Source organism: Pelecanus crispus, chromosome 8, assembly GCF_030463565.1.
Source record: "Pelecanus crispus isolate bPelCri1 chromosome 8, bPelCri1.pri, whole genome shotgun sequence".
Lineage (NCBI taxonomy): Eukaryota > Metazoa > Chordata > Aves > Pelecaniformes > Pelecanidae > Pelecanus > Pelecanus crispus.
The window spans coordinates 24916172-25167942 of record NC_134650.1 but is presented as its reverse complement, the minus strand read 5'-3'; the positions used below and the strand labels follow the sequence as shown (position 1 = coordinate 25167942).

The 251771-nt window shown below is 52.7% G+C and overlaps 17 protein-coding genes across 26 annotated transcripts; 9 read left to right on the top strand and 8 right to left on the bottom strand.

Moving 5' to 3' along the window:
• Positions 1-16893: 16893 nt before the first annotated feature.
• CIAPIN1 (cytokine induced apoptosis inhibitor 1) lies at positions 16894-24863 on the bottom strand. 6 transcript variants are annotated; one of them, XM_075714939.1, is made up of 10 exons: positions 24844-24863; positions 24500-24573; positions 22355-22530; positions 21904-22056; positions 20478-20554; positions 20035-20203; positions 19745-19818; positions 19298-19413; positions 18696-18762; positions 16894-18165 (listed from the first exon to the last, which is right to left on the bottom strand). In XM_075714939.1, the coding sequence occupies exons 3-10, from the start codon at positions 22509-22511 to the stop codon at positions 18055-18057; spliced, it is 924 nt and encodes a 307-aa protein (XP_075571054.1). In that variant the 5' UTR covers positions 22512-22530; positions 24500-24573; positions 24844-24863; the 3' UTR covers positions 16894-18054. The 6 variants fall into 6 exon arrangements, with proteins under 6 accessions (XP_075571054.1, XP_075571055.1, XP_075571052.1 ...); XM_075714940.1 differs by lacking the exon at positions 24844-24863 and adding an exon at positions 24770-24776; XM_075714937.1 differs by lacking the exon at positions 24844-24863 and adding an exon at positions 22835-22959 and having other exon boundaries at positions 24500-24562.
• An 80-nt stretch (positions 24864-24943) lies between these two features.
• COQ9 (coenzyme Q9) lies at positions 24944-33858 on the top strand. The gene is made up of 9 exons (XM_075715373.1): positions 24944-25007; positions 26045-26213; positions 26817-26952; positions 27311-27453; positions 27720-27804; positions 29572-29676; positions 31671-31826; positions 32240-32293; positions 33813-33858. The coding sequence occupies exons 1-9, from the start codon at positions 24944-24946 to the stop codon at positions 33846-33848; spliced, it is 948 nt and encodes a 315-aa protein (XP_075571488.1). The 3' UTR covers positions 33849-33858.
• Positions 33859-34071: 213 nt separating this feature from the next.
• On the top strand, positions 34072-46260 carry POLR2C (RNA polymerase II subunit C). Its single transcript, XM_075715294.1, has 10 exons — positions 34072-34160; positions 34501-34550; positions 34804-34872; positions 35056-35108; positions 35235-35363; positions 36414-36465; positions 37791-37959; positions 43699-43773; positions 44433-44578; positions 46116-46260. Exons 1-9 carry the CDS (start codon positions 34075-34077, stop codon positions 44575-44577), a joined length of 828 nt encoding a protein of 275 aa, XP_075571409.1. The 5' UTR covers positions 34072-34074; the 3' UTR covers position 44578; positions 46116-46260.
• A 1380-nt stretch (positions 46261-47640) lies between these two features.
• DOK4 (docking protein 4) lies at positions 47641-50572 on the bottom strand. The gene is made up of 8 exons (XM_075715428.1): positions 50507-50572; positions 49548-49655; positions 49014-49128; positions 48807-48926; positions 48525-48714; positions 48073-48211; positions 47865-47988; positions 47641-47765 (listed from the first exon to the last, which is right to left on the bottom strand). Exons 1-8 carry the CDS (start codon positions 50570-50572, stop codon positions 47641-47643), a joined length of 987 nt encoding a protein of 328 aa, XP_075571543.1.
• A 3014-nt stretch (positions 50573-53586) lies between these two features.
• CCDC102A (coiled-coil domain containing 102A) lies at positions 53587-58314 on the bottom strand. Its single transcript, XM_075715607.1, has 8 exons — positions 57781-58314; positions 56281-56483; positions 56072-56180; positions 55708-55824; positions 55412-55621; positions 54973-55143; positions 54776-54879; positions 53587-53713 (listed from the first exon to the last, which is right to left on the bottom strand). Exons 1-8 carry the CDS (start codon positions 58312-58314, stop codon positions 53587-53589), a joined length of 1575 nt encoding a protein of 524 aa, XP_075571722.1.
• A 4638-nt stretch (positions 58315-62952) lies between these two features.
• Positions 62953-68671, top strand: ADGRG5 (adhesion G protein-coupled receptor G5). The gene is made up of 13 exons (XM_075715705.1): positions 62953-63015; positions 64113-64227; positions 64340-64451; positions 64557-64683; positions 65649-65783; positions 65933-66049; positions 66225-66267; positions 66428-66534; positions 67041-67159; positions 67347-67612; positions 67707-67806; positions 68204-68466; positions 68595-68671. The coding sequence occupies exons 1-13, from the start codon at positions 62953-62955 to the stop codon at positions 68669-68671; spliced, it is 1644 nt and encodes a 547-aa protein (XP_075571820.1).
• Positions 68672-79947: 11276 nt separating this feature from the next.
• ADGRG1 (adhesion G protein-coupled receptor G1) lies at positions 79948-86679 on the top strand. The gene is made up of 13 exons (XM_009486922.1): positions 79948-79987; positions 80511-80936; positions 81760-81883; positions 81966-82113; positions 82198-82326; positions 82570-82686; positions 83216-83261; positions 83627-83727; positions 83811-83926; positions 84519-84793; positions 85445-85556; positions 85814-86082; positions 86558-86679. The coding sequence occupies exons 1-13, from the start codon at positions 79948-79950 to the stop codon at positions 86677-86679; spliced, it is 2025 nt and encodes a 674-aa protein (XP_009485197.1).
• A 1451-nt stretch (positions 86680-88130) lies between these two features.
• ADGRG3 (adhesion G protein-coupled receptor G3) lies at positions 88131-93464 on the top strand. The gene is made up of 13 exons (XM_075715704.1): positions 88131-88176; positions 88664-88693; positions 88779-88935; positions 89017-89134; positions 89697-89834; positions 89920-90042; positions 90120-90159; positions 90245-90345; positions 90855-90967; positions 91123-91406; positions 91963-92056; positions 92512-92798; positions 93238-93464. The coding sequence occupies exons 1-13, from the start codon at positions 88131-88133 to the stop codon at positions 93462-93464; spliced, it is 1758 nt and encodes a 585-aa protein (XP_075571819.1).
• Positions 93465-94842: 1378 nt separating this feature from the next.
• On the bottom strand, positions 94843-101389 carry LOC104034066 (pancreatic secretory granule membrane major glycoprotein GP2). Its single transcript, XM_009486924.2, has 8 exons — positions 101281-101389; positions 99588-99755; positions 98593-98798; positions 97837-97997; positions 97023-97268; positions 96200-96359; positions 95624-95768; positions 94843-94943 (listed from the first exon to the last, which is right to left on the bottom strand). The coding sequence occupies exons 1-8, from the start codon at positions 101387-101389 to the stop codon at positions 94843-94845; spliced, it is 1296 nt and encodes a 431-aa protein (XP_009485199.2).
• Positions 100078-119099, top strand: DRC7 (dynein regulatory complex subunit 7). The gene is made up of 19 exons (XM_075715608.1): positions 100078-100223; positions 102539-102541; positions 103753-103891; positions 104308-104482; positions 105342-105467; positions 106672-106863; positions 107191-107352; positions 107678-107896; positions 108671-108799; positions 109733-109808; positions 110351-110479; positions 111324-111452; positions 112109-112335; positions 113213-113428; positions 114541-114651; positions 116865-116975; positions 118020-118214; positions 118724-118863; positions 119009-119099. The coding sequence occupies exons 3-19, from the start codon at positions 103761-103763 to the stop codon at positions 119097-119099; spliced, it is 2559 nt and encodes an 852-aa protein (XP_075571723.1). The 5' UTR covers positions 100078-100223; positions 102539-102541; positions 103753-103760.
• Positions 119100-122314: 3215 nt separating this feature from the next.
• KATNB1 (katanin regulatory subunit B1) lies at positions 122315-140417 on the top strand. Of its 3 annotated transcripts, none has more exons than XM_009487089.2 (19): positions 122315-122394; positions 125064-125194; positions 127341-127458; positions 129238-129338; positions 129876-129917; positions 130602-130685; positions 131943-132058; positions 132590-132661; positions 132920-133070; positions 133503-133690; positions 133815-133945; positions 134714-134764; positions 134939-135015; positions 135676-135795; positions 136735-136884; positions 137450-137526; positions 137943-138017; positions 138710-138826; positions 139444-140417. In XM_009487089.2, the coding sequence occupies exons 1-19, from the start codon at positions 122355-122357 to the stop codon at positions 139574-139576; spliced, it is 1974 nt and encodes a 657-aa protein (XP_009485364.1). In that variant the 5' UTR covers positions 122315-122354; the 3' UTR covers positions 139577-140417. The 3 variants fall into 3 exon arrangements, with proteins under 3 accessions (XP_009485364.1, XP_075571043.1, XP_075571044.1); XM_075714928.1 differs by having other exon boundaries at positions 134939-135019; positions 135686-135795; XM_075714929.1 differs by lacking the exons at positions 137450-137526; positions 137943-138017; positions 138710-138826; positions 139444-140417 and having other exon boundaries at positions 133797-133945; positions 136735-136997.
• Positions 140418-142835: 2418 nt separating this feature from the next.
• On the bottom strand, positions 142836-167396 carry KIFC3 (kinesin family member C3). Of its 2 annotated transcripts, XM_075715233.1 has the most exons (21): positions 167160-167396; positions 157704-157818; positions 155907-156051; positions 154424-154578; positions 152067-152263; positions 149619-149684; positions 148862-149005; positions 148536-148775; positions 148150-148323; positions 147862-148009; positions 147643-147773; positions 147437-147548; positions 146995-147176; positions 146798-146902; positions 146426-146556; positions 145643-145766; positions 145062-145191; positions 144718-144947; positions 143924-144058; positions 143387-143495; positions 142836-142861 (listed from the first exon to the last, which is right to left on the bottom strand). In XM_075715233.1, exons 1-21 carry the CDS (start codon positions 167394-167396, stop codon positions 142836-142838), a joined length of 3036 nt encoding a protein of 1011 aa, XP_075571348.1. The 2 variants fall into 2 exon arrangements, with proteins under 2 accessions (XP_075571348.1, XP_075571349.1); XM_075715234.1 differs by lacking the exon at positions 167160-167396 and having other exon boundaries at positions 154424-154571; positions 155906-156051; positions 157704-157788.
• A 6299-nt stretch (positions 167397-173695) lies between these two features.
• CNGB1 (cyclic nucleotide gated channel subunit beta 1) lies at positions 173696-209979 on the bottom strand. Its single transcript, XM_075715238.1, has 34 exons — positions 209942-209979; positions 209875-209903; positions 202828-202934; positions 202505-202562; positions 202305-202362; positions 202059-202188; positions 201772-201814; positions 201503-201584; positions 201333-201414; positions 200891-200930; positions 200374-200524; positions 200193-200268; positions 199599-199635; positions 195918-196092; positions 194696-194806; positions 192734-192863; positions 192335-192377; positions 189849-189987; positions 184719-184817; positions 183553-183710; positions 183219-183395; positions 182262-182470; positions 181338-181388; positions 181136-181222; positions 180705-180769; positions 180116-180238; positions 178655-178796; positions 178254-178413; positions 177523-177620; positions 177353-177436; positions 176818-176936; positions 176040-176186; positions 175358-175553; positions 173696-174016 (listed from the first exon to the last, which is right to left on the bottom strand). The coding sequence occupies exons 1-34, from the start codon at positions 209977-209979 to the stop codon at positions 173804-173806; spliced, it is 3657 nt and encodes a 1218-aa protein (XP_075571353.1). The 3' UTR covers positions 173696-173803.
• A 4247-nt stretch (positions 209980-214226) lies between these two features.
• Positions 214227-217851, bottom strand: ZNF319 (zinc finger protein 319). Its single transcript, XM_009489552.2, has 2 exons — positions 217798-217851; positions 214227-216264 (listed from the first exon to the last, which is right to left on the bottom strand). Exon 2 carries the CDS (start codon positions 215886-215888, stop codon positions 214227-214229), a length of 1662 nt encoding a protein of 553 aa, XP_009487827.1. The 5' UTR covers positions 215889-216264; positions 217798-217851.
• Positions 217852-218670: 819 nt separating this feature from the next.
• USB1 (U6 snRNA biogenesis phosphodiesterase 1) lies at positions 218671-223363 on the top strand. Its single transcript, XM_075715366.1, has 7 exons — positions 218671-218762; positions 218873-219024; positions 219220-219403; positions 219899-219952; positions 221126-221231; positions 222670-222753; positions 223049-223363. Exons 1-7 carry the CDS (start codon positions 218671-218673, stop codon positions 223151-223153), a joined length of 777 nt encoding a protein of 258 aa, XP_075571481.1. The 3' UTR covers positions 223154-223363.
• A 2118-nt stretch (positions 223364-225481) lies between these two features.
• MMP15 (matrix metallopeptidase 15) lies at positions 225482-230121 on the top strand. The gene is made up of 10 exons (XM_075715080.1): positions 225482-225613; positions 226804-226952; positions 227206-227328; positions 227438-227745; positions 227975-228136; positions 228256-228479; positions 228622-228760; positions 229003-229153; positions 229273-229388; positions 229620-230121. The coding sequence occupies exons 1-10, from the start codon at positions 225482-225484 to the stop codon at positions 230069-230071; spliced, it is 1956 nt and encodes a 651-aa protein (XP_075571195.1). The 3' UTR covers positions 230072-230121.
• Positions 230122-235485: 5364 nt separating this feature from the next.
• CFAP20 (cilia and flagella associated protein 20) lies at positions 235486-248487 on the bottom strand. 2 transcript variants are annotated; one of them, XM_075715420.1, is made up of 6 exons: positions 248389-248487; positions 241777-241856; positions 240576-240687; positions 240028-240216; positions 238744-238854; positions 235486-235595 (listed from the first exon to the last, which is right to left on the bottom strand). In XM_075715420.1, the coding sequence occupies exons 1-6, from the start codon at positions 248470-248472 to the stop codon at positions 235494-235496; spliced, it is 678 nt and encodes a 225-aa protein (XP_075571535.1). In that variant the 5' UTR covers positions 248473-248487; the 3' UTR covers positions 235486-235493. The 2 variants fall into 2 exon arrangements, with proteins under 2 accessions (XP_075571535.1, XP_075571536.1); XM_075715421.1 differs by lacking the exon at positions 235486-235595 and adding an exon at positions 237412-237871.
• Between the last annotated feature and the right edge of the window lie 3284 nt (positions 248488-251771).

Genomic DNA, 251771 nt, shown 5'->3' with positions numbered 1-251771 from the left:
GCTCCTCTATGTCTGTTGTGGGTAGTGAAAAGTTTTACTTAACTCGTGACAGTTAAAAATATCTCTTTCTGCCCATGCCATTTAATCTCCAGGAATGCAGGGGTTTGCACACAATTATTATATTCCCTACACACAAACATTTGGTTAAGTCACACTTCTTCTGTTCTTTTAAATATTTCCTGGTAAATTAATCCTTTCAGATCCCAAACTTGCCAGTTTGTCTTAGAACTGCTTCTGGCCACAACTGGCTGAACTGCCTTTAGCATTCACTTGAGTGCTAACTTCAAGGAGAGGTGTCAGAAGTCTCCTCAATCTGTGACACCACAGCAACCTACGATCTGGCTTTTTTCTGTGCCTTTTTGAATTCTTATCTACTACACCCACTGTTGACCTTTTCTGAATGACTTTTTTTAGAAAGAAAAGGTTTTCTTAATTTTATAAACATGACAAATTCAGTTTTCTTTAGAAGCTTATGAAAAAGCAAAGACCATGTTGCAAAGAGAACTGGGACCAACACCAGACCAACACCTTTGGAAAAAGTCCCCACAAGCAACAGAATCACGATCTGTTTCTGAAAGAGTCACGCATCTCCCCATCCTAACATAACTCGTGCTAAGTTACAATGTGTGAAAGCAAATCCTAACATGGCACCGGGAAGTACCAGCATGCAAGTCAAACTACCCACACTGCAAGTGCTTTGTATGTTATCAGCATTTTGTTAGTCTGGGGGTGCCTACACTGACAAGCACAACAAAACTGCAACCCTGACTGAATTTCTAGGTATTTTTGTGGTACAGACACTAAACTAGGAAACAGGAACAGCAGCACTTGTGAATATTTATTTTGCAAAACACAAACAAATATTTACAGATGCAATAAAACACCTTATGAAATGTTTACTGAATTAATTCAGTATGTTTTTTGCTTGTTCTGTGCAATGTTAGGTTTGCAGTGAGATAGTCATGGTCTGTCCTTATAAACAAGAACAAAGTTCATTTGAATTTTAATTAACTCCTTTTTATCCAACATTTAGCAGAACACTCAAATAAGGATGGTATCAAAATTATCTTGAAATATTTACTATTCTATGTAAAAGGGTAATTTACTGGCAGGAAGGATGGCTTGTATTCAGGCTTGTTTTCTACAAATGACACAAACAAAAATAAAGTCTGCAGCTGGATGGACAGTAAGTAAAACTGCTGAAGTTCCCACACATATATATTTGACAATTTACAGGCTGGAAGAAGAAAAACTGCTTGCAGTAAAAAGAGCATCATCTTCTTTTGAACAGACACAAACTAAGCAAAGTGGAACAGAGACAAGGTGAGTGTGCGCCTGCTTGCATCAGATTGCACAGACATGCTCAACAGTGTCAAAATTACACATGACAAAAGTTTAGAAAAGGTTGAATTATTTGAAAATGCTATTAAGAACACACTGTTGCACTTAACATGCATAATAGGAGACTTCTGCTATTCAGATAAGCTGCTCATGTTAAGTTTTACTTTTTTCTGTTTCCCATCCAACCGCCTCTTAAAAATCTCAGTCAGGTGGAATTCATTTTAAACTCACTTATTCGCAAAATGTAACATGCTGCTGTGCTGGTGTCACTAGCAGCTATCAGCACAAACCCACAAAAGCTAGTGATTTACTACCATGGAGACCAGCTCCTGATGACACAAGAAGTTAAGGTCACCAGCTCACCACCAGTACCACAAAAACCAATCAATTGGCCAACCCAGCCTCAGCAATGACTTCTAGCAAGGCAGCCACACTCTCAGGGTATGAAGACATAGCTTGCACAGTTACAGGGCCCAGCAGGGCTTGAGACCCCCCACATACTGCAGCCAGTGGGCTCTGCAGAGAGAAGTGGCGCTGACCAGAGCGCATGATTCTCCTCCCCCACTTGAGAGCCACCTGAAGCTTCTTATTCGCTGTCCAGTCTTTTGCCAGCTGGGAAGTCCTGGTTTGTCAGGACAGTCACAGTGGGATGGATGGGGATGCTGAAGGGCAGTGAAAACACAGTACTTGCACAGGGCAAGTCACAGAGCATATGTGGTGCAGGCAGAACTAAAGCTGTACAACTGTTAACAGGAGGTTCAGCAGAAGCTTTTGAAAAGGGGTACATATTGGTACCCCACCCCTCCCCACATATACACCTTGCAGACATGCTCAAGCACTGGTAGATGAGACATTCCAGCCTAGGCCACCCTGGGGAAGCAATCTAAAAACCCACTCTATCAAAATGAGGCCACAGCTGAGGAGAGAGGCAGCTGTAATTAAGAGTCTACTAAGATTGAAGAGAGACCCCAAAAGAACAGCACTGTGCCACTGCAAAAGTCCCCAGAGCACCTCTCTCTGGAGCTCTATGTGCATTTCTAATGCTTCTCCTCTAAGGCAGGGGGAGGCGGGGGAGAAAGCAGAACTGGAAATGATGCAGGCAAAGGTAGTCAAAAGCATACAACATCTATGTAAGTATGACCTAAGCAAGCAAAGATTCCTCAAGTTTGGAAAAGACGTGACTGAGAAGGATGTCACAGAAGGTAAAGTCATGAGTGGCTCAGGGTGGAGAAAGACCAATTTTTCACTTTTTTTCCCAATGCAAGAACAAATCAAATGGAGCTCAGAGAAAGCAGGATCAAAACAATCTAAAGGATGTGGTTCCTCACACCAAACTTTGGTAAGCTGTGAAATGCCTTGCCACAGGATACTGTGGATGTTAGCCATTTACAAGGAGTCAAGGAAGACCAGAAAAGTTCAAGGAATCCACTGAGAGTCACTAAATAAACAAAAGTCACATCTAGCACAACAAGTAGCTGACTTGAAAACTAGTGAAAACTACATTCAGCAGAGCATGGAAACAGCTCTGAGAAAGAAACACCTGAAACTGTGACCAACACCAGCTTAGAATTAAGTACAATTTCTACACATTTACTCTAGGACCAAGCAAGCCTCAAACTTTCAAACAAGTCTCACCAAATTAGTTACATAAATTATGAAAAGCCTTTTATAAACCAGTCTCTCAGCAATTAAAATTCTCATGTGTTGATATCTCTGGTGACCAAAGACCGGAATGAACACTTCCCACAGAAACACCAAAAGGCAGGGCTTTTACCTGGAAGTGAAAACCGGAGTGAAACAGGTATCCTGCACGTCAGGAGATACAAATCAATCTCCTTTTTAGAGAGATGAAATAATCAATGCCTGCAACGTCACCCTGAACTTAAAATTTTCAAAGACAGGCACTTAAAGCATCTTAATCTTGTTGCTAGCTGCAATTCCTTCTTATGACCACAAAATGTTTCCATTCTTTGCTGAATTTCATGGTATGTTTGAAGCCCCATTCTACAGTCACAGAAAGGAGCTGTTTGACTCTTTTGGGACAAGAGCAACAAGCATTTATGTTACTCACTGCAGTGAAGAACCTGATGATTCCTACAGGATCCAATTCAATTCCATGTTGAAGCAGTCAGGGAGTTCAGAAGGCAGAAGTCTCAAAAACTAAATCTTACAGTCAAGGACTACAGTGCCCAGAAACCGTTGTGGACCATTACAGATGCCCAAAGGTAGTAAAAGAGTAACAGCCTGTGTACAAAAAGATGCTGGTTAGTGTAACACTGGCTCTGCAGAAGGAAAAAGCAATTCACATGTCTCCAACTCATCCTAAAAAGTTCCATTTTGGATCCAAGGAAGGTGAGGCACTTGGTAGAAGAGCACACCAGCAACAGTGGCACTGTTTTCATCCAGTTGGTTGTTGCTGTTGAGTTTGCAAACAAAGCAAAGACAAGTAACAAGGGCTGTACATGTAATAAAGTTGTTACTGGTTGTGACATCCTCATGGGTCTTAAGGTTGCATGAGAATCTTTGGCAAAATCTACACAGGAACTACTCAGATTTTCACTTTGCATTAGGGGTCTTGCACCAGTGATGTTAATGCACTGCAGAGGCCTCCTGTGAAAACAGATGCTACCCCAGAACTGTCAGTTCTGCGAGGATCCCAGCAGAGGTGACCAAAATGCTGGCAGAAACTGTGGGCATCACTATGGAAGCCAGCAAGGTCCCTGCAGGAATAGAGCCGGGTGAACTTCACTGGTCCACCCTGAGAAGCTGGAGGTCATCTCATACATGAAGTAACTTTTTCCTGTCAAACTGTTCATCCAGGCTTCTCAGACACATATACCTGAAGCTCTGTATGTAACAGTTGACATGTACATGGTTCATGGTTCATCAAAGAGATGGACATGCCTTCTTTACTAAATATGCTTTTAATTCAGTGCAAGTGGGATGTGCGATAACCCACGAGTCCAAAGCCTTGAGCAACTCCCACCACACCCCAAGACAAGGCCGGCACAGCACTCTGTCCTTCCTGCTCCAGATGTGCAACAGCAAAGGCCTGCTTCTAGCACACCGCTTCCTGCAGGTACCGGCCCAGGTCAAAGGCAGCTGTGAGGACTGTCCCAGAGACAGCAGCTGCTAGAAACCCATGGAAACCAAAACGGCTCTCACGCTGTCACTGTGCTGTAAAACTCGGGGCAGGGCCACGGCAGCCCCGGGGACGCCTCTGGCATCGCCTACGGTGCTCTCTGCTGACCGGGGGTGCAGGGCTTGGGCAGCTATTTGTGTGTGGGTCCCTCGCGGGACCAGACGGGACAGGCCTTCATCTCACCTCATCTCACGGGACAGGATCGGGCAGGGCCTCCTCCCTCACCTCACCCCACCCCACCCCACGCCACCCCAAGGGGCCTGACCGGGCAGGCCCCCACCACACCTCACGGGGGCCGGACCGGGCTGGACCAGGCAGGCCCTCCTCCCCGCCCTCACTCCAGGGCACCGGCGCACACGCAGAAACCCCCCATCGAGACCCCCCGAGGCCCTCCCCGGCCGCGCCCGACCCAGCGCCCTCGGACAGGGCCACGCCCCCTCACCGCCAAGCTGCCCCGGGCCGGGGGGTCCGAGGAGTGCCTCGAGCTGCCATTACCTGCGGCCGGCCGGCCGGCGGAGGGGGCGGCCGGCGCGGCCCGGTCCGGCACCGCCCCACCTCGCCTCGCCCCCCGCGCATCCTCCTGCCGGGCGCGCTCCCGCGGCGGCCGCTCGCTCCCGGCGCGACGCGCGGCGGAGCCCTGCCCGGCCCGCGCAGACGCAGGCGCGGCAGCCCCGCCCCTTCGCCGGGCAGCGGCTCTGAAAATGGCGGCGCCCGGGACGGCTTCCGCCGCTATGTGGAGGGCGGCCTATCCTCGGTCGGACAGGGGCGGGAGGGCGAGCCTTCGGCAGACGGAGAGCGCTGGTAGCCAGTAGGAGGTTGGTGTGGTGTGTCGTCATCTCATCGATGAGCTCCCCACTAGCCTCTCTTAGGAGGGATGCTGCGGGCCCTCCTGATCGCCCCGCGCTGGGCTCCTCAGTAAGTCCCCGTCTCCCTTGTACTGGGAAGCCCAGCACCGGACCCAGCGCTCCAGGGGCGGCCCCACCAGTGGCAGGGCTACCTACACACACTTCCTGGCAAGGCAGCCCAGGACACCATGAGTCTTCTTTGCAGCTCATGTTCAGCTTGGTGTCCACCAGCACCCCAGGGCCTCTTCCACTCGTGCTTCTGCTGATGGCTTCACTGAGATTTCTCGCAGGCTGATGCTTGCCCAGCTCAGCTCAGTGAGGGCTCTGGGTGGGAGGTCCTGGGACTGGGATTTCAGATCAATGTGCTTCTGAGCCCTGCCAGCTCCTCCATCTGCCCGGGGAACTTGTGCAGTCAGATTTCCTGGTTGTCTTCAGCTCAGGGGATCCATGTTTCATTGTGAGTCTCTGTTGCTCGAAGAAGTTCCTTGTCCAGGATTCTGCTCGGCAACTGAAGCCATACTTTCGGAGACCCTGGGGAGGGCAGAGCAGCATGACACCCAAAGAAGAGCCCCTGTACAGCTTCCATGCTCCGAGGACAGCCCTGCTCCTCATCCTCTCCCAGCATTGCACAGGAGGCTCCTTGCTTGCTCCCAACAGGCTACACAGTGCTGCAGAAGTCAGGAGAGGAAGACCTCGCAGCAGGACATCAGGCAGGTGCTCCTGAGCTCCTTTTGCATTCCCTGGTTCACTGCAAGGGAGCAGGGAGCTGCTGAGAAACTCTGCAGCCTCTATCTTGCTTTGTATATTGTGTAATGCATGGTGTAGCTGCCTGACAATATGGGTCACCCTGCGTTATTAACAGCATCATAATTTCCTGCTCTCCTTTCTCCTTTGCAGACAGTGTCATGAAATGTCCTGGAGCTGAATGGGGCTCTGGTAGGAGAGGAGCTCTGTGGAGTAGGCAGTAGGCAAGATGTTAACCTTCAGTTCCATTGGCACCGCAGTTGGGAAGACTGGGAAAGCACTGCCCACTGGAGGTCTTGCTGAGCCCCAGTCCCTGGGGAGATGCATGCAGGTCCATGAGGGAGGAGGAGGTTGTGCATGGAAAAGGAAGGGCTCACAGCTCTTGTTATCACTGACTTGTTCTTACTGAGCTCTTGCACCTTCTTGCTGCAGGTCTGTGACTGTTTGGGGTGCTGAGGTCTGCGTTGATCCAGCGAGGCTCTCGGTGAAGAGGGCAATGGATATACCTAGAAGACCAAGCTGAAACCTTTGGTCTGCCATCTACAGATAGCCCCCCACAGCTCAGGTTACAGTTAAAATTGACTCATTCTTGTGTCCCCAGGCCAGGAAACCCAACCTGGGCCCTGGGAGTTAGATGAGGCTTGTGTTAACAATCTTCCTGTTTCTCCCACTCTCCTAACTGGGATGTAGAAATTTATCCTAATTGAGTAGAGAATCCAACTTGCTAAGGGCAAGCTAGGTAAGACTTGTACTTAGGTGCAGTACTCGTGGAGCAGGATGGACTATCACGCTCAGTGCCTTGGTGTTTGCACTTGGGTTGCAGCATCTTGGGCAAAGTTTTTGTAGCAGGTCTTGGACAGGAGAATGTGGGCACCCACCTCTTCTACTGCTTTCTTGCCCTGGTTTCCGGCTGGTGTCCATGCCTGGAGATGGGGCAGGGCAAGGCTGGGGGCACATAACGTCCCTCCCTGCTCTGCTGATCATCCATGGCTCAGTGGTCCTGCCCGCCTCACCCGTGGTAAAGCTGCCAGCTTTGCCCACTCCAGGATCCTTGGTGCTGACATCTCTGAGATGGGGGGAGAGCATGAAGGAGTTCACCTTGTGTCCAATTGGCTTTGTCAGTGCTAGTGAACATGAGAACTAGAATAGAAATGAAAGGGAAGGAACCAACAAGTACATGTTGTCGCTGAGCCATGAGATGAGAGGAGAGGAAGACTTGAGTGCGGAGAGGAACTGAACATCAGAAAGAGCATGGGAAGAGATTAAGAAGTCCAGAGGGGAGAGCAAGAGAGAGACTGAGCCTCTCGCTTGTCATTCATGTGGATCTTGTACCACAAGAATTTCGTTTTATGACCCTCCTGTCAGCAAATATCCTGCTGATGTTGCTGTTTCTCTGTGTAGCTCTGCTCCCAGATGAGACCTCAGCTGTGCTTCCAGCCAGTAGGCTCCACTGGCTGGTGGAGAAAAGCTCCAGGAAAACCCCTTTCCTCCAGGAGACACGTGTGGCTGGGCTGTGTGTGCCTGGCACAGGGAGTCCAGGGGAGACCTGTGGTGCAGTGTGGAGAGGTGCAGCCAAAGCCAAGTGTCTAGGACTCTGCCCTCTCCCTGGCAGAGATGCCCACAGGGCTTTGGGACCACACCTGCCATGTGGAGAGGTGCAGGATCAGCCCGGGGGTACGCCAGCATTCCCAAATTGTCAGCATCACTTGCTTTCTGCAAACCTCCTTTGGTCTTCAACCTAGGAGCATCCCTGCGGGACAGGCTCTGCCATCCTCTTCTGCTCCCTGTGCTGTGGTGAAGGTGGTGTTGGGACCGTACTCACTGGTGATAGAAGATGGTCTCAGTAGGATACTGCTCCCCAGACGCTGTTTTGGGGAGGGCTGTGGTGGTGGGCTTCCATCCTGCATGCTCAATTTGGGCTCCATCATCTCAGAAAATGGGGTGAAGGCAGGGATGGGCGGAAGGGGGCAGAGAAAATGGGAGGAGGTGGGTGGTGGTGGGGGGTCGTGGAACTCAGGGATGTGGGGGTGCTGCCTTTGGAGAAGGGAAGATGGCATATCTGGCTTCAAAATGGGGCAGGGGCATGATTACTGGAAATACTGACAGGAAACTAAAAGGGAGAAAATGGGCAGGTGGGAGCAGGTTTTATTCTGAGCACAAAAGAGGAAGAGTGGTGGCGGGCAGCAGACAGCCTGTGGGGAGCAGCAGAGAATTGCACCCACCAAGGCTGGGGACACAAAGGGGCCTGTGCCTGCTGCTTGTGCTGCCCACGTCCCCTCAGTGTCTGGCCTGGTTGATGCAGCTCTGAGGAGGAAAGGACATCCCTCCAGCAGGAGGATGGGGTGGGGGGCCGCCTGGAGCACCCCATCCCTGCAGGGCAGGAGCCAGGACCTGGGTGCTCACAGCCAGAGCCGGGTCAGGGAGCCTGGTCCCCGCCTGGCTGGGGCTTGTACATCCCTGTCGTGGTTTAGCCCCAGCCAGCAACTAAGCACCACGCATCCACTCGCTCACTCCCCCTGCCCTGGTGGGATGGGGGAGAGAATCGGAGGAGTAAGAGTGAGAAACACTCCTGGGTTGAGATAAGAACAGTTTAATAATTGAAATAAAGTAAAATAGTAATGATAATAGTAGCAATATAATAATAATATACAAAGCAAGTGATGCACAATGCAATTGCTCACCACCCGCCGACCGATACCCAGACAGTTCCTGAGCAGCGATCGCTGCCCCCCAGCCAACCCCCCCCAGTTTCTATACTGAGCATGACATCATATGGTATGGAATAGCCCTTTGGTCAGTTTGGATCAACTCTTCTGGCTGTGCCCCCTCCCAGTTTCTTGTGCACCTGGCAGAGCATGGGAAGCTGCAAAGTCCTGGGCTAGCATAAGCAGTACTTAGCAACAACTAAAACATCAGTGTGTTATCAGCATTCTTCTCATCCTAAATCCAAAACACAGCACTATGCCTGCTACTAGGAAGAAAATTAACTCTATCCCAGCCGAAACCAGAACAATCCCACATGTGAGCAACCAGAAAGCTCTGACCAAGCCCATCCCCACATCAAACCGCAGCAGTCCTCGGTGTTTGGGGGCTGGCAGGCTGTGTAGATCCCAGCCCAGCCTCAGCTAGCATGCTGGATGGGGCAGATATCACCCCATCACCCCGCTGTGACAGCAGCATTGCTTTCTCCAGGGGGTCTGTTCCCTGGTGTAAAACAAAAAGGACTCGGGTGGCGTGGGGAGGTGGCGCTGTAGAAAACCGGGGCACAGCCCTTTCCCCTGTACCTGCCTGTGCTGGGGATGGGGAGCTACTGGGCTGCAACCTAAAATACTGGGAAATGTCCATCAGTGTTCCTCAGCTGCGTTATTTGGGTCCATCTCAGGGCCGAGAGCACATGGCCAGGATGAAGTTGCAGGAGTCAAACAGTGAAGAGAGGAGATAAAAATCAGGCTGAAGCAAGAGAAGAGGAAGAGAGAGGAAGCCTGCAAGTGCAGAGGGAACTGCCTGGCTGAGCAGAGAGGAGGCGAGCTCCTGGCAGGGCTGCAGCTTGCCCTGGCTGAGCAGTGACCCTCGTGCTGCTGTGAGAGATGGGAACCTCCCAGCTGATCCTGCTAGGTGCCTAGCATTATCACCACAAGGCTGTCAGGAAGATGGCATGGAGGTCTGTCTGGCTAGTGGCTTTCTGCCCCTGCTGCTCCTTGCCTGGCTGCCTGCCAGTGAGTCTCCCTGTGCCCTTGCATCTGCTCTGAACTCTTCTGTCTTTGCAGGAGGTTTGGGACATGGCTGCTGGTGCTTTTTCCTCTCTTCTTGCAGTATTTAACCCCACTTTCTGCACCAGCACCTCGCCATGGCCTTGCAGAGGGGTCCCCCCCTGGAATTGCCTGTGCCCAGGCTGCGGGCTCTGCCCACAGGGACCCAATTTCAGGCTCTGGGGCTTTGAACCAGCATTGCCTTCAGCAGCAGGGAGAGAAAACAGTCGGAGGGGGGGAAGGAAACAGAGATGGTTATAAGCGTGATGACTGAAGAGGGGGGCAGCTTCTCGAGGATGCAGGTATTCCTTAACACAAACCCAACCCTCCATGGTTGGAGGTTTTTTTGGCAGGACTTCCACGGGAGACATCCCTAAAGCAGTGGCAGTGGAGCTCCCAGTGTCCTGGGTCAGAGCTCAGGTCACACATGGCCAGGAAGACACAGGCAAGGGCTACAGAAAGGGAAAAACTGGGGGAAAAAAATCCCAGATATTTGGGGGGAGCAACGACCGGAAAAGGGGGTGGGATGTGAGGGTCAAACTGTTGAACCGGGGAGGCTCATAGAGGCATCAAGGTTGCTGGGGGTTGCTGTCCAGGGATGCAGAGCAGAACCAGACTCCCCCAAACTGCAGGACATCCTCTCCAGCCTCTTCCTGGGTACCTGCAACCACAGAGAAGGAGGAGAAACAAGTAGAGGAGGAGGAGGATCCCTAGGGGTGCCCCAGCTTGGAAAGGGAAGGCCTAAGTTAAACGGACAGGTATGAAATGCAGCCAAAACTGCAGCAGCAGCTCCTGAAGGAGCTGGAGGAGGAACTGTGGTTTGAAGTAGATGTGCCAGGTCTCCTCCTGACTGCAGAAAGGAAATAAGATGGAGGATCTCCAGAACATCTCACTGCCCATTGCTCCTTGGGGGCTGTTTCCAACCTACGTGCCCAGAGGTCCATGGGATTTGGCTTAGAGCAAACACTGCTCAGCCACTGCTCCCACCCTATCCTCATGCCAAGGAGACCACTTGCGCTTGGGTGGGACGAGAGGGCGGCCATCCCACACCCTCCTGACGTGCCGCTGGGGCAGCCAGGGAGGCTGGGGTGGAGCAGAAGGCCAACAAGGGATCAGCAGGGGGTCTGCCAGCCACCTTTTGGTCCACAGCCAGCTGAATACGAGCCAGCAGTGTGCCCAGGTGGCCAAGAAGGCCAATGGCATCCTGGCTTGAATCAGAAGTAGCGTGGCCAGCAGGACCAGGGAAGTGGTCATCCCCCTGTACTCAGCACTGGTGAGGCCGCACCTTGAATACTGTGTTCAGTTTTGGGCCTCTCACTAGAAGAAAGACATTGAGGTGCTGGAGTGTGTCCAAAGAAGGGCAACAAAGGTGGTGAAGGCTCTAGAGAACAAGTCCTGTGAGGAGCATCTGAGGGAACTGGGGTTGTTCAGTCTGGAGAAAAGGAGGGTCAGGGAGACTTTATCACTCTCTACAACTACCTGAAAGAGGGTTGTAGCAAGGTGGGTGTTGGTCTCTTTTTCCCAAGTAACAACTGATAGGACAAGAGGAAACAGCCTCAAGTTGCACCAGGGGAGGTTTAGATTGGGTATTAGGAAAGATTTCTTCACGGAAGTGGTTGTCAAGCACTGGAACAGGCTGCCCAGGGAAGTGGTTGAGTCACCATCCCATGGCACTTAGTGACGTGGTTTAGTGGTGGACTTGGTAGTGTTAGGTTAACGGTTGGACTCAGTGATCTTAAGGGTCTTTTCCAACCTAAATGGTTCTATGATTCTATATAGCCAGTCTGGGTGTCCCTTGAGCTGGCCCAGCACAACCCTTCTTATGTTTCTACAGCATGAAATGACCAATGGTGTTATTTTAAGGAGAAAAGGGTTTTAAAAAAGCCAACTTCAACTAAGAGGGACTGCTTGTGACTCTGAGAAGAGCTGAGCAGGACACCTGACACTGTATTAAAAGCCTTGGCAGCTGGTTATCCTTTGCAGATGCAAGAGGGAAAGCTTCAGAGGAGGCAGATACAGCTGCAGAGAAGTTCTTCAGCATCCCACTGGTCAAAAAAGGTGTCCATGAGGAAAGGAAAAACACAAAGGACATGAGCAGAATGACATTATCACTAAATTGCAGAGGCAAAATCGGAAAGCTAAGGTACAAAGATCAGTTAAGACTAACAAGGGCTGTGAAAGGCTCTGCATTTGCTTAACTGCCTTAAAAAGAAGAGGAAGGAAAAGTTTGGCCCATTGCTTCACCAAGAGTCATTAACCGATGAGGTGGAGAAAGCTGGGACGTTCACAGTGCTGCTTTTGCATCCTCCCTTGCGCCCAGGGTTAGTGGGGACCAGATCTGGGATAGCGTTTTTAACAAGGAACCAGGAAAGAACCTGTGAAATAGGTGTGGGGGCACTGTCTGTCCATTGGCTACTTTTAAAAAGGTGAAGCGGCTATGGCCAGAGCTGAGCCTCTGAATTTCAGTTCTCAGGAAGATGGTATCACAAGCAGTTAAGCAAGTATGTGAAGATAAAGCGATAATAAATGCAGTGCCCTCCTTCCCCAAAACACGTATGTGCCACCTCCGTACAGATGGAGGTCCCCGTTGTCCCTGTGTGTGCTCAAGGCAGGTGGGCGAGTTGTCTGTGATGGGTTTCTGTGCCAGGAACACAGAGGGTGACCTCACCACCTTGCAAGCTCTGCTCGCTGCACGGAGGAAGCCTGAGTCAGATGGAGAAACAGAAGTAAAAGTGCTGCTTCTTGTAGTTTGGGTTGTTTCTTTTTTTTTTTTTTCAGGGCAGAATCATAACAGCAGGCACCTGGGGAAAGTGTGGAGGAGCCACTCAACCTCTGGAGAAGAGGAGTACCAGGGGGTGCAGCTGGGGAGGTCTGCGCAGCTCTGCAGGAGCTGCTGTGTGATGGTGCTTTTGGGCGCTGGTGGACAAGTCCTCAGTGCCACAGTCACTACCAGCCCGGTTCCTAAGTGGTCCTCAGCCAAACCTCCCGCAGAAAGGGCTCAGCAGAACACAAGGTCTTGAGCAAAGCTGCAGCCATGCTGGAGCACACAGGAGAGGCTTGGCCTCCACCATGCTCCCTGCCCGGTGGAAGAGCAGCAGGAATCCACGTGGGGAAGAACAGGGATGTGACCTGGGTCACAGTGAGAAAACCCAGAAAGAGCAAAGGTAAAAAGAAAAAAAACATCCAAGGAGCAGAAGAGGAGGAATGGGAAAGGATGAGGATGGGTGATGATGGCAGTGGGGAGGACTGTAGTATACTTGGATGGCATGAAAGAGAGAAGGAGAGCGGCCAGCAAAGAGAGGAGAGGAAACAGAAGATAATTAGAGGAACAGAAAGAGAGAGGTGGAAGGAAGTAGAGTAGAGAAAGAGGAGAGGAGAGACCAGAATAGTCAGAAGAAGGGGAAGACACTGGGGGAGGAAAATGGCTCAGGCTGAGGAAAAACAGCAATTAATTGGTTGGGTGATTAATCATATTTCTGCTGGCAAGTTCATTGGACTTTAACACCTCTGAAGCTCTCAGAGATATGTGGGCCAGGCACAAGGAGAGGTTTATTCCCTGCTCTGCAAAGGGCACATGTCCCTCTCTGTCTCACAGAGCATCTCCTCAACCAGGAGACCCAATTTTCCAGCAAAGGTTACCAGCAGGCGTTGCATTTATTTAAAGGCAAAGTATTGCATGTAAAGCAAGTTGCGAAGATGCAGAGAAAAGCTTCCATATCTTTGCACCAAGGGAAGGCCACCAATGCAGCCATCCTTTTCCTTACAGGAGGAAAAGCAGCTGCTCTAATTCAAGGGGAGGAAAGCAGGTGTGCACATGGAGCCAGTGCTGAACTCCACAGTTCTTCATGCCTCCCTGTGTTGAAGCTGCGCAAGGGGACATCCCAGGGTGTGAGTACGGAGGCAGAGGTAGATGCACTGGGGTGTTTCTCCATGAATGGCTCCATAAAGCATCTCCTGAAACAGGCTCCAGGGTAAAAAGGGACGTTCAAAGGACGCTAAGAGAGGCAGGAAGAGAAGGGTGAAAAATGCTACTGATCTTATCTGTCAAGAGGAACAAGAGGAACAGATGCTCAGCTCTCTGACACAGTGCTTGGCCTGGCACTTGGCCTGCAGCACAAAGCCCCCTGGAATACTGGAGCAATTGACTCTGTTTCAGTTTTATTGCTGGGGAGGGTTGGAGGACCCTCCCTGATTATTTTAATCCCTCCTTTTTGTAAATTAGACTATTTCTATGTCCCCAAGACAGTGCTCATCAGGACCGGTTCCAGTGGTGCTGGGAGAAGCCAATGGCCCAGGACTTTGCTGCGTGCTGGGGTCCACCGAGCTGCCAGGACAAGGACCACGCAATCCTGAGCAGCCGCAGCCGCTAGAGGGAGGCAGTGGAGCAGAAAAGCTGGCCAAAAAAAACCCCAAAAACCCAAAAACTTGGACATGGCTGGAGATGGGAAACGGCCTGTTCAGAGCAAACCGGGTAGGAGAGGCACATCCATCCCCGCTGCTCCTGCTCCCCTGTAGCTCCTCCTGCTTACAACCCAGTTGCACTCAGGACCTGCATTCATCACATTGGATGGCTTTCTGTGCTTCTGCACCTGGTAAAAAAACCCTTTGTGCTGCACAAGTGGAAATAAAGAGGTGAGTTGAGGGAATTCCTGTGGCGACAGTCCCAGACTAACTCCCACACCCTTGGCCCCTCTTGTCTAGATGTGGAAGCCCCAAATCCTGTCCTGATGTGGGTGGGATCCCCAGGCTGCCCTGGCCCCTGGCTTGGAGGAAGAACAACAGGGAGGATGAGGCTGCCAATGAGCCAGGAAGGGAAGAGGGATGTGACTTACAGCCACCAAGAAGGGGATGAGCAGATGCTTATCTTTGCAGTGCCCAGCCCTTGCATGCCCTGTTTGCCTGCAGTGCTGTAAAATACTCCCCAAGGCAGTGGTGCAAAGGGGGACGCTTTCAGAGGGAGATGGATTAAGCAATCCCCCAAAAGAAAGAAACCCACCTGAACAATGCTTCAAAACCATCACACAAAGAGTAAACGAACTCATAAGAAAAAGTGTGTGGTAGGAGACATAGGAGCAAGTCCACAATTGGAACGATGGAAGACAGGCAATGGCTGTATCCAGTAAGGTCTCAGCAGTCTAGCCTAAGGCAGCAGGTGCTCAGAGGCCCCGTTCCAGCACGTGTGGCTGCACAGCTCGCTCTGTGCCACAGAGCAGTGTGATTTTTAGTCCTTTCTGTTCTCAGCAGCCTCGTTTGAGATGCAAACGTGCAGGTCAGTCCTGTACTCCCCATGGGTCGTACCTGGCACTGTGTGTCCAACCTGGGTCACTCGGATAGAGGGTGGCTTCAGCTGCCTGGAGCAGAGTTCAGAGGAACACGGGAACAGGTCAGCTACTGGGAGAAAAATCAGAGCAGCTTCACTGAAAATGGCTAAAAAGTTACAGTGACTTAACTCTGCTGCAGGGCATGTTTAAAGTGTCCGCTAGAGACCCCTGTAGAATCGCCCTGTTGCAGAGCTGGCTCAACAGCACATCAGGACCTGAACCACATCTGCTGAGTTCGGTTAATCCTCCTTCAGTTTGTCCTTTTAGCCCCCGTCCCACCATCCCAGCTGCAAGGAAGGGAAGTGCTGATCTCTTCTCCCTGGTATCCAGTGACAGAATGCCTAGGAATGGTTCAAAGCTGCGCCAGGGGACATTTAGACTGGACATCAGGAAGCATTTCTTTACCAAGAGGCTGGTCAAACCTGGCTTCCTGGAGAGGTGGTTGATGCCCCAAGCCTGTCAGTGTTTAAGAGGCATTTGGACAATGCCCTTAACAACATGCTTTAACTTTTGGTCAGCCCTGAATTGGTCAGGCAGTTGGACCAGATGATCATTGTAGGTCCCTTCCAACTGAAATACTCTATTCTATTCTAGGCACAGCCTCAGCTTGCTCACCCCCTAGGGACAAAGGCTGCCCTCTCAGGTGCAGGGTGGGCAGCCAGAAATAAGGACTAGGGGTGGGGACTAGAGAGGAGAGGAGGGCAGGCAGGGTGACTGGAGGCTGTAGCAGACAAGGGAAGGGGGCTAAAAGGATAAATCTCAAAACCAGCCCAATAGGAGTGTATTCCCACCCAGCTGATGCTCCACTGCCAAACTGTCACCCTTTGAGGGCCTCTCGGACAGCAAGAACAACGGACAGCAAGAACAAGTGACACTGTTTAAAGAGAACAAAATTATACAGTCTTAACTATCATTAACTGAACTCAGCAGTATCTGAAAATGCTTCTAGCTTGTTTAAATTCCAGTTCAGTGAACCACTGTAAAGCAAAAGCTTCTGCTGCTGCCTCCTCCTTCTCTTATTTACTCCTGAAAGGAAAGCAGAGTTCAGGTTAAGAGCTGCCTTTATCAGAAACCTTTCACATGGAGACATGCAGAGATCTGATCTTCTGCTACCAGTGAGGCTGAAAAAAGATAATAAAACTGAAAAGGTCACAGATATGCAGAAGCTTTTACCCATTTCTTTAGATCACAACATAAGAGTGCTAACACATTTGTTGGACAGGAGGTTTATCACAAGATTTGTGTCTCCTTGGAAGTTGTTCTTGCTGATGACAGAGGCAAGGACTCAGGAGGTGGGTAAGGAAGGAGTCTGGGAAAGCCATGCCCTTGCTGGAGGGCAGCCATCCCTCTACATACAAGCTCTCAGAGGCCTCTGTTGCCACCAGTCCCTCATCTTCCCCTCTGGCTCCCAGGCAAGTACCAAGTACTACACAGCTCACACCGCAGTGCCTACCCCTTGATCCACACAGGGTGCTTTGCACACCTCGAGGACTCCCTCCCTTCTCTCTCTGCAAGCCTTCTTCTCCTTACTCAACCAGATGAAAGCCTCTTTCTGAAATCTAGACCAAATAAGAAAGTTAGTCTAGGCAGTTTGATTCTGTTCTTTCCAGTGGGCATCATGTATTCGAGTCATGTTTTCAGTAGAACAATTTATGGAGAACTCCAAGATGCAACCCAAGGTTCCAGAAATCACTGAGAGGCTGAGTAAAAGGAGAGTTGCGCTTAGAATGCCACTAATAACCAGTCTTAAATGCTTTATTTCACTTTTATTTCAAGAACAGAACAGCCTTTCATCCCAGCTCCCTCCATAAGTTGAGTGTGTAACTCACATAGCACAAGAAGCAGTCACATCCTGTAGAGCAAGAGGTCCAAAGCAAGCCCCATTGAGACACTGGCTGTGGGTTTTCATCTTCTCCCTCCCTCAGTGAGAAGCAAGCCTGGCACAGAACATGAACAGCTCCCACATCTGCACAGATGCTTCTCTAGCAGTAATTACGCAATAAGAGTTGTCAGTATCTTGTGGAGCGGGAGCAGATGGTGACCACAGATCATCCAGAAATTAAGTTATTGCTACGTTCTTATTTATTGGACACTGCAGGTAACTTACTTGGTAACCACCAAGAGAGGCGACAGTCTCAGATTGCCCTTGTGTTATCAGTTCAAGTTGGACAGAAGAGTGTGGGATGACAAAGATCTTGTTTAATCTGCTCCCTGCCTTAAGGGCAGTTTTCTCAGTAGGACTGAATCTTTGTCATTTTGATGGAAACAGGTGGGGCCAGGGGATATCATTGGCAGGCTCCCAAAACACTTGGAAATTCATCATGCCTGCCAGATTTTACCAAGGAGTTCATGTATGCTGCTAAGAATACATACTGCTAAGTGTACTCACGGCTCCTGACTTGCAACAGGAGCTGCTGAGCCACCTTCATGTGGTAAGGAACTGCAGGCTGAAATTTCAAAGAGAACAGGAGCCCAGTGTCACCTTGACAGCCGAGCCAGAGCTGCTGATTCATCAGGGAAAATCAGGGCAAATTAGAGCTGTACAACATGGGCATGGGGAAGTACCAGTCCTGCCACAACTACATAATGTCAACCTGACACTTGATTATACTTCCCTCTGCTGGTGGGATATGCTGTGATGGCCAGCATCCCAGTATCAAGCCAAGCCAGCTAAAACAAGGCATAACATGAAGTCTAATACATGAGACCACTTGTCACCAAAGATTATCAGGTAGCCCAAGGTTGATTACAAGTGATGAGCTCACAGCAGTGTCAGTGCCCACAGTGTCCCTCCCCACAAGGACTATTGGCCAGAGAACATGAGTTTGAGAGGATGAGGACGACTGCAGGAAGAACCTCAGACTGATGGAAAAGCAGAGTAGGCCTTTGCAGAACGTCCACAGACATCTTTGTTAGGCATCATGCAGCTGGTTCTCTTTCAGGAGAATCTTCTCCCCAGGCTTGAAGGCAGGCATCCCCAGGTAAGGGCAGCTAGCACAGCGGAACGCATCCCCCAGGTAGCACTGGCAAAAGAAAGGCACGTTCTGTAATCAGGGGCTTAAGAGATGACATGCTCCTCAGCATGTATCAGCACAGAAACCGCTTCCCTTCTACTCCCCCTCGACACATCTGGTTAGCGCAGTTAGAGCTGTGCAGGGCACTGCGCTCACATGGAAGAGGTGAGTTTCCACCCCAGCCAGTGTGCTTGGGCATGGCTGCATGCTGGCCTTCGGCAGCCCACTAACCACAGCCAGGTCCCCCTGTGCTCCCATAAGGTGATCTTCCCTGAGCAGATCACTGGTTAGCACATGAGCAGGGAGGTAAAGGTTCACTGTTCACTCTGACTCCTACGGGGTGGCACTTGCGCTGGAACAGACAGCATGCACTGGTAGAGAGCATGTGGGCATAGAGCAACAGGCTGAAGCTCTGCAGAAGCTGCACAAGCAGTGTTTGGAAGCAGTAAGCCAGCTTAGAGTTCTCACTAGAGAACACAGTTCTTAGACACAAATCATGTACTGCAAACCAAAGTATAGAAACAAAAATGACTATTTACATTTCCACAGGCAGATTTGGGCTGTGAGCTCTTCTCCTGTTCCAGCTCTTCAGCCAGACCACATGTGCTGTAGAAAAATAAAGACGACACCTGCATCTTTCTGCTTAAAGGCTGTGAGTCACCGACACTTGTTACAGCCCTACTCACACGCAACAGCCCTCGCTCTGTCACACAACACAGCTAACTCTGGGACTCTCACACTCTTCATTTTGTTATACAAACCATGGTGTTGAACAAGTGTTGAAACATGCTCCTCAAGTCTAAACTGAGTGGGAAATGACTCTACAGCACTTGCTATGTGTGCTATTTCTCCTTGAAATCTGAGAAACCAGGGGTTTAGTCAAGGCTGGACAAACTGTGTAGCCACCTTCAAGACTGTTGATCATATCAGTGTGGTAATTTGTAGCAGTTTTGGTGTGGCTAGTCAATTCTCATTGTATTTGGATTTACATTCAAATAGTTAAGATAAGAAAGGACAGGAACCAAGAGAATTACGCTCTGAAGTATAGCAAAGTGTCTACAATCTTTTTAAAATCCATCCAACCCTAAGGGTTTAATGTTACAGTTAAAAGGTTCACCGATATGGTAATCGCAGCACTGACCAGTTCTTGCAGGCTTTCTTTTTGCCCATTTCTTTGCAGGATGGAGCTCTGAGGGATGATGGATCTGGCTTTTTCAAATCCTCTGAATCCAACAGCTCATCGGAGTCCAAAAGATCCTGAAAACATACCATGGAAGATAACATGCAGGAAAATGATCTGTCAGTAGGGAATGACATTGCTGTGTTATGTTCAGAGAAACGGTGCTATCTGTAGCACTAGCACTGAAGTGCTGCAGCTGTGCCCTCTTATCCGTGTCTCCTCTCTGCCCTCACCAAACCTCTGGGCTCTCAAGACCTCACATAGCAGATGAGCTATTTTGCCCTGGGGATGCTATTCTACCTCTTAAGTTGTAAAGCTTCCCAAGAGGCATGACTAAAACTATTTAGAGCAGGAAAGAAAAGGAGAGAGAAGGAACAACAGCAAAGCCTCGAAAACAAGACCAGATACCATCTCTTCATCATTCATATCATTGGCAGAGAGTGTCCACAGCTTGGCAGCGGCTGGGTCCACAGAGGGTTTTCCTGGAGCCAAAACAAAGGAAGAAATAGTAGTTACTCCAGCCTTTGCCCCATCTACTCCCAACAAATAAGAGTTCAAACAACTTTGGAAAGCCCCACTTCACAGGTTTTTACTGTATTACTCCCTGCCCTGGAGCTGTCTCCCTATTCCAAGGGATGCTTGGCACCTGAGAGGCAGGTGGCAGGGAATCCAGACATTTAGCACTCACCACTCCTTACCTGAAGGACCAGGTTTCTTGGCAAAGGAAAGTTTGAGCTGACTTGAGGACCCCACTTCAAAATTGGGCTTCCTGCCTTCTATCTGAACAATGAGAAGGTCATTGCCTTGGTAACCCAAATGCTCTCGGACCGACTGGGCCTCCTCCAGAGTCAATGCTTCCTTTTGCAGCTGCAATGTAAGATTTTAGGTTAACCTCATGCAGAACCCCTATTTCAGCACCCAGTCCAGCATTCCAGTGAACTCAGACAATTGGTATTTTCAATTCTAAAGAAAAATACTACTTTTGCAGTAACTAAAGTTTGTGGCAGGCAGTGTCCATGCACATTTACAGTAAACCAGGGTAGCTAAACACCTTGTCACCCAGCAAGTCCCCAGGAATTGCCATCTACATTTCAAGGTAACTGCATGAGGGAGTTTCTGGAAGCGGTTAGTACATACATACCTCCTTCACTTCCACCAACCCAGAAAGAGTCAGAGCTGTGGGGAGTTTGGCTGCCATCTTGATTGTGCTGTTGTTTCCTGGAAGATACAAAAGCAGGAAGTAGGAGGAGGGAAGAACAAGAATAGAGGTCACTCAGAAACCTGGAAAAGCAAGAGCTTTAGAAGATAGTACTCAAGCCAAACCTCTGCTTTAAAATTGGGCCCTTTCTACTTGACAGCAGGAACAAACCAGAAAGAGCGTAAGCAGCTTGTTCATTAAAATAACAGCCTGGGGTCACAAAGCCATTCTAGCTCCAAATCTTTTCTACATGATAGAACCTTCCTCAACCCAATTTACACCCACTGAAGAAAAGAAAAAAAAACCCACCCCAAAACCCAAACAACAAAATCTTCCAAAACATTTTCATATATTAAAGTGAATAACTCATGAAGTTTTCAAAACACAGACTCCTAAATTAACATTACATTCAGAAACATAACATTCAAGAGCCTTGTTCCTGTAGGCAATCACTGCTTAATCAAAAACTCATTACAGGCTTCTTCACTTGGGCACAGGATTGTGCTGAACAGAATCCATTCGCTCTCTCTCACTTGCACTTTATTCCAAGTCCACCAAATTCCAGCCTGTCAGATCTGACTTTGGAAAAAAAGAAACCTCATTTACTCCAGACTTTGCATGTTCTTTTTCTGTCCCAGAAATGTTCCCCCCTGCACCACAGAGCCACTGCCAGCTTCTTCAGGTTGGGAACATTTGCCAATGCTTTGAAGGCATTTCTGCTGCTGCTTACATCACCATTTTCAGCACTGTAGATTGTGCCAACAGAAACACTGTCAGCATACATGCTTCTGTTCTTATCAGGTGGCATATTATTTCCCACTTCCACCCTGAACCATCTCCCTGTGCCAGCAAAGTTTGAATGCAGTCAAGTATAAGACAGAGATATAATATTGTGTTCACTTCCTTGTGTGTCCCTCGAGCTGTCCCATGGCAGGTGCTCTGGCTTTACTCTTAAAACTTAGTCCAAACACTTCTACCTTTTCTGGATAACTATTTCTCAGCTGGCTTTTGGGACAGCTTCTCTTGGCATTTGCCACCTGTTTTTAAAATCGCTTCAGAAGCTCCTCGGAAACACAACATCTGCAACTATTTAACATTACGCACCCTAGGAGAAAACCACTGTCCACTGAGCTTTTCAACATAGTCTAGGAACAAGCCTATCCAGCACTTTTGATAGGTGAGTGACTGCAAACATCTCTGATGGCTACCAGCTGAAACACAGGATAAAAACCTTGCTATTCAGGTTACTGTGTCAGGAGAAGGAAAATCTCGGAATGTCAGTCGGGGCTCTTGTCCTTTCCATTTCAGCCTAATCCTCACAAGAATTGCTGTGTTGCTATGAAAGCAAGGCTGATGCGGATTCTCTCACCTGATTCTGTAACCACTGGTTCTTTCAGGAGGACACGCCCCCCCGGCTTAAGTATCCGAGCTATTTCTGCCAGCACCTCCGCACTGTGCTGCACTGTACTACCCGGTACCACACCAGAGAGAATTACATCGAAACTGGACTCCCTGTGAGCCGCTGAAAAGAAAGAAAGAGAAAGACAGTACAATTTTACATGTATACACACAGAGCTTTGCTTAATACCTCAGTTCCACCTCCCTCCTCATCTCTCATGCTAGCATATAACAACAATAACTGATTAGACACCAGTCATAGGAAGCACAACCAGGGTGTATCACTTTCTTTGCTCTATTGCCAGTGCAGTAGGTGCTATTGTTCTGAATGCTGACTTACAAACCAGGGAAGATGTCAGCTCACACAACAGAAGCACCCTCTCCCTTTAAATGAAACAGTGAAAAATTAAGCTTATTCTTACACTGAGACAGCTGGTTAATGTTTTCCACAGAGACACGATTATCAGCTCCCACCAGCACCTGAATTTTATCCACCAAATCCTTCAGGGCTTCAGTCGGCGAGGAGCTGTCCCAGATGATGGCCACACGCTGGCCTGGCGCAACTCCGTACTCGCCCATTTCTGCACCAGTGGCAAACCTGACACCAGCAGAGAGAAGAAGGGGGGAGACAGAGAGGAAGGGTAAGTGCCACGCACAGCATGAACCTCTGTGCTCTGTGACTTAATCACAGAGCACCGACTTGTTTTAATAAATGGGGATTATTTTCTAGAGACAGGCAGCACAAAGTTCCCACAAGATGAGCATTAATGTGACAGTAAGAAATAGCTACTATTAATGGCATAATTCAGTTTCTTTCCAGTTCAGAGACTAGTTTTGCAAGGAGACTGCAAGCCATACTTTTAAAAAAGAAAAAAAAAAAACCAACCCAAAACCAAACATACCTGCTTTCCTTAAAGATTTGAATAGAGACATACACAGGATTTCTGTTTTTCCAGACTAGTGACAACTTTTTGACATTAAACACTGCCTTGTCTCTCCTACTGAGGACATGACCTAGTGGAGTTTGCTTCCACAGTATATGAGAAGGAGGGAAAAAAAAAAAAAAAAAAAGTAGCTTTCAGCATTGCGAGCATTCCAGATTGAGGCTCTTTCAACTCTTGTTATTGGTGGTGCTGGGTGAGCAATTACATGGAGGGAGGAGGGGAACAGAACATGCAGTGAAGTGACAGTTTTGAGAAACCTGTCTGCACTAATATTTTATAAAAGATTGCATTCCTGACAGAGTCTGAAGAAAATCTGCACTACAGAAGCATCACAATAGTATCCTATCTTTTAGGAGCATACCTTATGGATATGCTGTACCAAATTTAACTCAGTGGCCTGCAGTCAGGTGTGAAGTGGATTTTGACCCACTGTTCCTCTGGCTCTATGTTCTGTGGAACCCTCTCTCCTGGAAACTGCAAACAAGTTCAGAATGGGACAACTCTGCGCCTTGTCTGAGCTACTCTGGTAGGAATTAGTGCTAACACAGCCCACGATGCCAAACAGGTAAGGAGTGAAAGATCTTGGATGCATACATCCAAGTTATAGTATATATATACATCCAAGAGATATATATATACATCCAAGAGGTATATATATACATATCTAAGAGGTTATAGCACCTCACAGTTGGCCTTGCATACCTATGCAATGCAAGCTAAGCAACTACAACAGATAGTAACACTAGTAAGCACATGTATTAATCGCATTAAAAAATCACCTTTCCCAGGCAGGAGGCTGAAAACCTCAAAAAATACATAAGCTGTTGGGCTAGTTTGGCCGGGGGGAAAAAAGAAAAAAGTTCCAAAGTCACAGCTTCCTCTCAGAACAGTAGGTTGTGACCTTTCCCAAAAGGCTCACAAATAAGATACCCCAGCAGATCCCAGACATGTCAGCACAGTGTAAGGGAAGAGGCTTCAGTCAGAGCCCAAACTACATCAACAGCAACACCAGCCTGCTTCAATCCCTTGAGATGCAATCTAAAGAAAGTAGGAAGCTACCATAGTCCTCAAAGACATGACATTACATCTGCCTTCAGTCAGCATAAAGGCTAGGAGTTACTGTCAAAGAATACACAGGCAAGCTCTTAGGAGGATGACAGGAGAGGATACTTTTTCCCTCTATTTTCCAGTAGCAGGTGGAATTTATTTAAAATGAAAGTTTTTGTGTACCAGCCATCTTCCTTTTAAGTATCTCTGGCTTTAGACCACAATGACTTAGGCTTGCTCAACCACCCAAGCACTTGGCTGGCCAGAGCTCGGTGAAAACAGCGAGCAGGCGCCCTCCTTTATCACACCGACAAAGATTCCCGCCGGCTGGGACCAGGCTGCTTTCTGCCGCGCCAGGGAGAGGCCCAAGGGCTGGATCCGGGGTGGACACCGGGCTGGGGGCGGGGGCCTTATCTTAATTTCACACACACATTTAACAGTCCTTGAGGAACAGGACTGCCCAGAACAGGGCAAAAAAGGCGCTTTAAGCAATCCTGGAGGTTTCCAGCTTCAACAGATTAAAAACCTATGGCATACAGCATGTCAAAACTTTAGAGCCTCCTGAGCGCTCCGTACCTTGTGATGCGCAGCAGGCAGCTTCCAGCGGCCCAGGACGCAACCCACGGCTGCAGGCAACGACTACGCTGGCCCTACAGAAGGCGACTGCTTTAAATACATCCGCTCATATAGAAAGGGCAGAATAAACCTCTAAATCACAGCTTACGGTTTACAGGGACGAGGAACAAGCTACGTGAAGAAATTTCACACAGGAATTCCCCACCCCCCGCGGTGGCCGCCTCAGATGAGGCCTCGGGAGAGCCTTTTTAAGGGAAAAAAGGAGCGTACCGGCCAACGCGAGAGACACCCCTCACCCTCCACCTCCCTCCGCCACTGAGGAGAAGCACCCTCTCCCTGCTCACCTCCAGCCTCGTCTCGCCTCGTCTCGCCTCGTCTCGGCCTGACAGCGTCACCGCCGCGCCCCGCCCCCCGTAGCGTCATCGCCCTCTGCCCGCTTCCAAGATGGCGGCGGCGGCAGCGGGCAGCCTGCGGCGGGCAGGCTGGCGGCTGTGGCGGGGCCGCGCGGGTGAGGGGGCGGGGGGCGCGGCGCGCGGCTGGGGCGGGGGGGCGTGCCTGTGCGCGTGCCCGTGCGCGCGCCCGTGCCCGTGCGCGCGGCGGGGGGCGGGGCGGGGGAAGGTGAGGTGAAGGGCAGAGACGGGCCGCCGCTAGGGGGCGGCATGGGGCTGCAGGGCCGCCGCAGGCCCAGGCCCGGGTCCGGGCCCTGAAGCCGGGCCGAGGCCTGCCTGACGGCGGGGGCTGCGGGCTGGGAGGCCGGAGGGGGCACAGCCTGGCCCGCGAGGGTCTCTGTGGGGAGCACAGTGTCTGGGTGAAGGAGTCTGTGCAGGGCCTGGTGTGAGGAGACCCCTTTAACGGGCCTGCCGCCCAGCCAGCCCCTCATACATCCCTGGCCCTGAAGCTGCGCCACACAGCGTGTGAGGGAACCAGAGGGTGGTTGGGTTGGGGGGCAGGGTGTTTGGTGTTTTTTTCTTTTTTTAAGGTGTGGGCCATGCAACCCCAGCTTATTTAAAAAACCCCAAACCTCACTGCAGTTAAATTAAAAATTCTCGCAGAGTAGCCATAATTGAAAGCTGCATTGGTCAGAGTCATCTGAGAAACACACATCATGATCAGCTGTTAAGACTGCTCGGTCTCCAGAATATTACTTGCTTCTTGCCCCAAGCTTGGGGGTCAGCGTGTCCCCCTAACACCTCTCCTTCATCAGGGAACAAAAAGGAGAGAGGGTGTGTGCTGCAGGGGACTGAGCACATATTTGTGTACCTGGTTTGCAGGGCAAGATTGATAAATTATATATTTTATTATATAAATATTTGCAATACATGCCATCTGTGTGGTTCTTTTCCTCACAAAACATTTTCACTTTAATTTCATCAAGTAAATGTGAGCTCAGCTGAGAGGGGGGCTTCTCAGAAGTGTAAAAAAAGACTGTCTCTACAACCTTCTGTTCTTTTCAGCTGTGTTTACCGCAACCCTGTTCTTCACCTTAATTTTCTGTGCTTCCTCTTGTTGGAAGGAGATATCTGACCTTCTTGGTTTCCCTTTTAGTGGTCAGGTGCCAGCTCTCCCCACCACAGCGTCCTCTCCAGGCCTCGGCTGTGCTGAGGGGAGTCTCCGATGAGCAGAAGGAGCCATTGGCATCTTCCTCTCAGCAGCAGTTCAGTTCACATCCAACCAATCACCAGCCTGAACAGGAACCTCAGGGCCCTCGCCCCAGGTAACTCACTAGGTATTTCTAGCGCTGTCCTGCTGACAGCGGGATCAGAAGGCTTTGCTTTCCTGAAACTGGCATCTGAAACTTGGGGACGAGATCCAGAGTTAATGGAGCCTCAGACTGCAGCAGATGGAGAGCTGGTTTGCTGTGACAGTGCAAATTCTACTGTCTGCCGTGGAGACAGGATGGGACTTGCTTTCAAGAGGAAACCTCTGGTCTGCAAAGTGCAAGCCTTTGCTTCTGGATTTTTTGTACATCTACACAAAATATGGGCAATAAGTTGTGCATATACCTATAACTATAAAGCTCCCATTGGAAAAGCTTACAGTTTAGCTTTTTTTTAAAGGAGGGGGAATCTGAGGCTGGTCTCCAGGTAGGCACCTAGATTGAGCCCTCTCATTTTTTTCTTCTCCTCTCATGGCAAAGGTTTATTAAGAATCCTTTTTCTGGAAAGGGAAGGATTTTACAGGAGGAGGTGAGATTTAAACTAGTAAGCAGATCTCAAAGCATGCCTGCATGCAGCAGTGGCAGCGAGTGAGTGGCAGAGTCCAGGTTGCTGATGTTTGATGGTGACATTCCCCTCACTGTAACGATACCTTCTCATAGTTACACTGGCCAGGGCGGCCAGGAGTCTGAGGACTATGAGAGCGAGGAGCAGCTGCAGCATCGAATCCTCACAGCAGCGTTGGAGTTTGTGCCTGAACATGGCTGGACTGCAGAAGCCATTGCAGAGGGAGCCAAGGTATGTGGGGAGAGAAGCAAAGAACCACTTGAAAACTGGATGGAGCTGAAGTCCAAAGACAGCCAGGCCTGCATGCTTCCCCCACATACTCTTGGGCGATGCATCCTAGTCAGCAAATGGTACTGGGCAGGAATGTGTCCCAGCTACTCCAGGATAACCCTGTCAGAGTTAAACTAAGGTGCAGTGTAAAGCAGTGATCCTAAAGAGAGGAAAAACGTACAGGAAGAGCTTTTTAATGCGTTGTTGCTTTGTTTAAATTCATATAACTTCATTCACAAAATAAATACAATGTATTTTCTAGCTGGATCCTACTTAGCAGTGTATGACCCAGTCTGTGCTTCTCCCTTCTTCCTTACAGACCCTGGGTCTCTCTGTTGCTGCCGCAGGGATGTTTCACAGTGATGGCAGTGAACTGATCCTGCACTTTGTGTCTCAGTGCAACACCAAGCTGTCTGAGCTGCTGGAGCAGGAACAAAAATTAGTGCAGCTGGGTGAAGCAGAGTGAGTATTGGGTATGAAAAGACATCTTCCTTGTCAGGCTTTGGGGACTGGATAGACAGAGAGGCCACCTGGAACACAGATACTTTTAAGTAAAAAATGTAATTTACCCAAATAAAACCACCTTCCCAGATACAGAGTTGGACCAGAGGCACGAAGGATACATAATACTTTGCATGTGTATTGCTGAGGTGGGCAAGAGATTGATCTTTCAAGTTCAGAAATTAATTTAACTTGGATGTTCTTCATATTTTGTTTTCCTCACCCAGGAAGAAGCCTACAGATCAATTCTTGAGAGATGCTGTGGAAGCCAGACTGAGGATGCTGATTCCATATATTGAGAAATGGCCCCAGGTATAAAATGAATGTCAAGATTATCTCTTTTTCTGTGTGTATTTTAAACATTCTGTGGCCTTCAATGTAGTCTCTCCACCAGAGTAGTTCAAGGTTGTAAATGAAACCCTTGTTGGTTTCAAATGATTCATACCCTTCAAGAGGAGAGCACCCTTGGAAGAAGGCAGTTAAAGGTATCCTTAGAACAACTATTTCTTGCAGTTCCGAAAAGGCAAACCTCTCCGTCCTTCACTTCACCCATGTCGTGGTTTAGCCCCAGCCAGCAACTAAGCACCACGCAGCCGCTCGCTCACTCCCCCTACCCCGATGGGATGGGGGAGAGAATCGGAGGAGTAAGAGTGAGAAACACTCCTGGGTTGAGATAAGAACAGTTTAATAATTGAAATAAAGTAAAATAGTAATGATAATAGTAACAGTATAATAATGATAATAATAATAATGATACACGAAGCAAGTGATGCACAATGCAATTGCTCACCACCCGCCGACCGATACCCAGACAGTTCCCGAGCAGCGATCGCTGCTCTCTGGCCACCCCCCCCAGTTTATATACTGAGCATGACGTCATATGGTATGGAATAGCCCTTTGGTCAGTTTGGATCAACTATTCTGGCTGTGCCCCCTCCCAGTTTCTTGTGCGCCTGGCAGAGCATGGGAAGCTGAAAAAGTCCTTGACTAGCATAAGCAGTACTCAGCAACAACTAAAAACATCAGCATGTTATCAACATTCTTCTCCTACTAAATCCAAAACACAGCACTATGCCTGCTGCTAGGAAGAAAATTAACTCTATCCCAGCCGAAACCAGGACAACCCGTCTGGGATCCCCAGGGGATAACCTGTGTCTCTGCTCAGTCCTGTTTGCAGTGTCACTGCAAGTCAGGCTCCTTGCAGCATTTTTCCAGTTGCACCAGCATCATCTGATGCCTAGAAATGCAGAACTACTGCTTTGATGCAAGACACTGCCTGCCTAGTGTGCGAATGACAAACCCTTGGCAACCTGAGGATAGATCTGTGAACTGAGAGGGCTGTGTGTTTCAAAATTCAGATTTAAGTCTCAAGTCTTTCTTCCCGGAGTGAGAAGGGAATTGAATTGTGGCTTCACTAACAACCAAAGAGATCCCAACCTTGGGCTGCAAAGATTGCTGCAAAGTCAGCCTCTGTTGTCCAGAATCACTGCTGGCCTCTGGGCAGCTGAATCCAGCGCTCCTTGCAGAGAGAGAAGGCAGGATTCATGTTTTTGTTCCAGATTAGCATAACTTGTCTTGTGAAGGATGTGGGTGGTTTGTGACACTTCTGGTATTGTGTTGTTATGTTCAAAGGGTGCAGGATCCCAGTAGGGTCATTATGGCTGGCTGTTCTGCCCTCAGTAGCTGCTTTGAGTTCAAAGTCAAATTCAGAGAAATGGGAGATTTGACTCCTTGCCCTTAGGGGCACAGCACAAATGTGAGTCAGTTCAGCCTGTGCTGTGTTTCCGTGCTTGGAGAGGCAGCTTGGGAGAGACAACACAGAGGTGTTTGAGCTGAATGGAGATCTTTGGGCTCCAGTAGAGGCCAAGGCCTGAGCTCGGCTGCCACTGTGTACCTTCCCTGCAAATCCTGCCACTTGGAAAGACTGATGCTAGCTGAAAAGATCTGGGAGGAGTTGTCACTGGGAGCTGGAGGCAAGTCAACAGCAACAGGGAAAGATAACAGAGCAGTGTTGGTCTGCTGTAATGCTATGTCCCTTTCTCTTCGACTCTCCCATTTATCTGTGCCTTTCCTTCGCAGGCTCTGAGCATCCTGTTGCTCCCACATAACATCCCTTCCAGCCTCAATCTCCTCACCAGCATGATCGATGATGTATGGCACTATGCTGGAGACCAGTCCACAGATGTAAGTCTTTGTGCTGCACAGACCGGCTGGTTCTACCCCTCAGCACTTCAGCAAAATGACGGGTTGAAGTAGGCATCAGACCATGTCTCTCTTGAAATGCTCTGTTTGTTGAATGAGGAAGACATTTTCAGAAGCACCCTTATAAGGTCCTTATAAGCTGTAGTCTAATTTCTAAAGAGACTTAGGAGCCAAGGGGACTAAATGCAAATTAGTGCCAATGGGATTAGTGCAAATTAAAAGGACCTACTTTCCTAGACTCTTTTAAGTGCTTTTTTTTGAAGACACAGACAAAATTGTTGAGATTTGAGACTAAGCAGTTGATCTAGTATTCAGTGAGCAAGCAGCATCTCTGCCGAAGCAGCTGTCTTTTCCACCAGCAGTAGCATGTACAGATTTGACTTGGAAACCTTTAAAGAGCCTTCTTAAAAATACCAGTAGCTTATTAAAGCTTTCTTCTTTCTGGCAGGAAATAAAAGAAAGTTATAACCTTAATTAAAGCAATTAATAAATTACTTTAATTCATATAGATGTAGGGAGAGATGGGAAAAGCTAAATGAACCATTTTAACAAACTACTTTAATAAGCTTCTTTCATCTGAGTATAAAAGAGAAGCTACTGCAGTGAAAAATAAATAAGATGACAGAAAAATTAAAGGAATAAACCAGAAGAGAACCGAAAGACTGTGATGGCATCAGGAACTGCAAGTCTCTTACAGGTTATGAAAGTCAAATCAATGCATCGGAGTCAGTGTCTGCACTGAGCTGTTCCTCAAGTCTCCTCACTGATGCAGAGAGTAGGAGAGGTTCTGAAGTTTGTCTTTTGTTTGCACCTTCTGACCGGTTACAAGAGTTTCCTTGGGAAGCTGTGATGCTGAGCCCCCTCCCTTTTTCCCAGTAATGGGGTTTAACGTCACTTGGAGTAGAGCCCTCTTCACAATGCCAAGGAGCTAGGTAGAGTATGACCATGCCTCAGAGACCCTTTCAGGTGTTTTTTTTTTTCAGAGCATGAGGAGTATCAACATAAACAGTTTGGTCTCAGGCACCTGAGACATCCAGCTGCAAGTAGCAACATCCTTCATGTTTCTCCCCTCATCAAAGTTTGCAGGTTGTGGTGCAGGCAGTAGAGCTTTTGAGCCAACTGTTTTCAAAATCAAGGCCAGTGTTTTCATTTCTCTGTTGCTTTGTAATTGTGAATGGAACAACCAGTACTTTTTCCAGGTACCCAAATAGTTCAATCACTGTAATAGCAGCAAATGAAGTTGAAGACTCATTTTTAAAAATGTTTATATATTTTGTCTGCCAGTGGTGCAAGTGCAACTGGAAAAACTGAAGAATTTGAGTTATTTGTGCATCTTTGCATTGTGTAACCTATTGTTGTAACACATCCTACAGCATTGCTGCCAGCAGCGTACTGAGGCATTTAGTGATTCAGCAGGCAGTACTGGTATTTCAATGATAGGATTTGGGAAAGGTGTATCTCTGTGTGCTGTCTTGCACAGCTCTGTCCTCTGTTCATTCCCTTTCTTTGTGCTTCTATCTGCTGCGAACTGCAGCTCAAGTTCAGTACTAAATACAGCCATTTCTCATCTAATCAGATCTAGAATTGGAGCTTTGCATTGCCTGCTAGCAGTCTCTAAAGCAAAGATGAACTGTTGCACCATGCATGCAGGCTAGCTGGGCAAGGGAGAATTCCTTGCTGTCTGCTGCAGGTGCCTGCTTGCAACCAGAAGCAGGTGGTGGGGATTTTGTTCAGTTTTAGACACCGTACTTGTACTTGTGACCTCTGTCTGGTGCCACGGGAGCAGCTGTGCTGTCAGATGTTGGTGTTGGCTGGTGGCCCACTGCATCACAGAGATGAGTTATACAGTTTAAGTGGGGAAGGAAGGTGCTGTCAGTATGCTATTTTCCTTTGCCATTCTTTGGTCTGCTTTTGTCAGCTTCATTCTTGATCTGCATTCTGGTCACACCTTTCTCTCTCATTTCATGCCTTTGCAGTTTAACTGGTACACTCGTCGGGCTGTGCTCACTGGCATCTACAACACCACTGAACTGGTGATGATGCAAGATTCATCCCCTGACTTTGAAGAGACTTGGCGCTTCCTGGAAAACAGAGTAGCTGATGCCATGAACATGGGCAATACAGCTAATCAGGTAACGTTACAGGCAAGGTATACAGGCAGCGTCTCCCTTCTCCCCAAATATATATGCAGACAGACCTGGCTTTTTGATCATGCAGACCACACATCTGCTGAGAGACCACCTTGTACTGGCAGGTGATTGCATAAATGCTGTCAGTTCAACATCAACAAATGCTTATGTATTTTCCAGTAAAATGACATGTAGTCAGCCTCTTTGTCAGACTGGCCCGATGGTTAAGAGACATATATTCCCCAGAAATCTCTTCCATGTTTCTTATCTCTGGCTATCATTTGCCTGCAGTGCTTGGCTTTTGTCAACACCTTTCTGTAGCAAATGTTTGTTGTGCATTATGTCTCCATGTTTGGGTGTCCGCAAGTGTAACTGCAGAAGAAAGCAAAAGGTCATGTTCTTCTTGTGTCTCCTAGGTACAGTCAACTGGAGAAGCACTTGTCCAGGGCCTGATGGGAGCTGCAGTTACTGTAAGTAATGCTGAAACCATCAGGGCTGTAAGGGCAGACTTGTTTCTGTTCCCTTCTGTACTGAACATCAGCATGTTTTTCCTCCCAAATCTAAAGGACAGCATGAAAAAGAATTGTCTTTCATAACTTAACTACATGTAAGGATGATTGTCTGGGTAGTTTGGGGTTAGTTCACTGTCTTGTGGTGAAAGAACTTGTAATAGAGCGTAAAAAATTAAGTCTGAAGGTGCAGGGTGAGCTTTAGGGATGAGAGACATGCAATCAGAATAAATACAACTGTTCTCTGTTGCTTGTCACAAGATCTCTTCCCCTGCCAGTCCCTGCGCGGGAGATCTTGACAGAAGGTCCGTGCCCCCGTGGACGCATGAGAGGTGGCATCTGTCCCTGAGCCACAGCATGGTGACTTCCTCAAGCTGTTTCAGTTGACTGCAGTGTCCTTCCAAGAATTCATTCACTTCTTGGTAGCATCCTGGACCCTGCTTTGTGTCCATGCAGGTGGAGCTGCACTTCCTCTGGGATAGGAAACAATCATTTGTCTACCCAGGAATGAGTTTTGAAGAGCTTCAGGACTTCCCTGTGATTCTATTTTTGGACAACTCTGATTGCACAAGTGATTTCCTTGTTATCAGAAATAAGTTTTCCTTGTGCTTACCAGTACAAGACAAACAGGCTGGAACATAAATTAGAAACAATTTTTACTGTATGAAGCAGTTCTCAAGAATTTCTCCCACCTCCTTTCCCCTGCAGTTACGGTGGAATTGTTTCATATCTTAGCATTTCTCAGCCTCTCTCTGCTTTCACACCTGTGTATGCCAAAAGGATCCTCCAATAGAGAAATCCCCATGCTCTGTTTGTGCTCTTGTATGTCAACATGATACTCTACTGCAGATTGTATCCCTGCAGTTTGGGTCCGAGATGTCTCCTATTACCAGATGTTTGCTCTGTCCATGCAGCAGATGCACTGCACAGATAAACAGGAGGAACTAGGAACTAGGGGGGTGGGTTGCAGCCAGCTGGTTTTAGGGCAAAATCATCCCAGTACATTAACTGTTAGGGGCAGCCAGTCCAAAACTCCCATGCCTGAGAGTGCTGTACAGGTGTGCTGAGCTCTCCAGGTCTCTGTGAAAGGGATGAGCAAGCTGAATGCCTCAAAGGCTTAAATTCACTGTTGGGGTTTGTGCAGCCACACAAATAAAACCAAGCTGAAACCTGCTGACCTAGAGAGCAGGTTCAGGTCAGAGGGGTGCCTGTGGCTGGATCTAGGGCAACCTTTCTTCAACCCCTTCGTGTTCACCCCCATCCTGTGACCACAAATGGTGCCTTTCACCCCCACCTCTCAGCTTCCAGGCACACAGGCCTCCCCACTTCACCCCTGCTCCCATGGCCTCTTGCGGAGCAAGACTTGCTGCCCAGCAGTGCTGAAACCTCCAGGGCTGGGCAAACGCCTTTGTGCCTTGGGGAGCGTGGCCTCTTCCCCCGGGGCACCGGTAGTTAACGCCCTTCTCCCTCTACCCCACAGATCAGGAACCTGGCGGGGCTGAACCAGCGCCGGTGAGGAGGGAACCGCGGGCGCCGCCGACGGCGCAGGAGCGAGAACGGGCCGCACCCGACCCTTCCCCGGCACCAATAAAACCGCACCCCAGGCTGGCACGGACTCTTTCTGCGGGCGTACTGGCGGGGGAGCGGGGCGGGGACGGACCGGGTGGGTCCTCCGGGAGGCGGCGGCCGCCAGGGGGCGGGCGCGGGCGGCGGCGGGCCGGGAACGAGGCGGCGGGGCGGCCATGCCGTACGCCAACCAGCCGACGGTGCGCATCACCGAGCTGACGGACGAGAACGTCAAGTTCATCATCGAGAACACGGATCTGGCGTGAGCACCGCCGCGGGGCGGGACGGCGGGCCCGGGGACGAACCAGGCCGCGGTCGGCCCCGGTGGCGCAGCTCGGGGACGGCCCCCGCAGGCCCTGCCTCCCTGCGGGTGCCGGGGGTACAGCCCGCCGGGGGAAGCGGGACGGGCCGCGGGATCGCCCCCCTCGGGTCGCGGCCTTCTGCCAGCGCACACCCCTGGTGCGGGCCTGGTCAGGGCCTCAGAGGCAAAGCCCGGGCCTCAGCCCTGGCCAGTGACCCCTCATGCATCTGTAGGGGAAGGTTGGTGCGTCACGAAGCTCCGTTATCCCTTATGCCTAAACATTGGTGTTTTTCTCCCTCAGGGTGGCAAATTCCATTCGAAGAGTGTTCATCGCAGAAGTCCCCATCATAGGTACCTCTTTCACTTACCTGTGGTCATGGTCCCTTGGGCTGCTTTCCCTGTTACTCTCATCACTTCCCCTCCATTTTCCCCTCCATCCCCAAGCTGCCTCAGCTCACCTTACCCGTGTTTAGCCAGTACTGTGTGTTACCAGATGCTGTCTCAGCTTCACTGTAGTCTCCGTAACATTTTCTGTGTCCTTGCAAACTGCTCAGCTTTTCCCCGCAGAAACATTTCTCAGCTTTTCACTTTTTCCTCTCTGCAGCCATCGACTGGGTCCAGATAGACGCCAACTCCTCTGTGCTCCATGATGAATTCATTGCACACAGGCTGGGTGAGTGCCGGCCGTAGGGAGGAAGACAAAGACATGCAGCAAGGCAGAGGTCGTGGGTGAAATCAGTCTGGAGATGCTGAAGCACCTTTGTCAGGAGGCTACTGTCCCTCTGCCTGTCTGGCAGGAGGGTCTGTGCTCCTGTGGTCTCACTCAGACATTCTCCCAATTTCCTTCTTCCCACAGGTCTCATCCCACTCACCAGTGACGACATTGTGGATAAGATGCAATATTCCAGAGTGAGTCAAGCAAAATATCGTGGGTGCTTATTTTGATGGTGGTGGGTGTCTGGTCTGATGGGAAGTGCTACTGATTTCTTGCTGGGAGAGGTTTGGCGTAAAGGTCCTGACCCGTGTCTGTCCCAGGACTGCACGTGTGATGAGTTCTGTCCAGAGTGTTCTGTGGAGTTCACCCTTGACGTCCGGTGCAATGAAGACCAGACTCGTCACGTCACATCCCGCGATCTCATCTCAAACAACCCCCGGGTCATACCGGTCAGTGCGATCCCTCTGCTTGTCAGCAAGTCCCCTCTCCATGTTACTGTTGAGGCGGGGGTGGTGAACGCACGGGACGTGGACAAAACGAGGCTGTTGAGCACATTTCACGTTGCCTAAAGCCCCACTTAAAATGTAGTGGGAGAGCAAAGCAGGCATATCTGCAGAAACAACAGTGAGTGCCAGTGCCTTCCTCTTCTTCGCCTTGTTGTCCTTCATTTGCTGTCTGACAGCGTGTCAAAGCAGTATGGCCTTGTTAAAGCCTCATCCAGCATCCCTCATCTCAAACCCTTGGGAGGCTTTAGTGTAGCCCCTCCATCTTGCCTCAAACACTTGGAGCATGTGTGCTTGTGTCCTGCTGCCGTGTCACTGCCTTCTCCTGCCCACTTGCTGCTGGGGCTCGGGCAAGGTCAGCCTCTTCAAATGCTTGGCAGCAACCCAGAGGCCTCTGGTTTTCTGATTCTTGGCTCTCAGCATGGCAAGGTGTGAGGAGCCCAGGCCAGGGCACTGCTGCCAAATGGTTCTTGCCCAGTCGCCTTGGGGAGGGTTGGCAGAGCCAGAGCAGAACAGGTGCAAAGGGACTTAATGGAGAATGTTTTAAAATGCTGTTGAGGCCGCATCCAGATGTCACCACAACCTGGGGGATGCTTCTGGTGACTGGTGACAGTATCTGCCTGGTTAAAGCCTAGCTGTAGTCCGCTGTTTTCTTGCTTGCTTCGGCTGAGGTGCTGCGAGTGCTGTGTGTCACCTGCCAGCAGTTGTGGGAGTGGCTTTGGACTGTGTCACAGAACCACACAGTGGTGCTGGGCTGGGCTGGAGCACTGTCCTGTGGGGGAGAGCAGCTTGGGAGGTGAGCAGGCTGGTGGAGTGATGTATCGCATACCTAGTTGCAGCTGCCTGATTTGTCCCGATTTCCATTAAATAGGGTGGGCTGGATTTGTTGCTGTAAGTCACTCTAGAGTGGCTGTCTGCAGTCTCTAATTTTTGTAGGCAACTGCTATTTGATGTGTTGATCTTGCCATTAGTTCGCTTGCTTTTGTTCTTTTGCAGGTAACATCTCGGAGCAGAGACAATGACCCCAATGACTATGTGGAGCAGGACGGTAAGCAGTGGTTCACTGGGAATAAGAACTGGAGGAGGAAGTGAATTTTTCTTTCAGGCTTTTTGAACTCATTTTTCCTTTACTAGCTGTGTAACTGTAAGGCAGCTGTAAATCTGACAGTTGAGAGACACCGGCATCACTGCATCAGTGGGGTTAGTATTTTGTCTTAATGCCCACTTAAAGGTTATCCCCAGAACTAAAGTCCTGTGTCAGAGGGTGCCTCTCTCTCCTTGTGAAAACTTAGAGACAGCAAAGATCCTCGACACTTGCAGCTGGCAATCCACAGCAATGAAGAGTTGGATTCCCTGATCAAAGTCACCATTGCCAGGGGAGGTTTCATCCCCTGCCCCCACAACTCTCTGATTGGAAAGAAGGGACAATAACAAATGGTGTAGAGGGGAAAAAAACAAAGCAGCCCCCTCCCTTCCATCGTTGTACTGTACCTGGGACAGAAGAAATCTTGGGGATATGTGGAATTTTTTTTTAAGGAATAGTTCAAAGGAAGAGCATAGAGAATTGACTGTAAAGAGGAGGAAACATTGGTATGGGCTTTAGATTGAAAGTTTGGCACAAAGTTGTACCTTGTCGGGTGGCAGCCCTTGGTATGGTGGTCGAGGGGCTCAGCTGCTCCCCTGGGGTTTATACAAAAATGGAATGGATAAACAATTTTTTTCTTTTAAAAACTTATTACTAGGGGAGGTTTAGATTGGATATTAGAAAAAATTTCTTCACGGAAAGAGTGGTCAAGCATTGGAACAGGTTGCCCAGAGAGGTGGTGGAGTCACCATCCCTGGAAGTGTTCAAAAAACGGGTAGATGTGGCACTCTGGGACATGGTTTAGTGGGCATGGTGGTGTTGGGTTGATGGTTGGACTGATGATCTTAGAGATCCTTTCCAACCTTAATGATTCCTAGTTTTTACTTTCATTAAAAAATAATCCAGCCACCAAGCCAGGAAACATGAAATTAATTATTACTCTACCCTTAACTGGTTTAGTGGTGGACTTGGTAATGTTAGGTTAATGGTTGGACTGGGTGATCTTAAAGGTCTTTTCCAACCTAAACGATTCTATGATTCTGTGATGCAAAGTGCTGTTGCCTGGGGTCTGAGCTGTGCCTCTGGGCATACGTGCAACTCCTTTTTACTTAGCAAGATGTTTTCCAGCTTCTCTGGGGACACAGATGAGCCCCTCTAAGAATCCAGGTGAGCCCTGGCTTCTGGTGACATCTTCCTGGGCACTAAAAATTCATGCCTTTGCCCTAGTGTGAACTGCACACTCATTTCTCCTCTGCAGCCTTCTCAAACAGGCATGTGCTTTTCCTCAGACATCCTCATTGTGAAGCTGCGGAAGGGCCAGGAGCTGAGACTGCGAGCCTATGCCAAGAAAGGCTTTGGCAAGGAGCACGCCAAGTGGAATCCCACGGCAGGCGTAGCCTTCGAGTACGACCCAGACAATGCGCTGAGGCACACTGTGTACCCCAAACCGGAGGAGTGGTATGTCCTAATGCCTGTCTGGAGGGACTGAAAAAGATTTTCCAGCAGGCACCTACATCAGCCTTGGGGATAATTTGGGTCAGTAAGTGATTGTGAGCCTGTTTGTTCCTTCCCCTTGCACAGACTCTGCTCCTGTGTTAGGGTACCAAAGCCAGTCACTTCGTTGCAGCTGCATGCAAGGTGGACTGGTTTATGGCCATCTCTTGTCCTCTCCTCACATACTGTCACTGCTGTTTTACCTCGCTTGCTTTCATGTTTTTTCCCACAACTCGTTCCTGTTCTTTTTTCCCTATATGAGTGGTGTGTAGATCAGGGTAAGGTCTGAGGAAGGAATAGATCCACGCGAGGTGGAAGAAGTTGATATGAGAGCAAAGAGTGGAAGGTTAGGTTGCAAGGGTGATTTTGCAGCCCTGTTTGTTTGAGGCAGCCCAGTGTGTGGTTCTGATTTCACCTATACATCTCCTCACTCCTGGAGCATGAGCTCTGGCAGCGGAGTTTTCCTTGCTGGCCCTTTCCTCTGCTCTGACATATCATACTGCTCTAGTAGCATGCTGTATCTCATCTAAAAGTGACATGATTTTGCTGTTGGAAAGCTGCTGCCCTGCTTGGTCAGGGTGAGGACTTTACCTAGCAGCACTTTTCCATGAGTTAGATACCTGAGCCGCTCCTGGCTCTGCATCCCAGTGACCATCTAGCAGACATCCTGTCATCAAGCATGCTAGAGCCAGTGGCAGAGCGAGGAACCAGGTGCTTTAGCCAATGCAGGCTGAGAACAGGGGCTAGAGAGAGTGGTGGATATGCTGCTGTAACAGCAGGGCAGCAGCCAGAGCTGTGCTCAAGTTTGGGAATACCTTGGTACAGGAGCAGGATTTGGTGCAGGGACCACAGAAGCCAGGGCTGAGCAAGTGGGAGCAAAAGCCTGAGCAGAGCTGCAGCTGGAGAGGAGGCTGAGTGGCAGAAGGGGCTCAGCGGGTTTTCCTCCTGTTGCCGCCAGGCCCTGTGCTGCCTAATTTGACTCTGCAAATGGCTGCAATCAGTAGCAGGCATGTAGTATGCTGTTGTACCTCCACACTGTCCGCTTTGAGCCTGGGTGCTCAGACCCATTTCAGAGTGTGGCGTTAACACTGTCCCTTGCAAAGTTAGCTATGAGTAAATGAGCTTCCTGGAGGTGCAGTTAGCCTAGATCTCACACCTCAGCTGGACTGCCAGGGGCTTTCTACTCAGGAGCTGTCACTGAGATCCTGTGCAGCTAGGTTTGCACTGAGGAGACTTGAGGAGCCTTTTGTCGCTGAGGGTGGAGTTGCAGGTGAATCTGTAACATGGATGAAATGGGTTGGGATCTGCCTGCAGCCATCCCAGCCCTGTTTTACGGATGGAAGGAGTGAACCCTGCTTGGCTTTGATGGGGTCTGTAGGGCACATTCGTGGGTCTGGTTCAGTCAGTCTTGGTGAGAATGAGACATGCCAAGTGTTCAGCTCTTTCAGCTCTTCATCAGGGTGGTGCTGTGGGATCTGCAGTAGGAACCAGGCTGGCTGGTAGCGCCCGAAATCTGGAAATGGGCATTTTCCTTAGCGTTGATGATCTGTACATGTGGACTGAAGCTGGTCTTTGGGAACTGCCAGCTACAGACCAGGCTGTCAGGGAGGGGAAAGTCCGTGAGAGGTCGGTTGTGGTGAAGTGGTGCAGAGCCGAGGAAGATGCTGCTTGGCAGTTTTGTGGTCAGCAGCATGTTACAAGAGTTGATGTGCCAGCCTGTCCTTTGTCATCAGCAGTTTTGGGGGTGGAACTGGATAGTTTTGAAGTGTCCAATTGATTTGTGGCAGGTAAATTGCCCCAAAGTTTAGTTCATTGTCTGAGTGAGAGCTTGGATGCTTGAGAAGCAAGAATGTTTCTGTGATGCTGCCTGACCAACCTAGTGGCTTTCTATGAAGGAGTAACTGCATCAGTGGACAAGGGAAAAGCAATGGATGTCATCTACTTGGATTTCTGTAAAGCGTTCGACACAGTCCCCCACAACAGCCTTCTCTCTCAGTTGGGAAGATATGGGTTTGATGGGTGGACTGTTCGGTGGATAAGGAATTGGCTGGATGGTCGCATCCAGAGGGTCGTGGTCAATGGCTCGATGTCCAGATGGAGACCAGTGACAAGTGGGGTCCCTCAGGGGTCCGTACTGGGACCGGTGCTATTTAACATCTTCATCAGTGACATAGACAGTGGGATCGAGTGCACCCTCAGCAAGTTTGCAGACGACACCAAGCTGAGTGGTGCCATTGACACGCCAGGAGGACGAGATGTCATCCAGAGGGACCTGGACGAGCTGGAGAGGTGGGCCTGTGTGAACCTCATGAGGTTCAACAAGGCCAAGTACAAGGTCCTGCACCTGGGACGGGGCAACCCCCAATATCAACACAGGTTGGGGGATGAAGAGATTGAGAGCAGCCCTGTGGAGAAGGACTTGGGGGTACTGGTGGATGAAAAGCTGGACGTGAGCCGGCAATGTGCGCTTGCAGCCCAGAAAGCCAACCGTATCCTGGGCTGCCTCAAAAGAAGCGTGGCCAGCAGGTTGAGGGAGGTGATTCTGCTGCTCTACTCTGCTCTGGTGAGACCTCCCCTGGAGTACTGCGTCAAGCTCTGGGGCCCTCAGCACAAGAAGGACATGGACCTGCTGCAGCAGGTCCAGAGGAGGGCCACCAAAATGATCCAAGGGCTGGAACACCTCTCCTATGAAGCCAGGCTGAAAGAGTTGGGATTGTTCAGCCTAGAGAAGAGAAGGCTGCGAGGAGACCTTATTGCGACCTTCCAATACTTAAAGGGGGCCTACAGGAAAGATGGGGAGAATCTTTTTAATAAGGCCTGTTGTGACAGGACAAGGAATAACGGATTTAAACTAAAGAAGAATAGATTTAGACTAGACATTAGAAAGAAGTTTTTTACAATGAGGGTGGTCAAGCACTGGAACAGGTTGCCCAGAGAGGTGGTAGAGGCCCCATCCCTGGCAACATTCAAGGTCAGGTTGGATGGGGCTCTGAGCAACCTGATCTAGTTAAAGCGGTCCCTGCTCACTGCAGGGGGGTTGGGCTAGATGACCTCTAAAGGTCCCTTCCAACCCAAAGCATTCTATGATTCTATGATTTAAGTCAGGATTTGAAATCGTTTTAGGCTTCATTTTGGTACTGTAAAAGTTCTCTGGTTTAATTTCTCTAACGCTAGATAGGAAGTCTTGGACACTGATGAAGTGACAGACTTGGAATACTGTTTTAAGTTGGACAGAGATATGCCAGGCAGGTTGACCTATCATTGGGTTTGCCTTCTTTTTGGACAGGGAATGTCACAGTGTGAATTTAGAGGAGTCTGGGCTTTTGGAGATGTTGGCGTTGGGGAGAACAGCCCCAGGTGTGTGGCTGAGCATGTGTACCTCAGCAATGAGGTGCTCCCCTGGCTGGGTGGCCCAAGGCACCTGCTAATGTGGATTCTTTTGTTTGGTGGCAGTCGGCTGCGTCTTCAGGAACCTGGTGTGTTATACAACAAGCTGGGTAACTGGAAACAGTTTTTGAGAAGTTCTTAACAAAGTATCTGTAAAAGTTGGAAGAATCCTAAAGAAAGATTGCCATTGGAGCTGCCTGTTCCCTGATGATACAGAGAACTTTCCAAGTTCATTTGATTCCCCGTGAAGACAATACAGAGACAAAGGCCTTTGCTATCCAAGGCTAGCTATTATTTTTGGCTTGGTTTTACATGCTAGTTGCTCTTTTGAGGCTGTTGGCAGGGCACTGGCATGCAGCTGGACTCAGACCAACTGTCATGGTGGTGGAAACCTCTGCCCTGTTTTTGGTCATGGGTGATTTTGCAAGTAACATGAAGACCCATGTAACATGAGGGGATTGAATGCACCCTCAGTAATTTTGCAGACGACACCAAACTGGGTGGGAGTGTCGATCTGCTGGAGGGTAGGATGGCCCTGCAGAGGGACCTGGACAGGCTGGACTGATGGGCCGAGGCCAACTGTATGAGGTTTAAGAAGGCCAAGTGCTGGGTCCTGCACTTGGGTCACAACAACCCCATGCAACATTACAGGCTTGGGGAAGAGTGGCTAGAAAGCTGCCTGGCGGAAAAGGACTTGGGGGTGTTGGTAGACAGCCGGCTGAACATGAGCCAGCAGTGTGCCCAGGCGGCCAAGGCGGCCAACAGCATCCTGGCTTGTATCAGGAATAGTGTGGCCAGCAGGAGCAGGGAGGTGATTGTTCCCCTGTACTCGACGCTGGTGAGGCCGCACCTGGAATACTGTGTCCAGTTTTGGGCCCCTCAATACAAGAAGGACATTGAGGTGCTGGAGCGTGTTCAGAAAAGGGCAACAAAGCTGGTGAAGGGTCTGGAGCACAGGCCTTATGAGGAGTGGCTGAGGGAACTGGGATTGTTTAGCCTAGAGAAGAGGAGGCTGAGGGGAGACCTTATCGCTCTCTACAACTACCTGAAAGGAGGTTGTAGTGAGCTGGGTGTTGGTCTCTTCTCCCATGTAGTTAGCGATAGGACGAGAGGAAATGGGCTTAAGCTGCGCCAGGGGAGGTTTAGGTTGGAAATTAGGAAAAATTTCTTTACGGAAAGGGTGGTCAAGAATTGGAACAGGCTGCCCAGAGAGGTGGTGGAGTCACCATCCCTGGAAGTGTTCAAAAAACGGGTAGATGTGGCACTTTGGGACATGGTTTAGTCTAGTCTACCCTTGATTGGTTTAGTGTGGACTTGGTAGTGTAGGTTAATGGTTGGACTGGGTGATCTTAAAGGTCTTTTCCAACCTAAACGATTCTATGATTCTATGACCCAGCTCCATTAATGCTTTATCTCTTTCAGTGGTTTGTCACAGACAGAGGATTTGTTTGGGAAATGCAGTTTTATTTAAGGCAGCTGACGAGAGTGTGCTAGGATCAGCCTTTCTTGACATTGCTGGGGCAGAGGAAGGCCAGCAGGAGACCTTGGTGGGCATGGGATTTTCTGTGCTGGCTTCTCAGACAGCTCAAAGCTTTGGGTTTTCTTATGTGGATTAAGTGCTTCCAAACAGTCTCTCTGGTATGATGCTCTATATGCCAAGGGTTGCAATGGGTAGAAAGATGTCTTGGCCTAGCTGATGCATGGGTATTGCAGTGATTTTGGTAGTGATGTGTGTAGAGGAGTCAAGGTGCAGGACATCAGGATGGGGCTCACTGATGCAGCTGGTGTCTGAAGTGCAGGAGATTGTTTCCTGCTGGGCACAATCCAACCAGGCCTTCCCATCTCAACTGTGCTGCACAGACTGAGTGCTGGAGTGCTCTGGTGTTTTCCTGGCCCAGTGAAAAGTAGAAAGAAAAGATAACACAAGGTCCATTGCTCCATAAACAGCATCCAGGCTCTATAAACACAGTCTCTTCAGGCATCAGCATCCCTTCACTGTAAGCACCTGCCAGATTGTGCCAGTGTAGGTGGATGGAGCCACAGTACCCCGCACAGTACCTTGCAGGGCAGAGCGGGGCTGATCCCCTTCCTCCAGCACTGCTGGGTGACTGTGTGGTATTGAGGATCCAGAAAGGCAATGTGGGACTAAGCTTTTTTTTTTTATGACTTGACGTTTGACGACTGCTCCGTTGCCTGCTGGACATGAGCCCCAGTGGTTGTTGTCTGGGGCCAAACAGTGCCTCAGAGTGCCTGGGCACCGTGGGGCCAGGCTAGAGCGTGGGCTCCATGCTAACCTTTCCTGCTCTTTGATTCCAGGCCCAAGAGTGAGTACTCGGAGATTGACGAGGAGGATGCTCAGGCTCCCTATGACCCCAACGGGAAGCCAGAGAGGTAGGAAGCTGAATGCACTGCCACAGCTGGAAAATGGGGGGACCAGCTGGGTGCATCTCATCGGCTTTCGTTAATACAAGAGTATCTACTTTGCACTGAAGTTTGCCAGCCCAGGAAGCTGGTGTTCCCTGAAGCGCAGGGCAGAAGTAGGAGTTAACTGGTGATATGCCCAGGCCTCGCAGGTTTTCCCCTCTGGGAGATACTCTCTCCTGAGTTCGTGTTATCAAGTAGGGCAGTGCAGCACTCAGTGAGGTGTGAGGCCTGCAGGGGAAAATGGCTTAGGATATTTATTCATATATGTGGGCCTCTCGTGGTCTGATTGCTGGTGGTACCCCCTTTTCTGGGTTATTTGCACTACAGAAGTGCCTGTAGCTAATCTAACTCCCTGGCACGGGGCTCTGTGCTGGCTCGCAGGTCACAGTGCTGAATGGAGAAAATCTCAGAAGTCCTCTTGCAGCCTGTGGAGTCATGAGTGTTGGTATGACGGTTGTAGAGGGGCTGTTGCCCAGCTGGGAGGTGAATGATGCTGATGGTTGGGATTCCCAGCAGATGTCCCTGCGGTGGGTCAGGATGGGCTGGAACTGCTCTGCAGGTGCTCTCTGGTTTTGTACCTCCTCGCAGAGCAGAGGGTGACTTATCCCCCTGACTTGTAACTTCAGGTTTTATTACAATGTGGAGTCCTGTGGTTCTCTGCGCCCAGAGACCATCGTTCTCTCCGCGCTGTCTGGCCTGAAGAAGAAACTGAGCGACCTCCAGACGCAGCTGAGCCACGAGATTCAGAGCGACGTCCTCACTATAAACTGAGGTAGCCCATTGCAAAAGAGTGCTCAGGTGTGAATGATCCAGAAGGTTCCAGATGGTTCCCCATCTCCCTCTGCCTTTCCTGGCCCAGCTCTGCTGGTCAGTGACACCCCTTCCTTGGCCCCCCTTCCGAGGGAAAGCCATCGTGATGTGTACAGTAAAGCAGGAAGGGGAATCAGTGAGCATCTTTGCTGGGACAGGCTTTGTCTCTAAGTGATCCCAGAGTTTTAGGCCACAGTTTTGGATTCTGGTCATGTGGTGTTTGGGATTGGGAAGCGTGTACCTCGGTTACACAACCCTACCTTATTTGCATATCTGTTCCTTACTTTGCTGAATAAAGCCTTACCCACCATGTTCTGTCATCCCTGAAAGCTCGTCTGGGGCTGCAGGAGGAGATGTCGTATCATTTACTTCTCTCCAATAGACGTTAACTTAATGAGATCTCCTTTGGAAGGAGCTCTCTACTGCTGATTGCTGCTCTTGACATTATCTCCTAAGGAGACCAGAACCCCCTCCAGCAGGTAGCCCATCATTTACTGATCCAGCACTACATGTAAAGCAGATGCTTGAAGCTGGGCTAGTAAGCGAGATGCTGCAGAATGCAGTGCTGCAAGGGAGCCCAGATGTGTCAGGCAGGCTTAGCTGTATCTAGAGTCCTATCTAGAGCAGGCTCTACCAATGTGCTATATAATCTTTATGTTAGGAGCTGGGATGGCAGGGAGTCTGTCATTAATAACCCCTGGCTGACAGCTTCCAAGGTGGATTGTGTGCTGGGCTGCAGCTTGGTGCAGGTCCCAAACTGTGGCCACCATGGCAGTGGCTGAAGGACTCCAGCAGTTGCCCGGGTCACTCTTTCTCCTGCCCTCTGTCAGTGCCCAGCAGGACTTGGGATGAGCTTCTCGGTGATGCTTTCCTGGAGAGATCTGCCTCTTCCTTATCGTGGTGGCTGGGAAGGAGGGGGAAGGCATGTGTGCCACTGCGCTTGTCCCAGTGTGGACATGGAGCTTGGGAACAGCTCGGGGGGCAGGGATGGGTGCTCACACTGAGCCAGAGAGAGCAGCCTGAGTCAGCACTGCCTTCCTCTCCAGGGAAGAGCTGCTGCAGCCAGGCTGCTGCTTTGGTGTCCTTGCTGTGGCACAGCCAGTCGTGTCCCCATCCCTGGAGGGACCACTGCCCTGGCTGGCTCTGCCAGGCAGTCATGGCATGGATAACTGAACGGGCACAATTCTGGAAGAGCTGGGAGATGGAGCAGCTTGAAACTCCTTCACCTGGGGATTTGGAGCCACCAGTGCCCTGGCACATCCCTGGAGCTGCAGGCAGCTGGAGGTGAGGGGTTACAGTGGGGTGCTGGTATCCTGTTTCACTCAGAGTTGTTTGATGGAGGGTGGCAACTCGCTCCACTGTTCTCCCCTCCCCAGTGGTTTTAGGGTTTCACTTGAAATGTCCTGGCCATGGCTGGAGGCAGAGCAAAGCTTTGAGCCAAGCACACTGCCAGGAACGTTAGGAAATCTCCCCCCATCAGCATTTTTTCTCTCTGGCAGGCACTGCTCCCACTTGCACTTCCTGAGCATGTTTGGATGGAACAGACAAACAGGAAGGGTGGGTAAGGGTTGTTTATTCATTGAGTAACTCCTTAAAAAAAAGAAAACCCAAACATTTTTGGTAATAAATGTTAAATCTTTTCCAGCTGAGGTGTGTAGCCAGAAAAAGAGAGCGGGTTACACCTCTCACCCAGGGAAGGACATGCTACCAGGTGGTGCTGGGGTGCCAATGAGCCCCTCTGCACCTGGCTGTGCTGTGGGGAGCAGGCAGCAGCCCTCCCCCATTCTGCTGTCCCCCCCCACAGTTCCCCAGCCTCAGCCACAAGCTACACAAACCCAAGACACAGTATTTACAGACCACAGGTTCCCACATCACGACACTCCCTGTCCCCAAAGCACGGACCTGGAGCTTTAAGGGCAGAAATAAAACCACCGACCACCCAACCCAGACTGAAAGAAGACTCCAGAGAAACACCGAAGTTTGTATGGCAATAAAAAGATAGCCCTTCTAAAGGAGGTCACTAAATAGGAGAACTAGAAAAAAATCAATTGCTTTCAAGTTCAGTACATGAAGCCCAGGTCCCCCTCCGGGCGAGGGCTTTCACCTGGCCACACCAGTGGGCGAGGAGGGAGTGAGGATAATGGGAATGGGGTGCATGGAGAAACACGGCTCTTCCCGCATGGGCATGGGCTCCTCTGCCCAGGGACTTGTTATATCCACAAAGCTGCCCCTCAAGGGACAGATGCTACTGGCCAAAACCAGTCCCTGGGTTGCCCACCAGCAGATAAACCAGGGGCACAGGTGGGGGGATCGGCTGTGGGTGGAGGAGCAATGGATGCTGGGGTGGGGGCAGCCCAGGAAAGCTGGGGGGGGCTCAGCTCTGCCTGGCCACTCACCCCAGCTGACCCCCCCCCCCCCTGCAGTTTCTCCTGAGATGTCGCAATTCTACAGCGAGTGTTTAAATAGCTTTGAGAAGTGCAAAAATCGGCTCGGGGTGGCAAGGTGTCCCCAGGAACACCCCCCTCTTCACGGGAGGGTGGGGGTGTGAGATGCTGGTACCCCATGCCTTCAGCCTGGAACAGCCGCATCCTCCAGCACTGCTCCATCCCTGCAGCAGTGTGACGTTCCAGACTTCCTCCCCTGCCCTCCCCGCCCCGAAAACACACTGAATTTCTTGACCCCACCCCTCTTCTCCACCTCCCAGCTGGATCCCCAAGAGTCAAAAACCTCTGAGCATCTCTGCTCGAGGGCTCTTCGGCAGCCACAAAGCTTGCATTCATGTGAAAAGGCAAAATCTCTTACAATATGGATATTCAATACATGTTTCAAGTCAGTTGAGCCTGAGCCAGCCATCACCTCCACTAATGCCAGGCCAGGGTGTGAGCCAGCACCTGCTCCCCAAGGTCTTGGTGTGGAGGATGTCACAGCTCAGTCTCCCTGCGGAGTCAGAGGGGCGGCTGCGCACGTGCATGCCACCCCTCAGGGAAGAAAACAGGGACTCCTGCCGTGGTCCCCCCTGCCAGCTCACGGGGATGATGTGGGCTCCCTGCTTTCAGGCTTGTCGCTTTTGGAGGACTTTGGCTTCAGCAAGATGAACCTGTTGAGGAGGTCAGTGTCCGAGCTGGCCTGGGCGCCCATGTACGCCTCCCCTGGGGATGAAGCAGAGGGTGGTATCATGCACAGAGGGGGACACATGCCCTGGGGGCCAGAGGAGTGGCGGTTCCTCAGTGGGGGACGGGGACACTCACCAGCATAGCTGGAGGACTCAGCCATGTTCTGGGAGCCAGTGATATGGTGCCAGTAGGCGCTGCGGGGCAGCATGGTGGTGGGGGTGCAAGGATAGGAGAAGTGCTCGGTGCCCTTGTTCAGCAGCTGCGGAGGACAAGAAGGGGGTGAGGGTGACACAGGGTGCCCTGAGCCACCCCAGCCGTGTCACCAGGGTGGGCCAGAGCTCACCCTGACGTTCTTCTCCATCTCTAGCAGGACTCTCTTGTGCTGCTCGGCAATGGCCAATGTGGCGCTGTGCACGCGCTGGTAGATCTGCTCGCCCTCCTGCGTCTGGAAGGTGTAGAGACCTTCCCCTGCATCGCACATCCTGCAGGGATGGGGCACGGGGTGTCACTGGGGTCCCCAAGCCGAGGGATGGTAAAAAATACCCCCCAGGTGGCAGCTGGCCCAGCTTCCCATGCTTTAAGTGCTGCCCCCATGTCTCCTCCCCTCCATGGTGTGAGCTGGGACCAGCTCCAGCACCAAACTTCCCCAGCTTTGGAGCACCCTAGGTGGGCCGTGGCCATCACCCCAGCGTCAGGCCTGCCCTGGGGTGATGGCAGCAGTGCCACCTCCTGGTGCACCCAGCAGGATGAAGGAACCCAGTGGCGGTCCCCATCCCAGCGAGGATGACATCTTACCGTCCAGCCTCAAAGGTGAAGCGGGTGGCATCGCGCCCATAGCGGCGCAGGGAGCAGAGGGGCCAGGAGACCAGCTTCACCCGGGGGTTGTGTGTGTCCCAGAGGTAGATGTTTTCATGGGTGATCTGCAGCTTGCACTCGCCGTAAACATCCAGGTTGGGGCAGGGAAGGAGGAACACGTTGAACCGGTCTGGAGAGGGGGTAAAAAAAAAAAAAAAAAGTAATTCAGGGGGGTGTAGCGAGGCCGAGCCCCAAGCAAGCACCCTGCCGTCGCGCGCTCACCTGTCTGCTCGCACTGCACGCCAGGCGCGAGTAGGTCAGGCTCCCCCAGGCTGATGTCATTCAGGCGGGCGCCCAGGCACTCCACTGACAGTGTCTTGTACCACTCCTCTGCCTCCAACTCTGCAAGTCATCACAGGTGACCCCGGCCAAACTGGGGTGGGCCCACCCAGCAGCCCCAACCCAGCTCTCCTGGGCACTGCCCCATACCTGAATCACAGGTGAAGGTCCGGGCAGAGTCATCGGTGAAAACAATGGCCACAGCCTGTCTCTTGGTCTCCTTGGGCAGCCGGGTGATGCACTTGACATTGCTGATCTCAGTGACCTGTGGAGGAGGTGGGGGCACTGAGGGCTGCACCCAAACCCAGCCCCACTGCACCCAGATCCCAACTGCTGCACCCAGACCTGGCTGCTGTGGCACCCAGAGCCTGGCTGCTGCACCCAGAGCCTGGCTGCCACTGCACCCAGAGCGCAGTGGCACCCAAACCCCAGCCACCACTGCACCCAGCCCCCAATCCCCTGCTGCACCCAGACCTGGCCACCACTGCACCCAAACCCTGGCCTCTGGGGCACCCAGACCCTGGCTGCCACTGCACCCAGACCCAGCCACATCCCCCACCAGAGTGCATGGGGCAACAGCCACCCAGCTCCAGCCCAGCAAGTTTAGGTGAGGAGGGACCAACTCTGGCAAGAGGCCCCAAGCAGCAGGCAGCACCCCAGCAGCTCTCCGCCACACCCCCTCACCTTGGGGCACCCGCGCAGGCATGCCGACTTCTCATCCGGGTACTTCTCCAGGCGCTGTGGCCCTTTGCTGGAGGATTTCCGGAAGACCAACCAGCACCGCCGGTAGATCTGCCGGACAGAGAGTGCCGGCAGCTGCCATGGTGCAGGTGGGGGTCCCCATCCCCACCCTGTCTCCATGTCCCCATCCCCTTCCCCAGGACCCCTGCCCAGTCCTGCTGACCCTACTAGCCTGGGGACAGGAGGGGATACTGGGGATGGGGATATCCCAGGACTGCCATCATCCCCCACCACCCCTGCCAATGCTAATTACAGAGCTTATTTAATGAACATGGGCAAGGCTCCCAAGAGGACACCCATCCCAGTATCTTCCCATTCCCTCTCCCGCAGCCCTGGCCTCTGTCCCCGAGCATGTCCCCCCACTTCAAACCTGCTCCCTCTTTGTTCTCCCTAATTAGCGTGAAATTACCCAGCATGCTTGTTGCTGCCAGCTCTGAGTGATGGAGGCAAGCAACCAATTCCCCTGACCCCCACCTATGGGTGCTGCACTCCAGCACCCCCCTAATTTGCACCCAGCAGCCCCCACACACGTGTGGGGCATCCCCGGAGCCAAAACTGGGTGTGGAGGGAAACTGAGGCATGGGGGGAAGGGCTCAGGGATGCAAATCCCCATGGTAACCCGTGTCTGGTGAGTGGGTGCCACCAGGTGCAGGATGCAGCTGATGCAGGATCTGGGCCCCTGCGGCTGCTGGATGATTTGGGTACCAACAAGTGGCCTGCCTGTGCCCCCATGGCCACCACAGCCCCCAAAATGCTGCTTATTCAACCCAAAACCAGGGGTGCCAGCTGCCACGAGAGACAGGAGCCAGGGGACCTGGCCATGTCACCTAGTGCAGCAACCAGCACCCCAAATCCATGGGTGCCCCCCCTGCCTTCCCCCATTCCCTGAGACCTCCACTCACCCCCAGCTTCTTACTCTTCATCCTCACATAGCCTTGCTTGATGATGTCGTTAAAATTCGTCGCCATGGTGATGGCCCAATGGGGTGGGGGATATTTGGGGAGGGGCTGCCTTCACCTTTGCCTCCCCGTCTCCATTCTCTTCCTCTGTACCCCCCCTGCCTCACTGCTGGCCCAACTTGGTGCTAGCGGCATCCCCCATTCTGGCTGGAAAAGAGAAATGCCAGATCTATGGGTGACATCTTCCTTCTCCTCTTCCTCCTCCTCCTCCTCTTCCTCCTCCCTTTGCTGCCTGAACCATCAAAGTGGAATAGTCCGGTGTTAACCCCTGCCAGCACAGTGATGATGCCAGGCTGGCACACATGACTGGTCCCCCCCCAGCAGCCTCAACATGTGTCCTGGGGGACACCTGCACTGGACCTCGCCCATGGGTCTCCATCACTCCTTGTTCCTCCCAGGCTGCTTGCTTGGGCAGCAACATGGCCCCAGTTGCAGGATATCAGTAGGGTTCAGTGTTAACGACCTCCTGCCTGTCCAGGCCAAGCTCTGCCACAGGTTGTTTTGGCTGTGGCACTGGCTGCCAAAGGGACCTCAGCTCCCAACCTCACATGCCCTGGCACAACCCAGCCTCCCTTCAGCCCCACTGCAAGTTCGGCCTCGCTCAGCCTGGTCCTTGCCTGGTCCTGCCAGCAGTGGGACCAAGTGGGGACCAGGTTCCTTTCCCAGCTGGAAAAATCCCCTATACAAGGCAGTAACCTAGGAAACAGATTGGGGCCATCCCCAGGGATGCTCAGGAGCCAGACTGCTCTGTGCCGGTGACACTGTGGTCCCCAAAGCCCCAGTATCCAGGGGGATCCAGACCCATCCATCCCATCAGAGGGACAGCCCAGAGGGGCCATCCCGCAGCAACTATGCCCCGGCATCCCCCTCCAGCCACCACAACCACTGCCACGGTTTGTCCGGGTGCCACCGGGATGACTTGTTTCCCCCCAAGAGCCAGGCTGGCTCCGCTGCCTGGGACCCTGCACCCAGACCTGCGGCACTGGGGTCTGCTCTGGCATGGCCCGTGGCCCATAGGGATGGGGGAGTAGGGGTGATGGGACCTGGAACAGCACCCTAGGGACCCTCCGCTGTCCTGAGGGGGGTCAGCTGGGGCCCCCGCTGACTGGGGCCAGCACTTGCCTCTGAGGGGAACATCCCCCCCATCCCACCCCATCACCCCCATCCCATCACCCCCACCCCACCCCATACACATGAGCACCCCAAGGGAATTCAGAGATGCTGGAGGGGCACCGCCTGCCCCCCCGACCCAGCCCACCCCCGATCTGTCACCTCGGACACCCCCAAGCCCGGGCACCCCATCACCCCCAGGTCTCTGCCACTCCCACCGGCATCATCGCGCTGTCACCCTCCTCCGCCCGGGCCCCCCGACATTTGTCACCCCGGACCTCGGCCAAGCCCCGTCCTGTGTCACACTCCGCCCCCCCCCCCCGCAGCCTGTCCCCCGCCGTGTCCTCCCCGGCCTTACCCGCCCCCTCGCTGCAGACAGCGACTCGGGCGGCTCCGGCATCCGGCTTCGCGTCGCTGCGAGCCCTGGAGCCGCACGGCCCCGCCCGCCCCGGCCCCGCCCACGCCCTCTAGGCCCCGGTCCCGCCCCCCCCACCCGGGACTGGCTTCTCCGTCTCTCGGGGTCCGGCCTCGCCCGGCTCAGCCCATCCCGAGCCACAAACGGCCGTCCTGGAAGAGGCTTCCTGCCTGCACATCTTTACGCTTCAGAGTGAACGCCCCGCAGCGACTGACGGGCGGCGGTAGCCTCTTGCCGAGCTGCTGTCCCGGGCTGCCCCTAGGCTCAGACAGATATCTCTTTGTCCCTGTCCCCCCTTCTGTGCCCCCGAAAACTCTGCTTTTCTGGGCCCCCACCGAAACCACCTGCACGCACCTCCACACCCCCATAGCCTCACTTGTTGGGCCATAAAAAAATGAATAATAAATAAAAGGGCATTAAAAAAAATGCAAGCAGCAAAAACCCGTGCTTTTAGCCAATCAATTAAAAGGCAGAGTGAGGGGATTAGCTCACTGAAATATTAATTTTTAATAAGGTTGTGTCTGAGCTCCTCCAAAGCCCTGCAAGGCCTCACTCTGTGGGCCTGCCATGGGGGCTGGGCTGCAGGGGCCTGGGCTGGGGGCTCAGCGCCCATGGGTGAGCACCCCTGCACCTCCCCAGGGTGAGCATCCTTCACTCACAGGTGAACACCTCTGCAGGGTAAGCACCCTGCACCCATGGGTGAGTGCCCCTGCATCTCACCAGGGCGAGCACCCTGCACCCACAGGTGAGCACCCACAGGTGTGCACTTCTGCCTGCCCAATGACAGCCCTGCAGGTGCAGGCACCTCTATGGCCATGAGGTTCTCCGCAGCCCCCAATTCTCACTTCATGGGCACAGGGATGGGCTTTACCCATGAGCTAGGCTTGTCCCCAGGCATGGGGACAGTGATGGCAGCAGGGTGACACCAGAAGCCACACATCCAGCCCCGCGTGTGGCTTGCAAAGAAACGTCATGTCTCCCCGCGTCTGGCTGTGGGCCTCATCCGGCTGCAGAATCCCCGATGCTTGTCCCCCCTGTCCCCTCCATCCTCGCTCCTGCATGGGGACAGAGCAGCAGCCCAAGCCACCACCAGAGCCTGGGCCCCTCTGGGCTCTGTATTTATAATAAAAAAATCATATACAAATACATACATATATATAATATATATATAAAAAAATGTGGGCATGAGAGTGTGGCTGGATGCAGGGCTCGGTGCCCCTCTCTGCCCTGTGATTCCTGCTCCTGGGCTGCTCAGTGATGCTGGCTTTGGTGGCCACATCTGTGTCCCAGGAAATGCTGGTGGCCAAGGGGCATTGGACACTGGCTGAGAGGCAGCAGGCTTGGAGCATCCCCAGGCAAATTCCTCCCCACTGCTCCATGCCTCAGTTTTCCCATCTATACAAGGGTCACCGCATGGTTGGGCGCCACGGCAACAAGCACTTGTGGGCAGAGGACTGCCACTGGATGTCCCCACAGCGGTGGCACCTGGCCCTGGGCTCTAGGGCACCTGGATCTGCAGGTCCTCATCCTCATCGGGGTCGCTGGTGCCATCCCCGGTGTCATCGGGGCCAAAGCGGGTGCTGCGCATCTTGCCGAAAAGCGGGGTGCTCTGCTGCCGCCGCAGCCTGCCAAGGGAGAGCTGCCAGGGTGGGGGGCAGTGGGGCACAGCCCTGGGGGGATGCCAAAGCCAAGCCTGTCCCCCCAGACCCCTACAGCATGGCTGCACTGTGATGGGACCCCGTTTCTGCAGCTCCCACCAAGCTCTGGGTGCAGGATCAGTCCCCCCATCCCAGGGCCAACCCTCTGAAGCACGGCTGGGGAGCCCCGGATGATGCTCAGCACAAGCAGGGCACCAGCTAAAACCCTTTGGGGCTGGACACTGCCATGCTGGGCATCTTGGACCCAGCTGAGAGTGCAGAGCAGGGAGTTGCTCTTCTAAAACAGGGATCCCCCCCAAAAACCCCAGGAGTCCCCATTCCTGGGAGCCTGTGGTGGTTTTAGCTCCTCACTCACCCTTGCCTGAAAATTCATCAATGAAAATTTATGAAGCAAATTTGAAATCAAAAGGCCCAGGACCTGGTCAGATCCAACCAGTGTGCTGCATTTTACTGGAAAGCATGAATTATTTAAGGGCAAGCATGCAGGGAGGCTGGAGCGGGGGAAGACGAAGCCTCCATTATTCCTCTATGATTTAATGAAGATGTCCCAATAAAATAAAGGAAGATTATAAACACAACCCCCCCAGTGCCTCCCAGAGATGCAGCATCAATCTCTCATGGCCATTTCAGCTATTCACTGCTGGAGAGGCGAAGCGAGGCCAGGGAAATTTTTTAAGGGCAATAAAACCCACCTCCCACCTCCCCAAACTGGCATGGGATGCTTGGAGGCTGCCCTGGCCCTGGATACCAGTGGCTGAAAGCCCAAGCGGCATGAAACTGGGCTGTACTGGTCTGTGGGCAGCCTTGTGCTGGTTTAACTGGGGGGTGAATGCCATCCAGCTTGCAGCAGGGTGAAGGCTGCTCCAAGGATGGCTGCACACCCTCCAAGGATGTTGGAGGCACTCTGGCCACTCTTAGCCCAGGGCTCAACCAGGGAGATACCGGTTGAGGGATGGTGGCAAGAAGAATGTCATCCCACCCTTGGGTCCTTGCTGGTCCCCACCATGGCCCCCCTCGTCCCCTGCTCACCGGGACTGCAGATGCTCTATCTGCACCTGGAAGCTCTCACTCTGCTCTGTCTGCTCGTCCAGCGACCGCTGCAGCTTCCGTGTCTGGTTGTGGGCCTCATCCAGCTGCAGAATAGGATGGGATGGGGCTGCCAGCAGCTGCAGAGGGGGAGTGGAGCTGCCCACCCTGACCCCCTCCACCAGCACAAGCTTCCCCACCTCGTCCTCAGCTTGGGCCAGCTCCTTCTTCAGCTCCTCCACCCTCAGACGCAGCTTCTTCACCTCGCCCTCATGCTGCTCCACGCGGCGGTTGGCATGAGCCAGCTCAGCCATCTTCTCCTGGTACTGCTTCTTCAGCTTGGTGTGGATGTGCTTCAGGTCAGCCAGCTCCTGCGGTGGGCACAGGGTGTGGAGCTGAGCAGGTGAGAGCCACCCCCACTGCCAGGTTTCCCCTTCTCCCTCCCCAGGGACCTCTCCCACCACCCCACCCCATGATGGAGGAGCTGATGGAGCAAGAACAGGGTCACCACCATACCCTAGATGAAGGGTGGTGGCAGAGTTTGGGCTTGAGGACGTCCTGGGGGACACTGAGTCACCATTGAAGAGACAGGGTCACCCAGGGAGGGGGTGGCGGGGCATGGGACCATCCCCATGACACCTTGTTCTTCTCAAAGAGCTCGGCCTGGATGGTTTTGAGGTCGGTGTCCAGGGCACTGGCCGTCTGGCGCCGCTTGCGAGCCAGCACCTCCTCCAGGTCCTCGATTTGTGCCCGCAGCTTCTTGTTCTCCCGCTCCAGGTTGAGCTTCTCTGTCTCCAGCCGCTCCCGCCGGCCCCACTCGGCTGCGTTCTCCGCCTGCAGCCGCTCCATCTGGGACAACAACATGGGGTGGCTGGGGGGCAGCAGAGACCACCCTCACCACTCCCTTTGCCCCCCACATTGGGGTTCAGCCTCACCTCTGAGCGCAGCTCGGCCAGCTTCTTGTCCATGCTGGAGCGAGCGCCCAGCTCGTCCTCCAGGTCCTCGGAGATGCGCCCCAGCTCGTCCTGGTGGATCTCCTTCAGGATATTGAGCTGTGGGGGGGGACACAGCACCCAAGGCGGGTAGCAAGCACCTATCTTGTGCCACCCAAGCTTGCACCCATCTACCGAACCTCTGTGGACAGACCAACTGGCTCAATAGCACTAATTAGGACCCTTAATAAGCACCCTGGAACTGTGGAGGTGGCTGTGGGTCACCAGGTCCAACCACCAGGACGTGCCACCTGCCAGGGGCAGGCCACCCCCCGGGGCACACCTGGTACCCAGGCACCTCGCTCACCTGCTTCATCACCTCCTGCTTGTTCTTGTTGAGCTCCTCATACTTGATCTTCCACTGGCTGAGCTCACCCTCCAGCTTCTCGATGCTCTTGCTGAGTGCCAGCTTGTCCCTGGGGAGAGGCAATGCTGGTGACAGCTGGCAGGACCCCATGGAACACCCCATCCCAGTGGGGATGGGGCTGGGCTCGGCTGGCACTCCTAAGCACTCACTCCCTCTCCTTGAGCAGCACTTTTTGGGACTCATCCAGCCTCAGCTTCAGGGCGGTGACTTTGGTGGCATCCTCCTCCATGATGCTGACGTCCTCCCAGAGCAGGCGGCTTCGCTCCTGGCGGGCGAAGGAGGCCCGGGGCCCCCGCTGCTCCCAGCTCTCATCCTGCTTGCTCGTCAACATGTTTTCCATCAGCTCCAGCTCCTGCGGCACCGTGGGTGGCCCAGCACAGGGGACAGGGAGTCACCCACTGGTGAGGGGGCAGCCCTGGCTTCCCATCCCCTACAGCACCAGCCTTCACCCCACAACCAAGAGCATCCCTCCAGCCAAACCCTGGTCCCCAGGGACCCCTCGAGGCTGATAGAGGGACCCGTCCTCCCAGGGAAGCTCCCATATACCACCATGCTCTGCTGCCAGCTTCCTGCCTCGCTGGATATTTGGGATGAGATAATACCGATTTATTACATTGACCTCGCCATGACCACCACGTGGGCAATCTTCTACCAGGCTCTGTGAAGCATGCGGTAAATCAGCTGGAGGAGTTTTCTGGAGATGGGACATCCCCAGGGACCAAGCAGGGAGCCCACGGGGGATGCTCAGATTAGGCTCAGATTTGCCACTCAGCAGCAGTGCCATCAGGTGGACTGAAATGGCATGGCGTGGCACCCCGAGCGGTGACTTCTGCATCGTGACAGAGCAGATGGCAGCAGAGAGGGAACGGTTGGAAGAGCTGGGAGCATCCCTGGGGTGGCTCTGGTGTCCTCTCCTTCCTCCTCCTCCTCCTCCCTTCAGCACAGACCTCTGCCAGAAGCCTGTACGGACACCCTGGCATTTGAGACATCACTGGGAGATGCCACCAGCACTGCTGAAGCCGCTGTCCCTTGTACCAGCACACCAACTTTTGCCTAATGCCTCGAAAAGGAAAGCCCCGAGAAAGTGACCAGAGCCAGTACCAAGGTGATCTCACCGCACAGGGCTATAGGGATCCTGGACTCTCCCATGAAACTGCTCTGAGAGGGGTCTGACCCCCTCAGCGCTGTTCCAAGAGGGGTCTGACTGCCCCATGCTGCTCTAAGCGGTCTGACCCCCAAGGCTGCTTCAAGATGGGCTTGTCCCCCCATGCTGCTCTGAGAGGGGTCTGACCCCATGACACTACTCTAAGAGGGGTCTGACTGCCAAGGCTACTCCGAGGGGGTCTGACTCCATCATGCTGCTCCAAGAGGGCCCAAAATATTGCTCCAAGAAGGGACTGACTCCCCACATTGCTCCAAGGGGGTTCTGACCCCATGACACTGCTCTGAGAGAGGTGTGACCCCCCTGTACTGCTCTGAGAGGGGTCTGCCCCCCAATGCTGCCTGCTTTGGGGGGGGCAGGGAGTGACCCCAGGGGCACCGGCAGGCAGTGGTGATTTGAGGGAACACACAGGCAGCTGCTGGGGGTGAGGAGCGCCCCCCAGCACCCCGCCAGCCCTGCCCACGCCGGGCAGTCCCCCCCGCCTCACCTTGGCTTTTTGAGGCACCTCGGCCCCCACATCCCGCACAGGCTCGTGCTCAGGGTCAGCCTCTCCCTCTGCCCCATCAGTGTTGGGTGGGCTGTCGGTGCTGGGCTGGCCGTGAAGCCGTGCCGGCAGTCGGGCAGGCAGTGGGCGCTCCTCCGGCCGGTCACGGTCACGGCGCAGGCTGGCCAGCTCCTTGGTGAGGGCCTCCAGGCGATGCCGCAGCTGCCGCACCTCCTCACGGGCCCGGTTGCGCTCAGCCCGCACCTTGCTCCATTTCTCCCGCCAGTTGGCCGTGCAGTCCGACCACCATCGCATTGTCTTCTCCATCTGGGCTGCCCGTGCCCGCGCCTCCTCCAGCTCCCGCAGCCGCAGCTCCTCCCGCCCTTCCCAGTCCCCTTCCAGCAATGCTGGGGGGGGGCCGGGTGAGGGTGTCCCGCTGGGGGGGGACGGGGAGGGCTCGGGGGCCAGCAGGGCCAGCAGTGAGCCCCCTGGCAGCGGTGGGGAGCCGGCCAGGCGCGAGGCCCCGCTTTGGCTCATGGTGGGCCTCCCCTAGGGCATGGCTATCATCCTCGGGGTGGTGCCTCTGCCCAGTGACCTGTGGGAGAGAGGAGGGATCAGGGGGTCCCGCGAGGGCTGCAGGAGGTGGCTGGAGGGGCCTGGAGGGAAGGGGGGGCACAGCCCCTGGTTTAGGGGGTGGCACACTGAGCGATGAGGTCACTGGCACGGACCCTGGTCAGGTCACTGGCGAGGACTCTGGTGATGTCCCCAGCTGGGTCCCTAATGATGACCCCAGCGAAGTCCCTGGTGAGGACCCCACCAAGGAGCCAAGGGATGGCCCCAGCCAGGTCCCTGCTGAGGACCCCAGCGAGGTCCCTGTTGATGGTCCCAGCAGGGTCCCCAGGGAAGACCCCAACGAGGTTCCCAGTGAGGACTGCAGCCCACTGCCCAGCCACTGGCACCTTGTCCCAGCTTGGCACTGCAGCAGGTGCCAGCCTGGCCCAGGGCATCTCTGACAGCACACTGGAGGCAACAACGTCTACATGTCATCTGGATGATGTCACCCACATGAGGTCATCTGGATGACACCATCTGCAGGCCTCCAAGACCGTCCCTGGTGCTGTGGCAGGGGGACCCAGCAGTACCCTGACAGCTCCAGAGAGGGTTAAAGCCTGGATTCAGTGCCAACAAGGCAGGAACAGCTCCGGAAGAAAAAACAGAGCTGCCAAAGTGGTGTGGTGGCAGAATGCATGCCGAGGCAGCTGGACATGCTCTCTGGTGACGCTGCAACAAAGGGCTGGCACTGACCGCCTACATCCCGGCATGGACCTCACGTCCCAGCTCAGCCAGGCGGGTAAACCACTCCAGGAAACCTTAATGGGAGGCTGCTGCACGCCCTAATGGGATAAGTACAGAGTCCAGCCACAGCCAGCCCACAGCCTTCCGGCAGGTTTTCAGGACAGTGCAGCCCAGACCTGCCTCCAAATCCGTCCGGGCTGTGAGAGCTGGTGCTGGAGCACCAGTACCCACACAGCGCCCATGGGGAACATGCATGGAGCACAAGTACCCATGCAGCACCCACGGGGAGCACGCATGGATCACGGACACCCCTGAAACACCCACGGGGATCACACGTGGAGAGCGGGCACACGTGCAACACCCACGGGGTGCATGCCTGCATCACGGGCACTCCTGGAACACGCACGAAGAGCACGCGTGGAGCACCGGAAGTCGTGCGGGGGCCGTGGGAGCGCGCGTGGATCGCGGCACCCCAGGAACGCCGCGGGGCGCGCGCTTCCCCTGCCGCCCCCTCTCTCCCGGCGCGCGGCCCCCGCCGGCCGCCCCGGTCTCCCGGCGGGGGCGGAACCGCCCGCCCCCCGCGCCTCCCCATTGGCCGCGGACGCTGCCACTCCGCCGCCGGCGGTGACGCGCCCTGGCCTGCGGGAGCCGCCGCATTCCTCCGCGCCCGCCCCGCCCCGTCCTGTTCCGTCCCGCACGGCCCGGTACGGCCGGTACCGCCCGGCACGGCTCGGCTCGGCTCGGCTCCGCTCGGCCCTGTTCTGCGCAGTACAGCCCGGTACCGCCCGGCCCGGCCCGGCCTGGCCCGGCCCGGCGCGGCTGCCCCCCCCGCCAAAGTTTTCCGCAAGTTTCCCGTCGCGCCGTTGCCGTCGGTGCCGCGTCCCGCCCGCCCGCCGGCCCGGCCCGGCCCGCCCCGCTCCCTCACCGGTGTCGGCGCGGCGGCGGTGCGGGCAGCCCGCACGGGCCGGGGCGCTGCCGGCCGAGTCTCCTCCTCCTCCTCCCCCTCCTCCTCCTCTTCCTCCCCCCGCCGCTCCCGCCCCGCGCCCGGGGGGGGCCGGTCCCGCTGCCGGAACCCAGCCCGTCTTCGCGGGTGCGTGTTCTGCTTCCGTGGGGTCTTCCACGCTGCTTTTGGCACGGAGGGGGGAGGTTTGCTCGTGTGTGCGTGCTTGCACGCGTGGGTTTCCAAGCGGTTATGCTCGTGGTGCCTTCACAAGGGTGTTTGCACGTGGGAGGCCGTGCACAGCGATGCACACGTATTGCATGTGGGTGCACGCTGGCATGCTTGCACATGCGTGCAGGTGGATGTTTGCCCACGGGAGAGCTTGCTCGCGGGTGTTTCTGTAGGCATTTTTACATGCAGGTGGGTTGCATGCAAGTGTGCACCAAGGAGTGCGTGCAACAGCGATGCCTGCTTATGTGTTGTAAGTGTTTGCACAAGGCTGTGCACAGGCATGCTTGTGCACAAGCGTGTTGTATGCAAGTGTTTTCATGCGAGAGGTTGCACCTTGCTGTTTGCATGTGGTTGCAGTTGCTCATGGATGCTTGCAGGCACAAGAGCATGCTTGCTTGTGGGTGTTTGCACACGAGTGTAGTGTATAGAGGGGCTTGCACAGGAGCATGCTCACAAGTGGGCATTCTCACACACATTTGCATGGGTAATTGCACACAGGCGTGCCAACGCACAAGTGCAAGGCACATGGGGCTGCAACTGCCAGACTTCAGCTTGCCAGGCTTCTTTCTAGCCTGGGCCTCTTCAGGGTTTTAGGGGTCCTGGAGCCACTGGCGCTGTGGCTGCAGTGCCAGGGGGCTGGTGCTGGCTGCTGGAGCCAGAACCTGCCGGCTGCAGGAGACCCTTCTTCCCTGTGGCTCCATCTGCTCCTGCAGGATTGGCGTTGCTCTGCTCCAAATCCATGAGTTGGAGGCTGGGGTTTGGGAGGGGACCCAGGGGGGAATGGGACATTGCCACCCAAAGGTCCCTATGGGTGAGCGGGTCCCAGATGGCCACACAAGCACTGTCCCTGCATCCCTGCACATCCCGGTGCTGGCTCAATCCTGCTCCTGACCAAGCAGCAAAGCCCCAAATGACCATTTTCCCCCAATATTTTTCTCTTTGCTGGGTGCTTCTCAGCCAAAAATTTGGGAAATACAAGCGGCCAGGAGGATTTGTTTCTCACGGGATGGGGAAATGATGCCATGGGACACTGACACCCTTTTCTCCCCCAGCATCAAGCAAAGCAGGGAAAAATAAATCTTCGTCACCCTCCTCTGGACACAGTCTAATGGTTTGATGTCCTTCTTATATTGAGGTGCCCAAAACTGCACACAGTACTTGAGGTGGCATTGCACCAGCGCAGTGCGAGGGACAATCGCTTCCCTCGACTGGCTAGCGATGCTGTGCTTGATGATACCCCAGGACATAGTTGGCCCCTTTGGCTGCCAGAGCACACTGTTGACTCACATTCAACTTGCCATCAACCCAAACCCCAGATCTCTTTCCGTAGAGCTATTCTTCAGCCTCTCATCCCCCAATTGTACATATAACCAGGATTACCCTATCCCAGGCGGAGAATCCGGCACTTGCTCTTGATAAATTTCATATGGTTGGTGATTGCCCAGCTCTCTAGTCTGCCCAGATCTCTCTGTAACGTCTCTTTAGCCTCGAGGGAGTCCACAGCTCCTCTTAGTTAGTAAACTTACTTAATGTACATTTGACTCCTGCATCCAGATCATTTATAAAAACATTAAAGAGCACTGGGCCTGAAGTTGAGCCCTGGGGAACCCCACTGGTGACTGGCTGCTAGCCTGATGTGGCCCCATTTACTATAAGTCTTTTGAGTCTGACCCATCAGCCAATTGCTCACCCAACTTATTATGGACTTGTCTAGCTGTGTGCTGCACAGTTTATCCAGAAGAATACTGTGAGAGTATCAAAAGCTTTGCTAAAATCCCAAAACATCACATTACTGGCTTCCCTTGGTCAACTAGATGTGTGACCTTGTCGTAAAAGGAAATTAAGTTGGTTAAGCAGGACTTTCCCCTCATGAACCCATGCTGGCCATGACTGATGACTGCATTGTCTCTCAAGTGCTTTTCAATAATTCCCAGAATAACCTTCTCCATAATTTTACCAGCACTGAAGTGAGACTGACAGGCCTGTAACTACCAGGGTCTTCCTTCTTACCCTTCTTGAAAATGGAGACAACATTTGCCAGCTTCCAGTCAACTGGGACCTCTCCAGACTCCCAAGACTGTTGAAAAATAATGGAGAGAGGTTCTATGATGACATTGGCCAGCTCTTTCCATACCCTTGCATGAATCCCATCGGGCCCCATAATCTTATCCACATCCAGCTGGAGCAACAAATCTCAAACATGTTCAGGGTCAGCTGGGAGTTTATCATCCTCCCAGACACGGTCTTCCAACACAGGGTTCTGGGGGTCCCAGGGCCCATCAACAGTGTTGCAGACAGAGGCAAAGAAGGCATTAAACATCTCCACTTTGTCTATATCCCTATTTGTGAGGTGACCAACCTCATCAAGCAATGGACCAATGTTATTTCTGATCCTCCTTTTGCTATTAACATATTTTAAAAAGCCCTTTTTGTTGTCCTTCACAGTGCTGGCCAGCTTGAATGCTAATCAAGCTTTGGCTGCACGAATTTTCTCCCTACAGTAGCAAAGAGCACCTCTGTAGTCCTCCCGTGTCGCCTGTCCTTGCTCCCAATGTCTATATGCTTTCCTTTTCCACCTGTGTCCTAGCAGCAGATCCCTGCTCAGCCACGTTGGCCTTCTGCCACGCTGGCTTGACTTCTGACACTTATCAAACCGTGCTGTGTCGATGCTCTGCTTGGAGCCCAGCTCCTGCCCTGGTGGCACCACCATGGTGTCGGTGCTGTCACAGTGGCCGGTCAGGCCCCTCAGCATGGGAGAGTATGGGTTGCTGGTGAGCCAGTGGCAGGGAGAAGCTCATTAGAGGCAGAAGGTTAATTGTATCAGACATGCCCAGGGACCAGGTTGTCTTTGGGCCACGCTGAATCACAGCTCTCTGCCATGTCCTTGGGGTTTGGTGGTGCCAGCGATGCTCCCCCCCGCCGCCCCAGTCCGTCACCAGGCTGCGAAAAAGAGTAAGCAAAAGGAAATTTAAAATCTCTCTTGATTTAATCTGCTCATCTGCATACGAACACTTCCTTTTCTGCTGCCCAAACCGCTGTGCAGATAGAGCTGCAGCGGCCAACCCCACCGTGGTGGTGCCGACACTGAGAGCTGCCCTGTGCCCAAGGTAGGGGCCTTTCCAGAGTGAGGGGGGGATGTGGGGGACCAGCATGGCACTGGGGGTTCGCTGGGGCACCAAGCTGCTCCCCATGAAGGCAAAACTGACCTGAAGTGACACCTGAGCTCTGTCACTTCCGGAGGGTACAGTGAGGGAATGACATCCTCTCTGTCTCGGTGGTGGCAGGGATGGCATTTGGCATTGCTGGGGTGTGCCAGGTGGCAGGGGAGGTCGGGGCAAGTGCCTGCATTGGGTGCCACAGGGATGCAAGGGTTACGACGGTGAGAAGTAAAAAGGTTATTTATTGCAAAACATCCTAAAGAGCACATGGTGGCTGTCCCTTGATGGGGGTCAGAGGGCAGCCTGTGCAGGCAGCTGCCCAACACGCTGCCCACTGTACTGCTGCTCTGGCCCAGGGAGGTTCCAGCCATGCTGGCCATCACCAGCCTCAGCACCTCAAAGCATCAATCCTAACGCTGCATCAACAGTAAAAACCATTTGTGCATAGGGGTTGCACCCCAGCACCAGTGGACTCTCAGCCTCTCCCTGGCTGCTTTCGGTGCTGGCGGTGTTACTGCGGCAGGCGTTGCTGTGAGTGGCACTGAGTGCAGTGTTGCAGTGGATGCAAATCTTGCTGTCACCCACCTTCCCCTTGCCCTGAGCCGGGGACGCTTCCGCCTCCCCAGCTCGGTGCTGGGCTGTTGCCAGCAAGCCCCGGCACTGCAGTAGAGCATGCTGGAGACCCTTCTGGCTCACGGGCTGCTTGCCAGGGATTTTGCTGTCCAGGTCCCGGGTGCCTTTTGCAGGAGAGGACCATGATGATGTCCACCCCACTGCTGATCACCCTTGTCCTCTGCATCACCACATCTGTCCTGCAGGCTCAAGGTAGAGAGGGCTTCCTCTCCCATGCTGGTGTTGGGCTGGGTGCTTTTGGGGCCGTTTGGGGCTCCCTGGACTGGGGTGGGATGGGGACCGGGGCAGGGTGCTGTACGCCAAGGCTCAGCTCCCAAAATGGCTCCATCAGAGCTGGAGGAGATGGAGAGTGACGTGGACACCCTGGAGAAGAAGCTGCAGCAGGGCTGTGGCAGTGCCCTCCATGCCAGGGAGAGGTGAGCACTGGCTCCTGCCCCATTATTCCCCAGACCCCCCACAGCTCCACAGACCCACAAGGGCCAAATCCTGCTGCACCCTGTCCTGAACACCCTCCTGTGCAGGTTAAACCGTCTGGAAGAGAAGCTGGTCCACCAGGAGAAATACAACTTCACGGGCAGCATGATTGAGATCTACGTGTTCAAGTTCATGACTGAGCACTTCAGAGGGTTAAACCTCAGCAGCAGGATGGTTGGTTCCCCCAGTGCTGCTGGGACTATTCCCAGGGGATGCCAGTACCCCCATGGCCCCCCTCCGTCCCTCCACCCCCGGTGGGAGGTGCCAGGGGGATGCTTGGGTGGCTAATGCTTGCCCACACTCAGTTTCCATCATCTTCCAAGGATGCTTTACGCCAGCAAAGCCTCCTGAGACGCAGCTCTGCCAAGGTGCCTCAGGCAGATGGGCCTGCAGGTCCTCAGCACTGTTGCTGGGATAAATCCAGGGGCTTCTAAAGCCAGAGCGTGTTCTGCAGCCGAAAGCCAGTATTTCCATCCTGAAGCTCTTCTGATTTACAAAAAGGGAAGCCCTGGCCCCCACCTCCCTGCGGTGGGAAGGGAGAGGGAAACCGCAGTGAGGAGCACACAGGGTTACTTCCCCATCACAAGGGGGTTGCGTGGCAGTACCATGGCACTTCCCCCCAGCTGCAGGGCTGCCCTGCTGGGGAGGTCCAACTGCTCTAGCCTAAGGTCCCTTCCTGCAGGACAAGGCAAGTTTTGCAGGTAGGGGTACCTTCCTGCCAGCTGGGACCGCCGAGTTGGGACCTGGGAGCACAGACTGTCTAGGGGAGCCCACCAAGATGTGAAATCCCGCTGGGAAAGCATCCCAGTGCAATGCTGTCTGCCCCATTCTTGCCCCATGGCAGGGCTGGCAGGACAGGTGTGCCCACCCATGGGAGGCAGACCCCACCACCCACAGCCCTCCCATGTGCTATGGGCTGGGAGGGCTCCGATGTTGAGGCAGGAGTTGCTGCCATATCTGCACATCCGCTGGCACTGTTGCAGAGCTGGAGCTGCTGCTGGGGCCAGGGAATGCCGTGGGGCTGTGCCGGTAACTGGGGTGGCTGTGCTAGGTGCGGCAGCCAGGGCAGCACCCTGACCCCCCCAAGCCAACTGAGCATGGGGCAGCCAAACCCATCTCTCCCCTGCCTGCTGGTGCAGGATATGAAGCCAGGTGGTGGCAGGAGGCTCAGACATGCCATGAACTTCCCGGCGGAGCTCGTGGAGGGCGTCCGGGTGCGAGGGGTGGAGCAGAAGCTCGTCTGCATCTACATCCACAGCCCCTGCATCTTCCAGGTGAGCCTCAGGTCCTTGCACAGATCCCCTGAGCATCCTCGGCCAGCAGCACACCTGCCCCATCACCCACCTCCCGCTGAGATACTCGGGGGTGGGTGGGATGTCCTGGGGACCCAGGACTCTCCCCACAGGCACCCCGACTCTTGCAGGATGCCCACAACAGCTCCATGCTGAACAACGACGTTCTGGGAGCCTTCCTGCACAGTGAGCATGTGGCTGAGCTTAGCCGCCCCGTGGAGATCCAGTTCTGGCATGACATGGTGCTGGTGAGCAGGTCTCCATTGCAGGCACAAGACGGGGGCGGGGGTCCCCAGCACCAGCATTTCCCCTCGAGTTAGGGAAAGAGAAGGTGTCCCCTCTGCACTGGGACCAGAAGGTTTCTGGGGTCCCCGTGGAGCACAGAGGGTCCCCAGCTCTCCCCCTCTGTCCCCTTTCCACCAGGATGCCTCCAATGCCACCTGCGTCTTCTGGCAGCCCGGAGCCGGTAAGTGTGGCTGTGGCCAGAATGGGGGCAATGCCAGCCTGGTGCCACCCCGAAGGCATCACCTGTCTGCCTCCTGGGCAGCCCTGGCAGGGCTTGACGTCCCCTCAATGTCCTCGTGCCCTGGCCATTGTGCCACCCTCTGACAGCAGCTCTCCGGCAGGTGCGGGCAGCACAGGCAGCTGGAGCAGGGAGGGCTGCAAGACTACGCACAGGGAGGGCACCATTATCTGCCACTGTGACCACCTCACCTACTTCGCCGTCCTGCTGGTCCATAGCCCTCCTTCCTCCTCCCTTCTTCCTCCTACCCCCATGTTCCTTCCTCCTTCCCTTTCTGCTTCCTCCTTCCTCCTCCTTCCTTCTTTCCTCCTCCCCTCTTCCTCCTTTCCTTGTTCCCTCCTTGCTTCTTCCTCGTTCCCTCTTCCTCCTGTCTCCTTCCTCCTTCCTTATTTCCCTGCTTCCCACTTCCTTCTTTCCTCCTTCCTCCTTCCCTACTTCCATCTTTCTCCATCCTCCTTTCTCCTTCCCTCCTTCCTCCTTCCCTCCTTCCATCTTCCTCCTTCCATCTTCCTCTTTTCCCCTTCCCTCCATCCTTCTTCCTCCTCCCTGGAGGTGTGGGTTCAGGTTGTATGTGGGGGTACAGGGTGTATGGCGAGTGTCCTGCAGGAGAGGGTGGCCAGGGGGTTGGTTTTGCAAGGGGTCCCCCCCTTTCCCAGTGGGTGGGTGCTGCCACAGGACCTGCCCTGGCTCACCCCCTCCCTCCCCACTCCTGGTAGCTCCCAGCAGGCACCCTGAACCCAGCCCAGCTGGCATCGCTCACCCATATCAGCACCATTGGCTGCTCCCTCTCGGCTGCCGCCACCCTCTGCACCCTCCTGCTCTGCTACTTCTCCAGGTAGAGCCATGCCATGCCATGCTGTGCATGCCACATTTTGCTGTGCCATGCCATGCATGCCACGTTGGGCTGTGCTATACCATGCCCTCCCCTGCCATGCCATGCATCCCATGTTGGGCTGTGTCATGCAGTGCTGTGCCGTCTGGCAGGCACCCACGAGCACCCCCTGCCCTCCTCTCTCTTGCAGGCAGCGGCTGAGGGACAACACGACCAGGATCCACATGCACCTCCTGGCTGCACTGCTCGTGCTCAACTGCTGCTTCCTGCTGAGCACAGCACTGGCTGCCAGTGCTGAGGGGCTCTGCCGGGTCACCGCTGCCCTGCTGCACACTGGCCTTCTCTGCACCCTGGCATGGATGGCTGCTGAGGCCTTCCACCTCCTCCTCCTCCTCGTCAAGGTCTACAACATCTACATCCAGCACTACCTCCTCAAGCTCTGCCTCTTCGCTTGGGGTGAGTGGGCACCCACTCAGCCCTGCCTGCTCACACCTGCCTGCAGCACAGCTGCCCCAGCATGGCCCCACACAGCCTGTCCCTGGTCCTGCAGGTCTGCCCATTCTGGCTGTGGTGGCTGTTTTTGTCTTCAAGAGAGATACGTATGGGTACCACACCATCAGCACCTCTGAAGGCTACAGGAACGTGACTATGTGAGTGAAGGGGGCTGCCAGCTCCCTGGGCACCCTGGGTACACTGGGCACCCCATAGACCCCAGGCACCCCTGGCACACCAGGCACCCTGGGCACTTCAAGCATACCATGCACCTTGGGCATACCAGATACCCTGGCCACATGGGGCACACTAGGCACTCTATGCAGCCTTGGCACGTTGGGCGCACCAGGCACATGGGGCTGTCCCAGGGCTGGGGCCAGCAGGAGCCAGACCTATGTTGGTGCCCTGCTGGGTGCCACTTTTTGATGAGCTCAGCTCTGCCGGCTGCCTGCCTCCATCTCACTGTGTGTCGGGCACCCACTGCCATGTTCCTCCCATGCCCAGCTCCTTCTCGGGGGTGCTGGCCCTTGTCCCCAAGACAGTCCCCTCCACCAGGTGCTGGCTCACCAGCCCGTCGGCCCATTACACCACCCTCTGCTATGCTGGCCTCATCCTGCTCTTCAACACACTGGTGCTGGGGAGGGTGGTGATGATACTGCAGAGGATACGGCAGCAGAAGGGGCAGGCGAGGAAGGACTGGGCAACGGTGCTCGGGCTCACCTGCCTACTGGGCACCACCTGGGGCCTGGCCTTCTTCAGCTTTGGCATCTTCCTCGTCCCCCAGCTCTACCTCTTCACCATCCTCAACTCCCTGCAAGGTTGGTGGGGAGCACTGGGGAGGGTTTGGTGGACAAGGGTTGGGAGCAGTGGGGTCCTCGTCACCTTCCTGCTCCTCGCAGGAGCTCGATGCACCCATGGCAGTGACCGCATTGCCACTCACCCACAGGTCTCTTTGTCTGCCTCTGGTACATCACTGTGCACCGCCAGAGCAAGCCGGGCTCTGTCAGCAACATGTCCAGATAATGTGCCCCAATGCCAGGGTGAGGGGCTGTGAGGGGTGCTTGGGGGCTGCTCGCCAAGGATGCAGCGTGGCAGCATCCCTCAGGCTTGACAGAGAGCACTGTGGATGCTGCGGGTTTCTTCAGGGGAAGTATTTGGGCTGCAAAGCTGGATTTCTGGGCAGCGGGAGCTGCCTGCTGCTGGGGGGCTGCAGCTCGGGGCCCCGCAGGTGCTGTGCTCCCCTGGGGACCGCAGCTGCCACAATGCCAGCCCAGGGCAGCCCTGACGGCTTGCAGCCCTTCCATTAGTAACCAACACTGACTTCTTCTGCTGAAGGCAGACACTTCTCATTAAAAGTGCTGTTTAATTGCTGATGTGGGTCTCCTCCACTGCCAGAGGAGTGTTGCAGCTCTGGCCCAGATCCTGCAGCTGTCTGCTGCCACCTTGTCATCCCCAGCCCCACAGCAGGCAGAGCCGGCAGAGCTAGCAGCCATGCTCTGCCTTGTCATTAGTGAAGGTCCCACTAGATGGCAAGAGGATTTCAAAGATGGTCCCCGTTCTGGACTGTGCACACGGCAGAACTGGCTGGCAGCGACGCAGGCCACCGGTGCTGCTGGTAGGCGGTGCTGGTTAGTGGCGCAGAGGAGCCCCCTGACAGCCGGGAGGGGACATCTGAGCCCCCTCGGGGGGCTGCTACTGGATCACCTCACTTGGGACAGGCAGAAGCAGGATCTCTCCAGCTACATCCTCCCCAACCTATTTGGTGCCAGCACGGCTGTGGGCTGGCAAGTGTGGCTGTAAGGCTGTGGCACCTTTAAGCCCCCCCAGAGCCCAGGTTTTCACCCACAACAGCACCCCACCAAAAGCCCTCCTGCTTGCCCCAAAGCCAGCATGAGGATGGAGGCCACCTGCAGCCCTGGGTCAGCGGGCAAACGGATGAGGAGGGCTTCAGCTTGGCACTGGGTGAATGTGCCAGGGCAGCAGAGTGGGTGGGAAGTGAGTAAGTGAACTGATAACTTGGCTTTCCTCCTGCTCTCACTTAGGAAGGCAGACCCTGAGCAGTGCTGTTCAACACAACCAAATGCTTTATCAGGGTTTAAGCAGTCCAGCCTGTGGGAAATAGACAGCGAGGACAAATTACAGGGACTAAAACCATTGGTGGGAGGTGGCGAGTCAGCCCTGAGGCCCTGGTGCATCACCAGGCTTTTAACCCAGAACTGCACCCACGGTTTTGCCTTTCCTGGTGCCTGAGATTTTGGATTTGAGCATCCTGCTCTGCCTGCTGGGATGCAGAGCAACATCATACCGCAGTGATGCTGGCACGGCTGTGAATCCACCTGTGGTGGCAGGAGAGTTCCCATCATCCCCATGCTTGTAGCTTGCGGGGTGCACCAGCAAGGTGCCATTTGCTGGTGCTGCCCGTTTCTGGTCTGGTGGCAGGGGACCAGGCACCACTGGGCAGTCTCACAGGGTGACACGCTGCCCGTCTGCCTTTCTGTGCTGCTCTGCCGATCAGTGTTTCCCTTTCTGGCTGCTTCCCAGGGCCTGGTTCTGGGCAGTGAAGGAAGCTGCTGGCTCTTGTTCTTTGTTCCATGCACAAAGGGCAGCCAGTGCCACCAAGCATCCATATCTCCTGATGGTGGCCAGCACAAAAGCCCGTCCCTTTGGGGCCTTCCAGCCCGCTGGGCACTGCCACGTGGCGATGAGCTGTGCATGTCTCACCACTCTGGCAGCTGACTTCAGCTATTAAATAAGAAGCCTGGGGGTTTGGTGGTGTGACAAGCACCCAGCTTGTCACCCATGAGCCCCACCGTGGGAGAGTTGCATCCCAGCTGCAGCGGCTCCACCCCCTCAGTTGCTCTCAGGATGTGCTTTCTGTGCCCCTTCCTCCCCATCTCGAGATTTCAGGTCTTGCAGTGTGAGTCACGCTTGCTGCTGGTGCCTGCATATACACCAACACTGGCACATGAACAAACCTTGTTCCAGTGTCTGGTGGTGCTTGGAAAACAATTACTTGGTCATTGCCGCCTGGCAATGGCAACACAGCACCCATGGTCCCCAGGGAGCTGAGCCCATTGCTGGTGACCAGTGGCAGAAAAGACACTTTTCCCACCCTGCTATGCCAGGAGCAGGGTCAAAATACTCCCTGAGGTCCCCTGGGAGTGCAGGGTGGGCTCCCACCTCCCACCACCCCCCGGTGCCCCCCAGCACCAGGGCCGGCTCACCTGAGCCCCAGGGCACTGCAGGCAGGAGAACAGGGAGCTGGCCCATCTAACCTCCCCAAGGAGAAATAATCCTGTTTACTTTCCCCTGCGCCTTATTAGGCAGGAGACCAGTGCCGGGCTGCCAGAGGGGGTTGTGCCATTCTTTTTTTCTCCAGGAAAGGCAGCTTGGTGTCACTGTGGTGCCTTCAGGCTCCAGTGCCAGCTCTAGCCCCAGGGGGAAAGCTCTGGAAATATTGCAAATCCTCCAGATTTTGGGGAAACAAGCAGCTAAGGGAAGAGAGTAAATCCATTTGGGAATGGAGGGGCCAGACGTTGGCTCTATTTTGGGGTTCAACTTTGAGACTTGGCTGCTGTGGAGCAGACAAGACTGGTTCCTGCATCCTGTGGGACCATCCTCACCCAGTGCTTGTGCAAATACCTCTGGGGACCAGTCGTCCCCCAGACTTCTCTGGCATCATCATGGGTTTATTTGCAAAGCCAAGACTAAACAAATCAGTCAGGTTTATTGCTCTCTCTACGGTTGGGATTTACAGCTCTGGCACCTGGTGAGTCGCTGTTATCACTGCCTGGCAGAGAAACCTCGATGCAGGGTTGGGGCGACCCACCTCCCCATTCAATATATTTTCAGGAGCAAGGCTTCAGGAGGTGGAGCACTGGCAATGGGGGAGTGGGAGCACCCACAGCTACTCAAGGCAGCTGCGGAGCTTCCTTGGGCTCCCCTAGGATCACCATTCTCTGAGGTATCCAAGGCTGCCCTGGCATTGCTCACTGGATTTGGATGGGTGACCCTCCCACCAGCACTTGTCTGCTTCATCTTCATCATCCTCATCCTCACCCTCCTTCTCTGCCCACTGGAGCTGGGCTGAGCCCCACTCACAGTTGCACCTTCCCTGGGAGTACCATGATCTCCCAAGGGGCTTCTAGGGGGTCTCAACACCCTGGGCTGGGGCTGTCACTGCTTGGCAGCAGGGCTGGCACTTGCCAGCTCACCCTCAGCTTCAGATGGTGCCAGGGCATCTCTGCCCGTACTTGCCTCACCTTGGCTGGCAGCAACTTAGCAGGACGTGCCCTTGCCTGCTGGAGCCTGCCCATCCCACAGCTGTGCCGCCACACTCGCCCAGCATGCTCCTGCTCGCCCACCGCCAGCACCAGGGCCTTGAGGAGTTTTTAGGATCTTTTAGGGCTTTTAGGAACTTTAAGGGTATTTAGGAACTTATAGGGCTTTAGGAACTTTTAGGGCTTTTAGGAATTTTTAGGGCTTTTAGGAACTTCAAGAGCTTTAGCAGCTTTTAAGGTTTTTATGATCTTTTAGGATCTTTTAGGACTTTTAGGAACTTTAAGGGCTTTAGCAGCTTTTAAGGTTTTTAGGATCTTTTAGGACTTTTAAGGAACTTTTAGGGGGTTTAGGAATTTTTAGGGCTTTTAGGAGCTTTTAGGTTTTTTTGGATCTTTGAGGGGTTTTAGGAACTTTTAGGGCTTTGAGGAACTCCCCAGCTTGAGCAAGAAACCCTTATCTGGCCAAGTGAGTGAGTGCCTCTGGCCTGAGCCCAAGGGCAAATGTCCCTCGCAAGGGACAACACAAGGATTTCCTCCCTCCCCATGCAGCAGCACAACCTGCCAACTTACAGACCTAAAACTAAAACTAACACCTGATAACATCAAGTGTGGACAAAAGTCTCTTTGTTCCATAAACAGTGACAAAAAGATGGCCTAAAATGTCCTTTCCTCACTGGGACACAGGGTCCACACTCGATCCCCCCTGCTTCAGGAGGGCCTGATTGTGCAGGAGCTGCTGCTGGGTTTAGCAGCATTATTCCCAGGAGGCGGATTTACAGCATTTCCCAAAGGAGCCGGTCAGGATGACCCACAGCGGGAGGCTTGGCTTGCTGTGATGCTCCTGCGGCTCCAGCTGCTGTGAGAGTGTGTTTCGGAGCCAGCCCTGCTCCCTGTGGCATGGGGATGGTTTGGCATCAAAGACATCCACATTAGCCATGGTCTGGCCGCCTGAGGCCTCGTGAGCCGCTTCCCATGGGAGCCCCTTCCTGTGGAAGCTGGGGAAATTCAGGCTTGGAGCTGGAAATTAAACCAAGCTGGGGGGCGATGCGAGTGTGTGTGGAGTCCCAGCGCAGCCATGGCACTCTGGTGCTGCAGCCACCTTTTATCTCCATTGCATTCCCTGCCAGAGCGGCAGGTTGTTTCCACCCTTCCCCCAGCAGAATGAAAAGTCTCATTCAAGCCATTGAAAATATCTGCAAGAGCAACTATTTACCCAGGGCACTTCCTGGAGCCCTCCCCGCCCTCCTCCCTCTGGCTCACGGCAGCCCCGGCTTTCTCCCGCCCGGCTGTTTTTCAGGGCACACAAAGGGCTGCTGTGGCTGGATGTGGGCACTGCTTGGCAGTGGCTTTGTCTGCTCCTGCAGCACCAGTTGCTGCCATGGACGCTTCCAGCCTCAGGTCCCACCACCGGCACGGGGTCCTGAGGGCGAGGGGCAGGGTGCCCATCTCTGGCCTTGGGATGGGTGGTGGGAGCCACATGCCCTGGCTGGGGGTGACGGGTCGCATCCAGGCTCTGCACCCAACATTGCAGCCCACCTCCTCCAGCGATGTGCCATGGGGGGCATGGGGGACCCCCTCCCCAGCTCCCTCCCGGTTCGGGGCCTGGGCTCCTTGCCCTGCTTCTTGCCCCCCTTGTTTCCTGCGGGGAGCAGGACAGGGTTCACAGGGACACTCCGTCCCGGCTGCTTTCCCCATTAATTGTTATTCCTTAATCCCATTTGCAGCCAGGCGTGCAGCCGCCCAGCTCCTTCCCTCCTCTGGATGCCCGCCAGCCTGGAGCTGAAGGGCGGCGGGATAGGACACCCCCGGCTCTGGGCTGTCCCCAGCAGTGGAACTCCAGCCCATCCCCGATCCGAGGCCGGTCCTGGTGTCGGTGCCGGTCCTGGTCCCGGTCCCGGTCCCGGTCCCGGTCCCCGTCCCTGCCAGGCGGAGTAATGCAGCCCGGTGCTTCCAGCCCGGTGCTCCCAGGCAGAGCCAGGCTGAGTCGAGCCGAGCCGGGCCGGGCTGGGCAGAGCCGGGCAGGTGCCGTGACCGAGGGCCCCCGCAGCGATCCCGGAGGGTCTCGGAGGGGTCGGTGCGGCGCGACCTGTCCCGGTCCCGCCCCGCTGAGTCACCGCCTGCCCGAGGGAACGGGGCGGGGCGGGACCGTTTGTCCCGCTGCACCGCAACTAGCACAGCCGAGCCGAGCTGCAAGGTGCCGAGCCGAGCCGAGGCGAGCCGAGCCGAGCCGAGGCAGCGCGCCCAGCCCGACCCGGGCACAGGTATTGGGGGCGGCGGGGAGCGGCTGAGCCAGGCGGGGGAGGGAGGCAGAGCGGTGCGGTCCGGTGTTTGCTTTCGGGGTCCCAAAGGCCACGGTTAGGGGCGCTGACTGGCACGGCCTTACTGGGGATACTGGGAGGAGGTGCTTCGGGGTCCTCGGTGCGGGCGGGGAGGCGACGGGGGCTGGAGGCACCCGCTGGGTGCAGGTGCCCCGGCCAGGGGACCGCCATGGCCCTGGGCATCTGTCACCCCCTGAGGCTAGCCCAGCAGGACTGGGAGGGCACTGGGGCTCTGCGTGGCTGGGACTGGTGCCATTGGGCAGCACCCTGGGGTGCTCAGTTGGCTGGTGGGGCAGGGAGCAGCCTGTCTGGACAGAGCTAAGGGGTGCTCCATGGGGGGCTTTGGGAAGCACCCTGCTCTGGTAGGTATGGGGACATTTTGCCTCCCTGCGCCTGAGTGGTGGGTGCGACATATCCATCCGGGCAGGGACCAGGGGTCTCTGCTTGTGGCCAAGGTGTGAGTTATCTGGTGAAGCCTGCATCCTGGCTAAATGGGATTTGTCTTTGCCTGCTCTGCTGCCTCTTGCCCCTGCCCCAGAGCTATGCTGAATTCCTGGGCCACAGAGCCACAAAGTCCCCTGAGCCACCCAGGGCCAGCTGCTCCTGGCTGCTGCTGGCGGCACAGCTGAGCCCTGCGAAGCCCCCGCCACCAGGCTGGGCCCTGCGTGTGGCTGTTGCTTCCCACCCCAGGGGAACCACCAGTGTGCCCCATTCCTCCTCCTCCTCCTCCCTCCTGGCGGAGTGTGCAGCATCCCCACGGGACTGCCAGCATGTCTCGACAGGGTGATCTCCCTCCCCTAAAATGCCTGTTGGAGGGGTTCCTCCTGCAACATCTCAGCTTGCTGCTGCCAGTCCTGGCACGCCGCTGTGGGATGTGGGATGTCTGGGTCCTCCCTGCCCACAAGCTGCCGGAACTACCTCCACAGGGACCAGCAAAACCCAGTGAGGCCAGCTGGAGGACTGAAATGAAGTCTCCTGGAATAACCTCCTGGCAGCAAGTCTGAATGGCTGTTGAGGAAGGAAGGCAGCCAAAGCTCATTTCACAGTCTGAGGGCTGCAGTAACCCCCCCCCCCAAGGTCCACTGCCAGTGGGGAGCCAGGAGTGTTTCATAGATGGGGGGGCGGGCAGCAAATTCTTTAAACCCAGGACCACAGTCACAGTGGGTTTTGCCATGCTCGTTGCTGGGTTTGCAGCTCCCACATGAATTAAGCCAAGGCCTAAAAATGCTGCATACTTGGTTGCAGTCCAGATCTTAATCCCATGGCCTGGGGGCTGCTATTCACAGAACAACAGGTTTGCAAGCAACTGTGTGGGGGATTCCCGGGACTGGCCGTCCCCGCACCTTGCAGTGGCACCCATGGGTGTCGGAGGGACATGGTGCTGCAGGGTTTGCAGACAGCGGGCCGGGTGGCTCCCAGCATGCCAGCGCCCATGTGGTACCAGCTGGGCGGCAGCCTGCTGGCGCCTGTTTTTTGGGAGGGCTCCGACCCACCAACTCCTTTCCTATTAGCTCGCTGACAAGCTGGGGTTTGGCAGGGATCCGTGGCCTCTTACCTGGCTCCTCGGGTGCTGCAGCCTTCGCCCCGGCTGTGCTTGGCTTTTCTGCAGCCAGGAAAGCTCACTGGGACCAGGTTCACCCTCACTGGGCTCCAGGTTGGCTGCTTCCCATGCCAAACCCCAAATGCCTGGGAGCCTGATTTGGGGGTGGTCCTGGGCTGCTCTGCACTGCCCCATACCTCCATTCCCCGGCACCCATGGCATGGGCAGGTGATGGGGACTTTGCTCATGCAGAGGGGGACAAGACCTGGGAGGAGACGGTGTTTTGGAAGCCATTTAAAACCCAGGGGGGTGGCTTGGGTGGAGGGAAGGTACAATCTGACCTGCAGGAGGAGGCCAAGGGGTTTCTCCCAAAGAAGGCTGAGTGGTGGGAGTGTGCCATAAGGACAGCTGTCTGTTACCCCCAAGGCCGGTGACGTGGCGCAGGGTGCCAGGGGAGGACAACCTGCACCAACTGCTTCGTTCCCATTTCATGGCAGCCCTGAATTCGCCGCAGGCATACTTGGTCCTTCACAGACCATTTGCAGCCCCTGCCAAAGCTGCAAGCTTTGCATGCCACTGAGTCGGGTGCCGTGTTGCCCAGGCACTGGAGGAAGCACTGGTTTAGTTTGCTGCAATATTTCTGTCTGTGGTGTTTTTTAGGAAATGGAAATTTTTTAAAATTTTGAATGTTATGACCCAGCTTCAAGCAAAACCTCCATCTCGAGAGCCTCAGACACAGTTGGTCTGCCTGTACCAGCCTTCCCTCAGCTCTCTCCATGCCTGCTTGGGAAGGGATGGTTGCCAGTGGCTGGTGAAGGATGTATCTGGCAGGGAGCTGTGCCGCTCCCATGGGAATCTTTATTAAGTTTGGTTTTGTCTTGTCAGCAAAGCTCAGCTCGCAGGTGCTGGGTGTTGTGTGCAGCCCCATGGCCCAGGAAAAGCTAATCCCGCAGCACAGGCTTGGCACAGCCAGGCTGCCAGCATGGTGCAGCTGCCGCTCAGCTCCTCGGGGCATTAACAAACGCGCCGGGTTGGACCCTGCCACCCACTGGTGACGGGAAAGGCTCACATGCCAATGCTGTGAATAATGTGCGGGCTGACCCCTGCGTGCACGGGCCACTGGCCAAGGACAAGGGCACTTTGTGAAGCACCCGGGTGACAGACACTGGGGCATCCCCTCCACAGGGGGGTCACCGCCAGGGTAGCTGCCTCCTTGGGCAGCTCCAGCCCCAGGCCACATCGTCTATGGTCCCTACAATGGAGGCTGGTCATACAAAGCTGTTCTGCATCTTGGGGAGCCCGTCCTGGCTTGCCTTTCCATGCCTCAGTTTTCCCATCCGGTCCCTGAGTCCTTACCTGGGTAACAGACTGCAGGTGATGAGCTGAGGGCTTGTTAGCATCTTGAGGAACAGAGCACCGGCTTATTTTTCTAATGGACCTGGAAGGAAAACAGAGATAAAAGCTCCTGGATCTCCCTGTTTCCAGTGTTTGTTTGAGGCATCAGAACATCTTCCCTTCTCCTCAGGAAAAATGTCATGTCCAAAAGCCACATGCCACCTCCAAAAGCTTAATGCCAAGTCACCCAGAGAGCAGTAAGGTGGTTGTAAACACCAGGCTTTTTTAGGGTTTTTTTCCCATTTGCCTCCAGGTTTAGAGACCGCAATATTTTTCCTTGGCTTTTCTTTCAGAGATCAGCATGTTCTTTTAGTGGGAGGGTACAATGTGATGCCTGAGGCTGAGCCTCCCTCTGTGCCAGTGGTGAGGGAGCCTGGTCCAGACTGTGTAGCCCCGGTGGTGTCCCCACCACCTCTTTTTACATCATCTGGCTGATTTTGGGGCCAAACAAGGAGTTTTTCTATGTGTTACTGTTCTTGGAGGAGCTCAGCCTCCAGGCTCCGGCTGGGGCAGCGGGTAAAGCCATCCTGCCTTGGGGATGAGGGAGTGGAGGTAGGGTTGGTGCCGAAGGGGTTCTCTGCTTGGTCACCGCAATAGCACAGGGCTTTTGAAGACAGGTGACACTGGGGAGATGCCCCAGTGGCAGTGAGGACACACGGCATTGCCACAGGTACCTAGGGGCAGTGATGCCACACGTCCCCACTGCCACCCAGGAATGGGAAGATGATGGGGCAGGGTCCAGCCCCGGTGTGGGCTCAGTGCATCCGGCTCCCTCCAGTGCTGCTTATCACTGGCACAGACGGGAACCACATTTTCCCGCTGTGAAACCATTTTCAGGGGATTTTCTCTTGCTATTGTTCAGCTCAGGAAACAGCAATTGGCGCCGGGGCAAGCCGGACCATATAGGGCTTGGAGGGGAAATACCAGCTCCCCCACCCACATCCCCGCAGGGATTTCTGGTCCCGGTTGAGTAATGGCTGAAAGGGGCTGATCCTGTCCTCTGACCACCCCAATAAAACCCCAGTGGAGCCAGTGTAGTGGGATGGGCTGAAGCCCTGGAGGGGCTGCTTTCCCGCCACACCGGCTCTGTGCTATCATGCCATGGTTGGCATTTGTGTGCCGCTCCATTGCTTTTAAGCGATCCAGGTGTTTCCCATTGCCACCGGCATTTTGCCACCCCGGATCCATGCATTTCGGATACACGTGCATGATTCCCAAGTGTGCGGCAAGGCACTTGGATGCCAGCCCCGTCCACATCCAGTTACTGCTGTCAAGTCGTGCCTGTGCTGCACCCTCTCAGCCCACACCAGGGAGCCTCATTAGTGCCACACTCAATTATACCCATGGCAGCAGGTTAATTAACACCCAAAGCCCCTGTCTTCCAGTGATAAACTGCTGCAAGAAGCAGATGGGGAGGGATGGCAAGCGGCCTGTGCTGGTGCAGGATGTGCCCTGGATCCGTGCTGGCTGGAGAAACTTCTGGGAGAAAGCCATGCTGGTGGGAGAAACCTGCTATCAGGGACACCGAGTTTTCAAGCAAGCGGTTTTCCCCCAGCATCCCCATCTGACGACCCCTGAGTGCCTGGGAGAGCTGATGAGCCTTTGCAGGTGATGCTGGTGGGTGCCCTGGCACCCGCTTGCAGCACACAAACCAGGATTTGGCCACTCAGTGGATTTAAAGGAGGATGCTTTGAGAGCAGCACATTAGTGGGATGCAGTGGTGGCAAACCAGATGCCAGCTTGGCTTTGGGCATTGGCAAGCATTGGCTCTGCCAGCTGGTCCAGCAGCCCCTGATGATGCTGTCCCACCCTGGGGGTGCTCCTGCTGGTTGCTGGACCCTGGTATGATAGGTCCCACCAGCCTTGACCCATCGCTGGGGTGACAGCAGGACAAGGAAGAGGCAAAGCTCGGTGCATCCCAGCAGTGTTGGAGATGCAGTTCATGGTGCGGGGAAGACGGAAAGTGTGATGGGAAGGGCTGCAGGTGTGAAGGCTGTGGCTGGGTGGAGCACGTGTGTACAGCAGCACCCTAGGGTGCTTGGTGCTGGCCTGGGTGCAGGTTACAGGAGCCCTGGCTGCATATAAAGACAAAGAAAAGGGCGGTGAAGCAGAGTGCAGGATGAAGGGATGGGGAAAGGGGGTGTGGAGAACGTTACCTGGCTGGTCGCGAAGGGCAGAAGTGGTTTTGGCAGCTGTGGTTGCTGCGTCAGCATTGCCGGGGCGAGCCCAGGAGAGCCCATTTCTGCCAGGCTGAAATGACGGAGTGGTTTGCAATGTGCCCAGCTCCTTGGCTAATCCGCAGGAGCTGAAAGCACCCAAGAAAATAATTTTAGGGCTGGCAAATTAGGAAACTGCTGTTTCCTTCTGTTCCTATCACTCGCGATAAGAAGCCAAGGCCCTAACCGAGATGTGAAGCAGGGAGCAGAAGAGGGGACCCCCCTCCTTTGATGAATTGTTGGCGGTTGGTGCCTGTGCGAGGGCAGTGGGGCACCCTCCCTGTGCCGAAAGCCTGGGGACCCAGCTGCTGGCCTCCCCCACCCTTCCAGCCTGCAGCCGGGCAGAATGCCTGGTGCTCATGGTTCCTCCTGGTGGCAGAGGCACTGGGGAGCCAGCTGTGACACCGGCTGGTGTCCCACCGGCACAGCCTTTGCTCTCCATCACCTGACCCCATGGTATGGGTGATACCTAAATACTCATGTGGCCCCTTTTCTTTGTACCCTTCCAGGCTCTGCCAGGAGGCCAAGCTAAAGCAGAGAGCTGCCCGGGATGAAGGTCCTCCTTCTGCTCCTTCTCTCCCCCCTCCAAGGTAGGCTGTCCCCAGCCACATCCTGCCCTGGGCCAGGTTTGGGCTGCTGGATGTAACTGGCAGCCCCAAAAAATTGCCTGGGGGGCACCGAGGGGAGTTTGCAGCCATGGCTTCCACAGACATGAAATATCTCATGGGCTGATGTGACTCTGGTGGGGTCTCTGGGGCAGGATGGGTCTTTTCCAGAGTAAGGAGATGGTCTCCATCCATCCCTTCTGGAGATGGAAAGCTCCTCTGTCGGTCTGTGCCGATGCGGGTGGTAGCACCTGGGAGAGGGTGGCACCAAGAGATGGGAAGTCCTGGCACCCCACGAGCCTCAGCTCCCTGGAAAACTCTCCCAGCATGGCCATGGGGATGTCAGGGAGGTGGCTGACATCACGCAGCTCATCCAGGACAGGGTCAGGATGTCTGGGGCAGAGAGCCTGGTGTGCCATGTGCGATGGCTGCTGCGGGGGTGCGGTGTTTGCCAGGGATGCCTGCCCCTCTGGCTGAACCAGCATCTCTGTGTGCTTGTGCAACACAGGGGTGGGAGCCAGCGGCCGCCAGGAAGAGGACTTCCGATTCTGCGGTGACAGAAACCAGACTCAGAACAGCTCTATCATCTATGAGCATGGCCCTGCCACCATCTCCATCGAGAACACAGCCCAGGCGCTGATAATAAAAAGGCCATTTTTGCCAAACAGGAGAAACTCTTACTACCAGTACAGCTTGCCCCCTGCTTTGGGCAGGTACCGCTTCTGCATCTACTGGTTCAAGGCGAACAGGACCCTGAGGCTGGCGTATGGGAAGCAGAGCTTCCTTCTGGGTGGGGACCCATCCAGCAGCATCACCTGGGGGAAGGAGAGTCAGAAGACTGAAAGAACCAACATCTCCATCTTCAATGTGTCCTACATCTCAAAGGGTGGGAAGAACACCTCCCTTGACAGTGCATCTGAATATTCCTTCCCCGGTAAAGGCAATTCAATGTTATTTTAATGAAATAAAGGGTTTGTTTCATCCCCAGCCCATTCTGTAGCCATCGGTAGAGCATTGGTGATGTCCCAGATGTGCTACAGCATGATGATGTGAAGACACAGCTAAAGGGTGATGGTTTAGCGATAGGACGAGAGGAAATGGGCTTAAGCTGCGCCAGGGGAGGTTTAGGTTGGATATTAGGAAAAATTTCGTTACAGAAAGGGTGGTCAAGAATTGGAACAGGCTGCCCAGAGAGGTGGTGGAGTCACCATCCCTGGAAGTGTTCAAAAAACGGGTAGATGTGGCACTTTGGGACATGGTTTAGTCCAGTCTACCCTTGATTGGCTTAGAGTAGACTTGGTAGTGTAGGTTAATGGTTGGACTGGATGATCTTAAAGGTCTTTTCCAACCTAAACGATTCTATGATTCTAAGAGGACATAGGTTTGCTTGAAGCAGCACAGAGGCAGCCCCTGGTACCCAGGCTCCCTAAAGAGGAAGATGGAGATTTTCAAGTGTTTTTCCCCCTAAAAATCCTGGGAAATTGTGGGCTTAGCAGAGGTCTCCAAGGGTCCCGTCTGCACTGCTAGGCACCTAGCTAGCCTCAGCCAGCCTGGTGCTGATGGCCTTGGTGGGAGCCAAGCTCTGGGCAGCAGGAGAAGCCCTCTGGGTTGGGGTTTCTGTCAGATCCCTGGGCTTAGGGTTGCCTTGAAGCCCTCTGCTTTCTGTTCCCATCAGGGCTGTGCCTGGTTGGTTCAGGGCACAGGGAAGCTGGCTCTGCCTGTGCATCTCACAGCATTTCCTTTCATGTGCCTGTCAGCCTCTCCAGAGAGCATGCCCGTCTGGGAGCAAGACGTGGAGGAGCAGCTCACTGCCTTGGACAGCCTCATCACCCAGCCCTTGGGGCCGGCCACAGGAGCCACGGAGCCATGGATGCTTCGGCAGTGAGTTCCCGGCTTGTGCCATTCCCACTGCTGCCGGTGCGATGCCCGCTGCGTCCTGCTCACTGTACCCCTTCCCTGACAGCAAACTCAGGGAGCTAGAGAAGACACTGGCCAAGGTGGAGCTTGAAGGGCAGAATCAGACCTTCGGGAAGGCCACTGTGCACGCAACTGTCCTGAGGGTGCAGCCCACTCGGGCTCCTCAGCACCTGGCCTTTGCTTCCCAAAGAGAGGTTGGTCCTGGGCAGCCTGCCCTGATGGTCTTGGTCCACCAGTATCCTCTCCCAGCCTCTCTCCTGATGCATCTCTCCTTGCAGGAGGGTGGAGAGGTCCATGGGTTCGCAGTGGACCTGCCGAGCAGTCTGTTTGTGATGGCAAAGGAGAGCGAGGAGGTGGTGGAGCACAGGGTGCTCCTCATGGACATCAACAGCCAGACCATGTTCCAGGTAATGCCCACACGCGTGGCATGGTGGGGTGTCCCTGCCCGTGCTGGGGGCTCCAGTGGTACAGGGTAGCAGGGATGCTGCCCAGACCAGGGTGCTGGTGCTCGCTCAGAGAAGGTGCTTCAAAGATGAGCTAGAAGCTTGACAGGGAAAGAGGCATGGGACCTCCTTCTTGGGGACTCTCACCCACTTCATGCCCAGCAGCAATCCCTTCCTGTGGTGCCATTGCCTCCTCTTCTCCCACAGGATGAAAACAGCAGCCACATCCTGGGTGACAAGGTGATCAGCATCTCCCTGGTGGACACAGTGGTGGCCAACCTCTCCGATCCAGTGGTCCTCACTTTCTTCCATGACCAGCTGCCGGTAGGTGGGGAAACAGCCTCATTGAACCTGGTCCCACCAGGAGTGGAAGGACAAGAAGGGCTCAGACCCTGCCAGCTTAGAGAGTGGTCACAGTCCAGCAGGTCTATGTCCTTGGCCTGCCTGTACAGGGTCTGCTGCATCTTCTGGGGCTGTATCATGATCATGGTTTCACTGTGTGCACTGCCTGCTCCTGTCCAAGAGATGCTGCTTTGCAGATGTGTCGCCTTCAGCACAATCTCCAGGGCTGGGGGACACTTTGAGTTAACAACTCCTTGACTCATTCATGCCCCTATCAGGCGCCTGTTCAAAGCTGAACCCCTCGTTTGAAAAAGGGGACCTGGAGGAAGTATCTGCTCCACAAGCTGCCAAGAGAACAGTCTCTGCCTGGAGCCCGCTCCCATGGTATGGGACGGTTTGTCTCCTGAGACTGTCTCGCCTCCTGATCCTTGTTCTTCCCTATCAAATGTGCTGGTCAGGCAACAAATCCACAGCTGCATCCTGATCAGGGCCTGTGGTTTTGTCATTGCAGAGGAATGTGACTGTACTGTGCGTCTTCTGGCAGGAGGACACCACTGGTAAGTGCTCCTGCACTTGGGTGTGAAGCCAGGCGTTGCCTTTGCTCCTTTTGCAGGATACCACAGACCTGCTGGTAGGAGTAGAAGTTGCTCTGCACCTGCCTTCCTTGCTCCAGATCCATAGACCTTTCCCATGGGGTTGATTTCAGGTTTTCCCCTCCATAGCTAACCTAAGAGCTTTCTCCCTCCCTAGGGATGGGTTCTGGTGCTGAGGGTGCTATCTGACTCTGTGTGCTTGGCTTGAGGCAAGCTGGGACCCCTACTTTTGTCCTCCCCCCTACCATGGACACCTTGCCCCAAAGATCCACAAACCCAAAGCAGATGTTCCTGCTGCTCACCAGACGCTCTCCCTTTCTCTTGTGCAGCCAGCACTGGGAGCTGGGACAGCTATGGTTGTACAACAGTGATGGGGGGCAGCCAGACAGACTGCAGATGCAACCATCTCACCTACTTTGCCGTGCTGATGGTGGGTAGCGCCTTCCCGCAGCTCTCTACATCATTCCCACCAGCTGTTTTTCCTCACTGTCTCTCATTCCTCCTTCTCCTCAGGTATCTTCCCCGGAGATCTCCTACATACACAGGGATTACCTGAGTATCATAACCTACATTGGCTGCCTGATCTCAGCTTTGGCATCCATTTGCACCATCTTCTTCCTCTACTTCAGGTACGGTCTGAGAGGTCACCGCATGCTCCCCATCTGCATCCTGTCCATTGCCACTACACCTGGGTAGGCGCAAGCTCTCCAAACACAGTTGGTGGTCTGGCAAGAAGCATGGTGAAGGAGCCATGCTTGAAGAAAGCAGAGTTCTCCTCTCAGAAACCACCCCCTTGGTCAGATGTCCCGCAGGGCACTCAAAACCACCAGCTGTTTTCAATGATTTTGGAAAATCAGCTTGGTTGTTGTTATGTATCCGGCAAGCAGAAGCCTGCAAATATCTTTTCAAGGGCCCGGTGGAGAACATGAGTGTCTTCTCCTGAGTCATGTCAGTGATCCTATGTGGATGATTCAGAGCTGAAATGATGTCGCTCCCTACCCCCCATTGCCTAGATGAAATGCAGGGTCAGCTGCAGGGACCTGAATTTGCACATGCAATGGGTCCATGGAGTTAGGCTCTCAGCCCCTGACACCACCAGAGGGTCTCCTGGCTCTTCTGGTGGGGGTGAGTTGCCCCATGCGGAGCTATGAGGTAGTGCGGAACACCAAGGATACTGGCCAGGCATGGTGGTGAGGTGTCCCCCCCTCCTCGCTTCTCCAGAAGCAAGCAGCGAGACCAGATCACGAGCATGCACATCCACATGAACCTGCTGGGTGCCATCTTCCTCCTGGACGTCACCTTCCTCATCTCAGAGCACTTGGCTTCCAGCAGCAGTGAGGCTGTCTGCAGAGCTGGGGGGCTGTTCCTGCACTTCTCCCTCCTGAGCTGCCTCACTTGGATGGGCATTGAGGGCTACAACCTCTACCGGCTTGTGATTGAAGTCTTCAACGCCTACCATGACCACTTCCTCCTCCAGCTCTGCCTGGTGGGCTGGGGTGAGCATGAGGGAGGCAGAGATGCCCTGAGGGCATGGGCAATGGGGGCGGAGGGGCACCCAAGTAGGTCTTTCCCACTATCTATGGTGCCTGGATGGGGATGGAGACGTAGCTGTGGGGGAGCAGATGTCTGAGAGCAGAGGGGTCTCTCTGTCGAGAGACTTGGTGGAGAAGGAGACTCGGTGGCTGAAAGCAGAAGGTGGTGCTAGAGCAAGGGTGGGTCACCCTAGGGGTCACCCAGCAAGGGAGGCATGTGAGAGCCACTGCTTGGGGTATTTAAATAGTAATGGGATCCTCTCTTTCTGAAAGAAACATCCAGGACAGTCCAGGGACATGGGCTTGGTGCAGGAAGCACCCACACATCTCTGCCATGCTTTGGGCAGGAGGCCATGGTAGGAAGATTTCATGATTTTTTGTCACCTAAAGTTCCACAACCCTGGGAAACCCCCAGCTGGGGTTGGTGCAGCACAGCTTGCTCCCAGGCCAGGGCTTACGCCAGGCATCCTTGTTGCGTGCTCCATCCTTGGTTCCCCCTTGGGAGGGATGACATTGGTTTGTACTCTATATGGGGAGAAAAGGGCAACAAATCCTTCCAGAATGACTGAGGGCTCGGGACTAGGGCGGCTGCTTCACTCTGTTCTTGCCACCCAGGACTCCCCTTCTTCTGTGTGGTGCTCATCTTCCTGGCTAGCTGGACGAACTATGGCCCCTTCTCCATTCCTGTGTATGAATCTGTTGGTGGCAAATCCACCAACGCAACCATGTAAGTCATGGGAAATGGGTTGCCTGGTCCCTGGTCTTCGATGAAGCCAACTGGCTAAACCTTCACTGTGTCCTACAGACTTTCCTTAGTCCCTCTGTGGCTTTTCTAGGGCTTTGTGCAGGGTGGTGGTGGGGGATCCTGTTTAACTAAGCTGGGTGCTGGGTTTGCACCACACCTTCGTGCTTCCCCCAACCCCTCCAACTCATGTCCCTGTAGGACAACACAGCATAACTCTCTGCCCTTTCTCTTGCCTCCAGATGCTGGATCACGAGCCCCCTGATCCATAATGTTGTGAACCTGGGTTTGTTCAGCCTGGTGTTCCTCTTTAACTCAGTCATGCTGGGGGCCATGGTCCGGGAGATCCTCCGGCAGAACAAGAAAGGCCACAAGCTCAAACATGTCCTAGCCCTCTTTGGGCTGAGCACCCTGCTGGGCATCCCCTGGGCACTGGTCTTCTTCTCCTTCACCTCCGGTGTCTTCCGCCTTGTCTCCCTCTACATCTTCACCATCATCAACTCCCTCCAAGGTAAGCCTGGGATGCTGGGCTTCCTCTGAAGGGCACTGGGGCTTTCATGGGGTATTGGTGGGGTGGTGATGGGGTACAAGAGGAGCTATCCCTGGCAGGCTGGCTGGCTCGCTCTCAACTGCTGTTGGTCCTTAGAGGGGTTTCACCCACCCTTCCTTCCCTTTGGGTGTCGGTCTCTTTTCTCAAGTAACAAGTGATAGGACAAGAGGAAATGGCCTCAAGTTGTGCCAGGAGAGGTTTAGACTGGATGTTAGGAAAAATTTCTTCACTGAAAGGGTTATCAAGCACTGGAACAGGCTGCCCAGGGAAGTGGTTGAGTCACCATCCCTGGAGGTATTTAAAAGACATGTAGACGTGGTGCTTAAGGACATGGTTTAGTGGTGGACTTGGCAGTGTTAGGTTTATGGTTGGACTTGATGATCTTAAAGGTCTTTTCCAACCTAAATGACTCTATGATTCCTCCCTCCTGTCCCAGGTTTCCTCATCTTCCTCTGGTACTGGACCATGGTGCTGCAGGCAAGAAAGTCCCCTGACTTGCAAAGCAGCTCTGACAGCGTCAAACTGCAGCCCAACAGCAGCCAGAGCCACCTCAGCTGAGCCCCGCAATGGCCCCACTGTACCGTGCCAGGGCTCCCTGCGCAGAGGACAGCTGTGGGAAGGACCAACACTGTCTACTTTGCTACTGCACCTGCCTCATAGGGCTGCTAGGAGCCCAGGGACCCCCAGTGGGGCCAGCCACCCCTCACCTCTTGCCAGCCCCCTCCCCAATTTTCCCACCCACCACATTCCGCTGGGCAGCAGAGCACCCCTCAGCTTGCCATCCTTGGGTCAGGAGGGAGGGATGCTTGCCTGGGCAATGAGGGCTGCAAGAAAGCAGAAGGGGAAGGGACAGGGTCTCCAGTGCCTCTGGACGTCCCCTCCCATGCCCTGAGGCCATGGATGATGGGTGGGAGAGGCCCCATCTTCAGCCCTTGCTGGTGGTCACTGAGAGGGTCCTTCCCCAGTGAAGACAGAATAACACTGCTCCTGTGACACCCTTTAGCAGCTGAAATAGTCTATTTTTGTTATTTTGTTGAATGTATATTTTTGGATGGTGTAGAAGTTTAATGAGCGTGCCTGCACACCAGACTTGTGCCCATTAAAATTGTTTCTGCTTGGAGCGTGGCTCACTGGGGTCTCTCTGCTGGGCACATTCTCAGGCTCTCTAATGAGATCTGTCTCTCAGCTGGGGTTGTCCCATCCCCGGGGCAGGACCTGGCATTTCACCCCATAGGATCCTGACGAGCTGCGACCACTAATGGTGCTCCCAGCGGAGCACAGGCAGCCTGGTGCCATAGAGGTCGGGGTGATGGAGGGGGATGCCACAGCTTGGGAAGCTGCTGCAGTCTCCAGGGACTGTCACTACCCATTGAAGAGGGAGGCTGGCAGAAGATGGGAATCTGAAGAGGGAGGCTTCACAGGATGGGAATTGCCTCCCTCCGTGGCTGCGAGGCCATGGAGACCATGGATCTCCTTGATGTGCCACTTGCAAACGCAGTACTGCATCTCCCAACCCCTTCTGGATGATGGTCTGCTTGCAGCTGATACCCCTCTGCCCAGTTCCCAGCTCCCTGCCAGGGCAGAGGGACCTTTCCGGGAAGGGGATGTTTCACCCCTGGCAGCTTGTGGTGGTGCATGGCGGCATACCTAGTTTGGGAGAGGGACGCCCTGACATGTTGCTGGGCTGGTGGAGGGCATTGGCCAAGGATTTGGCAGGATGTGGGGGAGAAGGGGAAGGAAAAAAGCCCTGAGTCAGCTGGGGGAAGCAGCCAAGGGGGAAACGACGTGGCTCTGATGGTTATCACTGTTGCTGTGAGGTGGGGCAGAAGGTCATTTGCTAACCCACAGGAAGGCACGAAAGGTTTGCAGAAGGGAAATGAGGACACAGCCATTGCCTCAGGAGCAGCCACAAGCCCTGGGGGAGCCCAGGGAGGTGCAGAGTTGCCGTGACAAGGGGAGCAGAGCATTGTGGGATGGCTGGGGGTGGCCAGGAGACCCCACAAAGCAGCATGAACCTGCTCCTGGGCACCTTCCTGCTGCTCCTGGTGCTGCCCGGTGAGTGGCGGATGAGGGGGACGCAGGCACCCCCAGCTTCGGGTGTGCATGGGCTTGGGAGGTACATTTTCCCATGGGAAAGTATTGACCCAAAGACTGTGGTGGGGTTTCACCACAAAATGTGGCTGGGCCAGGAGGGTGTGTCCACCTTGGGATGTGCAGAGAGCTGGCAGAGGTGAGCAGAGCAGCGGGGTTTGCTGCTGGGGGCTATTTTAAAATCTGAGACCAGCAGACCAGGGTCTCTTCTGTGAGCCACCCTGGGAGGGCTAGACACAGGGACATGTCAACACAGGCATGGTGGCTTTGCTTTTACCTGCCCTGGTATGGCTGTCCAGTTGCTTTTTGAAGCCCATGTAACTGTAGGGCTGCTCCTTTTGAACCTGGCAGCTGCCAGATTCTCCTGCCTCCCCCTTCCCCTTCGGGCAGGGGGAGGACTGACCCTAGATTTTGAGGGTTTCCCTCATTTCCCCATGCGCTCTTCTTCCAGATGCTGCTGGAGGACAGGAGAGCTGTGCCGGTGAGTGGTCCCCTCCATCCCTGCCCTCGCCCTGGTGCCTGCCCAGTGCCACAGTGCCCAGCGGTCACCTTGCTCTCCTCCCCAGCCCTGAGGCGGGGTGACAGGTACCACTGGTGCTGCGACATGGTGGAGTCAGAGGAGCAAGGCAATGGGACGCTCAGCCTTGACTTGCCCCGGCGCTGCCCAGAGCTGGAGCGCTCCAGCAGCCCCGCTTGCACCTGCCTGCGGGACCGCTGGCTCAGGTAGTAGGGAGGGGTGGCCATGGCAGGTTTGGGGGCTCAGCCCCCCACATCCACTGGTCCCACAGCCCTCCCTCTCTGCAGGCTGCTGCAGTCGGTGGGGCCAGTGCTGCACAGCAGGCTGGCCGGGCTGAAGGTGCTGCTCTTGAACGTCAGCAGGGCTGTCACCCATGATGTCCTCATCACGTTTTCCCCCACAGAGGTGAGATGCACCCCTCTCCCTCGCTTGGAAGGCCCCATGCCTTCCAAGCATCACTTGGCCCCTGCCCTGGGGCTTGGCATGCCATGGCATGCTCTTCCTCCACCCTGCTCCACGGTTGCATCATGGATGCACGTCAGCTTTAGCATCCCTTGGCAACGCGTCACATGAAATGGTGCTTGTGGGGGAAGAGCCATCCCCAAGGAGCCATCCCAGCAGCAGGCAGGTAGTCAGGGGGAGGGGGAAGAAGAGGAGGAGGAGTAACGTGTGGGACCTTGCAACTCCTGCTCACCCCCTGGCTTTCCCATTCTCTGGATGTCACAGGAAACCACATCCCATGTGGTGATGGTGGGTTGGGGCTCTCCTGGGAGCTTCTCCAAGCCCAGCCCCTTTGCTGCTGGGTACTGGGGATGAGGTTCTCCCCTTCTGCCCTTGGGGCTCCTGCCAATGTTGCTGAGCAAAACCCACCCGGGCAGGGCTGAATTTCTGCCTGGAGCAAGATTGGTGGGCCTCAAGCAGAGAGGTGACACTGTCAGCAATGCCCCACCACTGTTTGCCACCACAGGGCCCCAGGATGATGAACATGACGGAGAAGGCGGCAGGCAAAATCCAGCTCCCCAGGGAAGTATTCTGGTCCCTGAGCAGCCGGACAGCACATGTAGTGGTGACGGTCCTCAACATCCAGCAGCTTGGCATGTTCAAGGTACAAGGTGGCATTGCTGACATCCCTCTGGCTGCTGGCACTCACTACCTGCCGGCTCAGCTCAGGCAGCATTGCCCCCAAGCAGGAGGTCAACCAGACAGGGCAGGTCCTGGATGACACCGTGGTGGGCATCACGGTGGGAGAGACAAGCATTTCTGGGCTGCGGGACCCTGTGAAATTCACCTTCAACCATGGGCAGCTGCCCCATGTAAGTCAGCTGTGCCCTCCTTCCATCCCTCCTCTGGTGCCCCTCACTGTGGCTGACACTGCTTTCCTCCCTTGCAGGGTGTCACCCCGCAATGTGTCTTCTGGGATCCCAGCAAAGGTATGGTCCTCACCAGGGCCAGGCATGGGGCCGGGCATGGCTGCTGTGCCCAGCGCTCATGGCCAACACCCTACACCTGTTGCAGGGCAGGTAGGAGGCTGGAGAAGCAGTGGATGCGTCACGCAGCCCAGGGACAAGAGGACAGTCTGCTCCTGTGACCATCTCACCTTCTTCACCCTCCTCCTGGTGACAATCCCACTCTCCACAGCTCCTGCTTGTACCCCGGCTGTGCTGCCTGCCCCACCTTGGTGGCCCCTTGGGTGTCACAAGTAGCTGCATGGGAACAGTTATAGCTGGTCCCAGGCAAGCCCAGGTCCCAAAATCAAGCCCAGCCCCAGCTCAGGAGGGCAGCAGCAGCTCAGCAGAGCAAGTACAGGGTGGAAATGGCCCCCAGCCTGGTGCAGGGTCTGGAGCAGTGAGGCTTGGGGTCCCGTCCCCTGGTAGAGGCTCCCAGGAGGGTGCTCATGGTGGCCCACCATAGCCTTCAACTCATCCCTCACCCCACCAGAGGAAGCATCTCCTCTGTGCCACCACTGCCCTGTTCCCCCCAAAGACCTTCTGGGGGGACAGACCAGGGCTTGTGTGGGGTCCCCACAGCAGCTCACCAGGGTTATCAGCCCCATGGCTCTGGTAGCTGCAGTCAGGTTTTCTAGGTTGGTCCAGGGCCTGTCTAACCCAATGTGCGCATTTGGCAGAATCCAGCTTTGGATGGGTCCACGGCACAAGCCTTGATGGCTGTTGCCACCGTTGGCTGCGGGGTAGCCATGGCTTTCTCCATCTTCACCATCGCCTTCTGCATCTTCTTAAGGTAGGATGTGCCAGCAGCTCCCTGGGGACTAATCAGGCTGGGAGTGGGAGAGATGTGGGGCAATTCCAGTGCCTCTGCATGAACCTGCTGTGACACGGCATGAGGCCCCACTCAGCTGTGATGCCTGCCTTTTCTGCTCCCTATGGGACGCTCAGGTGCAGGTTCAGGTCTGAGGAAACCCTCCAAATCAACCTGGGGCTGCACGTGAACCTGGTGGGCAGCCTGCTCCTCCTCAACCTGGCCTTCCTGCTCAACATCGGGCTCTCCAGTGGGACCCAGCTGGGGACCTGCAAGGTCCTGGGGGGGCTCACCCACTACTTCCTGCTCTGCTGCTTCACCTGGACGGTGCTGGAGGGCTGTCACCTCTACCTCCTCTTTGTCAAGGTCCTCGGCACCTACATCCACCACTACCTGGAGAAGCTGTGCCTGATGGGCTGGGGTGAGCACCACCAACCTGGGCAAGAGCTGGGGGCAGAGGGGGGCAGTGGGTTACAAACAGAGGGGGAACAGGGTGATGCAGTGATGGGCAGAGAGTGAGCAAGCCCCCATCCTGCCCACAGCTCTTCCAAATGCTGTGGTCAGGGCTCAGAAGTGTATTAGACGGGCTCGATGCACCAAATTCAGAGCAGCACCCACAGGCATCCTTCATCCCCCTGGGGACCAGCCTCCTGCTCATTGAGCAGGTGATGTCCTTGGGGGTCTTCATTCCCCCATTGCCAGCCCTCCATGGCACCTTGGGGGTCACCAGAGAAGATGATCCCACAGAGAGGTTAGGGGACACTTTGAGCCCTGCCACCCAGCACTGTCCTTCCCTCTCCACATCATGTCCCAGCAGCAACTGTTGTGCCCCCAGCACTTGTGCAACCTCAGCGGGCCCCTAAGACCCATCTTCCCTGAGATCAGCACATCCAAGGACATGCAGAGACCCCAAGCTGACCACCTTGCCCATCACTTGCCTTTCTGGTCTCCTCCATGTATCTCCCTTGTTCTTCCAGGCTTCCCCACTCTTGTGGTGGGGGTGGCAGGAGTCATCGGCAGCTACGGAGAATACAGGATCCAGACCACAGACCACCAGGTCATAGCCCACCTGTGCGTGCATGACCGCCCACAGGGCTTAGGTGGCCCTTTGGCACAGGGAGTGGTAACCTGGTCCTTCTGGGAGCAGTGGTGGGGGGTTGCACCCATCCTGCTCGGCTTTATGCTGTGCTTCTGCTTCCCTAATTGTGATTACAACACAGCAGCTACAGCTGTGGTAACGACCACCACCTCTTGTGCCGAGCCTCCTTGGTCATGCCTGCAGGCCTCCAGGTCATGGAGGGACATCCAAGGTCCACCTGGAGCCACCCCAGGCTCCCTTCCAGCTGAGCCACACAAAGGCAGTGGATCCGCACCACTGTGAAGCACTGTGCTTCACCCTGGCCTTGGAAAACCCCACCAGCAGAAGAGTGTCCCTGCATCCCTGAACACATCCTCCTGGGGAGGCTCATGGGAGTGCTGCCAGGGCTAGCAGAGCCACTGGAGGCACCACGGTTGTCTCTTTTCAGGTGCTGGATTAATTCCAAACATCTCCTGGTCCACTACATCACCAACTGTGGCTACTTCAGCCTCATCTTCCTCTTCAACATGGCTGTCTTTGGGGTGGTGACTCAGAAGAGCTGCTGCCTGCAGGGCATGGGGGCAGTGCAGGGAGACCGCAAGGCCTGGAAGGTGGCCCTGGTGGCGGTGGCACTCTTCTGCCTGCTGGGAGCCACCTGGGCCCTAGCATTCCTCACCCATGGCACCTCCTCTGCACCCATGCTCTACCTCTTCACCATCCTCAACTCTCTCCAAGGTCAGGGCTGGCTCTGAGCTGGGCTCCCTGGGCTCAGATGGGGAAGATGGAGGAGGCAGGAGCCAGCCTGGCAGTGGGTTGACCAGGGATCCCAAGGCACCAGAATCTTCCCAGCACTGTCATGCCCTTCCCTTCGGCAGGGTATGTCAAGCAGCTGGTCCCAGCCACCGGTGTGGAGCTGGTCATGGCTCCCAACCACATCTGCTTCACTGGGGGTGGTTTTCCTCCAAGGCAGCCATTCCTTAGCAGAGGAACAGGCACATTATCCACCCAGGGCATGTCCCAGCCAAATGGCTCATGTGAAGCATGGGGAGACCCTCATACAGGAGCAGGAGCAAGCTGGGGGAACCCCCTGGAAGTGGCAGGGAAGTGCTGGCAGCATCCCAGCAGGATGCTTCCCACCATCTCCTGCTGAGTTTCTGCCTTCCTTTCCCTGCAGGAATCTTCATATTCATCTGGCTGGTCATCCTCTACTATCCGAAGATGAAAGAGACTGCTGGGTCCCTCTCCCACATCATCAGACATGGCAAAATCACCACAGTCTCCCAGGACTGGCTAGACCTCCCTCCCTGCCTGTATGTGCACCCACTGAGAGCAAGCTTCAATCCTGATGGATGCAGCTTCCCCACGGAGGATGAGGGCTCAGTTTACCATGCCTCAGTTTAGCCTTCAGTGGGCATGATCCATCAAGGCTCTTTGCTTCAGCCCTTTTGTTCCTAGTGGCCTGCCTTGGGCAAGGAGCTCTGGAGATGTCCCTTCTGCCAAAGTCCCTTCAGACTGCAGCTCCCCCATGGTCTTGAAGTGCCCCTGATCTCATTCCCCAGGGGCTCTTGTGCGGGTGAGGAGGGAGCCCACGAACCACCTGCCTTCAGCCAGGATGAAGCCATCCCCCTCTTCGCTAGAGATGGCTTTTTGTGCTGGACCAGCCCAGCAGTGGGTTTTCCTGCTGTTGGAGGTGGGAAGATTGACTTGCTCCAGCCCAGACTCTGGAGGTTCAGGTCTGGGAATTAGCAAAAAAAGAGAAATCCCACAAGCTGCTTTGCAATACATGCTCTCCAAATGGACCAGGGACAAGCTCTTCGGGCAGGGATCTGCTGCGTGTCCGTCCTGCAAAACACCCTCTGGGGCCAGCAATGATTTCTGCAAGGACACTGTGCTTCAGCTGAATGTACACACACAGCCCCCTCACAGGGAAAATATATCTTCTCCTTATCTATGTTTTAGTATTAGATCTCTGCTGGCTGTCTGAGCACTATGGATTTAGTCTTTGATGCTTACAATATTGTTTGTTATTTGCTTTATATTAATAATGTGTTGATGGGCAAAAATCTTGCTGGCAATTTGTCATCATCCAGAAGGAAGAAATCTGTATGGATAGGTGTACGTACACATGCACGCGCGTGCACGCACAGAGCAGCCCTTTCTCTGCTAATGCTGCATCTGCATCACACAGAACCATGCAAAGTCTAGCTTTGGTGGACAAGTATCTAGTGTGGGTACCTCCATCTCCCCATGCACCTGGGTGACTCTCTGGGGAGGAGGAAAGCAGGAGGAAGAAAACTCCCATCCCTCTCCTGCACTCCAGGTTTCTGGAAATTCATTCTCTGTAAATGAGACCATTTTAGAAATGCCTCGGTCCCCTGCTCTGTGCAGTGGGGTCTACCCCTGCCAAAATCAAGCATCTGCCCAGGGTAAGGAAGACTCTGGGCAAAAAATCCAGTTACTCCCTCTGCTCTCTGCAATCTCTAGGCCAAGCCCAGAGGCAGGGCTTGCTGCAGCTGGATCCTGCAGAGCACAGCAGCATTTTATGCCAGAGATGCTCCTACACACCAACTTTCCTGCGTATGTTTTGAGTCTAGAGAGTGCGGGCCAGGAGGGGATGAGAAGGTCCTAGGGATGCTACAGGGAACAGAAACACTCTGATGTGACTCGTCCTTCAAGCACTATTTGCATCCAACCATTGCCTCCTTCCCAAATAACCCCTGTAAAGACACAGGCAAGAGCCTCCCTGCTATTGTCACATTTATTTGGAAACAGCTGTTTTCTACACAGTTTGCCGCCTCGTGCTGACAGCCACAGCAGCCACAGTGAGCACACCAAGTGCACACAGCAGGATGAGGGCCCCGGGGAGCCATGGGTTGGGTCCTGGCAAAGAGGACAAAGGTTGGTTACACATCTGGGTCCCCCAAGCCAATGCTGAGCCCTGGCATGGTATCTCCTGGCCAGGGGCAGATTCAGGGGAGGTCATCTCCTGTGAAAGGTAAGAGCCGCCAGAGCTGGGGGTGCTTCGGGGCCCTGAGGGCACTAACAGGACTCAGTCACCCCAACTGGCCTCACCTGGGGCCTCCACCCACACCCGCTGCTCAGGGGTTCCATTTAGCACAGCATTCATGCCTGGTCTGAGCTATGCAGTAGGTGGGCTTGCCCCCAGCCCTGGTCCTGGGCCACTGCTTGGATCTCCTGGATTGACCTCAGTGCTCAGAAACAGCCTGCCTTGCTGGGTTGATGCAGAGGTCTGGCATTGTGGAAACCCAACCTTCCTCACCTGGGGTGCTGCACTGACAGCCTTCTGGCTCCTGGTCCCTTCCCACCCAGTTCCCCTGCTCAGCCCGATCCACGCCTGGTACAGAGCCACTCATGCAGAGCTAACCTCTCTGTGCTGGTTTGGCTTGTGGATCACACTGTGCATAGCCATGACACCTGAAAGACTCCACACTTCTGTGCAGGGCAGTGATTTTAGCAGCCCTTTTTAATAACCTGGCATTGCCTATAGAGTTGCAAGGGTCTGTGAGCTGCTCCTGCCCTCCCTGGAGCGACATACATACCCCCCAGGTCCTGTTGGTCAGTCCTGGAATGGTGGGTCTCTGCTCCCAAGGAAGGAGCAGCCAGCAAGTGGATGGGCCCATAGGAGACAATCTTATTGTAGTCATCTGCCAGCGCCCGTTTGCTCCTCCAGTGCCTGGGGCATTGCTGTCAACAAAGCCAAGGGAAAGGTGATGGGACCAGAGGGCAGGGGAGAAGCCTGCTCTGGGGGGCAAAAGCTGTCCTGGTGGTCTCCCCCTGGCAGAGGCACAGTTGGGGCTGCAGCCTGGGACCAGTCAAGACCCCAAAGCATGAGAGGAGCTGGTTCCTGAAGGACCTTAGCCTGCTCCTCCCCAAGTCCAACCTCTCCTCCTGCAAATTCCCAACAGACAGAGGGAAGAGGAAAAGGAGGTCTCTGGTGGGTTCAAGCCCTTGTACCTTTAGTTCAGGGCACCGGGGTGAGCTCCTGCTGCTGGGAGGTGTTTATTGTGCTTAGGCATCCAAAACCAGAGCAGAACCCCTTCTCCAAACAGCAGGCCAAGGGAAGGGAGGTCCCTCTGCCCAGCCAGGGCATGGTGCAGACCACTGGGAGAGCTCACCGTGGCACAGGGCTCCAGGCTGTCGGGGAGACAGAGCCGGACACGGCAGTGCAGGAACACCTCGGGGTAACCAACGAACTGAAACATCTGGAAGCTGAACTTGGCAGTAGTGCTCTCTCCAATGGCATTCAGGTATGTCACTGTCTCATCGTGGGGACACCTGGGACATGATGGCTGAGTCAGCAGGTGGCAAAGAAGGGGGAACGTCCCAGCCTGGGACACCAGAGCACACAGGGACCAGGTGCAGCCCCCAAGCTTTGCTGAACAGGACTATTTCTGTCTCGGTGCCGGTGGGCATGCCTTTCCTTGGCACCCTGTGTTGTGCCCAGGTCAGGGAGGAGCTGCCACCAGCACAGGAGCTGGCTCATGTCTTGCTCTGTGGGGCCACAGCTGCTCTGCAGGGGTGGAGTGACCCTGGCTGTGGCTCCCACTTCCTGGATATCCATGTTACTGGCTTTAGCTTGGCTGCAGCCACCTCTAATGCAAGCTCTTCAGCAGATACCTCTGTGCACATCCCAGGAAGGTCTCCCCTCTCCCCTCCTTGCCCTTTGCCTCCCCAGATGACCAGGAATGATGCTAGAGGGAAGGCAGCACTATTGGCAGAAGAGCAGGGTCAGGAGAGGGGGCTCAATTCATGGCAGTTAGGGGACTCATCTATGGGGCTGTTCCACCTACTCAATGATGATGGCCACCACAGGTTCCACCTATGAGCAGTGATGGTGTCATTGCTCATTGCTCCCTCACGGCAACCTGTCCTTAGCAAAGAGACACAACTGTGCTCATGGTGCAAGGAGACCGGATGCTGTAGGGTCACTCCACTCACCCCTTCTCAATAAGCTTGTGCTGCACATCCTGGTAGGGATCCGTGCTTGGTGTGGCCCAGCAGTCCTCAATGCTCAGCAGGAAGTACTTGAGCTGGTGCTGTCCTTCTATCTTCAGCAGGACATAGAGCGTGTCTGTGATGGGGACAGCTGTGGTCAGCAGGTGATAGGGCTGGAGGTAAGAGGGAGTCTTGTACAGTCTCATGCTGACGTTGAAGTGTCCTTCTTTAACCACGAACTGCACCAGCCTGTGAGGAGAGGAGGAGAGCTCACGAGCAGAACGAGAAGGCAGGAAGGACATAGCACAAGTCAGGCCACTGGCACAGGTGCACTGAATCTGGACGTGCCTCTGCTCCTGGGTGAAGCCTCCTGAGAGCCAGGCTCTGAGCTGCCTCTCGGCTGGTACATCCACACCATGTGTGGACAGAGGCAAGGAGCTCCAGGGGCTCCCACTGACTTGCTGGCCAGTGAGGGCTACGAGAAAGGCAACCCAGGGGGTCCTAACCTGCACCTCCACAGGGGCCTGGTGGGGTCATCTTCCAGTTCCCACCCCTTATTTTTTGGCTAGTTGGTTTCAAGCAGTGGAGATAGGAGAAAGGTAGATTGTGTGTGCCCCAATTTGGCTCTGTCCCAGGCCAAAACCTTGTGTTGAAAAACTATGTTAGTAAGAGAAAGGGAGGCACCCTGATGTGGCATTGCTCTCAGAGCTCCCTAGTGGCTCCCTATGGCCTTTGCAGATCACCTCATCGAAGGCATCTATTTTTCCATAAACTCACAGATACCATGTCAGCAGCAAGGTGAAGAGGGACCACTCACTTGTCAACAGCAGTGAGAGCGAAGGGCAGTTTCACCACCTGCTCGTAGGCGTAGATGCAGGAGAAATGCACCTCCAGCTGAAAACTCCGGGAAATCACACCCCTGCGCGCTTCCCGCTCTGACTCAATGACATTGGAGTACAACACGTGGGAGCTGTTTTGCTGGAACGACACAGAAATCAAGTCTCCAGACCATGTCTAAGTCCATACACAGAGTTCCAAGCTCCAGATCAGATGGTGCAACTCAGCTATAGCTGCTCCAGGCCTCCTGGATATCTGCTGGGTTTTTTGCTCAAGCCCTGTGTCCAGGGGCTACTGGCAACCATCACTGGCGTATGCAGGAGTCAGCATAGTGACCACAGGTGAGGGCCCTCCTGTGCCATGCAGAGCTGGAGCACCGGTTCCTCTGCACCCTCCCTGACCCATGAATCAAGTGAGGGACCACGGGGCTATAGCCAGGGCTGCAGAGCTCAGAGGACACTGCCAGAAAGCCAAGGGCTGTTATCAGCTAGTAAAGAGCACACCGAGACTTCCATGTTGTGCTGAATAAGACAAGATGTACTGTCAGCAGGGGTTTGGTGGAGGCAGAAGAGCTTTCTGACAGCCCCCAGGGAAGCCTTCCAAGGGGAACGAGAACTTTACAGCACCCAAATATAAAAGGGAAAGACCCTGGGGCTTCCGCTTGCTGTCCCCACTCAGCATGTCTGCTCTTCTCATTGCTTTAGAGCTATGCAGAGAGGCTCTGCTGGATCCTCACCTGAATTACTGATCCACAGGCAGTGTGGTTTTCACCTGTGAGAGTGGCTGCAAAAAACAGCTTGCCCTCTTCTTTCCTTTCTGAGACCTTGCATGCCTGGTTCTTCAAGTGGACAAGCTCCCGAGGGATTTTCAAGAGTTCAAACACCTCCTTCCTCACCATTATCTTCATGTGCTCTTCCTCGCAGGCCAACTTCAGTACCACATCTGGGGGAAAAAGCCGTCTGCAATAGCAATAAGGAAGAGGCCTGAAGGAGCCCTAGGTCAGCTATGGAATGGCACAGTCCCACCAAGCTCATCCCACAGACCCTCATCCCAGCCTTGTTGGAGGCTGCTGGTAGGGCTCTTCAGAGACACTGGGCCAAAGACAAACCTTTGGGAAAGCACAGAAGTTAATGTGGGTCTGTCATTTTCTACTGGTTGCCTAAGACATGTTCAAGTCCATGGCTGCCACTACTCTGAACACACACAGTCCTTAAGCTCAAGATATCAAAGGCAGATGTTGTGGGTCTAGCCTCTTTCGAGGGGTGTCCACAGAATCACTGCAGTCTGCCAAGGGCACCAGACAGGGGCAGTGATCCTCTCTTTCTGATGAACAAGACGTAGTTTTTGGCCAGTGTCTGTAAGGAGCCTTCACTGTAGCTGTGCTAGAGTCCATGTGGTTGTGCCAACACTGTAAGGCAGCTGTGCTCTGCAGCATGCCCTACTGCCCTGACATGGCTACTCCACAGTACCGCTTCTTGACAGCCAAGGTTTCCTTCATACAGGAATTAAGACTTTTGGGGAGGAAGGAAATGGCCTGTGACTGGGTCTTGTACCAACATGTAGTCAGGATGCAGTGGTGGTGATGGGGAATGCACCTGAACCAGGAGCTGGGACGTGCTCCTGGAGCCTGCAGTGGAGAGCAGTGGTAATACCAATGCACCGTGCCCATCACCCTTTCCTCTGGTGCCTGTGGACAGACTGGGGAGGGTTCACCAGCACTGCCAGCCCTACCTTGGCAGAACGCCCCTGTGAAGCCTGGTTTGCAGCTGCAAACTGGTCTGTCCTCCATCACCTGGCAGTCCCCCTGGTGCTGGCATGGGCTTGGCAGGCAGGCACCCAGGCTCCTCTTGAGACGGAGGGTAACCCCTTGCCTCAGGCCACGTGTACTTGCCAGCTCACCTGCAGGAAAGGAAAGGCAAATAAGCTGAAACGCAGTAAGAATATCTCCCCTATGAGACACGTAAGAGTGAACTTGCCCCAAGGCGTGAAGCCCTGCACAGCTTGCAAGGTCTGAAATCCTTGCCTAGAGCCAGAGCAAGCACATTTGAGGAAGAACCTGCCACTTCAGCTTGCCTGGAAGGTTGTGACTGACAGCCTGAGAGACCTCCTCAGCATGGCCACAATCTGGATTAGAGCTATGGAGCCTGCCACCAGCTAGCAAGGAGAGTGGTGGCACGTCACAGCACCTCTGCCCATCTCCACGGGTTATGTACTGTATGTGGCTGGGATGGGGAGCCTGAGGTTTCTGCCTATTTTTCTGGCTCTTGCACCCCAGTTCCTGCCTGCCCTGAGCCCTGCTCTGTTGTCCCCCCTTAGCAGCCTTCAGCAGTGCCCTGAATGAGGAACCTGGACATGGATCAGGTGAGGGTTTGACCTCTCCTTTCCATACTACCTGTCTGTGACCCAGCAGGGACAGTGTACAGGGAGACTCACTCTTGTTGTCTTTGCAGCCAGCCAGGCAGAGGGCAGAGACCAGCAGCAAACATCTCATAGTCCTTTCCTGTAAAAACAAGCAGGCTCTGGGTAACTTGGGTTTTTAGCATGATCGCTGGTGATGTTTGCAGTCATTCAGACAGAGTCAACCCTCAAGCATGGGTGCAATAATTTCTGTACTGTATTTCCTCCAAAAACTCTAGGTTCAATGTCAAAAAGTCATTTGCTATACCAAAGGGACAAATCAGCAACGCCTCCTCACCACCCTGCCAGGCTAACACAAGGGTCAAATACCATCCTGAATTTAGGTAGCTATTCCAGAAAGAGCAGGTGGGAGAAACCAGACCTCAGACTGCAGGGATGTGCTGGCAATGATAAAGCCACATTTCAGTAAGAACAGGCACTTTGACTAAAACTGCACAGCTGAGGCATCAGTCCAGACTCCCCCAAGAGGAAAGGAATTTCCCTCTTCCCATGACAGCTTTTTTGAAGAGTTAGGATTTGCAAAAGAATCCTTGCTTTTCCATTAACCCATATCCATAACAAGGAGACAATGGGATAAAAAAAAAACCCAAAGCCTTAAACACAATTAAAATTAATGCTACAAAGCCGCAGATTAAGTCAATCTCCCCTGTTGGTACAGATAATGGATTTCTTTAGGAAAATTAATGGCACGGTGCTGGATGAGCCCTGGACACTGGAGTCTCGTTACCAGAGATGCAGATATGAGTCAGCAGGGGCCAGCGGCTGGACCGATGCTCTGCCACCCCTCTGCCCTGCAGGTGCACTGAGAGTGGGGCAAAGCCAGTGCCAAAAGCCCCACTCTGGTCTGACACCACATTGCATACCCCCTCTGCTCGACCCCAAGCGGCTGTGACTGCTGGACCTCCAGGTGAGGAGGGTTTATTCCCTGCTCTGCTCCTTGCTTACTGCAGCAGTCCTGAGAGGTCCCACCAGCATCAAGCTCTCACCTTGTTCTCAACCCACTTACCATTGCCAGGCCACTCAATGCTCCTCCACCCACCACTGCCCCATATCACTCTCATGCTCTCCGCTGAGTGCCTTATATTGCCTTCCAGCAGCTCATCCTTCTCCCCCATGCAAACACACTGCCTCCATGATTGCACAAGAGCCAGCTTAGCATCCTTCAGCAGTGGCTGGGGAGGAAAGGACTCTGCGAAAGTCCATCCTCCGGCACAGATGGCCCTTCCGATTAGCTGATGGCTTGTGAACACTGACCCAATTCATGGCCCTGATGGGATCCCAGACAGGGGGAGTATCTGCAAAATCCCCAGGAATCTGGGGTTTTGTGGATCCAACTGATTTTGTGGTACCTGCTTTTGATGCAGCAATAACAACAGATACCACAGCAGCACACACGAAGGTCAGATAACTGCATGTACCGAATACACATGGTTTCGCAACCACAACATACATTTGCTTCGGCTGTTTTTTTAACGACTTCTGACATCTAAGATCGGGTGAGAAGTAGTGGTGAGAGATGGAGGGATGAGGACTTGGTCCTATCATGCTTTGTTTGGGAAACAATAACCAGCTGCAAATAGCAGTAATCACTCAAAGTGATGCTCCTTGATATATATTGACTATACTCTATGCATCCTCAGAGCTTAATTGCTACAGTCACCATAACATAGCAGCAAATGTGAACATCCATCCACACAGGTTTTTTCCTAACCACAACGAAAAACAGAAAACAACAGTGTTTAGCACCTGACCCTGCTTACAGCCTAATGAACTACCAATTAAAAAAAAAAAAAAAAAAAAAAAAAGGCTTCCTACTATCCCCTGCTGCCAGCTTTTAGGTGAGAATGTCTGGTTTCCATTATGTATTTTACAAAGCAAGTAACTGGGAGAGAAACTTGCACAGACTTGCTTAGAGATGCAAAGGCAGTGCAGCCTGCAGGCTTAGAAAGCAACAAACAAAAAGGATGAGAAACGGGGGGGGGGGGGGGGGGGGGGCTTTTTGGTTTTTGGTTGGTTTGTTTGTTTGTTTGTTTTTAAAGAGAGTAAAACTTGTGAGCCTTGTGGTCTCTGAGGGGCTGGTGGCAAAGCTGTCCTGGTGGGCAGGGATTGGCTGCTTCCCCCTCATTTCACCCCAAAATATTCCGGATAAGAGGGGGCTGCCACCAGAAATGCACCTTCTCCCCGGGCAGCACAGGGGTGAGTGTGAGGAGCTTTCAGCCAGGGAGATGCTCAGGCCAGTGGGGGGGAGGGCTGGGGCAGCTGAGGGGGTGTGGGATGGGCACCTAAGGAGCCCCCGGGGCTGTCCTGGCGGCAGCCTAGGGGTGACCTATGGCTGGCCTGTGGCCTGCCCGGGGTGGCAAGAAGCCTGGGGCGGGGGGCCCTGAGGGTAGGCAGGGGAGAGGCTCTGGGAGGGGCTGGGGCAGGACCCAGAGGGGAGGCTGGGGTAGGCCTCAATGTAGACTGGGGGGTGGCCCTAGAGGGGAAGCAGCAGTAGGCCCTGGGGGAGGCTGGGGGTAGGCCCCGGGGGGGAAGCAGCGTTAGGCCCTGGGGTAGACTGGGGGGAAGCTCGGGAGAGGCCGCAGGCCCCCGCCACGGCCCCACGCCGCCTCTGCGGCAGGCGTTGCCATGGTGCGCGGGTCCGGCAGCAGCGGTGTGGCCGAGGCGGTGAGGCCGGAGGAGGGGGCGGGAGGGCAGGGGAGAAGTAGCTGCAGCCTGGCTGTTGTTGAGAGCCGTGGGCCTGAAGGGGCGGCAGGGGCGGGAGACTGTGCGGGGTGGTGCAGAGGCCGGGGAGCAGTGCTGGGCCCCGGGACACCCCCCCATACCGCTGCCCCCTGGTCCCCCAGTGCCAGGTCTGTGCCTCCCTCTCACTGTCTGCTCCTCATGGGGTCAGCCTGACCGCAAAGAGGGGGAAACAAACAGGCCCGAACCTCCCTGAGATGTAAATAAATAATATAAACAGCCCTCTGTCCTTGGAGGTTGCTGACTCTGCTGCAAAACGTCCCCCTCCCTTCAAGGCCCCTGAGCAGTCGGCCAGGCTCAGCACAGCCTGCAGGCTCTGGCATAGGCTATTGACAGGTACCCGGTGGATTTCTGGAGCTGCTTTCCAGCCGGCAGCACCACAGGCAGGACGGAGGACGCAGCATTGACAAAGGCACAGGAGACACGATGCACCATGATGTAAGACTGAATGTGGGAATGTGCTGTGCCCTGCCAAGCCAGGCTCCCCCTGTTCTGCAGTCTCTCCCACGCTCGGGGAGGCCCAGGAACATGCAGCCACTTGCTTACCAAGCCCAGCCCAAACTCAAATTCAGTGCTCACCCTTTACTGTTGCAGAAATGGGAGTCATGCTTCTGGCTGCCTCAGCTGTGCTCATGTACTAAATCAGTGCGGCCAGAGTGTGAGTGGTTCTGTGTTGCCATATATCTGGGTCCCGCCCCTGAATTCATCCTGGTGCGTGCATTTCTGTAGTGCATGGGAGGAGGCAGAATGGAGGCCTTGGAGGAGGAGAAGGAAGAGGAGCAAAGAGAAGAAGAGCTGAAGTCTTTGGAGATCAGTGCTAAACTCCAGGACTTGGAGACAAAGGTGTCCATGGAGCAAGTCTGCATCCCAAGTGATGGGTATGCATAAGTCACATGTGTCTGTCAGTTACTGGGCTGAGCAGAGACGGTCCCTTTGGGGTCCACAGGGAGATTACACATGTGTGGTTGGTACGTGTGGTCCCCTTGCACACAAACACACATGCCTGGTGTGTTTGTCCAAGAGTGGGCACGTGTAAGATGATAACTCACTTCATTGTACAGTCATTTGCTGCTGTATCATGACTCTATATAAAGATCCCCTGAGCCTCTGGGTATATGTTGGCTTGCCATCGCTCCAGAGAAGCTTGGCTATGTCAAAATCATGTCCTTGGATATGATCCCTGTTTTTTCCCTGGGAAACAGGGAGCCCCTGCCATGTTTTGATAGCAGGTCATCTTGCCCAAATTGCTCCCGGCTTATTACCTGTGTCTCTCTGCCTCCTCCTGCCCTGGAAGTGATTTTGACTGGAGCTCTGTTGACACGTCCCAGTTACCGTCCTCATACAAGACAAATTCCCTGAAGGAAAAGAAGCTGCTGCATGTTGCTGACCATTTCCTCCAGCAGTACACTCACCTCTGCCCTGACCGCAAGCCGCTCTTCCTCCACCCCGTCAACGAGTGTGGCATGGAGGTATGGGGTGGTGTGGGGCTGAGCCACAGCACAGGGGACACTTGGCTTCCGTAGTGCCAAATGCTGGGGAGGGACAGCAGCCCTTCCTGCCCTCCCTCCTGGCCAAAGGGAATGGGAGCTTCCTTGCTGTGCCCACAGCACCTTGAGCAGGGACACAGCACCCTGGGAACACCCCAGCTGTCCAAATCCATAAGCGTGTTGTACCACACACATGGTGGTGGTACCCTGTAGCATGATGGTTAGGAAACAGGAAAGACCACAGAAACATAAAGGAATGTAAAAGAAACACATGAAATAGATAAGGCTCAGGCTTAGTCACAGATATGGAGTCTGGATCCAGAGCTAGGTCTTATTCCCAACTTTGTGGAAGTTACAGGGAAGGAAGTAAATGTGGAAGTTTGTGGCCTGGTTTTGTTTAGGACTGGGCCCAAGCTGCACAACTGTTGTCTAGTTCTGGACCTGATGATCCCCCAGGCATCTGGAATTGATACTTTGGACCAGCTTTCTCCAACATCTATTATATCATTAACATAAAAGGCAAAAAATGCTGGAGGATGTAAAAGCTGGAAAGGGCAGTAGCTATTTATCTTGTTGCTTGAAAACTAAGAGAAGAATTGGCTTGCATCTGTAATGTGTCTGAGATGAGTTTGAAGTTTTAGCCACAGACAAGCAGATGGCCTCTCAACACCATGCAATTTCCATCTCGGAACAGGTGAGAAGGGTTACTGATGCTGTTGATATGCTCTAGGGAGGTCCTGGATGTGAGCTGCAACATCCAGGGGTGGTCTGAGGATGGCTTTGGACAGAAGACTCTGCCAGGCATCTGTTGGTTAACCAAAATCCTCTTGTTGCCCTACAGAAGTTTGTGAGCACAACGGTAAGGCCAACCCTGCTGCATTATACAGAGCTGTACCACTGGGATAGCTGTGCCAGCTTTGTCTCTGATTACCTCACCATGGAGCCCCTCAAGTCCCCTATCACACCGGTAAGAAAGGGGCTGCAGTCCCATCAGAAACAGCCCCATAACGGAGGTGACAGAAGGGCCTCTCAGCAGGACAGTGTGTGTGGCTGTAATCTCAGTGGCTGGGATTACAAAGGTCTTTGACCCCTCCATCATCCCCTCATTACTTAGGCAACCCCCTGATTTGCCCAGGCCCTGTGTGCTCTCTTTGGACCCGTAGTCCCAGTACATGTACAGTGTTGTACCTGTCAAGCAATTAAGCACCGTTTCTACAAGACTGGGCCTGTCCCTGCTCTCAGTCACCCCAGATGACCAGCCAGTCTGCTGTAGGTTGCAATGGCTGACATGGTTTCCCTCCAAAGACCAAGATGCCTTGGAACAAAGGAGCATATATAGCCTATAGGAGATAGGAGAAGATGCTTGACCTCAGTGACCTATTTTTAGGGGCTTTAGACATTTCTATCCCAATTTTAGGGATATTTTGGGGTGGCTAAAGGGAGATTTCTAGACTGGCAAGAAGGGATGATGTCTGAGTTGGGGCAAGTTCTTGGCTGGTGTGAATCAGCGAAGGCAAAGGGAGCACGCTCTTTGCTAGCGAGGACTGCTGATGCCCTGCAAAGTGCCCCAAACACTGTACATGGAACTTGACAGCTCCATGCTGACCAAGTATGTCCCAGGAGTCCCAGGGTTCAACAGGAACTCTGGCACTTTGCGACCACAAAGAAAGTATCTCCATTTAGCAGATGGAGACTGCCTTGATGACCGAAGGTGATGTCTGAGATCTGGGAGTAGACTAGGTAAATATGCAGTACGTACATATCGATCCCTTTGCTTGCTCAAGAGTGAGGGCCAGAAGGGAGTATGTTCCCTCCTTTGAACTATAATTTGGCTTATGGGTCTTTTGCTTTGAAACGCTGCAGACAGACCAGCTAGAGATGGAGGTTAGGCCCACTCCAGAGTTGTAGTTAGCATTAGGTTTTCAGTAGTTTGATGAGCTTGTCCTGCCCATCTCTCCCTATGGTTAAATTTGTCACCAGATTTGGGGTCAGAATTTCCCCAGATCACTTTGGAGGGGACTTCAGGGTTCTGTGGCTTATACAGGAATTCTATATAACAGATTTTCTATGGGTGCAGAGCCCAGGGATATGGGTAATGCCCCCTCTCTCTCCTGCTCTCTGCCTGGTGAGTGTTTCAGCTTCACTGCGAACATGCATCTCTCTCTTTCAAGCCCAGTTCACTCTATTCCCCAACCACAATCCTGAAATACCAGCGAGGGAACTGCTTTGACTTCAGCGTGCTGCTGTGCTCCATGCTGATCGGAGCCGGGTATGATGCCTACTGCGTGCACGGGTATGCCACCCGTGAGATGTGCACCCTGGATGAGACTCTGGAGCTCTGCCCACTGCTCAGGAAGCCGCAGGTGAGACCTGCAGTGAGTGAGCAGGGAGGAGCCCAGCATGCATGCTCAGCCTGTTCATTTTCAGTGACCTCCAGAGCTGAGCTAGGGGGAACAGCTTCAGGTGTACACTGGCTTTCAGTCTGTACAAAGCAGGGACCTCACCAAAGGGATCTTCTGAGTGATTTCCACAGTTCCTTAGGAGGCCTCTTTGGCTTCACTGAATTCCTGCTCATCAGGTCCAGTAGTGCAAAGTGCCAAGGTTGAGAACTGGGTGGTACCTGTAAGCCATACATTTTCTCCCTTCTCTTGATCTCTGCTGGATTTCACAGCAATACCCTGCTTTTGCAGAGGCAGGTACCAAAAGAGGGGATGAAGAAGTCATCCAACAAGTATAGAGTTAAGCCCCCACCAGACTTGCAGAGCAAGTTTGAGCTTCAGCAGGAGGCCAAGAAGGTGGCAGAAACTGAAGCTGCTCAAAAGAACAACGAAAGAGAAGAGGAAAAGGTCACGGTAAGTTAGTGAGGTCCACCTCACTGTAAACTCTAGGAGCAAGAGCTGAGACACAGCTAATGGCTGACCAAAGAAAGGAGCTCACCACCCTCCACCATGCAGTATGACACAACCCTGATCATGGCCATGAGCACTTGGCCTCTGGGAACACAGTGTGTACTGGCACGGGAATATGTACTGGGTATGTACTACCTCACTCCTCTGAAGAGTGATAAGGGACTGGAGATCTTTAGAAGTGGGCAGAAGAGAGAGTAAGATTGCCATTGGATTGAACTAAAGTGGCAATAAAATGGCAATAATTATTGCTCTGTCCTCTGTGCTGCAGGAAGTGGAAAAGCCCAAGTGTGACCCTTTGTATGGCTTACGGGTGCATGCATGGGTTTTGGTTCTGTCTGGGAAGAGGGGGGTTCCCGAGACCTTCTTCATCAACCCCTTCACGGGAAACAGCCACAGCACCATGGATGAGCACTTCCTTGGGATTGAGAGCGTCTGGAACCACAGGAACTACTGGGTGAACATGCAGGACTGCTGGAACGGCTGCAAGGTAACAAGCCCTTAAGCGCCCTATGCCTGGGAGGGACAGTTGGGCTAACCTGAGTCCTGGGGAAGTCCAAGATCAGTGGTGATCCCAGTTTCCACTTAACCATTCCCTGTGTTGGCTCTGGTCATGTTGCTCTGTTTACATAGACTCTGGAACTACTCCAGGACATCCCAGACCCTGAACTAGCAAATACGGATCACACCTATTAAACCCCTAGAATATCAGCTTTTAAGGCTGGCTGGATACTCATTCTCTCAAACAACAGCTCAAGGCAGAGGATGTTTTGAGCCTGTCAGGCATGGCTCAAGGCAGGAAAGATCTTGATTAGGCTCTTCCCACACCCTAGCTACTACCCAGCTGATACAAAGTCTGGGAGGTGAGGGTCTGAGTTAGAGCAATTTTAGGCCCATGTGAATGACTTTGGGGCCATGCATGCCCTGAGGAAGAAGGCAGAAGCATTTCCAGCAACTTCCTCTTATCTGTGGCAGAGGCACCATGAGGAAAGGGGTCTGCAGCCCTAGAGGGCATGGGGGCAGTCTTTGGGGTCCCACCAGCCAGCCAAGGGTCCAATGAGCCCACCTCACTGAGATCCAGGGTTTGTCTGGAATCCTTTAACTCTCTGAGACCCAGCCAGGTCCAGAGCACCACAGATATGCAGGAGCAGCGTTCAGTTTAGTGTCAGGCCCTTGAGACTGCCCTGTAGTTTAACTGGGTTTCTTCTCTTGTCAGGCCCTTGAGACTGCCCTGTATTAAGTGGGTTTCTTCTCAATGGCATAGGATCTCATCTTTGACTTGGGTGATGCTATCTGCTGGGAGATTATGCTTTCGAAGAGCAACAAGCCTCTTCAGCTGCTCCCAGATGCTGAGGAGGAAAAGGAGTTATCTGACAGGGACACGGATGATATGGTGAGTGACCCAAATGATGGCCTTTGTGCAGTGGGGATGCTGTATCCAACTGGTGTGTTTGTAGGCCCGCACATGTCTGCCTGTCTGCTGCCCTCCCCAGGTCAGATCACTATTGCTCTAGCTAGGTTTTGGTTGGCACTTCAGATTCCTTCTCAGTCTTGAATAGTTCTGATGCTTCTTGAAGCAGGACCCCAAGTGGTACTCCTGGTTCTAAGTGGCTAGGGATCTGTGTAGATCTCCAGTGCATTGGCCTTTGGGATTAAATAATTAAAAAATTACAATCCAAACTGAATTTTTTTCTGGACACTCTTTCTCTGCTGGTCAGCACCCTACTCTCCTGGCTGCTAGGTGGAGTTGCCAACCAGATGTAGAAGTAATGTTATGTACTCTAATATACCAAAAAATGCTGTGTACTGGAAGCAAAAAATGGTATGTTGTCCTGGTGGGAGAACACAACATGATAAAGCAGGCATTGCACCAGCACAGCAGGATGGAGGAATGCCAATAACAGTATGTTCCCTCCTGTTATCTACTCTCCTCAGCCTGTGCCCATAAGCAGGGAGCAAAGTGCCCTCCATGGTCTGCATAAAACAAGCTTGGTCATTAGTTTGAATGACGATTGTCACATTCATCCCCTATCCAGCATGAGTGTTAGCCATAAGATCATTTCATTAAGCTTGAGTAGGGGTGTGCTAGTAAGAGGGTGGGGATGCAATAAAGCTCTCCTTCCACGTAAACTGCAGTGTGCTGCTTGCCTCTGTCCTCAGGCTGTGTGTGACCAACACAGCTTGTGTGTGACCAACACAGCTCTCATAACTGTGCCACCGTGTTCCCTGGACCAGCACAGCCTCACATGAGCATTCTCTAGAACCAAAATGCCTCCTGGCACAGTAAGAGAGCTGCCAAAAATGCAAATCTCTGCTTATGTTTTAGCAGGAAAAGGAGGAGGAAGACATGAGTTTTGACATGCCACCATCGTGGGTAGCCCCAATTCAGATATCTCCCAGAGGTATGTATTCTTCCTTTGCCTTTTGCTTGTCCTCCAGCTAACCTTTTAGTGGATTTGGGACATTTGTTTATCTCACTCGAGTTCTCTCTTCAGGATGGACAAGGTACAGCAGTGAAGTGCAGTAGATGAAGGCAGCAACAACTATTGGTTTAAATACCTGCCGTCGGTGCACTGTCTCATCCTGGGTGGGACCCTGCCTGCAGTCTCCCATTACCCGCCCCCTTCCCCCTCTTCCCTGTGCCCCCCCCCCCCCCCCCCCCCCCCAGCTGAATGATTTTGCCTGGGATGGACTTTCTGTTACTGCTATGCACAAGATCCTGCCCCTGCATTATCAAATATCTGCTTTGGGAGAGAAAAGAGTTATTACACTATTATAACATTAAAGCACAACAGGCAGTGTCTGAATAGCTTTACTGGCAGCTGAACGCAATCAGTAAATGCGTGGTTTCCCTTAGACCATGGTTTTCTCCGTCTTGAATTCTTTTTCCTTGGGCTGAGTACAAGGGAGTCAATTTTTCTGACACCTCTCTTGCCCACTGCAGAGTTTGAGAAACGCTGTTCCCAGGGGAGGAAGGTGATCCTGTACAAGAAAGCAAAACTGGAGAAATGGGCACCGTACCTGAATGGAAATGGGCTAGTGAAACGTCTCACCATCTACGCAGACTTAGACTGTAAGAGGGATGAGTGAACACACTTCATGCACTGAGCAAACACAGCCTGGGGTGTGCTGATGGGAAGGGGGGAGGCAGTCCACTTTCTGCCAGTCTCTCTTATGCTTTCTCATCCTCCTTTCACATTTGTGGAGGACTTATCTACCACTTCTTCAAACACTTAATCACACTCACTGTCTGTCAAGCCCCAGAACTTTCCAGCATTGGTAGAGGTTCCTGTGAGAGTTTCCAGTGGTGAGGCTGTTCAGTGTCACAGGTCAGCTGCTTGGATTTTCGGTCTTCAAAGAAATGGAAGGCTGGTTTGATTTGATCCAATAGTATCGCTATTCCCATTGGTGTCGACAGGAGCCATAGAAAGGGGCAGCTACAGACTGTGGATATTTCTGTACTCCAAAGCATTATTCTTCAACAGCTGGTCCAAGAAACCATGCAGATTCCTAACTGGACTTAACAGTGTCCTATCCTCAGCCCTCTTGCATAGTGTAATGCCCCTATCTCATTTCTCTTCACTCCTGACACTATCATTAAGTATTTGGGATGGAATTTCTCTTGCCTAACCGCAGCCATCCACCATGCCACCTTTTCCCCTGAGCTGATTACTTCAGTTCTTGTTGATGGAGAGGAATAAACCCTCTTAAGGCGTAAGTAATCTACTCCAATGTAGATTAGGATTCATCTACAAAATGCCCCTGTGCACAGGGCCATATTCCAGTGACTATACGATGTCTGCTTTGGCTGTATCGGGAGCACAGGGCACGTGCACAGACACTGAGAGCTGATCAGATGAATCTTACCATCTCCAACAGAGTGATGTAAGGTTGTGAAACCGTTTGTCTCCTGCCAGGTACTGAAGTAGTAGAGGTGAGGGAGTGGTTCAAAAACCGAGAAGACATGTTGGATATGAGAGAAGTGAATAAACAAACACAGCTGACCAAAGAGTACTTCAGCCCAGGACACCTCCTTGGTCTTAAAGGTATTCCAGCCCATCTGGGCAGCCACTGCAGCTGATGGGACTTTATGTGAATCCCTTCTAGCAGTGGAAAAAGCCCAAAGTTGGGGGGTGGCAAACTTGTGGGATGAATCGCCTACATAAATAATATGGTCTCCAGTGGAGAGTAGAGAATTGTTGGGTTGCTGGCTTTCAGTCCTGGACAGTGCTCCCCCCCAGCATAACAGCAGAAAAATACATACCTATCACATATACAGGGTGATGTAATTTACTTTTATCCGTAGAGGTGATAGAAGTAGAAACTTTCTCTTCAGGATTATGTTTGGTCTCTGTGTTGTGCAGCTGTGGGAGAGAAAGTCCTGCATCAGATCTGTTGCTAAAACAGCACTTCCCCAAAGAGGCTGTGCCTGTTCCTGGTTTGGGAAGAGCAGGATCCAGGCTCCACTCACCACTGCCTTACTGTGTAAGGAGGGCAGTGGCCCTGCAAAGCTAGCCTTCTGTCCTTAGGCCATGGCATATTGGTACACAGCAGTGAGGAGATGATATTCCCTTCTTACACTCTTATGTACATTTGACTTACTGGCTGCTGAAGAAAATGAGACTTCCTCTGGACACACTTGTGTTCACCGTATTATGGTTGCTAACTCTGAAAACCTATGCAATCTCTCTTATGTCCTTAGCTCACACCTATACATCGCTGGAACCAGAGACTGAACATACGATGGAGTTTTACAATGAAGCACGAGTTGATGGCCTCCAGAAACGCATTGAAAATGCTAACGAGATGATAGAGTACTTTGTGGGGCGGGATGACTTCCTGCATGTCCGGCATGTGGAGTTTGGCAAAAGAGGGAAGAAAATACACTTGGCTGGCACCAGAACTGACATTAACTCCAGGCCTATAGTGGTACGGCCAAGGCAGGAACAGAAAAATATCTGTCACTGTGATATTTATACTATGCAAAACATACTGCCTAGGTTCATTTTCAGTGGGCACAGCCAAGGCAAAACTCCAGACGAGATGTCCAAGCCTTGTTCAGCGCCTCTGTCTCACAGTTGCTTGTCTGGCAGAAAGCTACAGTGTGACCAGTTGTCATGAACTGCATTAAGGAGCTAGAATGAAACTAGGAAACTAAGACTTTGAAAACATGTGTCAGAGGAAAGAAAAAAAGCTTGACTATGACTTTGGAATGAAATTTTCACAAGACTAGTCAAATGATTTCATGTTCTGACCCCAAATTAATAACATTTTAGGTTCTTGATGAAATATCCCATCACTCTGATTTGTTACAAGCAGGTAATCTACCTGTTCCTCTAGTCAGGTCTGATTTGGAGAACAGAAGGAGGGAGGAAATCCAACATCTGGTAGTATGGCTCAGACACTTCACCTGCCAAGACAGAGGCATGCAGTGGCCTGCCTTTGGACCAGCACCCAACATGCTGGTCCAAAACCCATTTCCTTCCCTATGTTGGGGAATGTGGGAAACTTTGTTGTGCTCCAAAATACCTTGCTTCCTGAAGTTCCCTCAGGCAGGGATGTATCCCAAACTAACTTTGAGCTTGGAGAGCATACTCAGCTCCACAAATGAAAACTTCTGTATTGCTTTAAGCAGCTTTGTGCTTTTTTCCCTTGGGAACAGTAAGACCATGGGCCAAGAGATGCCATTGTAGTCCAGGCAGAAAAGCCCAATTTTTACCTTGGGTTTTTACCCAACTCTGCAAATCTCGCCAGTTTTCTGTGTTGTCTAACCTGCTTCCATCTTTTTCTTTTCACCCCTCATTAGCAAATCAAGGAGTGTTTCCACAGAAACCTAGAAAAGCCTGCTGATGAAGATGTAGCAGAACGTATCTTTCTGATCACAGAGGAAATGATCAATCTGACATATCATCTCAAGGATAAATACATTACTGCTTCAAAGAAGGATTTCTTCAAAGCAGCAGAGAGGGATGGGAAAGGAAATGACATCATCATGACCCCAGAGATGTGCATCACATACCAGGTATGGAGAAAAACTACTTATATCTTGAAGTTTTTCTGGATCACAAGACACAAAAGAAAGGTGAAATGTCAGTGGAAGAACTACAGGCATGACATACTCTATGCTGCCCCTCTGCTCCATCTGCACACCTCCCTCACAGACAGCCTCCAGGCTGACAAAATGAACACCCCCAGACATGCACTACCAGGCTGGAAGTGTCTCGGCATGCAGGGCATAGTTTAGTGTGAAAGGCTTGCTCTAGCCATGCCTGAGTTTATCTTCCCAGACTTGGTCATCAGGCAGTGTAGACACAGGCAGTGTAGACAGCCACTGGGATCTCACAAGATGCTGGTTCAGCAACTGTTGGGCTCAGTCCTGCAGATTCATGGCAGGGAAGCTGAAATTTCCTCTGCCCTTCTCTCTTGAAGAAGAGACTACAGCAGAGGAGCAGAAGCAGACATCCTGCGTTCTAGCTCCAATTCTGCCATGGACTTCTTGGGTCACATCATTGCTTAAATCTCCCAGAGTTTACCCTGCAGATGCAGAGCAAGATGCTGAGGCTTAATGCATTGACAATAGATAGATAGCCTTAAATAAAAGATATTCCAAAAAAAAGTGGAGTGCTGTCATTAAGCCAAATTCTCTCATTCGGGGTGGAGGGGCCACTCCACTAACATCACTGATGTGAGTCTGTAACCGGGGCCAGAAGTCTGCCAGTAAATTCTGCAGTGATGCTGCACAATTACACTTAGGAACATCAAAGAGAGATTGCAAATACAGGATTTTTTAATGTTATGCACATTTTTTTAAAGCTTCTATTTCCCATTGGGGAGAATACACAGAATGCAATTGCTGGAGTGCCATCCTTTCACCTCTAACCCTGCAAAACCCATTCCAAACAAGTAACAGCAGCATCAGCAAAGTGCAAGATGTGCCACCTGGCTCACATTACTGATGGATTCAAAATTGAAATGAAGTCTAATAAACTGTTGACCATGGGTTAGATGTTTCAATGTGGAAATCGGTGTTGCTATATTGACTATAACAGAATTGTGCCAATTTCTGTTGACGGAGTACCTGGTCCCGTGCACCCAGAGAGTGCTACTGTCTTTCACTAGCTTATCTGCTTCCAGGCAGGGTCCTCTGAGAAAGACAAGAAGCTGCTGCATCTGTACAAATTGTTGCAGGAGCTAACAGAGGAAGAGAAGCAGCTGAAGCAACAAGTCTGGCAATCTGAAGCAGAGGTAACAGGGAGGTGTCCACACTGTTGTCAAAGTTGGTCAGGCATGGAAATGATTTCAGTTGACTAGTTGCCAAATCATCCTCAGCATAAACTGTGATAAAAATAAAACTCTGGTGTCACAAAGCTGGTCTTCATGCTGAATTATCAAGCTTGCAAACCAGTCATTGTTCAGTAAAGATGTAGCTTTAACATATTCATGGAGAGTCACACACTTTCCAGCTCCTGCTCTTACTCTTCATTCTCTGGGAGGAAGACAGTTTCACAGAGCAAAAGACAGCATATGAACTGGGGCATCTAGAAACGTATCTGCCTTTTGCCTGGGAATGAGACCAAAAAGAAAGGATATTTTATGTAATATTTATGTAATATTGTATCTAGTTGCTAGGCATTTCCAGGAAGTTCTATCCAAAACATTGAATTGACTTTTTGTGGGAGCAACTGTAGAGAAATACTTCATAAAATACATTTCTTGTACTGCTAATCACACTGTGACCGGTGTAACAAATCCACGTTCTAGCCGATGGAGGCAAAGCTATTGGATTTGGGGAGATATGGATTTGATGGGTGGACTGTTTGGTGGATAAGGAATTGCTTGGATGGTTGCATCCAGCAGGTAGTGGTCAACAGCTCAATGTCCACATGGAGACCAGTAACAAGTGGTGTCCCTCAAAGGTCCGTACTGGGACCAGTGCTGTTTAATATCTTCATCAATGACATAGACAGTGGGATTGAGTGCACCCTCAGCAAGTTTGCAGACAACACCAAGCTGAGTGGTGCAGTTGACATGCCAGAAGGACGAGATGTCATTCAAAGGGACTTGGACAAGCTGGAGAGGTGGGCCTGTGTGAACCTCATGAGGTTCAACAAGGCCAAGTGCAAGGTCCTGCACCTGGGATGGGGAAACCTCCGATATCAACACAGGCTGGGGGATGAAGAGATTGAGAGCAGCCCTGCAGAGAAGGACTTGGGGGTACTGGTGGATGAAAAGCTGGATATGAGCCAACAATGTGCGCTTGCAGCCCAGAAGGCCAACTGAATCCTGGGCTGCATCAAAAGAAGCGTGGCCAGCAGGTTGAGGGAGGTGATTCTGCTGCTCTGCTCTGCTCTGGTGAGACCTCATCTGGAGTACTGCGTCCAGCTCTGGAGCCCTCAGCACAAGAAAGACATGGACCTGTTGGAGCAGGTCCAGAGGAGGGCCACCAAAATGATCCAAGGGCTGGAGCACCTCTGCTATGAGGCCAGGCTGAGAGAGTTGGGGTTGTTCAGCCTGGAGAAGAGAAGGCTGTGGAGAGACCTTATTGAGGCCTTTCAGTACTTAAAGGGGGTCTGTAGGAAAGATGGGGACAACCTTTTTAGCAAGGCCTGTTGTGACAAGACCCTTGTAATGGTTTTAAACTAAAGGAGGGTAGATTTAGACTGGATATAAGGAAGAGATTTTTTACAATGAGAGTGGTGAGGCACTGGAACATGTTGCCCAGCGAGGTAGTGGAGGCCGCATCCCTAGAAACATTCAAGGTCAGGTTGGCTGGGGCTGTGAGCAACCTGATCTAGTTAAAGGTGTCCCTGCTCACTGCAGGGGGGTTGGGCTAGATGATCTCTAAAGGTCCCTTCTAACCCAAAGCATTCTATGATTTTATTTCTTTTTAAATGTTTTTGTGAGGAAGAGGGACCCCTGAAGGAGCTGGAGACGGAATGCTCAACTATATTAGCACAGAATACTAGGAATAATTAAGAACAAGATTGCAAAAGTCCTTTTATTTTTTTTTCCAGAAATTTGAAGCTAGTTCACTGTGACCTCATGAACTGCCTTGCCAAATTTCTCAGTCTTGATCTATTAACAGACAAAATATTTACATTGCTTGTGCTGTACATCCTGTTAAGACAAAGAAATAAGACAAAGCTATCAGTGCAGTTTCAAAAGTAGTGGCACGACTATGACTCCAGACGAGCTTTCTTAACAGAACAGCTCGTCTTAACAGACGAGCTTTCTTATCAATAATTGTGTTCAAGAATTTCATACAGAACAGCATTCTAAAAATAAGACCACTAACGGCTTGCTCTATCAGCAGGATATGAACATATTTGTATAGATCTTCTATGTTTAGCCTTATGCTACAGTTCTTGTATGCAGCATGCACTCTGTTAGCAGGGCAAGCATGTAAAAGTACTGTCATTCTGTGGGAAAGCTGAGGGGTCTTCTGATTTTTTTGGCAGGTGTTAAATATTTTGAAGATCCGTGAGAATGAAGAAACTGCCATTAAATTGTCAATTTCAATTTATAATACAGAGAGGAATGAAAAGAGAAGACAACAGTATGAAGCCATGGTACGTAGACTTCATTAATCCCAGTATTTATTACATGTACACAAAGAAATCCAGAACAAGCTTTTTCTGCCTGAGGAATTATCTCTGAAGAGCTTTTAGTATCATAAAAATATACTGGGCCAAATCCCTAGCAGGTACGTCAGCACAGCTTCAATTGACTTCCCATAGAAATATAACATAATCATTCTATGACCTTCTGGCTTTCTGAAAAAACTTGCATCACCAAGAAAGATTATTGTTTTATTTTCTTCAGTTAATAAAATAATTAACAAGGATTAGTTGATAATAGGGACTATGGGGGGAGTATGATAATGGATTCCAAGCTGCATCTTTCTAGCCAGGGCTCATTTTGTTAGGCAAATATGCACTTCTTTGTATGATATCAATCAGTTGTCTTCTTCATTTTCATTATTATTTGCAAAGCCAATTTTGTTCCAGGATCTCTGTTGAGGAATTAATACCTTATGAATGTTCTGGACAAATGCAAAAAGATTCAAGAGTAATTACTTGCAATTTTTCAAGATCCCCAGGATGCTCCTTGTGAATGGTTTTTAGATTGAGCTTTCCTGAATAGAGAGGTTATAAAAGGTGACATTAGGTTTTACATGCCAAACTTCTGGAGTGAAACACAAGCAGGGGCAAAGATGCAAGAACCAGCTATTTGCCAGCCTACGAGCTGGTGTACTCAGAATACCCTGTCCTAATCTCTTTCTGTGCAAATACAAATGCATTTTGTAGAGTCCTTCCTGCACCTCAGTGGATAACACGTTTTGTGTAAGAGACGTCTCTACAATCAGCGAAATTACGAGAAATGTTAAAAAGGATGATAGAAAATAAACTACAGAATAAAAAACACATTGGGAGAGGGTTGGCATGCAAAGCTAATGCAAAGCAGTAGTTTTGATCAAACTATAGGAAAAAGAAACATTATGTCCTCTCTAGGGAGGAAGGAGTTTTGGCCTTTGCTTGTATTTTGCCTTATCACACAGTGTTTGGGGAAATGGGTAGATGGGACTGTGACTCTTTCTGTCCTTTCCCCTCCAGAAGAACACAATGGAGGATGAGCTCCCAGGACAAGAGGAACAGGATCTGGATTACCTAGCACCGTTTCTTATTCAAACTGGCCATAGAGAGAAAATGACCAAGGGACAGGCCCTTTGTGTCAGAGATAACTGCCTGACTGATTTTAAGCATCGTCTCATTGATAAAGCTAACATCATCCAGGCTCGCTTTGACAAGGTATTCCCAGCCTTGCTCCAGGATGTGTTGTCACTGGAGTCTCTTCTGTACTGGCAGGAGGGTAACACACATCTCATTGTGACAGCAGGCAAGAAACAAACCTCCTTTGATTACTTTAAGAGAGCCATAAACATGTCTCTGTGTGTGTGTGTGTGTGTGTATATATATGTTTTTGTTGTTAGCTTGTGAGATCAAAGAACAAAATAGCTCCAGGGTGAAATTTAGTCCCTATCTCAATCAGAGCTGATTTGGTTCTCCAGTGCTTCTTGACTGTAGTGAGGCAACGCATTCAAGTTTTGCTGCCTCTTGCTGTTCCACATGTTTTGATTCCCTTCGTTTTCTTGTTCTGGGAGACCTCATCTCAAACTTATTGCCTCCCATGAAAATAAACCAGCTCCGATTTGTGGCTTCCTTCCTCTCAGCACCCTGAACTTAGAGTTGCACTTTTGTGTGCCTTGGCTCCTTGCTCTCCTATTACCCTGACTTCTGGTTACTTGCTCCCCCAACAGGCGGTGGAAGAGCTGCACAAGAAGGACCAGTGGTTTCAGGAAAACCAGAATCAGCTCAGCGCAGAGGAGGAGGATGACTTCCTTGCCCGTTACTCTGAAACCATGTTCCATATCCACATTCTAGTGCTAAGGCTCAACAGGTATTAGGAATGACTGCTTGAGTACTGCGCCCAGGGGAGGTCTACAAGTCAGTCCCCCAGGAACTCAGCACTGAAGCTTTTCTGTAAAATATTCTACTCGATGTCCTGCTGCAGTTTTCCTCTGATATCCCCCTTCTTGTTCTAGGGAAAAGCAGATGGCACCACAGAAATACCTTGCTCTTGAAGAGAAGCTGCGCAAGGATCCTCGCCTAGCTGAGCACCTTGGTCATGCCTGATTTCTTTATTCCTTCACACCAGACACTGGAAATCAGTGCTGAAGCCTGTTAGAAGCAGCCTGAAAAAACCATGGAAAGGTTTTCCTACTTGCCTGCAGTAAATCTTTCATCATCGTCAGATTCATGGAGATTTTAATGAACTTGTAGCATTCCACTGTCTTTTTCTTTTCCCTCTTTTAAGGCCCATCTACAATTACATCAATTGTCTTCTCATGCAAATCCATCATGTTTGAGACTGAAGTCTGAATAAGACCTTAGCTTTAAGGTCTGCTTCAGAAGTTGCTACAAATTATGCACACTGTACTGCAGAGCTTTTCTTCCCCAACACTGCTCCCTAGCTGCTGACATCAGGAGCAGGATTATTTGGGAATACTGGTTCTTTTCCAACATAATAGTATTTTAACAAATTTATAATTTGGCTTTACAAGTAGCACAAGCAAAGATTTTGAACTTGTGAGTTCACCACAAATACAAAAATTCATTGACCTCATTTAGAGCTATCTATTAACTACAAAACTCAGCAAAGACTAATACTCAAATTGACAAACTTTGGATTTTAACATCTTAATTTTTCTCTTTGAATGTCTCCACTCACTGTTCACAAATATTGGCAGACAGGGTAAAAAGTCAAGAGAAATCCAAAAAGCATTCCAAATCCAAGAAATTTTAAGGTAATCAAGTATTTTGGTTAATAATCATTCCCCGAGATCCACAAATGGAAGACAATCTGTGTGCCATGTATTGGTATTTATGTAAGTCCCTGAGCCTGCTAGGAAACAATTTCTGATGTCACCTATAGTACATTAGGCACCATGGACACCTATGGTGGTTCTATCAACAGTTCCCAACAGCTACAGTCTTCAAGGAACAACCTCTAATGATCACCTTCAACAAAGACTGATTGCAGCTAGGGGAAGGCAGAAACTTATTTTGCTGTGGTACAGCAGAATAAGAGACATTACACCTGAAATACAACATGAACCAGAGTAGATTAAACTTCTTGGTTTATGGTAGCTGTCCATTTTAAGTGTAATGGATACACTAAAGGGCTTTTACAGAGAAACACCCCCCCCCCCCCGACTGCCTATTTTACTGCAACAGTCATTTTCTCTTGTGTTGTTTCTGTTACATTTTAAGAGGTGAACACAATGTTAAAACCAAAAGCCACCATTAGCTCATTATGGCTAAACTGAATATCCTAGGTCATGAAAGTATACCAAATTACTGTTATAGAGCGCCCATTTAGGTGTTGCTTGAAGGATGCACTCCATTTTGGGCTCAGAAATGGAGAGCAAAGAATTCAGCATCTCCTGTGGGAGATGGTTGCAGCATTTTGACACCCACCACAGCAAATCCCTGGGTCTGCCCGGGCCTCTCAGCTCTCAGTTTTGGAGCTTTGAGATGGTTCACGACAGTACATTGTGTTCCAAGTCATTCAACACCAGCAGCAGCCTATTTCACACAACACTTTTCTGACAGCTCTGCATCCCTCTGTCAACACTTGGCTAATGTGGCGACATAGCACAGATAGAAACAGGTCAGGAAAGGAGAAAGCTCAGAACAGCTTGCTCTTTGAGATAGAGAGGTATTCCAGTAACAACCCACTACTGAAAAGGAACATGAGGAATTTCAGTAACTAGCCCAGTTTGCAAATCACAAGGACCATGAACTGCTGAAGGACTGAGGGACCTCAGGGAACTGGGGAGAAAGGAAACCCTAAGGTCTCTAGACAGAAAAAGAAAAGAAGGAGCAAGCAAGCCTGTGGTTATGAACTCATCAATGTTTGTTGAGTATCAGAAAAGACACCAGAACAAATTAATTTAAAAATCCTTTTACAGGCACTAGGACATAGCAGCTGCCAGAAAATCAGCTAATACATATTATCAAGGACTAGCATCAAACTAATTTGATTTCCTCTTTTGATGGACTAATTGGATTCAGAGACAGGGAGGAGAGTGTTAAGTAGTGTGACTCCATCTCAGCCAGGCTGTGAGAGCGCCCAGCAAGGCTCCGCCAGGAGGAAAAACGACCCGAGGCCCCAGTGGGCCTGACTCGCCGCGGGTAGCAAGAGTAAGAGGAGCTGGTGCCAGTGTTGCCTGGCAAAAAGACACAGAAGGGGGGAACCTTGCTCCCGCCAAGGCTGTGCCCGTGACACCCGGCGAGGGGAATCGCCTCCTGGAGACACACTGGCCACAAGCCAGGGGCACAACCGCCTCGGCCGCCGGCGGGCCCTGAGGTAGAAGGCTGGGGAAGGACCTCTCGGCTGTCCCCACAGAAGCTGCAGGCTAAGGGGCCGTAACAGCCTCCCCACGGGCCGATAAACGGCAGCACCCAGCCCCGCTCTCCAACACCACCCCTCAGGGTGGTCCAGCTCCGCCCCACCGCGCCGCAAAATGGCGGCCCCGCAGTGTCAGCGCGCCACCCTCCTTATTGGCTGTGCTTGAAAGGCTCCGCCAAGAAGCTGCATTACGAATGGCCAGCTGCTCTGCGGTCACTAAGGCAACCGCCCCCCCCAGCTCCTATTGGCCGAGCGTCCTATGGAAACCGGGCAACCATCCGGCTCGGCGCGGCGGCGTTCAGCCATGTTGGGGATTGCGCGGGGGGCTGGCTCTGATTGGCGGCGGCCGGGCGGAGGCGGGACGTAGCGCAGCCGAGGTTTGTCGTGAGGGGCCGGTTGTCAGGCGGCAGCACAGCTTGGGGGGCGGAGGTCTGGTGTCGCCGCAGGTAGAGCCGAGGTGGCCGGGCCGGCCCTGCCGAGCACCGCCGCCACCCAACGTTCAAGTGTCCCTCTCGGCAGCTCCAGGTGCCGCCCGCTGCTCCTCATCGCCCGGTGAGGCTGCGGCGGCCCGAGGAGCGCTTCCAGCCCGCCCCCCGGCACTGCCTGCGGGGCTCTCCGCTGGCCCGTCGCTACTGTGATGGTCATCAGTGGTGAGGCCTCGCCCCGCGCTGTTGCCGAGCTGGGTGACGGGCTAGGCCCCCCCGCCCCCTGCCCGCCGCCTCGGCGCGGCCTTCCCGCTCCCCGGCCCAGTGTAGCGCGGGCGTCGCCGTAACCCCGGCGTGTGGTTTTTTTTGCCTCCAGGGCGGCGCTGCGGGGACGCGGGTGAGGAGTAGGTCCCGGGGAAGCTCGAGTGGATGGCCCGGCAGCGGTAGGACGCGCCGGTGGAGAGGCGGCCCAGGCAGGGCCAGGCGGCAGAGCCTCGCTGGGGGGAAGAAGGCGCTTCTGCCCTGCCCGTCGGAGAGGCGCCGTGCTGAGCCATGGCCGTGGCCTTCACCACTAAGACGGCGTGGAAGCTGCGTGAGTGTCGTCGGGCTGCCCTCCCGAGGAAGGCAGAGGAGTTTCCCCAGCTGGAAGCGGGATGGAAGAGGCAGTTTGTGATAGGAACCAGCTAATCCTTGTCTTGGGTGTGGGTGCCCTGGCCCTCTTTCCAAGTTGCTGACGGGAATTTTTAATGCCTAGAAATCCTTTTTGAAAACATAGCAGCATAGCAGAATAGCATAGAGCCTTGCCATTGCTATTTTCAAAGGGTCATGGCCTGTATTTTTTCTGATTAGTTGCTGTAATGCTATCCTAAATTTCTAGCTAACCCCACATGACTCTCATGTAGTACAAGAACAATCAAGGGAGTGATGGAAACCCCCTTCAGAGCCCAGGCTGCACCAACCTTCCCTTGGTGTCAGGTTAGCCTGTTCGGGGTTGTCCTTCACTGCTGCTTACTTGAAGGTGCACTGAGGTCTTTGCTGCAGGAGGGATGAGGTGATCTTTGCAGGGCCTGTATGTATTCTCTTGAAATTGCCTTGCAAGGGACAGTAAGAATCTGCCACTTTTATATCCATTATTTTTCCACAGAAGGAGCAGAAAACAGTTACTTTAAACAGAAGCAGTTTCTAGCTGCTCTACTGGTCACTGATGAGTAATGTCATTGGGACTGTTGAGGAATGCTTAGAAACAATGGGAAGTGATTGGTTGTTCAGAAGTGCAGGCTTTAGACCAGTGATTTGAGGTCTAGAAATTGGCTAGTAGAAATATGGTCTCCTTGACTGGTAACACATTAAGGGAGCTGAGATAATCGACTTGGTAATTTCATATCTTCAGCAGAAAGCAAGTTTGCTATGTTTTCATTCCATCTCTGAAACTCCAGTTATAGGAAAAGCTGGAAATCAATCAATCTCCGTTCTCTTTTAAGTGGGCAGAAGTTCTTGATCTTCATTTTTGCTAGGCTCTGCCCCATCTTAACATCCTCTTTAGAGCAAGAAGCGTTCTGAATATTAGAAATGTTTCAGCGATACTAATTAGGAGCTTAGTATTACTGAGCTGGTGGGTGGTATCTGGTGATGAATACTCCATTTAAAAAAAAAAAAAAGTTTGTGGATTTAAGGAAATTAGCATTTCACCAAGGGAGAGGATGATGCTATCTGGCCAAGGCTGGCATCAGGTTATAACCTGGCTTTTAGGAACAGAAGGCTGAATGCTTCAGCAATGACTTTTAAACTTACAATATATTATTAAGAATGAAATCAAGAGGAGGGAAAAAGTGGAGCTGCTGACGTGCTCATTTCAGCAGCAATGCTCAGCATCTCTCCTTTCAATTTTAACTAGTGAGTTGGTCTATTAATATTAATTGTACTGTTTGTTACTTCAAGTCTGTGTATACATACACACTTTATTTTAGCATTGTCTTATGGAAGATTGGTCTTTCAACACAACACAAGCATTCTTTTCAGTTTTGCCCTTCTCTGTAATGTATGGTCCAGTTACCTTTGTAATTTGAAAGGTGTTTCTCCAGCTAAAGTGAAAGTTGCGCAGTTTTGCTTTCAAAAAAGCACTCTGGGAGCTTGAGATCAAAGTACCTGTAATTATTATCACAGCTGTCTAATATCCTTTTGGATTAGTGTTGCGTGTAAAGTGATCAAATTGCTCCTCCCACCAAAACGATCCGAATGAAAGCTGAATTGATTGCTACCTAGCCTTTTTACAAAAAAGTTTCATAACTATTAAGCATGCAAATCCCGTGAACTTTCAAAGAAGAGAACTGTAGGAGGAAGAAATGGGTAAATACATCTGCCAAAAGTCCCTGCCAAAAATTTGAGTGGATTTAAAAATCCACTGTGAAAATCAGATGTCTAAGCAAAGATGCTTAGATGGTTTCTCTTTTGCCCCGAACTTGTTTCTTTACGATGAAGCTTCCTTGGAGTTCTGTCTTTGTGAAGTCCCCTCTGTGTCAGAGCTTCACCTCAGCCCCCAGTTTTTTAACAGTCTTTTAGTATCAATCGCATTTGTTCTTTTGTGCACTTTTGGATATATATTTATCCTTCCTTTGTCACAATGTCACACTTTGCATTGCTAAGTTTCACCTGTGTTACATAGTGGGAACATAGCAAAGCCTCTGCCAAAGCTCAGAGAAGGGAGCTCCACCTATCCCTGCTGCTGAGTCTGACTTTTTTTCTGTGTAAGGTAACAAACTGTACTGCTAATCTGCCAGTTCCTCTCAGATTGGACAGTCTGCTGCTGCTGCTTTCTAGAACAGGATTACAGGGCCTTTCACTAGATGACTCTGGCTGCTGCGTATTATTGCAGCTTCTCAGACAGCTCAGCTTACGGACACCCACCTGGGTGCAGAAGGTAAAGCAGCTTCTGTGAGCAGGTCGCCACAGTTGAGCAAATCTTTAAAAGCTAGTGAGCTGCTGGATAATGAGAGAAGAGGCTTTTGTAAGTCACATGAGCGTTGGAGTTGTGAAGCTTGGTCAGCAAATGCCTTAGGTACAGCAGGCAGAGCCAAGAAGGACTGTTTCAAGCAAGATAACAGTGTGACTTCTTATCTGAACTGTGGGCTGCTGCAGCTTGTCCAGTGGAAACTGCAAAGTTTTTCTGGAGGAAGAATATTTTTTTTTTTTAGTCCTCTGGGAGGGATGGCTTGGAAAATTGTTATAATAGTCCGTAATAACCGTTTGCTTTGTTTTGTGCAGAAGACATCACAGCTCACAGCAGCAATGTATCCTCGCTAGTCCTGGGGAAAAGTTCAGGCCGGCTGCTGGCAACTGGAGGAGATGACTGTCGGGTCAACATATGGTCAGTTAACAAGCCCAACTGCATCATGGTAAGAAGAGGCCTGTTTTCAACTTTTGGGGGATGGGAATATTAATTCTGAGGTATGGAGGGTGGGGAATGAGGGAAAAGATTGTTGAGTTTGTAGCCTGTGAAACTTGTGAATAGAGTTTAACAATGCAAAGCTGGGTGACTGGATTCTAGCTAAAGATAGGGACAGAATTTGGTAACTGGTGAGACCACTGCTCCAGAGAGAACCTGGGATGGATGGCTGCTTCAGCTGGGCCAGTGCTTGCTCAGATAATGAATATTATGCCTTCTGTTACCAGGCTACAGGTAATTTAAAAGCAGAGTTGTGTACAAGATCAGCTAGTTTTATAGTGCAAGCTACAGGGGCTAATTTTATACCCTGGAGTTTGCCCTCACAGCAGGAAACATCTCCAGCAGGATGCGTTCCCACAGTCACTAACTGTCAGCACAAAGTTTGTCAGAATAGTGTGCTAACTTGCCTGTAGGCTGGGGAAGAGTAACGCTGGGTGCAGCGTGTTCGAAAGAGTAGGGTTACCCCAGTAGTAATCACTAAAGCGCACTATAACTATATTTAACAGATGTCTATCTTGCATAGCTTTTGCTTTGAGCGAGTGTTGTGGAAAACCATCTTTAGCAAGTGTCCCTTGTCACTTGTTTAATTAACACCACAATAATGTTGTGTTATGGAAGGCATTTCTCTAGCCAGTATGAACCTTGTGAGGAAGAAATCAGGAAAGTAGGGTCAAAAAGGCTAAAAGGAGAATATGTCTACTTTTATTTTTCCACTCATTTACTGAGGTCAAGTATAAAGAGATTGAAATGGGTGCAAAAGGAGGTGCTTCTCTTTGGCAGTGCTGTGCTGCTTGCATAGTGTAGTTAAGCTGTGCCTTTCCAGGCTCTTGGTGGTGGCATGACAGTAGTTTGAAAACAGAGTATTGCCTTCCACGAGAAGAAGGTTGAAGGACTAAATACCTCCGTACCCTTTCTGTGGGAGCAGAGAGCTGTAGCTCTCCTGCGCTTCCTGGGAACCACAGATGTTAGAAGCTGGTGTTTCTGAGTGGCAGGGACTGACTGGAGCTGCTGAAGACTTGTGCCATCCTTGTATATCAAAAGAATCTTGATTTTTGGGGTTGTGCTGTATATTTTGTCCTCTGAAATTCATCTTTAGTGTTTATATTGTTAGGATTCCAGAAGTTTACGTGTTGGGGAAGAGGAAGAAGATGAACTTTTCAAGTAGCATTGTGACTTGGTTCAAGTTTGAGCTCTGTTTCTCACTAAGCAGTGACAGTTGCAGCTGTAGACTATGTAGAGGATTTCAGCTGCATGTGAAATCCTAAGAAAGCCCCATCAGAACAGACAGCTTTCAACTGGCATTGCCAGCCTCTGTACATGTGTGGGAGGCACAGAGCTAGGTTAGCTATTAAAAAGACCTGTTTGAGGATGGAGTAAAGCCTAGAATATTGCTTAATTGACAAGCAAAAAGTCTGCAATAGCGGTATTGGTTTTCTAGGGCTCGTTTTAAATATTCATGTATTTTAATTAAATACTGACCTTTTCAAAATACTTAATGTAATTTGGAAGCTTTTAGATGCTCAAAGTTGAAAGGAACTGCATACATGTGAATTACTACCTTATGCCTCAAGTTAATACTTCAGTAATAGCACCATGTTATCAGTGTGACATCCATTGCTGGCAGCAACATATGGCTCCTTGCTTATGTGAAGGTTTCAAAGTAGTCCTGCTTTTGCTCCTGCTTTGATTTTGTAACCAGTTCATGACACTTACGTGACCCATTTAGAGCAAACACAGTGCTATTGTGCTTGCACAGCATAATTTTTATAATGTAAGCATGTGTCAACCTTGTCTGGGCATCCACACCTAATGTTTAACTACCCATGTCTTTGTTGATGCATCCTTTAAAAATTAGTCAGTGTGCCCCAGAAAGTGGGATAAGGTGGAAGATACGTGCACAGTGCTATATGCACTGATGGTCTTTAGGGTGCTCTACCATACTGGTAGCTGATGAAGAGCAAGGATTAGTGGCACAACCAGGTGGCCCCAACTCATGGCTAAATACTTAAGTTACCAATCGAGTATGAAACATACCATTGTGGACAGGGCTGTGTCAGTAGCTGTTGATTGTGACTCTTTTTTGGTTTTCTTTGCAGAGCTTGACAGGCCATACAACACCCATTGAGAGCCTGCAGATCAATACGAATGAGGAACTCATTGTTGCAGGGTCCCAGTCAGGGTCCATTCGAGTTTGGGACCTGGAAGCTGCCAAAAGTATGTTTCCATGAGTGTTCACTTCTGTGAATGCATGCTTTTTGGAATATCGTTATGCTTATATCTATGCTGACCCAGAAGGTTCCCAACTTAAGAAAGAACAGGAGCCTGGCATTGCTTTCATCTTAATTTCCATCCCTCTTAGAGTGCTTTTATGCACTTCCTTCTGAGACTGTAGAGCTGTGTATGCATGCTCGAGCAGAAGTTTGTATGTGTATTGTGGAGACTGATTTGAGGAACTAGTTTCTAGGTTTTGACCTGAGTGTGGTGAAAACGGTATTCCAGATCAGGTTCCATGCATGCATAGAGTAACTAGGCATACAGAATTTGTATTCAGTGTCTCAGCTTAAAATTGTCAACCCTAATAAAAGGATCTAAAATCAGATTGGAAGTTTTAAGTATATTAGGTTCTGCACAAGTCCAGGAATCCCTTGCTTGCTGACTTCTTGTTCTCATTCTTAGGTTCTAACTTTTCTTTTTTTCCTCAAGTGATTTTTCTCCTCTTCTGCTCTTGCATGGGCATATAAATAGACAAAGACCTAATTTTCAATAAATCGTAAAAGTGATGAACTCATCGAGCTCTGATCCTTTAAAGGCCAACTGTTGAGTCATGCTTTGTTTACTGTGTTTTTCTCAAATCCTAAAACAAGTTTGCAAAGGTATCATGAATCACTTCAGTGCATTCCAGCAGGAATACCATAAAATGACTGAACATTTCTTATAGGTTGCTACTTGTTCATAGAAAGAATGTGTAATGAAAATAGACTTATACCAGCTGAGCTAAGAAGGCAAGCAGCAGGTGGCATAAATAATAAAAAGCACTTTTGTCATTCAGACGGTTAGAATCAGTTCAGTTATAAAATAGTTTGGCTCTACCAGTGGAGTGTAAATGATCTGGCTGAATTTATTAGGAGACCTATGAGCCAGTGTCTGTGCAAATGACCACTCCAGGTCTGGCTCAAGAGCCATCAGACTCTGCCAGATGACAGATGAAGAAGAGAGATTGCCCTTGTTATTATCTGAGCAATTTTTCTTCCTCAAAGTTGAGTTCTGCATTTGTCTCTGTTTTCAGAGATACGGTGTACCAGTTCTGCTGGTCCTTTCTGGTTTCCAGAATTACAATGGGTGTTACTTGGTTGATGACTTGCTGAAACACTGTGATCCTTTCTTTGTCTCATGCTTCCTAAGCATCCTTTCCTGGTCTTTGGGATGCTTCTTGCAAGGGGCAATTGAAGGAGTCCAGGGCGAATTTCGGAACCGTAGAGGTAGAAGTCAGGCTTGCGCTCAGATGGGGGTGCAGAGTCCTGAGAAAGGGTCTGTCTAATAGCTGCAAGGTGAATGATGTAGGCAATCAAATGTCCTTTTCAATTCCTGGCTAAACTGTCTGCCCGCCCCCTTTTGCTCTCTTTGTAGCAAGTGGAAAGATACGATGCCTGACACCTGCCTCAAAGTGTGACTTTTTTCTTTATTTTCAGAATGGAGACCTTTGGAGTTTTATTCATAGTTTCCACACCTAAGGACAGGACTTTCATTAGGATCATTGAACATGATCCCTCTATTGCTGTTTTGTTGCATTGCAAGGCTAAAGTCAGAAACATTTTCATCAAATAATGTATACAGATGAATAAACAATATGTAGCATGTCTAATGTATGTTGTATTAGCATGTGTTAAATGGTGAGGATAGTATGGCTAAACATCTGCATGGTGTCTGGGGGAAATGAGTGACTAAATATTTGCTCCTTGTTCCTTCTCCCTGCTCTGCTGCTCCTTTCTCCAGTTCTTCGTACCTTACTTGGTCACAAAGCGAATATCTGCAGTCTTGATTTCCATCCTTTTGGAAGCTTTGTGGCATCTGGCTCTTTGGACACAAACATTAAGGTAAAACCCAGCTTCCCCTAGAGATTGCCCTCTTTACTTGCAGTATCTTTGTTTTGAAGAGTGCCCGAACATGGTTTGTGCCAAGCTGTTGGTAGATGCTGTACATCATCATTTCCATGTGTGTAGGCAGGTGTATTTGCAAATGCTTGTGAAATTCATGCATGTATTTTCACAGTGGTAGCTTGTGAGTGACTCCTCTGTGTGGAATGTGGCTCCAAGTAAGGTGCCAGCTGAGACCTGGCGTCAGCAAGCACAGATGTTGTGATTGCTGTGGATTGCATCTGCTTCATTAGGCTGGTATTTGACTGTAGGAACTGAGCTTCTATAGTAAAAAATACCTTACAGAAGTGATTCTCACTTGGGAAATTAGGTTAGGAAACACCCCTGAAGCAAACAGGAGTTCAACAGCCCCTTCAGTGTTTTCATTCTGCAGTGTCTATCAGCTTGGTGACGGGGAGAGCTCTTGTTCTGACAGGACTCTTGGGCTCCCCACACACTGCTCTGAGCATATCTTTTGTTTGCTTTTCTTCCCTGTAGCTCTGGGATGTAAGAAGAAAAGGCTGTGTCTTCAGGTACAAGGTAAAATGCTTCATTAGTTTTCAGGCAAAGAGGGGAGAAAGATTTCTATCAAGGACTTATAAGCACTTTAAGACTTGCTCACGTATAATTAACTTCCTAGTTTTCCAGTATGAAAATAAGATCTGCACGATTTGTGAAGTGGCCTGGCAAACCTCCGCAGGCCTCTGTGAACTGTATGTGAATATGAAATGGATAACATAGGAGTTAATGTACTATAGTCTGGTTGGCTTCAGTGGGGGATGGAGAGCATCCATGAGTGTTTCTTTATACTGTGACTGATATTGCCATGCAAGTCCCTGCTGCACTGAGATGGTTCTATTCTTTGGGCCTTTTTCTACCCAAAGAACTTGCTGTATATTAATTTCATTTAGAAACCAACTTAATGGCGCAGCACTTCTATCTGACCACCAATAATCTGTATAATTTAAAATTGATTCATACTAAATTAAGCCAGATCTGTATTTACCATACTTAAACTGATACCAGAAATGTCTAGATGAGAGCGATTACAAGCATTTAGTGTGGATGGGTATAGCTCTTGACTGTAGTGTTTAGTGTTCTGCGAGCTGTGGACTCTGTGAAACAGTTACTTTATTTTATTATATTGTCTAGGATTGAAAGACAAAAGCCAGAAGTGCCTCTAAAAGAAGGGGAAAAAAGTACTATTTGTTTTTCTCATTTCAGGGTCACACAGAAGCAGTTCGATGTCTCCGCTTTAGTCCTGATGGGAAATGGTTAGCCTCTGCTGCTGATGATCACACTGTAAAGGTAATTTATTGTGACACTCGCCTTATGTGCTTGTGGCACATAGGAATGCTGGGATTGTCTTTTTACCAGGCATTACCAGCACTCACTCATAAACACCTGTAGTTCATTAGGCAGCTGGCTGAGCCCTGTGGCTTTGCAGGGACCAGTCTGTTTGAGGATCATGTCCAGTGGCACACAACACGTAGAAAGGAGCTGCATGCTTTGAAATGCACTTATCCAACAGACATGTTGGCACTATGCACATGAAAGATCAAGTTTTGATGGTGGTAGAGTTGTGATACCTGAACATTGGCCTCAGTTGTCTTGGTAAACGTTACAGAATGAGTTGTCCACAGCACATTGTTTCACTATACCAATTTCTGGCTCTGTTCAGTTAATTCAGTAGGAGTGTGTTATCATACACATTACAGCCAGAATAGTTGATGCAAACTGACCAAGGGGCTATTCCATACCATATGACGTCATGCTCAGTATATAAACTGGGGGGGGTTGGCCAGGGAGCTGCGATTGCTGCTTGGGAACTGTCTGGGTATCGGTCAGCAGGTGGTGAGCAATTGCATTGTGCATCACTTGCTTCGTCTATTATTATTATTATTATTATCATGATTGTATTGTTATTATTATCATTACTATTTTACTTTATTTCAATTATTAAACTGTTCTTATCTCAACCCAGGAGTTTTTCTCGCTCTTACTCCTCTGATTCTCTCCCCCATCGCATTGGGGAAAGTGGAGTGAGTGAGCGGCTGCATGGTGCTTAGTTGCTGGCTGGGGCTAAACCACGACACACATGATTATCAGTCTGAAAATTGCTGTCAGGACTGAGAGGAGCAAGAGAAGGAATTCAGAAAAGTATTGACTGAAGCAGTGACTTCAGTTGTTTCAGATGTGGTATGGAGGAATGTGCACGAGGGACTGATTTTTGTTTTCAGCTTCACATGAAATCTGATCAGTCATTTCACTCTGGATTGTTCAGTAGAGGCTAGAGCACAGGAAGAATGAATTGCTAAGGGATTCAGAGCTTTTGGATTTTTGTTTGTTTGCTTTTGAGATACAATCTGTGGGGAAAGGTGCAACTGCTGTATTTTATCCCAGTCTCTAAATATAACCCAGAAACTTCTAGGGGTCAAATTAAATAGAAAATTTAAAAGAGAATGCCAGAAAAAAAAAGTTGCCAGTACAAGGAAATCGGAAGTGTATTGGAATTCTCTAACATTAAATCTTTTAAAGAGTCTCTCTGTTCTTTCTTTCTTCCAGCTGTGGGATCTGGCTGCTGGGAAGATAATGTTTGAGTTTACAGGACATACTGGCCCAGTAAACGTTGTTGAATTCCATCCCAATGAATACCTTTTGGCTTCTGGCAGCTCTGACAGGTACATAAGGGGAGGGAGAAAGAAGGGAATTGTGTATGTTGGTTCCCTTTCCTGATGCCCTTCCTTTTAGGGACGTGGTAAATAGGAATGTCACACAATTCAAACCTGCCATTGCAAGAGCCTGATGTCTAGCCAGCAGCATGTTACATCTGTGACGTGCAGAACATGGAGATCTTGCCTTCTCATCCAAAATTGATGGCCCCTTCTACCACACTAGAAAACAATGCGATAGCCTCAAGCATCTCACTAAGCCAACTGACATCCCATCTGAACAGTGAGCAGTACTGCTCAGCTAGCAGGGTGTCCTCTTAGCTCTGGGTCATCTCTAAATACCTATTCATATCTAGAGCCTCTAAACGTCTGTGGCTGGATTCACGGATCTTAGCTAGACTAGCCTTCTGTGTAGGTTCATCATATGTGCACAAGAGTGAAAGTCATTCTAGCTATTAGCATATTATTCCAATACTGGATCCTACAGCAGATTTCTAGAGGGATGAGCAATGATATTTGTTCTGTTTCGTGTGTGTACAGGACTGTTCGGTTCTGGGACTTGGAGAAATTTCAGGTTGTGAGCTGTATTGAAGAGGAGGCTACTCCTGTCAGGTATATTAAATTCCTACTGCAGTGTACTAGACAGAGACTAAAGTGGGGATGAGGGGAGGATTTCCTGAAAGAGAGACTTTACTGGGGAGAAGTTTGGGCTGTCAGAGATGCTGCACAGGTGAACGCCAGATCGGTAGGTTCATCGTTAGAAACAGGGCTGGAGGTGTTCAATGAAGTCAGGGGTACAGCCCTAGGGTCCTTGTGGGACAGAGCAAGGTTGGGAAGCTGTGCGTAATTCTCCACCTGCCTTCCTCCCAGGTGTGTGCTCTTCAACCCAGATGGCTGCTGCTTGTATAGTGGCTTCCAGGATTTGCTGCATGTGTACGGCTGGGAGCCAGAGCGCTGTTTTGATGTGGTCTCAGTGAACTGGGGAAAAGTAGCTGACTTATCTATCTGCAACAATCAGCTGGTAAGCCACTGCTCCTGAGGAGTGGGGGAGGTGGCTGCAAAACACAAGATAAAATTCTCCTGCCTCCTTGCAGGCCTTCTGACCTTTAAGCTTATGTCTGACCGTAAGTCACCAGGGCTTGCAGTATGCCCAGCACTTAGAGAGCTTGTGTGCTTTTGCTTTCAGCAGCCTCGTGCTCTGCTTCGTCTCTCTTTTGGCTTCTGGAGGAAAGAACTGGGGCTTGGTTTGACCAGTATTTAGAAACTATGCTTGGAAAAAGTTTTATCATAACCTTTCATAAAACATTGGCAGCTTCAAACTGAAAAAACTAAAGCACTGAACTGAGAAATTCTCAGGCATGGTCGCTCAGGGTTACTCCATCATGCCTGTTCTCAAAAAGGCTGGCATGTGCCCTGCTCCCTGGTGAATTACCTTGATCTTTTGCCTCTGCAGATAGGAGTTTCCTTTGCGCAAAGCACGGTCTCTTCCTTTGTTGTGGATCTCAGCAGAGTCACAAAGTCGTGTTCCATTCCTCATGGGCTGATCAGGGACGATGAGCCTCTTGTGCTGCCTGCCCCCACGGGGTCCTCCCTTCGCCGCATCTATGACAGGCCCTCAACTAGCTGCAGCAAGCCACAAAGGTAAGGGAATCTGCTGGCTTGTTGAATTTCAAGATTTTTAAGGAAATGTACAAGGAGCTTAGTGCTCACTCTCTCTGACAGAATCCATATAACTTGCCCTTGACAGCATTTCTTTCCACAGCAGAGTGAAACACAGTTCAGAGAGTGAGAGGCGCAGTCCCAGCAGTGAGGATGACCGGGATGAGAAGGAATCAAAGGCTGAGATCCAGAACCCAGAGGATTACAATGAGATCTTCCAGCCCAAGAATGCTATCTGTCAGTACCAGGGTTTATTGTGCTTTTGAGTGTTGTTTGGATTAGAGCTGTAGGCGCTAAACTGGTTTTCAGTAGAGCTGAGCTTTGGCTTACTATAATAGAGGCTTCACCTGTGATTGGTAGAGTTTAGTTAGTTCATGTTGGTGAACTGCTGGAAGGTGGCACCTTTACTAGGGTGCAGTGACGTCTGGTCAACGCCTGGCTCAGAATCCAGAGCTCCACTGTAAGCATGCTGTCTTCCTGTCCTGATTATAAAGGACTACTGTGTTACAGGATCTTTATTAACTTAGAATTTTGGTATGTCTAAAATCAGCAGCCTACACTGAAGAATGAAAGGCAAAATGTTTTGTTTTGTTTTTTTTTTTTTTAAAGCAGAGATTGTTGTTTAGGAGGCATTATGTAAATGAGAAAAATTAGATACTCTAAGGAATTACTAGTCATTATTTTGATTTACTTATGTAAATCAATTTAGCGGGAGGTGAATTTTTTTTAATATAATTTGTTGTGACAGCACCTTTTCTTGTGCTTCACACTTCTACAGCAGCAATGAACTACATGGGTCAGTTTTGTCCCTCTCATCCGTGAAGGCTGAAAGCCTAAACTCAACAATAATGTCAAGGTCTGAAGGAGGCAACTCTGCTTGCTGTATCACTGATTGCCCTAATCTGTGGAGTTGTTGGAGATCTCCCAGCTCCAAGGTTGACCTATCACTAATCTGTAGCCGTGGATGCTCCTTCGTTTGTTTATTTTTTCTCCCTCTTTCTGTAGGTCGAACTCCTCCTCAAAACAATGAGCCCTTTCCAGCCCCTCCTGAGGATGGTGAGTATGAAAATGACCCCTTGGTGGGAATGGTGTTAATGGCCCTCAAAAGAGGGAGAGCTGCATGTCTGCAGAAACAACTACTTGTAGTCTAGCTATACAGAACCTTTGCTCACAGTTTCTCTTTAAAGGAGTAATCAGTTTCTGCTTTCCCACTTTCTTCCATCTTGGTAGAGCCCGTAACTGCAAAGGAAGCAGTGAAGTCCAGCCAAGCTGCAAATGTCCAGACCCCGCTGCCAAAGCAAGAACTTGTATGTACTGTATGATCTGTTAATAGCTGTTCATGCTCCCACTGTGAAAGATATGTGAGTGCTGGAGACTTTACAATTTCTAATCAAGCTGATTCTTTTACTGAAGAGCAGTAAAAGTGCAGCTCCAGTCTTTGTCCTGCCCTGTGTCTTGCCTGAGCAGTAGAATCGAAGGCCAAGCCTCCCACAGGCAATGGCTCTATTGCTTTTGTTTGCTTCTCGCACTTGCAGTAGTGTTTCTCCTTGCATCTCAAAATGGGGGCACTCTGAAGGGAACCGAGTGCCAGATTTCTGCAAGTGCTTGAACTGAGTCTATTTTGTATCCAAAATTGCAAGCAGCCAATGGGCCAGGATGCTTATACTGGCTTCTTTAGAATTCTCTCTTTTCCTTCAGGCTGGCCACGGCCCGTTGCCCTAATTTTAGATGCTGATAACGACAGCACTTGGCACTTCTGCTGGGGCATCTCCATGTTCTTTGCAAATCTTAATTGCATCTTGATGTGTATCTGACAGATACTTTATTGCCTCTTAAACCATGCTAGCAAATTGTAAACTACTTCTGCATTAGGACCTTGCTGTAAGAGGAAAGCGGGTCAGGAAAAAGGGTATCAGACTAGGGCCAGATTGTTGCTGCTAGAGCTTTTATCCCAATTTCTCCTGTAGCCTGATCCAGTTCAGAGGCCACCTATTGCCTCCTCAACTCCTTTGACCAGAACAGAGCCGTCAGTGATTCCTGCAGCCAGGAATGAGCCCATTGGCCTGAAGGCCTCTGACTTTCTACCAGTAAGTGTCTCTGGACGAAAGTTTCCAGCCAGTGTCTGTGTTGGGTGGCATCAGAAAGGGGGTTCTCTGAGGTGCAGAAGAGTGTCTTAGGTGCTTTCTGCAGCCTGCAGTCCTCAGTACTGAATGACAACATGTTACCTTCTGCCTCCCAACTGCTTTGACTTGCAGTTCCTGTGGAATTAGCACCTCAGGGTTGCTGGACCCAGCCCCCATTGCAATTGACAGCAGGCTGCTGTGAACACAGCAGTGTTGATCCATGCTCACGAATAATGTGTTATCAAAGCAAGGGATGAGACAGACACTGAACAATTCCACATGCTAGACAGTGATTCATTTAGAAAATTGGTGTCTGCCATGACACATACATAATTATTTCAAGAGTCTTTCCCTCTTGCATCTTGGAGGCCTCTTGGCCTCACTCAGGAGGGTCCCTGTCCCAAAAAGGGAGAAGGAACAGAGCATCCTCGTGATCCCAAACTCTAAATGTGAGCAGAGGAAGAGAGATTCCAGCGTGGTGTGGGCAGGAATCAAATTGAGAATCTAATAAATTGTGTAAGATTTATGCTTTGTAATAAAATTTGTTGATTTCAGATGAACATTTCACATAAAAAACAGAGTTTGCATGAAAACATTTCTTCATCAAAACATACTGGTTTTGAAAGATTACTTTTAATTAACTTTTTTGAATTTTGAGCGTTTTTCCAAAGCTTCAAACATGTTTGGGATTGACACAGTAAAAGAGGTAAAAGGGAAGTAGCTGAAATCAGAACAAATTGAGTGTTTACATTTCAAAATGTTTATAAAACAATCTGCAAGCAAGTCGGTATTTCCTGTCCCTCCATACACCAAAATTAGCTCTCACCTAGGCCAGAGAAAGCTCCTACCCTTCAGTCCCATCCTGCCCTGTTGCCGCTCCTCCATTGGTGTCTGTACTTTCAGGCTGTGAAAAACCAAAGCCAGACTGAGCTCGTGGATGAGGAAGCCATGTCCCAGATCAGGAAAGGCCACGAGACCATGTGTGTGGTACTCACCAGCCGCCACAAGAATCTGGACACCGTGCGGGCTGTATGGAGCTCCGGTGACATCAAGGCAAGGAGGATAGATTTAGACTGGATATGAGGAAGACATTTTTTACAATGAGGGTGGTGAGGCACTGGAACATGTTGCCCAGAGAGGTAGTGGAGGCCCCATCCCTAGAAACATCCAAGGTCAGGTTGGCTGGGGCTGTGAGCAACCTGATCTAGTTAAAGGTGTCCCTGCTCACTGCAGGGGGGTTGGGCTAGATGATCTCTAAAGGTCCCTTCCAACCCAAAGCATTCTATGATTCTGTGTGTAGATACTTGAGGCTTATGAGGGAAGCAACTGAACAGCTCTTTTGGCTTGTCTGGGGCCGCTTCTGCCTCTTACACAATATGCAGGGTCTCACAGTGTTCGTCCACAGGAGTGCACCACAGAGTGCTGCTGTGTCCCACCTGCAGTTGAATGATCACAAAGAAACATGGAGAAAACATTTTGATACAAGAGTTATCTTCTCTTCACTAGCCAACTCCATGTTTCCTCCGCCTTGTTTTTGAAGAGCGGCACTTGATATTAATTGCTTTAATCTAGCCAGTTTGAGCTGTGCAATAGCTGATTTCTTCCCCTTTTCTCTCAGAACTCCGTGGACTCTGCAGTGGCGATCAACGATCTGTCTGTTGTCGTGGACCTCTTGAACATTGTCAACCAAAAAGCGTGAGTCCTGGATGGGGGCTGCCCATGGGATACCCAAGAGCCATCTGGCTGGTGTTAGGAGTGCTGCATTCTACCTGCATTGTGTCCAGTGGGCCATGGCAGTGTGAAATGTATATGTTGTAGTCAGATCTTTAAGTCTGCAGTGCCAGTAACTGCTGGAGTTGTATGGGGCCTTTTCTGTAGGCAAATGATGTCTCGCAAGGAAATCGAAGTCTTAGGGCTTCATAAAGTGATTCTGCTGAGTCAGTAAAATATGTCAGAACCTGCAACGTTCTATCACAAGGGGGAGTCAGTGAACTTGCTCAGTAAACTTGAGTGCCACTGTCTGGGCTTTTTTGCCAGAAAGCATTATTTGTGTTGACTCAGCCTTGTAAAGCCTCAGTCTCTGGTCTTAGAATGTGTCCTTTTCTTTCCAGGTCTCTCTGGAAGCTGGATTTGTGTACTATAGTCCTGCCACAGATAGAGAAACTACTCCAAAGTAAATATGAAAGGTGAGGCTCCAAGAACGTGGTGTGGTTGGGGGACAAGGTGTGGATATTCATAGGAGAGCTCCACTGGGTATTTTGTAGCTGAAAGAAAATCCTGAAAAATCACAGCAGGTACAGTATAATGCCAATACAACACCTGGAAAAGAGCAGTAGAGTTGCCAAATGTGTGTGGGAAAAGATATGGAAAGTGTGCATGAGCAAGAGCAGGATATTGAGATTTGGCATAGGTGTGTTGGATTGAAGGCAGTTCTGGCAGCCAGGAGCGGTCAAATCAATGTAGAACAAGTGGACTCTGTGGACTGATGGGAATGAAACTGTTGACTTTGGACAAGGGGAATGAAGTCCCGCAACAGCCTTGAGGTCACTTAAACCTCATCGTTAGGTGGCAAAAAATGCAGCCTCTCTTAAGATGGAGTTTCTGCCCTTCCTTCCTACCAGAAGAGAGGCTCCTGCCAAGTCCCCTCAGCAGGACATGTCTGCTCTTGAGCAGAAAGGTACCACTTAGCAGGGTATATGCCAGGACCTTTTGAAAAGGCTCACTTTGTCAGTCTTGACTTGAACCAAGACCAGATTACAGGTGGTGGAGGCGGGGTCATTTGAGTAGATTGTCTCCAGTGACTGGATGTGAGTGAGGGCTTTGTGCTGGTAGGAGAGGAGTGAAAGTCAAGTGGGACCTGATTCTGTTTGTCTTTCAGTTACGTGCAGACTGGCTGCACCTCCCTGAAACTCATTCTCCAGAGATTCCTGCCACTGATTACAGACATCCTTGCTGCACCACCTTCTGTTGGAGTGGACATCACCAGAGAGGAAAGGTAAGGCATTTACTCACCTCCACTTGCTCCCTTTTTGAACCAGCCTTTCTCTTGGGTGAGCTTTGCTCTTCGCCATCGAGGCTTTGATACTAGACTGGGCTTGCCTTCCCTTTTGTCTGCAAACATGAAACCCTCCTGCTCTGAGAAAAAGACCAAGGAGTGCTTTTCCCTCTGTCACTGTGTACTGAGTAATACCTAAACAAAGTGTGAGCATGTCAGGAGTAAAACCACCCTGTGGCTTCACCCTCTACCTCACAAGACACATGAGTTGTTAGCTGGGCCCTGGATTTCCAGTTCATTCACAGGATAGCTCTGTTCTGAGAATTGCCCCTGCCCCAAAACCAGCGTCTCCTTCCTCCCTGGACTTTACTGCCAAAGGGGAAAAGAGGAGTGAAAGAGCCCTTAGGTAGATGCCATTCTCCTGTGTCAGCAGGACATGGGCTGAATACATGGTGTTTCTGGCAAGCCATGCTCATGTTTCAGCCTCTTCCAGGCCATTTGCAGGGCTTATGTTTTCTTTTCTGCCCGAGTTGCATCTTTGGCACTACAGGAACAAGCACGTCTCTTAAGCAGCTGAGCATTCATTGCTGTGTATCTGCTGTCTGTTGTTTTTGCAGGCTTCATAAATGCAAGCTGTGCTACAAGCAGCTGAAAAACATCAGCAACGTTGTCAAGAACAAGTCTGGGCTCAGTGGCCGCCATGGTAGTGCCTTTCGGGAACTGCATCTCCTCATGGCTGTCCTGGAGTGATAGCTGCCGCCTCCTCATGTGCAAACACAGGTGGCCAAGCTCCCCTCTGCTCTTCATTTGGCTGGATTTCACCTCTCTCTGTGTGTCCATCCTCCCCCCCCACAGCACAGCAGGGAAGTGGAATCTAGCTGGCTGGTCACCTGCCCAGCCCCAGTGTCATCCAGTCCCAGGCTGAATGGAGGACCTGAGTGGAGAGATGCCTGTGCTGTGTGAGAGGACCTGGCTTGCAGAGGGCCCTGCAAAACCCCTGTAGAGAAGCAGCTTCATTTCAGCTCTTTATCTCAACATTAAGCTCTCAGCTGCTCTGTCTCTGTGTGCTGGCCTTTCCCTGATGGGAGGGCTCCGAACGTGCTATCACCCGTCCTTCACCCATGTGTGCTGTTGGTTCTTGTCGCTTGGCTCTGTGGGCTGGGGCTGGCTGGCCTCACTCTCTTTGTGCAATGCACTGAGGACTGCAGCATCCACCCCACAAAAGCCTGCTGTGGGGTGGAGTGCCCTTTCCCTGCAGAAGGGACTTCAACTGCCATGTGGGACTGGCCCCTTTGGCTTGCTTCATCAGACATGAGCCAGGACACCATGACACCATGCCTGGTGTAGTCTCAAGGACCTGTACCTAGAGAAGGCTCTCTCTTGTCTTCTCAGAAATCCCTGCTGGCACCCTGGGCCACAGAAGATTATTATCTTCAGACTGTTGCTGGGAACTGAGGTCTGCCTGGATCTGTTAAAATATGTGACTTAAACAGGACTTTATGTGTTTGCCTTTAGGGGTAGGGATTTGGGAGGGTGGAGGAACAGAGGGACATGGACTAATGTCTTTCTGTATTACTGGACCACCCTTAGAGGTGTCTCACACACACACCCCCCCACCCCCCCACCTCCCCCCCCCCCCCCCCATGTCTGTCAGAACCTTTCTGTCCCTCTTCTTTCTGGTGGGGAAAGAGGTTCCTGTTGGTGCTTCCCCTGCTCCTCCCAGCCTGTCTCCCATTTTATACACTGGAGCCTGTTCTCCGGGAAACTAACTTATAATGAATTTTATTAAAAGATTTGTAACTTTTTAAAAAAGTTTTGTTTAAATGTCTGAATCTCTTGAAGTACTGTTCACCCTTAGCATGGCTGCTGTGAGCATCCAGGGAAAGCAGGGCTCTTTTCCCTGCCTGTCCCATGGGGAAGCTGGCCATTCTCACCCTTCCTGCTGAGAGGCTGCAGTGAGCAAGTCGGAGAGATGGTGAGCGACAGCACTCACCATGTGGCTTGCTGAAACCCTGGGGGAGGCTTCACTATGCTGGGTAGTTCCCAGCCCAAAGAGCAGTGTCATTGTTTGTGGCTTGTCCTTTCCCTGGCCTGATGCAGATCTCCCCACCTGATCTCCAGCAGATCTCAATGTAGTGGCACACACGTGTGCAGTGCTTTGTCTATGTGGTTTTCTGTGAGCTCTTGAGCCAGGTGCTGATGTTTGGGGATGTAGGAGACTTTCAGGTGTGTATGGTGGGGCCAGCAGGAAACCTAAAGCCAATACCTACCTCACTGATACTTTGTCTAAACAGTCAAGTTTTAGGAACAAAGTGGAGCGTCCTGCTCTGCTCCATGGCTCTGGAGGAGGTGGCTCTGATGGTGGCTCACACAGCAAGAGGCCCTGGCAATGTACCATCGCAGGACAGCACGACTGGGGCTGAAGATGCTGCCTGCTTTGAGCACCAAGGAACTCATGGTGCATGTCCTGCCTGCACTGCAGCTGATTGCTGCCTCACCTAGGGGCTCTCTGGTGATAATCCGATGTCTGGACCTGAATGAAACGTGAAAAGGCTCTACCAGCCTCTTGCCTCTAGCCCTGAACAGCCCACAGAACTGTGAGAAGCATGAGATGGCGTAAGATGCTGCAGTGCTGGGGCTTGCTTAAGGTTTAACTCAATGTCCTGCTAATTAAGGGAGCCCGATAGCTGCAGTCTGGGGGGCTGCCCTGCCAGGCTTGCCCAGAGACAGCTGCAAGAGGAGGGGTTTAATGGGCTTTTCCAGCTGTGGGGGAGATGCTGTGGAAATGGTGCAGGAGGGACCACCTGCCCTGAGCAGGGCTCAAACCTGCTGCAAGGAAATAACAGCAGCACATGAGGATTGGCTTTAACAGTTTATTTAAAATAAGTTTTGTTACAAAACATGATTTTTTAAAAATTATTAAAATACATAGAAACATCTAATCTTACAAAAGGCTAAATTTATTTTTTCCCCCCTTTTTTTTTTTTTCTTAAATAGAATATGCTGTGGAAGAGTGAGAGGAGAGGGCTGGGGTGGGAAGGAGCCATCAGTGCAATCAGTCGGTTATTTGCAGAAGGAGGAAGTGTACCCATGGGTGGGTGCGCAGAGGTGCAGGGGGCAGTGCTGTCTCCCCCAACCCCGCTGCCAGTCGCTGTCCTGACACATAAGGCACAGCCTCTTTGGGCTGTTTGTTTTCTACTTGTTTTCCAGTCCAAGACCATGTAAACAGGGTATAAATATTTCAAACACTTTCATCTCGACCACACTGTGATCTCTTTTGTCAAGACAACTGGTAAATAACTACAGTACCTTCATTTGAGACTGCTAAATCCACTCTGGTGCTGTGTAACATGGGCAGCCCTGCAACTGCCCTCTCTCTGTGCTGGGGCAGCTGGTGCCGGGGCCCTGGCAGCACTGGCACCACAATGAATGGCAGCTCTGCTCATGCATGGCACTGGGGCACCTGCATGCAACAACAGGGCTTGAGAAACCTAAGGGGAAAGGAGCTGCTGGGATTTTTTCTGGCTTAAAATGGAGGAAGTGCTACTTTCAAAGACATCCGGCAGCCTGGATGCAGTCTTGGGGGAGCTGGTCCTGTGGGGGGGTAGCAGAGACATGTCCAGGGGCTCGCCTAGCTCTGAGCCACCCCTACAGCCAGATACCTCTACTGTTGTAAAAACAAAGCTGGAGAGGTGGAGGGAGCACCCAGCAGCTCCCCACTCTGGCTAAAAACATCCGTCCAGCAAAAATAAAAAGTCACAGAGCTGAGCATCCAAGGGGGCAGATCCATGCCCAGCGCTGCTGTCCCCCACCCTGAGATGGGGGTCTGGCTGCTGGGAGACCCTGGCCCCGTGCTGCTCATGGTGAGAGGTGCTATTAACCCTCTGGTCATGGCTCCTGGTGGGCAAGGAAATGGTACCAAAGCCTTCATGTCTTCCAGCAGCTGGCTCTCTGTAGCACCGTGAGGGGCCAGGTCCTGCAGTGGGTTTGGTGCCAGAGCTGGCACTTGTCACACGGGGACTGGCCTCAGCTTCCCTGGGGGGAGACATGCATGGGTCACACCAGGCAGGGGGCACGGTCATCACTGCCCCAGCCCCATCTGTCGGCATTTCAGTGAGTGCTGTGTTGAGCATCCCTATGAGTGGCACAGCCTGGCACCCCTGCCTGGGAAGCGGGGCTGAAGCAGAGCCCTCCACCAGCTCCTGGCCGCAGGCACTCACCTGGCAGCTGTGGCTGCCCCTAATTCAGGCTGAAATCAAAAGGGAGAGAGGTTCAGCCCAGGGGCACTGTCACTGCTCTGCAGCATCTCTCCCCCCATGCACTCCGAGCTGCTGGCAGCGGCTTTGCACCAGGGTGCTCTTGGGGAAATGCCAACGAGGCTTCTGATGGCTATTTAGCCATTAGTTAATGAGCTGATTACAAATCAGCTAGCTCCCCCATGCAGGCTTTGCCTGCCAGTATCTGGCTGGGATGAGGCTGGTGGTGGGAGCCTCCTCTGATGAAGAGATCCCAACCAGGCACCCGGGGTGCAGAGCAGGGCCACGGTGCCCCACCACCCACCTGAGGTCTGGAGCTTCCTGCGGATGGAGGCGGTGCGGCTGGAGATCTGCCCTGGGCTGGGGGATGCGTGGCCCCGGCCAAAGGGTGCTGCAGTCCCCGGCAAGTCACCCTGCGGGGAGATGGGGCACGGCCCCAGGGTCAGCACAGGCCAGTCCCCAGAGGGAAGGGTTGGGCTTGTGGGCAGATCGTGCCTGCCTGGGTAGTGGTGTCCACATATGCTCTGGGGATACCACAGGGCTGCTGCAAAGCAGGGCTTGGAAGAGCCAAGGCGTCAGCGTCAGCTGGATGCTGCTGCTTGGGGACAGCCCACGTCCTGCTGGGTGATGCTCCCCAACAGAAGCAGCTCCAGGGAGATGCCCAGCAAACAGCCCTGGGGCCCATGCATGGGGGCAAAACCGGGGGGGGGGGGGGCACACACAGACACACACACACACACCCAGACACCCCCCCCCACACACACACCCAGACACCCCCCCCCCCCACCCCACACCCCCACCCCCCCCCCCGGGTGAAGAGGAAGGGCAGCCCCTCAGTTACCTCCAGCTGCTCCTGGCTGGGCCAGGAGGCCAGCTCAGCCTTGCGGGAGACAGGCCCCAGCTCCACGGAGCGAACCCTCTCAGCAAACTTCAGGGAGCACAGTGTCTCGCTGGTGTTTTTCTCAGCAGGGGAGACCTGTGGTCAGGCAGGAGCAGAAAGTGATTCTGCCGGCTGCCTGCACACCCCCCCCAGGGCTCCCCTGCCCCAGCAAACATGCTGGTGCCAGGCCAGCATGATATTATTAACCTGCCACTCCCAGGATAGCCCCCATCCACCCGCACCTGGCCCAGTGTCTGAGCCAGCTGGATCCCCTGTCACCAACTGCCATGGTGTGAGGTCCAGCCAGGAAAAGCTGCAGCAGGTGGCTGGGGCTCGGACTACCCCTAAGCGGGCTCAGTGTGGGTGCAGGCAGCCAGGGGTGTGAGTCACAGGGCAGGGATGGAGCAGCTGCCAGAGCATAAAAAAAAAAAATCCTCCCAGCAAGAGAGGGACGGGGAGATGCCAGCATGCAAGGAAACCATGCCCATAAGCACTACATCCATGTGCAGGCATGGAGGGCAGGATTGTGGACCTCCAAGTTCATCCCCCATCCCTCCTCCTTGTCTGGGGTGCAGAGATGGGGGCAGAGCTACCCTGGTACTGCAGTTGGAGACTGGAGGATGTCCCCATGTGCAAGCCCAGTCTCCTGGTCCTAGCCTCCCTCAGCACTGGGGGTGAGCAGGGACCAAACCCATCCCAAAAACTGTACCAACTGGCCACGGGGATGGTGACAGGTGCTGGATGCCCGGCCCTACCTGCACCATCATGAGGGTCTTGCTGTCACCGCTGAGTGAGTCCTGCAGCAGGTAGGTCAGCTTGGAGTTGCGGAAGGGCACGTGGCCCTGCCGGGAGCGCAGGGCATAAATGACGTCGCCCAGTGCTGAGAGGGACTTGTTGATGTGCTGTGCCTCGCGGAGCCGGCTGCCCTCAGCACCTGACCGCCCGACCCGCTCTGATCCTGCCAGGTCCACCAGGTTCAGCTTCCCTGGGGACACAGAGCCAAACCCCCCCAGCTGGCATCAGCGCCCGGCCCCATGCACCTTGGGGGGGTTGCCGTGGCTCAGATGCCCCGATGAGGGGCTTGCCACGTGGCACGCACCTGTGGTGCGGAGCCCAGTGCTGCGGTCAAGGCCGCGGACAGTGACGATGAGGAGGGCATGGGAGCGGGAGCTGTGCTCATTCAGGTTGGTGCACTCTGTCGCCCGATTGACGTGGCCGAACTCGAAGACCTGAGGGAGCCGTGGGAGGTGGGGGGTGAGGCCAGCATGCCCCAAACCCACCACAACCCATCCCATGACCGGGGAATCCCTGGGGATGTAACCTGAGTTACAAGGTGCCTGGTCAATCAGGGTGATGACTGCTGTCAGGTCTCAGCCTGGGTGACAGACTGAAGGAAGAGGGTGACAGGCAGGGCACTGCAGTGACAGCCGGCATCCTGCTAATCCCCTGGGAGCCACCTGGGCCCCATGCTTTTATATTTAACACCCTGAGGCTCACTCCATGGGACAGTGACCGTCGCATCGCACCCGGGGACCTATTTTGGTCTCTGTCGCTCCCAGTGCTTCAGAAATACTCCTGACTTCAGGGATCATGCACCAGAGACACCACCACCCCCCCCCCGCAGTTCATCGCTCTCCCAGTGCCACCCTGCTGCTCCCGCTGCCCCCCATCTCCTTGCACCTTGTTGATGTCCTCCACGCTCTGCACCCTGAACTCGGTCAGTCCAGGCACGTAGAGCTGCCCGCTGCCGTCAGGGCACAGCTTGATCTCCAGCTTCTCCTGCGGCTCCTTCCCCAGCAAGTCCCTGGGCAAAGGGGTACTCGTCAACATCCCCACCCTGGGGGGATGATGGGCACCAGCTCCCCTCCAGCACAGCATCCCCACCGCAGTGCAGGGCTGCGTGCCAAGGCTGCCAGAGCAGCCCTCTCCTCCTGGTGATGCTGCACATCCTATGTATAGACCTTTACCCTCTGACTCCCATCAGCTGCCCATGTGCCTGCTCCCACTCAACCCAGACCACACTCCCATCCCTGCTCTTTATTGCCATTCCCGGTCCCCATTATCCACAGGGATGTGCTCCCAGCCTTCTCCCAGCTCCTCCTGCCTGCGGCTGGGCAGGGGAGGAAAATATTTCTTATGCTACCAGTTAGTAATTTCTAAATATAATGTCCAGGAAGGCAGTGGCAGGGAGGAGAGGGGGATGCCCCAGCTGCTGCATCAGGGTCAGGGGAGTGGGACCGATGGCAGGGCTGGGAGCCTGTATAAGTAATGGAGCTCGAGGGAGAATGCTTTGAAAGGGCAGCGTGCATCAAAAAAAAACATTAAAAATAAATTCTTGCACAGCTAAATCCAGTGTCCATGGTCCTGGGAACAAGCTGCGTGGCCAAGGCAGGGCTGGTGGGACAGGGAGGAGAGCAGCTCCACTCACCCCACCAGAAAGCTTCCCCCCACCCCCCTCCGTACCTAAGTGCCTCGTTGTAAATCTCGGCAGCGCTGACACTGATGGCATAGTCCCAGTCAGCCGCTTTGCTCCGCACCTCGGAGAAGAGGAGCTGCAAGGCCCGCTGGTTGATCCCTGGGTTTGCTGCTGTTCCCTTAGGGTGAGAAATGGAGGGGGGGGGGGAAACACTCTCTTGCATTTTATTCTGCATTTTTCCTGAGCAGGAGCAAAGCCCAGGGTGTCTTGCTGAGGGTTTCGCAAACCCCTTGGCAGCAGCAATGACTATCACTGAGGTCCAAGCTGGCCACCAGCCTGATTTAGCGAGGGTGCTGAGACTGGGCACCATGGGATGGGAAGCCAAGGAAGAAGAGGGAAGCAAAGCCAGGCAAATTCACCTCCATCGTGTAGGTTTTTCCTGCCCCTGTCTGCCCATAAGCAAAGATGCAGACGTTGTAGCCATCAATGCAGGAGGTGACCAGGGCTTGAACCTCCTGAAACACCTAGGGGGGGACCAGGGAGCATCAGGAGAAGGTGGCTGCATCCCCCCATCACACCAGCAGTGTTTCTGTCCCTGTGGGATGGCAGCACCTACCTCCTCCTGGGATGCTTGTGGGGGGAAGATCTTATCCAGCTCGAAGGACACCTGCTTCCCCTTGTGCAGGAGGTGCAGGATGGCATCATCATCGGCATCAAAGGTCACCACATTGGCTGCCTCTGGGCCCTCGCCATCCTCCTTCATGATGGGGCGGACTCGCCCGAAAACACGGATGTTTCCTTGGGCGGGGGGATGCAGAGATGGTGTCAGCCTCGGTGCATCCTGCTGCCACCCCCAGTCACTGTCAAACACCAGGCAGGCTGAACGCTGTACCCTGCTGCTGACCAAAGCATCCCATTGCCAACCCAAGCATCTTATGGGGATGCGGAGCACCCAAACCATGGTGCTAGGGTGCAGGGGGATGATGGTCCCCTGTCCTTGCTGCCCCCTCTGAGGGACATACTGTCCTGTGATGGGACCCACCACTGCCCCCACACACCTCTCAGCCGCACCAGCTCATTGTGACACTTCTTGCGGAGCTGCAGCTCCCGCCGGTACTTGCGCAGCAGCTCCCGGTTGGTGCTATGCACATCCTCAATGGCCTGGCTGATCTGGGGGGAGGATGGAGAGCAGCAACTCAGCGACCCCCTCAGCAACTCCACTCTGCATGGGGAAGAGCTGAGGTGGTGGTTCTGGGGGGCTCACCTCGTCCCTGGCACTCTGCAGGGTCTGCTGGAGGAGCAGGGGGAAGTCGCGGACCTGACGCTTCAGGCTGTTGTAGTCGTGGGTGAGGGTGCGCAGCGCTGGCTGCAGCGTCAGCAGGTTGGTCCGGACGCCTGTAGGCATAAAGAGGGATGAGGGGCAAGTGGCACGACCCCCCCAACACCAGCTGGTGACCCTGCAAGCCCCCCGCCCCCTCCTGACCTGCCAGGTTTTCATGCACTGCCTTCATCTCCACTTGGGCGCGGGAAAATGCCTCTTCGATGGCACGGTTCTTCTCCTCCTCCATGGCTTGCATCTCCTCCAGCATCTGCCCGTGGGCTCGCTCCAGCTCGGTCTCGTACATCATGATCTGGGAGAGGAACAGGTGGGGTAATGCTGAGCTGGTGACCACCTGATGCCATACCGCATCGCCTGGCGAGCACTGCACAGGCAGGAACCGCGGTAGAGCCAGGTGGAGTGATTTCTGCTTTACACCCATTGCTCTTGGACCTGAGCACGGAGCTGAGCCGCTGTCTTTTGGGAGCTCTGCAGCTGCTGCTCCATCTCCTTCAGCACCTGCCTCTGCATCCCCACCTGCTCCTGCAGGTACTGGTTTCGGGACTGGCTCTCACACAGGGCTTGCTTCACCTTGGCTGACTCCACCTCCACTGTCTTGATGATGTACTGGGGGGAAAAGCACCCAGACATGGGGTGTACTGGGGAAGCAGCACCCGGGGGGCCCAGGATGGAGCCCGCATTGGCCTGGCAGGGCTAATTTACAAAATCATGGTGCTGTGTTGATGTGCCCAGGGGAGGGGGACGGGTGGCACTTGCAGGGCACCCAGCCCAGCTCGCCTTGCCCAGCCAGCAGAGACAGAGAGCCCCATGGTGCTCACCTTTATCTGCTGGGGCTGGGACCTGAGGCTGGCAATGGTCTCCTGGCTGTCCCGCAGCCGCCGGCTGAGCCGCTCCTCCTCCTCAGCTCTCTCAGCCAGGGAGTCCTTGAGCCGCAGCTCCACCTCAGCCAAGCGGTTCGTCTTCTGCTGCACCTCCAGGTCCAGCTCCGCTAGCTTGGCCCGCGTCTCCTCCGCCTCCTGCTGCAGCTGGGACAGCTGCTCCTGCAGCCCAGCATTCTCCTGGCCCCGAAACAGCACAGCCAACGCCGCATCACCCATGGATGCCCATCACCCTGCTGCCACCACGGCCACTGCCAGTGACTCACCTGGAGGTGGGCACAGTCCCGGCATGGTGCCTGCTGCTGCTGCCGCAGCTCCCGCAGCTCCCCCTCGCACGCCTTCATCTCTTGCCGCAAGCGCTCGTTCTCAGCCACCAGCAGGTCCCGGTGCTTCTCTGCGTCCGTGCCACCCTGCCAACAGGAGGGGATGGAAGCCTGATGCACCCTGGGGAGCCCCAGCCTGCCACCCCCAGGGGAGCACCTGCCTGCTGCTCTCAGGGGAGCCCCCAGCCTGCTATGCTGGGGACCCCCAGCCTGCCACACTCAGGGAGTCCCCAGTCTGCAGCACTGGGGGAGCCCCCAGCCTGTGGCACTCTAGGAGCCCCAGCCTATCATGTCAGAGAGCCTCCACTGTGCACAGGGAGCCCCCACCCTGCCACACCCTGGGACATCCCAGCCTGCCATATTGGGGAGCCCCCATTCTTCTGCACCTGGGGAGCCCCCGCCTGCTGCCCCCAGGGGAGCCACAGTCCTCAGAGGGGCTTTCATCCGCAGTGTGATGGTGCCAGGGAGCCTTTGCCTGCTGCACCCCAGAGCCACTGATCATGACATTGCATTGGACAGAAAATCCCACAAACTTTCATCCCTCAATGTCTCTTTCTTGGCTCACAGGGTCCAAACTGCAGCCCTGGGAGGTTTTAATCCTTCTATGCCCTCCCCACATGCCCCCTTCCTCCTCTGGGATGCACAGCTCTGGCATTCCTTGGGGCAAGGGTGGCTCAGCCCAACCCCGGTGGCAGCTCACCAGCTCTGAGCGCAGCCGGCCGATCTCCTGCGCCTGCTCCAGGAGCTTTGCCTTCAGAGTTTCAACCTGTCAACACAGGCAAGGTTAACCAGGAGGCATCTCAGCAGCTTTCGGAGGAGACCCTGTGGTGCCACCCCAGCCACCGACGTCCAGTCTGGCTCACACCTTCATTACACCTTAATTTTCCACCTTGCTCTGAGCGCTTGATTCACATGAGCTGATTAAAACGAGTGTTAATGAAAGGCCTGCTTTGACCTTGTTCAGCCATGGGTATAATTTGTCCATGTTGAGCATTAGCAGAAACCATTATTAAAAAAAAAATAGCATCATCTTCAGAGAAGGAAAAAACCAAACCTACCCGTAATTGTGTTTAAAGAGCCAGAAGTGCCTCATTCTGCCCTTGCAACACAGCTTTGCTTTGCCTTCTCTATTTTTCTTTCTAGGAAAGTTATCTTGGGTGAAAGAGGGAGCAGGAGCTCTTTGAGAAGTCCATGTGTCCAAGTTGGATGGGAGGATGCTCCCCAGCCACCCCTATCTGGCATCTTCCCATCTCATGGGGACCAGGCTGCCCTCCTCCCAAACCAGGTGGCTTTCAGAAGTCCTCAATTTTTTGGGGGCAGGGACCATCAGTTCCTGTCTCGTTTCCTCCCCACTGCAGGAGCCAGCGAGGCTCCCCAAAAAATATGTCTGCATTTATTCAAGTTAACGTTGGCAATGCCAGTTTTATTTTTATGGGGGTTGCCCACCTGCTCTGTGCCTTGTCCCTGTGCCCAAATATGGATGGCCGCTGGGCAAGCATCACCGTCTCCCCAAAACTTACCCTGGAGAGAGCCAGACCTGTCTGCGTCCTTCGCCACCATCCCCTAGATCCCAGTCTGGCTCCCAGTTTCCCTGTGCTGCGAAGCCACTGCACTGCCAAACCCCTCATCTGGATGCAGCAGGCTATTGCCCCATCCCAATAACCAGCTTTTTCTAAGCAACTGAGCCTCTGTGGACCATAATTTAGGAACTGCTGATTGTGAACAGCACAAATGCAGATGTGCTGACATGGTGCTGTAATTAATTATGGTAAGTTATTAAGCCACGCCCTTGCAGAGATGGCAATGCAGCAGGCAGCACCTCCTGTGCAGTCCCGCACGCTTGGCAGGGCGCAGCCAGGGGTTCTGCAGGTGAGCTCCACGTGCTTACAGCCACGAGCTGGGGAAGGCGGCTGCTCCCTGCCAGAGTTGGGAACTCCGCTTCCACTGCAGCAGGGCTCCTCTGGCCAGCCATGGGGCTGAGCGTGTGCCAAGCGCACGCTGAGCGCACCAGCCTCATGCTTGAGTGGGAAAATCCCATTTACATATTCAGTAAGGTAGATTATTAAGAGATTTTTTTTAAAGTATTTTTAAAAGAGGCAAGGGACCAAGAAGACAGTCACGGCTTGTTACAGGGAAGTCACCACCCTGGCGGGCCAAGGCGCATGCCGGAGCCTGCCCACCGCTCCCTGTGCCAGTGGCACCTGGTAATGTGGATGTACCTCCATCCCCTACCTGCTTGGGCATCTCCAGCTGCATCCTGCTCTCCAGAGGTGACAGGGACTCCTTGGCAGCCGGATCCGGCTCGAGCCGTGGCCCGGCCATCCCCAAGCTTTGGAAGTTTGGGTCTGCGCTTTGCTCTGGCAAGCATCGGCTGCACTTGCTGCCGAACTGGCCAGTGTGGGGCTAGATCCTGCTGGCACTCACACTTGTGTCACACACAGTATGCCAAACAAATGCAGGACAATTACCTCCACCTTTTTGACACCCGTGGAACAAGCAGAACCTGACTGTAACAGCTTCCACAACAACCACATGCAAATCCCTTTATGAGCAGCTGGAATTTCAATCTCCCTTGCAAGACCCAAGTCCTTGCACTGAGAATGCGTCAGCACTGGCGCAGGAGATGGTTTTTGGGGCGGTTCTGGTCACGGTGGCCAAAATGCTCTCCCCTTCAGCAGACAACTCTGTGCCTTCACATTCACTTTGCACCTCCTGACTCTTGGAAGTCACTAAAATTAATCTGTTGGGTCGGTCTAACAAGCTTATCCTGTGGCGGCATTCCTGTGCTGGAAGAATGGACGATTGCTGCAGGGCTCCAACCCCGACGCCCAAAGCCCTCTCAGCCGCGTCACATCCAAGGATCCGTGTGCCCTTGTCAGCATTATCGCAGTGTCACCATAAGGTCAATCGGCGAGCTGCAAACATCCCGAAGGAGGCGCAGCTGAAGCCAGTGGGACACAGTGCTCAGGAGCACCTGGCTCCCAGATCGTCCCCACACACCTGAGCGGAGAAGATGGTCCACGATCGAGGTCCTACGCTCCTTCCAAGCATGCCTCTTACTAACTGCAAGCCATGGAGCTCTGGTCAAGCCACAGCCTGAAGCTGGAGACCCCAACGGACCCCCCTCATGTCCCCATCCCTGCTGTACCTGGCCTTGTAGCTGGAGAGAGCGTGAGAGCTCGTCGTTCTCCCGGGCAGCAAGCTTCTCCTGCAGCCCCAGCAGCTCTTCCTGCAGCCGCAACTTCTCCTCCTGCAGATGTGCCATGGAGGCCATCACCTTCTGGATCACTGGGAAGGGCCGGGCCACCGGCAGGCTGGCACGTTTCCCACCGCAGAGTCTCCCTCCTACAGTGGGAGCAAAGATGAAGCCAGTCAGGATCCAGCCACCCCGCTGGGGACCAGGATGCCAGCTATGGGAAGGATCCCCAGGGGCTTGTGGTGGAGCTGGGACGGCATGAAGAGGGACTTGCAGAAGTCCCATGGAGAGCAGTGACATGCCAGGAGGTGCATCCCGAGCATCACGGTGCTGACCATGGCTGGCTGGGCTAACGGTGGGGGTCTGGCTGGGTGAGGTGGGCTGTGGGGGGTGGGAGCTGAAGGGATTTGCTGATGCCAGCAGAGCATCCCAGGCTGTAACACAGAGTGCCTGCCCACGCCAACACGCCATGACCCAGCACCATCACACCCCAAGATGCTGCCGCCTCACTCAGATAACAACCGCCTTCACCGCGGCGCTCTGATTCATCCCGCCATCCTTTTTCCTGAATGAGCAGGTGCTGGTGGAAAACCAGTATGTGATCATGTTATTAAAGACTGCACCATTACATGCAAATATAATGGAAGCCAAATTAAAATTATATGGGTACCCTGAATGGCCGTATTGCCTAATCCTTGCGCATTTGGCTTTCTATATTATTTTAAACATAGTTTTCTGCGTGTTAATAGAGCCAGTGGTGCTGACAGAAGCCAACCTGGCCATACATCAGAGCCTACCAAATGAATCCCTAAATGATTTGGTAGTTCCCAAGAAGCAATGAGCTGGCCTGACTCATTCCCGATGTGGGGATGAGGCACCATGGCAGAAGAACCAGTGGCCAGGATCCTGGCTGCCTGGTGCCCCTCCCTACTTGCCATGGATTTCATCCGCTGACACCAGAAACCTGAGGTTTTAAAGGCACGAGGCGATGCTGGGAATTGCTTTGCTGCCTGCAGGCAGATACTGCCTGCTTTATGGGAAACATCCTGAATACAAGAAACAAGACTTTTTTTTGTCTGTGAATCAGACTTTCTACCTTTAAAAGGAGTTAAAGAGCCAGCAGAGTAGGCAAAAAAATAAAATGCTGGGACCAAACCACGGCTCTGCTGTTGACTGCATGCCATGGGGCTTATCTGGCAATGTTTGCAGAAGTGATTGCCAGATTTTGTCTTCCTGCCTTGGGCTAGATACCCTGAAACAGTGCCGATGGGCGCTGGCTTTTCTTTCTTTCCATGCCGAAAGCTCAGCCCAGCTCAGGCAGGGGACTGTGATGTTTCCTTTAAACCCAACACATGCAAAACCCACCCCAAAACTCCTGAAGTTAACAGGAATTCCAGCTCTTGCCCCTTGGGGAGTGTGCAGGGATAAGACAAGATTACAGGAGGCAGCAGGGCTTCTGTGGAAACACTGCGTGTCTGCACACATCATCCACACTAATCCTGAGCTGGGACCAAAAGCAGAGCTGGGTTCAAAGCCATGACACCTGGCTACAAGTCAAACTGCCGGGAAGGTGTGATCCCACATGGATAACGCACCCCTTGCTCCAACACCTTCCTCCTGCAAGAGCATTCTTGGGAGAGGAGATGCCAGACAGACCTGCATTACATCTACCACCAGGCAGACACACTGGTGGTGACGCAGGGTCTGAGTACGGCAGGCACGGCACACTAACCCTCCTGTTTTCCAGAATACTTTGAAACCCATTTGGAAAGGCAGCCATTTCCACAGCTCTGCCCTGTTACCACTGCCACACAGACTCCCTTCCTCCTGTCACTTCCCACCAGCTGCCTTGCACTGGGAGCTGCTCAGGGATGCAGCAAGGGACCATGCCAGGAGCAGCTCCTGGGATGCACCCCAACAAGCCTGGACAATTTGGTCCTGACAGAAAAAGAGGGGAAACCACAGGGATGCACCTGCCCCAGCGCAGCCCCACATGCTGCAAGTGTTTCCACAAACGGTACATTTTCCTTAAGAGGGAGGAAAGAGTGGTGGGTTTGCTGGTGCTCACCTGCTCTGTTCACCTGGTTAAATAATTCATTGGTTGCCTGGCGTCACATGACAGCTGGCTGGTGTTTGATCTCTACTGAAACCCCATCCACCTCAGTGAGTGCAGCCACATGTCTATGTGCATCCCAAAAGAGGAGAGGTCCCCCCCTTTACCCACCGGCAGGTACTGGGCGCTCATTGCAATGCTCCCATTGCATCTCTCTTCCTGAGCGCCCGCCACTGCATCCCGGCTTCCCCCTTACCTGCTTTCTCCAGGTTCATAGTGGAGGCTGCCTGCACCGGTGTGGCACCTGCTGGCTTGCAGGGGGATGCTGGTGGCTCCTCTGTGGCTGGTGTTTGGGCCTGGTGCCAGCTCTCCTCCTGCCACTCACCTGCCGTCTCCCACAGGGCCTGTGTCCACGAGAAAAAACATGATGGAGAGCTGAGATGCAGCGAGCGTGCACATCATAGTGGACACAGTGCTGGCAGCTGGCATTTCACCAGGCTGGCCAGGAGGAGCGAGCAGGGAGGAGGTTGCAGAGGACAGGACAGTGGGACCCTCCCTCTGAGGGATTATGGTATTGGGAAGCTGCCACGATGAATTTATCATGTGTTTAGTTCTCCCCACTCCTTCCCTCAGCTTGGTCATGCAGTTATACTGAATATTACCTATTTTTATCTTTATGGCCTTAAAAAAAAAGACCCTGGCTTGCAGGCAGGGTTGAACATGAAGTTGCTCACTGGTGGGCTGTGGCTCAGGTAATGCCATGCCCTGTGGGATGGGAGCACAGCTCTGAAAAGAAATAGAGAAGAGATCTGGAAGGAGGGAAAGGAATATAGAGAAGGTCCCAAATTTCTGTATCTATCATGTCTACCACTGGCTTGCAGGGAAAAAATAAATCTGTTTTTTTAATTCATTTAAAAAAGCCCTATGGCATGGGTGCTTTTGGAAAGCTCATCTGCCGATTGTCCAAGCTCACAGAATTGCTCCCTGCCCCACTCAAAAGTGCCTTTTCTTACTTATAGCTTATCTCGGAGCCCATGGCATCATCCCATGGGCCAGCGATGCTGAGGAAACCCATCTCATCCCGGGAGAGGGGTGAACCCTCAGTACACACCAAATATTTCTGAGAGTAATTTGGAAGGAGGTGGCAGCAGCATCCTCCTGGAGAAGCTGTGCATCTGCAGTGCCTCTACATTTGAGATTCTGGGAGGGTTTTGCTGGAGGGAATTCATCAAGGCTGGTGTGAGATAAGAAGGTGTTTTCCTTCCTTTCAAAGAAGGGGAATTTAAATGATTTGCCTGAAGCCCAGAATGAACTGGTGGCAGCAACACCAGTACATGGTGTCCTGACACTGTCCCTGGCCACGGTAGCCTTTCTCCTCCTCTTCCTCCTCCATCCCACTGGCAAACACCGTCTCACGGGGCTGCATTTTCTTATCACTCTTCTGCCTTGAGCTCTCCTGCCTACATGACCCAGAAGTGATCCAGAAAATGTTATTCCAGGCTATTCTCCAGCAATTTTTGATGTCTTCTGACTTTACAGAGATGCTCTTCCCTCCCCACCCAGGCAGCAGCTCTGCTCAAGGCACGTGACGCTGGGGTCAAGGAGAAAACCTGCTGCAGTGATGGGGGGGACCAGTCAGCTCCCACTGAAGGATGGCTCAGCAGGGTGCAGGGCATCCTTCCCACCACCCCAAAAATGCCCTCCCCACCCAAGCCATGGCCAGCTCAGCGCTCCTCACCTGGAGAGCCAGGCAGAGCCCACAAGGGTTTGCAGCGTCCAGCCAGCTCACACTGAGGATTTTATGGTGAACTAGTGCAGGCAGCAGAGGAACCTGGGGAGAAGCACCCACTCCGCTCCCAGTGATGAGCGTGTCCTGCCCACAGCCTGAGATGGAGCAAAAAGCATCACTGCATCAACCTGAGAGCCCAGGACGGACACAGCTTTCAGTCTTGCTCAGCAAACCCACCTCCTCCCTGCTGCTGCCACCGCACTGGTGCAGCGGAGATGGTGCATGAGTTTTATTAAAAATGCTAATTATGTTAATTAGAAAAATTAGCCCTTCAGGGGGTGGAGACTGGTTGCCAGTGACTAGTAATGAGAATTCAGGGTGTAGCATCTGTCTGTCCTCTGCAGGACCAGATCCATCCCCCCACTGGGGATATCCCACCCCTGCCCTTCGCCCAGCTGCTCCGCTTCCTGTGATCCCATCTTGGAAAAGCTGCCAAAGCTGGCTTGCATCACTGAAACCGGATGGACGGACTCTGCCGGCGTCACCTCCCTCCACAGTGACCCCAAATATTTCCTTTATTTGTCATGTAGCCAAACCCAAAAGCAGACAGGGCAGCAGTTCCCTGCCCTTCTGAGCCGCACAGAAGGAAAACAGCATCTTGAGGAGCTTTTTCCCATGGCTGTGTCCTCCTCTGCCATGGGAAAAGCAGCTGGTGAGGGCTACATCCCAACAGGACCTGCCTGGGGACCCTGTGCCCCCTTCCCACCTGCCTGCCACAAGTGCTGCCACCACCATGGGCAGCCAAATGGCTTCTCTGGCAGGCAGGAAAAAAATCAACAACTCACAAACAAAACCCCACTAATGCAGTTTTTTTCCCCTAAAATCATCTGGAGACACTTGGGCCAGAGACAGAAGCAGCACCTGGAGGGAGACATGCCCCAACAAAGTCTATCGCTCTGGACTTCTTCTCAGCCTGTAATTAGCCATAACATTTTGCGTGCACAGTGAAAATCAAGTGTTTCCAAAGCACTGGTGAATACCCAGATAATAGGTGATGAATTCCCCATCCTGGTATGGGCAGTGGCAGCCGCTGGGTAAAGGAAGCACTGAAAAATCCTCATTTTGGAGGCTTTGATGCTGACCAGCATTCGGCTGGGCTGGCCCAAATGCTGGGGAAGAAGCAGTGCCCAGATAAGCAGCTGCCAGCACATACGGATGGTGAACACTGAAGCCAACAGCAAAAAAAGCCCAAATGGGGGGGGTTCAGCCTCCCCTATTGCTGAAACCCATCCAGCACCACTGGCAAGGAAAGTGGGAAGGACTGTTACCCGACAAGCGGCTGCAGGTTGGGGCAAGCAGCCACCGCCTGCCTGCAACACAGTTCAGCCACCGCAGAGAAAAGCCCTAGACTAAACTCACCTATGGGGTCTGTGCACCGGGGAGAGATAAGGAGCCCTTCCACAGAGCCGAGGACAGGGAGAAGTGAGGGCCTCGTGTCTTCCCTGCCATCCGTATCGCTCCGTTTTCTTTCTTACATGTTGAATTTTAAGCTTTCTTCCTAAACTTCCTGCTTGGAAGGGCCAGGAGGGAGATGGAGGCAGCCCTCTCTGCTCACCCCGCTGGCTGCCTACTGCTTTGTGCCCACTTCTGAGTCTACGTTTCTCAAATCCCGAGCTTCATCCGGAAAGAAATGTGAAAAATGCAGGCTGGCCTGTTCCCAGCCTCTCCTTCCCCAAGCGTGAGCAAGGGCGTGAGCATGGCAAGTTGAGCCCCAAGGGAAAAGGACAAGCCACTGTGCCGTACTCACCGTCTGGGGGAAGGTCCTGTGTCTTCCAGGCAGCTCTTGTGGAGGGCACGGATCCTAGATCCCAGGTTTTGTGGGATGTGATCATGGCATGGGGGTCCCGTGCACAGCGACACCTCTACGGATAAGCGCAAGGAAAGACATCTCAGCCTGCTTCGGTTTCCAGCCACGAAAGCCCAGGGGGCCGTGCGGGAACAAACCACAACGGCAATACTGCCCACGACTCCCAAATCCTGCGGAAAATTGCATCAATCCCAATTTCACTCCCGGGGCCGGGGTGCCGAAAGCCCCGGGCTCCCTCCGTGCTCCCGGCGGATGTGACATAAACCGTGCCTGTAATTAATTTACTCATTGCTGAAGCCTTTCCAGGCTCCTCCTAACTGCGAGTTGGGGGTTATTTATTTATTTATTAACTCCAGGACCGCGGGCAGCCCAGGGCAGCAACATCCCCGGGCCGGGCAGCCGCCGTCGCCCCCTGCCCGCGGCCCGGAGCCGGGCGGGCACCGCAGCGCAGCGCCAGGACCGGGGGTGCGTCGGTGGGGGAAGGGGTCGCGGAGCCCCGGCTGCCGCCCCGCCCGCCGCGGGGGTCCCTTGCTCTCCCAACTGGCGGCCGCGGTGGCGCCGGCGGCCCCGGGGGGGGCGGCTCCGGGCGGGCGGGGCGGTCCCGGTCCCGGTCCCGGTCCCTATCCCGGCGCGCAGGAGTCGCAGCCCCGCCCCGCCCCCCCCCCCCCCCCCCCCCCCCGATGCCGGTGCCGGTCCCGGTGCGCAGAAGCCCGGCAACGCCCCGCCCCGCTCCGCGCCCCGCCGGTCCCAGTGCCGATCCCGATCCCGATGCCGGTCCCGGCGGCACCGTCCGCTGCACGCTAACGGGGAACCGTGCTCTCGCGGCCGCCCCGGGTGCTCCGTGTCGGGCGCCCCCCAGCCCCCTCAGACAAAAGGAGCCCCGGTCCGGTCCGGTGCAGTCCGGTCCAGCCGGGCTCGCCCCCTCCGGCAGTGCCGGTGCCGCCCCCGCGGGGCCACTCACCGGGCGCGGGTCGGCGGCAGCGGCAGGGCAGCCGGCGCCAGCCCCAGCCCATCCCCGTCCCCGCCCGCCCGGGCACTTCAGTAACGGAAACGCCGAGCTCCGCCCCGCTCTCGTTGCCATGGAAACTCTCGACCGACCCCCCCCCCCCCCCCCCCCCCGACGGTCGGCGGAGGCGGGGCTCCCCTCCCAACCCCCCCGCACCGAGCGGCGCCGGCCCCGGCGGGCACGGGGCTCCGGGGGTACGGACCGGCCCGGCCCCCGGGAGCTCCTGGTGCGTCCGCGGTGCACCCCCAGCCCCTCTGCCCGGAGCCCTGGGGAGCTCAGGGGAGCCCCGGTGTGTCCCCGGCCCTTCCCAGGGCGTCCCGGTCCCCCCGTACTCCCTTGCCTACCCCTTGTCAGAGCCCTGGGGCCTCCTGGTCTGACCCTGGTACCTCCGGTGTGTCCCTGGCCCTTCCCACCCCAGTCACAGTGCTCTTTGGGGACCCCCAGTGTACTCCCATTCTGCCTGCGCACCACTCCCGGCATAGCTCTGGGGTACTCCTGCCCCTCTCCTCCAGCACCAAAGCCCGGCACAGCTGCAGCTGCGGTGCTCTTCCCTGGGGGACGATGGGGACAGAGCCACCAGCACCACCAAGAAGGTGACCGTGGTGCTGGTGACCCACATGCGGAGGACCAGAGGTGACAAACCATGCCCTCACCCTCCACCATGTCTCCACTGCTCCCAAACACGGGTGCATCTGCTGGCACCAATGATGGCTAGCACCCCAGGCTCGTGAGGGCCTGGAGACCCAGATTTCATGGGGAAAACAACCTGTTTCTAACCTGTGGGCATGAAGAAAACAACACAACGTGCCCCAAGACCTCTCTAAAGGCCCTAGTGTCAGAAAGGTAATAAGAAGTTCTGCTTTAAATAAAATTTATATGCATTTTTAGGGTGTGATTTGTATCTACCTGTGTATTGCACATACAATCGTTATGTTAATGGCTAGTTTGGGTGACACAAGTTACTCATGACTTGTTCATGGTAATTAACTGGCAGTACCAGATATTTCCCACAACAAAACTTAACTGGGCATCCATGGTGGTGGTGGGTGCCCCGTGCTGATGGCTCACATCCACACACCTGACATCGAGCTGACCCGTGGGGTGCATGGGTCCTGCACAGGTTTGGGGATGCAGGGGTGACAGTCCCTTGGGAGATGCAGGTTTGGTGCCAGCCCTGTGGGGCTGGGAAGGACAAGGCGCTGCCTGCCACCGGGCTGTACTCCGCTCTGGCCAGGGGTCCTCCACCTCCCACCCTGCTGCGGTCAGTCACAGCCTTTTGCTCACTCCTGGCCAAGTGTGGAGCAGGATTCAGCCTTGTCCTTTCATCCCAGCATCTCCCTCTTGGGATTCCTCAGAGACACACCCCAGGACATGCCACCCCATCCCCTGTCACAAGCCAGCTCCATGGATGGGGGGTGATGGGGAGTCACTAGCCAGGGGGACAAGCCACTCCAGCCACTCACCCCAGGGAAAGGGGCAGGGAAGGGTCACCTCCATGTCCCCATGCCATCCGCCCGAGGCACAGCACCTCAACCCTGAGAAGCAAATGCCATCCTGGCCTGGCAGCTGCCTCCCCTGCTGCGCTGCAGCTGCCTTCCTGCTGCAGCCAGCACAACAGAAAAAAACCCAGCGAAAACCTCCCAGCCTCTGCAAAGCGGCACCTCCCCTTTGATTCAGCTGAGGTTTATTGGTGTTCCCAGCACAGAGCCCTCGGCGTGGATGGATATGTGTGTGCATGCCTATATACAAAAAAGTATACGTACCCCTAGAGGCCCTAAGCAGTTGTGCTGATTTGCATAAATATCCTATTATTTGTGCAGCTCCTTCACCTGGTTTGGTGATAATATTGACACACATAAAGTTACTTTCTACTTTCTGATAGCAACTGTAATGCCATATCATCACTGACTTCATTTACGAGCTGTAAGAGTAAAATAAATGCTTATGTAAATTACTTTAACCGGTAAATAATTTCCTGGCTTTTGAATGCTTCAGGTTTTTAATGGTATTGCAATTATGCAATGTACATAAATTGTATCAATTACATCAAATAAATCTAAATTAACCAGGCATATGTGTGAATTCCCCAGTTTAGAAAAATAACTTAATAAATAAGCATAGAGCAAAATCCGAGATGCGGAAGGGGTTTTGTGCTAACAGCCATATTCAAATTGTCACCTGTGAGCATTAACAGGCTTGTCAGTCTGACCTCGGTGCTGGGCAATGTTATGGAGCAGATTCATCCCGAGTGCCATCACGTGCCACGTACAGGACAACCAGGTGATCAGGCCCAGTCAGCATGGGTTTATGACAGGCAGGTGCTGCTTGACTAACCTGATCTCCCTCTGTGACAAGGTGACCTGCTTAGTGGATGAGGGAAAGGCTGTGCATGTTGTCTACCTAGACTTTAGTAAAGCCTTTGACACCATGTCCCACAGCATTCTCCTGGAGAAACCAGCTGCTCATGGCTTGTACGGGCATATTTTTCACTGGGTTAAAAACTGGCTGGGTGGCTGTGCCCAAAGAGTTGTGGTGAATGAAGCTAAATCCAATTGGTGGCCGGTCACAAGTGGTGTTCCCCAGGGCTCGGTATTGGGGCCAGTTCTGTTTAATGTCTTTATCGATGATCTGGACGAGGGGGTCGAGTACAGCCTCAATAAGTTTGCAGCCGACACCAAGTTGGGTGGGAGTGTTGAACTGCTTGAGGGTAAGAAGGCTCTACAGAGGGATCTGGACAGGCTAGATCGATGGGCCGAGGCCAGCTGTATGAGGTTTAACAAGGCCAAGTGCCGGGTCTTGCACTTCAGTCACAACAACCCCATGCAACACTACAGGCTTGGGGAAGAGTGGCTGGAAAGCTGCCCGTCAGAAAAGGACCTGGGTGTGTTGGTTGACAGCTGGCTGAACATGAGCCAGCAGTGTGCCCAGGTGGCCAAGAAGGCCAACAGGGTCCTGGCTTGTATCAGGAATAGTGGGGCCAGCAGGAGCAGGGAGGTGATTGTCCCCCTGTACTCAGCCCTGGTGAGGCTGCACCTCGAATACTGTGTTCAGTTTTGGGCCCCTCACTACAAGAAAGACATTGAGGTGTTGAAGCGTGTCCAAAGAGGGGCAACAAAGCTGGTGAAGGCTTTAGAGGACAAGTCTTATGAGGAGCATCTGAGGGAACTGGGGTTGTTTAGCCTAGAGAAAAGGAGGCTGAGGGGAGACCTTATCACTCTCTACAACTACCTGAAAGGAGGATTGAGGCAAGGTGAGTGTTGGTCTCCAAAGTAACAAGCAATTGGACAAGAGGAAATGGCCTCAAGTTGTGCCAGGGGAGGTTTACATTGGATACTAAGGAAAATTTCTTCACAGAAAGGGTTGTCAAGCAGCGGAACAGGCTGCCCAGGTAAGTAGTTGAGTCCCCATCCCTGGAGGTATTTAAAAGTCATGTAGATGTGGTGCTTAGGGACATGGTTTAGCAGTGGACTTGGTAATGTTAAGTTAACGGTTGGACCTGATGATCTTAAAGGTCTTTTCCAACCTAAACAATTCTATGATCCTATGATTAAAAACCCCACCCCTCCAAGCTACAGGGCTGATTTTTGGCAAGGATGGCATGGCTTTCCAGCAATCCCAGCACACCAGGGACAGGATCCCCAGGGATCCAGAAGTGGGGTTATTTAGGATTGGATGCATGCTGGTGGCCAGGTACCAGCTCTGTTTCCCTTGGCTGCAATGCTATTTAGCTCAAGGGAGTGCTGTAAATCCCAGGGGATGCCCACTTGGATGGGCTGGGGGGCTGCAGTCAGCAGGGCACCATGGGAGCCTGTGCAGGCAGTGGCTACCCTGCTTGTACCCCCTTCTCTGCAGGGATTCACCTGTGCTGGTTGGGATAATCTCAGCCTGGTCCCCCAGTGACGCTTCGGTCCTCCTTTTCTTGGATGTTGCATCCCAGTGACCTGAGCAAGCACTGGCTGACGACATTGCTGAAAGTATTTTTAGAAACGCTGCTTTGAAGGCAGGCAGAGAAAAGGCAGCAACCGGCAGGGCTTGCTGCTGGTGGCACCCTCCTGTGAATGCCCAGCAGGTAGTGGGAAGGCTCAATATATCAATGACCATCAGTGCTAAAACTCAGCTGCCTTCCGCAGACAGCATGGGCCGCACTGGCCTGCCACAGGGCACACTGCTGGGGGACTGTGATCCTGGTGTGGGTTTAGCTCTTTGCTTTTAGTCCAGCCTTTTCTATGGCTGAAAAGCATGGCTGTTGTGATGCTGTTACGGCAGGCAGGCTAATTCTCCTTTTACTTGGGTGAAGGGAAGCTCCAGCAATCAAAACACATCACTGAGCAGGGCCTTTTACATTAAGCATTTGTTCTGCCCCAAGCAAATATTTAATGTACATCTGTAAGATGGCTAAAAGATCCCCCAAATTCCAGCAAAAATTCAACTCCCCCTCCTCTCGCTTCGAGCAACCCAATAACGTAGTCCAGGAATGTAGGCAGGAGCACACCTGAAGCCTCCTGCATATTGGGATGCTCTCTGTAGAAAATTCCCACTAGAAGCACTGGACATTGTAAGAATGTGTCCTAAGAGCACAATTAATTATAACCTAGCCCATTATTCTAATTTTGCTCCTCCTTGAGGAGGTGAGGGGATTTCTCAGCATTGCTGAGGCACAGTTTGCCAAGCCAACATGAAATGCTTACCAAAGCAGGAATGAACCCCCTGCATTCCTACATTGCCATTTTGTGCAAAGATAGGAGTTTTAATTAAGTCTTAGCATGCTCCTGGGAAATTTAATACTCATTTTAAAGTTCATGACTGAATTAATTCAACCCAGAGGCTCTGATCCTTGAGATAGGATTGCATTGAGCTGGGTGGAGAGCGGGAACTGGGAAGGGGTGTTGCAAAGATCGCTGCCTAAATCTGACACATCAGGATGCTCCTGGCCTCAGCAGCAGCTTTGTATGGTGCCAGGGGGCTCCACAGCTTCTCGGCTCAGACTCCCTGGACAAACCCCATGAGCTAGTTAGGCCACGTTTGGACTGCCAGGGTGGTAGGGAGCAGCTCAGGGCAGCATGGAGCCGGTCCAGAGCTTAGGAGCTGGCTGGTCAGGCTGGGAGCTGCTGCACACCACAGCTCAGCTCTGCTTGTGTCCCCACATGCAAATCTCCTATATATCAAGCAAATGACAAAAGCAACATCTTTTTCAGCCTGCTGTATTCAGGTAGAGAAAAACTCTACTCTGCACACAGTCAGGGGAGGGCAGTGCAAGATGTAGCAGCCATCAGATGGGTGGCTCTTCCACCACTCCAAATTTCCTGCCTCAGACTGCATTGCAGAGCTATCTAACCAAAACTTCAGCCCCCGTGTCTCCCTTTTACCTACCTTTTCTCTTTGTCATATTTTTCAGCTGGCTTCAGGTATGACTTGGGTTTGGCTTTAATGCTTGTGCTTCCTCTAAGCAAAGCACCACTGGGCTCATCCTGTGCCACCCTGCCTGCTGAGGAGCTGTGAGCTGCTCTGCAGGAGGACTGCAGCTCACCTGCTAAGTCATTAATGTTTCATGGCATCAACCAATACGGGCTCCTGCTTATAAAGTGCTTCTTAGAAACAAGGCTAAGAATAAGCATGAGGTGCCCCGGCCAAGGCTAAAACTGCCCTGTTGACTGGGGATGCCCATGCTGGTTTGAGTGGACCCAGTGAGGGGGCAGCTTGATACCAAGCAAATTCCATCTGGAACATTTTATCCAGCAAATAAAAATTAAGGCTGTACTGGAAAGATCGCTGCATCCCAAGCAGGAGATCCTGGAGCTCCTGCTCTGGCAGGAGTCCACTGGTGGTCTCCTGGCCAAGGCTCACAGGGCATCCTTGGGACCCTCCGCTGAGGACCTTGTGTGCTTTCTGCAATTCTTTTTAAATAAATAAATAATAATAAATTTAAAAAATACATACAATTAAATAAATAAATAAAAAATGAAGATAGAAGATGCAGGTGGGCAATTGGGATTTTTTTCAGTTTTGCTACTTCTGCTGCTCATTTTCTCCTTGAAGCCAAGCCCCCTGCGGTGCCACCGACCCCCTTACCCTGGCTGGGTGACACCAGTAACAGAGTGTGCAAAGACAGGGTTAGGCTTTCCTCTGCACAGGCAAAAGCCATCTCCTTTAAAACATACATTCAGTTCTCAGCAAACCTGTTTATTTTTAGTGGCCTCTGAAGTGTGCTTGTCTTTGGAGAAGAAATGAAGCAAAAGCAGTAATTCTGAACAATTTAGGGGAGTTTGGGGGCTGATGTAAGTGGCCATGCTGTGCCAGGAGTGCTGGAGGAATGCAGGGCTCACTAATAATAACCAGCTAGTTTAGGCATGGGCACAGGTAAATCAGTAAGAGCGTCTACAGGGAAGAGGGAAATACCCCTGTAGTCATAAAGTAAATGCACCCGTGTAAAGGAAAATACTGTGACAGCAGGTAATCCATGAGACGGGCTCAGCTGCATCCTGACTGCAACACAGAAGCTGCACTTGACACAGAGATGGAAGTGCAAACAAAGTGGGATTTTCTCCAATGGAATTAAATAGCCTTCCTGCTAACCAACTTTGCTCGATATCGAGCTGTCTGCAAAATTCCATTGTGAGTCCACCCCAGCACGGGCACAGCCGTGCTGGTCCACCAGGTCTTTGGCACACTCTGTCACCTATAGATTTTAAATGTGCCCTAGGGATGTTCAGTGGGCTCCACTTGTCCCACCATGTCTCAGCACCAGCGTGTGCAGGATGCTGTACCACCACCGCTCTGCAGCTTTGATACCAGAAGTCCTCCAGCGGAATGGAAACGTTATCCTCCCATGCATTATTGACACCTGTTATATATAATGGATGTCCCTACGTTTGCACCGGTGATGCAGCTCGGAGCCCTGCAGCAGCGGTGCCTGTGCCAGCTCCCAGGTGGGCATCAGCAGAGCCCCTTGGTCACAGTCCAGGGGTGCTCCAGCTCAGCCATACCCAGGTGCCCATCTGCATCCGAGGCCCCTGTTTCCCCAGTGCCACAGGGATGCTCCCACTGCCTCCGTGCGCTGCCAGGTGATGTCTTCCCTGCTGTTATCTTCCCTGAGCTGGAGCATGCCAGCCTGCCCTGTACTGTCTCAGCTTCCCACTTAACAAGGAAAAAGGCTGGGGTCTTTCAAGTTTACCTTACTGAAACATATTTCATGGTGATTTAATTATCGTGTATGCAACTAGGACCATATTCTCAATTTTTTCTTCTAAGGTATAATTGACATGGTGAAGAAAACTGCACTCAATTAATAGGAAGAGTCGCCAAAGAGATCCATGAATCTAGCTGCCAAAAATGTACAGGGAAAACTGTTTTTTCCTCTTAAAACTTAACACACAGATAGATGCACAACTACCACAGAAACTCATCCTGTTTCAAAACAAAAGCAAAATTTCTTATTCCCGTGTTAGTGCTTCAAAGATATAATTCTGTCACAGAAGACTACAGAATTGAAAACTGTATTGAAACTGTATTGAAAACTGAAAATAAAGTGCTGGGATCTGTCCTCAAAGCAGGTTTTACATCCAGCGAGGGTCTTCTACTTCTCAGCTAAGCCAGTGGAAGCTGTGGAGACAATCAAAGGAAATGCTTAATTCTAGCCTCCTGCTAAGGTTTAGGGAAAACGGAGCAGCATGGCGCTGTGCAAGGCTATTTTAGAAAAGAAAACTTTTATGTCTACGCCCAATGAATATTAAACAGTCACATGCTTTGGCTCTGCTGCCTGTATAAGCAGATTTAATTTGTCTTTATGAAGAGGAGCAGACCCACACCCATATTCTTATGCATATGCCTTAGAGATGAGCAGGATGTGAAGGGTGAACCCGAGTCCTCTTTGCCAGGATATCCCTTGAGCAATCACTCACAACTGGAAAAATGAGGAGACATTAAGGAAAATCTGGCAGGAGGACCAGGCAGGAGGTTTTATGCAGACTGACATGGAATAACTGCCAGCTCACTGCTTTTATTCATGCAAACCTTCCTGGGCTTTCAGGTCTATTTGGGGATCACAGAGAAGTGTCAGGTGGAAAAATAGGGATGAGATAGAGAAAGAAATGGTACATGAGGTGGGGCCAAGGCACAGCCAGGGTGCTCAGCATCCCAGGCGAGGTGGGACTGGGGCTCTCACATCTCTATTCAGCTGTCTTCATCTTCAGCCCACCAGACAAAAAGTGCTGCTTCATTAACCCTTTGGGAAACAGTGGCAGAAGAAATACAGAACCTGTGTGCAAACATCTGGGCATGTTTCATGAAAACTACTTCAATCCACAAGCATTTTGCTGGTTTTCATCCCCAGCCTTTGCTTTTGATGCAGACTCTGCCCTGCTTGCCCCCCAGCCCCATCCCACTGCTCTCACCTGCAGGCCCATCCAGGCCAACCCTGCTCCTGGGCACATTTTTCGGAAGCATCCTCCTCCACAGGCCAGTCTCTGCACGGTGCCTGTGGGTCGGCAGAAATACTCCCTGAGGCTGTGGCACTCACCCTCCTTGCCACAGGCAGGGATGCTCTCTGCAGCCTGCATCCCGGTTCTCTTGCTGCTCCCCTTGCTCCAGCCCTGCACTGACAGTCCTGCCAGTGCACACAATGCATGCATGGCTCCACACAGCCCGGGAAGCTGTGCCAAGCTCTGGATTTGCCTGTGTGGACCCCTGCCACAAGCCTCCCTGGGACAGGGGGAGCAATCCGGGCTGGTGCGGCCATGCTGGCATGGCCAATGCTGGCAGCAGCTCTCTGGGGTGGGATGCTTCACTGCACTTTTCCACACATGGTGCCAAGCGGCTGGCACACAGGCACTGAAAAATCATTGCCTTTTCATTAGGGGCTTTGTCAACTCCATCCCAGTCTCAGGGGTCCCTGGGTGAAGCCCCCAACAGTTCTCCTCTTCCCTTGTTAAGGACCAGTAAATGCTTTTGTAAAGATGGTCCATAATGTTGCCCAGTCCCAGAAGGGTCCCAGTGGCTGATGCAAAGCCAGGGTGGCAGGATCGCGCCTGGATGTTCCACTAGCTGCCAGCCTCCCCAGCACGCAAAGGCAGAGAATGGCTTTCTGCACCCAGCGTCACCTTTGCCACCAAATTTCTCAGCCTGCACAAACCGCTGGTGGCTCTGCCCCATCCATGACCGGAGACAGAGAAAGCAGTGTCCTCTCTGCTCCCATCTGCCAGTGCATTAAGAAAATGAGAGTCGATTAAAGTCCATCCCCTCCTGAGCACCATTGGTCCTGGGCAAATTGCTCACACAACCTATTTAGTAGCACTGGCAGACAGGTGGACTTCCCTCCCTCCACAGACATCCAGATTTAGATGGGTTTGGGGTGGCTCGGGTCTGCTGCTCTGAGCATTGGCTATAGTCAAAGTGGTTTAATTGCACAGAATGAGTGTGTTAATTGATTTTTTTTTTTCCATCACCTGTTAAAAGGTTGGCTCAGGCAGTGCCTTTCCTTGCAGACCCACTCCACCACACACTGCATGAGGATGCTGGGTTGGGATGGGAAGGAGCTCAGAGGAAAGTACTCCTGTGTGCCCACACCACCCCATCAACCCACATCGGCCAGAAGGCCCCTGTAGCACCAAAAACTTGCCTCTGTTTCTTGAGGCAGACAAGCTGGAAAGGCCTGTTTCCCTTCCATTAACCTCCACCTGCAAGCACTTTCTAGAAGGAAGCCAAGAACAGTAAAACAGGGGAGATTTACAAAATAAACAGTGATCAAATGCAAAGACCTTGGTTCCTGCTCCAGAGGGCGTCTGCCAAGACACACAGATCGTATCAGGTTAATTTACAAAAGGAAAACCGCCCTAATTAGTGTTCAGGGAAGCACTTTAATTAGAAGCATGTTAGTGTAAAAAGCGAGAGCGCCAAGAGGTCAAGTCATTCTTAAATGCCAGAAAAACAGGAAACGGGACAGAGCCGATCTCTGCTCGCCCAGGTCACAGCACCATTTTCTCACTTTTAAAATAATATTTCAGGTTATTAGCGAGGAATTTATAAAACCCAGAGCCTAATGCCCAGTGACAGGGCAGAGACACTGTACACAACAAGCTCTGAGCATCATAATGCAAGATGTGGCCAGCTCACCCTGGGGAGGGTTAGGCAGCCCTCACAGGCATCTCCCCTTCTTTTTGCAGTATAGCATAGGTTTTATGGCTGGAGTTTCCCCTTGCAAAGGGCAGACCAGAGGCCCTGTCAATGCTGAGTCCTGTCTCGCCAGTGGCTATGATGGTGTCTAGTAACCATGGCAGCAGAGAGATTTTCATGTGATATTGGTATTTCTACAGCACAAAAGAGCCTCTTATCTAGAATGAGTAACTAGTCTGGCTGTCTTCATTCCTCTGGTTATTGCTAAGACAGAGCGGCACAGTATGGCCCACGTGATGCTCACCCTGGAGTGAATTCAGACCATCCATGGGGAGATCCATGGGCTGGGACATATGGGAGGTTCCAGAATGCAAAAGGATGCTCACACAGGCACTGCAGCAATGGTCCTGCTGCATGGAGGCAGACCCAACCCACCACTTCTGAACAGTTAAAGCTGGAAAGGCAGCAGTGGCATCTGGGTGAGCTCAACCTTGCAAAGCGAGCATCTGCAAAACATGTGAAGTACATCAGGCCATGCCATCCCCTGGATCTTGCAGCCCTGAGCTGGCCGGGATGTCTCCTAGCTGCCCCATAGCATGCCCACAACCTGATTTATCTCACTTCTCCAGTTGTCTACATTTCCCCCAAAATGCCTTCCAATTTATCCAAGAAAACAGTGTTTAGACTTTAACTGTTTGACTTCCAGCTCTTCTCATGCATCAAGTGACTTTTAAAAGCAGAAGAAAATGCATGAAATAATGTAGGTATCTAGGCTTCACTTCTTCAGATGACTCAAACCCAACTCACTGGATATTGCTCAGATCTCCCTAAGACATTCACCCTAGGGCATGAACCAAAGTTGGAAAGTTTCATCCCAAAATAAGAATGGGTAAGTGAGGAAAGAATGAGAAAAGGAAAAATGTCATCCAGCCTGAGCTAAGCCTGAGCTCCAGTTAATAAATGTTGATGTGGGCACCTGTCAGCTTGTGTACCTCAGTATGACCCCTTCCCAAATGGTGGTCTGGCTTTTTTTTCAAGGTGTTAACTCCAGTGGGACAATTACTGCACTTAAAATGAGCTGTGTGCTCAGGGCAGAGAAAAAAGACTTGTATTAGCTCCATTTTAGAGGAAGGTAAAAGGGATTCAGGGGGATTTAATTGCAACCATGACTCAAAGCAGATCTACACAACGGAAAAGATATATATAGGCAGAAAAAGTGGTTTATAGACTGTTCCCAGAATTAGGAGCATGTCCTGCTGGTTAAGGTCTCCAGATTTCAAGGTTCAAGTGCTTAATTTTATTTCAAGCTTTCTAATTAAACACCATTCAACTGGGCTTGCATTTATCCTGCAATTTCTTTCTAGACCTGAGTCTAATCCCCAAACTTGCTTATTTGGTTTTACTTTCATTATAACCTTATCAGTGATTAACCTGCAATTGCACTTAATCTTTTTAAAAGATAGCTTTGACTATAAATACAGAGAAGCTACCTGCCCTGTTTCTATCCAGAGGAAAACAACTTCCTCCACAGTCAGATGTCTATGGTGGATTATACTATTCCTTTTCTAAGCTGTTTGTTTTTTTTTTTTTTTTCAGAGACATTTGTCTTCTCTAACTTCATACAGCACATTAAATCAGTATCACTTTTCTGAAAGACATGACAGCACAGGCCACAAGGAATATGAATACTTCTCCAGTATAAAAAGTATACCTAGATATATTAAAAAGTATCTCTCTTTATATAAAAGTATTTATATATTAAAACAGTATACATAAAGCCTCCAGTAGAAATACTACTTGTGATAGTGAGGCAAAACCTAACACATTCATACAGATCCAACAACAGCAAGCTCTGCTTCTTCCCTCAGCAGTTATCTGTTCCACGTATTTCACTCAAAAGCAGCAACAGCTAAAATATCGTGGCAAGAAAACCTGGTTTCTATGGCTATGAACCTCTGAGAAATCTGTTAATCAGAAATATAAGTCAGGAAGAAGACTCCAATGCAGAATTTCCAGGGTGTTGGACTGGCAATAAGCAACTGCCCAGCAAGATCCCCCAAATACTGCATTAATATTATTAGAGGATCTCATATCGGATCGATCCAACACTTAAGAACATCAAAGCAGAATGAGCAAAAGCTAGTAAGAAATGCAGGAAAGGTACATGGAGCATTACCAAATCCATCAGGAACATTGCAATGGCAGTGGAAGGAACAGACCTGTGATAAGTGTACACTGCAAGGTATTTAACAGGAACCAATGCAAAGGGAGCCCAATGCAAATACAGCAAGACCGGTAAATGAATGGAATTACAAAATTCAGCAGAAAGCCAATTTATGGCAACCCCCAAAACAAGAGGCACTAAATGAGCTACCCATCTCCTTAGCCCACCTGTCATTTCTAAATAGTCCTGCACAGCAAATAAATCTGAGCTCAACTCTCCAACCCAGCTTGTAAGCCCAACCCTACCTTGACCTTAATTATTACCTGGAGAATAATCTCTCTAAAGAACCAAAGCCGTAAACAGACCTCAGAGGAGGATAACTTCAAATCTCCCTGTGGTTCCAGAATTACCAGTGATGTATCCATCACCACCTAATGCTGCATGTTGAAAACTAAGATCTTTACACAAGAATTTGCCATTTAAGAAAGATTTTTCCCTCCTTCTGGTGATTAAAAAAATATTACAATTCTACTACTAGTATTACGTGACCTCTGAGCCTCTAAAAAGCTTATTGGAAAATATGTGAACTGCGCATGGGGACTTGCCTGGCTCTGTTGGTGCATCATTCAGCAAAAAGATGGAAAACAACTAGAATTTTGAAATAAATCCACAGCAGATGAACGGTAATCTACATGGTGTTTATTGTAGATGTAGTGAACTATGAAAGCCATTACAGCCCACTATTTGTTTAAATGCTTTTTCTAAACCACCTCAAATCATAGCAGCAAATTAGAACCCCAGTTTGACTGTTGCATGTTTCCGGCTTTGATTATATAAATATTTATATAGTGAAAAAAAAAAAAATACTTTGCACTCCCCACTGAAACCTTCTACCCAGCAGGAAACCACTTGCAAATGACTGAGGATGAGAAATATTTAGGGAGGTTTGGGTGAGTCCAGGTTTTCCCCTGCAATGTTAAGGGCAGTGGTGACTTCAGACCCTCCTGCGGTATATTTGAGCTCATTAAATTTTTTAAAAGAGACCAAGCCATCATTAATTAACACTAACATGTATTCTGGGTTTTCTGCCACAGAAACCCATCTATTTTGCAATAGAGGGAAAAAATGCAACAAAATAAGAAGACCCCGTAGGAGGTGAAGATCAGCTCCAGGCTGCTGATGGGAAGAGGGATCACCCACGTACAGGGGCGACGCCGATGCTGACACCCTTCACGAACAGCCTGGCCATCTCACGGCCAGACCTGTGAAACCTGCAGCACTGCTCACAGTATTTGCTGAACACCTGAAAAGTCCCTCGGCTGTGGCTCCCAGGCTGCTCCCTGCAGCAAAACCTGCCCCAGCTTTTCCTTCAGAGGATGGAAACTGGCTCCACTTGATGGAGTCAGCGGTGCCTGGAGACCTGGCCAGCCGAAGCCTTGGGGAGGGTCTGCATTGTCTCATCTGGCACAGTCTTGCCCAGCGCTTCTCACCACCTCTCAGCTCACCAGCAGCTTGGTCCAGTTGGTGCTGGGTTTGAGGAAGATGAGGAACAGGTGGTGCTGGAGGAAGATTGGACACCTCGAGCCATCAGCTGAGCATGCTGGCTGCTGACCAGGCATTCTGCTTCCCATTCAGCACCTGGTCCCAGCATGGCTGGGAGAGCACCATCACAAGCACCTTGTTGCAGTGATGAGCAAGACCAGAGTGGCTTCTCCAGGGGAAGAGTGACCGAAAGGGGCTGGAAATTGGCTGCTGGAAATGTGGCAGGTCACCGAGTTCCAGCAATGAGCTCAGGGGACCACCTGCATGCTTGGTCACACTTTTTTGTACACTGTGGACTCTGGCCTGACTCTGAAACACTGGCTGAGAGAAGAGAGTACTTACTGCATTTCTTTTTCCCGTCCCAGCTGGAAACCAACACAGCTTCTCCCTTCCTGCCCTTGGATTGTCCCTCCAGCAGTGGCAGGTTGGTGCACCCATGGAAACCCAGGGCTGGAAGGGATCTCCTGGAACATCTCATCCAGGATTGTGCTTCTCCATCCCTGAAAGGTCCTCATCAAATCTATCCATAACAGCCACCAGCGATGGAAAGCCCAGCACCTCCCCAGGATGGACAGCTGACAGGAACTCCTCTTCCCAGCAGCAAACCCAAGGTGGTCTTGGCACCACGCAGGGACCCTGCAAGCATCTTGCAGTCAATGCAGACCAGGATGGACTTCGGCCTTCTCATGACAGCGTGTTTTGGTCTGTGCTTGGCTTGTAACCATAGTCCACATCCTTTTTTGATGAGTCACTCTCAAGCTGCTGCTGACAACCTTGAGCCCAACAGAGAAACCTCATTGGTTTTTTTCCCTGGATGTTTCTGGACAAGTGGTGACTCAGCTGTCAGAGGTCAATAACTCTTCATGCTTTATCTGAACACTCATTAACCATCCAGAGCCATAAAAAGCAATTTCTTCAGGGCTCCCTCTCTGTAAGGCTGGATTTCAAAGCAAGAAGGCTGGCCTGAGATTTAGTGGGAATATTCATAAAGATGCTCAATAAAAATAGATCTCCAGAGCACGGAAACCTTGTTTGGTTCTGGATCATATGGCAGAAGTGTTTGTCAACAGTAAGTGAAGGTCTAGACAGAAAAGAAAAGCAGATCCTACCCGCAGCACTTAGCGAAGCCTACAGCCACTGCATGGAAATTGTTAATGACAAAAAGCTTCTACCCCAGGCATTTGCCTGCGTCCTACTCCTGCCCCAGGACCTGCTTGTTTTTCATTTCTCTTCTTTTTCTTCTTCTTTTTCTGAAATCTCAGCAGCAAGGATTTCTTCATCTTCTTGGGCTGTAGAAATGACACGAATGGTGACTAAACTATCAGAAGATTTTGAGAATATTTCTTCTTCCAGGTGGGTGCGTGCTTTGTGGGAGGCGACAGGTGATCTCTGGTGCACTGGTGATTTCAGTGGGATCGGACTGAAGCTGGAACCCTGTGATTCAAAAAAAAAAAAAAAGGGAAAATCAACCTTAGCAGACCCTTGTCCACTACCCTCAACCACAGCGTCTGTGCTGTGCAAAGCCAGGCAGGCGTTTTGCCGAGTTTCACCACACCAGACCTCATCATTGGGATATCAGCTTGCCACCAAAGATGACGGCTGTGAGAAGGGCAGCTGGATTATATCCTGCACATCTTGAGAGAAGTGCATAGAGTTGAGTGCAACACTCACACTTCCTGCACCAGCTCTTGTTTTGCTCCTGAAGCCTCTGGAGGGGTTGATCTTGGCAAAAGCTTGGCAGAAGTGACAGCCCCGGACTGCCCTGTCCTAAAGACTCCTTTAGACAGGAGCCTCAGAAACCTCACCTATGGACATGCCATGGAGAGGGATGTCCTTCTAACAGGGTCCTGCTAACCTCATTAGTGGGGTTAGCTTCTAATACGTGCACCCTCCGAACAATGGGTCTTGCTGCCACGACTGTACAGAGCATGCAGTGCCACTGTTCACTGCTGCCTTTAACTGGTTATTAGTTAGTGTTAAGCACCGCATTGTGTGAAGCCTCGTCGTGCTTTTGTGAAGGACTGCAGAAACGCTGTTATGCTCGGTGTCTCCCTGGATATTTACCCAGCCTCAAGGCCACCACATGCTCCCTATCAGCTGCTTTACATGTCTGGATGTGATAGTCTGCATAACTCCATGGTGGGAAGAGTAACAACAAGGTCTGCATGGAGATATGACCTTTTTTACAAGTTCAGTAGAGACACTTGGATGGGGAAGAAAAAAAAAAAAAAAGAAGAGCAGGGCCATTTTCTTTTACCGTTGCTCATGACAAAAAAGCAAGGGTGATTTCACTGCAGCTCATGCAGAGCTGGCAGGATGGCATGCCTGCTGCTGTGGGCCTTTGCCCCGACCACACTATGAAAGCTTTGCAAGTATTGACTGGCCTCCGGATGCCAGACGCCAGCATCACCCTCTGTCCCGCCAGCACATTGATTAATTATGAGTGGCTCTGTCTCTGTGGCACAGAAGAGCTGTTCATCTGTGGCTATAAGCCCAGTGAGAAACTGTTCTCAGGCTTAGCATAGCTGGGCAAAAAGTCAATGTATTTCCCTTTTGTGTTGCAAAACAAACCCTGTGGGACAATGATGCAGCCTCCCAAGGTCATGTGGGAGATGCTGGACCACCCCTTCCTGTTTGCCCGTGCTACGTCAGACCCCAATGACCTGAGCTCACTGCTTTAAGGCACCTTAATGACAGTCTCTGGAGCTGGTTGGGGAGAGCAGCAACTCGGTGTCTAAGGAAGCAAAGCCAAACTGCCATCCTCCCCACACTGACCTGCATCGCCTGCATCGCCTTCAGCTCCTTCAGCCTCCACCGGAGCTGCGCCAGTGGCCCTTTGCCCCCCATCCTCCCTGTGGCAGCCAGGGCAGCCTGGAAGAGCTTCGGGGTGTCAGCTTTCGGGGGGATGATCAGTGGGTCTCCAGGTGCTCCCTTCTCATCTTTGGGTTTATTGTTGTTTTTCAGCATTTTTCTACAGCAAGGAAAAGGAGAGATGACTTCAGTCCAGGGACATGTTATATTAGCTGGATTTTATAATGCAGAAAATGCAGACTTTAAAAGGACAGGGATTTTTTACACCTCAGGAAGGACAGAATAACAAATCTAAGTAATGCTAAAAACTAAAGTGAATATTTTAATAGATTTTTAAATGAATACGCTTTGGCCATCTTTGATCCAGAGTTGCACCCGCTTTTAGTGGCAAAGTTTTGCAGCAGGGCTAGGCTGGCTCTGGGCATCTCCAGTCTCACCAGCCAGGTGATGAGGGATGGGTGCCTTCTGCTGAAGCACTGCAGCTCCAGCCTGGCTCTTGTCCAGGGACATATGCCTAATGCCTGGTGCCTGCAGCAGGACTTTTCCCAGTGCTTCACACAGCGAGAAATCTCCCTGCGATCTTGAAACCTGTACTCTGCTTTTTTTTAAAACCCCACAGGCTAGAAAGCAGCAGCCTGACACGCACTTGGCCTTTTTACGCAGCAGCTTCTGAGACTCCGGATAATGAACCAAAATCTCGTTCAAGTCCTTCTTATCCAAAATGAAGAGGTTAGCAAAGCCATGAGCTATGACATTTGCTGTTCGGCGATTTCCCCCTCCTGCCGCCAGCAAGCTGAGAGAGACACGGCAAGACATTAACACTGTTATTAATGGGCTCAGCACAACGTTTGTAATTTAGAATCTCCCTTTTCCCATTGTGTCCCCTCATCTCTCTCTTTCAGAGGACTCGGAGTTTAATTTTCACCCCTGATGAAATTTTCCAAGCACAATTTTTAACAAATTATGAGAAACATTGGCATGGCACGCTATATAAAAAAATTATTTGCCTTTTTGAAGGTTTAAATATTGCATTTTACATCACTCTAGTGTCTGCTGGGCTATAGGGAGGCAAACTCTATCACTGTGTTACAAATTGGTACAGGACTTCACATGCCCATGAAATGGGCAGATTAACAGCTAGGAGACTGTTTTAGTAAAACATCTTTTCTTATTCATTTTGCCACCCCTCCATATACCTCTGCTTACTGTCACTAGCTCCCCAAGCAGAAAACAGCACAATGACAAAAATAGTGGAAAAACTGCAATAAAAAGAGCTGTAATTTGTGTAGCAGACACTGGTCAGTGTTTGTGGCTCTCAATCACAAAGATTAATTAGGGTGTTGCTGATGTCCTCACCTGCCACCCTCCTCGCCCCACAACCTGCAAGCTGTATTTCCCTGGCTCCCTGGTAATGTTTCACTCACCTTATTTCTCCAAACACAGATCCGGCTTTCAGAGTCACCAGCACGGTTTTGCCATCAGGTCCACCCAGCACCTGCACTTGTCCTGCCTGAATAATGTACATCTCACGGCCGATTTCTCCCTGCAATGTAGATGGGTGCTGTGTGGGGTGCCCAGAAACAGGGAGACCTTATGGATGCCCTAACCTGTGTCTTGCTGGAAACCCCCATGACCATACTGCCCTCTCCAAGCTCTCAAAACGCTTTGAGCTGATGGTGCTCACTCCTAAGCGTCCTCATCTAAGCATCCCAAAGTCTCCTCTAGCTCTGCAGGCTCTTCCCATCTCTCCTGCTGTTCATGGATGCAGCAGAAGAGGTCAGTCTTTGCACAAGACCAGCTGCAACCAAGCATGTTTTTGCTCTGAATTCTCTCCCTGTGAAGCGGCTAGATGCCACAGTGATGGGCCAGGCCTGGCTTTCTCCCTCTGCATTGCTCCTAGTGCCCTGCACAGCCTGGCCATGACACCAGGGATGGAAGGGCACCCAAGCACCTGATTACCTTCTTACAAACGTAGTCATTAGGCAAGTAGACCACCGATCTGAGCCGTTTCAGCATATCGAAGATCATCTGCCTGTCGCAGCCCTGAGCCAAAACAGAGCCAACAGTGCCGTTATTCTGCACTGGAATGCCAGGCTCCACCGGCCAGGACCCACGCCCACAGAGGATACCTGGAAGAGGGCCACTTTGCTCACGATGTTGTAGTTCACATCGATAGCGATATCCAGCCTCATCTTGTCTGGCAGCTGCACCAGCAGCTCTGACTCATCTGTGAGACAAAGCAGAAAACTGGCTGTTTCCAGCACTTGATCTGAGAGCGTGTCCTTGGTGTAGGCAGTGGGAAAGCAGCCTCTGGTGGAAGAGGGCAGGAACCAGCTCACCCAGAAGGGTCTCCTTCAGCCTCTACCCACCCAGCAACCTGCAGGTCTAAAGCCAGTGGGTGATGGAGAGCCACCCTTTGCATTATCCCTGCCCTGACAGCTCTCAGAGACAGACCAGTAAGCCCAAGCCAGGATGTTTCTTGGCCATGAGAGTGGGCACAGAGGTCCTGCCTGATGATTTACTGGTAAGGGTGAGCTAGTGGGTTTGCTGTTGGACACGCTCTGGCCAACGATTGTCAGTCACTGCCCTCTCCCCAAGAACTGGCAGGTGGGATGCTGGACTTGGCACGCTGTGAGTGATGCCGAGTCACCAAGGTGCTGCAACCTGGTGGCAGTCTATATACTCTATTGGTGGACAAACAAGCCCATATAGCAAAGACTAAAATAAGCCATGCCCCACCCCAAAACTGTAGTGCTATTTGACAGTAATGTTTCAGCTCTGCAGAGCAACAGCTGTGGTGCAAGTGGTGCATGTGGCGCATGTGGTGCAAGTGTCGACCCTTGGAGCAGTTGGATCTCACCTAGCATGCCTTGTGAATGCCACGTGTACTCATACCATGTTTTCACCCGGTTCTGAACAGTTTTGGGGATTTTGTAGAAGTTCATGTATTTAATGGTACTGTCCATGCAGCTCCGATAGTAAGTTTGCCCTGCAGTAGCAGCACCGACCACATCTCTCATCTAAATGGGAGGAAGGGGTGAAAGAGGTGTTTTAATTTCTGTTGCTTATCCATCATGCAAGTTAAGCAGTCTAGAGCACATATGCTGAGTCCTAACAGCATCTGCCAAATCCTTTTTGTCTTCCACCAGTGCAGAGCAGGTCTTTGCACTGGGAAAACAAAGCTGGAGATACAAACCTGTGGACCAGCCCCACTGAAACATTCCCCACCTGAGGCTGGGAACCCCTGTGACTCCTGCTCACCTGCCCTATCATGACAGAGAAAGCAAAGACGCCCATGAAGTAGTTCAGCAGCTGAAAGACGATCTCAAACAGGGTCTTGGGGTCTGGCAGGCCCCCGATGGTGATGAGGGTTTTGACTGCCCAGTAGTAGCAGCGGATGTAGCTGGGAGGAGAAGAAGAGGCGGCTTTGAATGCATTTCTGGCTTGAAGGCCTGTTTCACCCCTCGGTACCAAGCTCACATCCTCTGGCCATGGCAAGCCAGAGACTGCTGAGAGTGATTATGGGTGATGAAGGGAAAATTAAGGGGCTGCAGATTCCCCACCACACCTGCAAGTGCTTCTGGAGATTCTATAGGGTGCTATAGACCCTCCAGAAAGGTCTGCGTGGGATGCTCAGCTGCTCTGGCTACTCCCATTTTCTGCTTATTTCAGCCCCACTACTATAAAGCAGCAACATATTTTCAGCAACATTTACACTTTTAGAAGTAGTTAGGGAAAAATGTGTTTGTGAGCAAATTGTTGGCATGGGACTCAGGAGATGTCAGCTGAATTCTTGATTCACTGTTCTTGGGCAACCCCTTGGATGTTATAGTTACACCTAGAGATAGACACAGATATGTGTATCACAGAAAATAACTACACAGCAGCAAAATTAACATAGGAAGCTGAGTGCTCAAAGGAAAGGCAACACCTGACTAAGCCTGCCTGGGTGACAGTCACTTGTCCCCACCTACACCCACACCTCTACAGTAAGTCTTTAGTGCCCTTGCCCATGTCTTTTTCCAGGAAACTCTCATTTACTGCATGGTGCTAAATTAGTTAAATGTTACTCAGTATTTTATTTTGCCCATGTTGTACAACTTGCAGTTGTGGGCATTTGCTACGAGGCAGCATTCAAGCTTGCAAGCCAGGTGCTCTCCCTGTGGCATCCATCACTGACAGTGCAATGAACATTTAGCACATGTATCTTGGAAATGCCACAGCAAGGGGACGGGTGGCCACTGTCCCTGGGAATGAGGGTGCTGGGCTGATCCAAGGGGCCTGTCACATGGGTGTGCTATGCTGCATCAAGCCCTTAGGTTCAAAGCACAGCCCCCCATCTCCAAGCACAGCTTCAAGCCTCCATCCCGACCTGGCAGCAAGTCAACGCAAACTGAAACGGGGCTCACACCGCTATCCTGCTCAGTTAGGAAGTGTTTCCTTGTTTCCCAGCACCAGATTCCCAGTTTTTCAGCCTCTTTGACCTGCCATTGCCTTCCACCTCAGCCCAGCTGCAGCCTCCTCATCTTGCAGCACTGTATATTACTGCACATCCCATCTCTCCTCTCCCCATCATACTCCCTGGCTCTTCATCTTCTCCTGGCACTCCAACCCTTTGCTTCAGGGTTCTTTATGAACTCAGCTGCATCCTAATACCTTCCTTCTTGCTCCAGCCCATCACAGCAAGCTGTGCTACATAAGGACCCAAGCCCTGGCTTGTACCTGTTTCCTTCCCCATCGTAGACCCAGGTGGTAGAGCCCAGTCCTTCGTAGGCTGATGCCCAGTAATAGAGGCAGGAGTTCACATGCAAGCTGTACAGTAAATAGGCAGTTGTCCGGATCACTCTGAAAAAAAAAAAAGGAGAGAGCAGGAAGGGAGGTGATATGGTGTCTGCTGGGAGAAACACATCAGATCCCCCCCGGCATCACAAGGAGATCTGAAGCGATGAGATGAGTGCTGACCATGCAGGTCCTGCCAATGCAGGAACCACAGAGCACCCAAATGTGCAGCCCCACTGCTCCCTCCTGCAGCCCTGCAGCTCTAGAAGTGCCAGAAAAAGCAGCTTATCCACTGGTGGTTCCTCTTCACCACCAGCGCCCCTGTCCCCACTGGGTCAGCAAGAGGTGATCCTACCCACGCAGGCTCCAGGACCCCCAAATGCCACCTGCATCAGACAACACCCATGTCAGCCAGTCCAGGGACAGTGGAAAAATAAATCAGAGAGCCAGAATGGGTGCACACCAAAGTGAACCTTCCTCCCCAGTAGCAAACAGCAACTCCACACTCTCTCCCTCCCTCCATTCCCCTCACCTGTAGATGTACGCCTTGCTCAGGATAGCTTCCAGGCGGTTGTTGAACTCAAAGAAGGCCATGTACTGGGAGGAGAAGGAAAGCAGGGTGCTCCAGCTTCCTGCGGCCCCCACCAGGAGAGTTACATGCCCATAAAACCCACTCCCCCTCCATTTCCCTCCTGCAGCCCCTCTGCAGCATGAATTGCCACAGACAGGTTTGGCTCCATCTATAAATGCCCTTCTATTCAAATGTGAGCGTGTTTTAGGATTGAAATGAAGTGTTTGACCAACAGCCCTGCAAAGCCTTCAGGACGAGACTTCCCATCCATTTTACAATCCTCTTGTCATCACTGATGAGTCTAGCAAGCCACAGCTTACCCCAGCTAGCATGGGACTCCTTCACATCCACTGCAACTGGTGTTCTGCCTGATTTTGTAAGCTCCAACTCACCTTCAGACAGCGAGGAAAACGCAGGAGTGGGTTGACACCGACTTTGAAATAGAAGAAATCCAAGGGCAGGAGGCACACCACATCCATCTGAAATCCACACAAAGAGAGAAACCTCTGTGGGGACCTGCAGGCGTGTTGCGGTGAAGCTGCAAGCTGTGGTTCAGATTGAAGACTCAGATTAATAAATAAAATTATGTCGAACCTTAAAGCGTTGTGATCGCAGGTAGTTGTCTTTCATGGCCTTTTTATCTGTCTGGTTGGGAATAGGAGGGAGAGAGAGAGGAATATTGATCATTGCTTACAGAAGGGAAAGTCATGGCCAACATGGTCATGCCTGGCTTTCCTCTTCTGCACCACAACAGGCAAGATGCTCCCTTTGTGCCTGGGAAGGGGAGCAGAACAAAAGGAGCAGAAGGAGGCCTGGCCATATGCCATCTTCCTATCCTATCTCGGGACACCTTGTGCTTGTTTTGCATCCCAGAGAAAGCACATTGCAGTGCCAGTGCCACAAAAATCAGAGTTTACAGGAGAAACCTCCCTGTCTGAGCATTTGCATGTTCAATGGGAAGGCAGTACTCTCAAGGTTTTTTCACAGCTTATTTAATTGAATATGGAAATTAAATCAAGGGCTTTCACTTATCTCAGATGCATCATCTATGCATTCAGATTGCAATTGCTTTTGTCATATCACTAATGCATTCTGCCTAGCTGTGCTCCTGAAAATTAAACCCAGAGTTTACTATGCTGTCTGCTCATGGTTAGCAGCGTACAGCTGCACCGGGGCTGGTCAGCATGCACCTCACTGCACGGCTGGCAGGACTGCCCTGTGGAGCATCCCTACCCAGGAACAGGGCCACCATGGACCACATGCTTTCTAGATGGGCTGGTATTGACTTTAGGGGAAAAACACGTGTGTTTGGGCAGACATAAAGACTGCCAGCCTATCCGCTACCTGGTAGGAGAGGTGCTTGCAGTCCTCCAAGAGTGGCCACAGACATGGTGAGAGAGCTTGGAGAGCTCAATTCAGAGATCAGTGATCAGCTCCATCCATGCCCCTCAGGGTGATGGGGATGGCAGGTCCCCACAGCCGGTCCCCAGAGGTGGGATGCAGCACACTGCCACTCACTATTATGTCTCCCCCCTGGATAAACTGCAGCCGGGTCTGAAAGATGAGGATATCCAGCAGATAGACGAGGTCACAGAGGTAGTCCACAAGCAGCCAGCAGTGGATGTTTGCTGGTGTCTGGTAGGGGAAAGCCCAGCGGACAGGGATCAACCAGCAGTTCCAGTTCCAGGCCATGACAACGAAGAACAGCCACAGCACGTACATCAGGTCTGCACACAGAGAACCACACCACGATTAGCTGGGTACACATCCTTTGTCCGTGTGAAGCTGTTAAGCAAATGGGTTTTAAATCCCCTGCCCTGCCCTGAGTGTAAGGAGGAAACCTGCAGGAGGTCTCTTATCGATAGCATTTAATTGCAAGTGACCTGGGCTCTAGATGCAAAGTGAATACCACTGGTTGCAGAGCACATTGCTTTTTATCAGAAAGCCTTTCCTAACTTTGCTGGTTATACTAGGTTTGCTCCCACAATACCAAATTTCTTGCTTTGCTTTTTTCCCCTTGAGGCTGTGCTGAGCCAATGGCTGGCTGCCCAAGCCTGGGGACTTTGAAACAGCTGTAAAATAGCAAAGACTAAGGAAGGAGCTGGGTTCTTGAGGGGTGTCCACCAGACAGTGGATTTTTCTTTTATGATTTTTATTTTTATTTGGTGTGTCCACACCACAGGGAGAGCGTTTACCCACTAAAAGTCCTGAAAAGCAGAAAGCGGCTGCCCCTTCTCTGCCTGGTCGTGCTCCTGACACCCACAACTATTGGGAAGTATTGAGGAAATCCTGTGCCTTGCAGGGGAATTTAAAGCTCTGTCTTTTTAGTAGACAGGTGTAAGCCAAGTTGCTCCTTCCTTACTTGTCCTCCTTTCTCTACAAGGTCTCATCCTTTACACCTCCTCCCCTCCCACTCTCCCCCGGTCCCACCAGCTTGCCCCCAGCTTGGGCGCATGGCCATGCTCCATCACTCACTGGTGAGCGGGTCGATGCTGCTGGGGAACTGGTAGTTTTTCAGGTGGTCCAGCCAGGGCTGGTACTTGAATGTGCAGCACAGCATCTCACAGTAGTGCTCATCTGCCGGCTTGATCCCCTCCAGCTCCCCTCCTGGGGGAGGCACCAGTGCTGTCACAGGTGCTGGCTTGGTAGGTGCTGGGAGAGGCCACACAGTTATTTTAAAGGGCAGAAAATCATCTTAGGTCAATTTGTTTTAAGGACTTTAAATTGTTAATAAAGCAGCTGTCTCCCTGAAAACACAGCATGTGTGTGGACCCAGCAGTTAAATGCTCCCAGTCCCACTTGAACTCACATGCTGCAGGGCTCTCATCATCCGAGGTGACTTCAGGGTTGGCTAGCTTCTCCTTCACCTTTTCGGTCCTCTCTTTGAAGAGTTTCACCAGCTCCTGGAGCCGGTTGTTGATGATGGTGCTGCTCAGGCTCGTGGCTGAACCAATGGGCTCGGACAGGCTGTGAGAAGACCATCAGCTATTTCATGCAGATAGCAAAGCCCAAGGGCAGGTTCATGACCCATTTTCTAACCTACAGGATCCTGAATTAGGATTTACCGATATTTATTTGGCTATTGTGTAATCAGAGGAACACAAGTTAAGGTGGTTTCAGTAAAATACCATCAAGCAGCACCAGCCTGAGCCTCATCCTTGCTCCGGGGTGTGAGATGCCCTCAGAGGGACTTGGGAAGCACCAAGATCACAGGCTGGATTGCATGTGCTTGGGAGAAGATTTTGGAAGAACTGTGGGGTGAAAATGTGCACCAAACCATTGAATTTATAAACTATATTGTCTCTTTTCAGCCTCTTTATTAAAACTAGGTTGGATTCAGACCAGGATGCTCTGCCTAGCGTGACTGAGAAGCATTACTACGAGGGAGGACAAAAAAACCTCATTTGCTGTAGCTCCAGGCTGGTTCATTGTGATGATTGGCACAATGATTTCTGCCCAGGAAGAAGGCAAAATCCTGCACCATGTAGACATGCAGACCCTCCCCAAGACCTTGCCTCCCAGGGAGGGCAGCTCCCTCCAAGGTTGTCCCCTGGGGCTGAAGGGAAACCAGGACCTGGGGTGCATGATGCACAGCTTGTGCTCACTTCCTACATGGAAGAAAAAGGTTATTTCTCCACAATCAGTAACAACAAGGTGTCCCCATAGTGCTATAGCATATGTAGATCAAAGGTGCATCTTCTCTGTGGTTAAACCTAGTCTAAGTCTAGTCTAGAATATTTCTACCTGGATACAGGAAAAACAAGAGAACGGTTTCTGCTCCAGGGAGCATTGTGATAATTTTTTTTGGACAGGGGGTGCATTACTTGTCACACAGTGCTAGACCCACTGTGGGCACGGCTCTTTCTCCCTTCAGTATCCCAGCACTTCTAGGATCTTTGCTATTTCTACCCGAGCCCCAAGATCTGAACCCGTGGGAGCTTGGCTGATCCAGACGCCCTTTGTTCCACCACGCACCTTTCCCTCTGCTCCTTGTCCCAGCCCAGCAGCGCTCGGGTGGGGGACTGGCTCACCGGTCCCATGTCCAGACCATCTGCTGGGGCCAACAGCTTCCTCCTGCAGACACAAACACAGTGACTGAGGCTCAGCTTGTCCCCTGTCCTCAGCCAGCTCCTCTCCCTCCTCCTCCTCCTAGGTTTCATCTGTTTCCACTTCCCCTTCTCCTACCAGGGTCAGTTTTCCCCCAATTTTTCACATTGCCTGAAGTCAATAGGAACAAACCACCCTGCTCCTTTGCTGCTAAAGCTCTGTTCCTTCCTAGGCACAACTGAGCAAACGGCTGCACAGGTGTGCAGCCACCTGGCCCATTTTGCGACCCATTTTGGGCACCTGGCAAGATGCATGGAGGGCAGGCACCTCTCCATGCTTGTCCCCATCATGCCACTGCACTTTGAGAGGCAGGCAAGGAAAATGCAATACCAGTAAGGTGGAGCAAGAAAGTGAAATTTGGAAAGAAGAGAGGGTACTGGGGACACCACCTGGCTCTGAGCTGGCTCCATAGCACCATAAACCTCTGAGATAAAGAGTAAATTGTAGAGCAGTGGGTACATAACATTGACCCTCTAATGGCTGCTGACACCTGCAAAGCCAAGTGCAAACTGCAACAGCCAAGAAGAATGGCTCCAGGTTCAAGGGGAGCACTATAAACACTGTCCCGGTGATGCTGAGCCAGTGGCAGCTGATGTCTTCCTAGAAGATGTGTCCTAATGCAGCTGGTGGCTCCCTCTGGCACAGAAGGGTTTCTGGGACAACTTCCTTACCTGTGGGCAAGTAACGTGGCAGAAAGAGATCTAAATATGAAGATGATAATCATGGCAAAAACCTGGTTCGCAAACCTTCAGTCAAGTCCAGAGTTTTAACTGCGACAAAGAAATTGTCTTCTGCCACCACAGCTGTTGCTCTAAATTAGCCAGGATTTCACTGACCCTGGTGCAAAATGAGTCGGTGCTGCATGTTGAGCGGGAGCAAGCAGGACGCTGAGGGAGGTCGTCCTGCCATCGCAAGTTTCCTGAAGCAAGCCAAATGTGATGAACTCACCCTCCTCCAGCCTTGCTGGCTCTCAGGCATGCCCTGCTGGGAAGGGGAGCAGATGAACAAGACCAACAAACCTTAATTCCCCAATGCACAGTGTAGGGGCAGAGGAAAACCACCAACACCCCTGTTAAAGTACCCTCAGATGTGGATGAAGAGGTTCCCAAAACCACATCAGTTTGGAGAAATAGTTCTGCCAATGTCCATTGATGTCATTAGGACAACATCCATCACCTCTCACCATTCTCCAGCTGCCCTTCCCCTGCTTGCTGCCCCCTCGGGGCACTGCGCTGCCCCATTGCCCATCCTCTTCCATGAGGAGGCCCAAGATGCCTACATGGACAGACCAATGGCCGCTTGCTTTGTAAGGGGGACCCTGCAGAGACGGTATCGCCATCCCTGCTCTTTGCCAGTGGCATGACTACCCACAGGCCGCAGAGCTCGTGTGGTCACCCTTCCGAGTACATGCAAAGCTTTGTGTGTCAGCATCCATCTGGGAAAAAATGCCTCTTTTTGTTTCAGATTAATGGATGCCCTTGGAAAGATAGGAGATAAAGGTCCCCAGGAAAGCTGTAAATCCAGAGGCACAGGAAACATCCCTCAGTGTTCTGTGGTGCCGGCAGTTCACCCTCGTTCCCAGCAGACACAGATGTGAGAAGGAGCAGGAGTGACCCAAAAAGCAACACAAACTTCAGCCAGTTTTGGAAACTGGTGGATGAAGGGCTCAGAGGGAACCTGGGACGTTACATTAAGCCCCATGGAGAAGCTCATGTATGTGCAACCCTAAGTCCAAAACCCTGGCAGGTCTAGAGGCTTCTCAGTCATCTGTGGGAAAAAAGGGAACCTGGATGATAATCCCCTGGAAAACATTCAGTCCTTTGATACAGTCCAGCTGCAGGGGACATTTTTGGGGACAGGACTTCCAGACTGCTGGTCAGAATGGTACTAAAAACTAGATTTTTTTTTCCACTGATGCATGAAGACTTCAAACTGTATCTACTACGATATGAAGCAACACAAGAGATGCATAGCTAGTGAAGAGGAGGAGTGTATGTAGACCAAGTAAAAGCTAAAGGTGAAAGAATAAATAAATAAATAAATAAATAAATAAATTACTAGTAAATAAATTGAGAAGTAGAAGTGTGCAGCACAGGCACAAAGAACTCACAAACTCCCTTGCACAAATGCAGGAAGCCAAGTATGAAAGAATTTGAATACAAGCAATAAAAATGTAAATTGCCACCTCAAGAGACCAGGTGGAGAGCACAATTGCCTAAATAAACCTATAGGGTAAGCAACATGAGACCAGCAGCCACTGCCTGGGCTTGGCCATTGGTGTGGACCGTGGGTCACTGCTCTGATGCTGCCCAGAAGCGAAGCCTCCAGCTATGCTCAGGTAGCTCTGCAGCACCAGCCACCATGCAACCATCCACTGAACAGCCAGCTGTGATGGAAGACCCTGTTGCAGCCTAAACATTGCTCCATTTTCAATGCCCTTGGAAAACTGCGGCCATAACCACCAGGCTGTCCTGTGCCTGCCTGGAGCAATGCGGGATGCGCAGGGTCCCTTATAAAGGGCCCTGCCCATACAGCACTGTCAGGTGTATCTTGATATTTATCACCTGCAAGAGCCTGTTTCCAGGCACCAGTTAGAAAACATGTGTCTTGTTTGCGGCGAGTCTTTCATAACTGTCTAAATGTTAACCCTAATCCTTCACAGGCCCATGTAGGAAAAAATCTCAAGACTGTGGTCGATAGAAGTGACTTAGGATAACTGGATGATTGCTCAATGCAGAGTTGATGTCCTCTTCCTCCGAAAACACCACCTGGAGCTGAGCATTTCCCTTCTGGTTGAGAATGATGAAATTTTATTTCTTTATGTAGTGAAATAGTAGTTGCCTGCTTTTAAAAATCTCTAGCTCTACCAAGGGACCTCCAGCATTGTCTTGAGAGATGCTACCTGGAGACATGGCAGAAAGATTCATATACTCATACATGTAACTGCAAATATACAACCTGCTTTAAGAAATTGGTAGAAAATAGCATGAGAAAACTGATGTGCTCCAAAAAATGTCTCTACTGGGGAACCATAGGATCACAGAATGATTTGGGTTGGAAGAGATCTTTGGAGATCATCTAGTCCAACCCCCCTGCCATGGGCAGGGACATCTTCCACTAGATCAGGTTGCTCAAAGCCCCATCCAACCTGACCTTGAACACTTCCAATGATGGGGCATCCACAACTTCTCTGGGCAACCTGTTCCTGTTTCTCACCACCCTCACCATAAAATATTTCTTGCTTATGTTCAATCTAAACCTACCCCTCTTCCATTTTAAAACCATGTCCTCTTGTCCTGTCACTACAGGCCCTGGTAAAAAGTCTTTCTCTGTCTTTCTTATAAGGGCCCCCCCTTATATATTGAAGGGCCGCAAGAAGGTCTTGATAAAACACTTGATAAAAAATAATGGTGGGGACAGAATCGTACATAGATAAGTGGATCTAAGTAAACAAAGGTTGTGCCTTTGGATTGCCAGATCCTGGGCTCCAAAGATGCCCAAGATGTGCTGTGATGCATGATATGGGTGTTAATCTGAATTGTTGTCCATTTTCTATGTTGGTTGAAGGCATAAGAGAAAGCCCAGCACCTCAACCCTGATTCAAAGATGGATGAACATCTGCAGCAAAGTCACAAGTCCCAGGGAGAGGGGAGCTACACAGCCTCATCTGCTGTGCAAGGAGAGAAGGACAAACTTAGACTTTAAATATTCTCGTGATGGGAAATAATCTCAAGGAATAAGGTCAGAGGCAGTTATTTACAAGAACAGAGAGACCTTGAATCAGGTGCCCAAGCAGAGGCACCCTGTGCCTTTTGGGAGACCTCCCAGGACAAACTGCAGATGCTGCTAAGGAGAGAGCTGCAGAAAAGCCTCTGCACCCTGCTGGGGAGAGCTGGGATGGGCACACCACACCAGGCACGGGGCACAGCAAGAGCTGCTGTGCCTGCTGATGGGATTGGAAAACGTGGACTTTTCTGTCTCAGAAAAATAACCTGTGCTGTTCATTAACCTAAGAGAGAAAAACGCATCCTGAGCAACAACTGCCAAAGGCGTTTCCCCAGACTGATCCTGAGCGCTCTGTGACTGAGGATGTGAGCCTCAACTGCTCTCCAGCGACAAGCTTGTCACAAGACAATTTTCATTGCTGGGCTAATAGAAAAAAGGCAGTGAGATTCAGCAGGCTTTAAATAACTGGCCTCTTAACACTGTCAGTATTTGCACCACAGGTATTTCATATGGCTCCTCAGGCTCTGCTTTCCCAGTTTAAAAAGCTATTAAACAGACTGGATTATGGGCATTTTTGCCATTTTATTTTCAAGTCCTCCAGGAGCTTGTTTACTAAAAGATCCAAACTATTGAGGATGACTATAACACCTGGTTTTCAGCACAGAAAAAAAACCACCTTGGTTTTTATTTTTAATCCTCTGCAAGAATGAGCCTCAAAGAAACCCCAACAACAACCAAAAAAACACATTGGCTTCCTCCAACCTCAATTTTAAAGCTCAGTTTTAATCTTTCCCCTGCAAGCATCCTTGATCCAAAGGCACAAACCAAGGGCAGAGATGCTGCAAACCCTTTCAGCAAAAAAGCAGGAAGAAAATTGTTGGGTTGCATGATGAAGGCCTGTTATCCAGCACACAGACCACCATGCTCCAAATTTGGAAGCACAGATGTGTGGGACAACAGACAAATGGGATCTGACCACCGCCTGGGGATTGAGCCCATCTCCAGGGGGACACAACAGACAGGGCTGTCCCAGCCCCCAAAAGCTTTAAACAAAATTTAACCATTTAACTAAAAAACGCAAACAAGAGGCAAGGTTTTTGCCATCTCTCCTGTCTTACACAGGGTGACACCCGCCACACACACATCACCCCAGCTCACTGTCCAAAGCTGCCAGAAACAAGTTGCTCTGTACGGTTGAATAAATTTTCCTGTACCGGCACCATCAGGGGGTGAGGACCCTGGGAGCCAGGGACTGCCTGGGCAGAGCCGTACCTGGGGGATGCTGGCACCATGCCAGGCACTGCCAGCATGTTGGGAGCACCAGCAGCGGGCACCAGTAAGTGGGTACCATCGTTCTCCAGACCATTGCCTCCGGTGTCCACATCCTTGATGTCCACAGTCGGGTAACTGCCTGGCCCATGGAGAAGGACAATAATTGCAGGTGAGAGGGGCACAGGGCCTGGCCTGAAGCCAGGATGAATCCCCAAGTCCCATTGTCTCTGCAGAGCTGTCCCCAAACCCCATAGCATGCTGGAAGAACCTTCTTTTTCCCTCCATTCCCTTCTCACCTGGCACTTCTTTCTCCTAATGGCTTGGAGCATTTCTTTCTCTTTTTTGCCTAGTTTTTAACACTATAAAAAGGGCCACCTGCTTCCCTTCTGCTTTCTCAGCTTGCAGTGATTGCAACTACTCTGTGCAAGTGCTGGGTTCCCATGGTTCGGAAGTTGATGGAGGCAAGGATTACCACCTGCAGGAACCCAGGATTTCCAGCTGCAAACGTATCTCCCAGGGTCTAGAAGATCTCCTGGGTCTTCTGAACATAAAACATATGGATTATACAAGCTCCAAATTACTGCTTTTCATGCAGAATAAGGCACTATGTAAATAAACACTTATGGCCTCTCTCTTTTGCAGTGGTAACAACTGCTTCCTGCCATAAGCAAGGTTAGAGGCAGGAAGGTTGGATGTTTATAGTGAGTAAACAGAAATGCCAATGGCCCAAGGGAGAAATAGCACCAGGGGCTATTTTGGCTAGACGCTGCAGCCGGCCGGGCTGTGAAGTGTCATCCTTTTTCTTAGCTATGTAACAAAGTGCAATGAGTTTCTGCAGGATTTCTTGTAAGGGAGGGTTCACATGTCTGAAAGACACCATGCGTCCCCTCCTGTCCCACACTGATGTGGAACCAGTGGATCAGAGCATGGTTTGATCAAATCACAGAGAAAAGGCCTGTTTGGGTTGCAAATTTAAAATCCCATTGCATGTAAGGAAAAACAGCAGAATTTGGCTTGCTGGTTAAAAACAAAGCAAAGCAAAGCTACAGAAACATAATTTGTACTTCTGGGTTAAAAGGCAGAAAACTGAACAGCAAACCTACTGTCGTCTTAGTATGAGTGGGTTGCACAAATGCTAAGGAGAAAACTGAGTGTGCAGTAGTTATTTAACCCTCTGCCTGCAGGCTCTTTGGGAGAGTTTTTGGCCAAGCAGGTCAAAATATATAGCATATAATTTACAGATATTTGTAAACAGTCTCTAGGGGTTAGCTAGAAAAGCACATAGTGATGAGAAGGAAGAAGAAAAAACATGAATTTTGTTCCCTAGCCTCTGTGCTGCAACATGAAGCATGCTTTTATTTATTTATTCCCCAAAAAGCAACTACTCCAGGAATAACCCCTTGGCCCCCCCTCAAGCTACGCAAGTCCGTCACGAAAGCCAACATCTCTAATACCTAGGCAGGATTGCTCCTCATTGCAAAAATTAGGGTTGACAAGTCCCGCCTTTGGCTTGCTGGCGACAAGGATGGGGATGCGGGAGGCAGCGGTGGCTTGGTAGCTGGGGACATTGGGGAGCTGCTCTAGCACGCCATGACCAGGAGGGGAGGCATCCCTGCCATCGAGCGGCTTGTCATGCACCAGCCAATCTAGCTCAATGTCTCGGGCACACTTGGACATGCTGCTAGGCGCCTAGGTGCTTCAAGCAAAGGACAAGGCATCTGAAGCTGCAAGAAAACACAGAGTGGTTTGACACGGGATGGTTATGTCAGCACAGAGAAATGCAGGGCTCCTGGGGTTTTTGTTGCTGCCCACCACTCACAGATGTTGGTAGCACAGGACAGTGGTGGTGAGCATCCTACCACGTGTTTTTCTAGGGCTGCTGCAAGACTGGGGTGCTCTGCAAGGGCTGCATGAGCAGAGGAATCTCCAGCCTGTACCAGGGCTTAGGTCAAGTCATCCCTTCTGCAATGCAACTCCCCGACGTCGGTGGAGTTATGCCAAGACCTGCCTTTGCTCACTCAGGCTGTGATGGGAGCTCACCACCTAAGTTTCATTACCAACCTGTTAACTGTTACAAAAGGTTATATTAAAACGCACTTTATGCCAGTAGTTATTTCCCAAATTAAGCAAAGAGGTAGAGAAAACCCTTTTTATCCCCCCCCCCTACATTCTTCAGTTGAAGGAGAAACTCACTCCTATTTCACATCAGAGATTGCTTTATCAACAAGACTAAGTACTGCGTTAGCACCAGCCTTTCAGAGCTGGCTCCAGCTGATGACAATATTGCCATCACATCGTGCCCACGGGATGCTTTAGGCTAGAGAAATGCCCCAACTGCTCACGCAGGCCCACGCTACAGAAAACTCAGCTGCCTGCTCCCTGACAGTGAGCAGTTGGGAGGAAGAAGCTGCTTTTTCCCCTTGCTGGACATCACTTTGCCTGCTTCGGTTCATCCTAATTTGACATTATGCTGCTATATATTATACCTTTGGCATCAGTTTCAGCAGCTTCAGCTGTCTCCTCTTCCACCTTCAAAATGAAAAAAGCCATTTTAAGGAGAGAAAGACCTGTTCTGTAAGTAAAACAGCAGACTTTGCAGCTTGATTGGGTGCCCCATATCCCCTGACCTTTCACCAGCCTCTCAGCTTGTTGTTCAGTGCCAACATTTTAGGGTGAAAGCATCCCTCCCTTAGTGCACAGCTACTGCTGCTGTCTCAGGTTCAGAGATGGGGACATCCCGGTGGGAAACATTTCCAGTTCCCCTCTCAGTCCCTGCTCCTCACCAGGGCATTGTGTCCCCCCCAGGACAAACTCTGAACCCCCAGCATGCGCTGGGCAGCAAGAGCTTATTGCAGACCTGAGCCCAAGCAGGGACAACGCCATACCTGTACAAAACCACCTTCAAGATCACTTATCTCAGCTTCTTCCAGCTGCTCAAACCCGAGGGCCTCCTCTGCAAAGTAGACTTCATCCTCACCCTCGTCAGCGGTGAGACAAGGTGACCAGAGCAGGGGTCTGGATGGTACAGATCAAGCAAAGACAAGCACCTGAGCTCACTTTTGCCCTTTCTGAGGTTGGGCACGTTGCAGATGGGGGGCATCACGTCAATGGGGGAGCATCAGGTGAATGGGGATGATGCATGGCTGCCCCAGTTTCAGGGAGCACTGCTCCTCCAGCTGCTCTGCAAGCCCCATTTGCAGGCGAACAATACCACAGAAGTCTTAGTTTTATACAGTAGCAGTACAAAAAAAATTGCTGCTTAGTTTAGAAAAGGCTTGGAAAAAATACTACGTGGGAGACCAGGTGAGAGGTGCATAAATAATGCAGGGCATTGCATATACATAGCAAAAATTGCATATGCAGAAAGATACAGGCAATATGTTTCTCCTCCTGTGCATAATAATTTCTCATATAATTAAAATTTGCCAAATAAAAAGCTGACAGCCTAATTTCCAGGCAGGCCTGCCCTTCAAGCACCATCCAAATCCCACGTTTGCCTCTTCAAGACACATAATTCTCATTTTCCTTCAGCAGCAAACACAGACTCAGCTCCACCATTCTGACAAAGGGGGCTCACAAGATTAATTGTATTGGTTTAATGCAACTTTACAACTGAAAAAAAAAAAAGCCTCGTCATGTTGTTCTGGGCACTTATCTCCCAATTTGCTCTTTCCTGGCAAGAGACGCAAAGCAGGGATTTGGGATAATGAAAAATTTTAAGGCAGCTAAATGCATGAAAACTGAAAACATCTTTCCGCATCCTTGGCATGTCCTAAGTCAGAAGTTGTATGTAACAAGCAGTGGCTGCTTTTTCTCTTTTATCTCCATGTCTTGAAAAACTGTTGTTTTCCAAGGTCTTTTTTAAAATTATTTTTAATAATCCCCCCCACCTTTTTTTTTAATTAGGCTTCCTTCAAAAACAATCTCAAGTCTTTTCATCCTAATCTAGAAAACCTGTTGAGGTCTCTCTTTTCCCATAAACAGACAAACACACTGAAGGATGGAGCAGTATCTCATTCACCCAAAAACTGAAGCTCAGGTTTCTATAGTAGAGCTCCAGGAACAGATTTTGATGAAATAAAATGATATGGGTTTAACAGTGAATAATCATGTGTTTTCAGCTTCTTCCTGAAAATCTAGCTACTTCAGAGGAATTAACAGAGAATATTATAGCACTAGGTAATTAATCTCTAAATGTTTATCTCACATGAAATCAGAGCAAGCCACTAAACCAAGCAGAAAGATTTTTCTAAATACCATTGAATCCAAAGCCACCACCTACAACAGCTGACAATAACCTGTCTGTTTTCCACAACAGGAAAAAATGTAAAATCATACCTCCTTGTATTAAGTAGCATTTGCAGGTACAACACATAATCCTGTCTTTAAATTCAGCTCTGTGATACTCATAATAATTCCGACTGCCCTGAATTAATGGATATGTTTTTAAATAACATGGACCCTCTCCAGGAGCTGGGTGCTCCCAGCTCCTGATGAAGGCACAAGCCAGGGCTCCTGCTTGGCGAAGCCACCGGCCCCCATGAGAGAGGATGACCAGGGGCTGCGGTTGCTATGGGCAGCCACGATGGAGATGGAGCCCATGTCACCAGGAGACACTCGCCTGTCACCAGGTGCCACGTCAGCAGCGAGCCCTGGGGTGAGCCGGTTTGCGAAAGCGTCCCTCCTGAATGCATGCCTCCCAAACACCAGGCTGGGGAGCTCCGCTCTGACAAGAGGAGCTCGCTTGTCCACGGGTGTTTCAGCCTCTCCGGCATGTGAATGCAGCTGAAACAATTGCGTTCATGCTCATTTCCAACAAAGCCATAAAGGCAATAGGAGCCACTCACCCTGCACTCTCCTCCACCTCCTCCTCTTTCTTCTCCTCCTCTTCCTCCCCCTCCTCCTCCTTTTCCTCTTCCTCCTCCTCCTCAGCAGCACTCAGGGAGCACAACCACAGCCTGAAAAGGAAAAACTCATTAGGTGAAATCCAAAAAGCATGTCTGAACCTCACAAGAGAAGCACTGCCAAGTCTACACGCTCCCTTTGGCCAGAGATGCTCTCCCTCCATCCCCCAGCCAGCATCCTGGGGAAAACGTGCTTGGACACAAGGCATATGCTATTTCACAGCCCATTAGTGTCTGTGGCCTCAATGGGGTGGGAGGAAGGATGGGAAAAAGTTTGGGAACACAAACCCAGAGTCCTAGAGCCTTCAAATTCTCCTTGCACCAGAGGGAGAGGATGTGCTTAGAGGTCACTTGTTACTGATTTTGACCAAAATTAATGAAATCCTCCCTCCTGGACAGGATGTGCTTGCTGCCCACAGTTCTCAGACTTGTATACTAAGGGGAAAAAAATCTGAAAAGTATTTTTATAACATGTCCAGTGTTTTCTGGCTGAGCAGAAGAGAGCTCTGCTGAGTGAATGTGGCATCTCTTGTGTTTAGTGCACTCAAGCATCGCCCATGTCAGAGGCAGGGACTGCTGTACTTGCCCTCCCCTACAAGTGTGCTATGAGCATTTTGGGGGGCTCCCAAACCCTTTGGGAGTGTGCATGGACACCTCTCATCCCCCTGCTGCAACACAGCCTGCTCCCGGCTCTGAATGCATTGTCCAGCCCTCAGGAGGACCTCAGCAGGGGTTTCTTTTGGAAGAAGCAGAATGAATTATATAGAGAAGACTACCATTTCCAAATGTCATGACAGCTGAATGCGCAGTTGAGAGGCACGAGGTCCAAACCCTCTTGCCTTAGGGCCAAAATCTACTTACAGGAAGCCTGAGCAGAGCCTCCTTCATCTGCCCTCTGCAGGGCAACATAAAGCATTGCATTCATGGCTCTGCCACTGCCTGCCCAACCCAAATCTCAACACCAGGAAAGGCATTGATGACAAAACCTTTTGGGTCCTTCTGGTGCCCCCGCTCTTTGGAAACGTGCACCTCAGCTGCCCACTGCCAGCTCCACCACCAGCGCTGGCAAGGAGGGATGCCCAGGAACGTGCTCATCCCATCCCATGGCCACTGGTGGCCGGAGAGCATGCAGAGCTGCCCATCAACAGCATCTCCCTTCGCCTACCTGCTTTCTTCTTCTCGAGGTTCCTCCTGTATGGGGGGAAGGGGATGAGCATCTGCCACCAGCTCAGTCTCATGATCCCAGGCCATCATCTTGCATGTGGCTTCGTTAGTCCAGTAATCATCGATCTCCTTCAGGATGAGGTCAGTCTCCTCAGGTTCCCCAGGGACAATATGAACTGAAATTGGAACGGGGAAAGGGAAGTGATGAAGTGAGAGTACCGTGTTTTCGAGAGGCCAGGGGTAGGGCCAGGGCAGATCCCCTGTTTTAGCTGCATGTTACAACAGCTGCTTGATGCAGTGGTGCTGCTGCATGCCAGGACTGATGTACCTCTGTGCAGCCCCAGTCCCTCCGAGCTGTGCTGGATGGATACCTTGGGCAGTTTTGCCAGAAGGAAGAAAATTCAACATTTTGTGCCAAGTGCAGGCAAAGCCCTATGAAAACTATAACCCTTTGCATACAGATGCCTGTTGGCTTCCCTATGCACATAGCAGCCTCCACCAGACGACTCAGCCTGTCTCCAGGCCACATTTTGGCTCTCCTTGCAAACAGAAGCAGCTGTGGCAAAAGCCCAAAGCCTTTCCCCTTGCAAACCCCAAGCAAAACGCTGCACTAGCACAGCCTGAGGGCCCTGGTTTTGCAGAACAAGACTCAACCCAGAGCTCATGTTGGAATGCTCCAAGCACCACACCGTGTCTACTCTTAACACTCCCCTGGGCATGGCGTAGGAAGCATCCCACATGGCCCACCACTTCCCACCATTGCTGGGGGAAAACCCATGGCAGGTTACCAACAAGGTTGTCAGACCAGCTGCAAAGTGAAGAGCATGAGTCTGACATATGATCAGCCCTCTCCATGTCCCAGGGGTACCCATCCTACCATGTCAGGCACACACCAGAGAAACAGGAGGAGGAGGAGGAAGCGTATCTGCATACTGTAAAACCACTTTATTTTGAGGTCTGCCTGACAACAAAACTTACATGTCTGCAGCAAAGCTAATGGGAAGCATGCAAATTCAAATACAGAAAGGCAGGAAACCCACCCACGCTTGGCTCTGTGCCATATTCACCCATCCCACAGTGCCCGTCCTGCCTTTAGCCCATTCCCTCTAGATCTCTGTTAATTAAAACACAGGACAGCAATCAGGAAGCTGGCTTTTAGAACACACCACAGCTTTGGATACATCATATGAAAATGTGGCAAATACTAAAATTGTAGCCTAGTACCAGCAGGGTTTATTATAAACACAGTGGATGGGGCTTAGGGTGGTTGCTTGGCTCATGACTTATTGTTATGGCTGCCTAGATCATCCTAAACAGATGCAATGAGATGGTGGGAGACCCTATCATGGCCTTTTGATATATCAAGGGGGTTTATACAAAAGATGGAGAAAGACTTTTTACCAAGGCCTGTAGTGACAAGACAAGGGGCAATGGTTTTAAACTGAGACACAGTAGATTTAGGCTGGACGTAAGGAAGAAATATTGTACAATAAGAGTGGTGAGACACTAAACAGGTTGCCAAGAGAAGCTGTGAATGTCCCATCATTGGAAGTGTTCAAGGTCAGGTTGGATGGGACTTTGAACAACCTGATCTAGTGGAAGATGCCCCTGACCATTGCAGGGGGGTTGGACCAGAACATTTTCAAAGGTCCCTCCGAACCCAAACCATTCTGTGATTCTAAGGTCTGTACTAAAATTCTGGCATGTGGGGACTCTCACCCTATCCAGCTCAGTGTGCCTGCATTGGCTATGCCTGCCTGCACACCTCTGGGTGTCTGTACACACCTTCCCTGCCAGGACACTCCTGCCACTGCAGTTAGTGCTGCATCTGCAGAGCTGTGAGCTTTGGGAGGAAGCAGTTGTAGTTGGGGGCAAGGAGAGTTTGGGGTAAGTTATCCTATAAAGAGAGCCTAGGCAAAGGCTTTTAACGATTAACCCCTGCCTATTCATCTAGAGATTAACCTCACCTACCTGCATTTGCTGCTGCAAACCAGAGCCCTTTCCACTTGCTGGGAGAAAACACTCAGTTAATGGAAGAAAAGCAATAAGAAGCTGACAAGAGCTTAAAGAGCTTTATAATGTTACACCTTGGAGGCAGAAGTCGACTAAAAGAAGCCTGTGAGCTTCAGCTGGAGGTCTTAGGGGTGAATATTCAGATGCCGGCGGGTGGGGTTGAGAGGGCCATGAGTGCTGGGAGGCTGCAGCAAGAGGCTTTCTGCCTCCAAGGTGTCCTGAGTGATGCTTTTCTATCTTCCTACAAATTATAGCTCCCATCTCATAGACATCATCCTGCAAAACCAATAGCTCCGGTTTCTGGAGCCAAGAGGGAGCCAGAATGGGACAGCCCTGGGACTGGGGACACACAGCCAGCATCCCTGCACCAGCCTCGGGTCCCCACCACCCTGGCTAGGAAGGAGCTAGAGACTATTTGCAGATTCCCCTTTGCTTTTCCTCCCCAGCTGCACTTTCTCCTCAGGTTGGTCTCATTTGGTTGTGGGAAGGGCTGGCTTGCCACTGTCTGTTTTCCGTTTGTTTCAGAGGCGCTAAGCCCCTTTGCCCCCTGAAACAAAAGGAGAAGGAAAACATTAATGAGCATGCTGGCAGTTTGGTGCCAGGGCAGATCTGCTCGACCCAATCACTCCCTTTCTCAGGCAGATTAAGTGACCTTGAGATGCCTCAAGGCACCAAAGCGAGCTGTAACGCAAGCCAGCTGTGCACAAAGGGTGCGACTGCCCTGCACATGCAGCAGCATCCCACTGGCTTTGCCTCCTTCCAAGGTTCACAGCAGTGCTCAGGTCTCCAGTTTGTACAAACATGCAGAGAAATGCCTCCCTGCAGGATTTCCTGCTCCGAGATCCCACCAAGTGTCTGCTGGCTTGGCAGGGGCAACCTCCCAGCATATCCCTGGAGGGATGCACAGCCTCTGTGTGCTGTGGCGGGTCCCTGCTCCCATCAGCAGCTCCCACAGCCCAACCAACCACTCCTTCCTGAGGACAGCACTTGCATGGAGCTGTGTGACATCTCCCCTGCTAGTCCATCTGTGGAGGCAGCCGTGGCTCCCAGCCAGGCTCCCCATTTTGCTCACCGTCCCACAACGTGGCTGGTGGGGGGAGCCAAGCCCGTCTGCCCACAGAGCTGGCGCTTGATCCCCTCCACAGGCAGGCAAGCAGCGGTGTGAACCCCACAATGTTTTTCTACAACTATGCAGACTCACATCTAACACATCTAATCCCAGGATTTTGTTTTCCCTAGGCATCTCACACGAGGCTCAGCAAACACACTCCAGCTTGGCAGCAAACATGCCAAAGGGGGTGATGAAGGTTTGAATTCCCTTGTAATCCTTTGATCAAATCCCACCAGCTTGGCAAACATCCTCCGGCACAGCTCGAGGACAGACCTTGATATTGGCACTAACCTCAAAACCTGGGACCCAAGGATGTGGGATGCTACACTTGAAGACTCCCACGGCCTGAGTTTTACCAAGCCCGCACCACAACTCCGGATCTGTTCCCAGTTTTCAGGCAGCAACAGCTTCTCATGGCTTCCCCCAGGGGTTTCAGGGGCTCCTGAGCTGGCACCCCACGGCAGACCAGAGGATAAAAGCCGCCAGTGGCCCCACTTCCCAATAACCTTTCTGACCTTGGCAAGCTAACCGGCACAGTGAGATGGAGCAACCACTTACTTGCTTCCACAAGACTCGAGGTTGCTATGGCCACTCCCTGCCAGGAGGAAAGGGGAAACATGAGACGTTGCCCATTTTCAGTAAACCCAGATTTTTACCCTAAATGCCGCATTTTCAGTAAACATGGCCCTTTGACCCTAAATAGCCCATGTGATTTCTCAGGGCATGTTGGATGGCTTGGCCGTGGGCACAAGCATCCCCACGCATGATGGTAAAAGGCAGGAGCACATCAGTGAGCTCGCCTGGGTGCAAGCAAAAGAGAGGAGAGCGTGTAAAGCTGCTGCTGCTTCTCCTTAGAGCTGGACCACACCTGGGTGAGATTCCAGGGCCTGGACACCACCCAGTGCTGTACAGAAAGGCAAGGAAACAGTAAAGAAAGCACACTCTGTGGTCTCTCACACTGTTTAGAAGCCAAATCTTGGCTTTCATCAGCTAAGCAGGTTGTGGGGAACTGTTTTCTTGAAGGAGCTGGGTGACAGCCCAAATCACAGGGGGTCCCAGCACTGATCTGGTGGCATCTGCATGACAAGGGATGCCCTCTCTGCTGGGGACATGGCATTCACATGCCCTTTGCCTATCCAGCAGACAGTATACCTGTGTGTCCTGCTTGTCCCTGGTCACCGGCTGTGGCATCATCTTCTCCAGCCCCTGGACCAACCAGGCAAACATCCTGGTGACCAGAAACCACTGTTAGACCTGGCTGCTGAAGCCTTTGCTCCCACAGCAGCCATCCCTCTGGCCACGGTACCCACGCAGAAGTTGCCACTGTGGTTACCTGCTGCTGTCCCCAGCCAGGGACCTAGGGATGAGGGTGACCACTGGATCCAGCTGCCCCTTGGCCACTGCATGCTCTACTGCACCTGGGATGCTCTGGGCAGCTGAAACGATGCTTGTTGACTTTGCCCGTGTTTTAGTCCCTTTTGTGCCTGCTCAGGTTTATTCAGAAGGAGAAGGGGGATAGGCGATGCAGCAGTCATCTTATAAATTGTTGGGAAAGGGGAGCAAGCAAGGAAGGGTCACCTCCCACAGAGGGACAGGCTTGGCGGACCTCTGTGGCAGCTTCTCCCCTGAGGACCCAGCCTGGGATGAGGACATGGGCGGTTTGGGGACAGACATGGTGGAGGGGCAGTGCCGTGCTGCCGGACCCAGTGTGCTCACCCCTTCCAGCACAGTCAGTACCCCAGGGCATGGGGATGGAGGGCAGGCCCAGCACTGGTGCCTGCCTGCACCCAAGTTCTCAAAGGCAGAATGTCCCCTCGGAAAGGGCCACCCAGGGAAGGGGGGTCACTCACCTCCCATTGCAGCTTCACACTTCTGCTCCTTTGGCTCTGGCTGCAGAGGGACAGAGGGATGGATGGATGTGGCAAATCACTGCCTGCAGCCCCCCATCACCCTGGGCAGGCACATCCCCCACCCCAAGGGGACGCACATACACAGCCTCACACACCCTTCACTGTGGTTTTGGCCCCATTTCATTGACAAGGACCACTAAACCCAGACCCCAGCGCTGCTGGCATCAGTGGGTCCCAAATGGAGGGTCCCCCCAGCATGTGGCCAGGATGGGGAGCACCGGGACAGCACCCTGAGGTCTCTCTTTTGCTCTGCTGAATTCCCCTGGGGTTTTCCTCCCCAGGGTCCCAGCCAGGGTGTGTGGAAGGATGAGGACAGGGAGCCCACTCTGCTGTCACCTCTGCCTGGCAGCCCCTTGGTGTCCTCCAGCCAGATGGTGCTCACCTCTGGCTTTTTCAGCATCTCCAGCTGTGGCACCATCCTCTCAAAGCCCTGCACCAGCCAGCTGAGCACCCGTGCTCCTGCCCTGCAGGGAAACGCACCACGGTCAGGGAGCTTGTGCTGCATCCCTCCTGCCCTCCTACGTTGCCCTGCCAGCCTCCCCAGGGACCCACCACTCCTCCATGATGGTATCTGAGCTGGCCTCGGGCTTGCAGCTGTCCAGCTCATCCTCCTCTGGATCGAAGGGGGTTATGTCTGCAAGGAGAGTAATGCCATGGGGATGGGGGAGAGCTGAGACCTGCACTGCTGGAGGCTCCTGGTCCCCCCATCAGCCGGCTCAAGGGGACAATAGTGCCAGCATCACCGACCAGGAAGGTGGGATGTGAGAGTCCCAGAAAGGCCCCTGGGATGCTGTAAGCTGCAGGCTCCTGGCTCTCCTTACCCAGAGCATCCTCTTCCTCGTCCCTGAGGATCTGGACCTCCGTCTGAAAAACCAAACAGATTATCACCTTGCCCGGCAGCCAGAAGGCCTCATCCTGCTGGGCAGGGTAAGCAAACCTGCCATTTCTCCAGGATGGGTGAAGGCAGAAGCCCATGCAGGGCAGAGTTAGTGCTCCCAAGTTAGCACTGGGAGAGCGATAGGAAGGGAAAAAAAAAAAAAAAAGAAGAAAAGGAAAAAAGAGCTAGAACTCCAAATATACCAGACCATTGCGCAGATCTGTCACCTACCTGATCGGAAATGTCGATGCTTGTCTCGAAGCTCTTCACGAGTGCCTGCAGTGTCCCTGGGGCTGGGACTGGCTGGGGAATCACCTTCTCCAGCCCTTGGGAGAGCCAGGAGAGCACACTGTTCCCCACACTGCCAGGGAAGGGGGTGAGTCAGGCTGGGACCCCCCATCCCAGGCATCCAGCCCCTGACCAGAAGTGAAAACCCAAGCAAACCGTGTTGCATGCTGGAGGGTGCAAAAGCAATACCTCTCAAACACAAAGCCTGGGTCCTCAGGGACTACAGATCCCACCTTCTTTTCCATTTCTTCAGTGGCAGCAGGAAAAAAAGGAAAGCTCCCATCACTGGTCTGCCAGCCCCCAGTGTGCTGGGCAGGAGGGGTACCAGGTGGTAAAGGAATGCTGATCTGCTGCCCAAGCCGGCGCATCCCCCTGCCGTGGGGCCTTACCCTCGGTACATGCACAGTCAGCAGCATCCCCAGGGCCACCAGCCTTTCCTGTCAGTGCCTTCAGGATAAAAGGCAGAAGGTGTCACAGAGTGAGGCGCAGGGGACAGTGTTCCCCACTCAAAGGTGGCTGCAAACCCCAGGGACCTCCCATCCTTCCTACTGCCTCCCAGCAGCTCGGGAGGGTGGATGCATCCTGGCCCCCATCCTTCCCGGGGATGCTGCAGAGCATCCCTGGGTGCTGCAGTGCTGGGGCTGGACACAGAGGCATCTCTCCACCATGCTTGCAGGGTCCCTCGTACCTCCCAAATTGGCTCTCCACTCACCTTAGCTGGCTCTGGGTCCTGCAACGGGGCCAGTGGGGTCTCCTCTGTCAGATGGAGCACTGGGGGCTGGGGAACCACCCGCTCGATCCAGCTCAGCATCCTGCCACCTGCAGGTAGTGAGGAGGTGTCTCTGGCTGGCAAGAGGTCAGCAGCAGTGGTGCACGTTCCCCACAGAATAGCGGGTGCATCGGTTACTCACGCTGTCCTCAGGGCAAGCCAAAAAGGTCCTTGGTGTCCTTCTGTTTTGCACATCCTGCTTGGGAAATGCAGCACTGCAGCACAGCCAGACCAAACCCAGCTCAAACTCTGATGCCTTCTATTTTAAGCTCGCAGGCCCAGTTAAACTTGATTTTCCTAAATGTAACTGCTCATTTAGGGTTTCTTTTGCACAACACTTCATAGATAGTGTTGCACAAGGAGAAGAGCTCATGAAGCCATAGCAGATAGATCACAGAAACTGTGATGGGTCTTCTACTCTCCCCCTCATTTTTTATTCGAGGGATGAAAAACAATGGTAATTCGAGCAGAATTTGTTTATGGGCAAGTTCACACCCTAACACACGTATCAACTTTTTCTGCCCCTAGGAAACAGCTCTGCTCCATCACCTTTCAGTCACAGCCCAGGGCCATGGTGGCCGCTGGGGCAGGCACCTGCCTTGGGCCCTGGGGAAGGCAGCAAAGGCAACCAGCGCTGACTTACTGTGGCTGCTGAGATGTTGATGGGGTAGGTAAAAATAAGATGTTGCAGAGCAGGGATTCATCTATTCAAGCTCTGTTTGATCAGTCTTTTTGGGTCCCCCCCATCCCTTCTCAGTGCGACTCCAGGCTGGGATGCAGCACCAGCAAGCCAAGCGATGCTGCCCATTCCCATGCTTGGGTACAGGACAAGGGCTGGGGGGTCTCGCCCAGCCAAAACAGGGGAATGTCTTCTGCTGCTGCCCTTCCAAGGAGCCCTGCTTTGCCCAAAATGCCCCTCCCAAGACACCCCACTCTGCTCAATGAGGGGCTCAGGAGCATCTTGGGCAGCTCCCATGCTGCTGCTCACAGGAGACACCCACAAAGGGCAAGAGAAAGCAGATCCCTGAGCTCCATCTGGGAGATGGAGTCTCCAGCCAGGAGACTGCACTGGAGTTTTGATCCTAGGTTAACACATGACCCCAGTCCCACATATGAAGCAGGTTATAGGCTGGAAGTCACTCAGAGCCGGGCTCTTTGCATTAACCCCCCACTCAGTTTTCGGGCATGCAGAACACCTTCAAATCCCACAAGGCGATTCATCAGGGGCTGTCCAAAGCCTGGCATTTTAAATCTTAATGAGCTGAGGTTCCCGGCTGAGGTGACGTGCTCTTTGCTTGCCACTGCCTTGTGCAAGCCCAGGAGCTGAGTTTGGATGTGGCTGAAGCATCACCCCATGTGGCACTTGCAGCCTCTGGCACACCACAGGCAGGCTCAGCTCTCCTGGAGACCCCCATGTCCCTAAAGCTGGACAGGGTGGCTGTAAAACACCTCCCAGGAGACCTGATGATCAGAAACCAATTAAGAAATTGCCTTTTACCTCCCACTGTGTATAAGGGATTAAGGAGCTGTAAATGCCCCAGGAGTAGCAAGGAAAACATGGCAGTGCTATGAGGCACAGCAGCATTTCCACCCATGCTTCAGGACCTTCACAGGTCCCAGAGAAACCCAGGGCCAACGTACACCACTGAGCCCACACAAGCCCAGAGAAAGCCCCCTGGGGCTGGAGTGAGCCCCCTGTGACAGCCAAGGTCTCCTCCTCCCTCAACTTAAGCTTGCGCAGCTATAAAAGCCTGGAGCTTAAGCCTGTCCTTGGCGCAGGAAGGAAAGTGGAGGGCCAGGGCCTTTCCTCCTCCACATCCAAACATGAGAGGGGCAGAAACGTTTGTGGGTCCCCAAAAAACTAGTTGCTGGAAGAAATAGGAATAAGCAGCCAGGATTTGCCTGCAATGGCACTGAAGAACAGGCAGCCACATGCAATTCCCCCATGTTGCAGGCACCAGCCAGTGCCAGAACCTGTTGTGCCAGCTCTGTGGGGCTTGCGCCAGCAGGCAAGAGCCCCAGCTTTGGAGAGCAAGAAGTGGGGTGCAGACCCGCCACCCCCATTCACAGCAGGGAGCACCGTGACCTTTCCCTCCCCTCCAGCATCAGATCAAACCCCTCCACATCACCCAGCTCTGTCACCCTTGCTGCATCACTCCCCATGGAGCTGCTCCATTGCTCCCCCACCATGGACCTGCACCCCACTGTGGCTCACCCTCCGGCTCTGTTTCAGAGCACCAAACCTCCTGTGATATGCAGAGGTGGCCCGCAGAAACCCCAGCTGCATCCCTTTGCCTCCATTATTGCCACTTACCCCTGCACACTCACCGCTGCCTCCCTGGGAAGCCACCCCCAGGATGTGCAGGCTCCCTTGGCCACTGCAGCTTGCCACTGACCCCCAGACCTACTCCAATCCGCTCAGGGTTCTACAAGGATTAGTCCAGCACTGCCCGCAAATGGGATTACCAGCACCCAGCTGTCCTGAATGCCCCACCTCCCAGCAGCCAGCTTGGTTTTGGCGTGGGATAGTGCAAAGAAAACCCCAAAATCAAGTAGATTTGAGCATCCTCAAAATCCCTGGAGCCACCAAACTACCCCAGGCACTCACCAGCCAGGTTCGGAGCCCAGCAGTGCTACGGGGAAGGCTGTTGTCTCATCCAGGTGCAGGTGGGTGCAGGGATGCACAGATGAGCAGTAGTGGGGCTGCTGAAACCCCATCGGGCAATGCAAGGGTGATGTGCCTGAGGATGCTCTACCCGTGGCTCTGCCCCAACCCCGAAGGATCTGGGGCAGGAGGCAGCAAATCTGTGCCAGGTTGAACTAAGCCTCTCCTTGCTGAGCCTGCCAATTGCTGCTTGATCCATTTACTTCTGGCTCTGCATGACTGCCAGCCTTCCCCATTGCCCCTAATCTCAGTCACGGTCACACCCCAGAATCCTGGTACTGACACAGCTCCACTGCTTGACGTCCAGCCCCAGCTTCTGTCTTTGACCAGAGCCCCCTGGCATGATTCCTCCTTCCCTGGCCCCACAGGTGTCCCTAGCCTGTCAAGCAACAAGTACCCATCGTGCCTGGTCCCAGCCCAGCACCTCTGCAGCTTTGGCTCACAGCTAGGGAAACTGAGGCACAGAGCAGTGGTCTTCCAAATTGCACCTCATTTCCCACCTGCCAGGCCTGGGGAAGCTGACCAAAAGGTATCCCTGTATTTCTGAGATACTGTTCACTCTGAAGCAGAGTAATGACTGCTTACAGCTCAGCATTGGCCACTAATTTTAAAGGCAGAAACTTGCCACACTCTCCCAGGCCTCACAGCTACCAAAGCCATGACCCAGCCTCAGCTCTCCTCACTTTGCTCCCTGCAACTCCAGCTGGCAGAACTGTGTCTGCCCGAGCAGGAATCAGCAGTGAACCCTCCACAGTGGCCAGGAGAGGAGCTCAGGGCTCCCACCCTGGACCAGACAGCCCCGATCATCCCAGTTTCCCCTTCCTTGGGGTGGGCTCAGACCCCCAGCCCACAGCTGGCACAGCACCTGCTCACAAACCTCCAGTCCCCACAACGTGATGGGATCAGGGTCGCCCCTGCATGTCCCTTCGCCTTCCCAGCCGCTCATGCTACCTCCAGCCCTTGCGCAGCCCCCGGCCAGTGGTGCCAAGGGGTGAGCGAGGCAAGCTGTGTCCCCGAATGCACCAAAGCCCCATATGCGTGTGCCATTGTCACATGGAGTGGATGGGCCACCGCCGTTCCTCCCCTGGCCCAGCCTGCACCAGGAAGTGGGATGAGCCTGGAGATGGCCACCACCTGGATGCTGCCTCCATCACCAGGCTGCAGGGTCCAGGAAGTGCTGAGTGCTGGGGCAGGAGATGCTCCAGCACCCAAAAAATAATCTCAGTTTAATCTGTTGGAAACTTCAGCTGCCCTAAATGCATGCCTCCACAAAGAGGGGCAAACAACTCTGCTCCTCGCTGCAGGACAGATGCTGACCTCTGTGCCAGGGCTGGGGGTGGCATAGGAGACTCGGCTCTGAAAGCAGGGCACGGGGGCTGCTGTATAATGCCCTGAAAACCCTGGATCACCATGAAAAATCACCCTTGCAAAGGGAGCAAGCCGTGGTGGGCCCAACAGCAAGATCCTGGGGAGGAGTGGTGGCTCCCGGACAGGTGCAGCGATAAAACAACTTGTTGCCCCCACAACAGGATCAGCAGTGGAAGCAGCACAGGCCCGAATCCTGCACTCCTCGGGGTACAGCCTGGCCCAGGTCCCACCTCGCAGGAGGCTGCCCAGGTCCCACCTGAGAAGACAGCGCTGCCTGAAAGAGCAAAGTGATGCAGGGACAGTTTCAAGTGGACTTTTGCAGGCTCAGTCTTCTGAAATCCTGCAGCGAGGGGTCAAAAAAAGCAGCATCTGCTGATGGCTAAACCTGCATTTCCTCCAAGGACACTCTGCAGACACTTCGTCTTCAAGCCAGACCCGTCTACAAAGGTCTTCAACTTATTTCTGCAAGCGAATGCCCAGGAGGAACCCCAGGGGGGAAGGGGAAGGTTCTGCTCCTCACCTGGGCAATGCTGCCAGCACTCCTGGCACATTTGATGGAGAACTACTTTCCATCCACTTCTGCTGTCCTTTTGTTTGCATCCCTAGCTTTTACATTCGTGGAGTAAGGCAAGGTGATGATACCTGCATGGAAAACAGCTGCCAAGTAGGTAAGGTCTTCTGGAAAAGCAACCAGATCTGAAGAGGCTCTTAATAAGGTGCCAAGAGGACGCTGCTCCCACCAACTGCTCCTGGTCCTCCCCCAGCCAGAGCCTGGACTCCAGCGTGCGCAAAAATTATGCAGCTTTGCTGTGATTTAGGGAAATCAAAGACAAGAAAGTAAAAGCCCATGTAAAGCACCGGTGGTGCCAATGCAGTTTGCTTACCTGCCCTGAGGATAGGGAGTATTTCCTCAAACTGCAAAGTTCAAACATGGGCACAGCTATCGGCTGCAGTTTAACTTTTCAACTTCCCATGGAAATCATCCAGCCAGGGATAAGAAATTAGGGCAGCTGTGAAAGGTATTGCCTTTCTGCCACTGGGCATGATCCTGCTTGGTGGCACTAATGCTCTCCTGAGATTCAGCACAGCTGCTACGGAGGGACCAGTGATCCAGTATCAGCGTCAGCAAAGGGGAAGGGGGTCCTGTCCCTTCCCTGAGACATGGACACCCTTCCTTCTCCTTCCGAGCACCTCTCTGCTGTAATTTAAGGAGCTCTGAATGGATCAGCCTGCCGAGAAGGGATGCTGAGACATTGACATGGGACCTTGGGCAAGGGCTATCCCCACTCTTGCCTCAGTTTCCCATCACTTCCCCTTCCCAAACCTTCAGCCAGAAGCATTTTCTCAGTGATCCAGAGACAAACACACGTCACCTGGCCTGGGTGCAGGATGGAGCAAGTCAGGTTGTCTGCAGGTAGTGGGTTCCTCTCTTGCTATCACAGGATGGGGGGGGATGCAAAAAAAACCTCTGGGAAAGCTGAAACAGTTGTGCGTGGGGCTGGGGTCCTTGGAGCACAACATGCATCAGCTTCTGCATCCTGAACAGCTACTCCTTTCTGGCAGGCAGAGAATCCTGCTTGCTTCTGCCCTGAAGCCCCAGAAGCAAGCTGTGCTCTGGGGAAGGAGCAGTCCACCTCCAGCAAGGGGCACAACCACATTGCAGACTCCGCCTGCTTTTGCTTTCGGCCCCAGGAGCCTGCCCGTACCCTGCATCTTGACTTTTGGTTACCAGGCAGATGAACCACCATTTCTCCATCAAAAAAAGGTCAGGGGAAAGAAAGAAAACATGGAGGGGGGGGCCAGAAATCAAGCAGAGTCAGACAGAGCACAAAGACAGATAGGGGAGGCAGTACCAAGCACACGGCCTCTGCTCTAGAAATCTTACACATCCACAGGAAGGTATAAATAACTATAAATTTATTAGTAAAGCAAAACGATTTGACATTCACACAGAAGAGCAGGGTGTGTTAATACAACTTATATACACACATACATGAAGTATCATCTTAGAAACACATGGAAAGCAGTGTTAAAGGCACTGCAAGCCACACAAACCTCATCATCCTTGGCCACAACTTCCCATGGCTCTGGGAACTCTGCTGGAGGCACGAGCACAGGTTAGGAGGAGCCCAAGAACCTCAACGGCCATGAAGTCCCTTGGATCCACGGCTCAGAGGCATTTGGAGACAAGCCCATGGTCCAGCTCCCACCTGCAGTCCTGCTCTCCCTGCCGAACATCCTGGGCATGCTGCGAGAGCAGCATCTCCATGTCCAGAAAGCAGTGGAGGCAGCTGCTGGGAGATGCTGCAGAGGGAGCCTGGTAGCTGGGGAGAAGCCGGACTCACCAGGGCCTGGGGGAGAGCTGCCATCCCCAAAACTTGCTGGCCTGCCACTACTGCATCTCAGCATTATGCCTGCGTGTGCAGGAACCTTCCCGCATGTGAACCCACCACCCAACAGAGGAAAACTCAAACTCTGAAGAACAATGGTTTTTTGCTTATTATTAATAGCCAGGCTCTGGCTGCAGCCTGGACTTGATGGTAAATACCCAAGAGAAGTGTAAAAAGTGCTCTCCTCCCTCCTAACAGCGCAAGGTCAGGCTTGAGCACCCAGAGATGGTCCCAAACCACTGTCAGAGGATGCTTTCCCCCTCGCTCCCCACTCCAGCACGTGGGCCCCAAGATCAGAGTACGCACATCTCACCCAGATCGCAGGGATGCCACCTGCTCCCCAGAGAGCTGGCAGGGCCACCTGGGCATACCCGTGGCCCCAGGGGTGCCCATGCCACAGCTAACTAAGCTCAGCCACCTGCCTGATGCACACAGCCACTCTGCAGGCACTCCCAGGGGAACTGAGTGGTCCAGCTCCAACCCAGTGCCATGACTTTTCCCCAGAAACATCTGACAGCCCTTCACTGATTTAACCCCCAGTCTTGGAGACATGGCAAAGGGACCCACCGTGGAAATGGCCACTCTTACTCCAGTGCCTGTTTCCTACAGCTCTGCTCTGGCTCCTGGTTCTGGCTCGGACTTGCTTGCCAGAACCAGCTGTACCATGGACATCACCCAGGCTGAGCCAAGCTGCCAGGCCACAGGCATCGCCCATGCCCAGAGACGGACGACATCATGGGGGAAGGACCAGAAGCACCCACTGGATTCCAGCAAGATTCAGGTCCCAAACATCTGACCTCATCATCAGTGTTTTGGCATCACCTGGATCCAGCCTGGGAGAAGAATTTGCGGCGGGGAGCGGGGAGCAGCAAAATTGAAAAAGATGAAAACCAAACCACTGCTTACAAATAAAGAACTGAACAAAGGGCAAAGGAGCCTAGAAAGTCTTATAAAAGTATAAGCAAAATAGCTGTGGAGGGGAAGGGGCTGAGACACAGATAAAGGCATCCTGTAAGTAGAGTGAGGGGAAGTGAAGATTGGAAAAAAGCCCAAGTAACAGACTACCTTCTTCCTGGACCCAGGAAGCCAGAGGAACAGCAGCCCTAGAGAGCAGGATTTATCTCCTGGACAACATCCACACTGCCTTTGGTCAACCTAACCCTCCCCACCGCCTCCCCAGTGGCATCCTATGCTCAAGCTGCCTGCTGAAGAGAACAACACTTTGGGAGGGACCATCCCCTACTCCAGCCCTACAGAGCATCCTCAGGCTGTCTGGCAACCAGGTCTTGAAGACACATGTGAGCACTTGTCATGAGGCTGACACAACACCATCCAGCATGGTGACTCTCTTGGGTGCTGGGGGGCGATGAGTGATGCGAGAGGCCAGGTAGAGGCAGCATGAAGAAGCCTGAAAGTCTCTTGAAATAAATGTCAGAAGCGAAGTACAACACAGGTACAGAGTAGAAACATGTTTTACTCCCAAGAGGCTTTGACTGCAACTGCTCTTTGGTTCGAAAAGAAAACACCAGCAGGTAGCAGAGAGCCCTTCACAGTGTGATGCCCAGCAGACAACAGCCTCCTAGGCCAGCCCCTGCCTCCCAGCACTGCGCTCCTGACACTCTTGTGCCTCCAGATATTTCCATCACCTCTCACCTCATGGTACAAAACATGACCCAAAGGCACAGCAATGGAGATTGACCTGCTCCCCCAGCCCACCTGTATGCAACACAGCTGCTTCCAACTAGACAATCTCCCTACAAAAATACACCCGAGTCTCTCAGCAACTGCTCAGCCACCCGCTCCACACAGGTCCTCCATCTGCCAGCACTGAGGTCTGGCAGAAGCCACCATGGGCTTCTACTGGATTTGGGCTGTTGCAGGGCAGCAAACAAGACAAAGAGACCAAGTCATCATGGGCCCACAGTCAGTCCTACTTAATGATGCTCTAATGCTGCACCAAGATGTTTTCAAAACTTGGAGGCACCTACTCACAGGCACCAGCTAACAACCTGGACCTGGACTCATCCCCATCAAGCTCCCCACAGCATCCCCTCTCACCCAGGCACAGGCCCCTGAGTGCACAGCCCTGATGATGCTCTCTCTGCCCAGGACATTGCTTGGCTGTTTCCACATCCTAAGCGGAGCTGGAGCTCCTTGCTGGGACACCAAGGACTTTCCCACCAGTTCAGCAGGAGGGAAACGCTCGCCAACAGTTCCTGGGCCCAGCTGGTACCAACGGGACTTGATCCAGCAGCTCCATGACCAGCTCATGGTGTGAAGCTGTGTCTAGGGCCCACCGCAATCCTCCTCTGACCCAAGCACCTGAGGCTGTCCAGCTACCTGGGCCCCTGGGAAGGGAAGAGAGGAGGGCACAGCCATTTGGGGGCCAACACTAATGACTTCTCCAAACCCCTCCTCTAGCCAGCAGCTGCCCCAGAAAGAAATACACCCACAAAAGTCCCCAGAGGCTCCAGCAGCCTCCATTTCACACTCTCCTCTTACTAAAGATGAGCCTCTCTTCAAGTTCCCAGCTCTAGGCACTGATCCTGGCTGCTGGTGCCATGCTCAAGCAGTCAGGGTGACCGCTGAACCCCTGGGACCTGCGGCAGCTGTGCCGGGCTGCCTCAGGCAAGAGCAGAGCTAACCATGGCCTGAGGCAGGAACAAAGAGAGGGTTCAGGTGGGTGCTGCACTCCCCAGCTGGCCCAAGTCCCATGCTCACAGCCTCTGACACCACCAAGCCCTTCTGTAAATACAGGATTAGCTTTCCTTGGTTTTACTCCTCATTTTTACTCCTACAGTAAAGCATACACTGAATTTACTACATATTAAACAGCAAAAACCAGCTACCTAGAACCAAAGAGCTCTTTAAAAATCAAAGTTATCACATCTCTTTTTTTTTTTAAAGATCCAGTATGACATCAAGTTAAACTATACAGTATTTTTAATGAATATTAACAAACTGCTTTAAAAAAAACAAAAAAAAAAAAAGAAAAAGAAAGAAAACTTGGTAGGAAGTTCTACATCTTTGAGGCAGCATGAAGTAAGATAACTATCAGTCCCTCTTCCTTGAGCAGCAGAGAGCAAATTCTGCTTTAACCTCCTTAGAGCTGCACATGAAGAAGACTCAGCCCCAGGATCAGACCTGTCACTGAACTGTCCCAGTCCCAGAAAACACACCCCATTCCCCCTCACCGTGCTGGAAATGGAAATTAAAGCCTTTCTCCACCTTTTAGATGAGCATTCCCTACCAGCAAAACAGGCACAGCCCAACTCTCTGCAAGGTTAATCTGTCTATACTTGCCATGGACAACATTTATTAAACTTGTCCTAATCACCTGTGCAGCACATGGGCAACTTACTGGCTGCTGTTCATTAATTACAGCTCATCACAACACTCCTACCTCATATGAGGGCCAGCCAAGATCACAGAATTGCTGATGCTGGCAGGGACCTCTGCAGATTATCTATCCAACCCCCTGCTTGAGCAGGGTCAGCTACAGCAGGTTGTCCAGGACCGTGTCCAGCCAGGGCTTGAATATCTCCACAGATGGATATTTAGCATCTTAATATATCCAAAGACAGAGAGGGGAAGGCTGGTGGGCAATCCAGTAAGCACGCCTTCAACCTCCGGGGCATCTAACTAGCATGTAACGGGTCTCTTGGTTATGAGAAGCCAACAAAATCCTGCAGAGGAAAACACCTGAGGCTGCATTGACCTTGCTAGGGGAAATTTATTTTTAAGTGATGTTTACAAGAACTGTGCAAAACCTGAAAAATAAAGAAGAGGTAAAGAAAGAGTAAAGGGGTAAAGCAGGACTCCTGCAAGATGGGAAAAAAATACACTCCTCCTTTACCCGCTGCTGACCTACCCCTCCCCATGGAGCCAAGCCTGCAGGCCAGAAAGGATTCTCCTGGCTTGCTCTGGTTCTCCCCAGCAAATCAGACACCAAGCCCCCGGCGCACAGCGTGGGTTACCACTGGTGACGATAACATCTCCAAAGTAGTGTTTGCCTCACCCTTTAGTGTTCGAGCTGCTGGGACTGCCCTTTGCCTGACACCCCTGGAAGTACGCTAATGGCCCAAGTGGTGCAAAGAGGGAAGGGTCCTGGTGGCTAGAGGTAAGTCTTGGCGGGAGAGCTAGGTCCCTCAGGACGCAGCTCTTAAACGCCAGGCTCTCAGGCAGAAGTAGGGCACGGAGGCCGTCTTCGCCACGCTCTCCAGTAGCGGCACAGCACTTGCTACTCTTCCCCGTGCTGCTGGCAGGGACAAGGGGCAGGCAGGCTCGCTCAGAACCCTTGCAGAGTGTGACAGCCAGTGACTGCAAAAGCAGCAATGCCAAAGTGCTTTTTGGAGCTGTGCAGCCCCATGGCTTTCCCCTTTCTGTGCTCCAGAAAGAGAGAGAGCAGGGGAGGCTGGGGCAGTCAATCAACGTAACAATCTGAAATGGTCCTCTCAGCTGCGCTTGGACCAAGAAAGCTGGGAGATCCCAGCAGCAGAAACCTGCTACTTCCTCACCGAGCAATGCACCCCGGGAGGAGAGGGCTGGTTCTGCCTTGCTCCTGAGCCCTCTCCAGGAGGAGAGCTACCCTGCCCTCCCCACCAACCCCACCAAACAGGGCAGGGGAAAGAGGCCACACGCAAAGGGCTGGTGCCTGCAGTGGGCAGCTGAGCTCCCAGCACTGGAACTGCAGGTGCAGCATGAACTACAGTCCAGGGGACGCCAGGCACCTACAGACAACATTTCCTCTCCCCACCTCCCTCCTTTCCTCTTCACCCCTTCGAGCTTTTCACATTATCCGTCACACCATACCTCCCCTTTCCCCGAAACTCCCTGGAGGCTGTCTATAACCGAGGAGGGGGGAGGCCAAGGCTCAGGAGTGTCACATGCAAGCTGAAAGCTGCTGAGGGTCAGGGAGCTCACGGCAAGCAGGCAGCCACCTGGTAGGCGCCCTCAGCCGTGTGCTGGACACTGTGCTCCTGCAGCAGGCCCAAGTCCAGGAACCGCTCCCCGCACCACATGCACTTGTACTGCTGCTCCCGGGCGTGCACACTGTGGTGCTTGTTGAGGTGCTCGCGCTGCTTGAAGGCCTTCTCACAGGAGGGGCACTTGTAGGGCTTCTCACCCGTGTGCACACGCCGGTGGCGCTGCAGGTCCGAGGCGTACTTGAACCGCTTTTCACAGTCGGGGCACTTGAGGGGCTTCTCACGGGCCGGGTCGCAGCGGTGCTGCACAAACTCAGAGGAGGAGAAGAAACGTCTCTCGCAGAGCGTGCACTTGAGCGGCTTCTCAGCGCAATGGGCCAGCTGGTGCTTCTGCAGAGCCGAGGCCCGCTTGTAGGACTTGTTGCACACTGCGCACTTGAAGGGCCGCTCTGCATTCTGCACACACTTGTGCCGCAGCAGCTCTGAGGACTGGTTGAAGCCTTTCTGGCACACGTTGCACTTGAAGAGGTTTTCTATGCCATGCACATGCTGGTGGTACACCAAGTGCGAGGGCTGCACAAAGCCCTTCTCACACAGGTTGCACTTGAAGGGCTCCTCAGCCTTATGCGTTCGGCGATGACGCATGAGCGCGTACTGCTGCTTGAAGCTCATCTGGCAGAGGTCACACTTGAAGGGCCGCTCCTCGCTGTGTGTGCGCTCGTGCTGCCGCAGGTCCGAGGGACGCTTGAAGGCCTTTTGGCACTCACCACAGCGGAAGGGCCGTTCCCCGCTGGGCGTGCAGGGGTGCTGCAGCAGCTCCGATGACTCCTTGAAGTGTAGCTCACAGATGTTGCACTTGAAGAGGTGCTCCCCAGAGTGCGCATACATGTGGCGCACCAGGTGGGAGCGGTGCTTGAAGGTCTTCTCGCACACTGTGCACTTGTAGGGCCGCTCTGAGCTGTGCGTCCGTTTGTGGTGCACCAGGTGGGACGACTGGCTAAAGCTCTTGTCGCACAGCGTGCACTTGTACGGCTTCTCACCTGTGTGGATGCGCTCGTGCCGGGACAGCTCCGAGAGGTGCTTGAAGGTTTTCTGACAGATAGAGCAGCTGTAGGGCTTTTCCGAGGGGTCGGGAGGCTGTGAATGCTCTGCCTCAGGAGGCTTGTAGGTCTTCTCACAGATAGAGCACTTCATGGCATTGCCGTTGTGGACATTGTGGTGCTGCGCCAGTGAGGTCAGGAGGGAGAAGCCCATCTTGCAGACACCGCACACGAAGGGCTTCTGCTCCACCTGGATGCACTGGTGTTCGAGAAGGTCGGTGGCCTGGTGGAAGATCTTCAGGCACTGGGTACACTGGAAAGAGCGGTCATGGCCTGGCAAGCACTGGTGCTCATGGGGGTTGGAGAGGTGAGCGAGGTCATGGCCACACACACCACATTTGTGGGACGGCTCTCCACCCTGGATGGGGGCGTGCTGGTGGTGCTGCAGACCAGGGTCTGGCTGGAGCAGGATGCCATAGACGGCACAGCCCAAGGGGTTGTCAGCAGCGCTGGGTGGGATGGAGTGCTCTGGGAGGGCAGCTGCCCCAGCGTGGTGCTGCTGTGGTGGTGGCGGCTGCTGTGGTTGCTGCTGTTGCTGCTGCCAGCTTTCGGACATGCTTGGGAAAAAAAACCAGGACTTTAGCAGTGACAGCTTCAGCTTCTTGGTTGAAAGGGTTCAAGTAAAAACAAAAATCAGAAGTATCCAAGATCCTGATTCCCTGTAGCTGATCCCCTGAAGTCGAGGACAGAAAATCCAGCCCACAGCCAGGATCTTGGGAGGCAAAGAGGTGACTGAGACTCCACAGCCTCCTCCTTAGATCAGCATAAGTTCTTTGTGGACTGGTTTGGTTTGGCTTTTTCTTTTTTGGGCAAAAGAACAGGAGGAGGCAGAAGCAAGTGCCTTGAAGACAAGAGGAGGCCCTTCTCAGTGCTGGCTGCGATGTGCTCACATTTGGGAAGGGTGAGGGATGCAGCCCAGGGAACAGTTCTCTCTGCAAGGAAGAAGACAGCTCATGTCAGGCCTCAGAGGAAAGACAGGCAACTCTCTGGTCAACCTCCCCACACGGCTCACTTTGAAAACTCTCCTGCATGCCTGCAAAGCTCCCAGGAAGCCATTGTGGGTGAGCTAACCAGAACTGGAGCCCCCCTTGCTGCTGTGTGAAGCGCCTGGGACAAGGCGTGCTCAGCCTGGAAAGGGTCAGGCTCTGCCTGGCCACAGCTAGACACACACTTGAGCGGTGTGCTCTCACAAGAGGCTGCACAACTGCCCAGGTCCCAGTCAGCTCAGCTGTTACCCCACACGCTGTCAGTCGCTGGATCTTCTAGCCCTGCTGGGGGCACTGGCTGAGAACATCGGTCTCTGCACAAGCTGAGGTACGCCAAATGCTGTGCAATCAAGAAGCTACTGGGTTAGATTTTACACATAGCAAGGCAGATCCCAAGCTGATCCCACCCCAGCTGAAACACCCCAGTGAGGCAGTTCTGCTCCTCCTGCAGCTCAGGTATTGGGCACATTACCCAAAGGATGTATGTAAGAGATTGCTCCCTCTCTGGGCAGCACTTGTAGACTAAGAAAAGCCAGAGAGCTCAGGGGAAGGTTTGCCCTCAACATTATCCCATCTGCAGACAAAACACAGAACCCGCAGGTATCGGGCACAGCGCTCTCTGTGAAGATAAAAGAAGCGTTAAAGCAATGGCTCAGCTGAACCTCCTACCAAACTATGGAATAAAAGCACACTGGAGCCAAACAACCTACACCAGAGGTGCTACCTGGCCTTTACTATAGAGCACCACAAGGGTTTTGCTCACTGAAAAGTTCCAGTCTTTCTAGAGATGTCCAGTAAAACCTGATATCAACTTAGAGAAGAGTAAAACCCGCCACTGAGCAGCAGGTAGCAGCAGTGCCAACACACCTCAAGAGAGAGGAATGGTCCAGGCCTTGGCAAGAAGCAGCAGCTAGCGCTCCTGAGCCACAAGCCCCTAACCCTGCAAGAGCAGGGATGCATTTCTGCATCAAACCACCAGTGCTCACCCATGGTAAGTAAAACCTTGGTCTTCCAGGAAGGTGTTTGCTGTATTTAAAACTAGGTGATAAGGAGCATGAGAAACCCACTTCCCAGCATCCCCACCTCCCCCTGTGCTCAGCTGAGACTGGATTGTACCCCACAGCTTTGCCAGCGCTGGACTGCGCTTCTGCCTATGGGGACACTGCATTATTTTGTCAGCCGACACAATTTTGGGCAGTAAAATGCCCAGAGGTGCCATTGCAGCCCTGCCAGTACACAGGATTTCCTTTCTCCTATGCAGTTCACCTTGACTAGGTGTAGACACGAAGGGAGGGCTCGCAGTTATGATACCTAGCACCCGAGCTCGATGGGATACAAAACTTCAGCACTACACCTTCTCCCACAGGCAACTTTAACCATGGCAGGAGCAACCCAACAGTGATGGCATCCCAGACCATCCAGCCTAATGGGGAGAGGAAGCTTGCATCCCCCCAGCAGGGAAGAATAAGAAATACCAACCTTGGCTTACCGACGGCTCTGCACGGGTACCTGAGTTGGCGCCAGCTCCGAGCCTAACTCATCCCTCCGTGGGAGGTGGGAAGCGACAACCATTTAAGGAGAGAAGACAGGAAAGCAGAGGTACTTTCAAACTGGAGAAGCAGCCCACAGCACGGCCCACTCCAGCATGATCCGGTCCGACTCCCACCTCCCCCTGGCTCCCCGCTGTCCGGGCCTCTCACAGCCGGGCCGAGGCCGCGTCAGGGAGAGCCGCAGTGGGGCCGCGGGGTGCGGGGGCGGCCGGGGAGCTCGGAAGCTAGCCGCCGCCGCCACAGCCCGCGGTGAGGCCCGTCCCGCCGCTCGCCTCTCCCCATGGGACGGCTCCTCCGGCCCCGCCGGCCTGCGGTCAAACGCGGTGACGGCGCCCCGAGGCCTTCACCGTCGCCGCCGCGCCGGGAGGCCCCGCGGTGGGGTGCAGGGGTCCGTGCCCGGCTGGGGCCGCCCCCGCCCCGGCGAGGCCCACACAAAGGGCGGCGGCGGCGGCCGGGCCCCTCACCTGCGGCGGGAGGCCCCTGTCAGCCCGCTCGCCGCCGGCGGGGCCGCGGCCTGCGCGCTCCGCCCAAGCCCCGCGCTGGCGTTGCGGCGGGAGCAGGGAGGAGGGGAAGGGAAGGGGGCGCCGGTGGCGGAGGTGGGCGGGCGGCCGTCGCGGGGTGCGGGAGTGAGCGGAGCGGGCCGGGCCGGGCCGGCGGCGGCGGAGGAGGAGGCGGGGCGGGGCGGGCCGCGGCGGCTGCCCCCTGCCGGGCCACGCCGACAACAGCGCCCCCGCCGCCGACACCGGCACCGCCAGTAGCGTCCCGGTAGGACCCGGCGGGCGCCGGCAAGGCCGGGCCAGCCATGAGGACGGCGCTGGTGGGGTACAGCAGCTCGGAGGAGGAGGAGGAAGGCGGGCGCCGGGGCGGCAGCGCGCAGGACCCCCCTCAGGCCAGGTGGGTGCGGTGGGACGGGCCCTTCGCGCGAGGGGGCGGCGGGAGCGAGCGAGGCCGGGTGAGGAACGTGTGGTCTTCCTGCTCCTCATGCTCCTCCCTGGTCTCTGCAGCGCCGGCCGTCTCCGCCTGCCCGTCCCCGCCGGCCTGCCGGGCGATCCGGAGCCGGAGGAGGCCGTTAGTGACGACAGCTCCCGGCACGGCGGCCGCATTCGCGGCTTCCCCCACGAGCGAGGCAGCTGGGCCACCCACGTCTACCTGCCCTGTAGGTAACGGCGGGCCGGGACGGGACCGGGAGGGGAGGGTGGGACGGAGCCCAGCTGGGTGAGGCCCGAAGAGCCTCCAGCGTCAGCCGGTGAGTGGTGGGGACGGGAGCCGTGGGGGACCTGCCTGTCCCCCCGTGGGGTGCTGCAGCCGATGCTCCAGGGACGGACCGGGCTCTGACCGTGCTGCCCCGCAGACAGTGTCCAGGAGGAATTCCTGGAGCTGCTGGAACTCCTGGTCTCCCGCGCTCGCACCTACGTCTCCTCGCTGGCTGCTATGGAGGAGTTCCACCTCAGCCTCTCACAGTGTGTGGTGCTGCGGTACCACTGGATAGACCCCTTTGTCCACTCCCTCAAGGAGCGCCTGGCCTCCTTCAACAGGTAGGGATGGCAGAGCCCCGGAAGAGCACTCCTCACACCCTTCCCTCTCCCTTGGGGTCTCTGTTTCACCAGCGTCCGCACCCTAAGTCACCTCTGGGAGCTGGTGCTGCATTAGTAAAACCCTGAGGAGTTTTCCTCTCTGCCTCGGGATCTAGCACCAGCCAAGTCAGGTTTTGGCTTTCAAGGATGAGGCCGGAGCTGTGCCATCCCATAAGCCACAGGTGGTTTCATTGCTTACATCTGGTTCAGGCACCTGCTGAGCATCAGCTGCTTCAGGCTTCTGTCACCGTCCGAGCTTTGGAGGGCTTGAATCCAGGGGGGAGTGGATTAATTTGAGCCCAGAAAGGTTCTGCTTGCACTGATTCGGTCCAATCATGACATGTATTTGCCTTTATCTTTCCACAGCTTGGTAGAAATCCTGTCCCCTTCCCATCTTCCTTTTTTTTCTTTTCTTTTTTTTTCCTATTAGCTGAAACAGGATCTTTCTTATTTCAGGTTCTTCTGTGTGGCTGACCAAGTGAAGGTTTACACCAACCAGAACAAAACCAGGTGAGCGAGCAGTGGGGCAGCCTGCCTGCCTGGGGGTAATGCTGGGCAAGGTGCTGGGTGGACGGGAAGCCTCACCCTGCCTGTCCCACAGTGACTGGGCTGAGCCATGTGATAGGGCTGTATGTGATCACCTTGTCTCCAGAGGTTTCACACCTTTCCCCAGCCACTTGCACAAATTTTTAGCTTCAGTGCTGATTCTCTGCAAGCTGTTGGTCTTGTTAGAGGTGGTTCAACTTCAGACTGCAAGATTCCAGTCTGCTGAAGAGATCCGTTTACAACATGATCTGAGGCAGGCCTTTCTGCTGGGGTTAGATTCATGCTATGGTTTCACAGCAGCTGAAGGAGGCAGCTGCATTCACTGCCATCTCCCATCTGTTTTGTTCTGTGGTTTTGCAAACCCTCGTGTCAGCATGAGCAGCCTAGGGCAAGCAGAGCCAGGGGCCACCTCTTTCGGCAGCAATGCCAGTCGTGAAATTGTAGTGCAGGTCTTCCAAGAGCTGGAGAGAAATAGCTTAGACGGTGCTAATTCTCCTGGGTGTCAGCTCAGAAGCCCGATTCCAACTGAATGCAATTAAGTGGTTTAAATGTCAAAGCAAAGGTGATTAAAGTTGTAAAAAGTTGCTGAATCTAGCAGGAGTGGCAGCCCACGATAGTCATGGGCGAGGTGAAGTGGATCCTGGCTGAGACTTAGTCTTCCCCTCCCCTTCTGGAGTCTAGAAGGCGACATCCAGACAGTCCTTGAGGAGGTACCTCTTTGTCACGGCTCTCCAGCTTGGTACTTCCGTTCCCCACTTCCTCTCCCACCATAAAACCCCTCCGGCAACTTCCGCTTTTTCAACGCAGCTCCTGCACAGCGCCACTCTGCTGACATACCCATCGAGTGCATCTTTTGCCTAGAAAATGAGTTTTCATGTCTCAAAAGGTGCTCAGTTAATCTAGTAAATCTACATGGTATATCATCCAGTCCTGCTTCTCCCTGCTACCATGTCTTCATTTCTGGTTTTCTGCAGAAGATGTTTGGTGTCCTTTAATGCTTAAACCTAGCATTCCTCAAATTATCTTTTGTTAGGGGGTAGGGAATTTGCCCAGTAGGAATGTAGGGCTAAGTATGCTTATGTCTGTGCTTTCTGCAGCATGAAAGCCTGCTTGCTGACTCTCCTTGTCTTTCTTTAGGACCTTTATTGGCTTGGAGGTCTCTGCTGGGCATTTCCAGCTGCTGGAGCTGGTTTCGGAGGTGGACAGAGTTCTGGAGGAATTTGACCTTCCCACGTTCTACAAGGTGAGGGGTCTCCTACTTACTTCCCTGTTGGTCCAGAGATGCTGGCTGGTTCCTTGTGAGAGGTCCGTGAAATGTTCACCCCAAATAAACAGGGAGGTTAGACTTTGAAATGGTCTCCTCTGGGCTGGTCAGTGATGGTCATACTTAACACCCTGAACATGACCTTGTTGAGAATGGGACTAGTGCAAGTCTATAGCTTCTGTATCACATCCTGTTGTCGTGGTTTAAGCCAGCAGGCAGCTAAACACCATACAGCTGTTTGTGCACTACCTGCCCCCCTCAGTGGGATGGGGGAGAGAATTGGGAAGAAAAAAAGTAAGATTCATGGGTTGAGATAAAGACAGTTTAATAGGACAGAAAAGGAAGGGGAAAAATAAATAATAATAATGATAAAAGAATATACAAAATAAATGATGCACAATAATTGATGCACAATGCAATTGCTCACCACCCACCCGCCCAGCCAGTTCCCACCAGTGGCCCCCGGCCAACTTTCTCCTAGGTTATATACTGAGCATGATGCCATATGGTATGGAATATCCCTTTGGCCAGTTTGGGTCAGCTGTCCTGGCTGTGCTCCCTCCCAGCTTCTTGTGCACCTCCAGCCTTCTCAGTTGGTAGCGCATGAGAAGCTGAAAAGTCCTTGAGTAGTGTAAACACTACTGAGCAACAACTAAAACATCAGTGTGTTATCAACATTATTCTCATACTAAACCCAAAACACAGCACTATATCAGCTGCTAGGAAGAAAATTAACTCTATCCCAGCCAAAAACAGGACACCTGTGTAGTAGAGTAAGGATGTTAACTGTCTGGTCGCCTCTTGAGAATTGGGTTTCCCGGGCAAAGGGCCAGACCATACATCATGGTCGCTGCCCCGCTGTGCATGGAAGCAGGATTGTCCTAGGATAGAATGGGCTTAGGGTGAGCACTGTGGGACTGAGGAGAATGCTTGTGCCTCTTCCTTGGGCAGTTCCCTGCAGCATCGATCCAGCTGCTTTGCTTGGTGCTAGCTTTGGGGACAGGTTTTGGATTTTGAAGGGCTAAACCCTGATTTCTCTGTCTCCACGGCTGAGCAGGGAGCTCTTGTGGGTTATTCAGAAGTGACCCACCTACCTGCTCCAGGACAGTCTGTGAGGGGTTCTCTGTCCAGTTGGAAGATCTTCTGCAGTTGACCACAGTGGGGCTGGGAACCAGGCAGCCTTGCCCACTGGTGTCCAAAAAGGCTGGGGTGGGGAGTCTGGGACTCATCTCGCCTGCAGCACTGTCCATATCAGCTTTGCAGCTGTTGAGCTGGTAGAGAGGGCTCCCAGCTTTGGGATCCTCCTACCTCTGTGATCCCAGGCAGGGCAGCATCACACCAGATCTCCCACTGTGGGTTCGTGCATTGAGCAAAGCCTCCTTTAGCCCTCACAATCTGATCCCTGTTTTGTCTTCAGGAACCATCATTCCATATCAGCTTGGCCTGGTGCGTCGGGGACCTGTCTGGAAGGCTGGAAGGGCAGTGTCTGCGGGAGCTCCAGGTGTGTCCCCACTCAGTGTGGAGAGCCCAGGAAGAGCAGAGCTGGTATCCAGCCATGTCTCCCTGCCGACGGCAGAGAGTGGGAAATTCTCTTCGCTGAGCAAGACAAACTTCACTGGGTTGAAAGAAGAGAAGCTTTTGGGGGGGGGGAGTGAGTTAAATCACCCTCCAGAGGGAAGTCAGAGGCTTCCAGCCACAAGCGGCCTTGTCTCTGACTTGGTTCAGAGAGGGAGCTGCTGACTTCTTCCTCTGGCAGATCCACCCTCCTGGTACTGACTCCTGCATCTGTTTTCTAGGACATTGTGGATGGGTTTGAGGACTCGGCGCTCCTGCTGCGTGTCCAATGGGAGCAAATCCGCTGCAAGTCGGGGAACAAGTGCTTCTCCTTCCCCTTGAAGTAGGGGCCGGTGGGGCTGTGCATTTCAGCGCCTCGAAGACCCTGATGTTCAAACAAGGACTGTTCTCCAGTGCAGCTCTGAGTGGTGAGGGCTGTCACGCACCTCCCATGCTCTTTGCCTTCTCAGCATCTCTGGGGTGTTTGTGGCCTCAGGTTGGGCTACTTCCAAATTTGAGTTGCTGGCTGAAGAAATGTGTGTTTGTAGCAGATTTCTTTCTTGCTGCTGTATGTGCTGCAGTCAGCACCAGTGGTTCCAGCCATCCCATGGTCACTAATTTTCCTGATTTTTTTAAAAAAAGAAAAAAATCTTTATAAAAGCCATCAATGCCTTATGGGAAGGAGGAAGAAGGTAGCGTGAGAAGCTATTGCTAAAGGGAGAGTGTCTTGCACGGTTGGAAATAGCACTGCCTGACTGTCAGGAGGCTCTGAGCATGCTTTGAGTAGCAAGAGGCAAGGCTATGGAGCTGGACTCTCTCACCAGGGCATCTCCCTACTGTAAGCCAGCTTGGACAAGTTCCTGGGTCGTGTTCTGTGTCCCTCTCACACTGCTGCTGCATCTATAGAGAAATTTCAGTATCTGATCCTTTTGCCAAGGCACAAAAGACTAAATCTGGAAGGGAGAAGTTGGAAACCCCTTGTGTTTCAGTGCTCCAGGCTGGGTCTAAAAAAAGAGCTTTGGTTTAAGATTGTGCGTGCCATAAGCCCAGGACCTTTTTGGTGGGCTGCTTCTCCTGAGAAGCTTGCTGCCATGTGTGGGTGAGCCCAAGAGAGGGCAGTGTCAGCTTTTGCCTGAGCTGGAAGGGCAGCGCCCACGGGTGAGGCAAGGAGTGGCAGCTCCTGCCCAGGCTCCATGCTTTTTCCCCGAGGGAACAGCACACCCAGTGCCATGATGACCTTGGGGACGCCGGGCTGGACTTTGTCCCTTGGGAGAAGCTGCGTTTTAATCCTTTTGTTCCTGCGGGGTGTTCAGCTGCAGCCTTTCAGGTATTTGGAGCAGGATGCCAATGTGCTGCCCTGAATCTTTTATTCCACGTCTGTCTGATGAAAGACTGTGGGACTTCTGAGCAGTAAAAATCTGTCTCCTCGTGTCATAAAATTGTTTCTGTGGTATATTTCAGCTGTTCCCTTTCAGACATGCCCAGCTCCTACAGACTTCAGACGAGGTGATGCCTGCAAGTGCTTCTGTGAGCTTGGTGCTGTGCTGCCTGTCCTGGCGCACGAGAGAGCTTGGGGGCTTTGTGCCTGTGGGAGCACCTCAGCACAGGTCATGATGTCTGCCAACACCTGTATGATAGCCGGTTTTCAAAATCCTTAACAAAATGCTGTTAAGTCTGTAGCCAGTTAGTTTCTGGTATATCTGCACGATAAGGCATGTGATTACACCCCAAGTTTTCTTTTGAGGAAGGGAAAACAAAACATAGATATATTTAGCTCCTGGGGACTTCCAGTGAAACTGGCTCTGGGATAACCAGTTTCTCCATAGTCTGAGACCAGCAGTGCCAGGTTAATGCTCAGACAGTGGCCCTACTCCTCCCTGGCAGGGCACATCGCCCTGTTTTGTAACTCTGGCAGGTGTCAGGGACTCCACTCCTGGCTTTAGGGATGGGGGAAAGAGCCAGCCTCGGTGGCAGGGCTGTGGGGACAAAGTCCGGGGATGAGCAGCTACCGACGCAGCCCGAGGTGGTGGGTGTGAGTGGGCAGGTGTGGCAGGCAGGGTGTGCACGGGGGCAGGCAGGGCCTGCTCTGGCTGCCTGTGTGTGCCGGGCCGTGGCTCTGGCTGTGCACACCCGTGTGAGCAGGTGTCGGGGGGAGTGTGTGTGCGTGCGTGTGTCGGTGTGCTTGCGTGTGTCGGTGTGCGTGTGTGGGGGGGAGGAGGGATGTAGGGTGTGCGTGTGTGGGGGGGAGGAGGGATGTGGGGTGTGCGTGTGTGTGTGTCGGTGTGAGGGCGCCACGGCTCCGCCCCTCGTCGCCGCAACCCCGCCCCTCAGCCCGGCCCCGCCCCGCCCACTCCCCGCCGAGCCGAGCGGCGCTGCTGCTGCCGCGTCCGTCAGTCCCGCTTCGCTCCGCTGCTCCCGGTGCGCAGGGCAGGGGAGCCGAGCCGAGCCGGCCGCCTATGTGCCGTGCGCCGCTGGCCTGATCCCACGCACAAAGGCGGGCTGGGAGGCGGCGGGCCGCGCCTGGCAGCGCCGCCCATGCACCGTGCGCAGCCCCCCGCGGCGGCCCGGCCCCGGGCCATGAGGGCGGCGTAGCTCCGACACCGCCGCGCTCGGCCCGACCCGGCCCGGCGCGGCCCGGCGGCAGCCGCGAACCGGCGGCGGCGGCGCGGCCCGGTATGGCAGGAGGTCGCGGCGCCCCCTGCTGGGCGGGCGGGGCCCTGCGGGTGGGCGGGCGCCCCCAGCCGTTGCTGGTGCTGCTGGTGCTGCTGGTGGGGGCGGTGGCGGCGGGCGAGGATATCAACGCAGAGGTGAGCTGGGGGCGCGGGGCGCTGCTGGGGGGCCTCCCCTAGGACACTCTGCCTGCACTGCCTGCACCTGCGGCCGCTGGCGCTGCCTGCCGCGGCCCGCGCCCTGCCAAGGGCAGGCAGTGCGGGCAGGGAGCAGGCGGGGGCGGGGTCCGGCTCGCTCCCGGGGGGCGGCAGGCAGCAGCCGGCGGGGGAGAGGAAACGCTTTGTGCCCACGGGAGGTCGCGGCGGGGGAGGGGGTGAAAGGGCCTTTGATAAAGTCACTGCTTTGCCACCCTGCCTTAGGTGCGGGAGTGGTAAAAAAATTACTAAAAGATTAACAATTTTGCAAAATCAAAACATGAAACCAGTTTTTTTTTAAAAAATTAGAAAATGAAAAATGTTAGAAAATGAAAAAAATGAAAAGGAATTTAGAAAAAAGAAAAAGTTTTTTAAATTAAAAATTAAAACCCAAAAATTAGAAAATGAAAATTTAAAGGAAAAAAATTAAAATTAAAAAAATAAAATACAAAAATTAAAAGTAATAATTAAAAGGAAAAAAAAATTAAAGTAATTAAAAAAAAAAAGAGGTGGAAGCTGGTGCAGGAAGAGACCTGGCGCACCCCCTCATGCCCACTGCCCCTCTGCAGGGCCGGCAGCCACCCAGGGGCCACTTGTCCTTGCCCCCAGCCACTGCTGGGCACCCCGGGGGGCTGCTGACCTGCAGGACAGGAGCCCCTTTGTGGGTGGAGGCTGGGGTGGGGGTCCCGGGCTGCTGGCGGGTGGGGCTGGCCCCATGTCTGCCTGCAGCTCCCGGGGGACACCTCCAGAGGAAGATGGGGAGACAGGCAGCCCGCAGGCAGGCTGGCCCCATGCCACCTTCCTTCTCCCTGGGGTCAGGGTGGCCAACAGCCCCCTGAGATTGGAGGATCCCACGCTCTCTTTGTGGGGCAGGGCTGGGGCTCTGTTCACTGCCTCCCAAACGGCTGCCCGCGTGCTCTGGCTTGCCTGTGCTGCCTGCCCTGCCTGCCTGGGTATGGCATTTGCCCTTGGCAGCTGGCACAGACAGCCCATAGGGCTGGGGTGGCAGCGGGCAGTGGGCCAGATCCTGCCCTGCTGGGATCTCAAGGAGCTGCATCTCTCCAGGGAGCTCCAGGTTCCCCCATCAGGCTGTTCCCCACCCATGGCCCCACACTTGTCTCTCCCTGGCACAGGCATGGCTGAGGCTCTATGGCTACCTGCCACAGCCCAGCCGGCAGATGTCTACCATGCGCTCGGCTCAGACCTTCTCCTCGGCCCTCACTGAGATGCAGAAGTTTTATGGCATCACCGTCACTGGCGTCCTGGATGAGGAGACCAAGGCGTGAGTTTCCTCCATCTCCTCTTGCTCTAGCAGAAGGCAGCTCTGCTCCCTGGCTCTTTGGCTTTGCTTGCCAGCCCTGGAGCTCTGCCTGCATGTGGAAATATGGGTGCTATCTCCCATGAGAGCTGCATCTCCCCTTTTGGGGGCTGCACCCCTGCAGCCAGGACACCTCCCTCGCTGTCCACGGCTGCCGTAACCCCTCAGGGACCTTGGCTGCAGTGGGCTGAGCCCTGGCTTGATGCCCTCCTGGCAGGTGGATGAAACGTCCCCGCTGCGGGGTCCCGGACCAGTTTGGGGTGCAGATGAAGTCCAACATGCGGCGGAAGCGGTATGCGCTGACAGGGCGGCGCTGGAGCCAGAGCCATCTCACTTTCAGGTACCCAGCATCTCCAGGGCTTCCCACCCCCCAGCCCATGGAGAGCCATGGACCCCCTCAGGGAGCAAGTGCTGTCCCAGGCCATCCGCAGTGAGCTCTCTACCCCCAGCATCCAAAACTACACAGAGAAGCTGGGTCGGTACCACTCGTATGAGGCTGTCCGCCGAGCTTTCCGGGTGTGGGAGCAAGCCACACCGCTGGTTTTCCGGGAGGTGCCCTACGAGGACATCCGGCAGAAGCGGAAGAAGGAGGCCGACATCATGGTGCTCTTCGCCTCTGGCTTTCATGGAGACAGCTCCCCCTTTGACGGCATCGGGGGGTTTTTGGCTCATGCCTATTTTCCTGGTCCTGGCATGGGGGGGGACACGCATTTTGACTCGGATGAGCCCTGGACCCTGGAGAACACAGATGTGTCTGGTGAGTTGAGGGTGAAGGAGGTCGTGAAGGCAACCAGAGGAGCCTGGTGGGCCCCTGGGTTTGAAAGCAGGGGAATGCACTGGCATGGGCAGGAGTGGCAGGGAGAGCAGCTCCACCATGGGTGATGCAGGCAGCTCCCACCGGAGCACCCTTATTGCAGGGTGTTGGGGCCAAGGACCCACCCCATGTGTCATGTCCCCTGTCTTGTTGATGGTCCCTTTCCCTGCAGGGAACAACCTTTTCTTGGTGGCCGTGCATGAGCTGGGGCACTCTCTGGGCTTGGAGCACTCCAGCAACCCCAGCGCTATCATGGCCCCTTTCTACCAGTGGATGGACACGGAGAACTTCCAGCTGCCCGAGGATGACCTCAGGGGCATCCAGCAGCTGTACGGTGAGGAGCTGGGTGGGGGATCAGCCCAGAGGTGGGATGCTGGGCACGTGCGTGGGGAAACAGGCACAGGTGCTGCTGGTCTGAATCACCCCATCCCTTCTCTCGCCCACCCGATCCAGGTACCGTGGACGGGCACCCTCAGCCCACCAAGCCTTTGCCAACTGTGACACCCCAGAGACCTGGCAGGCCAGACCAGAGACCCCCTAAACTGCCCCCCCCAGGGAAACCGGAGCGACCCCCCAAACCTGGCAGCCCAGACCGACCTGACCAGTATGGCCCTGACATCTGTGATGGGAACTTTGATACGGTGGCGGTGCTGCGTGGGGAGATGTTTGTATTCAAGGTACCTGCCGGGATTCCCTCCTGCCCCTTCCCTGGGGATGTGGTGGGTCCCTGGGTGGGAGGATCCCCCAGTGAAATGCCTGGCACTGCGACTGTGTCCCTGTGTCCCCCGCATCCTCTACCAACACCCTGTTTCCCATCAGGGCCGGTGGTTCTGGAGGGTCCGGCACAACCGGGTGCTGGACAACTACCCCATGCCCATTGGGCACTTCTGGCGGGGCCTCCCTGGGGAAATCGATGCCGCCTACGAGAGGCATGATGGGAGGTTTGTCTTCTTTAAAGGTGAGCAGGGAAGCTGGGTGGGAGGGCCAAGTTGCAGGGGGGACCCCAGTGCCCCCCCAAGCTCCTGAGAGCTGGTTGGCTTCATTCCATCCTGATCTACCTCCCCAGCCAGGGCTGCTGCCTGATCCCAAAGGGACGGGATGGCTGCAGGCATTGTACCCCCATCCCTATCCACATATGCACCTGCTGCAACAGCTGGGCATTGCCACCTCACCCCTCTTCTCCATCTCCTCCCCCTCCAGGTGACCAGTACTGGCTCTTCCGAGAAGCCAACCTGGAGCCCGGGTACCCGCAGCCCCTGGTCACCTACGGGCAGGGCATCCCCTATGACAGCATCGACACAGCCATCTGGTGGGAACCCACAGGGCACACCTTCTTCTTCCGTGGGGACAGGTGAGTGGCTCTGGGGTCCTCCTCCCTGCTCTGCCACCTCCTGGCCCCTGGCAGGGGTGGGCATGGTGGGTGGTGGAGACGCCCGTGCTCCTCACCTGCTCACCACATCCCTTCCCCAGATACTGGCGCTTTAATGAAGACACCCGCTTGGTGGACCCTGGGTACCCGAAGCCCATCTCTGTCTGGGTGGGCATCCCTCCCTCACCCAAGGGTGCCTTCCTCAGCCCAGATGCCTGTAAGTAGAGGAGAAGAGGGCTGGGTGGTGGTGGGGAACCAGAGGGGATGGGGTCACCCCTCTGGTTGCTTGGCCACATGGGATGGAGGCCGGGAGGGTGCCTGGGAGTTAGTGGTGAAGCCCTTTCTGAAGGGTTTCACTGGTCCTGGAGCAAAACCTGCTGTCCTGGGTACCTGCAGGGGTGCCCAGGTTATGGGGTGCTTCCATTGCCTCCATCTTCTCCCTCCCCAGCCTCCACCTACTTCTACAGAGGTACAAAGTACTGGAAATTCGACAACGAGCGGCTCAAGACGGAGCCAGGTTATCCCAAATCCATCCTACGGGACTTTATGGGCTGTCACACAGAGCTGGTCCCGGACCCCCATCCCCGCTGGCCTGATGGGGACCAACCCCCCTTCAACCCTGATGAGGACGGGCAGGTTGAAGGTGAGGAGGAGGAGGAGGAGGAGGAGGAGGAAGATGAGGAGGATTACGGCGAGGGTGACCACCAGCCGGGCAGGGATGTGGACGTGGTGGTGCAGATTGACGAGTACACGCGCACCATGAGCGTCATCATGGTGCTGGTGCTGCTGGTGCTGCTGCTCTGCATCCTTGGGCTCATCTATGTCATCGTCCAGATGCAGCGGAAGGGTGCGCCCCGAATGCTCTTGTACTGCAAGCGCTCCTTGCAGGAGTGGGTCTGACCCTGTTTCCCTCCCCAAACTGCCCTCACCACCATGGTGCTAATGATGGACCTGAGCCCCCCTCCTCTTGTCCCTCCCCATCGCCTTGATCCCTCTTGCCCCATTGTTGCTTGATGACTCCAGCCTCAGAAAAGGGGGAATGCCCACCCCACCCCCGCCCCCAGCCCCTCCAGAGCAGCCAGGCTGGGACCAGAGTATGGTGGTGGTGGGGGGGTGGAAGGGAGGGGGTGGGAGGACGTCCAGACCCTGCCTGCTTCCCAGCACCTGCCCCCTCCCTGCCCTGGCTGTGACCCTCAGGTTGCCACCCATCGTGTCGCACCCGCCTCTCCCAAGGGGGCCCAGTGGGGTGCCTTCCTCCCGCGTGAACCTGCTGAGCTGTGCCTGTGCCACATGGGGTGGTGAGCAGGTTGGGGGCTGCTCATGAGTGCTGTGACCTGGCAGGTCTCAGCTGCTGGCATCTATAATGGCAGGGAGGCGCAAGGGGAAGGGAAGGCCAAGCTCACAGCCATGTATCCTGTTGAATCGCGGGGATACAGGGATTTGGTGCCTAAAGATAACACGATGGGGGAGACACCACCTTTGCAACGCCCCCTGTGGGCTCAGCTCAGCCCAGACCCTGCCGCTACTGGGGTGAAGCCCTTGGGGGGACACAGTCCCATGGGCGGGGCAGTGGGCACAGCCGCCTTGTACGTGTATTAAATGGGTTGGGTGCGTAGAGGGCCGTGGTGGTGTTCTTTCTGCAGTGGGATGGGAGCAGGAGCCACGCGGGCTGTCCTGTGTGAGGTTTGGCAGACTTTGTGGTAATGGGGGTTTGCCCATGGGTGCTACCCTGCCTGGTGCCTAGGGGGGCTGGGTGCCATGCCGGGGGAGGTGGGGAAGGGGCCAGCATGGCTGGTGGTGTCCCCGCAGTGGCCCCTGCCTGGGGGCAACCATTTTCAGGGCGCGGGGGCAGCAAAAGCAATGCCCCCCCAGCCTCCAGCAGCAGACAGAGCTGCCTTTCACCAGCTCCCACGGCAGCAGTGATGGCCTCGCCGGGAACACAGCATGCCTTGTTCTCCCCTGGCCAGGACCGTGCTCCAGCCCTGGGGTGGCCACCTCCCTTCCCCAGTCAGGGGCCAGTGGCCGCGGCAGCTGGGGGACAGTGCATGGTCCCTCCTGGAGCTGGTTTACTGGGTGCTTCCGCTCCCTGTCCCCATGTGGCCCCAGCATGTTTCCTGGGGGGAAGGGGGTGGCCATATCCTGTCTCTGCTGCTGTCTGGGCAGAGGAAAGCAGGAGTCGTCATCAACTGCTGCAGAGATGGGGGAAATAGTAGTGGGAAAGATTAGAGCTGGGGGGGGTAGGAAATTGGCTTAATCCAGGGAAAAATGTTGCTCAGCCTTTAATGGGAAGGAAAATCAAACCAGAGAGGGCGGCAGAGGCAGCATGCGGTGGTGGTGGAGATAGCAGCTTCCCTGCCTTTACTGGTGATGCTCATTAGGGTGGCGAGCCAGGACTGGGTTTGCTCAGGAGCCACAGGTGCAGCCTGGGCAGCCTCAGGGTGCACAGCAGAGGCCTGGCACAGTTAATACACTGGTGGGGAGGCAGGCCATGCGGGGCAGGGGATTGTGTGGATCTGACCCATCCCTGTGGAGATGACCCTATGGAGTTGCGGGGGCAAGGGGGTGTCTCTCTGTGGGACTGGACTCACGGGACCAGCACCCAGACAGCATGCATGCCCTGTTTCCCCACAGGGCTGGTGGCTCTGACACAGGCCTTGGTGCAGGGAGTGTTAACCTGCCCCGACCTGCTTCCTGCTCCTTGGGGCTCCAGCTGTCCCTCTGCCCCCATCCCCACTCTGCCAGCCCTGGCGGGAGGGGATCCCCCCTTCATGGGTGGAGATGAAACCTTTGTGCGTGCCCCCCCCCTCCGCCATCTTTCCCCCTCCCCAGGACCCAGAGCTGCTGGCTAAGTGCCCAAGACTCATCTGCAGGCACTTCCTGGCACTAAATTACCCCTAGCTGCCCCACCACTTGTCTGCCACTAATTGCTTTAAAAGGGAAGGACTGATGCTGGCTCTTGTCCCGCTTTCCTGGGGCTGCCAGTGCTGGGGGTGGGGGGGACCCCATGGCCTGGGCCACCTGTCTCCTGCCCTGGCCTCCATCCCTGCCCACGCTGGGCAACGATTCCCAGCCATTATCTGATTCCCTGGGAAACACACTTGGTTTAGACTCAGCATATCACTGCAGCCAAGCAAGAAGCCAAAATTGGGGGACAGAAAAACCCTGAAGAAGTGTGTGTGTGTGAGAAACCCAACAACCTCTTCAAGTGGCTCCGAGCTGTTGTATTCCATCAGCCAGGCCGTGCTGGGTCACATTCCTTGGCTTTTAACTCCTTTCAGTTTGTTTTTGATCATTTCACCCAGATTTGTGCTTGCATGGGTCCTCTGTGGGAGGACCCACAGCTCTGCTGGATCAGGAGCCCTGCTGCAGGGCAGCCCAGCACCCCAGCCTGCCCCAAACCAGGGCCAAAATGGCACAGGGAGCTATCAAAAGGCATGAACCTGGCCAAAAGACAAGGCAAGAGGAAAGTGTGGCTGGGATTTGCCGCTCTCCACCCCCACAAAGGCAGCTTCAGAGACAGGCACAGATGCATTTCCCACGGCAGATGCATTTCCCACACTAGATGCGCTTCACATGGTAGATGCATTTCCGACAACAGAGTTATTTCCCACGTCAGCTGTGTTTCCCCTCTCTCCTGGGGGTGCTGAGGGCTCAGTGGGATGCAGGGGTGGGGACCCCAAAGCCTGGTACGTGGAGAGATGCCTGGCTCACAGGAAAGGCCAGCTGAGCCAGCCAACAATGCCCAGGGCCAGAGGCTTGCAGCAGCCTCTTCCCGGGGTGCCCTGCCATGGCAGGGGCTCCTTGCTGATTCAGGGTGGGACAATTGCCCAGGGGGAATTAGCAGCGCTGGGAGCAGAGGCCCAGGCTACCCAGGTTCAGTGAGCTGGGACATCACGTCCCACCCTCTCCCGCTTCTCCCCGGATGCTGCAGCAGAGCTGGTGCCAGGAGCCTGGGGCCATCTGGAAACACTCATGGACAGAAGCAAGGGACCCCATCAGACAAAGCCCAGCATTTCAGCAGGGCTCTTTGCTGGAGGGTCCCGCTCTGCCCTTCATGCCCACAGCAGGGTTGGCTCAATGTCTGGCCACCCACAGATGAAAGACCCTAGGAAGGGCAGGGATGTGCCTGCTGCAAGGGACAGGGCTTTTGGTGGCTCAGGGGAGCGCAAGTTCTGCTCAGCCTGGCCCTGGCAGGCACCAGGCAGCTCTGCCAGGATCCACCCCCACCAGGCAACTCCCAGCTTCCCAGAAATAGGCTGGAGAAGCCTGACCTGGAAAAGACCCCACGAGTTCAGCATCCTCCAGGCCCTGCTGTGCCAGGGCAGTGCTGGCTGCTGCGGGATGGGGCTCCACACACTGCTGGAGTGTTGATGGTGTCCCTGGTGACCAGGGATGGCAGGGGCTTTCTCTGCCTGCTTGGCACCATCACAGGAGAAACTGTGCTTCCTCCGCTTCCTCTGCAAGCCAGGGCATGATCCCCTGTGCACCACTGAGGAGAAGAGCCGGAAAGCAGAGAGGAAGCCAGGATCAGCAGAGGAAGAACTGGGGCCAGGATATGCCGAGCAGCAACCAGCCAGCCTCAAGGCTGGAGGAAAAAATGCTGGGGCGGAGGGAAGAGCTGCAGGGCCCTGGGAGGTGTTCAACCTGCTGCCTGTGCACACTGCAGGCAGGACAGAGGCTCTGGGTGCTGTCTGGGCAGGGGTCAGTGCCAGCACAGCCCTGCTGTGGGTGAGATGCACCACACTGAGCTTGGCATACGTGTGTGCTGCTCATGCTACCCTCACACCCACCCTGCAGCCACCAACTCCGCTCCCTCCCTGTGGTGCCAGACCATTCATCTCATGGGGAAGAAAGTAATTTCTGGGGCCACAGGGGCAACATACGAGGTGACAGTAGAGCAGATGGTCTGCTTTCAGCACAACTTAGCATCCATCGTCTTCTCGCCTCTAGTGGCTCCAAGGCTTTCCTCATCACATCCCAGGGTAGCTCTCAGGGCACACAGCCACCCTGTCATCCAAATAAAATCTTGCTTGGGTGGTCCCATTTTGCAGCCTGCCAGGGGAAGCTCTCACCATTCCCACAGGCGCCAACAGGGCTGGAAGATCAACTCTCCCTGTGTGCAGAAGTGGCCAAAGTCCCCAGTACGGTCACTCATTTTTCCTGGGGGGTTGCCAATGGCAAAACTCAAATCTTGCCTCCAGCACTGTCCTCCCCACACTAGACAGCAGTTGCAGAGGATTAGCATCACCCTAGAGGTGTAATCCATCCACAAAGATGACAACATTTGGCCCAAGACATCCAGGGAGATCCAGAACTGGAGGCAGAGAGGGCAAGGACCAGAGTTTGGCACCGATTTTTTTGATTCCTGCATATCACCTCCATGATCAGAGCTCTGTGCCTTGTGTCAGGATCCACTTATAGGAAGGAGACAAAGACACAGACAAGGACAGAAGCCTGCACCAGTGTCCTGCCACTCCACAGGGCCAGACTCTCACCTGGACTGCTTCTGCCCCAGCAGCAGAGCAAATGGACAGAAAGCTTTCCAAGAAAATCTTGTTGTCTGCTTCCCCTGCCGCCTGCCCAGGCAAAGTGACGGGAGCCAAGGGATGTCCCAGCCTTCGCTCACACCACACAGTGACTGCCAGCTGCTCCAGCTTGGTCCGAGCATGTCTGCTCCCTGGCCCAACCTGGGGAGGGTTGCTCTCCCGTCCCTTACTCCAAGGTGCTGCAGCCCATGCACTCAACATCCTTCAGTGGCCAAGATTTCAAAGGGAAACTTTGCCTTTGATGTAGAAAACAGGCTCTGAGCACTTAGGTCCTGATCAAAGCACCCAAGTGCAGGACCTTGCCACAGCCAGTGGAAAAGGAAGGTGAAAAGCCAGCAGAGGCAAGGAAAACTCATCTTCAGGCAGGTCCCGCTCTGCCCTGGGTTGAATCCAGGGCTCCCTGCGAAGAAAGATTCCTTTCTCTCCCACTAGACATGAACTGCAATAAGGACTTAAGCAGGAAGGAAGGAGCAGGCCACCCACAGAAGGATGAACGAGGAGATATTTAAGACCTATTTAAGACCTATTCTCCACAGGCTGCCTGCGCTGAACCAGGACTCCCCCTCTGCTTACCCCTCACACCATCCTGGGGCTGTCCTGGGAACACACAGGTGGTAACCGTCCTCAGGGCAGACTCTCATCTCTGCATCCACATTCTTCCTGCCTTCCTCCACTCTCTCCATGTAGGAGGACGTTGTGTCCGAGCCACGTCAAGAGCCATAACCAAAGCAGTAAGAAGCTGAGCACTTTATCGCAGGAGTTTTGCTGGTGCACATTTACTGTAGGAAATGACTGCTGACAGGATGCCTGGGACATTTTGGTCTATCTGCCAGCAGCATCCTCTTCTCCTGCAGGGAGAGCATCCAAACTTCACTCACCTTCAGCAAGATGGTTAAAGTTTGGATGGGAAAGGGGGATTAGAAGAGGAAGATTTTTGAAGAACACTGTGTAAATCCACCACCATCAGGCCCTAAAGGAAAGAACCAGTATCTGATAATGCTCCACTTTGTGCAGCACGTAAACAGGAAGATTCAGTATTTTGTTTCATATTAAAAAAATACACAGAGGGTCCACATGGATGTAAGGGTTTGCGACTGGGAGCTTATTCCAGCAAATCCACTGGCACAGGTCCTAGAGGTCAGGCAGGAACTGGCAGCCAGCTCATGGCCCTGGGGAGCCCAGCCCCTCTTAACGCATTAAGGTCACTCACTCAGAGCAAACCTGACTCCTCAAGGACAAGGGACAACTCCAGCATGGGACCCAGCAGGGCAAGGAAAGGCAGCAGCTCCTGGTGAGTGCTTGGCCGCCAATGACTGCCAAAAACACAGGCTCATGAGCAAAGGCTTGTGGGAAAGGATGCATGGTTTACCCTGCTGGGGTTTGATGGATTCCCTCAGGAGCTCCCCCAGCCCTGGCAAGCTTTGCAAACATGGCAGGAAAGACTCGTCATGGACTTTATTAAGGCACACAATACAATGCAATTCCACTTAACAAATCTCAAGTCCAGCCAAGCCTTGACAGATGTCAAAGCAAGATGGACGGTGCCTTCCCATGTGGGCTTCCTTGCCTTGGCTCAGAGCTACCAAGCTATTCAGCTGCTATAAAAATTGGAAAGGTCTTCTCCAGAAGCCTTCTGCAGGTGCAGTCCAGCACCACATGGCAGCATGTTCAAGGCCCACTAGCTTTAAAGGTACAAATAAGGCAGCTGCATTATAGGTGTCCTGAAAGCTGGCCAGAGGTAAAGTAGGGTCCATACAGAGGAGCTGCTGACCATGAGGGTGCACAGACATGCCAAACCTTTAAACCAGGTGGAGAGTCAGTGATCAGGATTAAACCCAGAATCTGGGGCAGATGTTCCCCAACAGGCTCTCCTCCTGGGAGAGACCAGCTTTGTTTTATGGAACAATAATGAAAGTGAAGTCTTCCCAATTCACTGCACAGCCCAACACCAGGGAAGGATCAGTACCTGCCTTAGGTACTAACCCACCCGAGTAGCTGTGGGGGACTTGGCCCCAGGGAGGAAAGGTATCAGCTACTCCAGACTCTCTGTTACTGGCAAAGGTCTGCAGCCTCCCGTCCACAAGCCTTTCCACAACAAAGGCAGATTGGTTTGAGGCAGGGAAGGGCAGCTTCAGCACAGGAAAAGACTTCCGCTCCTGTTACACTGCTTTGCTAAACCTCCCCTTTGATCCCTGGGGAAAGGGACAATTTGGCAGCTGGGCGGCTATTGTGTGCCTCTTGCTATAAGTAGCTGCTAAAGGCTTGGTTGAGAGCTGGAGCAAGTTGTTTAACTACACAGTGAACACAGATGTGCCCTAGCAGGCAGGTAAGACCAATTTGTCACTGCTGGGAAAACAGCTTCAAGAAGGGAATGAAAAACCCATTTTCATGTACTAAAAGTGAATAGCATGAGTTTTTGTCACAGGTAGAGTACCACAAACCTTATAGACTGGAGACAGATCCTGTCTCCTTTATGGAAACTTGACTATTTTTCCTCTATCCAGATTGCTGTTGTTCACGTCTGTGCTATCCCTTAAATAGTGAGGCTGCCAATCAAAAGTCAAATTCAGAGGCAAATTCTAACTTCTGGGCTCCTAAAGAAATTCTTCAGCACTTTCTGAAGCACTAACATGTGCAAATTAAAGGATCCATCAAAGGAGGAAGAAGCCAGAAGCAGACTTACAGAGTCAAATGTTTAATAATTTTCCAAGAGTATTACATCCATATTTAGAGCATATATAAAATAAGAGATGAAAAACAAGGAAAGAAAAAATAAAATTGGTATCTTTAAGAGGGCACACTTAACCCCGTAATTCCTGCTGAATCCCCTCTTTGGAGGCACAGTGGCCACTTTGAGCAACTCTGTACAACACAAGAGCACCTATCAGGCCACTTGCAGTGTTCAAGCTCAGCACTTTAGGAACAGCTAGGAAAACTGATTCTGTACAACTCATGCACCAACAACATAGTCCCAGACCTGTTACATGGTTAATTGTGTCCTGTCCAGAAGAGGGATACCAGATGAATCAAAGTTACCCTAGGCAAGGTGAGCTGATCTAAAACTTGGTCTCAGCAGGGCCTTCTCTTCCACCTGCTTTTGTTTTCCTACTGACCCCAGACATTTTTCGCATCTCTTCCCAACATGGTGTTATTGCTGGACAGAGCAGGGAGAAGAAAGGAGACACTTATTAGACTCAGCAGCACCAAGACAACTGTACTGGGAGGGCTCCAAGCATTCCCCAGACACCCTGGGAGGCTGCTACAGCCCAGAAGGCAATGACAGGTTCCCCAGAGGTGTTACCTACTGTTAGCACTGCCTTCTGCCTCCCACTAAGATCAGCACCCACCATCCTCCCTCAGCTCCTTGAAATTTTGCCCCTGCTAAAAGAAGCATCTGCACTGGGACAGGCTGGCCCTGGCAAAGAAGGTGCTTCCTCAGAAGCCTTAAGACTGCTGCCAATATGCCAGGGACTCTGCTCCCGTCACCCTAAGAGCAGATCTTGGCATCTCCTCCTGCTAGGCAGCCACAACCTTGCCTGTCACCTTCCCACCTCATAGCACCACCATCTGCACTGGGCCCGGAAAAGATCAGAGAGGGGTAAATTTGGGCCAGAGGGACACAAACAGCATCTCTCCTGGAAGACAAGTGTGGAGCTGCAGCTAGCTCTGAAGAGCAAAACCACCGTGCTGAGTCATGGGTGAAAGCTCTGGAGAGATGCCAGGAGGCTGCCACCCTGCCCAGAGTCCTTCAACACAAACAGGAAGGACATGGGGAGCAGCTGCACAGCTCACCCTACTCCTAGATGGGAACGACGACTTCCATGCTCAGTAGCTTTCTTGCCAATGCACAAGGCACCCCCAACAGACTGCTCACCCTGGCAACAGTGAGGGTGCTCCCTGGCTGACAGCCAGAGCTGCTAAGAGCTCTGCTGCTAGAAGAAACTCTGGATTGTGAAAGCAGCAGGAAGAGGAACGCTAGCCTGGCCCAGCTGCTGCTCCCACCCTCCTTGCCCACGGCTAGCTCACCTTGGCCTTGTTCTGGACGGGCAGATACAGCTTGAACTCAGCTGGGAGCTCATCCTCTGAGTAGAGCCGGTCAGAGAAGTACACCCGTCGGATGCGACAGTTGGCGTGGATCTGAGAGTCAAAAGAGAGTCAGTCCATTTTCCATATTCTCTTTCCATGTCCAGCTTTTCTGTCATGCAGCAGCCTGGATTCCTTGGCTCAGCAGTTGGAGAAGAGACCTCGCTGCCTCTCTCTGAATCTGACAGAGCATCAGAGAAGAGACATTGGCCCATGCCCTCTGCTTTGTGTTAGATGCTCTCTCCAGTGATGCAAGCTGGCTCAAAGGATTTGGCCAAGCTCTGGCATCTCTGCAAACTGAGATGTGCCTTAGTTGCTTAGAGGGTTCTTTACTGTGAACCCACCTCTGCTTCTCCACTGGTATCAGCATTTGCCAGAACACTCTCAGCCTCAGCTTGCTGCATTTTTAACATTCCCTCTTCAAGGCCTCCCTGAGGTCAGGAATGAGACTGTCTAGTCTGTGCTGCCTCCACTATCAGCTGGCAGCAAAGGAGTAGCTCCAGTCTCCCTCATGGGTATGTGAGAAGGCAGACTTTTCCACTGACTGCCTGCTCATCTCAGCAACTCCACAAGAAACTGCAGCAGTCCCATCATACTAAGGAACAGGCATGCTCCGCACAGAGGCATTCCTCAAAATAACGCATGTCACTGGACGCAGCAAACATGAATCCCTATGGAGGAAGTTTCATGTCCGCAGCAAGAACAAATGCTGCATCAGCTCTGGTTCAAGGGGCTTTGTGAAGGCAGGGTCACTCCACCTGCACTAGGAAACAAGCTTGACCAGGGATATGTATGGACCATGACACCCTGGGTCTTTACCAGCCAAGCTCCCACTTGGCCAGTCAGTGTCTGGCGCGTCTGGACAGTAAGGCAGCACACAGCTAATTCCCAGCAGACCTCCATCCAGCAGGATGCATGGCACGCTGCAGAGAACTTCAGGTGGGCTGCAATTCTCACCCTAACCAATAGTCAGCAAGAAAAACAAGATGGAAATGGGCTAGTAGTCTAGCCCATACCAATTTAGTCCAGTGAAGTGAGGCAGCACCAAGACCTCTGCTGCCTCAGTCAGGCCTTTGCTCCCCTCCTGCAGTGCTCTGCAAAGAGCAGGACTGGCAAAGGAACCAGTCAGGGCTAAACGTGGATTCCCAACCTACAGCAAGGCTGTCCCAGCCTGCAGGAAGACTACCAACCATAGGTTTCTGTGGGCAGGACATGCCTGCTTCTCACCTGAACTCTCAGGGTCTCGATGTAATTTGTCCCATAAGCCCGGCGCGTGAAGTCTGACAGGTTGAACTGGATTTGGTTCCAGCCATCGTCCAGCCGCATGGGCATGGTGCAGATGAAGGGCTTCACCCGAGTCGTGCTCTGGTAGTTACTCGCCCGGAAACGCCGGCGTACATTCTTATCATCCAGCACCTGGGGCAAGGAAGGAAGGCTGCTGACCCAGGCATCAGGGCCCCCCAGCTCCCCAAGACAGCAGGTGTTCTGGACTCAGGCTTTACCTGTCTCGGAGAGGGCTCTCCTACTCCCACCCCTCCATTTCACAGCAGAAGTATTTTTAACACAGGAAACACACCCATTTTCAGGAATAGCAACAATGCGTTTGTGAGCTGACTGATGCCCCCATAGAAGACCTGACACATGACAGGGCCAAGAAAGCAAAACTGTTTTGGGGACCACATGCTGCCCAGGACAAGCTCCAACATAAGACTGCGGGCTCCCTGGCACCTTCCTCACTGGTCCCTGGAGCAGCCTCCCCACTGCATGCTCCTCACCTGCACTTCAAAAGTGAAGTATTTCTTCAGGTTCTTGATGATCATCACTAGGAAAGGTAGTTTGATGCCCAGGGTCTTTTTTGGGTCAGCAGGGCATGTGATGTACGTGGTACTGAGAGGGACAGAAAAATGCTTTAGGATCTCACACGGCACAAAGCACACAGCCCAAGTCCCAACTCTCCCTTGACCTAATGCAGTCTTGGAGGACAGGCAGAAAAAGACAGCTGTGATCACAAGATCTCAACAACAACCAGAGCTTCCTGCAACAGGAGGGAGAGTTTCAGAGGTAGCTGTAGGGAGAACAAGATAAAAGGCCCAAAGAACGCATTTCAAATCCCACCTTTCTCATCCAGGGCATAAAAGTCCTTCCTGGACAGCTTCATCTCCCCAGTTTCAAGGCCATGTCAGCACTGTTTCTTAACACAACCTCCTCCTACCCTTGACTGAACAGGTAGAGCCCTCAAGAGCACAGCAGAGGCCCTGTGTGCTCTATATGGCTGGGAAAACAGAGGTCATGAGACCTAGAAGTACACGTCATGCCTGGCAAGTTCTGCATCAACACATCTTGGGAGGAAGAGAAGCATTGGCTTAGCCTGGCTGCAGGAGAGGAGCCTCTGCTGCCCTTATAAGGAGCGCCCTGCTCTGAATCACCCCTGGAGAAGCCTTGGAGACTCTGAACCCACTCATGGCATGGAGCTGGTGTTTCTCTCCCCAGTCGATGGAGACAAGGTTGCTAAGTGAAGCACCATAAGCAATTCCCCTCATAAATCTCCCTTTGATCTTCCTGCTGTTGGGAGAGCAGCTGTCATGTGGGAAGAGCAGCAGAGCAGGCCTAAGACAATAAAAGATGCAGAAGGCAGTGCTGCTTTCTCAGTAACTGGCAGTACTGACTGGGGACCGAGTATCAAATACAGCTTTTTTCCCCAGGTGATGGAAAAATAATGGGACGTTATTTTTATTTTTCATCCCTTAGCCCTATTGAGGATGACAGAGGGCTCTACAAGCATGCCCAGGGAAAAGCACCGTACAGTGCCACAGAGGGGTATCAGTGATCTGACCCCAGATCATATTCTTCAATTTATTGACAAAGAGATTGCCGTAGAGTCTGAAGGAGATGTCTGCTGGGCACCAACATCTTTCACTCTGCTCCAGGGCCAAGCCCCCAGTGCACACTAGGGCAAAAGAAGATGCCTTCTCCTACCTCACATTAGTTCCTTCGATCTCCAGCACCAGTGACTGAATGTCATTGTCAGTGATTCGCTTGATGTGGCCATTGCGCACCTGGAAGAAAAGTGGGGCAGACAGCACAGATGTTACTTGAGAGGGAAACAAGAGGCTCCCACAGCTCCATTGAGAGGGGGAAAAAAGATCCCAGAAGGACCCATCTACATTCACTTGGCTCCTATTGTCCTGTGCATCTCTGTTTCCAAGGCTTTGATCACCGCCCCAGAGTGCCAGGACTCCAAGCAAGAGTTTATGGCCCAGCATGCTGCACAGACACCGAGTGCAGGACTTCGATCTATCAAAATAGGCTACAGTGAACACAAGTGACTCAGGCCTCATGTTAGAGGCCCAAATAAACAAAGAAAGAAGTGTCAGAGCACGATCAAACTAAGCGGAATAAGGGGTAAAAACAAGTACAAGCAATACAGAGGCAAGCAAAGCGAGCCACCAGCCAGCCACCGGTCACCAAGGCGTCTTAGTCTCTGTTGCTTGGCATGGCTGACTGCCTATGTGGAAGAGCAGGACTAGATGAGAGCTTGGTTAAAATTCTTCATAATTGCAGCACATGCAAGTGCAGAGCCATCATCTGCTCTGCTGAGGAGCGCAGGGATTTGGCTATTCAGATGCAGTCAGCTCCCCACAGAGCTCAGGGAAGCCAGGGCTGGAACCAGGAGCCAACACAAATTCATTTTTCTCCACAAGCAACATGGCTGAATCCCAAGGTCTAAGGATTTATTTTTTTTAATGAAGCAGCTCACTTCCCATCAAATTTATCTCCATTTAAAAGGCACTTTTGCAAATTAAACCCTCTCCTCTTCCCCAATGCCAGATCAGTGAATTGCAATGCTCCTTCCGGCTCCATGAATTAGTTTCTCTAGCACCTATCACCGCTGCTAATATATAGGATACATTAAGCTTCTAATGGGATGGTTCCAGTCATGAGCTACAAAGTAATTTACAGCTTTAGCAGTTCATCTTCAGAGTTCATTTCTTCAGAGGGATGTACCTGGGTGATGTTGCACACATTTGCTGGAAGAAAGAGATAAGCTCTGGGAGCAGCCCACCCCCCTGGCCTGTCTCTGCACTAAGCAGTTTCACGAAACCTCAGCCTGGATCACCCAGCTGCTGCTGATAAGCATGAGAGTGCAGCTCACCCTGGCAGGCTGCTCTTAACTCTGCTTCAAGCCCGCACAGATACTTCCAGAAAACATTAAACTCAGAGAGAGGATCCTTACAAGATAACTGTATTTCTCCTTTGCATCAAATGCAACTCCAGTGGATTTATAGTTTTGTTCAGGAGAAACCAACTGCACAAGATGTGCCTCTCTGTATTTGAAGCAGCAATTGGCATATGGGAAATTAAATCCTGGAAGCCACAGCGATACAGCATGTAGACTTAACAGCGGGAAACAATCCTGCCTAAGCAGGTGACAGTAGAGCACAACAAAGCCTGCCTCCACACCACATAAGACAGCTTTCACCAAGGGTAGCTTATGGCTCCACAGAGGGGAGAAGGTTCAGGTTTGGGCTTCTCTGGAGAGGACAGTAACAGAGAAAACAGCTAAGCATGCTTTAAACCAATTAGTCAGCAGAGTTTCCATCTGCAACCAGGTTCCTTCCTTAGCCTGTGAAGGCCTTCCTTCCCCAGATTACAGGGACAATGACAAGCAACTCTTCTTCCTCAGCATTGCCAAAACCAGAATGAAAGACAGCAGAGAAGAGAGGACATAAGTACAAAACAGGGCCAGACTGCGGCACAGCCCTTCTTCCCAGTCCTACCTAGCTCAGTATAAGTTTTTGTGAGCTGCAGGGAGACAGGCTGCACAGGCACCCTTCCACACAAAAGCCAGCCTGTCTGCATGTGCTTGCAGCCAGTGCTGGTAGTACAGACACACAGATATTCCAATCATGACATCCAGCACCAGCTGGATCAGAAGTCCAAGCAGTCTCACCATTTTGGTAAGATAAGGCTGCATTCAGGAGTGCTCACCACCAATGGCGGCTCAAAGTGCTGCCCTCTGTGACGTGGTAGTGCCAAATGCCCCAACTTGACCCCTCGGCTCACTCCAGAGCCCAGCTCCCTGCCAGAGGCTGAGCTCCTGCCTGCCTCAGGGAGCACCTCCCTGATGGAGGACACATTTTGGTCACAGCCAGAGGAGCACTACTCTTCCTCCACCAGCTCTGGCGGTCCCTTCCCAATGGGCTTGCACAGCCCAAGAAGCAACCTCTGGCTCCATAAAGCACAGCCACCAGCTCTGTGCAGCACAGGGCAGGAGAGATGGTCCTGCTGTGCTTGCACTGGCTACTCAGCAAGAGCTCCCAGTCTTCAGGGGCTTTCCCCTCCCTCATGGAAGCTCAGAAAGAGAAGGCTTCAGAGAATTTTAGAAATCTAAACAAAACACTCCACATTTCTACTTGGCCAATATTTTCTAGCCATCTTAAGCCTAAGAAGTTGGATTTTTGAAGCTGGAAAAAAGGGTAATAGCACTCTTAAAAAATAAAAGTTTTTCAAATGCCTAATATCCTCTGAATCAGGATAACTGGGGAGTTACCTGCTGTCTAAAGACAAACTGAAAAAGCTTTTTTTGTAGATGCAGTCCTCAAGTCTCACAAGGTCTGGAGGGAGCAGCAGCTTCACAGATAGTTGTGTCTGAACATATATATTTCTTGATGCTGCTGTTGCTGCTAGCAACACTAGTCAAACATAACAAAGACCAGAGGAAAAGCAGCAAGGAGCAATCCTCCTCAGGCCCAGGCGCTCACCCACTGGCGGATGGGATGCCATGGTCCGAGGCCGACCTCTGGAGGCTTGCTCCTGCATCGTTGCCAGCCAACCCGTCATTAGGTGATGGGCTTGTGCCAGCAACAGCAAGCTGAAACAAGGCCGGTACCATCACCCAGACTACCATAGGCACGGGTACACCCTCACCTCAGGACAGGCCAGCACTTCTCAAAGCTAGTGGTGGGTCCAGAACAGGCACGAGGCCCTTGTGCCACCTCCCTCCCCCAGGAAGGGAGAGGGGGCAAAACAAGAGGCAAAAGCAGAAGCTACCTGGATCTGCTGTAGTGTCTGGTGCACACAGGTTTGGGGAGGAGGAGTGAGCAGCACAGGACTGCTGTATTTGAGATGCAGAGATCTGGGGCAACCCGGACAAGGATGCTGTGCGAGAGAAGCAAAGGAGGGTCCCCAGACTAATGAGTCAGAGAAGGACTGCAAGAGAGGACCCCACCACAGCGTTCACAGGGACTTGATCCTGGCCACGTTCATCAGGGAAATTGTTATCTGCAACCTGGTGGCAGAGGACACATTTGACATTCAGACAGGTACTGAATGCTAGCTGACCTCGCGTCCTCCCAACAGCATTTGAAATTGCTAACGATATTCCACATCAACACGCCAGCAGAAGGAATATGGAGAAATTAGCGAGAGGATTGATAGGTTTGACAAGTTTCATCAAACCATTCCCATTTAATCTGCAGAAAAGCATCAGTGAGTCCCCTGGAGACTGGTCAGCATGTATCCATGCAGTGGCAGGGGGACCATGGTGGCAGGATGCTGCAGGAATAAACAGAGAACTCTGAACAATGAAGTGCTGGAAGGCAAACAGAAAACACCTTGCAAACAGGTCTCCAAACCAGGCACATGCACTGGAAGGCAGGAGAAGCAAGCACAGCCCAGCAGTTACCAGCTCTCTGTGGACAAGGCTGAAGGAGGAACCTCTGCCTGCAGGGACGGTGGGACAATCACCATGCTCTTCCCAAGGCCTGGACACATCAGTCCTCCCAGAGTCCCCCGGGACAGTATGCTGCTGGCCAGGACAGATTGGGCTTGGCAGGGTTTGCTGCCAATGCCTGCCCAGAGCTTACCCACAGCCCTTGAGGGAGAAGGGAGAGAAGGGAAGGACTATATCCTACTACTTAGAGGGAGGTTACAAATGCTCACAACAAGGAAAGTCTTCCAGTACCCCATTTCTACACCTACATCACATGAAGAAGCCTCTACTTCACACTGTCTCCATCAGCACAAGCATCCTACTAGGGCCAAACAAGAAATGGTTTTCCCCATGTCACAAAAGCTTGAGATTCCTTAAGATCTACCAAAAAAAAAAAAAAAAAATCACTATCTGCTGGTACTTTTTCCAAAGATAAGACAGTTCACATTAGGACAATGAATCCAGTAATCAGGGCATTCACCTAGGACATAGCAGAACATCAAATCCCTTATTTCCAATTCTCACCAAAACTACATATGCATTTCATGCACCCTGAAGAGAGCAGCGATCACTTATTGCAAAGTTTTGGTTGCTTTCCCTGCTTCCAGAAACCCCAACCCTAGCCCCCTCCTGCGGCAATGCCAGAGCTGGAACATTCCTGGAATGTCTGGGTTTGGACAGATCAGTATTTTCCCATAAATAAATAACTAAACCCACTGGAAAAATCCTTCACCGTTTCTGGACATTTACTCACTTCTTGAATGTGCTGCCCAAGCCAGAAGCCAGCCTGCCCCTCTGCTGCAGGCCTGGCAGGTTCTTGCATTGAGCCAGAGAGGCTTCATCAGCAACTTAGCACCAGCCTCTCTGCTTGCAGCAGGCCATCAGCACCCAAACCATCAGTGGCACTTCCCCCACGCTCTAAGTTCACACAGCCTTTGCACCGCCCAACACGCAAGTCAGCAGCATGAGCAGGATTTTTCTGAAGGGGTTGAACAGGGGAGATGACACCCATGTGCGGTGGAGTAAAAACCTTAGGGACTCCTCTTTCTCAGCTCCAAGGCAGTGAGATGTTCGAAGTGCCACCCTTTGCCTCCTGCTGCTGCAAACACACCAAGGGTGTCAGATCAGCAAACCCACCACCCCAACTTTTTAAATGGAAAAGCAAGGTGAAAGAGTGAGCGATGCTGATATCCACAGGAAAAGAAGTCAGAAAACCCACTCTGGTTTCAATGCCACACCTTTGTGAGCAGGGCAGTCCTCACAACAAGCTCACCCAAGTGGGCCATGCTTCCTCAGGACAGACAGACCTCTAAGCGAGAAAGAGCACCCGCACACAGCCCTGCTGCTCACGCAGGGTCCTTATGCAGGGCTGCTGCCACCGGGCAGCGCCAGAGGAGCCCAACCACGTACAAGCCCTACAGCAGGCGATGGAAACAGCCTGCACACCCAGCTGCTGTTCTTGGGAACAGCAGTGCTAATTTTTCATCAGTCTTTTCTGGCCAATCCAGCGACTATTGCACCCGAATGGACCACTGCTTATGTCCACCCTGCAAGTGGAGTTCCTGCTGGCCACCCCACAAGCTGCACGATTGCAATGGTATCACCATGCACAGGATGGTTCACATTGGAAGGTACCTCAGGAGGTCTCCAGTCCAACCTCTGCCTCCAAGCAGCACCAGCCCAGACTGTTCATGGCTTTATCCACTCTGGAGGCATGCTACCTCCCTTTGTCTAAGAGTCTTTAATGCATCTTGTCCTCCACCATCCAAATAAGCTGCCGATCCTTTTTTAAAGTGATGAATATTTGTGCAAAACCCCTAATGCAGGCACATGCACACAGCCAAGCTATGCGAGGCAATCCAGTTCTTCGCAGAGCTGCATGGGTGCATTCCCATTGATGAGAAATGGGATGGGTGTGCACTGCCCGTCCCCCATCCCACGACTTGTAAATGCTCACGTGAGCCCACTGAGGTCAAACAACACTGCTGTCTGCTGAACTGCCTTGAAGGCTTTCATTCCTGCTGAAACCACAAGAAATTCAGGTTAGTTTCAAGCACAAGTAACTGAATACACGTCATAACCTCAAAGAGGGGAGCCTGCTCTCAGCGAGTATAACAAGCATTTTGCAGAATCACTTTTAGGTAGCAACATTACACTTTTAGGTAGCAACAAACTCCCGTTTGTAAACAGGAGGAAGCAACAGGTCTCAACACCTCCAAACTTCCTGATAAGGGCTCCCTGATGCAAGATACCCAGGAGAACGCTGGGAACCCTCAACAGAACGACTCTAGAAACACGAAGGAAAAACAAACAGATGAAACCTTCATGACTTCCTGTACACCCTAAAAGCTGCCACACAGCCTACCTTTAAATACCTTTAGCAAGCCTGTTTAAAAAATTGGTCACATGCAAGAGAAGACCCCTATCTCAGTTACATCCAGCTACTGTGGGGAAGCTGCCATATGTGGCGAAAGGTCGGTTTGTTTTCTGCTGCTTATTTCCAGCATTTGACATTTTTTGTAGCCTCTTGCAGTCCTGCATCTCCTGACATCGGGCTGGCCGGCTCCCCTGCCCAGGGGGCTCTGCTGCTCAGCAAACACAGAAAAGAAGATACTTTTATAAGAACATATTTCCCTCAAAAAAAAAAAAAACCCCAAAACAAACCCAAAAACAACCTGGAGGGGTGCCGGTAACCTGCCACGGGCAGCTCAGGCACCGGCGGTGTGACAAGAGCAGCCCCACAGATGCCCAGGCCCTACCGGCTGCTTCCTGGTAGGCCGCGGGCCCTCGTCTCGCCACGCCGGGACGGAGGCGGCCCCGCGCAGCCCCAGGAGGCTGAGGCGAGCGGCCGCTCTGCTCCCCTGGCTCCGTCTCACCTTCTTGTCCCAGATCTGGAGAGGCTTGCTGCCAATGCTGTACAGCACCGAAAGGAACCCGCTCTGGAACGTGTTCTTGAACATGCCGAGGCCGCGGCGGGCCGGGCCGGGCCGGGCGCCGCTCTGCCGGGGCCGGGGCCGGGGCCGGGGCCGCCGCTCTGCGCTAGGACACAGCGAGTCCCGCAGATCCCTCCGCTCCTCCCGTACCTCTGCCCCACGCTTCCGGGTCGCGGCGCCGCCGCCGCCGCCACCACCACCAGGGAACTACTTTCCGCGCCTCCAGGCTGCGGTCGGATCTACTTCCGGCTGCCACTGAGGGACGAGGTGTTGTGTGAGCGCGTGCTGCCATGGCAACGGGGATGGGCGGGGCCGGAGCGGAGGGACGGGAGAGGGCCGGGGGCGGGCGTGGAGGGCGAGGCCCTCTCCGGATGTCTGCGGTGCGGCCCTGCGGGGCAGGCACTGGTCGGTACTGTCCTGCCGGGCTCTTGTGCCTGGCCACCGGCGTTGAGCGGCGGCGGGCACGGCCCTGCTGAGGGCTGAGGCACACGCCATTGCCCGCCCGCCCTCCCTGGCTCTGCCTCTCGGACCCGGCGGCGGTGCTGGTTGCCAAAGCGCCGGCCGCAACCGGCTTTGGGGTTTCCCGCCCACCGGTGGGCCAGGTGCCTGGGAGGGGATCCCTGTCAGGGCCGGCCTCTGTCAGGCCGCTGTCCCAGCCCAGAAGGGCATAATGAGGGTGTCCTGGTGGCTCAGGCTGCAGGGCAGGTGGGTGTGGTGTGGCCACAGCGCTGGACACCCTCCTGAATAGATCCTGGCCAGCAGGGAAATCCTCAATGCGGTGAAGCCCCAGCTTGGGCAGGGCCCTGAGCTACCGAGTGCCAGGGCTTCCACCAGCCCTGAAGGTCTCACTGGGCAGCAGTGACACAAGTACTGACTCTCTGCCGTTTCCTCATTTGCTCAGCAAAGCACATTACTGAAGCCAAGACCATTCAAGGCTATACAGCCATGACCAGTCCACTGTAGCTAATGAAATGGCTAGTACTACGTCTACTGAACACTTCGAACTTAGGTGGGTACATTTTTAAGATGTCCCAATACTCCCCCTGCGATTCACAACCATCAGGATGCTTTGGTTTTATATTTCCAACAACGCACTTTGCTCATGGAGCATTTCTCAGTTTGGGCTCTGCTGTTTCTTCCTAGGGGCTTCTGTTTCTCTCTGAGCTGGTTTTACAAGACCGGAGTGTCCAGACAGTGTTTGCTCCCCTTTGCTGCTTCCCTTAGCTCCAATCTTGCTCCCAAGTTCCCAAGCTTCACTTGCCCCAGCAGGTGACATCCATCCATCCCAATCCTGGTGCTGCTTGGAGCAGCCTGTGCGCATCGGCAGGTACACATTGGAAATCCTGCATGACTATTAATGCCAACAGCTCCATTAAAGCACAAGTGATAAATGCTCACAGCTTAGCCCTGTGTCTGTGGACCTGCGTTTTTGGGTAGCACTAAGGATGAGTACCGGAAAGCAGCTCCTGTCACTCCCAAGCCATTTCCTGACTAGGGTCTTCCAAGACATGGCCAGGCCCTTTCCTGTACCTCTGTGGCCAAGGTAAAGGCAAACACCTTTGATGGGAGTGGAAGGGAAGGGTGTTTTGGTCACACAATGGCAGTGAGCATGTCCTACCCTCCACCAAGCCAATTCTCAGCCCTCTGATGCCACCCACCCAGGCTGCAGCTGGCTGCAGCCATGTGCTCAGAGGTCTATGTTTCTGCCATGTGCTGATGCAGCACTAACAGGGATGCACTGGTGCCAGAGGCTGCTGCCTCATTAGGTCAGAAACCACTGCAATGTCTGCAAATCCGTGCTTTCCAGAGGAGCCTCCTGCACATCAGCCAGTGCGGGAGGTTGTCCCAGTCCTGCGTCATGCTTTCTGTGACATTTCCTCAGACAGCATTTCAGGCCAGAACTGCTCTATCTCCATGTGGAAACAGGCCAGATTCTGCACTCACTGACACCAGAGATACCCATCATGAGGCAGATCAGTAGGAAGAAGGTGCAGGAAAGCTCTCAAACACAGCAGTACCATGAATGCAATACCTCCAGCTTCTACTTGATGCTCTAAGCCATGCAGGGACACCAGCGCTGTGTGAGGGTCTCCTCCCAGGGGAGAGGGGCAGCAGCTCCAGCCACCTGGCTTGTTTGAGCAGGAAGGAGCTGATTTGTGCCCATGTGGAGATCTGGATTTTTGGATTAATGGCAAGAGGCATCCTTGCCCTCCTGGAGAAGCACCAACCCCCGGGCCCAGGAATACCGCATAACCACCAAGGGACTGCAGTGCGCACTGTTGGGAGGTGAGCAGACACTGCCTGGGGTTAGAGAGGGCTGTGTCAGCTCCAGCCACCACCAGCATCTGTAGGGGTACCCAGCTCAGTGTGTGCAGTACCAAGCACGAATGTATTTGCTCAAGCAAATAAGGGTGCCTGAGGAATGAAACTCTCAAAAAAACTTTCCCAAAGTCAAGAAACCAAAGTAGCTTCCCATGGGTGTGAGAAACAGATGATCTGATGTGGCTGTACACACTCTCTCTCCCTCCCCTCCACCAGCTGCCACTGCTCAAGCCAAAATGGTGCTTCTGCTCTTTGCTGATACCGGTCGGTGAAACCCTCTGCAATCAGGATTCACAAAACTCCTTGCACAAGAGCACACAGGTGGGCAGAGCCCTATCCCTGCTGTGTGTGCTGCCTGGCTGCCAAGGGACCGTTTATTTGTCCAGGAAATCTCTGTGGCACAGGGACACGAGCCAAACCCAGTTCATCTTCAGAGGCAGCCCTTATCTGAGCATGAGCAAGAAGTGGCAGAGTACACTGTACAACCCTAATTTTTCATGCTGTTTACTTACTCCTTTTAAATTGTTATTGCTTTCAGCTCTGGCCTAACCTCCAGTAGAAAGCTTTAGCTATTGAAGTGTGTTCATCTTTGTGCTCTGAGATAACTGTGCCAGCAACAACCCTTTCCTCTTACTGCACGACTGCAGAGAAACTTTTTTTTCTTTTTGAGCCAGGATAAGATGTAGTACCTTGACGATATAAGGTGGGGGGGCGCTGATGTACAGCTTTACTGGTGTGAAAATGCTTTTGAGTATAGGCAGGACCTTGCGCAGCTGAAGAGGCTTAACAGGAACAGTTTGGGCTAGAAATTACATTTTGAAACTGAAATATATTACATTTCTTCCTGCTGTAATAACAGCCGTAGCATCTATTTTCAAGGTACAGACACTAAACAGCATAATAATTACCATCCTGCATCAGCTTTATGGTCCTGCAGTTTAACTCCAGGCCCCTGCGTAGCTCTTGTTGCTAACTAATGCCCCATCCAAATCACGCTGACAACC

Excerpts from the sequence above, each read along its gene's own strand:
- CIAPIN1 (XM_075714939.1), bottom strand. The coding sequence starts at position 22,511 with ATGGGCGAGTACGGAGTTGCGCCAGGCCAGCGTGTGGCCATCATCTGG. Across the intron at positions 20,555-21,903 it reads ACCAGTGGTTACAGAATCAG|GAAACAACAGCACAATCAAG; the intron begins GTGAGAGAATCC and ends TGTATCTTCCAG. Across the intron at positions 19,414-19,744 it reads ATATGAATGATGAAGAGATG|GATCTTTTGGACTCCGATGA; the intron begins GTATCTGGTCTT and ends GTATGTTTTCAG.
- COQ9 (XM_075715373.1), top strand. The coding sequence starts at position 24,944 with ATGGCGGCGGCGGCAGCGGGCAGCCTGCGGCGGGCAGGCTGGCGGCTG. Across the intron at positions 26,953-27,310 it reads CCATTGCAGAGGGAGCCAAG|ACCCTGGGTCTCTCTGTTGC; the intron begins GTATGTGGGGAG and ends TCTTCCTTACAG. Across the intron at positions 32,294-33,812 it reads TGATGGGAGCTGCAGTTACT|ATCAGGAACCTGGCGGGGCT; the intron begins GTAAGTAATGCT and ends TCTACCCCACAG.
- POLR2C (XM_075715294.1), top strand. The coding sequence starts at position 34,075 with ATGCCGTACGCCAACCAGCCGACGGTGCGCATCACCGAGCTGACGGAC. Across the intron at positions 34,873-35,055 it reads ATTCATTGCACACAGGCTGG|GTCTCATCCCACTCACCAGT; the intron begins GTGAGTGCCGGC and ends TTCTTCCCACAG. Across the intron at positions 43,774-44,432 it reads CCCAACGGGAAGCCAGAGAG|GTTTTATTACAATGTGGAGT; the intron begins GTAGGAAGCTGA and ends TTGTAACTTCAG.
- DOK4 (XM_075715428.1), bottom strand. The coding sequence starts at position 50,572 with ATGGCGACGAATTTTAACGACATCATCAAGCAAGGCTATGTGAGGATG. Across the intron at positions 49,656-50,506 it reads TGAAGAGTAAGAAGCTGGGG|ATCTACCGGCGGTGCTGGTT; the intron begins GTGAGTGGAGGT and ends TCTGTCCGGCAG. Across the intron at positions 49,129-49,547 it reads GCCTGCGCGGGTGCCCCAAG|GTCACTGAGATCAGCAATGT; the intron begins GTGAGGGGGTGT and ends CCTCCTCCACAG.
- CCDC102A (XM_075715607.1), bottom strand. The coding sequence starts at position 58,314 with ATGAGCCAAAGCGGGGCCTCGCGCCTGGCCGGCTCCCCACCGCTGCCA. Across the intron at positions 56,181-56,280 it reads GTGCTGCTCAAGGAGAGGGA|GGACAAGCTGGCACTCAGCA; the intron begins GTGAGTGCTTAG and ends GCCTCTCCCCAG. Across the intron at positions 55,622-55,707 it reads TGGCCGAGCTGCGCTCAGAG|ATGGAGCGGCTGCAGGCGGA; the intron begins GTGAGGCTGAAC and ends TTGTTGTCCCAG.
- ADGRG5 (XM_075715705.1), top strand. The coding sequence starts at position 62,953 with ATGGTGTCGGTGCTGTCACAGTGGCCGGTCAGGCCCCTCAGCATGGGA. Across the intron at positions 64,684-65,648 it reads TAAACCTCAGCAGCAGGATG|GATATGAAGCCAGGTGGTGG; the intron begins GTTGGTTCCCCC and ends CTGCTGGTGCAG. Across the intron at positions 67,613-67,706 it reads GCTCTGCCTCTTCGCTTGGG|GTCTGCCCATTCTGGCTGTG; the intron begins GTGAGTGGGCAC and ends CTGGTCCTGCAG.
- ADGRG1 (XM_009486922.1), top strand. The coding sequence starts at position 79,948 with ATGAAGGTCCTCCTTCTGCTCCTTCTCTCCCCCCTCCAAG. Across the intron at positions 84,794-85,444 it reads GCTCTGCCTGGTGGGCTGGG|GACTCCCCTTCTTCTGTGTG; the intron begins GTGAGCATGAGG and ends CTTGCCACCCAG. Across the intron at positions 86,083-86,557 it reads CATCATCAACTCCCTCCAAG|GTTTCCTCATCTTCCTCTGG; the intron begins GTAAGCCTGGGA and ends CTCCTGTCCCAG.
- ADGRG3 (XM_075715704.1), top strand. The coding sequence starts at position 88,131 with ATGAACCTGCTCCTGGGCACCTTCCTGCTGCTCCTGGTGCTGCCCG. Across the intron at positions 90,160-90,244 it reads CTTCTGGGATCCCAGCAAAG|GGCAGGTAGGAGGCTGGAGA; the intron begins GTATGGTCCTCA and ends CACCTGTTGCAG. Across the intron at positions 90,968-91,122 it reads GCCTTCTGCATCTTCTTAAG|GTGCAGGTTCAGGTCTGAGG; the intron begins GTAGGATGTGCC and ends TGGGACGCTCAG.
- LOC104034066 (XM_009486924.2), bottom strand. The coding sequence starts at position 101,389 with ATGGGGGAGAAGGATGAGCTGCTGGAAGGCAATATAAGGCACTCAGCG. Across the intron at positions 97,998-98,592 it reads CCTGTGGATCAGTAATTCAG|CAAAACAGCTCCCACGTGTT; the intron begins GTGAGGATCCAG and ends GTGTCGTTCCAG. Across the intron at positions 94,944-95,623 it reads TGACCAACAGGACCTGGGGG|GACCCAACCCATGGCTCCCC; the intron begins GTATGTATGTCG and ends CCTCTTTGCCAG.
- DRC7 (XM_075715608.1), top strand. The coding sequence starts at position 103,761 with ATGGAGGCCTTGGAGGAGGAGAAGGAAGAGGAGCAAAGAGAAGAAGAG. Across the intron at positions 103,892-104,307 it reads GTCTGCATCCCAAGTGATGG|TGATTTTGACTGGAGCTCTG; the intron begins GTATGCATAAGT and ends CTGCCCTGGAAG. Across the intron at positions 110,480-111,323 it reads CATCTACGCAGACTTAGACT|GTACTGAAGTAGTAGAGGTG; the intron begins GTAAGAGGGATG and ends GTCTCCTGCCAG.
- KATNB1 (XM_009487089.2), top strand. The coding sequence starts at position 122,355 with ATGGCCGTGGCCTTCACCACTAAGACGGCGTGGAAGCTGC. Across the intron at positions 129,339-129,875 it reads CTTTGGACACAAACATTAAG|CTCTGGGATGTAAGAAGAAA; the intron begins GTAAAACCCAGC and ends TCTTCCCTGTAG. Across the intron at positions 136,885-137,449 it reads GGAGCTCCGGTGACATCAAG|AACTCCGTGGACTCTGCAGT; the intron begins GCAAGGAGGATA and ends CTTTTCTCTCAG.
- KIFC3 (XM_075715233.1), bottom strand. The coding sequence starts at position 167,396 with ATGCATGCATTGTGTGCACTGGCAGGACTGTCAGTGCAGGGCTGGAGC. Across the intron at positions 146,557-146,797 it reads GAAAAACCTACACGATGGAG|GGAACAGCAGCAAACCCAGG; the intron begins GTGAATTTGCCT and ends TCTCACCCTAAG. Across the intron at positions 143,496-143,923 it reads CCAGCCAGGAGCAGCTGGAG|GGTGACTTGCCGGGGACTGC; the intron begins GTAACTGAGGGG and ends ATCTCCCCGCAG.
- CNGB1 (XM_075715238.1), bottom strand. The coding sequence starts at position 209,979 with ATGTCCATGGTACAGCTGGTTCTGGCAAGCAAGTCCGA. Across the intron at positions 202,363-202,504 it reads TGACTGTGCATGTACCGAGG|AAATGGAAAAGAAGGTGGGA; the intron begins GTAAGGCCCCAC and ends CTGCCACTGAAG. Across the intron at positions 183,711-184,718 it reads GACAAGGAGCAGAGGGAAAG|CCTGTCCGAGCCCATTGGTT; the intron begins GTGCGTGGTGGA and ends GTCTTCTCACAG.
- ZNF319 (XM_009489552.2), bottom strand. The coding sequence starts at position 215,888 with ATGTCCGAAAGCTGGCAGCAGCAACAGCAGCAACCACAGCAGCCGCCA.
- USB1 (XM_075715366.1), top strand. The coding sequence starts at position 218,671 with ATGAGGACGGCGCTGGTGGGGTACAGCAGCTCGGAGGAGGAGGAGGAA. Across the intron at positions 218,763-218,872 it reads CAGGACCCCCCTCAGGCCAG|CGCCGGCCGTCTCCGCCTGC; the intron begins GTGGGTGCGGTG and ends TGGTCTCTGCAG. Across the intron at positions 221,232-222,669 it reads ACCTTCCCACGTTCTACAAG|GAACCATCATTCCATATCAG; the intron begins GTGAGGGGTCTC and ends TTTTGTCTTCAG.
- MMP15 (XM_075715080.1), top strand. The coding sequence starts at position 225,482 with ATGGCAGGAGGTCGCGGCGCCCCCTGCTGGGCGGGCGGGGCCCTGCGG. Across the intron at positions 227,329-227,437 it reads CAGAGCCATCTCACTTTCAG|CATCCAAAACTACACAGAGA; the intron begins GTACCCAGCATC and ends CTCTACCCCCAG. Across the intron at positions 229,389-229,619 it reads CTTCCTCAGCCCAGATGCCT|CCTCCACCTACTTCTACAGA; the intron begins GTAAGTAGAGGA and ends CTCCCTCCCCAG.
- CFAP20 (XM_075715420.1), bottom strand. The coding sequence starts at position 248,472 with ATGTTCAAGAACACGTTCCAGAGCGGGTTCCTTTCGGTGCTGTACAGC. Across the intron at positions 240,688-241,776 it reads ATCGAAGGAACTAATGTGAG|TACCACGTACATCACATGCC; the intron begins GTAGGAGAAGGC and ends TGTCCCTCTCAG. Across the intron at positions 235,596-238,743 it reads CCGTCCAGAACAAGGCCAAG|GTGAGTGAAGTTTGGATGCT; the intron begins GTGAGCTAGCCG and ends ATCTTGCTGAAG.